At 40.6% G+C, this 274,769-nt stretch overlaps 6 protein-coding genes, 1 non-coding gene and 3 pseudogenes across 13 annotated transcripts; 5 read left to right on the top strand and 5 right to left on the bottom strand.

Moving 5' to 3' along the window:
* Positions 1-32,762: 32,762 nt before the first annotated feature.
* Positions 32,763-57,621, bottom strand: LOC110304178 (uncharacterized). Its single transcript, XM_085830830.1, has 4 exons — positions 57,553-57,621; positions 35,157-35,283; positions 34,903-34,963; positions 32,763-33,714 (listed from the first exon to the last, which is right to left on the bottom strand). Exons 1-4 carry the CDS (start codon positions 57,619-57,621, stop codon positions 32,763-32,765), a joined length of 1,209 nt encoding a protein of 402 aa, XP_085686956.1.
* A 15,540-nt stretch (positions 57,622-73,161) lies between these two features.
* On the bottom strand, positions 73,162-83,128 carry LOC110289227 (uncharacterized). The gene is made up of 4 exons (XM_085830998.1): positions 83,025-83,128; positions 75,730-75,856; positions 75,478-75,529; positions 73,162-74,287 (listed from the first exon to the last, which is right to left on the bottom strand). Exons 1-4 carry the CDS (start codon positions 83,025-83,027, stop codon positions 73,456-73,458), a joined length of 1,014 nt encoding a protein of 337 aa, XP_085687124.1. The 5' UTR covers positions 83,028-83,128; the 3' UTR covers positions 73,162-73,455.
* A 305-nt stretch (positions 83,129-83,433) lies between these two features.
* LOC147000920 (protein arginine N-methyltransferase 6-like) lies at positions 83,434-86,793 on the top strand. Its single transcript, XM_085830997.1, is given in 3 exon segments — positions 83,434-83,611; positions 83,613-84,572; positions 84,574-86,793. Coding segments are annotated over 3 exon segments (1,530 nt in total). The 5' UTR covers positions 83,434-83,581; the 3' UTR covers positions 85,114-86,793.
* Positions 86,794-109,514: 22,721 nt separating this feature from the next.
* On the bottom strand, positions 109,515-173,432 carry LOC147000918 (uncharacterized). Of its 7 annotated transcripts, XR_015045410.1 has the most exons (5): positions 134,007-134,146; positions 126,684-126,810; positions 126,430-126,485; positions 110,473-110,615; positions 109,515-110,020 (listed from the first exon to the last, which is right to left on the bottom strand). XR_015045410.1 is itself a non-coding variant. In XM_085830996.1 (4 exons), exons 1-4 carry the CDS (start codon positions 173,326-173,328, stop codon positions 163,214-163,216), a joined length of 1,518 nt encoding a protein of 505 aa, XP_085687122.1. In that variant the 5' UTR covers positions 173,329-173,423; the 3' UTR covers positions 162,920-163,213. The 7 variants fall into 7 exon arrangements, 1 of the variants encoding a protein (XP_085687122.1); XR_015045412.1 differs by lacking the exons at positions 109,515-110,020; positions 110,473-110,615 and adding an exon at positions 121,301-124,459 and having other exon boundaries at positions 134,007-134,139; XR_015045414.1 differs by lacking the exons at positions 109,515-110,020; positions 110,473-110,615; positions 134,007-134,146 and adding exons at positions 124,513-125,218; positions 173,326-173,432.
* On the top strand, positions 134,422-142,037 carry LOC147000919 (protein arginine N-methyltransferase 6-like; annotated as a pseudogene).
* A 6,338-nt stretch (positions 173,433-179,770) lies between the features above and the next one.
* On the bottom strand, positions 179,771-180,977 carry LOC147000917 (heterogeneous nuclear ribonucleoprotein A3 pseudogene; annotated as a pseudogene).
* Positions 180,978-184,208: 3,231 nt separating this feature from the next.
* On the top strand, positions 184,209-184,833 carry LOC147000916 (chromobox protein homolog 3 pseudogene; annotated as a pseudogene).
* A 4,611-nt stretch (positions 184,834-189,444) lies between these two features.
* LOC110287792 (vomeronasal type-2 receptor 116-like) lies at positions 189,445-238,661 on the bottom strand. The gene is given in 11 exon segments (XM_085831321.1): positions 189,445-189,617; positions 189,620-189,977; positions 189,979-190,427; positions 191,577-191,700; positions 192,807-193,031; positions 199,481-199,830; positions 199,833-200,008; positions 200,010-200,281; positions 200,714-200,993; positions 203,554-203,771; positions 238,623-238,661. Coding segments are annotated over 11 exon segments (2,664 nt in total).
* A 5,183-nt stretch (positions 238,662-243,844) lies between these two features.
* LOC147000915 (small nucleolar RNA SNORD36) lies at positions 243,845-243,914 on the top strand. Its single transcript, XR_015045500.1, has one exon. It is a non-coding gene; the product is annotated as a small nucleolar RNA SNORD36 (small nucleolar RNA).
* Positions 243,915-260,557: 16,643 nt separating this feature from the next.
* LOC110288513 (uncharacterized) lies at positions 260,558-268,707 on the top strand. Its single transcript, XM_085830829.1, is given in 5 exon segments — positions 260,558-260,601; positions 260,922-261,662; positions 261,664-262,219; positions 265,529-268,180; positions 268,540-268,707. Coding segments are annotated over 5 exon segments (4,161 nt in total).
* The last annotated feature ends 6,062 nt before the right edge of the window (positions 268,708-274,769 follow it).

Raw genomic sequence — 274,769 nt, 5'->3', positions numbered from 1 at the left:
GGTTTAAGTTTGCCCAAATGTGTTTGAGCTGGTAAATTGCTCCACATTATTGTCTATCATGTGTGAAACAAGTGGTTGGACAAGAAATCAAAACACAAGAATCTCATTTTTCTGAATCCCTAACAGTAAAGATAGCTAGGAGCAGTCGAGCAATGGAAGACTATAGGCGAAATTTGGGCCACAAGGTGCAACCTGCAGCCTCAGAAGTATGTTTTGCCTATATATTCTATGTAATGAGCAATTCCAAATTACTGACAGAAAACACCCATTTTGTTATTTGGTGGGTGATCTGTGGGTAAATTTGGAGACCATACAGATGGTTCCTGACCATTGGTTTCTGGGATCAACAAGGAAGGCAAAGAGTTGTAAGTGGAACACCTGGGGCCATTTTAATATGTTTGGATGTATATGGACTCTTGGCTTTTGTGTGTTGATTGCCTTTCAAGCTCTCAGATGGTAAGTACGGTCAAGTAGAAATCTCTCATTGAGCCTGTCCCACACATACAGCCTCTCCTTGCCTTGCTCTTACTTCCTTTGCCTTCAAATTTTGGAGGTAAAGACTACATAACTGGACCTTCCTACCCAGAGAAAACCTTCCATGACCCTGATGGTCTCCCTTCAAAAGCTGAAGTGAGTCTGATTTCCCTCTCACTAAGTCTGTGAGTGATACTTTAAAAATGACAGATGATAGTTTCTATCCTTTCCAAGATAGAACTCACTGTGTTGCTAAGCTAGTGCCTCTTCAAATTCTGTTGGAACTCTAGGTCTCTAGATGGTCACTCTGGAATTCAGTCTTGGAACAACTATAAGCCAGCCAACCACTAAGGGAGGGGGGAGGTCAGCATGGGTGACCAATGGCCAATCTGTGCCTTCAACAAAGACCCTGTGCCTGTGGACATAAGCAGGTGGGGTCCAATTGATCTGGTGTTTTCCCAACTTGGAAAGTCAAGATAACAGATATCTAGGGTTTGGAAGAGATTCTAAGGGCTTCTGGTGGGAGGAAAGGGTGAGTCCCGTTAGATCCACCTTCTCAACCATTAGGCCCAGCTGGCAAGGAAGGGAGAGTTCTAAGGCAGAGTTGGGAGTTCTATAAGGACCTTAGTTTGCTTCCTATTGCTGTGATAAAACAATACCAAAAGCAAATTGGGGAGGAAAAGGGTTGTTTCCGCTTATGCATCTATCTTGAGCATAGTCCATCATTGAGGGAAAGCCAAGGCAGGGCACGAACAGAAATAGGCCATGGAAGAATGCTGCTTACTGGCTTGCTCCTCGTGACTTGCTCTGGTGCTTTCTTATAGAACTCAAAACCACTTAGGGATGCAACTGTCCCCAGTGGGCTGGGCTCTCCCATATCAACCATTAACCATGAAAGAGTCCCCAACAGGCTTGCCTTTAATCCAGTCTGAAGGCACTTTCTTAAGTGAGAATCCCTCTTTCAAAATGACTCTAACTTGTATCAAATTAGCAAAAAGATCCAGCTAGTACATAGAGGGAGATTGTGGTTGTTTGAATAGGTATGGCCTCCATAGACTTCTGAGGTTGAATAAGGGAGTGGCACAATTAGGGTGTGTGGCCTTAATACAGTAGGTGTGGCCTTGTTGGAGGAAGCATGTCACTATGGGGACATGCTTTGAGGTCATAGCTCATGATATGCCCAGGTCCTTATATATGCTCAATCTATACACTGTCTCCTACTGCCTTCAGATCAAGATATAGAACTTTCAGCTCCTCCAGTGAAAGATCCTGGCAGAATGTAAAAGGACACAGAAGCCCTGAAATTGGCAAGATAGACATCAGTGTTAGCAGAACTAGCTTCACTGATTTAAAAAAATAGAAGTGCACAATGCTCTGGCCACTCCTTAAACCTGTGTGTCTGCCAATGTTCTGACCAGGTGTGTGCCCGTTGCTGCACCTTCATTAGACTCTTTCCTTGTACCCCTCCCATACCCATTTCTTGAGAATAGACATTGTTTAGATCTGGAAATCCCCTACTCTCACCCTTCTCCTTTCCCCCCTGAGGGCCTATAAAAACTGGGACCTCTTTCCCCTCGAGGTCACTCCTCTACCCCTGCGTGGAATATGAGTCGTCCCCAGAGCTCTGGCTTTCCCCAAATAAAGCCTCATGTGGTTTGCAACAAGCTAGGTCTATCGTGAGTTCTTGGGTGTCCGCTATTGTCCTGAGGCCTGAGCGAGGGGCTCCTCTTGGAGTCTTTCATTTGGGGGCTCGTCCGGGATTGGCATGACCACCCACATCTCCAAAGACCCACTTGGAGGTGAAATTTTTTGTCCAAAAATATTTCTGTAAGCCGGCGAGGTTCTGTGCTGAAATTTGCAGCCGCGACATTTCATGAGAAATGGAGACCTTTGCCTCGGGATGAGGCACTGAGTGTGAACAGCAGACGTGCTGGAATCACCGGATGCTGCTCGCTCTGGGGGACGCCCTGAGCGAGGGGAAGGACTCCAGGAGTCTGTCTGGGGCGGGAGTGTACTCCCTCGACCATCTGCATTTCTGAGTTGGTTTTGTCTGTCTGACAGAAAACAGGCATCTGTCAGTGTGTGTTTGTTTTTTGTGTCTGTTTTCAGGCATTTGTCAATGTGTATTTGTTTTTTGTGTCTGTTTTCAGGTATGTGTCAGTGTGTGTATGTGTGTTTTCTGTGTTTGTTTTGTGTTTTACGTGGTGTAAACAATGGGGCAGACTATAACGACCCCCCTAAGTTTGACTTTAGACCACTGGACTGAAGTTAGATCAAGGGCCCATAATCTTTCAGTAGAAATTAAAAAGGGACCTTGACAGACTTTCTGTGCCTCCGAGTGGCCGACTTTTAATGTAAAATGGTCACTGGAGGGGACTTTTGGCTTACTCTTATCTTTGAAGTTAAAGCCATTGTTTTTCAGAGTGGACCTGGGTCCCACCCGGATCAACTGCCTTACTTCATTCAGAATTCACTGCCATAAATCAAACCATGGACTCCCCCGCACCATTCAGAGCCCTCCCCTGGCTGTTCCCATGCACTCAGTGGTTCAGCACAGTGCCCTCACTTTCTGCCCTAAGAAGCAGTCCCTGCACCCGGCTCTGAGATTGCTAAAGGCACAGTCTGAGGACCAAGGACCTACAGCTCGGACCCAGAGCCAACAAGCCCAGAGTCCCCCAGCAGATAAAGCTCCTGACACCACTTCTGCCTTTTCCTTTGCGAGCTGTGGGCAACCCGCCCACAGACAGGCAGTCTCTGCAGACCCTCCAATATTGGCCTTTCTCATCGGCTGATCTGTACAATTGGAACGCTGGGTTCCCTCTGGACTGGCCAGATTAGAACTGCAACACGGCACTAAAGGGAGCGATAAGACGCCCCACCAATTTGGCTAAGGTAAGAGAAGTGATGCAGGGCCTTACCGAGCCCCCGTCTGTTTTTTCTAGAAAAAATTAATAGAAGCTTATAGATACTATACTCCTTTTAACCCGACCTCTGAGGGTCAACAAGCCGCAGTTGCTATGGCTTTTAAAGATTACATGCCATGGCTTTACAAGATTTAGTTAAGGAGGCAGAAAAGGTGTATCACAAGAGAGAAACAGAGGAAGAATACAGGAAAGGAATTTAAGCAGGATTTTGGCCGTAGTAGTAGGGGAACGTAAAGGAAGGAACAGGCCAGAGAATAGACAGATAGGGTACCTGGGCAACAAGGAACCCAGACCTGAAGGAAAAAAATCTGTCCAGAAGATTTTTAAACAGGACCAAACCAATGTGCCTATTGCAAGGAAAAAGAACATTGGGCAGAAGAATGCCCAAAGAAAAAGGGAAGGGCCCCTAAGGTCCTGACTCTGAAAGATGATGAATAGGGGAGATGGGGCTCAGACCCCCTCCCCGAGCCTAGGATAACCCTGATGGTGAAAAAGACTCCCATGGACTTTTTAATTGGCACAGGGGCAGAACATTCTGTGTTAAAACATCCACTGAAAAAAATTAAAAAATAAAAAAAACATTGTAATTGAAGCCACTGGTCAGAAACAATACCCCTGGACCACTGCATACACTGTAAATCTGGGGAAAGGCCAAGTGAGTCATTCCTTCTTGGTCATTCCTGAGTGTCCCACACCGCTTCTAGGAAAAGATCTTCTGACTAAATTAAAGGCCCAGATCAGATTTACTCAAGAAGGGCCGAGAGTAACTTGGGAATCTCCCACCTCCATAGTCTTAGCCCTGCAGCTTGAGGAAGAATACAGATTGCATGAAGGCATAAAGCAAACGGAGGTGCCAGACCTAAAAGATTGGTTGACTGCTTTCCCTAGAGCATGGGCAGAGACTGGAGGCATGGGAATGGCTGTCAGAGTTCCCCCTGTGGTTGTGGGACTGAAAACGGATGCAACCCCTATAGGAGTGTGACAATACCCAATGAGCCATGAAGCAAAAAATGGAATCAGGCCACATATTCAGAGACTATTACAATTAGGTATTTTGGAACCTTGCCAGTCACCCTGGAATACTCCTTTACTGCCGGTAAAGAAACCTGGCACGAGTGACTACCGACCAGTCCAAGACCTGAGAGAGGTCAATAAGAGGGTCCAAGATATTCACCCAACTGTTCCTAGTCCCTATAACCTCCTCAGCTCACTCCCTCCGGTGTAAAAATGGTACACAGTACTTGATTTAAAAGATGCTTTCTTTTGCCTGAAGTTACATCCCTCCAGCCAGCCCATATTCACCTTTGAGTGGAAAGATCCTGACACTGAACAAACGGGACAATTGACCTGGACACAGTTACCCCAGGGATTTAAAAACTCCCCCACCCTTTTTGATGAGGCTCTACATCAAAATTTAGCCTCCTTCCGAGCTGAAAATTCCCAGATAACTCTGCTTCAATATGTTGATGACTTGCTCCTTGCTGCAACCACGGAGAGAGAATGCTGGCTGGGGACCAAGAGATTGCTAGCAGAACTGGGTGAGTTGGGTTACCGGGCCTCTGCTAAAAAAACCCAGCTATGTCAGATGGAAGTAATCTACTTGGGATATACCCTCTGGGATGAAAAATGGTGGCTGACAGAGGCTAAAAAAAAAAGGACTGTGACTCAAATACCAACACCAGCTACTCCAAGACAAGTAAAAGAATTCTTGGCCACCGCTGGGTTCTGCAGACTTTGAATACCTGTGTTTGCAACACTGGCCGCCCCCCTGTACCCCCTGACCAAGGAAAGTGGGGAATTCAGATGGACATCAGAACATCAGAAAGCCTTTGAAAAATATTAAGGAGACCCTGCTGACAGCACCAGCCTTGGCATTGCCAGATCTAAAGAAGCCCTTCGTCCTCTATGTTGATGAGAGGGCGGGGGTGGCCAGAGGAGTTCTTACTCAGGCTCTAGGGCCGTGGAAGAGGCCGGTGGCATATTTGTCTAAGAAGATGGACCCAGTGGCCAGTGGATGGCCCACATGTTTAAAGGCCGTTTCTGCAGTAGCCCTACTCATTAAGGATGCTGACAAATTATCTCTGGGACAGCAAATAACCGTGGTAGCCCCCCACTCTCTTCAAAGCATTATCCGCCAACCCCCAGATCAATGGATAACAAATGCCTGGATGACTCACTACCAGAGTCTGCTGCTAACTGAACGGGTCGTGTTTGCTCCTCCTGCTATTCTCAACCCTGCCTGCAAAGTGATCTACGTGACCAGCCGTGGCCAGGTGTTCCAAACTGGTACACGGACGGAAGCAGTTTCCTAGTGAAAGTTTTTGTAAATACCTTTTCAGAATGGGTGGAGGCCTACCCAACAAAAAAAAAAAAAAAAAACCTGCCAATGTTGTGGTTAAAAAAAAATCCTAAAAAAATTTTTTCCACAGTTTGGAATACCTAAGGTAATAGGGTCTAACAATAAACCCACCTTTGTTGCCCAGGTAAGTCAGGGACTGGCCATCCAACTGGGAATTAATTTAAAATTACATTATGTTTATAAACCCCAGAGATGAGGCTAGGTAAAAAAAAATTAAAAAAAAAAACTTGACTAAATTAATCTTAAAGACCGGCGAAAATTACTGGACAGCCCTCCTTCCCTTTGCCTTGTTCCGCGTTAAGAACACACTGGGAACATTTAAGCTCACACCATATAAAATCCTGTACGGGGGCGAGGGGGGGCCTCCCCCGCTCACTGAAGTAAAAAGAGTGTTAGATCCTTTAAATTTTAACCCTGATCCTTCATTGTTTACATGCATAAAAGCCCTAAAAGTGGTCAGAAACACTGCCTAAGAGCAGCTTAAAGAGGCCTACAAACCAGGAGACTTGTTAATATCACACCAGTTCCAGGTGAAAGATGCAGTTCTCGTCTGACAACATGAAGCTAAGAATCTAAAACCTTTTTAAAAAGGCCCTTGCATTGTGCTGCTGACCACCCCCACTGCTGTCAAAGTAGAAGGCATCTCTGCTTAGATTCATGCCTCTCACGTAATACGAGCTCCTGAAGAATAAATCCCCTTGGTTGACCACCCTCATTTCTATTCTAATAAACCCTCTAATAAGTTTGCTCTTACTGCTGATGTGTGGCCCACTAATCCTTTTTTTTGGTTTTTCGAGACAGGGTTTCTCTGTGTAGCCTTGGCTGTCCTGGAACTCACTTTGTAGACCAGGCTGGCCTCGAACTCAGAAATCCGCCTGCCTCTGCCTCCCGAGTGCTGGGATTAAAGGCGTAATAAACTAATAACCTTTGTTAAAAAGAGGATTGGTGCTGTCCAGCTGTTAGTATTAAGACAACAATACCAGTCTCTGAAGAACCTTAAAAAAAGGTTGCAGTTTAGTTCTAAAATTAGAACTGGTAACTAGAAGAAGTGGGGAATGAAAGATCCTGGCAGAATGTAAAAGGACACAGAAGCCCTGAAATTGGCAAGATAGACGTCAGTGTTAGCAGAACTAGCTTCACTGATTTAAAAAAAATAGAGGTGCACAATGCTCTGGCCACTCCTTAAACCTGTGTGTCTGCCAATGTTCTGACCAGGTGTGTGCCCATTGCTGCACCTTCATTAGACTCTTTCCTTGTACCCCTCCCATACCCATTTCTTGAGAATAGACATTGTTTAGATCAGGAAATCCCCTACTCTCACCCTTCTCCTTTCCCCCCTGAGGGCCTATAAAAACTGGGACCTCTTTCCCCTCGAGGTCGACTCCTCTATCCCTGCGTGGGATATGAGTCGTCCCCAGAGCTCTGGCTTTCCCTGAATAAAGCCTCATGTGGTTTGCAACAAGCTAGGTCTATCGTGAGTTCTTGGGTGTCCGCTATTGTCCTGAGGCCTGAGCGAGGGGCTCCTTTTGGAGTCTTTCACCAGTACCATGTCTGCCTGCACACTGCCATGCTTTAAGCCATGGTGATAATGAAATTATCCTCTGAAACTGTAAGTCAGTCCCAATTACATATGTTCTTTTATAACAGTTGTGATTATGCTGTCTACATCCTCAAACCTATTAAACATCATTTTGGAAGGGCAATTTAGCAAGAACCAATAAAAATTAAACACATATTCTTACTTACATATGAAATCCCACTTCTGGAACTCTAACAATAGAAGTGAAAACACTTTTTATGGATGTATGAGATTTACCACATAATTGTTTGGCATGTTTAGGGATGGAAGAGTGGAAGATAAAATAAAATTTACATTACAAGAAATGAAAGAGGTTGGTTAGAGAAAACTGAAAAACTACCAAAAATAGCTGATGAGAAATATGAGACATGGTCACTCTTACGTAGCTCTGGCTGTCCTCAAACTATCTATATTGACAAAGCTGGGTTTGAGTTCATGAGTCTCCACCTGCCTCTGCTTTCCAAGTTCTGGGATTAAAGGTATGAGCCACCATGCCCCCGCCCCTTTTTTTGTTGTTGTTGTTCTGGGATGGCTCTTGTTTGAGACAGTCTCACTGTGTGTGTAGCTATAGCTCTCCTGGAACTCACTATATATACCAGGCTAGCCTCATACTCAGAGTTCAACCTGCCTATACTTCCAAAGTGCTTAGATTGAAAGCATGCACTACCATAGCCAGCTATGAAATTTTTTATATTAAATTTGAGTATGCACTTAAGTAATAATGAGAGACAGCCGCAAGTGGAAGAATGAGAGTCTGTATGAATTGCTTATCTTATCTTGATTTAACTTTGGCAAGTGAAATGTACCAAGCAAATTATACATTTACTTTAGAGGCAGAGTGCTGGTTTTTAAAGTACATCCTTAGGTTCCTCTGAATTTCCTCCATGTCTGTTGTTATAGCCCTCTTTTGTTTCTGAGTTTGTTAATTTGGGTAGTGTCTCTTCACCTTTTACTTAGTTTGGATAAGGGTTTGTCTATCTTGTTCATTTTTCTCAAAGAACCAATGCATTGTTTCATTGATTTTTTTTTATTGTTCTCTTCATTTCTGTTTTATTGATGTTAGTCCTGAGGTGGTTATTTCTTGTCCTCTACTCCTCATGGGTGTAATTGGAGCTTTCAAGTGTACTAAGTTTCTAGTATAAGGGGGGTTTTGTTGTTGTTGTTTTGGTTAGTTCTGTGAAACTAGATGTTCCCTGATGTCACGATTCTTAAAAGATTAAAAAACTGAGGCCTGGGGCCCAGCACAGAGCAGTCCTACTGGCCCGGGTGCTTGCTTGCACCCTCATCTTGGAGACAATGCAATAACTGCACAACGGCAATTCCGGATTCATGCTTGACTTGCAGAGAACATTTGACAGAAATGATTAGAAAATGAACTACTACAGCCAACATCGGGAGTCTGGGAAAGAAAATAACTCATGAAATGAGTTTTGCACAGAATTTGAGAGTGGTGCCTGGATGAGCAAATATAGAATATTTAAAATCTTATACTCGTAAAACTAGGTCAGAACACGGGGACTCTCGGGAGAGTCACTGTGTGCAGTGTACTGAGGTGGAAAGCCAGTGGAACCGCTGAGTTAAGGGTTAACTTGATTCTTTCTGGCTGATGCCTGGCAGGTTTGCGCGCATCGTTTATCATTAGAGCTTCACAGGAAAATGCTGACCTCGGAGCTCTGAGCTCTGAAGTATAATAAGTTAAAATTTAAAGTTTCAACAATGATAAGTTTGCAATTATTATTATTACTTTGGCCAGAAGCCTGGGAATAGGGAAGGTGGAAACTTTGGGGAAAAAATTGTAATTCTTGATTCTTTGTGGTGAAGGAGGAAAATTACTGACCACCTGAACTCTTCACCCCAGAGTACATTCCTGAACTCTTCAACTCAGAGTTCGATCCCCTCCCAACTGAGGACTGTTCCAAGAACATTTTTGAGATAGGGGCTTCCTGGAACAACCCCCAGAACATTTTTGAGATAAGGGCCTCCTGGAACCACCTCAGAATGTTCCAATAGATCGGGTACATTGCCAAAATATAGGACACGACCCCTTGGTTACGTAAAGCCCCTTGGAAAAACCCTTGGCAGAACCCCTTAGTGACGCAAACTTGTACTTTTCCCTGCCCCACTCCTCTACTTGGCTTTTTTCTATATAAGCCTGTAAAAAATTCTGGGCTGTCGTCGATTCTCCTCTGCACCATGCCTGGTGTATGAGTTTCGACCCCAGAGCTCTGGTTTATGTGCTTTTTATGTGCTTTCTTGTTGTTGCTTTATTAAATCTTACTCTCTACATCTTAAGTTTGGTCTCAGTGTCTTCTTGGGTACGCGGCTGTCCCGAGGCTTGACTGAGGGTCTGCCCTCCGGGGGTCTTTCATTGGGATTCCCTTATTCTTTTGAATTTGATTTGCCAATGCATATACAGTGTCTTTTTTTCTACCTGCTTTTGGAGTGTCAATAAAAGACTGGGGCAAGAAGAAGGCAAGAGAGCCTGAGAAGAGCGGGTGGAGAATGAGTGAGTGAAAGGAGAATGCATGTGGAGTGTGCTTGTGTGGTGTGTATGAGGCGTGTATGAGGCGGGTGTTGAGGCATGTGTGAGGCATGTGAGGTGTGTGTGTGTGAAGTGTGTGTGGTGTGTGTGTATGTGTGTGTGTGAGGCTAGTGTGAGGCATGTGGGACGTGTGTGGCGTTTGTGAGGAGCGTGTGAGACATGTGTGAGGTGTGTGTGTGAGGCATGTGTGAGGCTAACGTGAGGCGTTTGAGACATGTGTAAGGCGTGTGCGAAGCATGTGTGAGGCGTGTGAGGAGCATGTGAGACGTGTGTGTGAAAAGCACACAGGAGAAAGCAGAACGCGCAGCCTTGAGCTGTGAGCAAGCGAGCGAGGAGTGCAGAGAGTGAGAGAGAAACTCTAAGCGTTGAAAAACCGCCTGTCAGCTTGCAGCCAAAAAAGCAGTCTGTGTCTGTTTATTACGTGCCTCCCAGATAGCCCCACTTCCAGGTGAAAACTCCGATCCCGAGCCGAGGCTAGACTCCGCAGCTGTTCAAGATCACGAGTCTGGCTCCAGTTTGGAAATTCATTTTAGGGCCTCTGAGAGGTCCTTGGTCTTTGTTTGCTCCCTGTGGCCACCGGAAGTCATTTATAAACCGAGGAAGAAACTTTATTTCCAGGTTTCAGAGAGACAGAGGTTGAACTTTATTAATTATCAATAATAATAATTTTTTAAAAAGCTGTGACGCGGTTTCTGCTTCCGGCCCTCCACCACGGTTTACCACGGGGAACGGGGAGGAGTTCGGCGGGGGCTGCGGCGCTCGCTGGCAGCTCCCCAGGAAAACGTGGGTTTTATTTCTCATCTCTTCTTTTTTTTTTTTTTTTTTTTTGTGGTTTTTCGAGACAGGGTTTCTCTGTATAGCCCTGGCTGTCCTGGAACTCACTTTGTAGACCAGGCTGGCTTCGAACTCAGAAATCCGCCTGCCTCTGCCTCCCAAGTGCTGGGATTAAAGGCGTGCGCCACCACCGCCCGGCTCTCATCTCTTCTAAAGTTTAAGTAAAATCTTCATTTCTTCCAAAAAGAAAAATACTTGAGACAGGACTTTATTTTTTTTTTAATATTTTTATTACATATTTTCCTCAATTACGTTTCCAATGCTATCCCAAAAGTCCCCCATAGCGCCCCCCCACTTCCCTATCCACCCATTTCCATTCTTTTGGCCCTGGCATTCCCCTATATTGGGGCATATAAAGTTTGCAAGTCCAATGGGCCTCTCTTTCCATTGATGGCTGACTAGGCCATCTTTCGATACATATGCAGCTAGAGACAAGAGCTCCGGGGTTCTAGTTAGTACATCATGTTGTTCCAACAATAGGGTTGCAGATCCCTTTAGCTCCTTGGGTACTTACTCTAGCTTCTCCATTGGGAGCCCTGTGATACATCCAATAGCTGACTGTGAACATCCACTCCTGTGTTTGCTGGGCCCCAGCATCGTCTCACAAGAGACAGCTATATTTGGGTCCTTTCAGCAAAATCTTGCTAGTGTATGCAATGGTGTCAGCGTTTAGAAGTTGATTATGGGATGGATCCCTGGGTACGGCAGTCTCTAAATGGTCCATCCTTTCATCACCACTACGAACTTTGTCTCTGTAACTCCTTCCCTGGGTGTTTTGTTCCCAATTCTGAGAAGGTGCACAGTGTCCACACTTTGGTCTTCATTCTTCTTGAGTTTCATGCGTTTAGCAAATTGTATCTTAAATCTTGGGTATCCTAAGTTTTGGGCTAATATCCACTTATCAGTGAATACATATTGTGTGAGTTCTTTTGTGATTGTGTTACTTCACTCAAGATGATGCCCTCCAGGTCCATCCATTTGGCTAGGAATTTCATAAATTCATTCTTTTTAATAGCTGAGTAGTACTCCATTGTGTAAATGTACCATAATTTCTGTATCCATTCCTCTGTTGAGGGACATCTGGGTTCTTTCCAGCTTCTGGCTATTATAAATAGGGCTGCTATGAACATAGTGGAACATGTGTCCTTTTTACCGGTTGGGACATCTTCTGGATATATGCCCAGGAGAGGTATTGCTGGATCCTCCGGTAGTACTATGTCCAATTTTCTGAGGAACCGCCAGACTGATTTCCAGAGTGGTTGTACAAGCTTGCAATCCCACCAACAATGGAGGAGTGTTCCTCTTTCTCCACATCCTCGCCAGCAACTGCTGTCACCTGAATTTTTGATCTTAGCCATTCTGACTGGTGTGAGGTGGAATCTCAGGGTTGTTTTGATTTGCATTTCCCTGATGATTAAGGATGTTGAACATTTTTTCAGGTGTTTCTCTGCCATTCGGTATTCCTCAGGCGAGAATTCTTTGTTCAGTTCTGAGCCCCATTTTTAATGGGGTTATTTGACTTTCTGGAGTCCACCTTCTTGAGTTCTTTATATATATTGGATATTAGTCCCTTATCTGATTTAGGATAGGTGAAGATCCTTTCCCAATCTGTTGGTGGTTTTTTTGTCTTATTGATGGTGTCTTTAGCCTTGCAGAAGCTTTGTAGTTTCATGAGGTCCCACTTGTCAATTCTCGATCTTACAGCACAAGCCATTACTGTTCTATTCAGGAATTTTTCCCCTGTGCCCATATCTTCAAGGCTTTTCCCCACTTTCTCCTCTATAAGTTTCAGTGTCTCTGGTTTTATGTGAAGTTCCTTGATCCACTTAGACTTGACCTTAGTACAAGGAGATAGGAATGGATCGATTCGCATTCTTCTACATGTTAACAACCAGTTGTGCCAGCACCATTTGTTGAAAATGCTGTCTTTCTTCCACTGGATGTTTTTAGCTCCCTTGTCGAAGATCAAGTGACCGTAGGTGTGTGGGTTCATTTCTGGGTCTTCAATTCTATTCCATTGGTCTATTTGTCTGTCACTATACCAGTACCATGCAGTTTTTATCACAATTGCTCTGTAGTAGAGCTTTAGGTCCGGCATGGTGATTCCACCAGAGGTTCTTTTATCCTTGAGAAGAGTTTTTGCTATCCTAGGTTTTTTGTTATTCCAGATGAATTTGCAGATTGCACTTTCTAATTCGTTGAAGAATTGAGTTGGAATTTTGATGGGGATTGCATTGAATCTGTAGATTGCTTTTGGCAAGATAGCCATTTTTACAATGTTGATCCTGCCAATCCACGAGCATGGGAGATCTTTCCATCTTCTGAGATCTTCTATAATTTCTTTCTTCAGAGACTTGAAGTTTTTATTATACAGATCTTTCACTTCCTTAGTTAGAGTCACGCCAAGATATTTTATATTATTTGTGACTATTGAGAAGGGTGTTGTTTCCCTAATTTCTTTCTCAGCCTGTTTATTCTTTGTGTAGAGAAAGGCCATTGATTTGTTTGAGTTAATTTTATATCCAGCTACTTCACCGAAGCTGTTTATCAGGCTTAGGAGTTCTCTGGTGGAATTTTTAGGGTCACTTATATATACTATCATATCATCTGCAAAAAGTGATATTTTGACTTCATCTTTTCCAATTTGTATCCCTTTGATCTCCTTTTGTTGTCGAATTGCTCTGGCTAGGACTTCAAGTACAATGTTGAATAGGTATGGAGAAAGTGGACAGCCTTGTCTAGTCCCTGATTTTAGAGGGATTGCTTCAAGCTTCTCACCATTTACTTTGATGTTGGCTACTGGTTTGCTGTAGATTGCTTTTATCATGTTTAGATATGGGCCTTGAATTCCTGATCTTTCCAAGACTTTTATCATGAATGGGTGTTGGATCTTGTCAAATGCTTTTTCCGCATCTAACGAGATGACCATGTGGTTTTTGTCTTTGAGTTTGTTTATATACTGGATTACGTTGATGGATTTCCGTATATTGAACCATCCCTGCATCCCTGGGATGAAACCTACTTGGTCAGGATGGATGATTGTTTTGATGTGTTCTTGGATTCGGTTAGCAAGAATTTTATTGAGGATTTTTGCATCAATATTCATAAGGGATATTGGTCTGAAGTTTTCTATCTTTGTTGGGTCTTTTTGTGGTTTAGGTATCAGAGTAATTGTGGCTTCATAGAATGAGTTGGGTAGAGTACCTTCTGTTTCTATTTTGTGGAATAGTTTGTGAAGAACTGGGATTAGATCTTCTTTGAAGGTCTGATAGAACTCTGCACTAAACCCATCTGGTCCTGGGCTTTTTTTGGTTGGGAGACTATTAATGACTGCTTCTATTTCTTTGGGGGATATAGGGCTGTTTAGATCATTAACCTGATCTTGATTCAACTTTGGTACCTGGTATCTGTCTAGGAACTTCTCCATTTCATCCAGGTTCTCCAGTTTTGTTGAGTATAGCCTTTGGTAGAAGGATCTGATGGTGTTTTGGATGTCTTCAGGATCTGTTGTTATGTCTCCTTTTTCATTTCTGATTTTGTTAATTAGGATGCTTTCCCTGTGCCCTCTAGTGAGTCTGGCTAAGGGTTTATCTATCTTGTTGATTTTCTCAAAGAACCAGCTCCTTGATTGGTTGATTCTTTGAATAGTTTTTCTTGTTTCCACTTGGTTGATTTCACCCCTGAGTTTGATTATTTCCTGCCGTCTACTCCTCTTGGGTGAATTTGCTTCCTTTTGTTCTAGTGCTTTTAGGTGTGTTGTCAAGCTGCTAATGTGTGCTCTTTCTAGTTTCCTTTTGGAGGCACTCAGAGCTATGAGTTTTCCTCTTAGAAATGCTTTCATTGCGTCCCATAAGTTTGGGTATGTTGTGGCTTCATTTTCATTGAACTCTAAAAAGTCCTTGATTTCTTTCTTTATTCCTTCCTTGACCAAGGTATCATTGAGAAGAGTGTTGTTCAGTTTCCACGTGAAGGTTGGCTTTCTATTATTTATTTTGTTATTGAAGATCAGCCTTAGTCCATGGTGATCTGATAGGATGCATGGGACAATTTCAATGTTTTTGTATATGTTGAGTCCTGTTTTGTGCCCAATTACGTGGTCAATTTTGGAGAAGGTACCATGAGGTGCTGGGAAGAAGGTGTATCCTTTTGTTTTAGGGTAAAATGTTCTGTAGATATCTGCCAGATCCATTTGATCCATAACTTCTGTTAGTTTCACTGTGTCCCTGTTTAGTTTCTGTTTCCATGATCTGTCCATTGGTGAAAGTGGTGTGTTGAAGTCTCCCACTATTATTGTATGAGGTGCAATGTGTGCTTTGAGATTTACTAAAGTTTCTTTAATGAATGAGGCTGCCTTTGTATTTGTAGCATAGATATTCAGGATTGATAGTTCCTCTTGGAGGATTTTACCTTTGATGAGTATGAAGTGCCCCTCCCTGTCTTTTTTGATGACTTTGGGTTGGAGTCAATCTTATCTGATATTAGAATGGCTACTCCAGCTTGTTTCTTCAGACCATTTGCTTGGAAAATTGTTTTCCAGCCTTTCATTCTGAGGTAGTGTCTATCTTTTTCTCTGAGATGAGTTTCTTGTAAGCAGCAAAATGTTGGGTCTTGTTTGTGTAGCCAGTTTGTTAGTCTATGTCTTTTTATCGGGGAGTTGAGTCCATTGATATTAAGAGATATTAAGGAAAAGTAATTGTTGTTTCCTGTTATTTTTGTTGTTAAAGTTGGCATTCTGTTCTTGTGGCTGTCTTCTTTTAGGTTTGTTGAGGGATTACCTTCTTGTTGTTTCTAGGGCGTGGTTCCGAGACAGGACTTTTCCGGCGAGTGAGTATGCACAGATTCCCAATCCTGTTCTTGTCGCCTCAGGCGGCCATGAGGCCAAAAGGTCAAATGTAAAAACTGAGAACAGGTAGCTTAGCGGTTAAGGGCACAAACTGTTTTCCCAAAGGTCATGAGTTTGAATCCCAGCAGGTGCAGTGATATTTTGTACCTTCTTTTGGTGGCTGGACAGATGACTCCGTGTCATGGAATCTGGCTCCCTCTTGTGGCCTGCGGTGTAAAAGCAGGCAGTAATCTGTATACTTAATAAATAAATCTTAAAAAAAAAAAAAAAAGAAAGAAAGAAAAAGAAAAAAAAATTCCTTATGGAAGTTTTTTATAGACTTTGGAATGATGACTGGATGAGCGATCCTGCTTCCATTTCTCCTTCCAGGCTTCTTCAAGAGCTGAGGGTCTGCTCTCAGGGCGGCTCAGAGGGAGACAGAGATGAAGCGAGGTCAGGCGCGGTAATGGGACGAGCTCATCACTAGTGGGCAACCTTCCCGGGATGGGAACTAGAAGTAGCAGCCCCAAGCCAGCGCCGCCAGCGCCTGAGGCAACTTAGGGTCGTGGGGGTCCGGGCGCAGGGACAGAGCGCTCGTGCATGTTCTCATGTGTGGCGGGGCGGGGGTCCGTGGAACCGGCAGGGAGGCGGGGCAGAATGGCGAGGGCGGCGACCCCTAGCACTCAGCAGGATCCCAGGAGCAGGCTTGGCCACCTCGGAGAGCTTAGGGGTCACGCTTTGTCACACCCATGGCTCTGTCCTCCCTCCGGTCTGTCCAGCCCGTGCCTGGGCCCTCCTCTCAACCCCCTCCCACCTCTCTCTTCCCCCTCCGGCTTGGGTCTTGCAGCAGTCTCCGGGGCGCGGCGAGGAGGCGGGGCTGGAGGGTGGCCAGAGTTAACCAGGGGTCCCTGGATGTCATGGTGATCCCAGTCCCTGGCTGCAGTGACCAATATCCACCTATGTGATCCCTGACCTATGACTTGGACCCCAACTTTACACCTGACCCCGACATCATATGTCAACCCCAACCTTTGACCTCTATATTGCCCTGTGACTGGATGACACTGATCTGTAACCTTGACATGACCCCGACACTGTCCACCTCACTCCAACCCAGCCTCGGCCCTGCCCACTAGGCACTCTAGGTTCTGACCCCTAACCCCCACCGCGTGCACCAGTGATTCTCTGGTAACATTGGGATTCCGTACACACACACCTCCCTCCAATGTCACATGCCTTGGCCCAGGCTTCCTGGGGAAGGGAGGCTGTCACTCACCACTCTGGGTCCCATCATCATCCAAAGGCCTCCCTCAGGTTATGCGCTGGCTGGGGTGCCGAGGAGCAGCGCTTCAGCAGGGTGTCTTTGGGTCAGGAGTCACACGGTGGGGTGTCAGTGTGTCACACATGGCAGGGTCATGGGTGACGGGATCAGGGGTCAGGTGGTCAGAGGTCATTGGTGAAGGTTCAGCCTCAGTTTTAATTGACAGCTCAGGAATGGAGAGGTCATGCAAAAGAGTTGAGACTTGGCACATGAATGGAGCCGATGAGAGGCTATTGGTGGGGCCTATTTGCAACAGAAGACTCCACTTGTTAGAGATGCCAGTACCATGGTATGATCTCCAAGAATAGCAGCATCAGTGAAGTGGATCCACCTGAGCCTAGAGTGCTGCAGAGGGCAGTGCTGGAGACTTGAAGCCAGCCCCTTGGAGGAGGCCAGAAGATACTGCCTTTGAACAACAACCACTCCAAAATTTTAAAGCTCCTTGTATCAGAGCCAAGGCTTGTATTAAAACTCCTTCAGAGGGATCAGCTGATAAAATATCCATATAAGGAACAATAGACACTGAAAGATTCAACGTCCTGACTTCTTGTTTCCAAGCAGCAACAAATTTTTTTACATAATGGAAAGCTATTAGCCATTCCTTGGGGCGAAAGATTCCAATGAAGTTGCTTCATGGGTACCTAAAAGGGAGTGAGGAAGGGGACATAATAAAAGGGTGGGTAGGATCAGGTATGGGAAGAGACAAGAGAGAAGTACAGAGGATCAGGAAATATAAATACGTAGCACTAGAGGATGGGGAACTGAGGGTAGCCTCTAGAAAGTCCCAGATACCAGGGAAGTGAGAGGTTCCCAGGACCCAAGGGGAATGACATTAGCAGAAATATCCAACAAAGGGGAGATAGAACCTGTAGAGACCACTTCCAGTAGATAGGCACGGGCACCAGTTGAGGGATTGGGCCACCCATAAACACAGGCAAGACCCCATCAGAAGAGTTAGGGAAAGGACTGACAGAACTGAAGATGATTGCAACCCCATAGGAGGAACAATATCAACCCACTGGACCACAAAGAGCTTCCAGGGTATAAACCACCTACCAAAGAGTATACATGGAGAGATGCATGGCTCCAGCTCTATATGTAGCAGAGGATGGCTTCATCTGGCATCAATGGCACGGGAGGCCCTTGGTCCTGTGGAGGCTTAATGCCCCAGTGTAGAGTGATACCAGCGCAGTATGAATCTGGAGTGGGTGGAGGCAAAGAGGGGGATGTAATGGGGTGTGTGTAGAGGAAATGGGAAGGGGATTTTCATTTGAATTGTAAACAAATAAAATGACTAATAAAAAGAGGAAAAATGTCTCCATTATATTAAATTAACATCTTTCTGATGACTACAACAGCACAGGAAGGTCAGATAATGGTAATTGAGAGAAAATAGAAAAAAAAAAAAAGAAGAAGGCAAAGGCAAGGCAACTGTGGTAAATGCAACAGTGGTGTATGTAATTCCAACTAAAATGTTAAATAAGACCAAATAAGATGCATATACAAAGAAAGCATCCTCTTCTTGTAAGTGGCCAGAGGTCACCTGCCAAGATGGTTTGATACTCTCTTGACCCAGAAAACCTCACAAAATCATGCAAATCAAGAGGTTCAAACCTTCGAGTTCACTTTAATAACACCCGGGAAACTGCCCAGGCCATCAAGGGTATGCATATCCGCAAAGCCACCAAGTATCTGAAGGATTTCACTTTAAAGAAGGAAGCAATGTGTGCCATTCCAGCGGTATAATGGTGGAGTTGGTAGGTGCGCCCAGGCCAAACAGTGGGGCTGGACGCAGGGTCGGTGGCCAAAAAAGAGTGCTGAATTTTTGCTGCACATGCTTAAAAATGCAGAGAGTAATGCTGAACTTAAGGGTTTAGACGTAGATTCTCTGGTCATTGAACACATCCAGGTGAACAAGGCACCTAAGATGCACCTATGAACCTACAGAGCTCATGGCTGGATTAACCCATACATGAGCTCCCCCTGCCACATTGAGATGATCCTCACTGAGAAGGAACAGATCGTTCCAAAGCCAGAAGAGGAGGTTGCACAGAAGTAAAAGATATCCCAGAAGAAACTGAAGAAATAAAAACTCATGGCCCGGGAATAAATTCAGCATAAAATAAATGCAGATAAAGTTAAAGGTCAAAAAAAAAAAAAAAAAGCAAGCAAAAGATAGCATTTGATAGAAATCACTCCCTGGGACAGCATTTTAATAATACTGTGTTATGTGATGAGCTTTTAATCTCCTTAGTCACTGGTATTTTAATGTCAGACTGATTTCTAGCTACTTAGAGGGAAGCTTCAGGAATCTGTTAGGGAGAAAACCTCACATGTGTGTTTTGCTTGCTCGATTAAGCATGGCCACATTCTCTGTAACAATTATTTTTCTTTTCAAAGGTGCTATTGGTAGTTCAACCATAAATGCAAGTTTATAATCACAAAAGAGGTTCATGTAAACCATACATGAAGGCAAGTCTGTTTAATCATTGATAATTTAGACGTGAACATTAATGTCTCATTTTTTCATTCATCTGGTGGCCATTATGTTTTTAGAAAATGATGTCTACATATAGGGTGCCATCCTGGAGAACTTCATGAAGGTATGATGACATCCTTAGTGTCACAGAGCATTTTATGTGATTCATCACAGGAACGGAGTGATAAAATGTACACTGATGGTCTTCTCTTTTTTTCTATTATTGAACATAGGTTGCCTCTCTCCTTATCCATCTCCTTCCAGATTTTCCTGCCCTGTGCCACACATTCGAATCCATACCCTTTCTTTCTTTTTGTTGTTATAGACTAATCATCTGAATTATTATTGTCATTATCATCATCATTTTTTGTTAATTATAGAAAACAAATAACTGGAATATGATAAAATGAAAAATAAACAGATGAAAAGAAGATAAAGAAAAAGTATAAGAAACCTATACACACAGACTCAAATTCACAAAAAGAATTTACATAAAAACTTAAAACTATAAAACACAATATACTTAAAAGGAACTTTGAGATTAAAATCAAAAAACAAAACAAATAAACACGGAAACCAAACAAATCTAAAAGTCCTGGAAAAGCATTGTGAGACAAAGAGCCACCAACAATGTCTTTGAGTTTGTTTGGTGTTTCCCATCTGCTGCTGGGCATGAGGTTTGCCCTTAAGAGTAGGTTGAATACCCTGTGAATGTCCTAGTATTGAGTACATTGTCACGTACTTTGGTTGAGTCAGTTTGACATAGCAAAAGCTGGGAAACTGACCGATGAAGCAATGGGTTTCAAAGGGGACTCTCTTCCTGAAGTCTGACATTTTTCTCCCCAAAATTTTAAAAATCATAATATTAATCCTCCACTCACCGTTAGTCTAATGTATAGACTCACGTGCACTCTATTAAGCATTACCTTATACTAAATGCCTTTTAAGATTGAATTCTAACATAGCTAAAGCCTTTCCCAGTGTTCTAAGATCCCAGATAACAGCAAGGAGCTTAACCTATTCAGTAACTAATTTAGCTCTACCATAAAACAATAAAACACTAGCCATTAGCTCAATTATCTGCAAAAAGAGACTAAAAGTCTCACTGAGATAGAAATATTTACTACAAACTACATTCCACACCAGAGCAAGTTGATATACTATCCTGATAATGGGAATTCTCCAAACTAGATAAAATTTAACAAGGCCTAGAGAATTTCGGGGTCAGTGACACTACATTACTCTTGAAGCCTGTAAAGATTTAAACCCCATGGAGCAATTAACAAAGTGTAAAATTCTTGCCAGGCCAGGGCTGAAGCAGGCACTTATCTCTAAGTAAACATAGTCCTTTTAAAGTCACTCCTCTTACATCTAGAGGGATACTTATTTATAACCTAAACATTTATCTGGTTCCTGCAAATTCTTTTTATAGTCACTCCTCTTGCACCTGGGAAACTTCAATGTACCGTATCTGTTATGTTTTACAATTTATGATATTCGCTGTAATATAATAGTCTCATGTTTTGCCAAGAGATTATATTCAGATTCGACACCTCTCTTGTGTGCTTGATTCTGTCTGTCCCATCCGACTCTTTGCCCATTTGCTCAAGAGACCTGTTTTTACGCAGGCATAGGAGAAAGAAGGTCTGCGGCAGTACATCTCTTGAAAAAAGAGATTCTTGTAAATCATACCTGAAAGCAAGCCTGTTAAATCATTTTTAATATAGACAGGAACTTTAATGTCTCCTGCTTCATTCACCTTGTGACCACTATGTTTATATAAAATGATTTCTACATATAGGAAGCCATCCTCAACAACTTCGTGGGATAGATGCCCAGGCATGGTGACATCCTCCATTTCATAGAGCATTTTATATCATAAAAAACAATTAATATTGCTTTTTTTGTAAATGACTATCAACTGGATTGGAATGGCTACGATGTAGTTCATTCCCCTCTGAGTATTGAGACCCCATTTTGAACAGAACCATGCAGGCCCTGTGCATGCTACCACATTCTCTGTAACTTCATATGTGCATCTATCTTTCATGTTTTAGAAGTCCTGTTTTCCATAGTGGGTGTTCTCAATCCCCTCGGGCACTGATATACTTCTACCTATACTTCCACCATATTTCCTGAATCCTGACACAAGGGATTTTATGTAGACAGCCTATTTATGAATGTGTGTTCCAAAGTCTTTGACATTCTCAAAACTGACTGGCTAAGGGTATTTGTATTTGTTTCTATCTATTACAGAAGGAAAGATCTCTGATGGTGGCTGACCAAGACCCTGATTTTTATGTATAGCAGAATGTCATTAAGAGTGATGTTACTGCTATGTGGCCTTATCAAAACATAAACATATGCAATTTTACACAGTCTCTACAATTTGTGTTTCAAAATATAAATGTATATGCAAATATGTGCACATTCAGTAAGAATTAATGAACTAAGTGGCCATGTGCATTTTAGGAGTGCAGGGAGTGGGACAAAGGGCGTTTTGGAGACAGGAAATATAAAAAAGGAGCAATTGAATGACAATGTCAAAAATAAACTACCAAATAATATTTAAAAAATAAAGCAGCAAACAGTATTTTGAGAGAAAAATGACACTGACCTTCAACCCCTGATGTAAAGAACAATGTGTATGTGTTTTATGTGCATGTTTGTGTGTGTAATATTGAACTGAAATAATCTTTAGTCTCATATTTTGATAAAATTTATGATGAGACCCTTCATCTAGAGTGATTTATATGTCCATAGAATTCGCTGACCTCACTGTGGTGAAGGTCTTGTGGGAGAAATTTCCATTAGTGATTTTTCTCACTTAATGAAACACAGTCATTTCATAATGAAAGTTTCTTTTCACATACATTTACAAAACCTTATTTTACAGGCACAATCTGAATCTCAATGTCCTTTTCATAGAATGTTCCCTTCTTTGTATGTTATCTGGTATTGTTAGCATCTCCCTAGTACATTGTAAAGCTATCCCAAAGTGCAGCACTTCTGTGCTATCATATGCATTACTGTCACGGTGCTTCACACTCTGCTAACATTCATTCTTCTTTCTCTTTTCAAATCAGTGCCTTTTATTGCATCAGGAATCTATGAGATTCCAAATCTCAACAGAGGCGATTCACCATTTAGATGATGTCTTCGATTCTGTTGCTGTAAAAACCAACATAGTCAAAAGAATCATGTGAGAAAAGTGTTTATTTACTTATGTACCCTGGTCACAGTATATTGAGTGAAGCCAAGGCCTTTCTCTACACAAAGGATAAACAGGCTGAGAAAGAAATTAGGGAAACAACACCCTTCACAATAGGCACAAATAATATGAAATACCTTGGTGTGACTCTAACTAAGAAAGTGAAAGATATGTATGATAAGAACTTCAAGTCTCTGAAGAAAGAAATCAAAGAAGATCTCAGAAGATGGAAAGATCTCCCATGCTCATGGGTTGGCAGGATTCATATAGTAAAAATGGCTATCTTGCCAAAAGCATACAGATTCAATGCAATCCCCATCAAAATTCCAACTCAATTCTTCACCGAATTAGAAAGGGCAATTTACAAATTCATCTGGAATAACAAAAAACCTAGGATAGCAAAAGCTATTCTCAAAGATAAAAGAACCTCTGGTGGAATCACCATGCCTGACCTCATGCTGTACTACAGAGCAATTGTGATAAAACCTGAATGGTACTGGTATAGCGACAGACAGGTAGACCAATGGAATAGAATTGAAGACCCAGAAAGGAACCCAGGCACCTATGGTCACTTCATCTTTGACAAGGGAGCTAAAACCATGACAGCACATGCTGACGAGGATGTGGAGAAAGAGGAACACTCCTCCTTTACTGGTAAGATTGCAAGCTTGTATAACCACTCTTGAAGTCAGTTTGGTGGTTCCTCAGAAAATTGGACATAGTACTACCTGAAGATCCAGCAATACCTCTCCTGGGCATATACCCAGAAGACGTTCCAACTTTAATAAGGACACATGCTCCACTATGTTCATAGCAGCCTTACTTATAATAGCCAGAAGTGGAAAGAACCCAGATGTCCCTCAATACAGGAATGGATACAGAAAAGGTGGTACTTTTACACAATGGAGTAATACTCAGCTATTCAAAGAATGAATTTATGAAATTCTTAGGCAATTGGGTATCTGGATGATATCATTCTGAGTGAGGTAACCCAATCACAAAAAACACACATGATATGCACTCACTGATAAGTGGATATTAGCCCAGAAATGTAGAATATCCAAGATACAATTTGCAAAACACATGAAAATCAAGAAGAAGGTAGACCAAAGTGTAGATACTTTGTTCCTTCTTAGAAGGGGGAACAGGCAGGGCAGTGGTGGTGCACACCTTTAATCCCAGCACTTGGGAGGCAGAGGCATGGGGATTTCTGAGTTTCAAGGCAAGCGTGGGCTACATTGTGAATTCCAGGAGAGCCAAGGCTATACAGAGGAGCCCTGTCCAAAAAGAAAAGGGCGGGGACAAAATACCAATGGAAGGAGTTACAAAGGCAAAGTTTGGAGCTGAGACTGAAGGATGGACCATACAAAGACTGCCCCACCAGGGGATCCATCCCATAAACAACCACCAAACCCAGACACTACTGCATATGCCAGCAAGATTTTGCTGACAGGACCTGGATATAGCTGTCTTTTGTGAGGCTATGCTAGTGCCTGGCAAGCACAGAAGTGGATGCCCACAGTCATCTATTGAAAGAAACACACGCCCCCCACCCCCCAAATGAAGGAGCTAGAGAAACTACTAAAGGGGTTTAGTAGAAGCTAAAGGGGTCTGCAACCCTATAGGAGGAACAACAATATCAACTAACCAGTACCCCCAGACCTTGTATCTCTAGCTTCATATGTAGCAGAAGATGGCCTAGTTGGCCATCAATGGGAGGAGAGGCCCTTTGTCTTGCGAAGATTATATGCCCTAGTACAGGGGAATGACAAGGCCAGGAAGCAGGAGTGGGTGGTTTGGGGAGCAGGGCTGGGGAGGGTATAGGGGACTTTTTCAGAGGAAACTAGGTAAGGGGATAGCATTTGAAATGTAAAGGAAGAAAATATCTAAAAAATTTTTTTAAAAAAGAAAAAAAAAGGAAGAATCCAACCCAAGGAGGTTAATGATACACATGAAAACAGAGATAGTAAGTAATAAGTAATAATAAATAGTAAATAATGTTGTATTAGCTACAAAAAAGGGAAAGCACACACACACACACACACACACCTCAACACGACCACCAGCAGCAAGAACAATAACAACATACAAGGAGTTAGCCATCACTGCTCATTGATATTGATAACAATGACCTCACTTCGCCAATAAAATGACACAGGCGAACAGAATGGATGCTAACACATAATCTATCCTTCTATTGTGTACAAATAATATAGCTCAATATCAAGAATAGGCATTACTTCAAGGTAAAGGGTGGAAAAAAAGACATTCCAAGAAAATGGACCGAAGAAGCAAGCTGGTACAGCCATCTAAAAATACAGCAAAATAGATTTTAACCAAAAAGTGACCAAAAGAATTGGAGAAAGACACTATATATTCCTCAAAGAAAAAAAAAAAAACACCAAAGATGACATTTAAAATTTTAACATCTATGCCTTAAACATATGATCAGCAACCTTTGTAAAAGAAACAGTTTTAAAGCTAAAATCACATAATGACTGTCATACATTTATTCTCAGAAATTTTAATACCCTACTCCCACCAATTGACAAATTCTTCAGACCAAAACTAAACAGAGAAATACTCCAGCTAACTGACAACATGAACATGAATCCTGCTGATATTTAAAGAACGTTCAACTAAAGTATAAGAGAATGTATCTTTTACTAAGCACCTCGTGAAACATACTTATAAACTGACCGCATATTCAGACATATTGCAATTCTCTAGACATACAAGAAGACTGAAATAACAACTGTATCTTATCAGACCACCATGGATTACAACTGGATATCACAAAACCAAAGAGAACACAAAGCTTACAAACTCAGGGAGGCTGCACACCTCACTAATTGTTAAGACAGAAATAAAGGAAGAAATTAGAGACTCTGTAGAATTCAATGAAAAGGACAACAACTGAGCAACATGCACAATCTTATAGAACACAAAAAAAATGAAAGTGGTGCTAAGATAAACATTCATAGAACAAAATGCCTGCATGAAAAAATTGGAGCGTTCTCATACTGGGAATTTAACAGCACGCTTTGAAGACTAGAAAAGAAAGAAGTGACAGAGCAATGAAAAAAGGGAGTACACATAGGAAATTATAAAATTGGGGCTGAAATCAATAAAATAGAAAGAGAAGACTACAAAGAACTAATGAAACATGGAGATGGCCTTTGAGCCTTTTATTATAGACAAAAACTTATTAAAAGATAGAGAATATCCAAATTAATGAAATCTAAAATGAAAATGGGGACAAAATAAAAGACAATGAAGAATTCCAGAGAAGGGTAAAGACATAGTTTTTAAAAGGATGTACTCCACTGCATTGGAAATTCTAAAAGAGATGGATAATTTACTCCATAGGTTCCACTTATCAAAATTAAATCAAACTAAGATAAGCAACTTAAACAGACCTAAACACCTAGAAAAAGAGAAGTCATTACAAATCTGCCACCAAAAAGGCCTCAGGGCCATGAGTTTTGGGGTAGAATCCTAGCAGACTTTCAAGGAGGAGGTAACAAGGATACTCCACAAAGTATTCAACAATATTGAAAGAGAAGCAACGTTGGCCGATTTATTTTGTGAGCACATGGTTACTCAAATATCCAGTCAATAAAGACTCAGCAACAAAAGAGAACTGCAGACCAACTTTCCTTAAAATGACTGACACAAAAACACTTTATAAAGCAAAACAAATAAAAAAGAAAGAAAATAGAAAAAATCAAAAGATTATCCACCATGATCAATGAGGTATGCTTCATTAAATAGATGCAGGGATGGTTCAACATAATGTGCTTAAAGTGTAAAAAAAAAAGAAGTGATCTTCTCACTAGATGGTGAATAATTCTCTGACAATGTCCAACATCACTTTATGATAAAATTCTTGGAGTGATTAAGGATACAAGGGACATACCTAAACAAAATGATCCTTTACAGCAAGCTTAGAGCAAACATTAAATTAAATGGAGAGACATTCAAATTAATTCCACTAATCCCCAAACAAGATAAGGTGGTCCATTCTCTCCATATCTATTCAAAATAGTATCTAAAAGTTTAGCTAGAGCAATAAAACTGAAGGAGACTAAGGTAATATAAATTATAAAGGAGGAAGTAAAATTATCTTTATTTACAGATGAAGTGGTAGTATGCATAAATGATCCAAAACTTCCCAAAGGCAATTCCTAGACCTGATAAACACTTTCAGCAAACATGTGGGATACAGGATTAACTAAAAAAGAAAAAAAAAAGTAGTAGCCATTAAATGTGAAAATGAGTTTGCAAGTGCAAACAAAATATAGAGACATCATTATGTATAAATTGATTGTTAATGCTTGTCACATTTTTTTTCAAATAATAATCTTAAGGAACTCAATATAAGTGTGTAGGCTAAAATCTTACCAAGGTCTTTGTAGTCACAGATTACTTTTGGTATTATTAAAGGTCATCTAAGACTACTGTGATATGTAATAGCTTTAATATACTGATTACATACTAAAGAGTTTACTCTTGTTTAAAGATACCAACAAGTGCAAAACCTTAACATATTGACTGTGTTTATGGGTTTTCTCTGCATTATGACTTTTTCTCATGGTTTCTCAGCTTACTGCTATGTGCAAAGTCTTTAACACATTGCTTATCCCTAGGTTTTCTCTCCACGATGTGATCTTTTATGTTCATAGATAAATGTGTTGTGAACAGTTTTTAATCACATTGATTACATTTGTAAGATTTTTCTCCAATATGTATTCTGTTATGTATTTGAAGAGAACTATGATATCTAAATGTCAGGAACAAGCAAAAGAAACTTGTCCTAAGGACTGCCTTTTTCTTATCACTCTCCATTTAACCTGAGGTTGAAACTAAGTTCAAGTCCCAAGTCCTAGGGGACCTGTGTCCTTAACAATATCCAGCCAGATTTCATTATTCACATTTTGTTCCCACCTAAATGATGACTGTTCCTAAGTATAATTTCTGTTACTTGTGTTTTATTCCTCAAAAATAGTGCCCGTTCCTAACCACAAAAGAACAAATGACTATGATATGCTAGACCATAAAACCTACATCTTGTATCATTTGACATAAAGTAACAACATAGAAAAATCATGATTGGGGCGGGGTGGGGGAATGTAGTTGTAACTTGGCACAGGATGTTGTGGTTTCAAACCTGAAGCTTATATACTTTTATATAACCTGAAGGTTTGGAAGCTATATAACGTTCTGACTCAAGGTTGGGCTGGGTTATTGTAGCTAAGCGTCTGAGTATATTTTTGGCCCTGATTGATGAGTAGTGACTTGATTATAAAATTATTATCATTTGCATTGTCCTGTGTTTGAGTTGTGTTGGACCTCAGTCACCCCATACCATAAAAGCTTTATCACATTGCAGGTATTCATAAAATTTCTCTCCAGTATTAATTGTTTCATAATGATGAAAACTATAAAGGTGTGCAAAAGTTTCACCATACTAATGCATTCAGTTTCTTGCCAGTACAAATTCTTATATGATGAAGAAGACTACAGAATTGTGCAATGGCTTCACTATATTAACTACACTCACAGGGTTTCTGTCTTAGAATTTCCATTGCTAGGAATAGATTTCATGACCAAGGCAACTCTTGTAAAAGCAAACATTTAATTGGGGCTGGCTTACACTATTAGAGGTTTAGTCCATTTTCATCATAGCAGGAAGCACGGTAGGCATGCAGGTAAACATAATGCTGAAGAAGGAGGTGAGAGTTCTGCACCTTGATCCACAGGCAGCCAGGAAGAGACTGTCTTCTAGGGATCATCTAGGAGGGTCTCTTCAACACTGGGTGGAACTTCAAAGCCAACCCTAACAGTGATGCACTTCTTACAACAAGGCCACACCTTCTGACAATGCTACTCCCTGAGTCAACCGTATTCAAGATACCACATCCCAATTGCTGGCCCACATATGATTTGTTCAAACACATGGGTGTATGGGGACCCCACTTAAACATAGTATAATACAAAATACATGAGATTCAACTTCAAATGGACTCATCATCTATAGCAGTCCCACTAATAAAGTCCAAAGTTCATCATCTGAGATTCATCCAATCACCTAACTGTAATCCCCTATATTTTCAAAAAAAAATTGCACATTATATCATTGTATACCTCCAATTTCACAGGATGTACTTTGCCATTCTTTTTTTTTTTTTTTTTTTTTTTTTGGTTTTCGAGACAGGGTTTCTCTGTGTAACCTTGGCTATCCTGGAACTAACTCTGTAAATCAGGCTGACCTCGAACTCAGAAATCTGCCTGTCTTTGCCTCCCAAGTGCTGGGATTAAAGGCGTGTACCACCACTACCCGGCTACTTTGTTATTCCTAAATAGCATTGTGAGGAAATACTGGACCAAAAGAAGGCCAATCTCCAAATTCTGCATATCAATTTCTGATTTCAACTGTTGTTCAGTTCTTCAACACCTTTCTGCTTAGTTCACTCCAGCACAATTCTTTCTCTTTGGCTGGACTTACTTCAGGAAAGCAGTTTTCCTGACCAGGTATCTCATAGCTCTAGTATATCGAAATCTTAGGGTCTCCAGGGTAACTACAATATTACATCTTCATGTTCCACTGGCTGGGATCTACACATGATCTTTTGCACTCCTCAAAAGAAAGTGGGTGACTTCTCCAGCTCTTTTCTCTATAGCACCCTAGGTTCTGGTTGACTCCACTCTACTGCTGTTGCTGTTCTTTCTGCTCAGCCCATGGGACTTACACCTTCAATATGCTGGGTTTTCCTGCTGCAACAGGGGTGCACTGCTTTCCTCCCAAATACTCTCTTCATTGTGCCATGTCTTAGCTGCTCTACATGACACCTTCATGCCTTCGAAACTATCACCACCTGGGTAGTTCTCACACATGACCAAGTCCAGAAGCATCACAAGGTACAACTTTGGGTATCTCTGGAACACAGCATCTTTGTCCTTCCAGAAAACACTTACCAGAAGGTTCCACTTCAGTGATGCTGGTTTCTTCTTCATCACCCCTAATTTTTTATCTACAGCTAACCAACATCAATTCTCTCAGTAGTCCCTTCTACACTTGCCACTAAAGCCAGAGCCACAGGTACAAAGCTGGTTGCTGGAGCTGGACCATGGCCTTTCTATTACATTATCACCAGCTTTCAAATTTTCAACAACTTCACGGCCTAAGCTTGGCTGTCCTGGAACTTGCTCAGTAGATTTACCTTGAATTCAGAAATCTGTGTATCTCTGTTTATTGAATGCTGGGATAAAAAGCATTTAAAACCATGCCTGGATCTAAGCTTTTCTTCACCTAAAATTCTGCACCAGGATGACTTGATCCAGATTATCTGCTTGGCTCTTATCTCCTGGGATTTACAGCATGTACCACCATGCCTGAACCTAAGAATTTCCATCTAGATGTTAAATTGAAAACTCAGAACAGTAATCACAGTCCATCCGTTGTTAATTTGAAAAATGTTTATATCTCCTTATGTCCACATGAAAAGAATAACCAGGTAACAATAATTCCTAATGTGATACAGTTCTCCTTCCCAAACTGCAAATCCGTAAGTTTAGCTGGATGGAATCTTGCCTTAACATCAGCTTTCCCTTAATGCCATATAATATCTTTGATCACAAGATTTAGATTCAAGCCGGGCGTGGTTTCTCTGTGTAGTCGTGGCTGTCCTGGAGCTCACTTTGTAGACCAGGCTGGCCTCGAACTCAGAAATCCGCCTGCCTCTGCCTCCCGAGTGCTGGGATTAAAGGCTTGCGCCACCACGCCCGGCTCTCCTTCTTTCTTTTTTGAGACAGGGTTTCTCTGTGTAGCCCTGGCTGTCCTGGAACACAATTTGTAGACCAGGCTGGCCTTGATCTAAGGAATCTGCCTGCCTCTGCCTCCCAAGTGCTGGGATTAAAGGCATGCACCACCATGGCCAGCGAGCCTTTTCTTATTGAACCTTACATTTTATATTTTTCCATTCTAAGATTATGCTTGATCAAAACAATCATCATGACAGTAAACACAGGACAAAGGCTATGCTGGCTTTCCTGATACTTCTTTTGTCAATGCAGCACTCTTCAGACAAGGTCAAAAAGCAACAACATTCTTAAGCAAAACATCATAAAAAACATATACAGAGTTCAAATTGCTCTCCAGTACCTATGTGTTCCACATTCTTCCTAGTATGTCCCATTAAGTTCCACTTAATACATGTACAAATCCAAAGTATAAATTCCACATTGCTCCAAACAAAAACATGGCCAGGCCTATCATAGCAATACTTAAGTCTGAGGTACTAACTTCTGTCTTAGAAAGAATTTCCATTGCTCAGAAGAAAAACTGTGACCAAGGCAACTGTTTTAAAGGTAAATATTTAATTGGGCCTGGCTTACAGTTTCAAACATTTAGTTTATTACCATTATAGCAGGAAGCATGGCAGCATGAAGGCAGCCATGATGCTAAAGAAGGAGCTTAGAGTTCTGCATCTTCATGAGAAGGCAGGCAGCAAGAGACTATCTTCCAGCAAAACAATAGGTGGGGCTGTTTTATACTGGCCAAAGCTACAAACACCACCACCCCAGAAAATCACTTCCTTCAAAAAAATAACATCTACTCGTACAAGACATACCTACTAATAGTGCCACTGCTTAGGGCCAAGCATATTCAAATTAACATAGTTTATATCAACTATAAATACTTTCATACAGTTAAATATGATTAGGACATGCAAAGGCTTTACCACGTTAGTTATATTGACAAGGTTTCTCTCTAGTATGTGTTCTTTTATGTATTCAGAGACTACAGTGGCATGTAAAGGATTTTCCAAATTGACTACATTCACAAGTGTTGGGAGCTGACCTGAGGCTCACAACAAACGGGGTACACCTGGGAGGCAGACTGGAGCTGAAAGAGAGAGAACTAGATGGTCAAGAGAAATAATGGAGCTAAGTCATAGTTCCTGATCAAAGCTCAAATGTTTAAGAGCAAATGTGCTTATAAAGAGGGGGGGAGGCCCATTCCCATCAAACCATTCTTGGTGCCTGGAACCAGCTGCAGGTGATGACCTGCAGGACAGGGTATAGTCTCAGGAATATCTCAGGGGCCTCTCAGCAGGTAGCAAAGTCTTGAAGAAGAACAGTGGCAGTGGCTGAACAATAGAGTGATCAAGGGAGGAAGGCTCCACCCCAGGTGGTCTAATTCTCAGTGGCAGCAAGGTCAAAGTCTGGATCAGCCTGCTTCAGGCTGGGAGAGCCTACACAAAAGATTTCTGTCCATTATGTGTTCTTTTTGTGTGTTCCTTTAAGTGTTTGGAGTGTACAGTGACATGCAAAGGCTTTAACACATTCATTACAATCACAGGGCTTCTCTCAACTATGTGCTCATTAATGTACTTGGAGAGGACTGTGATTTGCAAAGGTTTTAGCACATCAATTACATTCATAAGGTTTCTCTCCTGCACATTTTTTTCGTGTGTTTGGAGATGACTGTGGCCTGGACAGGGTTTACCTTATTCATTATATTCATGCAGGTTTTCTACCGTATGTGTTCTTTTATGTATGGGGTGATGACTGTGTCACACACGGGATTAGTACTCTGGAAAAATGGAAAGAGTTACTTTTTTGAATGTGTTCTTTCAAGTAGTTGCAGATGACAGTAAATTGCCACGGTTTTTACCACAGTGATTACAATAATAAGGGTTCTCCCCAGTGTGCTTTATTTTGTGTGCCTGGGAAGAATTATGACATGCAAAGGCTTTACTGCATTGATAAATTTCATGAGGTTTCTCTCTTGTATGTGATCTTTTATGTCATTGCAGATGACTGAGACTTGAAATGCTTTACAACACTGATTACCTTCATAAGGTATCTCTCCTGTATGTGTACTTTTAGAATAATGGAGATTACAAAGTTGTGAAGTCTTTACCACATTGATTATATTCATGAGGTTTCTTTCCAGTATGGGATCTTTTATTTTTTGGAGACTAGTGGAACATGTAAAGACTTCATTACCACATTGCTTACATTCATAAGGTTTCTCTCCAAAATGGGCTGGTTCTTTTATGTTTTTTTGAGATAATTACTTTGTGAAAAGGATTTTACCATATTGATTACATTAAGATTTCTCTCCACCATGTGTGTGTGTTTTTTTTTTTAATGTCCTTGGAGACTTCTCCCTTGTGAAGAGTCTTTCCACATTGATAATTATCCTCAGATCACTCTCCAGTATGGGTTCTTTTATGACAATGGAGATGACTGGTTGTAGCAAAGGCTTTCCCACATTGATTACATTCATAAGGTTTCTCTCCAGTATGTGTTCTTTTATGACAATGGAGATAAGTAGTTCTTGCAAAGGCTTTACCACATTGATTACATTCATACGGTTTCTCTCCACTATGGGTTCTTTTATGATATCTGAGACCATTGTGATAGGAAAAGGCTTTACTACATTGATTACATTCATAAGGTTTCTCTCCAGTATGGGTTCTTTTATGATATCTGAGACCACTGTGAGAGGAAAATGCTTTACCACATTGATTACATTCATAAGGTTTCTCTCCAGTATGGGTTCTTTTATGATATCTGAGACTACTGTGACAGGAAAAGGCTTTACCACATTGATTACATTCATAAGGTTTCTCTCCAGTATGGGTTCTTTTATGATATCTGAGACCACTGTGACAGGAAAAGGCTTTACTACATTGATTACATTCATAAGGTTTCTCTCCAGTATGGGTTCTTTTATGACATTGGAGATTAGCAAGTCTTGCAAAGGCTTTACCACAATGATTACATTCATAAGGTTTCTCTCCAGTATGGGTTCTTTTATGACGTTGGAGATTAGCAAGTCTTGCAAAGGCTTTACCACAATGATTACATTCATAAGGTTTCTCTCCAGTATGGTTTCTTTTATGATATCTGAGACCACTGTGAGAGGAAAAGGCTTTACCACATTGATTACATTGATAAGGTTTCTCTCCAGTATGGGTTCCTTTATGATATCTGAGACTACTGTGACAGGAAAAGGCTTTCCCACATTGATTACATTCATAAGGTTTCTCTCCAGTATGGGTTCTTCTATGATAATGGAGATTAGCAGGTCTTGCAAAGGCTTTACCACATTGATGACATTCATAGAGTTTCTTCCACCTATGACTTCTTACATGCCTGGAATGATAATTGGCACATATGAAAGCTTTAACACACTCATTACCTTTATCAATCGTTTTATCTATATTAATTAATTTTATAGGTTGGTCTAATAATAAAGAATTATCAGATCTTAAGCTTTTATCACTTTCCATGTTCATGGTGTTCTCCCTCTCTATGGGTTGTTTTACCTCTTTGAAAACAGCTGTGATGGTAAGAGCATTTATAACATGGCTCATATATATATATATATATATATATATATATATATATATATATATAAACCTATTTCTATATGAGATTTCTTTATAATGTATTTCCTGTACCTGAATAACAATGGAACAACGCAGAGCTTTTTACAAATGATTGCATTCATAATTACACTGTAGTGTGAATCACAGCACATTAGCACTGTGAATCAGGACAAACAGATGAATTTCCACATTTCTAGTACCCATAGGGATTTTCCTCAGTGTGACTTTGAAGATGTTCTCAATAAAATCAGAAAACAAATTAATTGCAAACTCCTATCATGTTCGTAAAGTCTAACAAAATCAGAAAACTACATATCTTCTCATTGTTCTGGAAAGTGGTGTGTTGCTCTTTTCAGTGTTCATAGACTCTCATGGTTTTGTCCATTTGACACTTGAAATACCCACTAAAAGAAGAACAAATGAAAGTTTTCCATAGTGCATTCACAACAGCTGACGTTTTGTTCCTTGTAGACATGCTGTATATGGATTAAGGTTTCTCCACATTCTTGACTCTCATAAACTGACCTCTCAATAAAGTTAGCAATGAGTCTGCAAGAATATAAGTATCACCAACTTTACCTTGGAATATTTGCTTCTTAGAAGTATAAATATACATATATATACATACATATATATATCACTATTCAATGTGCAACATTTAAATATTATGAGGCTATACAGATTGGTAGTTCCATAGCATAGATCTAATGGAGCTACAAATCAAATGAAGGGATCTCTTAAGGCATTGTTTCCTTGTTTCCATTTTTAGAGGAATGCCTTGGAACCACAAATCAGATAATAGACTCTGAGGTACATGGACTTGCGAGAATATCATAATCAAAACTACAGTTAATGGACTGATATTTGACACTCTTGCTTTTCTTTAGAACTTCCAGAATGTATTACAATTTCCTCACAGACATATTTGTATTAGCTTGCACATGAAAATTACCTTGTATGTCCTGGAGAACTTTGACATGGTTCTTCAATATGATGGTCTTCCCAACTGTAGCCTAAAATACAGCAACAGAAAATGAATGATGTTATTAGAAATTAGGAATAATTGAAGTTACTGTAAATTTTCACAGCTGTGAACCTGATTTATTTACCTCAATCTTACTTGTTCTCAATTTAAATAACAGATCATCAATAACCGAAAAACATTTGTTCCCTTATTTTGAAAAGCAAAAGAAAATTCAGTCTTACCTATAGAAGTAAGGTTCCAGTAGGTCTCCAACATCACGTCTTTGTAGAGATTCATCTGGGAAGGATCCAGCAAATTCCACTCTTCTTTAGTGAAGTTCATATGCACATCATCAAAAGTCACTGCATCCTAAAATATCCCAGAAACGTGTACAAAACAAAGCATGATACTAACATCATTGTAAAGTAAATGTATGCTTCTTAGACAATATAGTCACATAACTTAGGTTCTAACTATATTTATTTATTGACACAGAAGTTATAGTCTAATCACCATGTCATTTAAAAAGGAAATTGATTATAAAGTTCACCTATGTTGCTGTTGAACCTTTTGCCTAGGATATAGCCTTGCAAGGGAAATGCCAATTGAGAGGGAGATGCAAGGGGAAACAGATCAACAGTACCAAGCCCCCATCTGAGAAATTGTATGAACAATTACTAACAACAAGAATATTAGACAAGGGCTGCTGAGATGGCTCAGTGGGTAAGAGCACCCGACTGCTCTTCCGAAGGTCCAGAGTTCAAATCCCAGCAACCACATGGTGGCTCACAACCATCCGTAACAAGATCTGGCGCCCTCTTCTGGAGTGTCTGAAGACAGCTACAGTGTACTTACATATAATAAATAAATCTTTAAAAAAAAAAAAAAGAATATTAGACAAGATGGGGGTATTTCCTCATGACTTTAATCCAGAGGCAGAGGAAGGTATATTTCCTCAAGCTGGAGGCCTGCATCACCTATGCAACCAATTCCAGGAGAGCAAAAGTTACATATTAAGACTCTCACTCTCCTGCAAATATCACCCAAGGAAACAAATATGATAGAAAGAACCCATAGTTCTGTACTGAAGTTCCTACAAAGAATTATACATTAACTGCAGTTCTGTATTCATCTTGCAGAAACATGAAGTACACCAGTTTAAACTGTAATATTAATAAAATGTTGCTAAAATTTTGAATTATGAAAATTATGAATCAGTTTCAAACACAACGCTGTAGACACAAAGAACAACATTTGTCCTGTCAAAGAGAAATGCAGAGGCAAAGTTGTATCAAAGACTGAGGGAATGGCCAATGAAAACTTGCCCAAATAGAGACATATCCCATTTTATTTGTAACAACTAGAAACTGCAAACAATCCAGATGTCCCTCTACTGAAATACGTATACAGAAAATGTGGTTTATTTACAAAATGGAATACTATTAAGCTATTTAAAACAAGGACATCATGAATTTTTCAGGCCAATGGATACAACTCGAAACTATCATCCTGAGTGAAGTAACCCAGAAACAAAATGACATGCATGTATGTACTCACTTACAAGTGAACATTAACCATAAAGAACAGGATATCCACACTCTACTCCATAGACCCAAAGAAGCTAGACAAGAAGGAAAGCCCTAATGAGCATGGTTGAATCTCATTCTAAAAGGGGAATAAAACAGTCAGAGGTGGCAGATGGAAGAGAGAGAACTGGATGGGAGAGTGGATAAGTAAGGGGAAAGGCGAGTGTCCAGGAACAGGTGTTGTAAGAAACAAGAGATGGTCAGAGGGTCAGGAAAATGAATGGAATTCTGCAGCTTGAGGGGGAAAGGTATGGAAGGGTGGGGAATCTTTAGGTTATGAGAGAGATCAGGAATGAGAAGTCACCAAGGATAATATGGGGGTGATCTTAGTTGAGATGCATGGCAGAGAGTTATGGACCCTCAAGAGGCTACATCCTGCTACCAGTCAGGACCTCTAATGGAGAACTAAGTACAGCAACTGAACCAAATATATCTCCTCCCAAAATTGGTCCTGTCTACAAGAAATGCAGGTGCAAAGATGGAGCAGAGACTGAGGGAATGGACAAATTCCCTGACCAACTTGAGACCCATCCCATGGGCAAGCACCAATCCTGACATTATTGAAGATCCTATGTTATACTTGCAGACAATAGCTTAGCATAACTGTCCTCTGAGAGTCTCCATCCAGCACCTGACTGAAACAGATGCAGAGACCCACAGCCTATCATTGGACAGGGCTCAGGGAGTCTTTTGGAAAGGTTGGGGGAAAGGATTGAGGGCCTGCGAAGGAACAGGAAGTCTATTAGAAGACACAGCGAGTCAACTAACCTGTACACTAGGAGATTCTCAGAGAGTGACTCACCAGCCAAAGAGCAAACACAGGGTGGGCCAAGGCCCCACCATACATGTAGTAAATGTGCTTCACTCTTCACATGGGTCCTGAAACAAATAGAGTGGGGGGATGTCCCTTAAAGTGTTGTCTGTCTGTCCAACCTGTTCCTCTAACTTGGCTGCCTTGCCTGACCTCAGTAGAAGAGACTTGACTTTTCATGTTTGCGGGATACTCAGGTGGTCCCCAATCTCCCTGGGTAAATGAAAAGGAATTAAGGATGAGGGACTGTACAATGTGGAAAGTGGAGTGGGTAGCAATTAGAATATATGTTGAATAAATATATACATGGGAAAAGTGAACAAATACATAAAATAGAATAAAAATATACAAATCAGCCAATTATTTTTAAACTTTTCCCTACTTAATATCTCATAGGAAAACCTGAGTAAGATATATTTTTGGACAAAATATTACACAAATGACCTCTAGCTAAAGTTTTCACAGAGTCGATTTTCCACTGACATACAGTGACCTCCACTTCCTCTGGCTGCATTACTGCCAACACTCGAATCTTTCAGGTTCTATCTTTCAGCTTAACAACCCTTAAGCTCCATCTACAGCTCTCTATGACTTTTGTCATTTTCTATGACTTTCTATGACTTATGACTCAATTTTTGATATTTTCCACATTCCTCCAAAAGAGAACATAGATTCTGTCCAGCAGCAAAATCACCTTTTTATACCAATTTTTGTTGTTGCTGTTCTAACTTGCTACTCTGCTGCTGAATAGAATCCTGGAAGCAAAAGCATCTCAGGCAGTAGATGGTTGTTGTACATGGTTCAGTCAGATCACTGTCCACAATTCTCGAAAGTTAGAATAGAAACTGGAGCTAGAATATGAAGGAAAAATAATGAAGAAGAAACACTGTTTCTTGGCTTGTTCTCTTACTTGGTCACTGTCCCATACTTACCTAGCTCTCATCCAGCCCAGGCCCACTTTCTTAAGAATATTGCCTCCCTCAGTAGAAAACCCTTCCCAAAATATCATCAACACTATCTCTCACAGACATAGCAACCAGCCATTCTGATGAGGGCACACCTTCAATTGAGGTTCCTTAATACGTCTGTAGCTCTGAAATGTTGAGAACTGAAGACAATTATGACATGGAGACAATAATAAATGAGGAAATTGTAAAAGCCCAAAACCAATGTGCTAACCATATCAATTACAGGAGCCCCTGTCACCACAAGAGTGAGGTGGAGTTATGGCTGAGCCAGGAAAAAAATGGAGAGAGCACCTGGATTAGAGCAGGGAAGGATACACTGGAATGAGGAGTCAGAGGCTTTGCTGCCCTGGTGTGAGGTATCTTTAACCCCTCGTTTCCAGGCTAGTGCTTCCAAAGAGGTGGCTAAAGCAGCTGGAAGTTGAACAGAGAAGCAGATTGCACCACAAGCCTAGAAATAATACTGCTGATCTAATGAGATATGTTAACTTTGTTGCAGTGGACGAAGAACAACTTTCCCTCTAATGACAGTTCCGAGTCCAAAACTACAGAGTCATATATGGACTGGGAACAGGGTTGATCAGGAGGGGAAAATGAGGTCTTTGTCCTTTCCACCCTGTGAAAACCAGATAGGGAGAGCCTGATTTTGCCCTGGATTGGGTCTCCAAGAGCTCTCTATAATGGACAATCTAGTGGGTGTAGGTCCTCTTAGGAAGAAGGATTTAACCCCAGATGATGGTTTAGTAACTACATCAATTGGGATGGAAAAAAATCTTATTTCCTCTCTCTCAGTCACAGAATAATAAAGTACCACACACATGAGAGAAAGTCATAAGGTGTCAGTAAAGGCTACCCAGCAGATTCATACACCTGTACAGAGAAGATGAAGACAGGATGGCAGCTGTGAGTCATGTGCAGGGTTTCAAGCCTGCTCTAACCCTCCAAGCACTTAAGACCCAGGGTTCACCATCTCTATACCAGAGTATGGAACATCTTCCAAGGCCCTGTGGCTACAACTCTCCAGTGCAGCCACTGTACCACGGTTCCAAGGTCACTTTAGTCATCTCCCTCCACGGATAATCAAGAAAAATATAAAAACCATGAAACACAGACACAAATGTGACAGACAAGCCACTGATACAAAGAACAATGACACATTCTAACAGCCGGTCTTTCAACACCTCTCTTCGGAGTACTGGACGTCTTGGAGTTTCAGTCAACACATCAAGATATTATACCCAAGCACAGGAACCTCAATGACAACCAAGGATCTTATTGCAATGCAAACACACAAAGTTTTTATTATGGGCTCAGTAACAAGGTCTGTCCCCAGTCAACCTGGCACCAGGTCCAAAATGAGAGACCAAATCTAGAGGTGCTAGATATATATTGTAGTTACAGCAAGGCTGGGGAATCTCCATACAGGTCAGCAACCTAATATTTTGAAAACTGTATATCTGGCATAATCTGCAGGAACCAAACATGAGGCAAAAACTATCTGACAACCATGATGGCTAAGCTAACATTTTTTTTACCTGCAAGGTGTATTAGTTATCTAGATGTAGCTTGACCCCGCTGCTGTACCTTCACTGGCTGCTCATATGATGTTTGCTCAAGTGTTCTTTGTGCACTCTCAAAAACGCAATTGGTTGAGCTTTACAACTTACCCTTGTGCCTGAGCCCATTATTATTAGAAAATACTCCTGTTCAACCACAAGCCATGCCTGCCAGTAGACTAGGGAATTTGTCCAAAGACCTACCTCACTATCTGTTACTGCAGACCCTAATATCAGTTGCCCTTACCACTGAGACAAAATACCAGTAGAAGTTTCCTCTCCCCCTGTGCATGCCTCCTGTAGCTACCACAGATAATCCCCACCTACCCTTCCTTTCCTGCCTCATCCTTCTGTCTCAGCCCCCACTTGGGCAGACACATTCTGCTCAACCTCATGCCATGCCGGAAAGGACACAGGTAAGCTTCCATAGATCTACCACACTATGTGCTATCCCAGATGTAATTTTCACAGTTGTCCCTAGCACTTTACCAAACAGAAAAGGCAGCTTAATCTCTCTCCTGACTATGTCTCCTTGTGGGTTGCTAAGATCATCTCTTTCTGCCTGCCTCTTTTTCCAGCTTCCAACATTAGTAAGCATTCCCTCTTGAACATACCCTCCAAACAGGTCCGTCAAAGAGGCAACCCTCAGTCAACACTGTGATAATCCAGGTATCAGCTGGGTGTAGTGGCACACGCCTTTGATGCCAGCACTTGGGAGGCAGAGGGAGGCAGATTTCTGAGTTCAAGGCCAACCTGGTCTACAGAGTGAATTCCAGGACAGCCTGGGCTACACAGAGAAACCCTGTCTCAGAAAACCAAAAATAAACAAATAAATCTATATATCAACCAGTAACCGAAGTATAAAACTCCCACCCAAACAGCACAAACCCAGAAATCAAATCACCTCAAATCCAGAGGCCTAGACACCAGCAAATGAATATAATGAATAATAGCCAGGAAAATATATCACCATGAAATCCAAGCTATCCTATCACAGCAGGTCCTGAGAAATTAAAACATGCAATAGATACAGTGGAAAAATGGTTGTTTGGGGGAAGGGAGAGGAGTGAAAACATGGGGGAAGGGATAGCTGTGCAGAAGAGGTCCTGCAGACAGGCACACAGACAGGGAGCAGAGAGAGACAGCCACAAGGGTAGGGAAATATAGGTGATGGGGGGGAGCATGTGCAGAGAACAGAGACAGGGAACAAAGCACAGAGCTGCTGTAGCTGGTGGTTCATTTATATAAAGCACACCTGACACCAGCAGCAGGTGATGGAGACAGATAACGATTTAAGCATTTGCTAAGTCCCTAAGAGCAGGCCATTGAATTTGCTGTACACTGACAACCACAGAGGCAAGGTTCACCCATGGGCCAGGAAGGGAAGAGAGACTATCAGGCATTAGAGAGGAATAGAAAAAAATGATAAATTGGTCAAAATTAAGGATGCCAAATGTTTCCTGGCACTTAATAACCAGGAATTCTGCAACATATGAGAAGGTTAAAAGTAGAAATTATTAGAATAGAAGAAGAATATCAGCTCAAAGGTTTTGAAAATATTTTCAGTGAAATCATAAATGAAAAATTTTCTAAACTCAAGAAGAAAATACCTATTAAAGTACAAGAAGCATCCAAAATAGCAAATAGATTGGACGAAAAAAGTCCTTTGCCACATAACAGTCAAGACTCTAAACATATAAAACAAAGAAATATGAAAAACTGCAACAGAAAGAAATAAAAAACTAAATAAAACAAAAACAAGTAACGTATGGAAGCAGACCTATTAGCTTCATATCTGTCTTCTCAATGTACTAGAAAAGACAACAGTGTTTGGACCGTTTTGTGCTGCATAGTGAAAGAAACCACCCATGTTTCTACAAGAAAGCAACTGGTCCAAATGTTTTGGACAGATTCAGAATCAGCTACGATAATGAAGTTATTCGGTGGTCACTGCCTGAGACCTCACAGGTGGTCCCATCTGGGTGATGCTTCCCATGCAGCCCCAGAGAGGACCGACGACCCCATCTCCCACTGCTCAACCACCTGCCCCTACCCATTGTGGGCAGTGATCCTGTGCTCACCATGTCTAAATCACAGAGCTTCCTGAGGTCCCCTCAATGCACCCAACAGCAGATCTCAGAGCAGGACACAGAGAACCATTCAAGCCTGCACAGCCACAGCGAACTCCTAGAAAGGCACCCGGAAGAACCCGCCTCTTTGTCTGACTGGCATATCTGCCTGGAGACATTGATTGGCCAGTGAGTCTTACTCCTCCCCAGTGTTAAAGTGTGCTTCCTGTTGAAGGCTGGACCTTTTCCAGATCACTGGAGCCCTTTTCAGCTCATTAGCATTTGTTCTTGCCCTGGGGGAAGAATTCACCATTCCAGCTCAGCCTATTCTGCTGCCAGCTCCTCCCCTCTATGAGCAATAATCCTGACTTCAGACCTTGCCTGAACATTCCTAATAGCACTTGCCTTCTTTTTTTGAAATCAAGGTGAGTAGCTTCAATAGCCCATTACTCTAGCTGCATTGTAGGTATCAGTCTGACCCAGGAATGGAAGGGTGGCCAGGCTATTAACATTAAAAAGGAATTTTAGAAAACAACAGGCTTGTTTGTGACTTCATGCTTGTCTCAGGGAAAGTGCAGGCCCCTTTCACCAAATGACAAGTATCAAAGCATGCACACTGGGAGAACAGCCAGAAACAAAAGGGAAGCACTAAACTGGGCTTGGTGGCGCACGCCTTTAATCCCAGTACTGGGGAGGGAGAGGCAGGCGGATTTCTGAGTTCGAGGCCAGCCTGGTCTACAAAGTGAGTGCCAGGACAGCCAGGGCTACACAGAGAAACCCTGTCTCGAAAAACAAAAACAAAAACAAAAAAAAAACCAAAAAAAAAAAAAAAGGGAAGCACTGTTGAGCACTACTGTTAGCCAACATCCTCATCAGTGGCAATGTGGAGAAACGCCAAAGCTGGATAATCACAGGATCTCTAGGTAAACATCTCAAGTCATAGAGAGAATGATCTCTCAATGTATGTCAAAAAAGTATTTAATGTCCGAAAAAAAGCTGTTGGCCAAGGGAAATTAACAAAATCAAGGACTGGTTGTTGATTTCAAGTTACAGGATATTACAGCTGATATTCTGTATGTACCAGAATTTTAAAGAAATAAGTACTGACTAATGCCAGTTTTAAAAATACAAACAAACAAGTCACCTTTGTTTTGTAAAAAAGTAGGGCAAGTAAAAAAAACAAAAAAACAACAACAACTACCCCGTTCAATGTTTTTTGTTATATATATGTAGATTGCCAAGAGAAACTATAGCCTAGATTAAAGGTGCATCTGAACATCTCAAAAGATCAAGAATAAGAAAGGGTTTCTCACATCAAAAGGTATAATTAAGAAATATCCCCCACAGTAAGCAGGGTTACAGTTAGGATGAGGCGATCAGAGGGTTATGGTAAGGATTAGGATAAGGGTTGTTAGGATTAGGGTTAGGGTGGTTAGGAAAATAAGGGTTGAGGTTTAAGATAGGGTAAGAGGTTGAGGGTAAGTCCCAGGGTTAGGCTCAGGGTTAGGGTTAAGGTGGCCACCATTATTCTTGATGGTTCTACTGAGTCAATTGTATCCCTTTTACACAAATAACAAATATCATGTTTAGGGCTAGGCTCAGTGTTAGGGCAATGGATTTGCTGTGCTGTGTGAAATCAGCTTCTATCTTTTCTCTCATCTGCCTTCCTAGTCCTCTTTTTCATAATATCATCATCTATTTTCCTGCCCCCAGGAAAGTGGAAAGTAGGTTATCCAAGGTTCTGGAACTTCCTGATGGGAAATTTATTTACTTTACCAAGGGGCCCAATTCACATAGAACAGAAAACCACTACTGCATTGGTTGATCTAAGTTTCACTTGGGGAATCCTCATGAGATGGAAGCAATCATGGAACTTGTAGCCCTTCTTTGATAATGATATCATAAATACAGCATAGGCCATGTGTCTTCACCACAGATTTGGTTAATAGAACCATATGGTTCAAGACAAAATGGTGGACAACAGGATTCTTGATGGTACAACTGAATCAGTAGTATCCCGATTATACAAAGAAGAAATATCAGGCCTACTATATCTTAATGTTTTGTTTTCTTCTTATTCTTATAGATTCTACCTTCCATACTTAATGGTTTCTCAAATGAACCTTAAGGTTTTTCCAGCCATATAATTCCAAAAGTGCATCCTAACAAATGAAGCAAAGACTTTGATATTCACAAACCAAACAGATAATCAAAGAATAAGTTTCAAAAGCCAGTCAGACTGCTGCCAGCAAAGACCATTTATGCTACCCGCTTCTGGGCCTCACTGTCAGTTATTTACACAGCCAATTTTCCTATGAAATAAAATGCCCTTCAGGATTCTTTTGCTCTAGACATGTCTGGTTTACATTCTACGCAAACAAAAAATATGCTTACTAAAGATCTCCATGTGAAGGTTTCACATGACAATCAAAATTATGAAAAAGGGGGCTGGTGAGATGGCTCAGTGAGTAAGAGCACCCGACTGCTCTTCCGAAGGTCCAGAGTTCAAATCCCAGCAACCACATGGTGGCTCACAACCATCCGTAATGAGATCTGGCGCCCTCTTCTGGAGTGTCTGAAGACAGCTACAGTGTACTTACATATAATAAATAAATAAATCTTAAAAAAAAAATTATGAAAAAGGAATCTCAGACAAGCAATACACACAAAATTATGGTTTATTATTTGCTTTTTATTAATATACACATATTCACATGGTTTAGAATATACACATGGTGTGTCATTCACACCATGTAATTAATAGCAAACAAATTACAAGTAAAGTACCTGGTTTACTTGGTCATAGTTAAATTTACTCATAATAAACTAAACTTAAAATTAATATGAATAAATGAAATATATTTAATGAATAAATCCCCAAAGGTATAATAAATTTGAAATGATAATATTGGTCTGAATTTTTCTTTGGAATAGTTAACATGAGAATATATATTTAAATTTTAATGTCTACTTTTAAGGACATGATATATGTAAGCCTACAGATCTGGTCACAGTGATATTTTTTAACCCTATCCCAATTCTAGCTTACCTGTAGATTCTTAATTAGTTTTAAAGATTTTAGTTCTGTTAGACCAGGAGATGATATTCATACTGGACACTATCTTCACTCTTATAAGAATAACACATCTGTTCTTTTGAAGATGAAATATACACATATGAATGATTATTCAAACATAAACACTTTAATAATTTAAACAATATTTATATCCAGTAAGGCCTCATTGAAAACAAATGAATATGCAAAGATTGGAAGATCAGTAAAAGGCTTGTGTTTTATCATCTAAATTAAACAACAACCATTTTCATACTTTCAGCTCTGTTGAATTAAAATAATCACAGCAGACCTTTTAAATGTCACTAAAACTCTACAAAATAAGAGGACATGGCTGGCCAATATTTGTACAATTTGGAAGGGGAATAACTACTTAGGTAATGCAATTTTTCCTCAGATATACTGAATAAAGTCTTGTTAATGTACCAATTGCAGGACATCTACAGTCTCATAAGAAAAACTTTGTCAATTTGCTGTAATTTCACTTTTATCCTAGGCTGTTCTTTGACAATTTTAAAATGTGGTACCATTGATAACGTAGAAAGAGGGAGTATATATTGCTTATTCCCAACCCCTGAATAAATATTCTCACAGTACTTTGTGAATTTATATGTTAAATCTCTTGTATCTTATGGTATTATCCTGTTCCCATTAGTTGGGGTATTCGACTTTGACAGGGGGACTTGCCTTGTCTAGCATTCATGTCTCAACTTGCCAACCAGGAAGTCAATTGCCCACATGCACATCTCCACATGCACATGTACACATGCCAAGTAGGATGTCAGTTCCTGGGGAGGTCTTGGAACTTACACTTTACTAGAACCCATCAAATTGGTGCATGTTTCTCTTTTATGTTGGGGATCCATTCCAGGGCAGCTTATAAGAGCAAAATCCATAAATGCATATACATGGGTGGGTGCAGGAAATGCTGTTGGGTGGTCTGTTCCAGTCCAAAGCTTATTCTGGGTACTGTAGAACAAAGGAAGCAGTTTGACCAGCTTCTATTGTGATTGGTTTTCTGAGGACACAGAACCAAACAGAATAGGTCATCAACTCTGGGAGTAACTGCAGAAGCAACATATGACAACGTGTCCTTGCAATATTAGTAACAGCACAAAATGGCAGGCTGGCCAGGTAAGAGTTACCTTGTGCTTAACTAATCTGACCTAGGCCTTCACATTCCATCTAGGTCGTACTATTTTACCTAGACCTTAACTGCCAGAAGCTTTGCCCTCTGAGCCACCATATGCACATGCATGTATAGAAGGATGAATATATTTTCTGTATTTATTTATTCATTTATGAGAGGCAAAGTCTCTCTACATGGTTCCAAGACATATTAGATAGTCCAGGCAGGCCTTTCAAGTGAGTCTTGCCTCTGGCTCTACCACTTCATGGGATCCCTCTTAGAAAAACACAGAACCTTCCCTTTTACAAGCAGTAAAAGTGATTTGAAGCCAGGTGTCATGACACATGCCTTGAATTCCTGGGGAGGCAGAGACAAGAGGACCTCTGTGAGTTTGAGGGAGCCTAGTGTACAAAATGAGTCCAGGACAGCTAGCATTACACAAGAAATTCTGTCTTAAAAAAATTGGAAAAAAAAAAGTGATTTGAGAAGCTGTAAATAGAATAATTATGAAAAGCATTCATTAAGAATTAATAATCAGTGCTAGGATATTCATTATGGAATGATTTTTTTTTGTCATGACAGGGTTTCTCTATGTAACAGCCCAGCTTTCCTAGAACTCATTTGCAGACCAGGCTGACCTCTAACTTACAGACATGCTTGGCTCTGCCTCCTGAGTGCTGGGCTAAAAGGCATGCACCACTATCACCCAGCTAGATAATATTTTTAGTCAGACAACATAGTAAGTCAGAAATTGTGGTAGGATGGATGGTGTGGGTGCTGTGGCCCCTGGGTAGGGCCTGGTAGACAGTTAGGGAGACTTCCATACTGCTCTGACAGTATGAGTGCCCATGTCCCTGACAAAAGATAGAGGATCCTTGCAAATTAGTGAGCCTCAGATTGGGCCTGGAACACAGAGGTGGCTGCTTTCCCCATCTGCACAGAAGTCCTGTCTGGTGTTAGCCTCCCTATAGTGATAGTGGAATGGTTGGCTACCCCAGAGCTCTTATGGATTCCCCATTGGTCCAAAGGCTGTTAAAAAATGCCTGATGCTACTATACAATACAACAGATCTACACCTCAGTGTTTGTCTCCTGAGTCTGTATCCCATGATAGCAACCTGCCTTCTGCACCCCTTCCTGGATCCCCATTCCCACAGGATGAAAGATATTTTCATACAGAGCACAGGATATCCAAACACAACAAAACCTCTGCATGGGGAAATTGATGCTGAATGGTGAAATACACTGCTATTTTAAATATAACCTATTAATTTAATCATAAATGAGGGGCTGATAGGTGATTTAGTCAGCAAAGTTTTTATCATCAGAAGTGTTGCTTTAAACAACAACAACCTCAACAAAACTGCTAGATGGGGTGGTGTATGCTGGTAATATAAGTGCTGCAGAGGCAGAACGAGACAGATCCTTGAAGATTACTGTCCAACCAGCCTGGCTATTTAGTTTCAGGCCAATGACAGTTTCTGTCTCAGAAAGGCAGTGAGAAGGGGTGGGGCATGAAAGGGTCTGGGGAGGTGACTCAGTGGGGTGAGTGAATACTTTCTGCACTAGTGTGAGAACCAGACTTTAGGTACCCAGAACTCACATCAGTATCTGGTGGGCATGGTGGTCTTTCTGTAATTCCAGCCTAGGAAAGTAAAGACAGGTAATGCCCAAAGGAAGCTAATCAATAAAACAGGCTATTCTGGCCAGTTCTGGCTTTGACTAAGAGACCCTGACTCACTGAATAAACTACAAATGGGAGCAAGGATAATTCTTGACATCAACCTTAGGCCTCCACGTGCACATGAATCCATACCTATGTGTGCCCCCAAGTGCTCATATCTATGCAAACATGCACACCCATACACACATCTCACAATCACACAATCACAGGAGAAAGCTCTACTGAACCTTATGAATGACATCTGAGATTATCCTCTGGCCTTCACATGTACATAACCTCAGCTGGGATACAGTAGTTAACATTCCTGAGGAAATAAGCCGTTATTGGACAGAGTAAGGAAGAAAGCACTGCTTTTCATATAATAATAAAGCACTTTGTTCCCTGTTGGTACACTTAATATTTAGCTGTTTCTAACAAATTATTTCAAATGCTATTTTCTGGTTAGCTCATTACTGTGAGCAAATTCAAGAGAAAAATAACCTAGTGGAAGCAAGCTTTGGTCTTGGAGGATTTCACCTGTGGTTAGTTGTCTTCATTGGTTATGAGGCAGAATAGCCTTGCAGGATCACGTTGGTGGCGCAAAACAGCTCACCTCAAGATTATCAGAGAGAGAAGTGATCAGGGTCCCAATGTCTACTCTGAGGGCATGTTTCCAGTGACTTCTCTTTCTCTTTCTACATCCTAAAGATTCCACCACCTCCCAATAGTACCACTGTCTGGCAACCAAGCATTTTGCAAATGGCCTTTGGAAGACATTTGCTATGATGCTAACAAATACCTAAAAATGTGAGAAAGAAGAGTATATGTTTGAGATATTCTAGAGAGCTTGAGAGTGCTGTTCGTGTCCACTGCATACATAAGAAGCTTGTCCCAATCGATGAGCCCAGAGCAATAGTCACACTTTGCCTATCACATACCAAGGCCATACATCCCATCATCCCGGTGAGAAAATGCCTGTCTATCAATCTGAACTCAAGGATTCTGGCTCTGACTGTTCTATGCTTTTTTCCCCTCACCCTGCTCAAGCTTGTCTTTTCAGTGGGAACCTTCTGTGAGCTCCCACCTATGCTGAGATCCCTGGGCATAAGGAATCTAAAACATTTCACCCGCGACACAGGATAGAACACTCACTCTTACCTGTCATTCAGGAAAATGCAGTCACAGGTAGAGGGACTGAGCAAGATGATTCTACCCCGCAAAAAAAGAGAGAAGAAAGAAAAAAATGGGGAGGGAGACAAGGACTAACTGATAAAGGCTAACTAGGTCACGTTTTTAATATATTTGAAAATCACATTTATTTGTCTCTCTCTCTCTCTCTCTCTCTCTCTCTCTCTCTGTGTGTGTGCGTGTGCGTGTGCGTGTGCGTGTGTGTGTGTGTGTGTGTGTGTGTGGAGAGAGAGAGAGAGAGAGTTTCTGTACTTTCTGTTTCCTAAACCTAATGTATCCTGCAAGCAATGTTTTTCAACCTATACTGAATTTGTCACCTCATGCTGTGTCCCTGCCCCTTTGCCTTTTTTAACTCCTGAACCCCTGTGATGACTCCCCTTCCATGTGATGTATTCCTGCACTTATCTACCTCTTAGACAGCCTTGAGGCCTGAGTCCCCCACTCTTCTGTTCTGGTGCTAACAGCCAACTATCCCAACAGCTGTTTTCTACCAACCCTAGCCCATCCCCATAAAGGGGACCTCAAAAGCCAGTAAGGGGCTGTTCTTTGAAACTCCAACTTAGCAGGAGGCAATCAGTTGTCCGGTCAGTTCCTTGGGCACAGCTTGCTTTAAGCAGAAAGTTATGAGAATGTTTTTTTCCTCAGGTCTGACAGTGCTCTACTCCCAGAGCTATCTCATTGGCCACATATCCTGTATGGTTGGTTGGCTGGTTTGGTTTGGTTTGGTTGGAGACAGGGCCTCCATATGCAGCTGTGGAATATACTATGTAAACCAAGCTGGGCTTCAAATTCACAGAGATCTGAATGCCTCTGCCTCCCAACCAATGGAATTAGAGGTTTGTGCCACCATGCCTGGCTTTCACTGGATCCTATTTTTATTTTATTTTAATTAAATTATTTACTTATTTACATTCTAAATGTTGCCCCCCTTTGGTTCCCGTCCCCAAGTTCTTCACCCCATCCCTCCTGGGTTCTAATTTTTAAAGATGAATACTATGATATATGAATTTTACATCATGAAATAGTTTAAAATTATAAAGGCTTTACATGCCAATATGGAAAGGCCTTGAGGATGTTATTATTTGACTAAAAATCAATATCCGACTCAACATTTGTATCTAATCTTAATATAAAAGGATCAAGCCCTGGATTCTATAAGAAAGCATACTGAAAAAGCCAAAGAAATCGCTGCAGTAAGCAAGGCTCCTCCACAACCTCTGCATCAGCTGCTGCCTCCAGGTTCCTGCCCTACTTGAGTTCCTGCCCTCACTACTTTTGATGGTGAACTCTTTTAAGGAACTTTAATGAAATAAACCCTTTCTTCTCCAAGGTGCTTTTGGTCATGGTGAGGGGTTAGGGGTGTGTTTGGAGGGCAAATCACAAAAGGGGATAGCATTTGACATGTAAATAAAGAAAATATCTAATAAAAATAAAAAGTTGCACTTAATTGAAAAACCTGAAGATAAGATTAAGATAATACCTAGGTAAAGCAAGTTATTTAATCTTGTTTCAGGACAACATGTTCTCAGATGTATGTGATATTATATTACCATTCTGTAAATTATTTAACAAAAAGAACTAAAATCTAATGCATTCCTTGTGGTATATAAAGTGGAGTGATAAGCTACAACAGGAAGCTACCACAATGGTCTGTAATATATGCCCATGGGTAACATTGTTCTGAGGGTTACTGAACTTAAGTTGAATCACTTGGTATTATATGAGTTAAGAGCCACATAATGACACAGTCCAGTGGATTTTTTCTGTCACTGACAACCTGGAAGCCATAGTTTCATTTGATCTTGGTAGAACTTTCTCTCACTCTTCTTGGAATTCAAGGTAGAAAGCAGCCTTATCCCTCAGACTATGGCAGTAAGGCAGGAGCACTGAACACAGTCTCCCTTATTTAGTTAACACAACTGCATTCAAATATAGTGGGTCTAACAGTTCTAATGCTACAGCACTGTCATCAAATTCACAGTATACTAATGTAGGAGGACTCACCTAGAGACAAAGGAATGTGTCACTCCTAAGAAATACATGTTTTCCTATGGTCTTATGTAACCAGTTAGACATTCAGAATACCTCCAAACAAGTTACTATGGACAGGTTGAAAAATATTGGTCTAGTATTAATTTTATGTTACAAGTATTGAGAAAACAGTAATGGGTTCAGCATGTTGTATGAGAGACGTTGTCTACAGAGAGGCAACACACATATTCATCTACCTGTCCCAAGCTGAAACTGAAAACAACCCATTACAACTTGTTCAACCAATGAAATGTATTGCAGTTACATCCAGGACTATGAGGAAGGAGTTGATTGAGATCACAAGGGACTCAAAGACAGCTCCTATCCTGACACTTGAAACCAGCATATGATACAGATTATGAATACTTGACACTCAGGGCAGTCTGTGTATCTGTAGGAATACTGGCATGAAGAGCATTCCATTTTGGTGGTTTAGTTCATCAAACCCTCTTTTAAAAAATATGATTTGTCTGAGTTTCTTCATTTGAATTAAACATACAGAATGCTATTGGTGTCACTCTCTATTTTGAGAGGTGCATTATCCACCATAATCAGATTTCCTCTGCAATGGATTCTTTCAGTCTCCAACAAAGAGTTACACATTCTTCTGGCTTCTCTAGTTGATCTTCATTATGAAATATTTGACAGTGAACAATTTGAAATTTTTCCTTCATTGTCACATTTTCAGAGTTTCTCGAGCATAAATGCTTCTTAGTTTCTAAGACTTGAACACTACTTAAATGCTTTCTCAAGTTCCTGATATTCATAATAAACTCCAGTGTGGAGCCTCAAGTGTTGCAAAGAATTCCACTTTGGTAAAATACATGCTACATGTTTTCCAGTAGAAATTACCCATTCCCCCCCCCCACCTCAATATAAATTTCTAGATATTTCCTTAGAACTAATTTTCAGGTAAAGATCTTTTCTCCTGAGGTTTCTCTCCTGTATGTAGTCTCTGATGTCAGAGATGAGCTAACAGTAAAGACTTTGAACATTTACATTTGAAAGATCACCCTCCTGTATGTATTCTTTGATGAGTGTTAAGAAGATCTTTCTTGGTGAAGGGTTTGTCTTATTTGCTGCATTTGTAAATAATCTCTAATGTGTGCATTCTCTGATGAGTGTAAAGGCTACATTTAAGTCTAAAGAATTCATCACATTCATTATATTTATAAGGTTTCTCTCCTGTATGAATTACCTGATGAAGCCGGGCGTGGTGGCATACACCTTTAATCCCAGCACTTGGGAGGCAGAGGCAGGCGGATTTCTGAGTTCGAGGCCAGCCTGGTCTACAAAGTGAGCTCCAGGACAGCCAGAGCTATAAAGAGAAACCCTGTCTCGAAAAACCAAAAAAAAAAAAAAAGAATTACCTGATGAATACTAAGACTGTGTTTGTGGATAAATCATTTGTCACATTCACTAAACTTTTAAGGCTTCTCTCCTTTATGAATTCTCTGATGACTTCTAAGACTGCGTTTGTTGGTAAAGCATTTGTCACATTCGCTACATTTATAAAGTTTCTCTCCTGCATGAATTCTCTGATGAATTATAAGATCATATTTGTGAGTGAAGCATTTGTCACATTCACTATATTGATAAGGTTTTTCCCCTGTATGAATTCTCTGATGAACATTAAGATTATATTTTTGGGTAAAGCTTTTTGTCACATTCACTACTTTTGCAAGGTTTCTTTCCTGTATGAATTATTTGATGATAATAACATTACATTTTTGGGTAAAGCATTTGTCACATTCACTACATTTGTAAGGCTTCTTTCCTGTACTAATTATCTGATGACTACTAGGACTGTGTTTGTTGGTACAGCATTTGTCACATTCACTACATTTATAAGGTTTCTCTCCAGTATGAAATCTCTGATGACTACTAAGACTGTATTTGTGAAAAAAAAAGCATTTGTCACATTCACTACATCTGTAAGGTTTCTCTCCTGTATGGATTCTCTGATGTTGTCTAAGCTTGCATTTCTTGGTGAAACATCTGGCACATTCACTACATCTGTAAGGTTTCTTTCCACTATTGGTTTGTTTCAGCCTGAGTATTTGCTTAGAGTTAAAAACCTTATCAAGCACTATACCATTGTGCTCTTTCTTTCCTATGTGGATTCCTTGATGTAGACCAGTGATAGAACACAAATTGAAACAGTTTATACAGTTTTTATGTTTGCAAAGTCCTCTGGTGTTTCCATTTTCATGTCTGTTTATGTTTGATGACTCAACACGTGTATTCCTAAAGTTAGCTTGGTAAAGTACAGTTTGGGTGTGTTCATTAATGATTTTTCCATGCTTTGACCTTTGTAAGACTTCTCTTGGATATTCACATGCTGGGATGTGCTGGACCTTTTAATCATTATGCATTTATTTGTCTTTAAAGAGGCTTTACTGGATATAAATATCTTTTAAATCATCTTCATGTTTATGTCCATATGAAAACTCAAATATGTATTTATCATATTTAAAAGAATAGATATCTTATTCTTATATAAGTGAGGACAATGTCCACTATGAATAACAGCTCCTGGTCTAGTAGTGGTAAAATATTTAAAAGTAATTCAGGCCGGACAGTGGTGGCACACTCCTTTAATCCCAGCACTTGGGAGGCTAAGGCAGGCAGATTTCTGAGTTTATGGCCAGCCTGGTCTAGAGAGTTAGTTCCAGGACAGCCAGGGCTACACAGAGAAACCCTGTCTCAAAAAAAAAAAAAAAAAAAAAAAAAAGAGTAACTCAGAACCTTAAGGGATGGAGACCATGTTGTATACTAGAATTGGGATAGGGGTCAATGAGATAACATTGTGACCAGATTTGTATGATCACATCCTTAAAAATAGATGTTAATATATAAATATATATCCTCCTGTTACCTATTCCAAAGAAAGATTTAGGCCCATATTATCATTTTATATTCACTAATTAAATTTTATTTGCCTTTTCATAGTAATTTTTAAATTCAGTTCATTATGAGTAAAATAAATTTAGGTTACGCTAACTTTACTTGTAATGAATTTGCTATTACATACATGGTATGAATGACAAACTATGATTGCATGTGAATGGATTACACATAATTAATAGAAGGCCAAGTTTTTATAAGCCATGAATTTGTGTTTATTGCTTGTCTGGGATTCCTTTTTTAGAATTTTCAGTGTCAAGTGAGAACTTCACATAGAGTTCGTTAGTCAGCATAGTTTTAGTTTGGGCAGAAAGTAAACGAGACAAGTCTAGAGTAGAAGAGTACTGAGGGCATTTTGTCTCAGAGGAAAATTATCTGCAGAAATAACTGACAGTGAGACACAGCATAGCATGGCATAGATGTTCTTTGCTGGCAGCTGTCTCTCTGGCTCTTGGCAACTTATGCTTTGATTATCAATTCGGTTCTGTGAATATCCAAGTCTTCCCTTCCTTTGTTAGTATGCTACTTTTGGAGGTATACAGGTGGAAAAACTTTTAGGTTCTTTTGAGAAGCCATTAAATATGTAAGGTAGAAGCTATCAGAATAAGACCAAAACAAATCATTAAGATATAAAATGAATACATTGTAGGCCTGATATTTCTTCTTTGTGCAATAGGGATACTATTGATTCAGTGGGTCCATCAAGAATAATGTTGGACACCATTTTATCTTGTACCATGTGGTTATATTAACAAATGCTTTGATGAAGACATATCATATTTATTTATGATATAATTACCAAAGAGGGGCACCAAGTCCCATGATTGCTTCCATCTTATGGGGATCCCCATGGTTAAACTTTAGAACAACCAAAGCAGTAGTGGTTTTCTGTTCTATGGGCCCCATGGTAAAATAAAAATATTTCCCATCAGGGAATTCCAGCTTCTTGGATAACCCACTTGCCACTTTCGTTGTGGCAGGAAAGAAGATGTTGACACTATGAAATAGAGGACTAGGAAGGCAGATGAGAGAAAAGAGAGAAGCTAATTTTACATAGCACAGCAAATTCTTTGCCCTAACTCTGAGTCTAACCCTAACCCTGATATTTCTTCTTTATGTGATAGAGATACTAGAGATTCAATGGGATATAAGAATAATAGTGGCCACCTCAAGCCTACCCCTGAGCCTAACCCTGATTTATCCTAAACCTTTAAGCCTATCTTAAACCTCACACCTTAATTTCCTAACCACCCTAACCCTAATCCTAACGACCCTTATCCTAATCCTAACCATAGCCCTCTGATCGCCTAATCCTAACTCTAGTCCTGCTTACTGTGGGGGATTTTTCTTAATATATAATATTTCTTAATTATACCTTTGAATTGAGAAACTCTTGCTTAATCTTGATCTTTTGAGATGTTGAGATCCAACTTTAATCTAGGCAATGTATTCTTTTGGCATCCTGCATATATAAAAGACATTGAACAGGGTAGTTCTTTCATTTTTTTTTTATTCTTGCCATTGTGTTATATAAAACAAAGGTGATTTGCTTGTGTGATTTTTATAACTGGCATTAATAAGTACTTATTTCTTTAGAATTCTGGTACATCAGCTATAATAACCTGCAGCAGGATATCAACCAATCCTTGATTTTTCTTCTTTCCGTTGGCTGAGAGCCTTTATTGGGACATTCTATTAAATTTCCTTTCTATCTACATAGAGATTCCTTCTATGATTTGAGATATGTTTATCTAGAGAACCTGTACTAATCCAACTGTGGTTTTTCTCTATTTCGCCACTGATGAAGATGCGCTGTCTAATAAGAGGGCACAACAGTGTTTCCCTTATGTTTCTGGTTTTCTCCCAGGGTTGTTTGCTGCCTATCATCTGGGGAAAGGGAGCTACAGTTTCCCTGAGCCCAGCACCAAGCCACAAATCAAAACTCTTGTTTCCTAAAATCCCTCTTTAATGTTAATTGCCTAGGCACCCTTCCACTCACTGGGTCAGATTGATGCCTACACTGCACCTGAGTAATGGGCTATGTAAGCTATTCACCTTGATTTCAGGAAGAAGAGGGCAAGTACTGTGAGGAAAGCTCAGGCAAGGTCTGAAGACAGGCCCTGGTAAGTGCAGGATCATTGCTCACAGAGGGAGGAGCAGGCAGCTGAATAGCCTAAACTGGACCAGTGAGTTTTCCCCCAGGGTAGGGTGGGGTGAGTATGCCCTTGGAGGGCAAGGACAAAAGCTAAGGGAGTGCAAACCACTGCTCAAATTCAAAAAAGGTCAGGCCCTGGACCTGAAGCATACTTTAACCTTGAGGCGGGGTAAGATTCATTGGCCAATAAATGCCTCCAGGAAGACCTGCCAGTCACACAAGGAGGCGGGGATCTTCCGGGTGCCTTTCTGCAAGTTCACTATGGCTGTGCAGATTTCAATGGTTCTCTGTGTCCAGCTCTGAGCTCAGATGTTGGGTGCTGTGAGGGGACCTCAGGGAAGCTCTGAAGTTGAGACACAGGGTCACTGCCCACAATTGAGAGGAGCAGGTGGCTGAGCAGTGGGAGCTGGGTGGTGGGTCCTCTCTGGGATGGGAAGTATAAGCCATATGTGAGGTCCCTTGTGTTGCTCCTCGCCTACTAGATCAGGCAGTGACCTCTGAATAGCTTCCCCATCATGGCTGATTCTGAATCTGCCCAAAACATTTGGACCATAGGCTTGTAGAAACAAGGCTGGTTTCTTTGAGTCTGCACCACCTGTGTTCAAACCCTTTTTTATTTACAGTAGACATTGAGGAGACAGGTATAAACCTTATAGGTCTGCTCTCCTGCATTACTTGGTTTTGTTCTGTTCAGTTTTTATTAATTTTTTTCCATTGCAGTTTTTTTTTTATAATTCTTTATATGTTTAGTGTTTTGATTATTATGTGGCAAAGGTACTTTTTCCCAATCTATTTGGTATTGTGGGTTCTTCTTTCCCGAGCTGAGGCTAGACTCTGCCAATGTTCAGGATCACAAGTCTGGCTCCAGGTTAGAAATTCATTTCAAGGCCTCTGAGAGATCCTTGGTTTTGTTTTCTCCCTGTGGCCACCGGAAGTCATTTATAAATTTATTTATAAAAAATAAAGAAACTTTATTTCCATGTTTCAGCGAGACAGAGGTTGAACTTTATTATCAATTAAAAAAAAAAAAAAAAAAAAAGCTGTGGTGCGGCTTCTGCTTCCAGCCCGCAACCAGGGTTTGGCGCGGGGAAGGAGTTCGGCGGGGGCTGCGGCGCTCTCTCGCGGCTCCCCAGGAAAACGTGGGTTTTATTTTGCATCTCTTCTAAAGTTTAAGTAAAAGCTTCATTTCTTCCAAAAAGAAAAATACTTGAGACAGGACTTTAAACCCGCCTCCGGCGAGTGAGCATGCGCAGATTCCCTGTCCTGTTCTTGTCGCCTCAGGCGGCCAAGAGGCCAAAAGGTCAAATGTAAAAACTGAGAACAGGTAGCTTAGCGGTTAAGGGCACAAACTGTTCTCCCAAAGGTCATGAGTTTGAATTCCAGCAGGTGCTGTGATATTTTGTACCTTCTTTTGGTGGCTGGACAGATGACTCCGTGTCATGGAATCTGGCTCCCTCTTGTGGCCTGCAGGTGTAGCAGCAGGAACTGGAAGTAGCAGCCCCACACCAGCGCCGCCAGCACCTGCAGCAACTTAGGGTGGTGGGGGTCCGGCGCAGGGACAGAGTGCTTGTGCATGTTCGCGCGTGTGGCCGGGCGGGTTTCCGTGGGACAGGCGGGGAGGGGGGGGGGGACGGGGACGGCGATGGCGGCGACTCTGAGCGCTCAGCAGGATCCGAGCAGCAGGCATGGCCAAGTTGGAGAGCTTAGGGGTCACGCGGGGTCATGTGTTGTCACACCCTTGGCTCTGTCCTCCTTCTGCTCCATCCTGCCAATGCTCAGGACCTCCCCTCAACCCCCTCCCACCTCTCTCTTCCCTGTCGGGCTTGGGTCAGGCATCTGTCAAGGGGGCTGGGCGAGGGGGCAGGGCTGGAGTGTGGCCAGAGTTCACCCGGGGTCTCTTGTAAGGCATGGTGATCCCAGTCCCTGGCAGACATGACCAACAACCACCTATGTGATCCCTGACCTATGACTTGGACCCCAACTTTACACCTGACCCCGAAAACATATGTAAACCCCAACCTTTGATCCCATCATGACCTCTATATTGCCCTGTGACCTGGATGACACTGTCCTGTAACCCTGACATGACCTGGACACTGTCCACCTCACTCCAACCGAGCCTCAGCCCTGCCAACTAGGCACTCCAGGTTCTGACCCCTAGCACCCACCGCATGTACCAGTGATTCTCTGGTGACATAGGAATCCGCCCCCCCCCCCCAATGTCACATGCCTTGGCCCAGGCTTCCGGGGGGGCTGGGGGGGAGGGGTGTCACCACCACTCTGTGTCCCATCATCATCCAAAGGCCTCGCTCAGGTTGTGAGCTGAATGGGGCGCCGAGGAGCAGCGCTTGGGCAGGGTTGGGGTATCTTTGGGTCAGGAGTCACATGGTGGGGTGTCACTGTGTCACACATGGCAGTCAGGGGTGACGGGATCAGGGCATCAGGGGCTATTGGTGAAGGTTCAGCCTCAGTTTTAATTGACAGCTCAGGAATGGAGAGGTCATGCAAAAGAGTTGAGGCTTGGCATCATGAAGAGAGCTTATGAGAGGCTATTGGTGGGGCCTATTTGCAGCAGAAGACCCCACTTGTGAGAGATGCCAGTACCATGGTATGATCTCCAAGAATAGCAGCATCAGTGAAGTGGATCCACCTGAGCCTAGAGAGCTGCAGAGGACAGAGCTGGAGACTTGAAGCCAGCCCCTTGGAGGAGGCCAGAAGATACTGCCTTTGAACAACAACCACTCCAAATTTTTAAAGCTCCTTGTATCAGAGCCAAGGCTTGTAGTAAAACTCCTTCAGAGGGATCAGCTGATAAAATATCCATATAAGGAACAATAGACACTGAAAGATTCAACGTCCTAACTTCTTGTTTCCAAGCAGTAACAAAATTTTTTACATAATGGAAAGCTATTAGCCATTCCTTGGGGCAAAAGTTTCCAATGAAGTTGCTTCATAGGTACCTAAAAGGGAGTGAGGAAGGGGACATAATAAAAGGGTGGGTAGGATCAGGTATGGGAAGAGACAAGAGAGAAGTACAGAGGATCAGGAAATATAAATACGTAGCACTAGAGGATGGGGAACTGGGGGTAGCCTCTAGAAAGTCCCACATACCAGGGAAGTGAGAGATTCCCAGGACCCAAGGGGAATGACATCAGCCAAAATATCCAACAGAGGGGACATAGAACCTGTAGAGACCACTTCCAGTAGATAGGCACGGGCACCAGTCGAGGGATTGGGCCACCCATCTGTATCAAAATTTTTAACCCAGAATCATTTCTGTCTAAACACAGGAAAGACCCCATCAGAAGAGTTAGGGAAAGGACTGACAGAACTGAAGATGATTGCAACCCCATAGGAAGAACAATATCAATCCACTGGACCATTAAGAGCATCCAGGGACTAAACCACCTACCAAAGAGTATACATGGAGAGATCCATGGCTTCAGCTCTCTATGTAGAAGAGGATGGCTTCATCTGGCATCAGTGGGAGGGGAGGCCCTTGGTCCTGTGGAGGCTTGATGCCCCAGTGTAGGGCGATGATAGAGTAGTGTGAATCTGGAGTGAGTGGAGGCAAGGAGGAGAGGGGGATGGGATGGTGAGTGTGTGGAGGGGAAAGAGGGAAGGGGGTTATCATTTGAATTTTAAACAAATAAAATCATTAATAAAAAGAGGAAAAATGTCTCCATAATATCAAATTAATATATTTTTGATGACTAAAACAGAAGAGGAAGGTCAGACAATGTTAATCGAGAGAAAATAGCAAAAAAAAAAAAAAAAAAAGAAAAAGAAAAAAAAGGCAAAAGCAAGGCAACTGTGGTAAATGCAACAGTGGTGTATTGTAATTCCAAATAAAATGTTAAACAAGACCAAATAACATGCATATGTAAAGAAAGCAAAAGATGGCATTTGACAGAAATCACTCCCTATGAAAGCATTTTTAACAATACAGTGTTATATGATGAGCTTTTAATCTCCTTAGTCACTGCTATTTTTGTGTCAGACTGATTTCTAGCTACTTAGAAGGAAGCTTCAGGAATCTGTTAGGGAGAAAACCTCACATGTGTGTTTTCCTTGCTCGATCAAGCATGGCCATGTTCTCTGTGACAATTATTTTTCTTTTCAAAGGTGCTATTGGTAGTTCAACCATAAATGCAAGTTTATAATCACAAAAGAGGTTCTTGTAAACCATACATGAAGGCAAGGCTGTTTAATCATTGGTAATTTAGACATAAGCACTAATGTCTCATTTCTTCATTCATCTGGTGGCCATTATGTTTTTAGAAAATGATTTCTACATATAGGATGCCATCCTGGAGAACTTCATGAATGTATGATGTCATCCTTGATATCATAGAGCATTTTATTTGATTCATCACAGGATAGGAGTGGTACAATGTACACTGATGGTCTTCTCTTTTTTTCTATTATTGAACATAGGTTGCCTCTCTTCTTATCCATCTCCTTCCAGATTATCCTGCCCTGTGCCACACATTCAAATCCATACCCTTTCTTTCTTTTTCTTCTTATAGACTAAACATCTGAATAACTATTATTGTTATCATCATCATCATCTTTATTAATTATAAAAAACAAATAACTGGAATATGACAAAATGAAAATAAACAGATGAAAAGAAGATAAAGAAAAAGTATAAGAAACCTATACACACAGACTCAAATTCACAAAAAGAATTTACATAAAAACAAACTATAAAAACAATATACTTAAAAAGAAACTTTGAGATTAAAATCAAAAAACAGAACAAATGAACACAGAAACCAAACAAATCTAAAAGTCCTGGAAAAGCATTGTGAGACAAAGAGCCACCAACAATGTCTTTGAGTTTGTTTGGTGTTTCCCATCTGCTGCTGGGCATGAGGTTTGCCCTTAAGAGTAGTTTGAATACCCCGTGATGTCCTAGTATTGAGTACATCTCTTGACAAAAGAGATTCTTGTAAATCATACCTGAAAGCAAGTCTGTTAAATCATTTTTAATATAGTCAGGAACTTTAATGTCTCCTGCTTCATTCACCTTGTGACCACTATGTTCTATAAAATGAATTCTACATATAGGATGCCATCCTCAACAACATCGTGGGATAGATGCCCAGGTATGGTGTCATCCTCCATTTCATAGAGCATTTTATATCATAAAAAATAATTAATATTGCTTTTTTGTAAATGACTATCAACTGGATTGACATGGCAATGTAGTTCCATTCCCCTCTCAGTATTGAGACCCCATTTTGAACAGAACCATGCAGGCCCTGTGCATGCTGCCACATTCTCTGTAACTTCATATGTGCATCTATCTTTCATGTTTTAGAAGTCCTGTTTTCCATGGTGGGTGTTCTCAATCCCCTCTGGCACTGATATGCTTCTACCTATACTTCCACCATATTTCCTAAGTCCTTACACAGGGGATTTTATGAAGACAGCCCATTTATGAATGTGTGTTCCAAAGTTTTTGACATTCTCAAAACAGTGTGGCTAAGGGTATTTGTATTTGTTTCTATCTATTACAGAAGGAAAGATCTCTGATGGTGGCTGATCAGGACCCTGATATATATAATTAGAAAACTATTATTTATTGATAGATTTCAGGTGTGATACAGGTTTCCAAAAATGTGGCAGTCCGAATACCAGCATAAAAAAGAGAAACTTGTGCTAAAAAAAACCTGAATTCATCATTGGCAATATTACACATCAATCAAGGCTCTCACACACTCATGTCCACTTTGTCTATATCGCTGACGTCCCATGCATCAAGACACAAAGTGATCAAATTTGGGAAGCATTTAGGTTCTCCATTAATTTTAAGATATAAGGAAAAGTTTGGGAGATTTGCAAAATATAGCCTAATTATCCATGTGAACAATCTCATTTCTGGTCATTTCTGTAGTGATCATTAGTGAATAAAAAACAGATTTACACGATTGTATAGCAGGGAATATGGTTCAACACAAAAACTGTTAACAAATTTCAGATAAATACATGTTTCATAAGACACTGCTGTCATTTAAAGATTTAAATAAAATTCCAAAACTTGGTAAGCAAATAAAGACAACTAAGAAGCCTGTTCCACCATTTGCTCTTGTTACCAAAAATAGTTCAACTCTTCTTGCAAAACAAAAACAAACTCGTACAAACTGGACACATACATCACATTTTTCTCCCTATGGTTTTAGGCCACCCCCACCCCACCGAAAGAAAGCAAAAAAATTTTTTTGAAGACCCTGATTTTTAAGTATAGCACAATGTCACTAAGAGTGATTTTATTGCTATGTGGCCTTTTCAAAACATAAATATATGCAACTTTACACAGTCTCTACAATTTGTGTTTCAAAATATAAATGTATATGCAAATATGTGCACATTCAGTAAGAATTAATGAAATAAGAGGCCAGGTGTATTTTAGGAGTTCAGGGAGTAGGACAATGGGCGTTTTGGAAACAGGAAATATAAAAAAAGAGCAATTGAATGACAATGTCAAAAATAAACTACTAAATAATATTTAAAAAATAAAGCAGCAAACAGTATTTTGAGAGAAAAATGACACTAACCTTCAACCCCTGATGTAAAGAACAATGTGTATGTGTTTTATGTGCATGTTTGTGTGTGTAATATTGAACTGAAATAATCTTTAGTCTCATATTTTGATAAAATTTATGATGAGACCCTTCATCTAGAGTGATTTATATGTTCATAAAATTCACTGTACTCACTGTGGTGAAGGTCTTGTGGGAGAAATTTCCATTAGTAGTTTTTCTCACTTAATGAAACACAGTCATTTCATAACGTAAGTTTCTTTTCACATACATTTACAAAGCCTTATTTTGCAGGCACAATCTGAATGTCAAAGTCCTTTTCATAGAATGTTCCCTTCTTTGTATGTTATCTGGTATTCTTAACATCTCCCTAGTACATTGTAAAGCTATCCCAAAGTGCAGCGCTTCTGTGCTATCATATGCATTACTGTCACGGTGCTTCTCACTCTGCTAACATTCATTCTTGTTTCTCTTTTCAAATCAGTGCCTTTTTATTACATCAGGAATCTATAATATTCCAAATCCCAACAGAGGCAATTTACCATTTAGGTGATGTCTTAGATTCTGTTCCTGTAAGAACCACCATAGTCAAAAGAAACATGTGAGAAAAGTATTTATTGACTTATGTACCTTAGTCACAGTATATGGTGTGAAGCCAAGGCCTTTCTCTACACAAAGGATAAAGAGGATGAGAAAGAAATTAGGGAAACAACACCCTTCACAATAGTCACAAATAATATGAAATGCCTTGGTGTGACTCTAAGAAAGTGAAAGATCTGTATGATAAGAACTTCAAGTCTCTGAAGAAAGAAATCAAAGAAGATCTCAGAAGATGGAAAGATCTCCCATGCTCATGGATTGGCAGGATCAATATAGTAAAAATGGCTATCTTGCCAAAAGCAATCTACAGATTCAATGCAATCCCCATCATAATTCCAACTCAATTTTTCACCGAATTAGAAAGGGCAATTTGCAAATTCATCTGGAATAACAAAAAAACAAACAAACAAACAAAAAAAACCTAGGATAGCAAAAGCTATTCTCAATGATAAAAGAACCTCTGGTGGAATCACCATGCCTGACCTCAAGCTGTACTACAGAGCAATTGTGATAGAAACTGCATGGTACTGGTATAGCGACAGACAAGTAGACCAATGGAACAGAATTGAAGACCCAGAAATGAACCCACATACCTATGGTCACTTGATCTTTGACAAGAGAGCTAAAACCATCCAGTGGACAAAAGACAGCATTTTCAACAAATGGTACAGGCACAACTGGCTGTTCTCATGTAGAAGAATGCGAATTGATCCATTCTTATCTCCTTGTACAAAGCTCAAGTCTAAATGGATTAAGGAACTCCATATAAGACCAGAGACACTGAAACTAACAGAGGAGAAAATAGGGAAAAGCCTCAAAGATATCAGCAAAAGAGAAAAATTCCTGAACAGAACAGCAATGGATTGTGCTGTAAGATTGAGAATTGACAAATGGGACCTCATAAAATTGCAAAGCTTTTGTAAGGCAAAGGACACTGTCAATGAGACAAAAAGGCCATCAAAAGATTGGAAAAGGATCTTTACCAATCCTAAATTTGATAGGGGACTAATATCCAATATATACAAAGAACTCAAGAAGCTGGACTCCAGAAAAAAAAATAACCCTATTTAAAAATGGGGTACAAGAGTTCAAATCACAGCAACCACATGGTGGCTCACAACCATCCGCAACGAGACCTGGCGCCCTCTTCTGGAGTGTCTGAAGACAGCTACAGTGTACTCACATATAATAAATAAATAAATCTTTAAAAAAAATGGGGTACAGAGCTCAACAAAGAATTCACAACTGAGGAATAACTAATGGTTGAGAAGCACCTGAAAAAATGTTCAACATCCTTAATCATCAGGGAAATGCAAATCAAAACAACCCTGAGATTCCACCTCACACCAGTCAGAATGGGTAAGATCAAAAAGTCAGGTGACAGCAGAAGCTGGTGAGGATGTGGAGAAAGGGGAACACTCCTCCATTGCTGGTGGGATTGCAAGCTTGTACAACCACTCTGGAAGTCAGTTTGGCAGTTCCTCAGAAAACTGGACATAGTACTACTGGAAGATCCAGCAATACCTCTCCTGGGCATATACCCAGAAAATGTTCCAACTTTTTTTTTTTTTAATTTATTATATGTAAGAACACTGTAGCTGTCTTCAGACACACCAGATGAGGGAGTCAGATCTCGTTACAGATGGTTGTGAGCCACCATGTGGTTGCTGGGATTTGAACTCAGGACCTTCAGAAGAGTAGTCCGGTGCTCTTACCTACTGAGCCATCTCACCAGCCCCTGTTTCAACTAGTAATAAGGACACGTGCTCCACTATGCTCATACCAGCCTTACTTATAATAGCCAGAAGTGGAAAGAGCCCAGATGTTCCTCAACAGAGGAATGGATTCAGACAATGTGGTACATTTACACAATGGAGAACTACTCAGCTATTAAAAACAATGAATTTAGGAAATTCTTAGGCAAATGGATGTATCTGGAGGATATCATCCTGAGTGAGGTAACCCAATCACAGAAGAGCACACATGACTTGGACTCACTGATAAGTGGACATTAGCCCAGAAACTTAGAATACCCAAGATACAATTTGTAAAACACATGAAACTCAAGAAGAGGGAGACCAAAGTGTGGATACTTTGTTCCTTCTTAGAAGGGGGAACAAGTCGGGCAGTGGCAGGGCACGCCTTTAATCCCAGCACTTGGGAGGCAGAGGCAGGTGGATTTTTGATTTTCGAGGCCAGCCTGGTCTACATTGTGATTTCTAGGACAACCATGGCTATACAGAGAAACCCTGTCCAAAAAAAGGGGTGGGGGACAACATACCCATGGAAGGAGTTAGAGAGACAAAGTTTGGAGCTGAGACTGAAGGATGGACCATACAGAGACTGCCCCACCTGGGGTGATTTCCAGGACAACCAGGGCTATACAGAGAAACCCTGTCAATAAAAAAGGAGGGGGGGGCAACATACCTATGGAAGGAGTTACAGAGACATAGTCTGGAGCTGAGACTGAAGGATGGACCATACAGAGACTGCCCCACCTGGGAATCCATCCCATAAACAACCACCAAACCCATACACTACTGCATATGCCAGCAAGATTTTGCTGACAGAACCCACATATAGCTGTCTCCTTTGAGGCTATGTGACTGCCTGGCAAGTTCAGAAGTGGATGCTCACAGTCATCCAATGGATGGAACGAACACACGGTCCCCAATGAAGGAGCTAGAGAAACTACCCAAGGAACTAAAGGGGTCTGCAACCCTATAGGAGGAACAACAATATCAACTAACCAGTACCCCCAGAGCTTGTGTCTCTAGCTGCATATGTAACAGAAGATGGCCTAGTTGGATATCAATGGGAGGAGAGGCCCTTTGTCATACGAAGATTATATGCCCCAGTACAGGGGAATGACAAGGCAGGAGTGGGTGGTTTAGGGAGCAGGGCTGAGGGAGGGTATAGGGTACTTTTGCAGAGGAAACTAGGAAAGGGGATAGCATTTGAAATGTAAAGGAAGAAAATACTTAATAAAAATTTTTTTTTTAAAAAGAAAAATAAAAAAGGAAGAATCCAACCCAAGGAGGTTAATGATACACATGAAAACAGAGATAGTAAATAATAAGTAATAATAAATAGTAAATAACGTTGTATTACCTGCAAAAAAGGGAAAGCACACACACATGCACACACACAAACACACACACACCCCTCAACATGATCACCAGCAGCAAGAACAATAAAAACATACAAGGAGTTACTCATCACTGCTCATTGATACTGATATCAATGACCTCAGTTCGCCAATAAAACGACACAGGCGAACAGAATGGAGGCTAACACATAATCTATCCTTCTATTGTATACAAATAATATAGCTCAACATCAAGAATAGGCACTACTTCAAGGTAAAGGCTGGAAAAAAAGACATTCCAAGAAAATGGACCGAAGAAGCAAGCTGGTACAGCCATCTAAAAATACAGCAAAATAGATTTTAACCAAAAAGTAACCAAGAGAATTGGAGAAAGACGCTATATATTCCTCAAAGGGGGTTAAAAAAACCCACCAAAGATGACATTTAAATTTTTAACATCTATGCCTTAAACATATGGTCACCAATATTTGTAAAAGAAACAGTTTTAAAGCTAAAATCACATAATGAGTGTCATACATTTATACTCGGTAATTTTAATACCCCACTCCCACCAATTGACAAATTCTTCAGACCAAAACTAAACAGAGAAATACTCCAGCTAACTGACAACATGAACATGAATCCAACTGATATTTAGAGAACGTTCAACTAAAGTATAAGAGAATATACCTTCTGCTCAGCACCTCATGAAACTTACTTATAAACTGACCACATATTCAGACACTGCAATTCTCTAGACATATAAGAAAACTGAAATAACAACTGTATCTTATCAGACCACCATGGTTTACAACTGGATATCAAAAAACCAAAGAGAACACAAAGCTTACAAACTCAGGGAGGCTGCACACCTCACTAATTGTTAAGACAGAAATAAAGGAAGAAATTAGAGACTCTGTAGAATTCAATGGAAAGGACAACAATTGAGCAACATGCACAATCTTATGGAACACAAAGAAAATGAAAGTGGTGCTAAGATAAACATTCATAGAACAAAATGCCTGCATGAAAAAATTGGAGAGCTCTCATACTGGCACTATAACAGTACACTTTAAAGTGTAGAACAGAAAGAAGGGAGGGAGCAATGAAAAAAGGGAGTACACATCAGGAAATTATCAAATAGGGGGCTGAAATCAATAAAATAGAAAGAGAAGACTACAAAGAATTAATGAAACATGGAGATGGCCTTTGAGCCTTTTATTAGACAAGATAGACAAAAACTTATTAAAAGAAAGAGAATATCCAAATTAATGAAATCTAAAATGGGACAAAATAAAAGACAATGAAGAATTACAGAGAAGGGTAAAGACAGTTTTTAAAAGCATGTACTGCACTGCATTGGAAATTCTAAAAGAAATGGATAATTTACTCAATAGGTTCCACTTATCAATTAAATCAAACTAAGATAAGCAACTTAAACATTCCGAAACACCTAGAAAAAGAGAAGTCATTACAAATCTTCCACCAAAAAGACCAGAGCCATGAGTTTTGGGATAGAATCCTACCAGACTTTAAGGAGAAGGTAACAAGGATACTCCTCAAAGAATTCAACAATATTGAAAGAGAAGAAATGTTGGCCGATTTATTTTTGTGAACCCATGTTTACTCAAATATCCAGTCAATAAAGACTCAGCAACAAAAGAGAATTGCAGACCAACTTTCCTGACACAAAAACACTTTAAAAAGCAAAATATATAAAAAGAAAGAAAATAGAAAAATATCAAAAGATCATCCACCATGATCAATGAGGTATGCTTCTTTAAATAGATGCAAGGATGGTTCAACATAATGTGCTTAAAGTTTAAAAAAAAAAAAAAAGCAGTGATCATCTCACTAGATGGTGAATAATTCTCTGACAATGTCCAGCATCACTTCATGGTAAAATTCTTGGAGTGATTAGGATACAAGGGACATACCTAAATATAATAATGTTACCTTACAGCAATCTTAGAGTAAACATTAAATTAAATGGAGAGACATTCAAATTAATTCCAATAATCCCCAAACAAGATAAGGTGGTCCATTCTCTCCATATCTATTCAAAATATTATCTAAAAGTTTAGCTAGAGCAATGAAACTGAAGGAGATGAAGGTAATATAAATTATAAAGAAGGAAGTAAAATTATCTTTATTTACAGATGAAGTGATAGTATGCATAAGTGAACCAAAACTTCCCAAAGGCAATTCCTAGACCTGATAAACACTTTCAGCAAACTAGTGGGGTACATGATTAACTAAAATAGAAAAGAAAAAGCAGTAGCCTTCGAATGTGCAACTAAGCTTGCAAGTGCAAACAAAATAAAGAGATATCATAGTGTTTGAATTGATTGTTGATGCTTGTCACTTTTTTTCCCATAATAATCTCGAGGAACTCAATATAAGTGTGTAGGCTAAAATCTTACCAGGTTCTTTGTAGTCACAAACTTTGTAGTCACTCTTTGTAGTTACTTTTGGTATTAATAAAGGTCATCACAGACTACTGTGATATGTAATAACTTTCATATATTGATTAAAAACTAAAGAGTTTGCTCTTGGTCAAAGATACCAAAAAGTGCAGAACCTTAACATATTGACTGTGTTTATGGGTTTTCTCTGCATGATGACTTTTTCTCATGGTTTCTCAGCTTACTGCTATGTGCAAAGGCTTTAACACATTGCTTATCCCTAGGTTTTCTCTCCACGATGTGTTCTTTTATGTTTGTAGATAACTGTGTTGTGAACAATTTTTAATCACATTGATTATATTTGTAAGATTTTTCTCCAACATGTATCCTGTTATGTATTTGAAGAGAACTATGATATCTAAATGTCAGGAACAAGCAAAAGAAACTTGTCCTAAGGACTGCCTTTTTCTTATCACTCTCCATTTAACCTGAGGTTGAAACTAAGTTCAAGTCCCAAGGCCTAGGGGACCTGTGTACTTAACAATATCCAGCCAGATTTCATTATTCACATTTTGTTCCCACCTAAATGATGACTGTTCCTAAGTATAATTTCTGTTACTTGTGTTTTATTCCTCAAAAATAGTGCCCGTTCCTAACCACAAAAGAACAAATGACTATGATATGCTAGACCATAAAACCTACATCTTGTATCATTTGACATAAAGTAACAACAGAGAAAAATCATGATGGGGAGAGGGGAATATAGCTGTAACTTGGCACAGGATGTTGTGGTTTCAAACCTGAAGCTTATATACTTTTATATAACCTGAAGGTTTGGATGGTATATAACTTTCTGAGTCAAGGTGGGGCTGGGGTATTGTAGCTAAGCTTCTAAGTAGATTTTTGGCCCTGATTGATGAGTAGTGACTTGATTATAATGAATTATTATCATTTTCATTGTCCTGTGTTTGACTTGTGTTGGACCTCAGTCACCATACCATACCATAAAGGCTTTATCACATTGCAGGTATTCATAAAATTTCTCTCCAGTATTAATTGTTTCATAATGATGAAAACTATAGAGGTGTGCAAAAGTTTCACCATACTAATGCATTCACAGTTTCTTGCCAGTACAAATTCTTATATGATGTAGAAGACTACAGAATTGTGCAATGGCTTCACTATATTAACTACACTCACAGGGTTTCTGTCTTAGAATTTCCATTGCTAGGAATAGATTTCATGACCAAGGCAACTCTTGTAAAAGCAAACATTTAATTGGGGATGGCTTACACTATTAGAGGTTTAGTCCATTTTCATCATAGCAGGAAGCACGGTAGGCATGCAGGTAAACATAATGCTGAAGAAGGAGGTGAGAGTTCTGCACCTTGATCCAGAGGCAGCCAGGAAGAGACTGTCTTCTAGGGATCACACAGGAGCGTCTCTTCAGCACTGGGTGGAACTTCAAGCCCACCCTAACAGTGATGCACTTCTTACAACAAGGCCACACCTTCTGACAATGCTACTCTCTTTGTCAACCGTATTCAAGATACCACATTCCACTTGCTGGCCCTCATTTGATTGTTCAAACACATGGGTGTATGGGGACCACACTTATAGTATAATACAAAATACATCAAAATACATGAGAGTCAAGCTCAAAAGGACTCATCATCTATAGCAGTCTCACAAATAAATGAAGTCCAAAGTTCATCATCTGAAATTCATCCAAACACCTAAGTGTAATCCCCTATATTTTCAAAAACAAATAGCACATTATATCATTATATACCTCCAAATTCACAGGATATACTTTGCCATTCTTTTTTGTTTGTTTGTTTGTTTGTTTTGTTTTGTTTTGTTTTGTTTTTTCGAGACAGGGTTTCTCTGTGTAGCCTTGGCTGTCCTGGAACTAACTCTGTAAACCAGGCTGGCCTCGAACTCAGAAATCCACCTGTCTCTGCCTCCCAAGTGCTGGGATTAAAGGCATGTACCAACACTGCCATTCCTAAATAGCATTGTGAGGAAATAGTGGACCAAAGGAAGGCCACTCTCCAAACTCTGTATATCCATGTCTGATTTCAAGTGTTCTTTAGTTCTTCAACACCTTTCTGCTTAGTTCACTCCAGCACAATTCTTTCTCTTTGGCTGGACTTATTTCAGGAAAGCAGTTTTCCTGAGCAGGTATCCCATAGCTCTAGCATCTCAAAATCTTGGGGTCTCCAAGGTAACTACAATATTACATCTTCATGTTCCACTGGCTGGGATCCACACATGATCTTTTGCACTCCTCAAAGAAATTGGGTCACTTCTCCAGCTCTTTTCTCTATAGCACCCTAGGTTCTGGTTGACTTCACTCTATTGCTGTTGCTGTTCTTTCTGCTCATCCCATAGGACTGACACCTTCAATATGCTGGGTTTTCCTGCTGCAACAGTTGTTCACTGCTTTCCTCTCAAATACTCTACTCATTGTGCTATTTCTTAGCTGCTCTACATGACACCTTCATGCCTTCGAAACTAACACCACCTGGGTAGTTCTATCACATGACAAAGTCCAGAAGAACCACGAGGTACAACTTTGGGCATGTTTGGAACACAGCATCTTTGTCCTTCCAGAAAACATTTACCAGAAGTTTCCACTTCAATGATGCTGGTTTCTTCTTCATCACCCCTAATTTTTTTTATCTACAGCTAACCAACATCAATTGTCTCAGTAGTCCCTTCTATGCTTGCCTCTAAAGCCAGAGCCACAGGGACAAAGCTGGTTGCTGGGGCTGGACCATGGCCTTTCTATCACATTATCACCAGTTTTCAAATTTTCAACAACTTCACTGCCTAAGGTTGGCTGTCCTGGAACTTGCTCAGTAGATTTACCTTGAATTCAGAGATCTGTTTTTCCCTGTTTATTGAATGCTGGGATTAACAGCATGTACCACCATGCCTGAACCTAAGAATTTCCATCTAGATATTAAATTGAAAACTCAGAACAGTAATCACAGTCCACCCCTTGTTAATTTGAAAAATATTTATATCCCCTTATGTCCACATGGAAAGAAAAACCAGGTAAAAATAATCCCTAATGTGATACAGTTCTCCTTCCTAAAACTGCAGATCCATAAGTTTTTCTGGATGGAATCTTGCCTTAACATCACCTTTTCCTTAATGCCATATAATATCTTTGATCCCAAGATTTAGGTTCATTCAACACCCTGGTGAGTCTTTTCTTTCTTCCTTCCCTCCTTCCTTCCTTTCTTTTTTTTTTCCTTTTTTCCCTCCTTCCCTCCTTCTGTTCTTCCTTCCTTCCTTTTTTTTTTTTTTTTTTTTTTTTTGAGACAGGGTTTATCTGTTTAGCCCTGGCTAATCTGGAACTCACTTTGTATACCAGGCTGGCCTTGAACTTCGCCTGCCTCTGCCTCCCGAGTGCAGGGATTAAAGGCGTACGCCACCACACCCAGCGAGCCTTTTCTTATTGAACCTTACATTTTATATTTTTCCATTCTAACATTATGCTTGATCAAAACAATCATCATGACAGTAAACACAGGACAAAGGCTATGCTGGCTTTCCTGATACTTCTTTTGTCAATGCAGCACTCTTCAGACAAGGTCAAAAAGCAACAACATTCTTAAGCAAAACATCATAAAAAACATATACAGAGCTCAAATCTCTCTCCAGCACCTATGTGTTCCATATTCCTCCTAGGATGTCACATTACGTTCCACTTAATGCATGTACAAATCCAAAGCCTACAATTCCACATTGCTCCAAACAAAAACATGGCCAGGCCTATCATAGCAATACTTAAGTCTGGGGTACTACCTTCTGTCTTAGAAAGAATTTACAGTGCTCAGAAGACAAACTGTGACCAAGGCAACTGTTTTAAAGGTAAATATTTAAGTGGGCCTGGCTTACAGTTTCAAATATTTAGTTTATTACCATTATAGCAGGAAGCATGGCAGCATGAAGGCAGCCATGATGCTAAAAAGGAGCTGAGAATTCTACATCTTCATGAGAAGGCAAGCAGGAAGAGACTATCTTCCTGCCAAACAGTAGGTGGGGCTGTTTTGCACTGCCCAAAGCTCCAAACAACCGCACCCCAGTAATTCACTTCCTACAAAAAAGTAACATCTATTCCTACAAAACACACCTACTAATAGTGCCACTGCTTAGGGCCAAGCATATTCAAATTAACACAGTATATGTCTACTATAAATACTTTCATACATTTAAATATGATTAGAACATGCAAGGCTTTACCACATTGGTTATATTGCTAAGGTTTCTCTCTAGTATGTATTTCTTTATGTATTCAGAGACTACTGAGGCATGTAAAGGATTTTCCAACTTGACTACATTCACAAGTGATGGGATCCGACCTGAGGCTCACAAGAATCAGGGTACACCTGGGAGGCAGACTGGAGCTGAAAGAGAGAGAACTAGACGGTCAAGAGAAATAATGGAGCTAAGTCAAGGATCCTGATCAAAGCTCAAATGTTTAATAGCAAATGTGCTTATAAAGGGGACAAGGCCCATTCCCACCAAACCATTCTTGGTGCCTGGAACCAGCTGCAGGTGATGACCTGCAGGACAGGGTGTAGTCTCTGGAATATCTCAGGGGCCTCTCAGCAGGTAGCAAAGTCTTGAAGAAGAACAGTGGCAGTGGCTGAACAATAGAGTGATCTAGGGAGCAGGACTCCACCCCAGGTGGTCTAATTCTCAGTGGCAGCAAGGTCAAAGTCTGGATCAGCCTGCTTCAGGCTGGGAGAGCCTACACACAAGATTTCTGTCCCTTACTACATTGATTACATTCATAAGGTTTCTCTCCAGTATGGGTTCTTTTATGATATCTGAGACTATAGTGACGGGAAAAGGCTTTACCACATTGATTACATTCATAAGGTTTCTCTCCAGTATGGGTTCTTTTATGATATCTGAGATTACTGTGACAGGAAAAGGCTTTACCACATTGATTACATTCATAAGGTTTCTCTCCAGTATGGGTTCTTTTATGATATCTGAGACTACTGTGACAGGAAAAGGCTTTACCACATTGATTACATTCATAAGGTTTCTCTCCAGTATGGGTTCTTTTGTGATATCTGAGACTATTGTAACAGGAAAAGGCTTTACCACATTGATTACATTCATAAGGTTTCTCTCCAGCATGGGTTCTTTTATGATATCTGAGACTACTGTGAGAGGAATAGGCTTTACTACATTGATTACATTCATAAGGTTTCTCTCCAGTATGGGTTCTTTTGTGGTATCTGAGACTATTGTGACGGGAAAAGGCTTTACCACATTGATTACATTCATAAGGTTTCTCTCCAGTATGGGTTCTTTTATGATATCTGAGACTATTGTGACAGGAAAAGGCTTTACCACATTGATTACATTCATAAGGTTTCTCTCCAGTATGTGTTCTTTTATGACATTGAAGATGACTGGGTGTTGCAAAGGCTTTCCCACATTGATTACATTCATAAGGTTTCTCTCCAGTATGGGTTCTTTTATGATGTTGGAGATAAGCATTTCTTGAAAAGGCTTTACCACAATGATTACATTCATAGAGTTTCTTCCAACTAGGACTTCTTACATGCCTGGAATGACAATTGGCACATGTGAAAGCTTTAACACACTCATTACCTTTATCAATCGTTTTATCTATATTAATTAATTTCACAGGTTGGTCTAATAAGAAAGAATTATCCGATCTTAAGCTTCTATCACTTTCCATGTTCATGGTGTTCTCCCTCTCTATGGGTTGTTTTGCCTCTTTGAAAACAGCTGTGATGGTAAGAGCATTTATAACATGGCTCATACACATAACATCCTTTTTCTATATGAGAATTCTATATGACATATTTCCTAAACCTGAAGAACAATGGAACAATGCAGAGCTTTTTACAACTGATTGCATTCATAATTTCCCTGTAGTGTGAATCACAGCACATTAGCACTGTGAAGCAGGACAAACAGATGAATTTCCACATTTTTTCCTCAGTGTGACTTTGAAGATGTTTTCTTTAAAGTCAGAAAACCAATTAATCGCAAACTCCTATCATGTTCAGAAAGTCTAACAAAGTCAGAAAACTACATATCTTCTCATTGTTCTGGAAAGAGGTGTGTTGCTATTTTCAATGTTCATAGACTCTCATGGTTTCATCCATTTGACACTTGATATATCCATTAAAAGAAGAACAAATGAAAAGTTTTCCACATTGCATTCACAACAGTTCACATTTTGTTCCTTGTAGACATGCTGTATATGGATTAAAGTTTCTCCACATTCTTGACTCTCATAAACTGACCTCTCAATAAAGTTAGCAATGAGTCTGCAAGAATATAAGTATCACCAACTTTACCATGGAGTATTTGCTTCTTAGAAGGATATATGGATATATATATATATATATCCTTTTAAGTGTGTGTATATATATGTGTATATATATATATGCACATATATACACACACATCACTATTCAATGAGCAATATTTAAATATTATGAGGATATACAGATTGGTAGTTCCACAGCATAGGTCTAATGGAGCTACAAATCAAATGAAGGGGTCTCTTAAGGCATTGTTTCCTTGTTTCCATTTTTAGAGGAATGCCTTGGAACCACAAATCAGATCATAGACTCTGAGGTACATGGACTTTCGAAAATATCATAATCATAGCTAGAGTCAATGGACTGATATTTGACACTTTTGCTTTTTTTTAGAACTTCCAGAACATATTGCAATTTTCTCACAGACATTTTTGTATCAGCTTGTACATGAAAATTACCTTCCAGAACTTTGACATGGTTCTTCAATATGATGGTCTTCCCATTTGTAGCCTAAAATACAGCAACAGAAAATGAATGATATGTTATTAGAAATTAGGAATAATTGAAGTTACTGTAAATTTTCACAGCTGTGAACCTGATTTATTCACAGCAATCTTACTTGTGCTCAATTTAAATAACAGAAGATCATCAATAACCAAAAAACATTTGTTCCCTTAATTTGAAAAGCAAAAGAAAATTCACAGTCTTACCTATAGAAGTAAGGTTCCAGTAGGTCTCCAACATCACGTCTTTGTAGAGATTCATCTGGGAAGGATCCAGCAAATTCCACTCTTCTTTAGTGAAGTTTACATGCACATCGTCAAAAGTCACTGCATCCTAAAATATCCCAGAAATGTGTACAATACAAAGCATGATACTAACATCACTACTTATTTCCTGACACACAAGTTGTAGTCTAATCACCATGTCTTTTTAGAAGGAAGTTGAATTATAACGATCACCTATGTTGCTGTTGAACCTTTTGCCTAGGATATAGCCTTGCAAGGGAAATGCCAATTGAGAGGGAGATGCAAGGGGAAACAGATCAATAGTACCAAGCGCACATCTGAGAAACTGTACGAACAATTACTAACTACAACAATATTGGACAAGATGGGGGTATTTGCTCATGACTTTAATCCAGAGGGACAGGAAGGTTTATTTTCTAAAGCTGGAGGCCTGTATCATCTATCCAACCAATTCCAGGACAGCAAAAGTTAAATATTAGACTCTTACTCCTCTGCAAATATCACCCAAGGAAACAAAAATGATAGAAAGAAACCATAGTTCTGCACTGAACTTCCTAGAAAGAATTATACATTAACTGCAGTTCTGTATTCATCTGGCAGAAACATGAAGTACACCAGTTTAAACTGTAATATTAATAAAATTTTGCTAAAGGAGAATGTATTTTTAGAGTTACAGATGGACCAATTAAAATACTAGTAATATAAATGTTGATCACAAATATGCAACATAGGGCAGGAGAGATAGCTCAGCTGTGGAAAGCTCTTGCTGGTCTTCCATATAATTGCAGTCAATATTTAACATTTACATGGGGACCAACAACTACCCATTACTTCAAGATCAGTGTAGTTTTGATACCACCTACTGACAACAGTGAAAATGAGGCACACATGATATTCATATTCATGCACACAAACAAATACTTATATTTATTCTAAAATCAAAGAACAAACTGAAGAGTTAGGCAGATCATCATAGACCCAGAATTCAATGACTCTGAAGCCTCAGGTAGTATTGATGTCATGAGCAAATTTCATCCTGGAAAATAGAATATAAACTATGTATTTAGTGAAATTTCAAAATTGAAGATGTAGATAGAGAACTGCACAGAAGCATATGCTTATTGTACAAAAACATGATCGTAGGATGATGTGGTGTCTATACCTACTAACAGGACAGAAAGGGTTTCACAGAGAAATTTTATCTGGAACAACAAAATCCAAAATAATAAAATTAAAAATATAAAACCACCAGGCTTGCAAAATAGCTTAGCATTGAATAGCAAATGTGTCTACTGTATCTTATGTGATTTAGGGACAGAGACCAAATGGTGAATGTATGGGTGCCTGAGAAGAAAGACCCTCGTCCCCTGCAAATGTTACCCAAGGAAACAAAAATGATAGAAAGAACCCATAGTTCTGTACTGAAGTTCCTACAAAGAATAATACATTAACTGCAGTTCTGTATTCATCTTGCAGAAACATGAGGTACACCAGTTTAAACTGTAACATTAATAAAATTTGGCTAAAATTTTGAATTATGAAAATTATGAATCAGTTTCAACCACAACACTGTAGACACAAAGAACAACATTTGTTCTGTCAAAGAGAAATGCAGAGGCAAAGCTGGATCAGAGACTAAGGGAATGGCCAATGAAAACGTGCCCAAATAGAGACATATCCCATTTTATTTGTAACAACTAGAAACTGCAAACAATACAGATGTCCCTCTACTGAAATACGTATACAGAAAATGTGGTTTATTTACAAAATGGAATATTATTAAGCTATTAAAAACAAGGATATCATGAATTTTTTAGGCCAATGGATACAACTCGAAACTATCATCCTGAGTGAAGTAACCCAGAAACAAAATGACATGCATGTATGTACTCACTTGCAAGTGAACTTTAACCATAAAGTACAGGATATCCACACTCTACTCCATAGACCCAAAGAAGCTAGACAAGAAGGAAAGCCCTAATGAGCATGGTTGAATCTCATTCAAAAGGGGGAATAAAACAGTCAGAGGAGGCAGATGGAAGAGAGAACTGGATGGGAGAGTGGATAACTAAGGGGAAGGGCGAGTGTCCAGGAAGAGGTGTGGTGAGAGACAAGAGATGGTCAGAGGGTCAGGAAAATGAATGAAATTCTGCAGCTTGAGGGGGATGGGTATGGAAGGGTAGGGAATCTTTAGGTTGTGCCAGAGACCAGGAATGAGAGGTCACCAAGGATAATATGGGGGTGATCTTAGTTGAGATGCATGGCAGAGAGTTATGGACCCGCCATATCCTGCTACCAGGCAGGACCTCTAGTGGAGAATTAAGTACAGCAACTGATCCAAATATATTTCCTCCCAAAATTGGCCCTGTCTACAAGAAATGCAGGTGCAAAGATGGAGCAGAGACTGACGGAATGGACAAATGATACCCTGACCAAATTGAGACCCATCCCATGGGCAAGCATGTATCCTGACATTAGTGAAGATCCTTTGTTATACTTGCAAACTGTAGCGTAGCATAACTGTCCTCTGAGAGTCTCTATCCAGCACCTGACTGAAACAGATGCAGAGACCCACAGCCTATCATTGGACAGGGCTCAGGGAGTCTTTTGGAAGAGTTGGGGGAAAGGATTGAGGGCCTTCGAAGGAACAGGAAGTCTATTAGAAGACCCAGCGAGTCAACTAACCTGTACACTAGGAGATTCTCAGAGAGTGACTCTCTAGCCAAAGAGCAAACACAGGGTGGGCCAAGGCCCCACCATATATGTAGTAAATGTGCTTCAGTCTTCACATGGGTCCTGAAACAAGTAGAGTGGGGGGATGTCCCATAATGTGTTGTCTTTCCAACGTGTTCCCCTAACTTGGCTGCCTTGTCTGACCTCAGTAGCAGACTTGACTTGTCATGTTTGGGGGATACTCAAGTGGTCCCCACTCTCCCTGGGTAGATGAAAAGGAGTTGAGGATAAGGGACTGTGTAATGTGGAAAAGAGAGGGGGAAGCAATTGGAATGTATGTTGAATAAATATATAAATGAGAAAAATGAACAAATATATATAAATAGAATAAAATTATACAAATCAGCCAATTATTTTTAAAGTTTTCCCTACTCAATATCTCATAGAAAAACCTGACTAAGAAATATCTTTGGCCAAAATATTACACAAATGACCTGTAGCTTAAGTTTTCAGAGAGTTGATTTTCCACTGACATACTGTGACCTCCACTTCCTCTGGCTGCATTACTGCCAACACTCGAATCTTTCAGGTTCTATGACTACAACCGTTAAGCTTTCTATGACTTTTGACATCTCAATTTTTGATATTTCCCACATTCCTCCAAAAGAGAACATAGATTCTGTCCAACAGCAAAATCACCTTTTTATACCAATTTTTGTTGTTGCTGTTCTAACTTGCTACTCTGCTGTTGAATAGAATCCTGCAAGCAAAAGCATCTCAGGCAGTAGATGGTTGTTGTACATGGTTCAGTCAGATCACTGTCCACCATTCTGGAAAGTTAGAATAGAAACTGGAGCTAGAATATGAAGGAAAATAATGAAGGACAAACACTGTTTCTTGGCTTGTTCTCTTACTTGGTCACTGTCCCATGCTCAGCTACCTCTCATCCAGCCCAGGACCACTTGCTTAAGAATATTGCCTCCCTCAGTAGAAAAGCCTTCCCAAAAACTCATCAACACTATCTCTCACAGACCTAGCAACCAGCCATTCTGATGAGGGCACACCTTCAATTGAGTTTCCTTAATATGTCTCTAGCTCTGAAATGTTGAGAACTGAGGACTTATGACATGGAGACAATAATAAATGAGGAAATTGTAAAAACCCAAAACCAATGTGCTAACCATATCAATTACAGGAGCCTCGGTCACCACAAGAGAGAGGTGGAGTTATGGCTGAGCCAGGAAAAAAATGGAGAGGGCACCTGGCTTAGAGCAGGGAAGGATACACTGGAATGAGGGGTCAGAGGCTTTGCTGCCCTGGTGTGAGGTATCTTTAACCCCCTGTTCTCAGGCTAGTGCTACCAAAGAGGTGGCTAAAGCAGCTGGAAGGTGAACAGAGAAGCAGATTGCACCACAAGCCTAGAAATAATACTGCTGATCTAATGAGATATGTTAACTTTGTTGCAGTGGATGACAAACAACTTTCCCTCTAATGACAGTTCCAAGTTCAAAACTGCAAAGTCATATATGGACTGGGAACAGGGTTGATCAGGAGGGGAAAATGAGGTCTTTGTCCTTTCCACCCTGTAAAACAGGATAGGGAGAGCCTGGTTTTGCCTGGATTGGGTCTCCAAGAGCTCTCTATAATGGACAATCTAGTGGGTGTAGGTCCTCTTAGGAAGAAGGATTTAACCCCAGATGATGGTTTAGTAACTACATCAATTGGGATGGAAAAAATCTTATTTCCTCTCTCTCAGTCACAGAATAATAAAGTACCACACACATGAGAGAAAGTCACAAGGTGTCAGTAAAGGCTACCCAGCAGATTCATACATGTGTAGATGAAGACAGGATGGCAGCTGTGAGTCACGTGCAGGGTTTCAAGCCTGCTCTAACCCTCCAAGCACTTAAGACCCAGGGCGCACCATCTCTATACCAGAGTATGGAACATCTTCCAAGGCCTCTGTGGCGACAACTCTCCAGTGCACCCACTGTACCATGGTTCCAAGGTCACTTTAGTCATCTCCCTCCACGGATAATCAAGAAAAATATGAAAACCAAGAAACACAGACACAAATGTGACAGACAAGCCACTGATACTAAGAACAATGACACATTCTAACAGCCGGTCTTTCAACACCTCTTTTCGGAGTACTGGAGGTCTTGGAGTTTCAGTCAACACATCAAGATATTATACCCAAGCACAGGAACCTCAATGACAACCAAGGATCTTATTGCAATGCAAACACACAAGGTTTTTATTATGGGCTCAGTAACAGGGTCTGTCCCCAGTCAACCTGGCACCAGGTCCAAAATGAGAGACCAAGTCTAGAGGTGCTGGATATATATTGTAGTTACAGCAAGGCTGGGGAATTTGCATACAGGTCAGCAACCTAATATTTTGAAAACTGTATATCTGGCATAATCTGCAGGAACCAAACATGAGGCAAAAACTATCTGACAACCATGATGGCTAAGCTAACGTTTTTTTCCCTGCAAGGTCTATTAGTTATCTAGATGTAGCTTGACCCTGCTGCTGTGCCTCCACTGGCTGCTCATAGGATGTTTGCTCAAGTACACTCAAAAATGCAATTGGTTGAGCTTTACAACTCACCCTTGTTCCTGAGCCCATTATTATTAGAAAATACTCCTGTTCAACAACAAGCCATGCCTGCCAGTAGACTAGGGAATTTGTCCAAAGACTTACCTCACTATCTGTTACTGCAGACCCTAATATCAGGTGCCCTTACCACTGGAACAAAATACCAGTACAAGTTTCCTCTCCCCCGTGCATGCCTCTTATAGCTACCACAGATAATCCCCACCTACCCTTCCTTTCCTGCTTCATCCTTCTGTCTCAGCCCCTACTTGGGCAGACACATACTGTTCAACCACATGCCTAGCCTGAAAGGACACAAGGTAAGCTTCCATAGATCTACCACACTATGTGCTATCCCAGATGTAATTTTCACAGTTGTCCCTAGCACTTTACCAAACAGCAAAGGCAGCTTAATCTCTCTCCTGACTATGTCTCCTTGTGGGTTGCTAAGATCATCTCTTTCTGCCTGCCTCTTTTTCCAGCTTCCAACATTAGTAAGCATTCCCTCTTGAACATACCCTCCAAACAGGTCCGTCAAAGAGGCAACCCTCAGTCAACACTGTGATAATCCAGGTATCAGCTGGGTGTGGTGGCACACGCCTTTAATCCCAGCACTTGGGAGGCAGAGGCAGGCAGATTTCTGAGTTCAAGGCCAACCTGGTCTACAGAGTGAATTCCAGGACAGCCTGGGCTACACAGAGAAACCCTGTCTCAGAAAACCAAAAATAAACAAATAAATCCATATATCAACCAGTAACCCAGGTATAAAACTCCCACCCAAGCAGCACAAACCCAGAAATCAAATCACCTCAAATCCAGAGGCCTAGACACCAGCAAATGAATATAATGAATAATAGCCAGGAAAATATATCACCATGAAATCCAAGCTATCCTATCACAGCAGGTCCTGAGAAATTAAAACATGCAAAAGATACAGTGGAAAAATGGTTGTTTGGGGGAAGGGAGAGGAGTGAAAACATGGGGGAAGGGATAGCTGTGCAGAAGAGGTCCTGCAGACAGGCACACAGACAGGGAGCAGAGAGAGACAGCCACAAGGGTAGGGAAATAGAGGGGGGGGGGAGCGTGTGCAGAGAACAGAGACAGGGAACAAAGCACAGAGCTGCTGTAGCTGGTGGTTCATGTATATAAAGCCCACCTGACAACAGCAGCAGGTGATGGAGACAGGTAACAATTTAAGCATTTGCTAAGTCCCTAAGAGCAGGCCATTGAATTTGCTGTACACTGACAACCACAGAAGCAAGGTTCACCCATGGGCCAGGAAGGGAAGAGAGACTATCAGGCATTAAAGAGGAATAGAAAAAAATGATAAATTGGTCAAAATTAAGGATGCCAAATGTTTCCTGGCACTTAATAACCAGGAATTCTGCAACATATGAGAAGGTTAAAAGTAGAAATTATTAGAATAGAAGAAGAATATCAGCTCAAAGGTTTCGAAAATAGTTTCAGTGAACTCATAAATGAAAAAATTTCTAAACTCAAGAAGAAAATACCTATTAAAGTACAAGAAGCATCCAAAATAGCAAATAGATTGGACGAAAAAAGTCCTTTTGCCACATAACAATCAACACTCTAAACATATAAAGCAAAGAAATATGAAAAACTGCAACAGAAAGAAATAAAAAACTAAATAAAACAAAAACAAGTAACGTATGGAAGCAGACCTATTAGCTTCATATCTGTCTTCTCAATGTCTACTAGAAAAGACAAAAGTGTTTGGACCGTTTTGTGCTGCATAGTGAAAGAAACCACCCATGTTTCTACAAGAAAGCAACTGGTCCAAATGTTTTGGACAGATTCAGAATCAGCTACGATAATGAAGTTATTCAGAGGTCACTGCCTGAGACCTCACAGGTGGTCCCATATGGGTGATGCTTCCCATGCAGCCCCAGAGAGGACCGAAGACCCTATCTCCCACTGCTCAACCACCTGCCCCTACCCATTGTGGGCAGTGATCCTGTGCTCACCATGTTTAAATCTCAGAGCTTCCTGAGGTCCCCTCAATGCACCCAACAGCCGATCTCAGAGCAGGACACAGAGAACCATTCAAGCCTGCACAGCCACAGCGAACTCCTAGAAAGGCATCCGGAAGATCCCGCCTCTTAGTCTGACTGGCATGTCTGCCTGGAGACCTTGATTGGCCAGTGAGTCTTACCCCTCCTCAATGTTAAAGCGTGCTTCCTGTCGAAGGCTGGAGCTTTTCCAGATCTCCTGAGCCCTTTTCAGCTCATTAGCATTTGTGCTTGCCGGGCGGGGGGAAATCCACCATTCCAGCTCAGGCTATTCTGCTGCCAGCTCCTCCCCTCTGTGAGCAATGATCCTTACTTCAGACCTTGCCTGAACATTCCTCATAGCACTTGCCTTCTTTTTCCTGAAATCAAGGTGAGTAGTTTAAATAGCCCATTACTCTAGCTGCATTATAGGTATCAATCTGACCCAGAAATGTAAGGGTGCCCAGGCTATTAACATTAAAAAGGAATTTTAGAAAACAGGAGGCGGCTGGGGGTCGGCTGCCGGGGCCAAGATGTCGCTGAGCAAGAAAAGAAAGCTTGAGGGGGGGGGGGGGGGGCGCCGGAGGTGAGGGAGCCGAGGAGGAAAATGGCGGGGAGCAGGAGGCGGCCCTGCCACGACCCCGGAGGACCAAGCGCGAGCGGGACCAGCTGTACTACGAATGCTACTCCCACGTCTCGGTCCACGAGGAGATGATCGGCGACCGGGTCCGCACCAACGCCTACCGCTTAGGCATCCTAAAGAACTGGGCCGCGCTGCGAGGCAAGACGGTGCTGGACGTGGGCGCGGGCACCGGCATTCTCAGCATCTTCTGTGCCCGCATCTTCTGTGCCCAGGCCGGGGCCCGGCGCGTGTACGCGGTGGAGGCCAGCGCCATCTGGCAACAGGCCCGGGAGGTGGTGCGGCTCGACGGGTTGGAGGACCGCGTGCACGTCCTGCCGCGCCCGGTGGAGACGGTGGAGCCGCCGGAGCGAGTGGACGCCATCGTCAGCGAGTGGATGGGCTACGGACTTTTGCACGAGTCTATGCTGAGCTCCGTGCTCCACGCGCGGACCAAATGGCTGAAGGAGGGAGGTCTCCTCCTGCCAGCTTCCGCGGAGCTCTTTGTGGCCCCGATTAGCGACCAGATGCTCCAGTGGCGTCTGGGTTTCTGGAGCCAGGTGAAGCAGCATTATGGCGTGGATATGAGCTGCATGGAGAGCTTCGCCACGCGCTGCCTCATGGGCCATTCGGAGATCGTGGTGCAGGATCTGTCCGGAGAGGACGTGATTGCCCGGCCGCAGCGCTTTGCCCAGCTTGAGCTGGCCCGAGCCGACCTGGTGCAGGAGCTGGAGGCTGGTGTGGGCGGACGCTTCCGCTGCAGCTGCTGTGGTTCCGCGCCTTTACACGGTTTCGCCGTCTGGTTTCAAGTGACCTTTCCCGGAGGGGACTCGGAGAAACCTCTGGTGCTGTCCACCTCGCCTTTTCACCCGGCCACCCACTGGAAGCAGACGCTCCTCTACTTGAAACGAGCCGGTGCTGGTGGAACAAGATACGGACATTTCCGGAGAGATCACCCTGCTGCCCTCCCCGGACAACCCCCGGCGTTGTCCAGAAAAAGTACTGGACCATCGTGTAGTGAATGGGAAGGTGGAGTATTTCCTGAAGTGGAAGGGGTTCACAGATGCTGATAATACTTGGGATCCAGAAGAAAATTTAGATTGTCCAGATTTAATTGAAGCATTTCTTAATTCTCAAAAAGCTGGTAAAGAAAAAGATGGCACAAAAAGGAAAATTTTAGCTGACAGTGAATCTGATGATAGCAAATCGAAGAAGAGAGATGCTGCTGACAAACCTAGGGGCTTTGCCAGAGGTCTTGATCCTGAACGAATAATTGGTGCCACAGACAGCAGGGGAGAATTAATGTTTCTCATGAAGTGGAAGGACTCGGATGAGGCTGACTTGGTGCTGCCAAAGGAGGTGAATATGAAGTGTCCTCAGATTGTCATTGCCTTCTACGAGGAGAGGCTGACTTGGCATTCTTGTCCCGAAGATGAAGCACAATAATTGTTTCGATATATATATATATATATATATATATATATATATATATATATAATCTGGATCTTGGGTTTTGAATTACTAGTGTGGAAAAAAATAGCAATCTAGTGAAAATCAAGTTTGATATGCTGGTTTTGAAAGTATTGACAGTAGTTGGGATATTTTTGGTTTTGGTCTGCATCAAAAGGCACTGATTCCTTTGAGCAAGTAAGAGCTTTCTGTAGTTGCTTCCCTTAACAATAGAATATTTGCTACCATGTTGTATTTCCTCAGCTTTGAAGAACAGCTTTTCTTAAATGCTGGGGAGATTTTACAGTTATTACTCAAGTCAGAACTGATTTTTAACTGGGACACAGAAGGACCATTCTGGGTTTTTATTGTTTCTATGAGGTGTATGCATAAAACACATAACTTGTTTGTTTTGTTTTATTTTTAACTGATGATGAAAATACAAGTTGATGAGATTCCCTCCTTGTGAACATTTTCCTGAGACCATAACCTTTCAGATTAAGCAGATTCTGTGATTTATTGGATAGTTTAAAGGCAACAACATCAGAATTGATGTTTTATCACATAAATACAGTGGTATATTTACAGAGTGTTGTACATGTCTCCTTTGAAAAATGGAATTAGACTAAGTAATAGTGTGCTTTAATAACAAGACTTGGGCTAGAGGCAGAAAGAGCTCTGACCTAAGAAGCCAGCTGAGAGGCAGAGGCAGGTCCAGGTCAGCCAGTCTGTGTAAAGGTTCCTCTGGTGAACCATCCCTTTGTAGAAAGTTAAAGTCTGTACTAAAAAGTTATGATTCATGGAATCTGTTTGATGTGGAAATAGAATCGTGGTTGGAGCTGACGTTGGCAATTTAAGACCTGCTGACTAAGTGAGTGAACAAAATTTGCTAATATCATTTCATGACCTGCATGCTTCTTCTTCACCCTGACTCACTCCTTACTGGTAGGATCAATCTTTTCAGTATTTGGGTTCTGGTTCAATGAGCCAGAAAAGTAACTGTGTAGTTTCAGAATGTCATCCAACTGTATATTTACTTTATTGTAAATAATGGTGAACATTGGTCAATAAATAGTTTTATATTCCTTTAAAAAAAAAGAGCTTAGTTCTGCTAGACAAGGAGATGATATTCATACTGGACACTATCTTCATTCATATAAGAATAACATATCTGTGCTTTTGAAGATGAAATATAGACAAATGAATGATTATTCAGACATTAAACACTTTAATAATTTAAATAATATTTATGTCCAGTAAGGCCTCATTGAAAACAAATGAATATGCAAAGATTGGAAGATCATCTAAAGGCTTGTCTTTTATCATCTAAATTAAACAACAACCATTTTCATACTTACAGCTCTGTTGAATTAAAATAATCACAGCAGGCCTTTTTAAATGTCACTAAAACTCTACAAAAAAAAAGGACATGGATGGCCAATATTTGTACAATTTGGAAGGGGAATAACTACTTATAATGTATTTTTTTCCTCAGATGTACTGAATAAAGTATTTTTAATGTACCAATTGCAGGATATCTATAGTCTCATAAGAAAAACTTTGTCAATTTGCTGTAATTTCACTTTTATCCTAGGGCGTTCTATGACAATTTTAAAATGTGGTGCCATTGAGAAATTAGAAAGAGGGAATATATATTGCTTATTCCCAACCCCTGAATAAATATTCTCACAGTACTTTGTGAATTTATATGTTAAATCTATTGTATCTTATGGTAATACCCGGCTCCCATTAGTGGGGGTATTCGACTGTGACAGGAGACTTGCCTTGTTTAGCATTCATGTGTCAACTTGTCAACCAGGAAGTCAGTTGCCCACATGCACATCTCCACATGCACATGTACACATGCCAAGTAGCATGTCAGTTCCTGGGGAGGTCTTGGAACTTACACTTTACTAGAACCCATCAAATTGGAGCAGGTGTCTCTCTTATGTTGGGGATCCATTCCAAGGGCAGCTTATAAGAGCAAAAGCCATAAAAGTGTATACATGGGTGGGTGCAGGAAATGCTGCTGGGTGGTCTGTTCCAGTCCAAAGCTTATTCTGGGTACTGTAGAACAAAGGAAGCAGTTTGACCAGCTTCTATTGTGATTGGTTTTCTGAGGACACAGAACCAAACAGAATAGGTCATCAACTCTGGGAGTAACTGCAGAAGCAACATATGACAACGTGTCCTTGCAATATTAGTAACAGCACAAAATGGCAGGCTAGCCAGGTAAGAGTTACCTAGTCCTTAACTAATCTGACCCAGGCCTTCACATTCCATCTAGGTCGTACTATTTTACCTAGACCTTAACTGCCAGCAGCTTTGCCCTCTGAGCCACCGCATGCACATGCATGTATAGATGGATGAATATATTTTCTGTATTTATTTATTCATTTATGAGAGGCAAAGTCTCTCTACATGGTGCCAAAACATATTAGATAGTCCAGGCAGGCCTTTCAAGTGAGTCTTGCCTCTGGCTCTACCACTTCATGGGATCCCTCTTAGAAAGACTCAGAACCTTCCCTTTTACAAGCAGTAAAAGTGATTTGAAGCCAGGTGTCATGACACATGCCTTGAATTCCTGGGGAGGCAGAGACAAGAGGACCTCTGTGAGTTTGAGGTAGCCTAGTGTACAAAATGAGTCCAGGACAGCTAGCATTACACAAGAAATCCTGTCTTAAAAAAAAATTGGAAAAAAAAAGTGATTTGAGAAGTTGTGACTAGGATAACTATGAAAAGCATTCATTAAGAATTCATGGGATGGTGAGATGGCTCAGTGGGTAAGAGCACCCGACTGCTCTTCCGAAGGTCTGGAGTTCAAATCCCAGCAACCACATGGTGGCTCACAACCATCCGTAACGAGATCTGACTCCCTCTTCTGGAGTGTCTGAAGACAGCTACAGTGTACTTATATATAATTAATTAATTAATTAATTAATCTTAAAAAAATTCATAATCACTGTTAGGATATTCATTATGGAATGTTTTTGTTTTGTTTTGTTTTGTTTTGTTTTTGTCATGACAGGGTTTCTCTGTGTAACAGCCCAGCTTTCCTAGAAATCGCTTTGCAGACCAGGCTGACCTCTAACTTACAGATATGCTTGCCTCTGCCTCCTGAGTGCTGGGATAAAAGGCATGCACAACTATCACCCAGCTAGATAATATTTTTAGTCAGACAACATAGTAAGTCAGAAATTGTGGTAGGATGGATGGTGTGGGTGCTGTGGCCCCTGGGTAGGGCCTGGTAGACAGTTAGGGAGACTTCCATACTGCTCTGACAGTATGAGTGCCCATTTCCCTGACATACCGAGTAACAAAAGATAGAGGATCCTTGCAAATTAGTGAGCCTTAGATTGGGCCTGGAACACAGAGGTGGCTGCTTTCCCCATCTGCACAGAAGTCCTGTCTGGTGTTAGCCTCCCTATAGTGATAGTGGAATGGTTGGCTACCCCAGAGCTCTTATGGATTCCCCGTTGGTCCAAAGGGTGTATAAAAATGCCTGATGCTACTACACAGTTCAACAGATCTACACCTCAGTGTTGGTGTCCTGAGTTTGTATCCCATGATAGCAACTCTGCCTTCTGCACCACTTCCTGGATCCCCGTTCCCACAGGATGAAAGATATTTTCATACAGAGCACAGGATATCCAAACTAACAAAACCTCTGTGTGGGGAAATTGATACTGAGTGGTGAAATACACTGCTATTTTAAATATAACCTACTAATTTAATTAAAAATGAGGGACTGATAGGTGATTTAGTCAGCAAAGTTTTTATCCTCAGAACTGTTAACTTTAAACAACAACAACCTCAACAAAACTGCTAGATGGGGTGGTGTATGCTGGTAATATAAGTGCTGGAGAGGCAGAACGAGACAGATCCTTGAAGATTACTGTCCAACCAGCCTGGCTATTTAGTTTCAGGCCAATGACAGTTTCTGTCTCAGAAAGGAAGTGAGAAGGGGTGGGGCATGAAAGGGTCTGGGGAGGTGACTCAGTGGGGTGAGTGAATACTTTCTGCACTAGTGTGAGAACCAGACTTTAGGTACCCAGAACTCACATCAGTATCTGGTGGGCATGGTGGTCTTTCTGTAATTCCAGCCTAGGAAAGTAAAAACAGGTAATGCCCAAAGGAAGCTAATCAATAAAACAGGCTATTCTGGCCAGTTCTGGCTTTGACTAAGAGACCCTGAGTCACTGAATAAAGTACAAATGGGAGCAAGGATAATTCTTGACATCAACCTTAGGCCTCCACGTGCACATGAAATCATACCTATACATGCCCCCAAGGGCTCATATCTATGCAAACATGCACACCCATACACACATCACACACACACACACACACACACAGGAGAAAGCTCTACTGTACCTTAGGAATGGCTCCTGAGGTTATCCTCTGGCCTTCACATGTACATAACCTCAGCTGGGATACAGATAGTTAACATTCCTGAGGAAATAAGCAAGTATTGGACAGAGTAAGGAAGAAAGGACTGCTTTTCGTATAATAATAAATCATTTTGTTCCCTGTTGGTACACTTAATATTTAGCTGTTTCTAACAAATTATTTCAAATGCTATTTTCTGGTTAGCTCATTACTGTGAGCAAATACAAGAGAAAAATAACTTAGTGGAAGCAAGCATTGGTCTTGGAGGATTTCACCTGTGGTTAGTTGTCTTCATTGGTTATGAGGCAGAATAGCCTTGCAGGATCACGTTGGTGGCACAAAACAGCTCACCTCGAGATTATCAGAGAGAGAAGTGATCAGGGTCCCAATGTCTACTCTGAGGGCATGTTTCCAGTGACTTCTCTTTCTCTTTCTACATCCTAAAGATTTCACCACCACCCAATAGTACCACTGTCTGGCAACCAAGCATTTTGCAAATGGCCTTTGGAAGACATTTGCTGTGATGCTAACAAATACCTAAAAATGTGAGAAAAAAGAGTATATGCTTGAGATATTCTAGAGAGCTTGAGAATGCTGTTCGTGTCCACTGCATACATAAGAAGCTTGTCCCAATCGATGAGCCCAGAGCAATAGTCACACTTTGCCTATCACATACCAAGGCCATACAGCCCAACATCCCAGGTGAGAAAATGCCTGTCTATCAATCTGAACTAAAGGATTCTGGCTCTGGCTCTTCTATGCTTTTTTTTCCCATTACCCTGCTCAAGGTTGTCTTTTCAGTGGGAATCTTCTATGAGCTCCCACCTATGCTGAGATCCCTGGGCAGAAGGGATCTAAAACATCTCACCCCGGACACAGGATAGAACACTCATTCTTACCCTTCATGCAGGAAAATGCTAGTCACAGGTAGAGGGACTGAGCAAGATGATTATACCCTGCTAAACAAGAGAGAAGAAAGAAAAAAATGGGGAGGGAGACAAGGACTAACTGATAAATGCTAACTAGATCACGTTTTTAATATATTTGAAAATCACATTTATTTGTGTGTGTGTGTGTGTGTGTGTATAGAGTGAGAGAGAGAGAGAGAGTTAGTTTCTGTACTTTCTGTTTCTTAAACCTAATGTATCCTGCAGGCAATGTTTTTCAACCTATACTGAATTTGTCACCTCATGATGTGTCCCCACCCCTTTGCCTTGCTAAACTCCTGAACCCCTGTGCTGACTCCCCTTCCATATGATGTATTCCTGCACTTATCTACCTCTTAGACAGCCTTGAGGCCTGAGTCCCCCACTCTTTTGTTCAGGTGCTAACAGCCATTATCCCAACAGCTGTTTTCTACCAACCCTAACCCATCCCCATAAAGGGGACCTCAAAAGCCAGTAAGGGGCTGTTCTTTGAAACTCCAACTTAGCAGGAGGCAATCAGTTGTCCGGTCAGTTCCTTGGGTACAGCTTGCTTTAAGCAGAAAGTTATGAGAATGTTTTTTTCCTCAGGTCTGACAGTACTCTACTCCCAGAGCTATCGCATTGGCCACATATCCTGTATGGTTGGTTGGTTGGTTGGCTGGTTTGGTTGGAGACAGGGCCTCCATATGCAGCTATGGAACATACTATGTAAACCGAGTTGTGCTTCAAACTCACAGATCTGCTTGCCCCTGCCTCCCAAGCAATGGAATTAGAGGTTTGTGCCACCATGCCTGGCTTTAACTGGATCCCAATTTTCTTTTTTTTTAAGTAAATTATTTATTTATTTACATTCCAAATGTTGCCCCCCTTTCTGGTTCCCCTCCCTAAGTTCTTCACCCCATCCCTCCTGGGTCCTTTTTTTTTTTTTTTTTTTTTTTTTAATTGCTATACGTAAGTTCAGATCTCATTATGGATGGTTTTGAGCCACCATGTGGTTGCTGGGACTTGAACTCATGATGTTCAGGAGAGCAGTCAGGTCTCTTAACCGCTGAGCCATCTCTCCAGCCCTGGGTCCTATTTTTTAAAGATGAATTCTATGATGTATGAATTCTACATCAGTGAAATAGTTTAAAATTATAAAGGCTTTACGTGCCAATATGGAAAGGCCTTGAGGATGTTATTATTTGACTAAAAATCAATATCCGACTCAACATTTGTATCTAATCTTAATATAAAAGGATCAAGCCCTGGGTTCTATAAGAAAGCAGACTGAGGAAGCCACAGAAATCGCTGCAGTAAGCCAGGCTCCTCCATAACCTCTGCATCAGCTGCTGCCTCCTGGTTCCTGCCCTACTTGAGTTCCTGCCCTCACTGGTTTTGATGGTGAACTCTTTTAAGGAACTTTAATGAAATAAACCCTTTCTTCTCCAAGGTGCTTTTGGTCATGGTGTTTCTTCACAGCAATAGTGATCCTAAGACACATATATTTTCCATCTCTTGTTTTAGACAGTATTTTTCTGTGTAACAGAGCCCTGGCTGTCCTGGAAGCTCTGTAGACCAGGCTAGCCTTAAACTCATAGAAATCTGCCTGCCCCTACCTTATGAGTGCTGGGATTAAAGGCACGTGCACTCCTACCCTGATATATTTTACATCTTTAAGTTACATATTGGGCATATGGAGGTTATAGAACAACTCTCTTCTGCCAACTTGTATGATCTACAGATCAAACTCAGGTTATCAGGCTTGCCTTTTAGCTCCTTTATCCACTAATCATCTTGCCAGACCACTCTGTTTCATAAAAACAGTGGTAAAGGCCTAAACTAAGGTAATTATGATGGAGAAAAAACTCTAGGGGTCAAGACTCCCAGGATCTAGGCATAGTGGCAACGCCCTTAATCCCAACACTCAGGAGGCAGAAGCAAGTGGATCTTTGTGAGTTCAAAACCAGCCACGGCTACATAGAGAGATCGCTTCTCAATACTTTTAGGAGGTAAAGTTCTACAAATCAGTTCCATTTTCTGATGCTTCCAAAATTTATGAGGGCTGAAGAGAATGCTTAGCCAGTAACAATACTTGTTACTATTTTAGAAGATCAGATTCAGTTCCTAGGACCCATGTAGTGACTCACAACCAACTACAACCACAGCTCTAAGAGATCTGACGTCTTCTTTTGATGTCTGCAGGAACCAGACATGCATATATTACATACATATGCAGAGAAAACACATACAGACAATAAATCTAAAAAAAAAAAAAACTTGAAGTATTTTATGATATCTATAATTTCTTACCTTTCTATTGATGGAGTTTGGGAGAATCAATTGTATGTTTGTTTGTTTGTTTGTTTGATTGATTGATTGATTGATTGATTTGTTGTTTTATAATACAAGGTTTCTCTGTGTAGCTCTGGCTGTCCTGGAACTCACTCTGTACTCCAGGCTGACTTCAAACTCAGAGATCCCACTTGCCTCTGCCTCCTGTACTGGAATTAAAGGCATGCACCACCACTGTCCAGCTACTAAATGATTCTGTTCTCTACTTCTTTACTGGTTGTTGCTTATTGAGAGCATCTGGGGACATTTTGGATAGAAGCAGTGAAAGAAAAATGGACCCCCAGTGAGGATGCTGTGTCCAAAATAACATACTCCAAGACTGGCAGTTGATGCCAGCTGGGAGCTCAGTCATACTGTATGTCTCTAAAGAATTTTAGCCCTGCTTGGCTTGGTGGGTGGGTTCCAAAGGAAGGATGTCCCAATAGTAAACATTCTAAAAAACTCTAAAATCTACAAAGTGCATTACAACATAGCCTCAGAAGTCAAAAATCAGTACTTCTGCTACATTTTGTTAATGGAATAGTCAGGGAAATCCCAGCATCAGGGGTTGGGTAATAAATTCTACCTCAGTAAGAGATGACAATTTGGAGCAATACTTAGATTTTTCACAGAGCTTCAACAACTGGAACAGAAGTGATAGAATTAGGACTTTAAGATCACCCTCAATCTGCAATATAAAAACTCAATGGGGGCTGGTGAGATGGCTCAGTGGGTAAGAGTTCAAATCCCAGCAACCACAGTGGGTCCAGAGTTCAAATCCCAGCAACCACATGGTGGCTCACAACCATCCGTATCAAGATCTGGCGCCCTCTTCTGGAGTGTCTGAAGATAACTACAATGAATTTACATATAATAAATCTTAAAAAAAAAAAAAAAAAAAAAAACTCAATGGGCTGAAGAGACAGGAGAGTCCTGGTCTGAGGTTCAAAGGCAGTATGTGTGCTTTTCAGATACGTTTAGACTCAGGACCACAGAGGTGAAGCTTCAGAGTTAAAAATACTTGTCAGGATCAGGGAAAATATCACACTAAAGGCATAAGCATGTTATTAGACCATTTTATAGCTCGCCATTCACTATCATTTCTGCCTAGGGTACTTTCCTCACAAACAATATCATGGTTTTCTTCCTGATCTCCTGCAAGCACCCTCTCATGTATTATTTTCTCAGATAGCAAAGATGGCCTAAATGGATTTTAAAAATAAAATAGTAGCCAGGCATGGTAGGCCACATCTGTTTCCGCAGCAACTGGAAGACAGAAGGATGAGCCGCATAGCAAGTTGTAGGCCAGTGTATTAGTCAGGGTTCTCTGGAGAAACAGAACTGATAGAATGACTTGATAAATAAATGGAATCTATTAGAGTGCCTTACAGGTTATAAGGTCCAGCTAATCCAACAATCGTTGTCTCCCAATGAAAAGTTAAAGAATCCAGTAATTGTTCAGTCCATGAGGCTGATGTCTCAGCTGGTATTCCTTAGAAGCCAGAATCCCAAAGAAGCAGTGAAAGAATGAACTTGCCAAGAAGAGTGAGGGCAAGCAGGCAAAGATCAAGTTTCCTTCTTCCACATTCTTTATAGGCTGCCAACAGAAGATGTGGCCCCAGGTTTAAAGGTGGATCTTCACACCTCAAAAAGACCTGAATTTAGGGTGAGTCTTCACACTTCAACTGATTAATCAAGAAAAGTCTTGCACAGGTGTACTCAGTTACTTGGATTTTGGTTAATTCTAGATGTAGTCAACTTGACAATCAAAAATACCAGCCTGAGCTACATGACACCCTATCTCAAAATAAAGAATATAAAATAGAGACAGATGTATCTCTCAATGGGTAGAGGTGTTTGCTGCCAAGCCTGACAACCTGAACTTGACTCCCAGGACCCAGGTGATAGAAGGAAAAAAATCAACTAACATGAATTGTCCTCTGACCTCCATACATGTGGACACATTAATTAATTAAAATGCACTAACATATTTAAATATTAAAAAGTAGAAATTACATCAGCACACTACAATTACCATATTTTAACAGAAAGAATTATAAATTAGTAATTAGAGGAAAGTTCCTCCATAATATTTTTTACCATCATTCTAGACAACTGTTTAGTCAAGAAAAAGATTTAAAAGAAAAATCCTTGGGACTGGGTAGATAAGATAGCTCAGTGATAAACAGTGAGTATTGCTCTTCCAGAGGTCCCAAGTTCAGTTCCCAGCATCCATATGAGGCAGTTCACAATCACCTGTAACTCCAGATCTTGGGGATCTGACACCTTTAGCCTCCATCAGCACCCACCTGCATCGATGTGCACATAATTATACACATATTAAAAAGTATTTAAAATAAATATTTTAATAAAGAAAACTCATCTGCGTGTAGTAACACACCTCTTTAATCCCAGCCCTCAGGAGGCAGAGGTGGGCCAACCTGGTCTACATAGCATGTTCTTATCCAGAATTATATAGAAATATTCTATCTCCAAAAAGAAAAGGAAGAAGAAGAAGAGAAGGGACGGGAAGAGGGAAAGGGGGAAGGGGGAAAGCAAGTGGGGAAGGGAGAAAACAAAGGGAACAGGAGAAGGGGGGAAAGAAGGGGAAAGTAAGGGGGAGCTCCCAGGATGACTTACAGCAAATGCCAAACAACAGGTGTTGAGGTTTGGTCTGTTGCTATGTTTTATAATAGTAAATACTGCCCCCGAAGATCTGGTTGTCCACAGAGACAAGGAAATATTAACATACACCAAGTGATGCTATGTAACCTTGCTCTTTAATTTAAACCTATTGGTTGAATAAAGATGCCTACAGCCTATAGTTGGGCAAAAAAGAGAGGTAACTGGAGTTTCAATTCCTGGGCTCAGGTTCTGAGGAGGACCACAAGGAGAGAGAAGATGGATTGATAAGATGCCATGGAGTAGGTGAATCATAGAAATGTGGCTGTAAGAGCCCAGATGTAAGATGGCAAGTCATATCTCAAGTGCATTGATAGGGAAGTAGATTATAGCTTAGAAGGTAGATGTCTGCCCAGCTCTCGTGCTGTCTAAAGCTTATTATAAATACAGAGGTTTTGTATCTTAATCTGAATCGCCTAAGGTAGGGTAGAAACCCGTGATTGTAATTAAGAAATAAACAGAATAAATGGGCATAAATAGTAAACTATCACCAAGGGCCCTGAGGCCTCTGGTCTGCTTACTATATCACTCTTCCAACAACCAATAGAAAATTGCACTGCATTTTGAGAATGTGAGAGTGAAAGAAAAAGCAAACTGAAACTTAGAGGAAGCTGTAAGACCCCGAAATCATCATAGCAGTTCTCAGCCTTCCTAATGCCACAACCCTTTAATACAGTTCCTGGTGCTGTGGTGACTCCCACCATAAGATTATCTCATTGCTACTCCAAAACGGTAGTTTTGCTAGTTATGAATCATCATGTAAATATCTGATAAGCAGGACATCTGAGATGCACCCATAAAAGGGTCCCAACCCACAGGTTGAGAACCACTGCACTAGAGGAGCCAGGAAACTTAAACACACAGGGTTGTTCCTTCAAACGATGGGATGCATAGCCCCAGCCTGATATTAAAAGAGCATCTGGTTCTTTCCATGGAAGAGTTTAGGATTTAACATATCCTTGAGACTATGTTTCCTTTAGGGAAAATGCTTTTGAACAACAGAAGCAGCATTATCCTTATAAAGTAAAGAAAATCAGGGCTGGAAAGATGGCTCAGCAGTTAAGGACACTGAATGCTCTTCCAGAGGAGCCAGACTCAAATCCCAGCACCCCGAGGGCAACTCAAAATTGTCTATAACTCCAAGATCTTACATCCTCACACAAACATACATGAGGCAAACACCAATGCACATAAAATGAAAGTTAATTAACTAGTTAGTGTGAAAAATTAAAGTTAGCATAGTTAAATGTAGCATGGTATGTGGGAATTTAGGTGGCTGTACAAACCCCCTTTTTTACTTTTAAATTTTCTGATTTAAGTATTTGATATGTGTCATTCTGGAATAATGTTATCCTGTGGATTGTAAAGAATTCTAGTAATATGATCACTATTCCACAATTTGCAAAACTCCTTCAAACTTTTGCTAGTATAAGCAGGACTCACTATCAGTTTTCAGTTGTAAGAAGAGTTCTAGAAAGAAAACGGAGTATAATAAATGACTAATGAGACCCAAGATTGTTTTAGCTCTGAAGCCAAGAAGCAACAGCCATATTAGAAAAAGTATTAACCGTTACATGAACATATTTGAAATGTCCAATTTCTGACTGTTTTATTTTAACTCTTGAGAATTAATTCCACTAGTAGAGCGCAGTGGTGTGAAAGAACAAGAAGTGAAGAAGTTCATGAGATTTTTGAGTGGCCTGGAAAGTATTGGTGGTGAGGAGGCAAGCACATCAACTAGAGCATTAGTGGATGCTAAGGTAGCTGCCAGATAAGAATGAACATACTGAGTCAGGAAAACTTGAGGTCATTGTCTGACAGACACCTGAAGCTAGAGAAGTCATTATGGGATAACATTAGTAGTGGGGTTGGGTTTAAGTCCTACAGTTTCTAAACCAACAGCTTGAGTACAATATGCAGTGCCAGCTAAAATATTCAGTGGCTGAGAAACAGCTAATAAAACCTGATTGGTTAGCTGGGCAATGATGGTGCATGTCGGTAATCCTAGCACTCAGGAGACAGAGCAAGGGGGATCTCTGAGTTCCAGGCCAGCTGGGTCTACAGAATGAGACCCAGGACTGCCAGAGCTACACAGAGAAAACTGTCTCAAAAAAAAATTTGACTGAATGGGCTGAAGAGATGGCTCAGTGGTTAAGAGTACTGACTGCTCTTCCAGAGGTCCTGAGTTCAATTCCCAGCAACCACATGGTGGTTCACAACCATCTGTAGTGGGCATCTGATGCTCTCTTCTGCTGTGTCTGAAGATAGTGACAGTGTACTCACACTATATGAAATAAATATGGCTGGAGCGAGTGGGGCCGAAAAAAATTTTTTAAAAATCTAGCTGACTACAGTTGGAACTGTTGAGCTATACAACCAGGGGTGAATAGAATCTTTTTGGTGGAGGATATGAAATTTATATATAAAACATAAGCCTCTTGCCCTTTTTGAAGACACATCTCTAAAAGCATAGAAAGCAGTCTCTATAGGATTTTTAGATATAATTTTAGGCAATTCCCATGGGGTATTTTAAGGTATCTTCAAAATACCCAAAAAGGAGATTTTTTTTAAGATAATGATTATCTATAGATCATAAGTAACATGCTAATGCTACCTGCCAATTATTATCCTCATGGAGCAAATAACCAACCTGCATTTTTTTTAATAGCACAACCATTTCTGTAGGCTCTTTACCTGTAAGTGACTTAAGATATGCCCTGCCCATCATTATCAAATCTATAATTTCTTGTAAACAAGGACTTGTGGTTCAGTTCAACGAATTATGACATTATAAATTTCTTTAACACCATTACCCTGTTGATATGTAATTCCTGTGATGAGGGGGAAAGAAAAACAAATGATGAAGAAGTAGGAGTAATTCTATGAGCTACCCCTTTAGCAGAAGCATTATTCAATATACCAATAATTTTCTCTGTTTCAAGGGATTTTTTATGGAGTATTGTGAGGAGCTGGTGTGGCAGCAGTCCCTAGATGGCACCCGGGACTGCAGCTAAGTCTTATGACTTGCACCTGACTTCCTCATACACCTGAAAATAAGCCATGACCATCATGAGAGCTGCACAGGTGCACCATGATGCTGGTGGTGTAAACAAGTCCATATTTGGTGGAGATGCGCCCCTGCAGTCCTGATTGGCTGAAGCTGCGTGCCTGGTGAGGTGGCGTGGCCTGCCGTGAGTGCATGGGGACTGAGAGTATATAAGAGTGAGAAGCCCGAGTGGTTTCCGGTGTGCCATTGTCATAAACAACATCAGTGCAGGTGTAAGCCTGAGTCTGGTGCCAACCCCTCCCCAGTGGGTGCATGCAAATTAGGTGCCGGCAGACTGACCAATCTCAGGAGGACACGAAGCCTTTCCCTGTGCTCTGGTGCATATAAGCAGACCTCCCTGGGTGCCCAGAGTCCCAGTAGCAGCATCAAGGCATTCCTGCAATAAAGGCTGTTGAGAAGAATCCAACCATGTTGTATCTTCCTTGCCAGCCTAGGTGGGTGCAACAGAGTATAACCAAGTATATTTAGTTAGGGTTTTACTGATGTGAACAGAAACCATGACCAAGGCAACTCTTATAAGAACAACATTTAATTGGGGCTGGCTTACAGGTTCAGAGGCTGAGGGTTCAGGGTTAGCTGTTATGCCTTATAACAGGAGCAGAGTGACAGAGTCCTACAGCATAAGTACCAAGCCTCTAAAGGCAGTGTTGTCCCTTTCCAGATGATAGTGGCTTCTCTATCTAGTAATGGGGATTGATTCTGAAGCAAAGTAATACTGAAGTCAGAAGGAAAGAGAACTCTGAGTTCTATTATGTAAGGAGAGCTAGTCTTAAAATGAAATGTAATATTGAGTCAAAATGCATGACCATTTTAAAGCTCTTACTGTATTATGTATGAAATATATAATACAGAAACCATAGCACATATGTAAAGGTCTGGGGACATCTTTTTTTTTAATTAATTTATTTATTTATTACATGTAAGTACACTGTAGCTGCCTTCCGAAGCACCAGAAGAGGGCATCAGATCTCATTACGGGTGATAATGAGCCACCATGTGGTTGCTGGGATTTGAACTCCAGACCTTCGGAAGAGCAGTCCGGTGCTCTTACCCACTGAGCCATCTCACCAGCCCCCATCTGGGGACATCTTAAAGGAGTTGGTTCTGTCCTTTTATCATATGGGTCTTAGGGGTTGAATTTAGGTTGTCAAACTTGCACCACCCACAAGGGGCCCTCCCACCTTGATCACTATAACCTCCAACAAGCCTGAAGCAGGCTGAGCCAGACCTTGACTTTGCTGCCACTAAGGAGATTACCTTGGGTGGAGCCTTCCTCCCTAGATTACTCTATAGTTCAGCCACTGTAGCTGTTCCTCTTCAAGATACTGCTACCTGCTGAGAGGCCCCCCGGAGCTATTCTGGAGACTATGCCCTATCCTGCATGTCACCACCTGCAGCTGGTTCCAGGCTCCATGAATGAATTGGTGGGAATACCCCTCCTCCCTCCTTTATAAAGCATGTCCGCCATTAAACATGTGAACCTTGAGCAGACTAGCATGTCTTGGTTCCATTATTTCTCTAACCGCCTAGGTTCCCTCTTTTCTTTCAGCCCAGGTTGCCTCCCAGGCTCGAACCCAGACATGTGAGCCTCTGGCCGGCTCACAAAGGATCACTAGTTGAGAAAATGCCTTATAGCTGGATCTCATGGAGGAATTTCCCCAACTGAAGCTCCTTTTTCTATGGTAACTCCAGTTTGTGGCAAGTCGACACACAAAAATAGCCAGAACAATACTCAGTGCAAATTTATCAAAACTTTCATTTATATATGTGTAGACAATAGGTAAAGTGAAGCCCCTTTACCTGTTTAGTTTATTTCTCTGCCCCCACCTTTTCATGGGACAAGCAATGTCTTGCTAGGCATCTCACATAGTCTTCATATCCTCCTGCTTCATCCTTCCAAGTATTGGGATTAGAGTAATGTGTCAAAATACCTGGACTGCAAAGCCCCTGATTCTCCCATCATGGCTACAGCTGTTCTTCTTTCTTCTCTTTCTTTTTCTTCTTCTTTTTCTTCTTCTTCTTCTTCTTCTTCTTCTTCTTCTTCTTCTTCTTCTTCTTCTTCTTCTTCTTCTTCTACTTCTTCTTCTACTTCTTCTTCTTCTTCTTCTTCTTGTTCTTCTTCTTCTTCTTCCTCCTCCTCCTCCTCCTCTTCTTCTTCTTCTTCCTCTTCATCTTCTTCTTCCTCTTCTTCTTCTTCCTCTTCTTCTTCCTCTTCTACATCTTCCTCCTGCACCCTCCTCCTCCCCCTTCTCCTCCTTTTATTCTTGTTCTTCTTCCTCCTCCCTCCTCGTCCTCCTCCCCAACTCCTCAATCTTCTTCCCTGTCTGTCTGCCTTTCTGTCAGTCAACTCCCTTCCCCATGCCCTGAATAAACTCCATTCTATACTAAAAAAAAAAAAAAAAAAAAAAAAAGCCCCTACAGTGAGGACAGATGGATAATAAACAAGGAACAAAATACCCATGGAAGGACTGACAAAGTGTAGAGCAGAGACTAATGGAAAGGCCATCCAGAAACTACCCCACATGGGGATCCATCCTATATACAGTCACCAAACCCAGACACTCTTTTGGATGCCAACAAGTGCTTGCTGACAGAGGCCTGATATAGCTGTCTCCTGAGGAGCTCTACCAGTGCCTGACAAATAAAGATGTGGATGCTCTCAGCCAACCATTGGACTGAGCACAGGGTCACCAATAGAGGAACTAGAGTAAGGACCCATGGAGCCAAAGGGGTTTGCAGCCCCACAGGAGGAACAACAATATGAACCAACCAGTATCCTCAGAGCTCCCAGGGACTAAAGCACCAACTAAAGAGTACACATGGCTCCAGATGCATATGTAGCAGACAATGGCCTTGTTGCTTATCAGTGGGAGAGGCCCTTAGTCCTGTAAAGGCTTGATGCCCCAGTGTAAGGGGATGCCAGAGCCAGGAACTGGGAGTGGTAGGGTTGGTGAGCAGGGAGAGGGGTGAGGGGATAGGGGTGTGTTTGGAAGGCAAATCAGGAAAGGGGATAGCATTTGACATGTAAATAAAGAAAATATCTAATAAAAAATAAAAAGTTGCACTTAATTGAAAAACCTGAAGTTAAGATTAAGATAATACCTAGGTAAAGCAAGTTATTTAATCTTGTTTCAGGACGACATGTTCTCAGATGTATGTGATATTATATTACCATTCTGTAAATTATTTAACAAAAAGAACTAAAATCTAATGCATTCCTTGTGGTATATGAAGTGGAGTGTTAAGCTACAACAGGAAGCTACCACAATGGTCTGTAATATATGCCCATGGGTAACATTGTTCTGAGGGTTACTGAACTTAAGTTGAATCACTTGGTACTATATGATTTAAGAGCCACATAATGACACAGTCCAGTGGATTTTTTCTGTCACTGACAACCTAGAAGCCATAGTTTCATTTGTTCTTGGTAGAACTTTCTCTCACTCTTCTTGGAATTCAAGGTAGAAAGCAGCCTTATCCCTCAGACTATGGCAGTAAGGCAGGAGCACTGAACACAGTCTCCCTTATTTAGTTAACACAACTGCATTCAGATATAGTGGGTCTAACAGTTCTAATGCTACAGCACTGTCAACAAATTCACAGTATACTAATGTAGGTGGACTCACCTAGAGACAAAGGAATGTGTCACTCCTAAGAAATACATGTTTTCCTGTGGTCTTATGTAACCAGTTAGACATTCAGAATACCTCCAAACAAGTTACTATGGACAGGTTGCAAAATATTGGTCTAGTATTAATTTTATGTTACAAGTATGGAGAAAACAGTAATGGGTTCAGCATGTTGTATGAGAGACTTTGTCTACAGAGAGGCAACACACATATTCATCTACCTGTCCCAAGTTGAAACTGAAAACAACCCATTACAACTTGTTCAACCAATGAAATGTATTGTAGTTACATCCAGGACTATGAGGAAGGAGTTGGTTGAGATCACAAGGGACTCAAAGACAGCTCCTATCCTGACACTTGAAACCAGCATATGATACAGATTATGAATACTTCACACTCAGGGCAGTCTGTGTATCTGTAGGAATACTGGCATGAAGAGCATTCCATGTGGGTGGTTTAGTTCATCAAACCCTCTTTTAAAAAATATGATTTGTCTGAGTTTCTTCATTTGAATTAAACATACAGAATGCTATTGGTGTCACTCTCTATTTTGAGAGGTGCATTATCCACCATAATCAGATTTCCTCTGCAATGGATTCTTTCAGTCTCCAACAAAGAGTTACACATTCTTCTGGCTTCTCTACTTGATCTTCATTATGAAATATTTGACAGTGAACAATTTGAAATTTTTCCTTCATTGTCACATTTTCAGAGTTTCTCGAGCATAAATGCTTCTTAGTTTCTAAGACTTGAACACTACTTAAATGCTTTCTCAAGTTCCTGATATTCATAATAGACTCCAGTGTGGAACCTCAAGTGTTGCAAAGAATTCCACTTTGGTAAAATACATGCTACATGTTTTCCAGTAGAAATTACCCATTCCCCCACCCCCACCCCTACCTCAATATAAATTTCTAGATATTTCCTTAGAACTAATTTTCAGGTAAAGATCTTTTCTCCTGAGGTTTCTCTCCTGTATGTAGTCTCTGATGTCAGAGATGAGCTAACAGTAAAGACTTTGAACATTTACATTTGAAAGATCACCCTCCTGTATGTATTTTTTGATGAGTGTTAAGAAGATTTTTCTTGGTGAAGGGTTTGTCTGATTTGCTGCATTTGTAAATAATCTCTAATGTGTGCATTCTCTGATGAGTGTAAAGGCTACATTTAAGTCTAAAGAATTCATCACATTCATTATATTTATAAGGTTTCTCTCCTGTATGAATTACCTGATGAATACTAAGACTGTGTTTGTGGATAAAGCATTTGTCACGTTCACTAAACTTTTAAGGCTTCTCTCCTTTATGAATTCTCTGATGACTTCTAAGACTGCGTTTGTTGGTAAAGCATTTGTCACATTCGCTACATTTATAATGTTTCTCTCCTGCATGAATTCTCTGATGAATTATAAGATCATATTTGTGAGTGAAGCATTTGTCACATTCACTACATTGATAAGGTTTTTCCCCTGTATGAATTCTCTGATGAACATTAAGATTATATTTTTGGGTAAAGCTTTTTGTCACATTCACTACTTTTGCAAGGTTTCTTTCCTGTATGAATTATTTAATGACTACTAACATTACATTTTTGGGTAAAGCATTTGTCACATTCACTACATTTGTAAGGCTTCTTTCCTGTACTAATTATCTGATGACTACTAGGACTGTGTTTGTTGGTACAACATTTGTCACACTCACTACATTTATAAGGTTTCTCTCCAGTATGAAATCTCTGATGACTACTAAGACTGTATTTGTGAAAAAAAAAAAAAAAAAAAAAGCATTTGTCACATTCACTACATCTGTAAGGTTTCTCTCCTGTATGGATTCTCTGATGTTGTCTAAGCTTGCATTTCTTGGTGAAACATCTGGCACATTCACTATATCTGTAAGGTTACTTTCCACTATTGGTTTGTTTCAGCCTGAGTATTTGCTTAGAGTTAAAAACCTTATCAAGCACTATACCATTGTGCTCTTTCTTTCCTATGTGGATTCCTTGATGTAGACCAGTGATAGAACACAAATTGAAACAGTTTATACAGTTTTTATGTTTGCAAGGTCCTCTGGTGATTCCATTTTCATGTCTGTTTATGTTTGATGACTCAACACGTGTATTCCTGAAGTTAGCTTGGTAAAGTACAGTTTGGGTGTATTCATGAATGATTTTTCCATGCTTTGACCTTTGTAAGACTTCTCCTGAATATTCACATGCTGGGATGTGCTGGACCTTTTAATCATTATGCATTTATTTGTCTTTAAAGAGGCTTTCCTGGATATAAATATCTTTTAAATCATCTTCATGTTTATGTCCATATGAAAACTCAAATATGTATTTATCATATTTAAAAGAATAGATATGTTATTCTTATATAAGTGAGGACAATGTCCACTATGAATAACAGCTCCTGGTCTAGTAGTGGTAAACTATTTAAAAGTAATTCAGGCCGGACAGTGGTGGCACACTCCTTTAATCCCAGGCTAAGGCAGGCAGATTTCTGAGTTTATGGCCAGCCTGGTCTAGAGAGTGAGTTCCAGGACAGCCAGGGCTACACAGAGAAACCCTGTCTCAAAAAAAAAAAAAAAAGAGTAACTCAGAACCTTAAGGGATGGAGACCATGTTGTATACTAGAATTGGGATAGGGGTCAATGAGATAACATTGTGACCAGATTTGTATGATCACATCCTTAAAAATAGACGTTAATATATAAATATATATCCTCCTGTTACCTATTCCAAAGAAAGATTTAGGCCCATATTATCATTTTATATTCACTAATTAAATTTTATTTGCCTTTTCATAGTAATTTTTAAATTCAATTCATTATGAGTAAAATAAATTTAGGTTACGCTAACTTTACTTGTAATGAATTTGCTATTACATACATGGTATGAATGACAAACTATGATTGCATGTGAATGGATTACACATAATTAATAGAAGGCCAAGTTTTTATAAGCCATGAATTTGTGTTTATTGCTTGTCTGGGATTCCTTTTTTAGAATTTTCAGTGTCAAGTGAAAACTTCACATAGAGTTCATTAGTCAGCATAGTTTTAGTTTGGGCAGAAAGTAAACCAGACAAGTCTAGAGTAGAAGAGTACTGAGGGCATTTTATCTCAGAGGAAAATTATCTGCAGAAATAACTGACAGTGAGACACAGCATAGCATGGCATAGATGTTCTTTGCTGGCAGCTGTCTCTCTGGCTCTTGGCAACTTATGCTTTGATTATCAATTCGGTTCCGTGAATATCCAAATCTTCCCTTCCTTTGTTAGTATGCTACTTTTGGAGGTATATAGGTGGAAAAACTTTTAGGTTCTTTTGAGAAGCCATTAAATATGTAAGGTAGAAGCTATCAGAATAAGACCAAAACAAATCATTAAGATATAAAATGAATACATTGTAGGCCTGATATTTCTTCTTTGTGCAATAGGGATACTATTGATTCAGTGGGTCCATCAAGAATAATGTTGGCCACCATTTTATCTTGTACCATGTGGTTATATTAACAAAAGCTTTGGTGAAGACATATCATATTTATTTCTGATATAATTACTAAAGAGGGGCACCAAGTCCCATGATTGCTTCCATCTTATGGGGATCCCCATGGTTAAACTTTAGAACAACCAAAGCAGTAATGGCTTTCTGTTCTATGGGCCCCATGGTAAAATAAAAATATTTCCCATCAGGGAATTCCAGGTTCTTGGATAACCCACTTGCCACTTTCGTTGTGGCAGGAAAGAAGATGTTCATACTATGAAATAGAGGACTAGGAAGGCAGATGAGAGAAAAGAGAGAAGCTAATTTTACATAGCACAGCAAATTCTTTGCCCTAACTCTGAGTCTAACCCTAACCCTGATATTTCTTCTTTATGTGATAGAGATACTAGAGATTCAATGGGATATAAGAATAATAGTGGCCACCTCAAGCCTACCCCTGAGCCTAACCCTGATTTATCCTAAACCTTTAAGCCTATCTTAAACCTCACACCTTAATTTCCTAACCACCCTAACCCTAATCCTAACGACCCTTATCCTAATCCTAACCATAGCCCTCTGATCGCCTAATCCTAACTCTAGTCCTGCTTACTGTGGGGGATTTTTCTTAATATATAATATTTCTTAATTATACCTTTGAATTGAGAAACTCTTGCTTAATCTTGATCTTTTGAGATGTTGAGATCCAACTTTAATCTAGGCAATGTATTCTTTTGGCATCCCGCATATATAAAAGACATTGAACAGGGTAGTTCTTTCATTTTTTTTTTTATTCTTGCCATTGTTTTATATAAAACAAAGGTGATTTGCTTGTGTGATTTTTACAACTGGCATTAATAAGTACTTATTTCTTTAGAATTCTGGTACATCAGCTATAATAACCTGCAGCAGGATATCAACCAATCCTTGATTTTTCTTCTTTCTGTTGGCTGAGAGCCTTTATTGGGACATTCTATTAAATTTCCTTTCTATCTACATAGAGAGATTCCTTCTATGATTTGAGATATGTTTATCTAGAGAACCTGTACTAATCCAACTGTGGTTTTTCTCTATTTCGCCACTGATGAAGATGCGCTGTCTAATAAGAGGGCACAACGGTGTTTCCCTTATGTTTCTGGTTTTCTCCCAGGGTTGTTTGCTGCCTATCATCTGGGGAAAGGGAGCTACAGTTTCCCTGAGCCCAGCACCAAGCCACAAATCAAAACTCTTGTTTCCTAAAATCCCTCTTTAATGTTAATTGCCTAGGCACCCTTCCACTCACTGGGTCAGATTGATGCCTACGCTGCACCTGAGTAATGGGCTATGTAAGCTAGTCACCTTGATTTCAGGAAGAAGAGGGCAAGTACTGTGAGGAAAGCTCAGGCAAGGTCTGAAGACAGGCCCTGGTAAGTGCAGGATCATTGCTGCGGGGGATCTTCCGGGTGCCTTTCTGCAAGTTCACTATGGCTGTGCAGACTTGAATGGTTCTCTGTGTCCAGCTCTGAGCTCAGATGTTGGGTGCTGTGAGGGGACCTCAGGGAAGCTCTGAAGTTGAGACACAGGGTCACTGCCCACAATTGAGAGGAGCAGGTGGCTGAGCAGTGGGAGCTGGGTGGTGGGTCCTCTCTGGGATGGGAAGTATAAGCCATATGTGAGGTCCCTTGTGTTGCTCCTCGCCTACTAGATCAGGCAGTGACCTCTGAATAGCTTCCCTATCATGGCTGATTCTGAATCTGCCCAAAACATTTGGACCATAGGCTTGTAGAAACAAGGCTGGTTTCTTAGAGTCTGCACCACCTGTGTTCAAACCCTTTTGTATTTACAGTAGACATTGAGGAGACAGGTATAAACCTTATAGGTCTGCTCTCATGCATTACTTGGTTTTGTTCTGTTCAGTTTTTATTAATTTTTTTCCATTGCAGTATTTTTTTTATAATTCTTTATATGTTTATTGTTTTGATTATTATGTGGCAAAGGTACTTTTTCCCAATCTATTTGGTATTGTGGGTTCTTCTTTCCCGAGCTGAGGCTAGACTCTGCCAATGTTCAGGATCACAAGTCTGGCTCCAGGTTAGAAATTCATTTCACGGCCTCTGAGAGATCCTTGGTTTTGTTTTCTCCCTGTGGCCACCGGAAGTCATTTATAAATTTATTTATAAAAAATAAAGAAACTTTATTTCCATGTTTCAGCGAGACAGAGGTTGAACTTTATTATCAATAAAAAAAAAAAAAAAAAAAAAAAGCTGTGGTGCGGCTTCTGCTTCCAGCCGGCAACCAGGGTTTGGCGCGGGGAAGGAGTTCGGCGGGGGCTGCGGCGCTCTCTCGCGGCTCCCCAGGAAAACGTGGGTTTTATTTTGCATCTCTTCTAAAGTTTAAGTAAAAGCTTCATTTCTTCCAAAAAGAAAAATACTTGAGACAGGACTTTAAACCCGCCTCCGGCGAGTGAGCATGCGCAGATTCCCTGTCCTGTTCTTGTCGCCTCAGGCGGCCAAGAGGCCAAAAGGACAAATGTAAAAACTGAGAACAGGTAGCTTAGCGGTTAAGGGCACAAACTGTTCTCCCAAAGGTCATGAGTTTGAATTCCAGCAGGTGCTGTGATATTTTGTACCTTCTTTTGGTGGCTGGACAGATGACTCCGTGTCATGGAATCTGGCTCCCTCTTGTGGCCTGGAGGTGTAAAAGCAGGTAAAACTCTAAAAATAATAAATCTTTAAAAAAAGAAAAAGAAAAGATAGAAAGAAAAAAGAAAATTCCTTATGGAAGTTTCTTATAGATTTGGGAATGATGACTGGGTGAGCGTTCCTGCTTCCATTTCTTCTTCCAGGCGTCTTCAAGAGCTGAGGGTCTGCTCTCAGAGCCGCTCAGAGGGAGACAGATTAAGTGAGATCAGGAGCTGTAATGAGACAAGCTAATCACTAGTTGACAACCTTCCCCGGATGGGAACTGGAAGTAGCAGCCCCACACCAGCGCCGCCAGCACCTGCAGCAACTTAGGGTCGTGGGGGTCCGGCGCAGGGACAGAGTACTTGTGCATGTTCGCGCGTGTGGCGGGGCGGGTTTCCGTGGGACAGGCGGGGAGGCGGGGGGTGGGGGGGGGCGGCGATGGCGGCGACTCTGAGCGCTCAGCAGGATCCGAGCAGCAGGCATGGCCAAGTTGGAGAGCTTAGGGGTCACGCGGGGTCATGTGTTGTCACACCCTTGGCTCTGTCCTCCTTCTGCTCCATCCTGCCAATGCTCAGGACCTCCCCTCAACCCCCTCCCACCTCTCTCTTCCCTGTCGGGCTTGGGTCAGGCAGCTGTCAAGGGGGCTGGGCGAGGGGGCAGGGCTGGAGTGTGGCCAGAGTTCACCCGGGGTCTCCTGTAAGGCATGGTGATCCCAGTCCCTGGCTGCAGTGACCAACAACCACCTATGTGATCCCTGACCTATGACTTGGACCCCAACTCTACACCTGACCCCGAAAACATATGTAAACCTCAACCTTTGATCCCATCATGACCTCTATATTGCCCTGTGACCTGGATGACACTGTCCTGTAACCCTGATATGACCTCAACACTGTCCACCTCACTCCAACCGAGCCTCAGCCCTGCCAACTAGGCACTCCAGGTTCTGACCCCTAGCACCCACCGCATGCACCAGTAATTCTCTGGTGACATAGGAACCCGCCCCCCCCCCCAATATCACATGCCTTGGCCCAGGCTTCCGGGGGGCTGGGGAGGGGAGGGGTGTCACCACCACTCTGTGTCCCATCATCATCCAAAGGCCTCGCTCAGGTTGTGAGCTGAATGGGGCGCCGAGGAGCAGCGCTTGGGCAGGGTTGGGGTATCTTTGGGTCAGGAGTCATATGGTGGGGTGTCACTGTGTCACACATGGCAGTCAGGGGTGACGGGATCAGGGCATCAGGGGCTATTGGTGAAGGTTCAGCCTCAGTTTTAATTGACAGCTCAGGAATGGAGAGGTCATGCAAAAGAGTTGAGGCTTGGCATCATGAAGAGAGCTTATGAGAGGCTATTGGTGGGGCCTATTTGCAGCAGAAGACCCCACTTGTGAGAGATGCCAGTACCATGGTATGATCTCCAAGAATAGCAGCATCAGTGAAGTGGATCCACCTGAGCCTAGAGAGCTGCAGAGGGCAGAGCTGGAGACTTGAAGCCAGCCCCTTGGAGGAGGCCAGAAGATACTGCCTTTGAACAACAACCACTCCAAATTTTTAAAGCTCCTTGTATCAGAGCCAAGGCTTGTAGAAAAACTCCTTCAGAGGGATCAGCTGATAAAATATCCATATAAGGAACAATAGACACTGAAAGATTCAACGTCCTAACTTCTTGTTTCCAAGCAGCAACAAATTTTTTTACATAATGGAAAGCTATTAGCCATTCCTTGGGGCAAAAGTTTCCAATGAAGTTGCTTCATAGGTACCTAAAAGGGAGTGAGGAAGGGGACATAATAAAAGGGTGGGTAGGATCAGGTATGGGAAGAGACAAGAGAGAAGTACAGAGGATCAGGAAATATAAATACGTAGCACTAGAGGATGGGGAACTGGGGGTAGCCTCTAGAAAGTCCCACATACCAGGGAAGTGAGAGGTTCCCAGGACCCAAGGGGAATGACATTAGCCAAAATATCCAACAGAGGGGATATAGAACCTGTAGAGACCACTTCCAGTAGATAGGCACGGGCACCAGTCGAGGGATTGGGCCACCCATCTGTATCAAAATTTTTAACCCAGAATCATTTCTGTCTAAACACAGGCAAGACCCCATCAGAAGAGTTAGGGAAAGGACTGACAGAACTGAAGATGATTGCAACCCCATAGGAAGAACAATATCAATCCACTGGACCATTAAGAGCATCCAGGGACTAAACCACCTACCAAAGAGTATACATGGAGAGATCCATGGCTTCAGCTCTCTATGAAGAAGAGGATGGCTTCATCTGGCATCAGTGGGAGGGGAGGCCCTTGGTCCTGTGGAGGCTTGATGCCCCAGTGTAGGGCGATGATAGAGCAGTGTGAATCTGGAGTGGGTGGAGGCAAGGAGGAGAGGGGGATGGGATGGTGAGTGTGTGGAGGGGAAAGAGGGAAGGGGGTTATCATTTGAATTTTAAACAAATAAAATCATTAATAAAGAGAGGAAAAATGTCTCCATAATATCAAATTAATATATTTTTGATGACTAAAACAGAAGAGGAAGGTCAGACAATGTTAATCGAGAGAAAATAGCAAAAAAAAAAAAAAGAAAAAAGAAAAAAAAAGGCAAAAGCAAGGCAACTGTGGTAAATGCAACAGTGGTGTATTGTAATTCCAAATAAAATGTTAAACAAGACCAAATAACATGCATATGTAAAGAAAGCAAAAGATGGCATTTGACAGAAATCACTCCCTATGAAAGCATTTTTAACAATACAGTGTTATATGATGAGCTTTTAATCTCCTTAGTCACTGCTATTTTTGTGTCAGACTGATTTCTAGCTACTTAGAAGGAAGCTTCAGGAATCTGTTAGGGAGAAAACCTCACATGTGTGTTTTCCTTGCTCGATCAAGCATGGCCATGTTCTCTGTGACAATTATTTTTCTTTTCAAAGGTGCTATTGGTAGTTCAACCATAAATGCAAGTTTATAATCACAAAAGAGGTTCTTGTAAACCATACATGAAGGCAAGGCTGTTTAATCATTGGTAATTTAGACATAAGCATTAATGTCTCATTTCTTCATTCATCTGGTGGCCATTATGTTTTTAGAAAATGATTTCTACATATAGGATGCCATCCTGGAGAACTTCATGAATGTATGATGTCATCCTTGATATCATAGAGCATTTTATTTGATTCATCACAGGATAGGAGTAGTACAATGTACACTGATGGTCTTCTCTTTTTTTCTATTATTGAACATAGGTTGCCTCTCTTCTTATCCATCTCCTTGCAGATTATCCTGCCCTGTGCCACACATTCAAATCCATACCCTTTCTTGCTTTTTCTTCTTATAGATTAAACATCTGAATAACTATTATTGTTATCATCATCATTTTTTATTAATTAGAAAAAACAAATAACTGGAATATGACAAAATGAAAATAAACAGATGAAAAGAAGATAAAGAAAAAGTATAAGAAACCTATACACACAGACTCAAATTCACAAAAAGAATTTACATAAAAACTTAAACTATAAAACACAATATACTTAAAAAGAAACTTTGAGATTAAAATCAAAAAACAGAACAAATGAACACAGAAACCAAACAAACATAAAAGTCCTGGAAAAGCATTGTGAGACAAAGCGCCACCAACAATGTCTTTGAGTTTGTTTGGTGTTTCCCATCTGCTGCTGGGCATGAGGTTTGCCCTTAAGAGTAGTTTGAATACCCCGTGATGTCCTAGTATTGAGTACATCTCTTGACAAAAGAGATTCTTGTAAATCATACCTGAAAGCAAGTCTGTTAAATCATTTTTAATATAGACAGGAACTTTAATGTCTCCTGCTTCGTTCACCTTGTGACCACTATGTTCTATAAAATGATTTCTACATATAGGATGCCATCCTCAACAACATCGTGGGATAGATGCCCAGGTATGGTGTCCTCTTTTATTTCATAGAGCATTTTATATCATAAAAACAATTAATATTGTTTTATTGTAAATGACTATCAACTGGATTGGAATGGCGATGTAGTTCCATTCCCCTCTCAGTATTGAGACCCCATTTTGAACAGAACCATGCAGGCCCTGTGCATGCTGCCATATTCTCTGTAACTTCATATGTGCATCTATCTTTCATGTTTTAGAAGTCCTGTTTTCCATGGTGGGTGTTCTCAATCCCCTCTGGCACTGATATACTTCTACCTATACTCCCACCATATTTCCTAAGTCCTGACACAGGGGATTTTATGAAGACAGCCCATTTATGAATGTGTGTTCCAAAGTTTTTGACATTCTCAAAACAGTGTGGCTAAGGGTATTTGTATTTGTTTCTATCTATTACAGAAGGAAAGATCTCTGATGGTGGCTGATCAGGACCCTGATATATATAATTAGAAAACTATTATTTATTGATAGATTTCAGGTGTGATACAGGTTTCCAAAAATGTGGCAGTGAGAATACCAGCATAAAAAAGAGAAACTTGTGCTAAAAAAAACCTGAATTCATCATTGGCAATATTACACATCAATCAAGGCTCTCACACACTCATGTCCACTTTGTCTATATTGCCGACGTCCCATGCATCAAGACACAAAGTGATCAAATTTGGGAAGCATTTAGGTTCTCCATTAATTTTAAGATATAAGGAAAAGTTTGGGAGATTTGCAAAATATAGCCTAATTATCCATGTGAACAATCTCACTTCTGGTCATTTCTGTAGTGATCATTAGTGAATAAAAAACAGATTTACACGATTGTATAGCAGGGAATATGGTTCAACACAAAAACTGTTACAAATTTCAGATAAATACATGTTTCATAAGACACTGCTGTCATTTAAAGATTTAAATAAAATTCCAAAACTTGGTAAGCAAATAAAGACAAGACAACTAAGAAGCCTGTTCCACCATTTGCTCTTGTTACCAAAAATAGTTCAACTCTTCCTGCAAAACAAAAACAAACTCGTACAAACTGGACACATACATCACATTTTTCTCCCTATGGTTTTAGGCCACCCCCACCCCACCGAAAGAAAGCAAAAAAATTTTTTTGAAGACCCTGATTTTTAAGTATAGCACAATGTCACTAAGAGTGATTTTATTGCTATGTGGCCTTTTCAAAACATAAATATATGCAACTTTACACAGTCTCTACAATTTGTGTTTCAAAATATAAATGTATATGCAAATATGTGCACATTCAGTAAGAATTAATGAAATAAGAGGCCAGGTGTATTTTAGGAGTTCAGGGAGTAGGACAATGGGCGTTTTGGAAACAGGAAATATAAAAAAAGAGCAATTGAATGACAATGTCAAAAATAAACTACCAAATAATATTTAAAAAATAAAGCAGCAAACAGTATTTTGAGCCGGGCATGGTGGCTCACGCCTTTAATCCCAGCACTCGGGAGGCAGAGGCAGGCGGATTTCTGAGTTCGAGGCCAGCCTGGTCTACAAAGTGAGTTCCAGGACAGCCAGGGCTATACAGAGAAACCCTGTCTTGAAAAAAAAAAAGAAAAAACAAAAAAAACAAAAAAAAAAAAACAGTATTTTGAGAGAAAAATGACACTAACCTTCAACACCTGATGTAAAGAACAATGTGTATGTGTTTTATGTGCATGTTTGTGTGTGTAATATTGAACTGAAATAATCTTTAGTCTCATATTTTGATAAAATTTATGATGAGACCCTTCATCTAGAGTGATTTATATGTTCATAAAATTCACTGTACTCACTGTGGTGAAGGTCTTGTGGGAGAAATTTCCATTAGTGGTTTTTCTCACTTAATGAAACACAGTCATTTCATAACGTAAGTTTCTTTTCACATACATTTACAAAGCCTCATATTGCAGGCACAATCTGAATGTCAATGTCCTTTTCATAGAATGTTCCCTTCTTTGTATGTTATCTGGTATTCTTAACATCTCCCTAGTACATTGTAAAGCTATCCCAAAGTGCAGCGCTTCTGTGCTATCATATGCATTACTGTCACGGTGCTTCTCACTCTGCTAACATTCATTCTTGTTTCTCTTTTCAAATCAGTGCCTTTTTATTACATCAGGAATCTATAATATTCCAAATCCCAACAGAGGCAATTTACCATTTAGGTGATGTCTTAGATTCTGTTCCTGTAAGAACCACCATAGTCAAAAGAAACATGTGAGAAAAGTATTTATTGACTTATGTACCTTAGTCACAGTATATGGTGTGAAGCCAAGGCCTTTCTCTACACAAAGGATAAAGAGGATGAGAAAGAAATTAGGGAAACAACACCCTTCACAATAGTCACAAATAATATGAAATGCCTTGGTGTGACTCTAAGAAAGTGAAAGATCTGTATGATAAGAACTTCAAGTCTCTGAAGAAAGAAATCAAAGAAGATCTCAGAAGATGGAAAGATCTCCCATGCTCATGGATTGGCAGGATCAATATAGTAAAAATGGCTATCTTGCCAAAAGCAATCTACAGATTCAATGCAATCCCCATCATAATTCCAACTCAATTTTTCACCGAATTAGAAAGGGTAATTTGCAAATTCATCTGGAATAACAAAAAAAAAAAAAAAAAACCTAGGATAGCAAAAGCTATTCTCAATGATAAAAGAACCTCTGGTGGAATCACCATGCCTGACCTCAAGCTGTACTACAGAGCAATTGTGACAGAAACTGCATGGTACTGGTACGGCGACAGACAAGTAGACCAATGGAACAGAATTGAAGACCCAGAAATGAACCCACATACCTATGGTCACTTGATCTTTGACAAGAGAGCTAAAACCATCCAGTGGACAAAAGACAGCATTTTCAACAAATGGTACAGGCACAACTGGCTGTTCTCATGTAGAAGAATGCGAATTGATCCATTCTTATCTCCTTGTACAAAGCTCAAGTCTAAATGGATTAAGGAACTCCATATAAGACCAGAGACACTGAAACTAACAGAGGAGAAAATAGGGAAAAGCCTCAAAGATATCAGCAAAAGAGAAAAATTCCTGAACAGAACAGCAATGGATTGTGCTGTAAGATTGAGAATTGACAAATGGGACCTCATAAAATTGCAAAGCTTTTGTAAGGCAAAGGACACTGTCAATAAGACAAAAAGGCCATCAAAAGATTGGAAAAGGATCTTTACCAATCCTAAATCTGATAGGGGACTAATATCCAATATATACAAAGAACTCAAGAAGCTGGACTCCAGAAAAAAAAATAACCCTATTTAAAAATGGGGTACAAGAGTTCAAATCCCAGCAACCACATGGTGGCTCACAACCATCCGCAACGAGACCTGGCGCCCTCTTCTGGAGTGTCTGAAGACAGCTACAGTGTACTCACATATAATAAATAAATAAATCTTTAAAAAAAAATGGGGTACAGAGCTCAACAAAGAATTCACAACTGAGGAATAACTAATGGTTGAGAAGCACCTGAAAAAATGTTCAACATCCTTAATCATCAGGGAAATGCAAATCAAAACAACCCTGAGATTCCACCTCACACCAGTCAGAATGGGTAAGATCAAAAAGTCAGGTGACAGCAGAAGCTGGCGAGGATGTGGAGAAAGGGGAACACTCCTCCATTGCTGGTGGGATTGCAAGCTTGTACAACCACTCTGGAAGTCAGTTTGGCAGTTCCTCAGAAAACTGGACATAGTACTACTGGAAGATCCAGCAATACCTCTCCTGGGCATATACCCAGAAAATGTTCCAACTTTTTTTTTTTTTAATTTATTATATGTAAGAACACTGTAGCTGTCTTCAGACACACCAGATGAGGGAGTCAGATCTCATTACAGATGGTTGTGAGCCACCATGTGGTTGCTGGGATTTGAACTCAGGACCTTCAGAAGAGTAGTCCGGTGCTCTTACCTACTGAGCCATCTCACCAGCCCCTGTTTCAACTAGTAATAAGGACACGTGCTCCACTATGCTCTTACCAGCCTTACTTATCATAGCCAGAAGTGGAAAGAGCCCAGATGTTCCTCAACAGAGGAATGGATTCAGACAATGTGGTACATTTACACAATGAAGAACTACTCAGCTATAAAAACAATGAATTTAGGAAATTCTTAGGCAAATGGATGTATCTGGAGGATATCATCCTGAGTGAGGTAACCCAATCACAGAAGAGCACACATGACTTGGACTCACTGATAAGTGGACATTAGCCCAGAAACTTAGAATACCCAAGATACAATTTGTAAAACACATGAAACTCAAGAAGAGGGAGACCAAAGTGTGGATACTTTGTTCCTTCTTAGAAGGGGGAACAAGTCGGGCAGTGGCAGGGCACGCCTTTAATCCCAGCACTTGGGAGGCAGAGGCAGGTGGATTTTTGATTTTCGAGGCCAGCCTGGTCTACATTGTGATTTCTAGGACAACCATGGCTATACAGAGAAACCCTGTCCAAAAAAAGGGGTGGGGGACAACATACCCATGGAAGGAGTTAGAGAGACAAAGTTTGGAGCTGAGACTGAAGGATGGACCATACAGAGACTGCCCCACCTGGGGTGATTTCCAGGACAACCAGGGCTATACAGAGAAACCCTGTCAATAAAAAAGGAGGGGGGGGGCAACATACCTATGGAAGGAGTTACAGAGACAAAGTTTGGAGCTGAGACTGAAGGATGGACCATACAGAGACTGCCCCACCTGGGAATCCATCCCATAAACAACCACCAAACCCATACACTACTGCATATGCCAGCAAGATTTTGCTGACAGAACCCACATATAGCTGTCTCCTTTGAGGCTATGTGACTGCCTGGCAAGTTCAGAAGTGGATGCTCACAGTCATCCAATGGATGGAACGAACACACGGTCCCCAATGAAGGAGCTAGAGAAACTACCCAAGGAGCTAAAGGGGTCTGCAACCCTATAGGAGGAACAACAATATCAACTAACCAGTACCCCCAGAGCTTGTGTCTCTAGCTGCATATGTAACAGAAGATGGCCTAGTTGGATATCAATGGGAGGAGAGGCCCTTTGTCATACGAAGATTATATGCCGCAGTACAGGGGAATGACAAGGCAGGAGTGGGTGGTTTAGGGAGCAGGGCTGAGGGAGGGTATAGGGTACTTTTGCAGAGGAAACTAGGAAAGGGGATAGCATTTGAAATGTTAAGGAAGAAAATACTTAATAAAAATTTTTTTTTAAAAAAAGAAAAATAAAAAAGGAAGAATCCAACCCAAGGAGGTTAATGATACTCATAAAAACAGAGATAGTAAATAATAAGTAATAATAAATAGTAAATAACGTTGTATTACCTGCAAAAAAGGGAAAGCACACACACACGCACACACACAAACACACACACACACCTCAACATGATCACCAGTAGCAAGAACAATAAAAACATACAAGGAGTTACTCATCACTGCTCATTGATACTGATATCAATGACCTCAGTTCGCCAATAAAACGACACAGGCGAACAGAATGGAGGCTAACACATAATCTATCCTTCTATTGTATACAAATAATATAGCTCAACATCAAGAAAAGGCATTACTTCGAGGTAAAGGGTGGAAAAAAGACATTCCCAGAAAATGGACCAAAGAAGCAAGCTGGTACGGCCATCTAAAAATACAGCAAAATAGATTTTAACCAAAAAGTAACCAAGAGAATTGGAGAAAGACGCTATATATTCCTCAAAGGGGGGTAAAAAAAACCCACCACAGATGACATTTAAATTTTTAACATCTATGCCTTAAACATATGGTCACCAATATTTGTAAAAGAAACAGTTTTATAGCTAAAATCACATAATGACTGTCATACATTTATACTCGGTAATTTTAATACCCCACTCCCACCAATTGACAAATTCTTCAGACCAAAACTAAACAGAGAAATACTCCAGCTAACTGACAACATGAACATGAATCCAGCTGATATTTAGAGAACGTTCAACTAAAGTATAAGAGAATATACCTTCTGCTCAGCACCTCATGAAACTTACTTATAAACTGACCACATATTCAGACACTGCAATTCTCTAGACATATAAGAAAACTGAAATAACAAGTGTATCTTATCAAACCACCATGGATTACAACTGAATATCAAAAAACCAAAGAGAACACAAAGCTTACAAACTCAGGGAGGCTGCACACCTCACTAATTGTTAAGACAGAAATAAAGGAAGAAATTAGAGACTCTGTAGAATTCAATGGAAAGGACAACAACTGAGCAACATGCACAATCTTATGGAACACAAAGAAAATGAAAGTGGTGCTAAGATAAACATTCATAGAACAAAATGCCTGCATGAAAAAATTGGAGAGCTCTCTTACTGGCACTATAACAGCACACTTTAAAGTCTAGAACAGAAAGAAGGGAGGGAGCAATGAAAAAAGGGAGTACACATCAGGAAATTATCAAATAGGGGGCTGAAATCAATAAAATAGAAAGAGAAGACTACAAAGAATTAATGAAACATGGAGATGGCCTTTGAGCCTTTTATTAGACAAGATAGACAAAAACTTATTAAAAGATAGAGAATATCCAAATTAATGAAATCTAAAATGGGACAAAATAAAAGACAATGAAGAATTCCAGAGAAGGGTAAAGACAGTTTTTAAAAGCATGTACTGCACTGCATTGGAAATTCTAAAAGAAATGGATAATTTACTCAATAGGTTCCACTTATCAATTAAATCAAACTAAGATAAGCAACTTAAACAGACCTAAAAACCTAGAAAAAGAGAAGTCATTACAAATCTTCCACCAAAAAGACCAGAGCCATGAGTTTTGGGATAGAATCCTACCAGACTTTCAAGGAGAAGGTAACAAGGATACTCCTCAAAGAATTCAACAATATTGAAAGAGAAGAAATGTTGGCCGATTTATTTTTGTGAACCCATGTTTACTCAAATATCCAGTCAATAAAGACTCAGCAACAAAAGAGAACTGCAGACCAACTTTCCTTAAAGTGACTGACACAAAAACACTTTAAAAAGCAAAATATATAAAAAGGAAGAAAATAGAAAAATATCAAAAGATCATCCACCATGATCAATGAGGTATGCTTCTTTAAATAGATGCAAGGATGGTTCAACATAATGCGCTTAAAGTTTAAAAAAAAAAAAAAGCGCCTGGCGTGGTGGCGCACGCCTTTAATCCCAGCACTCGGGAGGCAGAGGCAGGCGGATTTCTGAGTTTGAGGCCAGCCTGGTCTACAAAGTGAGTTCCAGGACAGCCAGGGCTATCAGAGAAACCCTGTCTCGAAAAAACCAAAAAAAAAAAGCAGTGATCATCTCACTAGATGGTGAATAATTCTCTGACAATGTCCAGCATCACTTTATGGTAAAATTGGAGTGATTAAGGATACAAGGGACATACCTAAATATAATAATGTTACCTTACAGCAAGCTTAGAGTAAACATTAAATTAAATGGAGAGACATTCAAATTAATTCCAATAATCCCCAAACAAGATAAGGTGGTCCATTCTCTCCATATCTATTCAAAATACTATCTAAAAGTTTAGCTAGAGCAATGAAACTGAAGGAGATGAAGGTAATATAAATTATAAAGAAGGAAGTAAAATTATCTTTATTTGCAGATGAAGTGATAGTATGCATAAGTGAACCAAAACTTCCCAAAGGCAATTCCTAGACCTGATAAACACTTTCAGCAAACTAGTGGGGTACATGATTAACTAAAATAGAAAAGAAAAAGCAGTAGCCTTCGAATGTGCAACTAAGCTTGCAAGTGCAAACAAAATAAAGAGATATCATAGTGTTTGAATTGATTGTTGACGCTTGTCACTTTTTTTCCCATAATAATCTCGAGGAACTCAATATAAGTGTGTAGGCTAAAATCTTACCAAGTTCTTTGTAGTCACAAACTTTGTAGTCACTCTTTGTAGTTACTTTTGGTATTAATAAAGGTCATCACAGACTACTGTGATATGTAATAACTTTCATATATTGATTAAAAACTAAAGAGTTTGCTCTTGGTCAAAGATACCAAAAAGTGCAAAACCTTAACATATTGACTGTGTTTATGGGTTTTCTCTGCATTATGACTTTTTCTCATGGTTTCTCAGCTTACTGCTATGTGCAAAGGCTTTAACACATTGCTTATCCCTAGGTTTTCTCTCCACGATGTGTTCTTTTATGTTTGTAGATAACTGTGTTGTGAACAATTTTTAATCACATTGATTATATTTGTAAGATTTTTCTCCAACATGTATCCTGTTATGTATTTGAAGAGAACTATGATATCTAAATGTCAGGAACAAGCAAAAGAAACTTGTCCTAAGGACTGCCTTTTTCTTATCACTCTCCATTTAACCTGAGGTTGAAACTAAGTTCAAGTCCCAAGGCCTAGGGGACCTGTGTACTTAACAATATCCAGCCAGATTTCATTATTCACATTTTGTTCCCACCTAAATGATGACTGTTCCTAAGTATAATTTCTGTTACTTGTGTTTTATTCCTCAAAAATAGTGCCCGTTCCTAACCACAAAAGAACAAATGACTATGATATGCTAGACCATAAAACCTACATCTTGTATCATTTGACATAAAGTAACAACAGAGAAAAATCATGATGGGGAGAGGGGAATATAGCTGTAACTTGGCACAGGATGTTGTGGTTTCAAACCTGAAGCTTATATACTTTTATATAACCTGAAGGTTTGGATGGTATATAACTTTCTGAGTCAAGGTGGGGCTGGGGTATTGTAGCTAAGCTTCTAAGTAGATTTTTGGCCCTGATTGATGAGTAGTGACTTGATTATAATGAATTATTATCATTTTCATTGTCCTGTGTTTGACTTGTGTTGGACCTCAGTCACCATACCATACCATAAAGGCTTTATCACATTGCAGGTATTCATAAAATTTCTCTCCAGTATTAATTGTTTCATAATGATGAAAACTATAGAGGTGTGCAAAAGTTTCACCATACTAATGCATTCACAGTTTCTTGCCAGTACAAATTCTTATATGATGTAGAAGACTACAAAATTGTGCAATGGCTTCACTATATTAACTACACTCACAGGGTTTCTGTCTTAGAATTTCCATTGCTAGGAATAGATTTCATGACCAAGGCAACTCTTGTAAAAGCAAACATTTAATTGGGGATGGCTTACACTATTAGAGGTTTAGTCCATTTTCATCATAGCAGGAAGCATGGGAGGCATGCAGGTAAACATAATGCTGAAGAAGGAGCTGAGAGTTCTGCACCTTGATCCACAGGCAGCCAGGAAGAGACTGTCTTCTAGGGATCACACAGGAGGGTCTCTTCAGCACTGGGTGGAACTTCAAGCCCACCCTAACAGTGATGCACTTCTTACAACAAGGCCACACATTCTGACAATGCTACTCTCTTTGTCAACCGTATTCAAGATACCACATTCCACTTGCTGGCCCTCATTTGATTGTTCAAACACATGGGTGTATGGGGACCACACTTATAGTATAATACAAAATACATCAAAATACATGAGAGTCAAGCTCAAAAGGACTCATCATCTATAGCAGTCTCACAAATAAATGAAGTCCAAAGTTCATCATCTGAAATTCATCCAAACACCTAAGTGTAATCCCCTATATTTTCAAAAACAAATAGCACATTATATCATTATATACCTCCAAATTCACAGGATATACTTTGCCATTCTTTTTTGTTTGTTTGTTTGTTTTGTTTTGTTTTGTTTTGTTTTTTCGAGACAGGGTTTCTCTGTGTAGCCTTGGCTGTCCTGGAACTAACTCTGTAAACCAGGCTGGCCTCGAACTCAGAAATCCACCTGTCTCTGCCTCCCAAGTGCTGGGATTAAAGGCATGTACCAACACTGCCATTCCTAAATAGCATTGTGAGGAAATAGTGGACCAAACGAAGGCCACTCTCCAAACTCTGTATATCCATGTCTGATTTCAAGTGTTCTTTAGTTCTTCAACACCTTTCTGCTTAGTTCACTCCAGCACAATTCTTTCTCTTTGGCTGGACTTATTTCAGGAAAGCAGTTTTCCTGAGCAGGTATCCCATAGCTCTAGCATCTCAAAATCTTGGGGTCTCCAAGGTAACTACAATATTACATCTTCATGTTCCACTGGCTGGGATCCACACATGATCTTTTGCACTCCTCAAAGAAATTGGGTCACTTCTCCAGCTCTTTTCTCTATAGCACCCTAGGTTCTGGTTGACTTCACTCTATTGCTGTTGCTGTTCTTTCTGCTCATCCCATAGGACTGACACCTTCAATATGCTGGGTTTTCCTGCTGCAACAGTTGTTCACTGCTTTCCTCTCAAATACTCTACTCATTGTGCTATTTCTTAGCTGCTCTACATGACACCTTCATGCCTTCGAAACTAACACCACCTGGGTAGTTCTATCACATGACAAAGTCCAGAAGAACCACGAGGTACAACTTTGGGCATGTTTGGAACACAGCATCTTTGTCCTTCCAGAAAACATTTACCAGAAGTTTCCACTTCAATGATGCTGGTTTCTTCTTCATCACCCCTAATTTTTTTTATCTACAGCTAACCAACATCAATTGTCTCAGTAGTCCCTTCTATGCTTGCCTCTAAAGCCAGAGCCACAGGGACAAAGCTGGTTGCTGGGGCTGGACCATGGCCTTTCTATCACATTATCACCAGTTTTCAAATTTTCAACAACTTCACTGCCTAAGGTTGGCTGTCCTGGAACTTGCTCAGTAGATTTACCTTGAATTCAGAGATCTGTTTTTCCCTGTTTATTGAATGCTGGGATTAACAGCATGTACCACCATGCCTGAACCTAAGAATTTCCATCTAGATATTAAATTGAAAACTCAGAACAGTAATCACAGTCCACCCCTTGTTAATTTGAAAAATATTTATATCCCCTTATGTCCACATGAAAAGAAAAACCAGGTAACAATAATCCCTAATGTGATACAGTTCTCCTTCCTAAAACTGCAGATCCATAAGTTTTTCTGGATGGAATCTTGCCTTAACATCACCTTTTCCTTAATGCCATATAATATCTTTGATCCCAAGATTTAGGTTCATTCAACACCCTGGTGAGTCTTTTCTTTCTTCCTTCCCTCCTTCCTTCCTTTCTTTTTTTTCCTTTTTTCCCTCCTTCCCACCTTCTGTTCTTCCTTCCTTCCTTTTTTTTTTTTTTTTTTTTTTTTGAGACAGGGTTTATCTGTTTAGCCCTGGCTAATCTGGAACTCACTTTGTATACCAGGCTGGCCTTGAACTTCGCCTGCCTCTGCCTCCGGAGTGCAGGGATTAAAGGCGTACGCCACCACACCCAGCGAGCCTTTTCTTATTTAACCTTACATTTTATATTTTTCCATTCTAAGATTATGCTTGATCAAAACAATCATCATGACAGTAAACACAGGACAAAGGCTATGCTGGCTTTCCTGATACTTCTTTTGTCAATGCAACACTCTTCAGACAAGGTCAAAAAGCAACAACATTCTTAAGCAAAACATCATGAAAAAACATATACAGAGTTCAAATCGCTCTCCAGCACCTATGTGTTCCATATTCCTCCTAGGATGTCACATTAGGTTCCACTTAATGCATGTACAAATCCAAAGCCTACAATTCCACATTGCTCCAAACAAAAACATGGCCAGGCCTATCATAGCAATACTTAAGTCTGGGGTACTAACTTCTGTCTTAGAAAGAATTTACAGTGCTCAGAAGACAAACTGTGACCAAGGCAACTGTTTTAAAGGTAAATATTTAATTGGGCCTGGCTTACAGTTTCAAATATTTAGTTTATTACCATTATAGCAGGAAGCATGGCAGCATGAAGGCAGCCATGATGCTAAAAAGGAGCTGAGAATTCTACATCTTCATGAGAAGGCAAGCAGGAAGAGACTATCTTCCTGCCAAACAGTAGGTGGGGCTGTTTTGCACTGCCCAAAGCTCCAAACAACCGCACCCCAGTAATTCACTTCCTACAAAAAAGTAACATCTATTCCTACAAAACACACCTACTAATAGTGCCACTGCTTAGGGCCAAGCATATTCAAATTAACACAGTATATGTCTACTATAAATACTTTCATACATTTAAATATGATTAGAACATGCAAGGCTTTACCACATTGGTTATATTGCTAAGGTTTCTCTCTAGTATGTATTTCTTTATGTATTCAGAGACTACTGAGGCATGTAAAGGATTTTCCAACTTGACTACATTCACAAGTGATGGGATCCGACCTGAGGCTCACAAGAATCAGGGTACACCTGGGAGGCAGACTGGAGCTGAAAGAGAGAGAACTAGATGGTCAAGAGAAATAATGGAGCTAAGTCAAGGATCCTGATCAAAGCTCAAATGTTTAATAGCAAATGTGCTTATAAAGGGGACAAGGCCCATTCCCACCAAACCATTCTTGGTGCCTGGAACCAGCTGCAGGTGATGACCTGCAGGACAGGGTGTAGTCTCTGGAATATCTCAGGGGCCTTTCAGCAGGTAGCAAAGTCTTGAAGAAGAACAGTGGCAGTGGCTGAACAATAGAGTGATCTAGGGAGCAAGACTCCACCCCAGGAGGTCTAATTCTCAGTGGCAGCAAGGTCAAAGTCTGGATCAGCCTGCTTCAGGCTGGGAGAGCCTACACACAAGATTTCTGTCCATTACTACATTGATTACATTCATAAGGTTTCTCTCCAGTATGGGTTCTTTTATGATATCTGAGGCCACTGTGACAGGAAAAGGCTTTACCACATTGATTACATTCATAAGGTTTCTCTCCAGTATGGATTCTTTTATGTCTTTGGAAAGTAGTGGTTGTTACAAAGGCTTTACCACATTGATTACATTCATAAGGTTTCTCTCCAGTATGGCTTGTTTTATGATATCTGAGACCACTGTGACAGGAAAAGGCTTTACCACATTGATTACATTCATAAGGTTTCTCTCCAGTATGGGTTCTTTTATGACACTGGAGATGACTGGGTGTTGCAAAGGCTTTACCACATTGATTACATTCATAGAGTTTCTTCCAAATATGACTTCTTATATGCCTGGAATGATAATTGGTACATGTGAAAGCTTTAACACACTCATTACCTTTATCAATTGTTTTATCTACATTAATTAATTTTACAGGTTGGTCTAATAATAAAGAATTATCAGATCTTAAGCTTTTATCACTTTGCATGTTTATTGTGTTCTCCCTCTCTATGGGTTGTGTTGCCTCTTTGAAAATAGCTCTGATGGTAAGACCATTTACAACATGGCTCATATATATAACATCCTTTTTCTATATGAGATATCTATATGACATATTTCCTAAAACTGAAGAACAATGGAACAATGCAGAGCTTTTTACAACTGATTGCATTAATAAATTCCCTTATGAGTCACAGCACATTAGCACTGTGAAGCAGGAAAAACAGATGAATTTCCACATTTCTAGTACCCACAGGAATTTTCCTCAGTATGACTTTGGAGATGTTCCCAATAAAGTCAGAAAACCAATTAATCACAAACTCCTATCATATTCAGAAAGTCTAACATACTCAGAAAACTACATATCTTCTCATTGTTCTGGAAAGAGGTGTGTTGCTCTTTTCAATATTCATAGACTCTCATGGTTTTGTCCATTTGACACTTGAAATACCCACTAAAAGAAGAACAAATGAAAGTTTTCCATAGTGCATTCATAACAGTTGACGTTTTGTTCCTTGTAGACGTGCTGTATATGGATTAAGGTTTCTCCACATTCTTGACTCTCATAAACTGACCTCTCAATAAGTTAGCAATGAGTCTGCAAGAATATAAGTATCACCAACTTTACCATGGGGTAATTGCTTCTTAGAAGGATATATGGAGATATATATATATATATATATATATCCTTTTAAGTGTGTGTATATATATGTGTGTATATATATATGCACATATATACACACCAATCACTATTCAATGTGCAATATTTAAATATTATGAGGCTATACAGATTGGTAGTTCCACAGCATAGATCTAATGGAGCTACAAATCAAATGAAGGGATCTCTTAAGGCATTGTTTCCTTGTTTCCATTTTTAGAGGAATGCCTTGGAACCACAAATCAGATAATAGACTCTGAGGTACATGGACTTGCGAAAATATCATAATCATAGCTAGAGTCAACGGACTGATATTTGACACTCTTGCTTTTTTTTTTAGAACTTCCAGAACATATTGCAATTTCCTCACAGACATATTTGTATCAGCTTGCACATGAAAATTACCTTCCAGAACTTTGACATGGTTCTTCAATATGATTGATGGTCTTCCCATTTGTAGCCTAAAATACAGCAACAGAAAATGAATGATGTTATTAGAAATTAGGAATAAATGAAGTTACTGTAAATTTTCACAGTTGTGAACCTGATTTATTCACCGCAATCTTACTTGTGCTCAATTTAAATAACAGAAGATCATCAATAACCAAAAAACATTTGTTCCCTTAATTTGAAAAGCAAAAGAAAATTCACAGTCTTACCTATAGAAGTAAGGTTCCAGTAGGTCTCCAACATCACATCTTTGTAAAGATTCATCTGGGAAGGATCCAGCAAATTCCACTCTTCTTTAGTGAAGCTCACATGCACGTCATCAAAAGTCACTGCATCCTAAAATATCCCAGAAACGTGTACAATACAAAGCATGATACTAACATCACTACTTATTTCCTGACACACAAGTTGTATTCTAATCACCATGTCTTTTTAGAAGGAAATTGATTATAAAGTTCACCTATGTTGCTGTTGAACCTTTTGCCTAGGATATAGCCTTGCAAGGGAAATGCCAATTGAGAGGGAGATGCAAGGGGAAACAGATCAACAGTACCAAGCCCACATCTGAGAAACTGTACGAACAATTACTAACTACAAAAATATTGGACAACATGGGGGTATTTGCTCATGACTTTAATCTAGAGGGACAGGAAGGTTTATTTCCTAAAGCTGGAGGCCTGCATCATCTATGTAACCAATTCCAGGACAGCAAAAGTTAAATATTAGACTCTTACTCCCCTGCAAATATCACCCAAGGAAACAAAAATGATAGAAAGAAACCATAGTTCTGCACTGAACTTCCTACAAAGAATTATACATTAACTGCAGTTCTGTATTCATCTGGCAGAAACATGAAGTACACCAGTTTAAACTGTAATATTAATAAAATTTTGCTAAAGGAGAATGTATTTTTAGAGTTACAGATGGACCAATTAAAATACTAGTAATATAAATGTTGATCACAAATATGCAACATAGGGCAGGAGAGATAGCTCAGCTGTGGAAAGCTCTTGCTGGTCTTCCATATAATTGCAGTCAATATTTAACATTTACATGGGGACCAACAACTACCCATTACTTCAAGATCAGGAGTTTTGATACCACCTACTGACAACAGTGAAAATGAGGCACACATGATATTCATATTCATGCACACAAACAAATACTTATATTTATTCAAAAATCAAAGAACAAACTGAAGAGTTAGGCAGATCATCATATACCCAGAATTCAATGACTCTGAAGCCTCAGGTAGTATTGATGTCATGAGCAAATTTCATCCTGGAAAATAGAATATAAACTATGTATTTAGTGAAATTTCAAAATTGAAGATGTGGATAGAGAACTGCACAGAAGCATATGCTTATTGTACAAAAACATGATCGGTGGATGATGTGGTGTCTATACCTACTAACAGGACAGAAAGGGTTTCACAGAGAAATTTTATCTGGAACAACAAAATCCAAAATAATAAAATTAAAAATATAAACCCACCAGGCTTGCAAAATAGCTTAGCATTGAATAGAAATGTGTCTACTGTATCTTATGTGATTTAGGGACAGAGACCAAATGGTGAATGTATGGGTGCCTGAGAAGAAAGACCCTCTCTCCCCTGCAAATGTTACCCAAGGAAACAAAAATGATAGAAAGAACCCATAGTTCTGTACTGAAGTTCCTACAAAGAATAATACATTAACTGCAGTTCTGTATTCATCTTGCAGAAACATGAGGTACACCAGTTTAAACTGTAACATTAATAAAATTTGGCTAAAATTTTAAATTATGAAAATTATGAATCAGTTTCAACCACAACGCTGTAGACACAAAGAACAACATTTGTCCTGTCAAAGAGAAATGCAGAGGCAAAGCTGGATCAGAGACTAAGGGAATGGCCAATGAAAACTTGCCCAAATAGAGACATATCCCATTTTATTTGTAACAACTAGAAACTGCAAACAATACAGATGTCCCTCTACTGAAATATGTATACAGAAAATGTGGTTTATTTACAAAATGGAATACTAATAAGCTATTTAAAACAAAGACATCATGAATTTTTCAGGCCAATGGATACAACTCGAAACCATCATCCTGAGTGAGGTAACCCAGAAACAAAATGACATGCATGTATGTACTCACTTACAAGTGAACATTAACCATAAAGTACAGGATATCCACACTCTACTCCATAGACCCAAAGAAGCTAGACAAGAAGGAAAGCCCTAATGAGCATGGTTGAATCTCATTCAAAACGGGGAATAAAACAGTCAGAGGAGGCAGATGGAAGAGAGAACTGGATGGGAGAGTGGATAACTAAGGGGAAAGGCGAGTGTCCAGGAAGAGGTGTGGTGAGAGACAAGAGATGGTCAGAGGGTCAGGAAAATGAATGAAATTCTGCAGCTTGAGGGGGATGGGTATGGAAGGGTAGGGAATCTTTAGGTTGTGCCAGAGACCAGGAATGAGAGGTCACCAAGGATAATATGGGGGTGATCTTAGTTGAGATGCATGGCAGAGAGTTATGGACCCGCCATATCCTGCTACCAGGCAGGACCTGTAGTGGAGAATTAAGTACAGCAACTGATCCAAATATATTTCCTCCCAAAATTGGTCCTGTCTACAAGAAATGCAGGTGCAAAGATGGAGCAGAGACTGACGGAATGGACAAATGATACCCTGACCAAATTGAGACCCATCCCATGGGCAAGCATGTATCCTGACATTAGTGAATATCCTTTGTTATACTTGCAAACAGTAGCGTAGCATAACTGTCCTCTGAGAGTCTCTATCCAGCACCTGACTGAAACAGATGCAGAGACCCACAGCCTATCATTGGACAGGGCTCAGGGAGTCTTTTGGAAGAGTTGGGGGAAAGGATTGAGGGCCTGCGAAGGAACAGGAAGTCTATTAGAAGACCCAGCAAGTCAACTAACCTGTACACTAGGAGATTCTCAGAGAGTGACTCTCTAGCCAAAGAGCAAACACAGGGTGGGCCAAGGCCCCACCATATATGTAGTAAATGTGCTTCAGTCTTCACATGGGTCCTGAAACAAGTAGAGTGGGGGGATGTCCCATAATGTGTTGTCTTTCCAACGTGTTCCCCTAACTTGGCTGCCTTGTCTGACCTCAGTAGCAGACTTGACTTGTCATGTTTGGGGGATACTCAAGTGGTCCCCACTCTCCCTGGGTAGATGAAAAGGAGTTGAGGATAAGGGACTGTGTAATGTGGAAAAGAGAGGGGGAAGCAATTGGAATGTATGTTGAATAAATATATAAATGAGAAAAGTGAACAAATATATATAAATAGAATAAAATTATACAAATCAGCCAATTATTTTTAAAGTTTTCCCTACTCAATATCTCATAGAAAAACCTGACTAAGAAATATCTTTGGCCAAAATATTACACAAATGACCTGTAGCTTAAGTTTTCAGAGAGTCGATTTTCCACTGACATACTGTGACCTCCACTTCCTCTGGCTGCATTACTGCCAACACTCGAATCTTTCAGGTTCTATGACTACAACCGTTAAGCTCCATTTACAGCTTTCTATGACTTTTGACATCTCAATTTTTGATATTTCCCACATTCCTCCAAAAGAGAACATAGATTCTGTCCAGCAGCAAAATCACCTTTTTATACCAATTTTTGTTGTTGTTGTTCTAACTTGCTACTCTGCTGTTGAATAGAATCCTGCAAGCAAAAGCATCTCAGGCAGTAGATGGTTGTTGTACATGGTTCAGTCAGATCACTGTCCACCACTCTGGAAAGTTAGAATAGAAACTGGAGCTAGAATATGAAGGAAAATAATGAAGGACAAACACTGTTTCTTGGCTTGTTCTCTTACTTGGTCACTGTCCCATGCTCAGCTACCTCTCATCCAGCCCAGGCCCACTTGCTTAAGAATATTGCCTCCCTCAGTAGAAAAGCCTTCCCAAAAACTCATCAACACTATCTCTCACAGACCTAGCAACCAGCCATTCTGATGAGGGCACACCTTCAATTGAGGTTCCTTAATATGTCTGTAGCTCTGAAATGTTGAGAACTGAGGACTTATGACATGGAGACAATAATAAATGAGGAAATTGTAAAAACCCAAAACCAATGTGCTAACCATATCAATTACAGGAGCCCCTGTCACCACAAGAGTGAGGTGGAGTTGTAGCTGAGCCAGGAAAAAAATGGAGAGGGCACCTGGATTAGAACAGGGAAGGATACACTGGAATGAGGAGTCAGAGGCTTTGGTGCCCTGGTGTGAGGTATCTTTAACCCCCTGTTCTCAGGCTAGTGCTACCAAAGAGGTGGCTAAAGCAGCTGGAAGGTGAACAGTAAGCAGATTGCACCACAAGCCTAGAAATAATACTGCTGATCTAATGAGATATGTTAACTTTGTTGCAGTGGATGACAAACAACTTTCCCTCTAATGACAGTTCCAAGTTCAAAACTGCAAAGTCATATATGGACTGGGAACAGGGTTGATCAGGAGGGGAAAATGAGGTCTTTGTCCTTTCCACCCTGTAAAACAGGATAGGGAGAGCCTGGTTTTGCCCTGGATTGGGTCTCCAAGAGCTCTCTATAATGGACAATCTAGTGGGTGTAGGTCCTCTTAGGAAGAAGGATTTAACCCCAGATGATGGTTTAGTAACTACATCAATTGGGATGGAAAAAATCTTATTTCCTCTCTCTCAGTCACAGAATAATAAAGTACCACACACATGAGAGAAAGTCACAAGGTGTCAGTAAAGGCTACCCAGCAGATTCATACATGTGTAGATGAAGACAGGATGGCAGCTGTGAGTCATGTGCAGGGTTTCAAGCCTGCTCTAACCCTCCAAGCACTTAAGACCCAGGGCGCAGCATCTCTATACCAGACTATGGAACATCTTCCAAGGCCCTGTGGCTACAACTCTCCAGTGCACCCACTGTACCATGGTTCCAAGGTCACTTTAGTCATCTCCCTCCACGAATAATCAAGAAAAATACGAAAACCAAGACACACCTACACAAATGTGACAGACAAGCCTTGATACAGAGAACAACAATGACACATTCTAACAGCCGGTCTTTCAACACCTCTTTTCGGAGTACTGGAGGTCTTGGAGTTTCAGTCAACACATCAAGATATTATACTCAAGCACAGGAACCTCAATGACAACCAAGGATCTTATTGCAATGCAAACACACAAGGTTTTTATTATGGGCTCAGTAACAAGGTCTGTCCCCAGTCAACCTGGCACCAGGTCCAAAATGAGAGACCAAGTCTAGAGGTGCTGGATATATATTGTAGTTACAGCAAGGCTGGGGAATTTGCATACAGGTCAGCAACCTAATATTTTGAAAACTGTATATCTGGCATAATCTGCAGGAACCAAACATGAGGCAAAAACTATCTGACAACCATGATGGCTAAGCTAACATTTTTTTTCCCTGCAAGGTGTATTAGTTATCTAGATGTAGCTTGACCCTGCTGCTGTACCTTCACTGGCTGCTCATATGATGTTTGCTCAAGTGTTCTTTGTGCACTCTCAAAAATGCAATTGGTTGAGCTTTACAACTTACCCTTGTGCCTGAGCCCATTATTATTAGAAAATACTCCTATTCAACCACAAGCCATGCCTGCCAGTAGACTAGGGAATTTGTCCCAAGACCTACCCCACTATCTGTTACTGCAGACCCTAATATCAGTTGCCCTTAACACTGGAACAAAATACCACTACAAGTTTCCTCTCCTCCTGTGCATGCCTCCTGTAGCTACCACAGATAATCCCCACCTACCCTTCCTATCCTGCCTCATCCTTCTGTCTCAGCCCCCACTTGGGCAGACACATTCTGCTCAACCTCATGCCATGCCTGAAAGGACACAAGGTAAGCTTCCATAGATCTACCACACTATGTGCTATCCCAGATGTAATTTTCACAGTTGTCCCTAGCACTTTACCGAACAGCAAAGGCAGCTTAATCTCTCTCCTGACTATGTCTCCTTGTGGGTTGCTAAGATCATCTCTTTCTGCCTGCCTCTTTTTCCAGCTGCCAACATTAGTAAGCATTCCCTCTTGAACATACCCTCCAAACAGGTCCGTCAAAGAGGCAACCCTCAGTCAACACTGTGATAATCCAGGTATCAGCTGGGTGTGGTGGCACACGCCTTTGATGCCAGCGCTTGGGAGGCAGAGGGAGGCAGATTTCTGAGTTCATGGCCAACCTGGTACAGAGTGAATTCCAGGACAGCCTGGGCTACACAGAGAAACCCTGTCTCAGAAAACCAAAAATAAACAAATAAATCCATATATCAACCAGTAACCCAGGTATAAAACTCCCACCCAAACAGCACAAACCCAGAAATCAAATCACCTCAAATCCAGAGGCCTAGACACCAGCAAATGAATATAATGAATAATAGCCAGGAAAATATATCACCATGAAATCCAAGCTATCCTATCACAGCAGGTCCTGAGAAATTAAAACATGCAATAGATACAGTGGAAAAATGGTTGTTTGGGGGAAGGGAGAGGAGTGAAAACATGGGGGAAGGGATAGCTGTGCAGAAGAGGTCCTGCAGACAGGCACACAGACAGGGAGCAGAGAGAGACAGCCACAAGGGTAGGGAAATAGAGGTGGGGGGGGGGGGAGCACGTGTAGAGAACAGAGACAGGGAACAAAGCACAGAGCTGCTGTAGCTGATGGTTCATTTATATAAAGCACACCTGACACCAGCAGCAGGTGATGGAGACAGGTAACGATTTAAGCATTTGCTAAGTCCCTAAGAGCAGGCCATTGAATTTGCTGTACACTGACAACCACAGAGGCAAGGTTCACCCATGGGCCAGGAAGGGAAGAGAGACTATCAGGCATTAAAGAGGAATAGAAAAAAATGATAAATTGGTCAAAATTAAGGATGCCAAAATGTTTCCTGGCACTTAATAACCAGGAATTCTGCAACATATGAGAAGGTTAAAAGTAGAAATTATTAGAATAGAAGAAGAATATCAGCTCAAAGGTTTCGAAAATAGTTTCAGTGAAATCATAAATGAAAAATTTTCTAAACTCAAGAAGAAAATACCTATTAAAGTACAAGAAGCATCCAAAATAGCAAATAGATTGGACGAAAAAAGTCCTTTTGCCACATAACAATCAAAACTCTAAACATATAAAGCAAAGAAATATGAAAAACTGCAACAGAAAGAAATAAAAAACTAAATAAAACAAAAACAAGTAACGTATGGAAGCAGACCTATTAGCTTCATATCTGTCTTCTCAATGTCTACTAGAAAAGACAACAGTATTTGGACCGTTATGTGCTGCATAGTGAAAGAAACCACCCATGTTTCTACAAGAAAGCAACTGGTCCAAATGTTTTGGACAGATTCAGAATCAGCTACGATAATGAAGTTATTCAGAGGTCACTGCCTGAGACCTCACAGGTGGTCCCATATGGGTGATGCTTCCCATGCAGCCCCAGAGAGGACCGACGACCCTATCTCTCACTGCTCAACCACCTGCCCCTACCCATTTGTGGGCAGTGATCCTGTGCTCACCATGTTTAAATCTCAGAGCTTCCTGAGGTCCCCTCAATGCACCCAACAGCTGATCTCAGAGCCGGACACAGAGAACCATTCAAGCCGGCACAGCCACAGCGAACTCCTAGAAAGGCATCCGGAAGATCCCGCCTCTTTGTCTGACTGGCATGTCTGCCTGGAGACCTTGATTGGCCAGTGAGTCTTACCCCTCCTCAATGTTAAAGTGTGCTTCCTGTCGAAGGCTGGAGCTTTTCCAGATCTCCTGAGCCCTTTTCAGCTCATTAGCATTTGTGCTTGCTGGGGGGGGGGGGGGGGGGATCCACCATTCCAGCTCAGGCTATTCTGCTGCCAGCTCCTCCCCTCTGTGAGCAATGATCCTTACTTCAGACCTTGCCTGAACATTCCTCATAGCACTTGCCTTCTTTTTCCTGAAATCAAGGTGAGTAGTTTAAATAGCCCATTACTCTAGCTGCATTATAGGTATCAATCTGACCCAGAAATGTAAGGGTGCCCAGGCTATTAACATTAAAAAGGAATTTTAGAAAACAGGAGGCGGCTGGGGGTCGGCTGCCGGGGCCAAGATGTCGCTGAGCAAGAAAAGAAAGCTTGGGGGGGGGGGGGGGGCGCCGGAGGTGAGGGAGCCGAGGAGACAAATGGCGGGGAGCAGGAGGCGGCCCTGCCACGACCCCGGAGGACCAAGCGGGAGCGGGACCAGCTGTACTACGAATGCTACTCCCACGTCTCGGTCCACGAGGAGATGATCGGCGACCGGGTCCGCACCAACGCCTACCGCTTAGGCATCCTAAAGAACTGGGCCGCGCTGCGAGGCAAGACGGTGCTGGACGTGGGCGCGGGCACCGGCATTCTCAGCATCTTCTGTGCCCAGGCCGGGGCCCGGCGCGTGTACGCGGTGGAGGCCAGCGCCATCTGGCAACAGGCCCGGGAGGTGGTGCGGCTCGACGGGTTGGAGGACCGCGTGCACGTCCTGCCGGGCCCGGTGGAGACGGTGGAGCCGCCGGAGCGAGTGGACGCCATCGTCAGCGATGGGAATGGCTACGGACTTCTGCACGAGTCTATGCTGAGCTCCGTGCTCCACGCGCGGACCAAATGGCTGAAGGAGGGAGGTCTCCTCCTGCCAGCTTCCGCGGAGCTCTTTGTGGCCCCGATTAGCGACCAGATGCTCCAGTGGCGTCTGGGTTTCTGGAGCCAGGTGAAGCAACATTATGGCGTGGATATGAGCTGCATGGAGAGCTTCGCCACGCGCTGCCTCATGGGCCATTCAGAGATCGTGGTGCAGGATCTGTCCGGAGAGGACGTGATTGCCCGGCCGCAGCGCTTTGCCCAGCTCGAGCTGGCCCGAGCCGACCTGGTGCAGGAGCTGGAGGCTGGTGTGGGCGGACGCTTCCGCTGCAGCTGCTGTGGTTCCGCGCCTTTACACGGTTTCGCCATCTGGTTTCAAGTGACCTTTCCCGGAGGGGACTCGGAGAAACCTCTGGTGCTGTCCACCTCGCCTTTTCACCCGGCCACCCACTGGAAGCAGACGCTCCTCTACTTGAAACGAGCCGGTGCTGGTGGAACAAGATACGGACATTTCCGGAGAGATCACCCTGCTGCCCTCCCCGGACAACCCCCGGCGTTGTCCAGAAAAAGTACTGGACCATCGTGTAGTGAATGGGAAGGTGGAGTATTTCCTGAAGTGGAAGGGGTTCACAGATGCTGATAATACTTGGGATCCAGAAGAAAATTTAGATTGTCCAGATTTAATTGAAGCATTTCTTAATTCTCAAAAAGCTGGTAAAGAAAAAGATGGCACAAAAAGGAAAATTTTAGCTGACAGTGAATCTGATGATAGCAAATCGAAGAAGAGAGATGCTGCTGACAAACCTAGGGGCTTTGCCAGAGGTCTTGATCCTGAACGAATAATTGGTGCCACAGACAGCAGGGGAGAATTAATGTTTCTCATGAAGTGGAAGGACTCGGATGAGGCTGACTTGGTGCTGCCAAAGGAGGTGAATATGAAGTGTCCTCAGATTGTCATTGCCTTCTACGAGGAGAGGCTGACTTGGCATTCTTGTCCCGAAGATGAAGCACAATAATTGTTTCGATATATATATATTATATGTATATATATATATATATATATATATATATATATATATATACATATAATATATATATATATAATCTGGATCTTGGGTTTTGAATTACTAGTGTGGAAAAAAATAGCAATCTAGTGAAAATCAAGTTTGATATGCTGGTTTTGAAAGTATTGACAGTAGTTGGGATATTTTTGGTTTTTTTTTTTTTTTTTTTTTTTGGTTTTTCGAGACAGGGTTTCTCTGTATAGCCCTGGCTGTCCTGGAACTCACTTTGTAGACCAGGCTGGCCTCGAACTCAGAAATCCGCCTGCCTCTGCCTCCCGAGTGCTGGGATTAAAGGCGTGCGCCACCACGCCCGGCTATTTTTGGTTTTTGTTCTGCATCAAAAGGCACTGATTCCTTTGAGCAAGTAAGAGCTTTCTGTAGTTGCTTTCCTTAACAATAGAATATTTGCTACCATGTTGTATTTCCTCAGCTTTGAAGAACAGCTTTTCTTAAATGCTGGGGAGATTTTACAGTTATTACTCAAGTCAGAACTGATTTTTAACTGGGACACAGAAGGACCATTCTGGGTTTTTATTGTTTCTATGAGGTGTATGCATAAAACACATAACTTGTTTGTTTTGTTTTATTTTTAACTGATGATGAAAATACAAGTTGATGAGATTCCCTCCTTGTGAACATTTTCCTGAGACCATAACCTTTCAGATTAAGCAGATTCTGTGATTTATTGGATAGTTTAAAGGCAACAACATCAAAATTGATGTTTTATCACATAAATACATTGGTATATTTACAGAGTGTTGTACACGTCCCCTTTGGAAAATGGAATTAGACTAAGTAACAGTGTGCTTTAATAACAAGACTTGGGCTAGAGGCAGATAGAGCTCTGACCTAAGAAGCCAGCTGAGAGGCAGAGGCAGGTCCAGGTCAGCCAGTCTGTGTAAAGGTTCCTCTGGTGAACCATCCCTTTGTAGAAAGTTAAAGTCTGTACTAAAAAGTTATGATTCATGGAATCTGTTTGATGTGGAAATAGAATCGTGGTTGGAGCTGACGTTGGCAATTTAAGACCTGCTGACTAAGTGAGTGAACAAAATTTGCTAATATCATTTCATGACTTGCATGCTTCTTCTTCACCCTGACTCACTCCTTACTGGTAGGATCAATCTTTTCAGTATTTGGGTTCTGGTTCAATGAGCCAGAAAAGTAACTGTGTAGTTTCAGAATGTCATCCAACTGTATATTTACTTTATTGTAAATAATGGTGAACATTGGTCAATAAATAGTTTTATATTCCTTTAAAAAAAAAGAGCTTAGTTCTGCTAGACAAGGAGATGATATTCATACTGGACACTATCTTCATTCATATAAGAATAAGATATCTGTGCTTTTGAAGATGAAATATAGACAAATGAATGATTATTCAGACATTAAACACTTTAATAATTTAAATAATATTTATGTCCAGTAAGGCCTCATTGAAAACAAATGAATATGCAAAGATTGGAAGATCATCAAAGGCTTGTCTTTTATCATCTAAATTAAACAACAACCATTTTCACACTTACAGCTCTGTTGAATTAAAATAATCACAGCAGGCCTTTTTAAATGTCACTAAAACTCTACAAAAAAAGAGGACATGGATGGCCAATATTTGTACAATTTGGAAGGGGAATAACTACTTATAATGTAATTTTTTCCTCAGATGTACTGAATAAAGTATTTTTAATGTACCAATTGCAGGATATCTATAGTCTCATAAGAAAAACTTTGTCAATTTGCTGTAATTTCACTTTTATCCTAGGGCGTTCTATGACAATTTAAAAATGTGGTGCCATTGAGAAATTAGAAAGAGGGGATATATATTGCTTATTCCCAACCCCTGAATAAATATTCTCACAGTACTTTGTGAATTTATATGTTAAATTTATTGTATCTTATGGTAATACCCGGCTCCCATTAGTGGGGGTATTCGACTGTGACAGGAGACTTGCCTTGTCTAGCATTCATGTGTCAACTTGTCAACCAGGAAGTCAGTTGCCCACATGCACATCTCCACATGCACATGTACACCTGCCAAGTAGGATGTCAGTTCCTGGGGAGGTCTTGGGAACTTACACTTTACTAGAACCCATCAAATTGGAGCAGGTGTCTCTCTTATGTTGGGGATCCATTCCAAGGGCAGCTTATAAGAACAAAAGCCATAAAAGTGTATACATGGGTCGGTGCAGGAAATGCTGTTGGGTGGTCTGTTCCAGTCCAAAGCTTATTCTGGGTAACTGTAGAACAAAGGAAGCAGTTTGACCAGCTTCTATTGTGATTGGTTTTCTGAGGACACAGAACCAAACAGAATAGGTCATCAACTCTGGGAGTAACTGCAGAAGCAACATATGACAACGTGTCCTTGCAATATTAGTAACAGCACAAAATGGCAGGCTAGCCAGGTAAGAGTTACCTAGTCCTTAACTAATCTGACCCAGGCCTTCACATTCCATCTAGGTCGTACTATTTTACCTAGACCTTAACTGCCAGCAGCTTTGCCCTCTGAGCCACCGCATGCACATGCATGTATAGATGGATGAATATATTTTCTGTATTTATTTATTCATTTATGAGAGGCAAAGTCTCTCTACATGGTGCCAAAACATATTAGATAGTCCAGGCAGGCCTTTCAAGTGAGTCCTGCCTCTGCCTCTACCACTTCATGGGATCCCTCTTAGAAAGACTCAGAACCTTCCCTTTTACAAGCAGTAAAAGTGATTTGAAGCCAGGTGTCATGACACATGCCTTGAATTCCTGGGGAGGCAGAGACAAGAGGACCTCTGTGAGTTTGAGGTAGCCTAGTGTACAAAATGAGTCCAGGACAGCTAGCATTACACAAGAAATCCTGTCTTAAAAAAAAATTGGAAAAAAAAAAGTGATTTGAGAAGTTGTGACTAGGATAACTATGAAAAGCATTCATTAAGAATTCATGGGATGGTGAGATGGCTCAGTGGGTAAGAGCACCCGACTGCTCTTCCAAAGGTCTGGAGTTCAAATCCCAGCAACCACATGGTGGCTCACAACCATCCGTAACGAGATCTGACTCCCTCTTCTGGAGTGTCTGAAGACAGCTACAGTGTACTTATATATAATTAATTAATTAATAAATCTTAAAAAAATTCATAATCACTGTTAGGATATTCATTATGGAATGTTTTTGTTTTGTTTTGTTTTGTTTTGTTTTTGTCATGACAGGGTTTCTCTGTGTAACAGCCCAGCTTTCCTAGAAATCGCTTTGCAGACCAGGCTGACCTCTAACTTACAGATATGCTTGCCTCTGCCTCCTGAGTGCTGGGATAAAAGGCATGCACCACTATCACCCAGCTAGATAATATTTTTAGTCAGACAACATAGTAAGTCAGAAATTGTGGTAGGATGGATGGTGTGGGTGCTGTGGCCCCTGGGTAGGGCCTGGTAGACAGTTAGGGAGACTTCCATACTGCTCTGACAGTATGAGTGCCCATTTCCCTGACATACTGTAGTGGCTATTCTTGGTTGTCAACTTGACTATATTTGGAATGAACTACAATCCAGAATTGGAAGGCTCACCAGTGACCTTTATCTGGAGGCTTGGAGATCCTTATCTGGATCTTGGTATGGAGATCTTGAGACATAGTGGCTATGGATTCCAGAAGATTAAATCTCCGAGTTTAAGGAGATTTAATCTGGGCTACACCTTTCATCTGGGATTAAAGGTGTGGTGGAACACACCTTTAATCTGGGCTACACCTTCTGCTGGAGACAATATAAGGACATTGGAAGAAGGGAGTCTAGCTCTTGCTCCTTCGCCTGCTTGCTGTGTGAGACTGAGTAACTGCTAGATCCTTGGACTTCCATTCACAGCTACAACTGAACCATTGTTGGGAATTGGGCTGCGGACTGTAAGTCATCAATAAATTCTTTTACTATATAGAGACTATCCATAAGTTCTGTGACTCTAGAGAACCCTGACTAATACAGAATTTGGTACCAGGAGTGGGGTGGCCAGGTTCCCCTGAGGAAGGATCCTGATAAGACACCCAAAGGTTTTGCTGTTACCCTTTCTCCAGTTCTTCCCCAGAGGGACCTACGGCCTTTTACAAGGGTAACTGTACACTGGGGAAAAGGAAATAATCAGACTTTTCGGGGTCTGCTGGATACTGGTTCTGAGTTGACACTGATCCCAGGAGATCCCAAGAAACATTGTGGCCCTCCAGTTAAAGTAGGGGCCTATGGAGGGCAGGTGATTAATGGAGTTTTGACTGATGTCCGACTTACAGTAGGTCCAGTAGGTCCCCGGACACATCCTGTGGTGATTTCCCCAGTTCCAGAATGTATAATTGGGATAGATATACTCAGAAACTGGCAGAATTCTCATATTGGTTCCCTGAACTGTAGAGTGAGGGCTATTATGGTTGGAAAGGCCAAATGGAAGCCTTTAGAGTTGCCTCTGCCAAAGAAAATAGTGAATCAAAAACAGTATCGTATTCCTGGAGGCATTGCAGAAATTACTGCCACTATCAAGGACTTGAAAGATGCAGGGGTGGTGGTTCCCACCACATCTCCGTTTAACTCTCCTATCTGGCCAGTGCAGAAAACAGATGGAATGGCCTTTTGAAGACACAGTTACAGCGCCAATTAGGTGGTAACAGCTTGGAAGGCTGGGGTAGAGTTCTTCAGAAGGCAGTATATGCTTTGAATCAGCGCTCCATATATGGTACAGTTTCACCCATAGCCAGGATTCATGGGACCAGGAATCAAGGGGTGGAAAAGGGAATAGTTCCACTTACTATCACTCCTAGTGACCCTCTAGGAAAATTTTTGCTTCCTGTCCCCATAACTCTAGGTTCTGCTGGCCTAGAAGTTTTGGCTCCAGAGAGGGGAGTTCTCCTACCAGGAGCTACAACAAACATTCCATTGAACTGGAAGCTCAGACTTCCCCCTGGTCATTTTGGGCTTCTAATGCCCTTAAACCAACAGGCTAAAAAAGGAATAACCGTGTTAGGAGGAGTGATAGATCCAGATTACCATGGGGAAATTGGATTACCTCTTTACAATGGAGGTAAGCAAGATTATGTCTGGAGTGTAGGAGATCCCTTAGGGCGTCTCCTAGTATTACCATGTCCTGTGATTAAAGTCAATGGGAAACTACAACAGCCTAATCCAAGCAGGATGACAAAGGACGCAGACCCATCAGGAATGAAGGTATGGGTCAATCCTCCAGGAAAAGAGCCAAGACCTGCTGAGGTGCTGGCCGAAGGTGAAGGAAATACAGAATGGGTAGTAGAGGAAGGTAGTTATAAATACCAATTAAGGCCACGTAACCAGTTGCAAAAAACGAGGATTATAAAGTAATATGAATGCCCCATTGTAAATTTACAAATGCGTTTGCGATTGTACGAGGGATAGTTATATCATGTTAGGCGTATTCACAACCTTGTTATTGTTTCATGTAAACATGGGATATTATTTGTGTCAAGTTGACAAGGGGTGGATTGTAGTGGCTATTCTTGGTTGTCAACTTGACTATATTTGGAATGAACTACAATCCAGAATTGGAAGGCTCACCAGTGACCTTTATCTGGAGGCTTGGAGATCCTTATCTGGATCTTGGTATGGAGATCTTGAGACATAGTGGCTATGGATTCCAGAAGATTAAATCTCCGAGTTTAAGGAGATTTAATCTGGGCTACACCTTTCATCTGGGATTAAAGGTGTGGTGGAACACACCTTTAATCTGGGCTACACCTTCTGCTGGAGACAATATAAGGACATTGGAAGAAGGGAGTCTAGCTCTTGCTCCTTCGCCTGCTTGCTGTGTGAGACTGAGTAACTGCTAGATCCTTGGACTTCCATTCACAGCTGCAACTGAACCATTGTTGGGAATTGGGCTGCGGACTGTAAGTCATCAATAAATTCTTTTACTATATAGAGACTATCCATAAGTTCTGTGACTCTAGAGAACCCTGACTAATACACATACCGAGTAACAAAAGATAGAGGATCCTTGCAAATTAGTGAGCCTTAGATTGGGCCTGGAACACAGAGGTGGCTGCTTTCCCCATCTGCACAGAAGTCCTGTCTGGTGTTAGCCTCCCTATAGTGATAGTGGAATGGTTGGCTACCCCAGAGCTCTTATGGATTCCCCGTTGGTCCAAAGGCTGTATAAAAATGCCTGATGCTACTACACAGTTCAACAGATCTACACCTCAGTGTTGGTGTCCTGAGTTTGTATCCCATGATAGCAACTCTGCCTTCTGCACCACTTCCTGGATCCCCGTTCCCACAGGATGAAAGATATTTTCATACAGAGCACAGGATATCCAAACTAACAAAACCTCTGCGTGGGGAAATTGATACTGAGTGGTGAAATACACTGCTATTTTAAATATAACCTACTAATTTAATCAAAAATGAGGGGCTGATAGGTGATTTAGTCAGCAAAGTTTTTATCCTCAGAACTGTTACTTTAAACAACAACTACCTCAACAAAACTTCTAGATAGGATGGTGTATGCTGGTAATATAAGTGCTGGAGAGGCAGAAAGAGACAGATGCTTGAAGATTACTGTCCAACCAGCCTGGCTATTTAGTTTCAGGCCAATGACAGTTTCTGTCTCAGAAAGGAAGTGAGAAGGGGTGGGGCATGAAAGGGTCTGGGGAGGTGACTCAATGGGGTGAGTGAATACTTTCTGCACTAGTGTGAGAACCAGACTTTAGGTACCCAGAACTCACATCAGTATCTGGTGGGCATGGTGGTCTTTCTGTAATTCCAGCCTAGGAAAGTAAAAACAGGTAATGCCCAAAGGAAGCTGATCAATAAAACAGGCTATTCTGGCCAGTTCTGGCTTTGACTAAGAGACCCTGAGTCAATGAATAAAGTACAAATGGGAGCAAGGATAATTCTTGACATCAACCTTAGGCCTCCACGTGCACATGAATCCATACCTATACATGCCCCCAAGGGCTCATATCTATGCAAACATGCACACCCATACACACATCACACACACACACACACACACACAGGAGAAAGCTCTACTGTACCTTAGGAATGACTCCTGAGGTTATCCTCTGGCCTTCACATGTACATAACCTCAGCTGGGATACAGATAGTTAACATTCCTGAGGAAATAAGCAAGTATTGGACAGAGTAAGGAAGAAAGGACTGCTTTTCGTATAATAATAAATCATTTTGTTCCCTGTTGGTACACTTAATATTTAGCTGTTTCTAACAAATTATTTCAAATGCTATTTTCTGGTTAACTCATTACTGTGAGCAAATACAAGAGAAAAATAACTTAGTGGAAGCAAGCATTGGTCTTGGAGGATTTCACCTGTGGTTAGTTGTCTTCATTGGTTATGAGGCAGAATAGCCTTGCAGGATCACGTTGGTGGTGCAAAACAGCTCACCTCGAGATTATCAGAGAGAGAAGTGATCAGGGTCCCAATGTCTACTCTGAGGGCATGTTTCCAGTGACTTCTCTTTCTCTTTCTACATCCTAAAGATTTCACCACCACCCAATAGTACCACTGTATGGCAACCAAGCATTTTGCAAATGGCCTTTGGAAGACATTTGCTGTGATGCTAACAAATACCTAAAAATGTGAGAAAAAAGAGTATATGCTTGAGATATTCTAGAGAGCTTGAGAATGCTGTTCGTGTCCACTGCATACATAAGAAGCTTGTCCCAATCGATGAGCCCAGAGCAATAGTCACACTTTGCCTATCACATACCAAGGCCATACAGCCCAACATCCCAGGTGAGAAAATGCCTGTCTATCAATCTGAACTAAAGGATTCTGGCTCTAGCTCTTCTATGCTTTTTTTTCCCATTACCCTGCTCAAGCTTGTCTTTTCAGTGGGAATCTTCTATGAGCTCCCACCTATGCTGAGATCCCTGGGCAGAAGGGATCTAAAACATCTCACCCCCGACACAGGATAGAACACTCACTCTTACCCTTCATGCAGGAAAATGCTAGTCACAGGTAGAGGGACTGAGCAAGATGATTCTACCCTGCTAAACAAGAGAGAAGAAAGAAAAAAATGGGGAGGGAGACAAGGAATAACTGATAAATGCTAACTAGATCACGTTTTTAATATATTTGAAAATCACATTTATTTGTGTGTGTGTGTGTGTGTGTGTGTGTGTGTGTGTGTGTATAGAGTGAGAGAGAGAGAGAGTTAGTTTCTGTACTTTCTGTTTCTTAAACCTAATATATCCTGCAAGCAATGTTTTTCAACCTATACTGAAATTGTCACCTCATGATGTATCCCCACCCCTTTGCCTTGCTAAACTCCTGAACCCCTGTGATGACTCCCCTTCCATGTGATATATTCCTGCACTTATCTACCACTTAGGCAGCCTTGAGGCCTGAGTCCCCCACTCTTTTGTTCAGGTGCTAACAGCCATTATCCCAACAGCTGTTTTCTACCAACCCTAGCCCATCCCCATAAAGGGGACCTCAAAAGCCAGTAAGGGGCTGTTCTTTGAAACTCCAACTTAGCAGGAGGCAATCAGTTGTCCGGTCAGTTCCTTGGGCACAGCTTGCTTTAAGCAGAAAGTTATGAGAATGTTTTTTTCCTCAGGTCTGACAGTACTCTACTCCCAGAGCTATCGCATTGGCCACATATCCTGTATGGTTGGTTGGCTGGTTTGGTTGAAGACAGGGCCTCCATATGCAGCTATGGAACATACTATGTAAACCAAGCTGGGCTTCAAACTCACAGAGATCTGCTTGCCCCTGCCTCCCAAGCAATGGAATTAGAGGTTTGTGCCACCATGCCTGGCTTTAACTGGATCCCAATTTTCTTTTTTTTTTTAAGTAAATTATTTATTTATTTACATTCCAAATGTTGCCCCCCTTTCTGGTTCCCGTCCCCAAGTTCTTCACCCCATCCCTCCTGGGTCCTTTTTTTTTGTTTTTTCATTGCTATACGTAAGTTCAGATCTCATTATGGATGGTTTTGAGCCACCATGTGGTTGCTGGGACTTGAACTCATGATGTTCAGGAGAGCAGTCAGGTCTCTTAAACGCTGAGCCATCTCTCCAGCCCTGGGTCCTATTTTTTAAAGATGAATTCTATGATATATGAATTCTACATCAATGAAATAGTTTAAAATTATAAAGGCTTTACGTGCCAATATGGAAAGGCCTTGAGGATGTTATTATTTGACTAAAAATCAATATCCGACTCAACATTTGTATCTAATCTTAATATAAAAGGATCAAGCCCTGGGTTCTATAAGAAAGCAGACTGAGAAAGCCACAGAAATCGCTGCAGTAGGCCAGGCTCCTCCATAACCTCTGCATCAGCTGCTGCCTCCTGGTTCCTGCCCTACTTGAGTTCCTGCCCTCACTGGTTTTGATGGTGAACTGTTTTAAGGAACTTTAATGAAATAAACCCTTTCTTCTCCAAGGTGCTTTTGGTCATGGTGTTTCTTCACAGCAATAGTAACCCTAAGACACATATATTTTCCATCTCTTGTTTTAGACAGTATTTTTCTGTGTAACAGAGCCCTGGCTGTCCTGGAAGCTCTGTAGACCAGGCTAGCCTTAAACTCATAGAAATCTGCCTGCCCCTACCTTATGAGTGCTGGGATTAAAGGCACGTGCACTACTACCCTGATATATTTTACATCTTTAAGTTACATATTGGGCATAGGGAGGTTATAGAACAAGTCTGTTCTGCCAACTTATATGATCTACAGATCAAACTCAGGTTATCAGGCTTGCCTTTTAGCTCCTTTATCCACTAACCATCTTGCCAGACCACTCTATGTTTCATAAAAACAGTGATAAAGGCCTAAACTAAGGTAATTATGATGGAGAAAAAACTCTAGGGGTCAAGACTCCCAGGATCTAGGCATAGTGGCAACGCCCTTAATCCCAACACTCAGGAGGCAGAAGCAAGTGGATCTTTGTGAGTTCAAAACCAGCCATGGCTACATAGAGAGATCGCTTCTCAATACTTTTAGGAGGTAAAGTTCTACAAATCAGTTCCATTTTCTGATGCTTCCAAAATTTATGAGGGCTGAAGAGAATGCTTAGCCAGTAACAACACTTGTTACTATTTTAGAAGATCAGATTCAGTTCCTAGGACCCATGTAGTGACTCACAACCAACTACAACCACAGTTCTAAGAGATCTGACGTCTTCTTTTGATGTCTGCAGGCACCAGACATGCATATATTACATACATATGCACACAAAACACATACAGACAATAAATCTAAAAAAAAAAAAACTTAAAGGAGTATTTTATGATATCTATAATTTCTTACCTTTCTATTGATGGAGTTGGGAGAATCAATTGTATGTTTGTTTGTTTGGTTGGTTGATTGATTGATTGATTGATTTGTTGTTTTATAATACAAGGTTTCTCTGTGTAGCTCTGGCTGTCCTGGAACTCACTCTGTACTCCAGGCTGACTTCAAACTCAGAGATCCCACTTGCCTCTGCCTCCTGTACTGGAATTAAAGGCATGCACCACCACTGTCCAGCTACTAAATGATTCTGTTCTCTACTTCTTTACTGGTTGTTGCTTATTGAGAGCATCTGGGGACATTTTGGATAGAAGCAGTGAAAGAAAAATGGACCCCCAGTGAGGATTCTGTGTCCAAAATAACATACTCCAAGACTGGCAGTTGATGCGAGCTGGCTCATCCTTCTATGCGGCTCAGTCATACTGTATGTCTCTAAAGAATTTTAGCCCTGCTTGGCTTGGTGGGTGGGTTCCAAAGGAAGGATGTCCCAATAGTGAACATTCTAAAAAACTCTAAAATCTACAAAGTGCATTACAACATAGCCTCAGAAGTCAAAAATCAGTACTTCTGCTACATTTTGTTAATGGAATGGTCAGGGAAATCCCAGCATCAGGGGTTGGGTAATAAATTCTACCTCAGTAAGAGATGACAATTTGGAGCAATACTTAGATTTTTCACAGAGCTTCAACAACTGGAACAGAAGTGATAGAATTAGGACTTTAAGGTCACCCTCAATCTGCAATATAAAAACTCAATGGGGGCTGATGAGATGGCTCAGTGGGTAAGAGTTCAAATCCCAGCAACCACAGTGGGTCCAGAGTTCAAATCCCAGCAACCACATGGTGGCTCACAACCATCCGTATCATGATCTGGCGCCCTCTTCTGGAGTGTCTGAAGATAGCTACAATGAATTTACATATAATAAATCTGTAAAGAAAAAAAAAAAACTCAATGGGCTGAAGAGACAGGAGAGTCCTGGTCTGAGGTTCAAAAGCAGTATGTGTGCTTTTCAGATAAGTTTAGACTCAGGACCACAGAGGTGAAGCTTCAGAGTTAAAAATACTTGTCAGGATCAGGGAAAATATCACACTAAAGGCATAAGCATGTTATTAGACCATTTTATAGCTCGCCATTCACTATCATTTCTGCCTAGGGCACTTTCCTCACAAACAATATCATGGTTTTCTTCCTGATCTCCTGCAAGCACCCTCTCATGTATTATTTTCTCAGATAGCAAAGATGGCCTAAATGGATTTTAAAAATAAAATAGTAGCCAGGCATGGTAGGCCACATCTGTTTCCACAGCAACTGGAAGACAGAAGGATGAGCCGCATAGCAAGTTGTAGGCCAGTGTATTAGTCAGGGTTCTCTGGAGAAACAGAACTGATAGAATGACTTGATAAATAAATGGAATCTATTAGAGTGCCTTACAGGTTATAAGGTCCAGCTAATCCAACAATCGTTGTCTCCCAATGAAAAGTTAAAGAATCCAGTAATTGTTCAGTCCATGAGGCTGATGTCTCAGCTGGTATTCCTTAGAAGCCAGAATCCCAAAGAAGCAGTGAAAGAATGAACTTGCCAAGAAGAGTGAGGGCAAGCAGGCAAAGATCAAGTTTCCTTCTTCCACATTCTTTATAGGCTGCCACCAGAAGATGTGGCCCCAGGTTTAAAGGTGGATCTTCACACCTCAAAAAGACCTGAATTTAGGGTGAGTCTTCACACTTCAACTGATTAATCAAGAAAAGTCTTGCACAGGTGTACTCAGTTACTTGGATTTTGGTTAATTCTAGATGTAGTCAACTTGACAATCAAAAATACCAGCCTGAGCTACATGACACCCTATCTCAAAATAAAGAATATAAAATAGAGACAGATGTATCTCTCAATGGGTAGAGGTGTTTGCTGCCAAGCCTGACAACCTGAACTTGACTCCCAGGACCCAGGTGATAGAAGGAAAAAAATCAACTAACATGAATTGTCCTCTGACCTCCATACATGTGGACACATTAATTAATTAAAATGCACTAACATATTTAAATATTAAAAAGTAGAAATTACATCAGCACACTACAATTACCATATTTTAACAGAAAGAATTATAAATTAGTAATTAGATTAAAGTTCCACCATAATATTTTTTACCATCATTCTAGACAACTGTTTAGTCAAGAAAAAGATTTAAAAGAAAAATCCTTGGGACTGGGTAGATAAGATAGCTCAGTGATAAACAGTGAGTATTGCTCTTCCAGAGGTCCCAAGTTCAGTTCCAGGCATCCATATGAGGCAGTTCACAATCACCTGTAACTCCAGACCTTGGGGATCTGACACCTTTAGCCTCCATCAGCACCCACCTGCATCGATGTGTACATAATTATACACATTATTAAAAAGTATTTAAAATAAATATTTTAATAAAGAAAACTCATCTGCGTGTAGTAACACACCTCTTTAATCCCAGCCCTCAGGAGGCAGAGGTGGGCCAACCTGGTCTACATAGCATGTTCTTATCCAGAATTATATAGAAATATTCTATCTCCAAAAAGAAAAGGAAGAAGAAGAAGAGAAGGGACGGGAAGAGGGAAAGGGGGAAGGGGGAAAGCAAGTGGGGAAGGGAGAAAACAAGGGGAACAGGAGAAGGGGGGAAAGAAGGGGAAAGTAAGGGGGAGCTCCCAGGATGACTTACAGCAAATGCCAAACAACAGGTGTTGAGGTTTGGTCTGTTGCTATGTTTTATAATAGTAAATACTGCCCCCGAAGGTCTGGTTGTCCACAGGGACAAGGAAATATTAACATACACCAAGTGATGCTATGTAACCTTGCTCTTTAATTTAAACCTATTGGTTGAATAAAGATGCCTACAGCCTATAGTTGGGCAAAAAAGAGAGGTAGCTGGAGTTTCAATTCCTGGGCTCAGGGTCTGAGGACCACAAGGAGAGAGAAGATGGATTGAGAAGATGCCATGGAGTAGGTGAATCATAGAAATGTGGCTGTAAGAGCCCAGATGTAAGATGGCAAGTCATATCTCAAGTGCATTGATAGGGAAGTAGATTATAGCTTAGAAGGTAGATGTCTGCCCAGCTCTCGTGCTGTCTAAAGCTTATTATAAATACAGAGGTTTTGTATCTTAATCTGAATCGCCTAAGGTAGGGTAGAAACCCGTGATTGGAATTAAGAAATAAACAGAATAAATGGGCATAAATAGTAAACTATCACCAAGGGCCCTGAGGCCTCTGGTCTGCTTACTATATCACTCTTCCAACAACCAATAGAAAATTGCACTGCATTTTGAGAATGTGAGAGTGAAAGAAAAAGCAAACTGAAACTTAGAGGAAGCTGTAAAGACCCCGAAATCATCATAGCAGTTCTCAGCCTTCCTAATGCCACAACCCTTTAATACAGTTCCTGGTGCTGTGGTGACTCCCACCATAAGATTATCTCATTGCTACTCCAAAACGGTAGTTTTGCTAGTTATGAATCATCATGTAAATATCTGATAAGCAGGACATCTGAGATGCACCCATAAAAGGGTCCTAATCCACAGGTTGAGAACCACTGCACTAGAGGAGCCAGGAAACTTAAACACACAGGGTTGTTCCTTCAAACGATGGGATGCATAGCCCCAGCCTGATATTAAAAGAGCATCTGGTTCTTTCCATGGATGAGTTTAGGATTTAACATATCCTTGAGACTATGTTTCCTTTAGGGAAAATGCTTTTGAACAACAGAAGCAGCATTATCCTTATAAAGTAAAGAAAATCAGGGCTGGAAAGATGGCTCAGCAGTTAAGGACACTGAATGCTCTTCCAGAGGAGCCAGACTCAAATCCCAGCATCCCCAGGGTAACTCAAAATTGTCTGTAACTCCAAGATCTTACATCCTCACACAAACATACATGAGGCAAAACACCAATGCACATAAAATGAAAGTTAATTAACTAGTTAGTGTGAAAAATTAAAGTTAGCATAGTTAAATGTAGCATGGTATTTGGGAATTTAGGTGGCTGTGTAAACCCCCCTTTTTACTATAAATTTTGTGATTTAAGTATTTGAAATGTGTCATTCTGGAATAACTTTACCCTGTGGATTGTAAAGGATTCTAGTCATACAATCACTATTCCACAATTTGCAAAACTCCTTCTAACTTTTGCTAGTATAAGCAGGACCCACTATCAGTTTTCAGTTGTAAGAAGAGTTATAGAAAGAAAACGGAGTATAATAAATGACTAATGAGACCCAAGATTGTTTTAGCTCTGAAGCCAAGAAGCAACAGCCATATTAGAAAAAGTATTAACCATTACATGAACATATTTGAAATGTCCAATTTCTGACTGTTTTATTTTAACCCCTGAGAATTAATTCCACAAGTAGAGGTCAGTGGTCAGTGGTGTGAAAGAACAAGAAGTGAAGAAGTTCATGAGATTTTTGAGTGGCCTGGAAAGTATTGGTGGTGAGGAGGCAAGCACATCAACTAGAGCATTAGTGGATGCTAAGGTAGCTGCCAGATAAGAGTGAACATACTGAGTCAGGAAAACTTGAGGTCATTGTCTTACAGACACCTGAAGCTAGAGAAATCATTATGGGATAACATTAGTAGTGGGGTTGGGTTTAAGTCCTACAGTTTCTAAACCAACAGCTTGAGTACAATATGCAGTGCCAGCTAAAATATTCAGTGGCTGAGAAACAGCTAATAAAACCTGATTGGTTAGCTGGGCAATGATGGTGCATGTCGGTAATCCTAGCACTCAGGAGGCAGAGGAAGGGGGATCTCTGAGTTCCAGGCCAGCCTGGTCTACAGAATGAGACCCAGGACTGCCAGAGCTACACAGAGAAACCTGTCTCAAAAAAAAAAAAAAAAAAAAAAAAAATCTGGCTGAATGGGCTGGAGAGATGGTTCAGTGGTTAAGAGTACAGACTGCTCTTCCAGAGATCCTGAGTTCAATTTCCAGCAACCACATGGTTGTTCACAACCATCTGTAATGGGCATCTGATACTCTCTTCTGCTGTGTCTGAAGATAGTGACAGTGTACTCACACTATATGAAATAAATATGGCTGGAGCGAGTGGGACCAAAAAAAATTAAAAAAAAAAAAAATCTGGCTGACTTCAGTTGGAACTGTTGAGCTATACAACCAGAGGTGAATAAAATCTTTTTGGTGGAGGATATGAAATTTATATATAAAACATAAGCTTCTTGCCCTTTTTGAAGAGACATCTGTAAAAGCATAGAAAGCAGTCTCTATAGGATTTTTAGATATAATTTTAGGTAATTCCCATGGGGTACTTTAAGGTATCTTCAAAATACCCAAAAAGGAGATTTTTTTTTTTAGGATAATGATTATCTATAGGTCACAAGTAACATGCTAATGCTACCTGCCAATTATTATCCTCATGGAGCAAATAACCAACCTGCATTTTATTTAATAGCTCAAACATTTCTGTAGGCTCTTTACCAGTAAGTGGCTTAAGATATGTCCTGCCCATCATTATCAAATCTATAATTTCTTGTAAATAAGGAGTTTTGGTTCAGTTCAGGCAATTATGACATGATAAATTTCTATAACACCATTACCCTGTCGATATGTAATTCCTGTGGTGAGGGGAAAAGATAAACAAATGATGAAGAAGTAGGGGAGTAATTCTATGAGCTACCCCTTTAGTAGAAGCATTATTCAATATACCAATAATTTTCTCTGTTTTTAGGGTTTTTGTTATGGAGTATAACCAAGTATCTTTAGTTAGGGTTTTACCGCTGTGAAGAGAAACCATGATCAAGGCAACAACATTTAGTTGGGGCTGGCTTACAGGTGCAGAGGTTGAAGGTTCAGGACTAGCTGCTATGCCTTTTAATAGGAGCATAGTAATGGAGTCCTGCACCGTAAGTACCAAGCCTCTAAAGGCAGTGTTGTCAATTTCCAGATGTTAGTGGCTTCTCTATCTAGAAATGGAGATTGATTCTGAAGCAAATACTGAAGTCAGAAGGCAAGAGAACTGTGAGTTCTATTATGTAAGGAGAGGTAGTCTTAAAATGAAATGTAATATTGAGTCAAAATGCATGGCCATTTTAAAGCTGTTACTGTATTATATATGTGTGTGTACAAGTGTGAACACACACAGAAGCCATGGCACATGTGTAAAGGTCAGGGGACATCTTAAAGGAGTGGGTTTTGTCCTTTTAACATATGGGTCTTAGGGGTTGGATTTAGGTTGTCAAGCTTGGACCACCCACAAGGGGCCCTCCCACCTTGATCACTAGTTGAGAAAATGCCTTATAGCTGGATCTCATGGAGGCATTTCCCCAGCTGAAGCTCCTTTTTCTGTGGTAACTCCAGCTTGTGCCAAGCCAACACACAAAACTAGCCAGTACAATACTCAATGCAAATTTATCAAAACTTTCATTTATATATGTGTAGACAATAAGGTAAACTGAAGCCCCTTTACCTGTTTAGTTTATTTCTCTGCCCCCACCTTTTCATGGGACAAGCAATGGCTTGCTAGGCATCTCACATAGTCTTCAAATCTTCCTGCTTCATCCTTCCAAGTGCTGGGATTAGAGTCGTGTGTCAAAATACCTGGACTGCAAAGCCCCTGATTCTCCCCTCATGGCTGCTGCTGCTGCTCTTTCTTCTTCCTTCCTTCCTCCTCCTCTTCTTCCTCCTTCTCCTCCTCCTCTTCCTCCTCCTCTTTCTCCTCCTCCTCCTCCTCCTATTCTTCTTCTTCTTCTTCTTCTTCTTCTTCTTCTTCTTCTTCTTCTTCTTCTTCTTCTTCTCCTTCTCCTTCTCCTTCTCCTTCTCCTTCTCCTTCTTTCTCCTCCTTCTCCTTCTCCTTCTCCTTCTCCTTCTCCTTCTCCTTCTCCTTCTCCTTCTCCTTCTCCTCCCTCTCCCTCTCCCTCTCCCTCTCCCTCTCCCTCTCCTTCTCCTCCTCCTCCCTCCCCCTCTTCCTCCCTTCTCCTTCTCCTCCTTCTTCTCTGTCTCTCTACCTTTCTCTCAACTCTCCTCCCCATGCGTTGAATAAACTCTATTCTATACTAAAAAAAAAAAAAAAAAAAAGCCCGTAAATTGATGGCAGATGGATAACAAACAAGGAACAAAACAGCCATGGAAGGAGTTACAGAGACAAAGTGTAGAGCAGAGACTGACGTAAAGACCATCCAGAAACTGCCCCACATGGGGATCCATCCCATATACAGTCACCAAACCCAGACCCTATTTTGTATGCAAACAAGTGCTTGCTGACAGGAGCCTGATATAGCTGTCTCCTGAGGAACTCTACCAGTGCCTGACAAATAAAGAAGTGGATGCTCTCAGCCAACCATTGGACTGAACACAGGGTCACCAATAGAGGAACTAGAGCAAGGACCCATGGAACCAAAGGGGTTTGCAGCCCCACAGGAGGAACAACAATATGAACCAACCAGTACCCCCAGAGCTCTCAGGGACTAAAGCACCAACCAAAGAGTACACATGGCTCCAGATGCATATGTAGCAGACGATGGCCTTGTCACTCATCAGTGCGAGAGGCCCTTAGTCCTGTAAAGGCTTGATGCCCCAGTGTAAGGGAATGCCAGAGCCAGGAAGTGGGAGTGGTTGGGTTGGTGAGCAGGGAGAGGGGTGATGGGATAGGGGTGGTGTTTCGAGGGCAAATCAGGAAAGGCGATAGCATTTGACATGTAAATAAAGAAAATATCTAAAAAAAAAAAATAAAAGATACACTTAATTGAAAAACCTGAAGTTAAGATTAAGATAATACCTAGGTAAAGCAAGTTATTTAATCTTGTTTCAGGACGACATGTTCTCAGATGTATGTGATATTATATTACCATTCTGTAAATTATTTAACAAAAAGAACTAAAATCTAATGCATTCCTTGTGGTATATGAAGTGGAGTGTTAAGCTACAACAGGAAGCTACCACAATGGTCTGTAATATTTGCCCATGGGTAACATTGTTCTGAGGGTTACTGAAGTTGAGTTGAATCACTTGGTATTATATGAGTTAGGAGACACATAATGACACAGTCCAGTGGATTTTGTCTGTCACTGACAACCTTGTAGCCATAGTTTCATTTGTTCTTGGTAGAACTTTCACTCTTCTTGGAATTCAAGTCAGAAAGCAGCCTTATCCCTCAGACTATGGCAGTAAGGCAGTAGCATTGATCACAGTCTCCCTTATTTTAGTTAACACAACTGCATTCAAATATAGTGGGTCTCACAGTCCTAATGCTACAGCACTGTCATAAAATTCAAAGTATTCTAATGTAGGTGGATTCACCTAGAGACAAAGGAATGTGTCACTCCTAAGAAATACATGTATTCCTATGGTCTTATGTAACCAGTTAGACATTCAGAATACCTCCAAACAAGTTACTATGGACAGGTTGAAAAATATTGGTCTAGTATTAATTTTATGTTACAAGTATGGAGAAAACAGTAATGGGTTCAGCATGTTGTATGAGAGACGTTTTCTACAGAGATGCAACACACATATTCATCTACCTGTCCCAAGTTGAAACTGAAAACAACCCATTACAACTTGTTCAACCAATGAAATTTACTGCAGTTACATTCAGGACTATGAGGAAGGAGTTGGTTGAGATCACAAGGGACTCAAAGACAGCTCCTATCCTGACACTTGAAACCAGCATATGATACAGATTATGAATACTTGACACTCAGGGCAGTCTGTGTATCTGTAGGAATACTGGCATGAAGAGCATTCCATTTAATTTATCAAACCCTCTTTTAAAAAATATGATTTGTCTAAGTTTCTTCATTTGAATTAAACATACAGAATGCTATTGGTGTCACTCTCTATTTTGAGAGGTGCATTATCCACCATAATCAGATTTCCTCTGCAATGGATTCTTTCAGTCTCCAAGAAAGTGTTACACATTTTTGGGGGTTTGCTACTTTCTTCATTATGAAATATTTGACAGTGAACAATTTGAAATTTTCCTTCATTGTCACATTTTCAGAGTTTCTCGAGCATAAATGCTTCTTAGTTCCTAAGACTTGAACACTACTTAAATGCTTTCTCAAGTTCCTGATATTCATAATAAACTCCAGTGTGGAGCCTCAAGTCTTGCAAAGAATTCCACTTTGGTAAAATACATGCCACATGTTTTCCAGTAGAAATTACCCATCCCCCCACCCCTTCCTCACTATAAATTTCTAGATATTTTCTTAGAACTAATTTTCAGGTAAAGGTCTGTTCTCATGAGGTTTCTCTCCTGTATGTAGTCTCTGATGTCAGAGATGAGCTAACAGTAAAGACTTTGAACATTTACATTTGAAAGGTCACTCTTCTGTATGTATTCTTTGATGAGTTCTAAGAAGATCTTTCTTGGTGAATGGTTTGTCTTATTTGCTTCATTTGTAAATATTCTCTAATGTGTGCATTCTCTGATGAGTGTAAAGACTACATTGAAGTCTAAAGAATTCATCACATTCATTACATTTATAAGGTTTCTCTCCTGTATGAATCACCTGATGAATACTTAAGACTGTGTTTGTGGGTAAAGCATTTGTCACGTTTGCTACATTTATAAAGTTTCTCTTCTCTATGAATTCTCTGATGAATTATAAGATCATATTTGTGAGTGAAGCATTTGTCACATTCACTACATTTATAAGGTTTTTCCCCTGTATGAATTCTCTAATGAACATCAAGATTATATTTTTGGGTAAAGCTTTTTGTTACATTCACTACATTTGTAAGGTTTCTTTCCTGTATGAATTGTTTTATGACTACTAACATTACATTTTTGGGTAAAGCATTTGTCACATTCACTACATTTGTAAGGCTTCTTTCATGTACGAATTATCTGATGACTACTAAGACTGTGTTTGTCAGTACAGCATTTGTCACATTCACTACATTCATAAGGTTTCTCTCCAGTATGAATTCTCTGATGAATACTAATACTGTATTTGTGAAAAAAAGCATTTGTCACATTCACTACATCTGTAAGGTTTCTCTCCTGTATGGATTGTCTGATGTTGTCTAAGCTTGCATTTCTTGGTGAAACATCTGGCACATTCTCTACATCTGTAAGGTTTCTTTCCACTATTGGTTTGTTTCAGCCTGAGTATTTGTTTAGAGTTAAAAACCTTATCAAGCACTGTCCCATTGTGCTCTTTGATTCCTATGTGGATTAGAGAACGTTCAACTAAAGTATAAGAGAATATACCTTCTGCTCAGCACCTCATGAAACTTACTTATAAACTGACCACATATTCAGACACTGCAATTCTCTAGACATATAAGAAAACTGAAATAACAAGTGTATCTTATCAAACCACCATGGATTACAACTGAATATCAAAAAACCAAAGAGAACACAAAGCTTACAAACTCAGGGAGGCTGCACACCTGACTAATTGTTAAGACAGAAATAAAGGAAGAAATTAGAGACTCTGTAGAATTCAATGGAAAGGACAACAACTGAGCAACATGCACAATCTTATGGAACACAAAGAAAATGAAAGTGGTGCTATGATAAACATTCATAGAACAAAATGCCTGCATGAAAAAATTGGAGAGCTCTCTTACTGGCACTATAACAGCACACTTTAAAGTCTAGAACAGAAAGAAGGGAGGGAGCAATGAAAAAAGGGAGTACACATCAGGAAATTATCAAATAGGGGGCTGAAATCAATAAAATAGAAAGAGAAGACTACAAAGAATTAATGAAACATGGAGATGGCCTTTGAGCCTTTTATTAGACAAGATAGACAAAAACTTATTAAAAGATAGAGAATATCCAAATTAATGAAATCTAAAATGGGACAAAATAAAAGACAATGAAGAATTCCAGAGAAGGGTAAAGACAGTTTTTAAAAGCATGTACTGCACTGCATTGGAAATTCTAAAAGAAATGGATAATTTACTCAATAGGTTCCACTTATCAATTAAATCAAACTAAGATAAGCAACTTAAACAGACCTAAAAACCTAGAAAAAGAGAAGTCATTACAAATCTTCCACCAAAAAGACCAGAGCCATGAGTTTTGGGATAGAATCCTACCAGACTTTCAAGGAGAAGGTAGTAACAAGGATACTCCTCAAAGAATTCAACAATATTGAAAGAGAAGAAATGTTGGCCGATTTATTTTTGTGAACCCATGTTTACTCAAATATCCAGTCAATAAAGACTCAGCAACAAAAGAGAACTGCAGACCAACTTTCCTTAAAGTGACTGACACAAAAACACTTTAAAAAGCAAAATATATAAAAAGGAAGAAAATAGAAAAATATCAAAAGATCATCCACCATGATCAATGAGGTATGCTTCTTTAAATAGATGCAAGGATGGTTCAACATAATGCGCTTAAAGTTTAAAAAAAAAAAAAGCGCCTGGCGTGGTGGCGCACGCCTTTAATCCCAGCACTCGGGAGGCAGAGGCAGGCGGATTTCTGAGTTCGAGGCCAGCCTGGTCTACAAAGTGAGTTTCAGGACAGCCAGGGCTATCAGAGAAACCCTGTCTCGAAAAAACCAAAAAAAAAAAAAAAAAAAAAAAAAAGCAGTGATCATCTCACTAGATGGTGAATAATTCTCTGACAATGTCCAGCATCACTTTATGGTAAAATTGGAGTGATTAAGGATACAAGGGACATACCTAAATATAATAATGTTACCTTACAGCAAGCTTAGAGTAAACATTAAATTAAATGGAGAGACATTCAAATTAATTCCAATAATCCCCAAACAAGATAAGGTGGTCCATTCTCTCCATATCTATTCAAAATACTATCTAAAAGTTTAGCTAGAGCAATGAAACTGAAGGAGATGAAGGTAATATAAATTATAAAGAAGGAAGTAAAATTATCTTTATTTACAGATGAAGTGATAGTATGCATAAGTGAACCAAAACTTCCCAAAGGCAATTCCTAGACCTGATAAACACTTTCAGCAAACTAGTGGGGTACATGATTAACTAAAATAGAAAAGAAAAAGCAGTAGCCTTCGAATGTGCAAATAAGCTTGCAAGTGCAAACAAAATAAAGAGATATCATAGTGTTTGAATTGATTGTTGACGCTTGTCACTTTTTTTCCCATAATAATCTCGAGGAACTCAATATAAGTGTGTAGGCTAAAATCTTACCAAGTTCTTTGTAGTCACAAACTTTGTAGTCACTCTTTGTAGTTACTTTTGGTATTAATAAAGGTCATCACAGACTACTGTGATATGTAATAACTTTCATATATTGATTAAAAATTAAAGAGTTTGCTCTTGGTCAAAGATACCAAAAAGTGCAAAACCTTAACATATTGACTGTGTTTATGGGTTTTCTCTGCATTATGACTTTTTCTCATGGTTTCTCAGCTTACTGCTATGTGCAAAGGCTTTAACACATTGCTTATCCCTAGGTTTTCTCTCCACGATGTGTTCTTTTATGTTTGTAGATAACTGTGTTGTGAACAGTTTTTAATCACATTGATTATATTTGTAAGATTTTTCTCCAACATGTATCCTGTTATGTATTTGAAGAGAACTATGATATCTAAATGTCAGGAACAAGCAAAAGAAACTTGTCCTAAGGACTGCCTTTTTCTTATCACTCTCCATTTAACCTGAGGTTGAAACTAAGTTCAAGTCCCAAGGCCTAGGGGACCTGTGTACTTAACAATATCCAGCCAGATTTCATTATTCACATTTTGTTCCCACCTAAATGATGACTGTTCCTAAGTATAATTTCTGTTACTTGTGTTTTATTCCTCAAAAATAGTGCCCATTCCTAACCACAAAAGAACAAATGACTATGATATGCTAGACCATAAAACCTACATCTTGTATCATTTGACATAAAGTAACAACAGAGAAAAATCATGATGGGGAGAGGGGAATATAGCTGTAACTTGGCACAGGATGTTGTGGTTTCAAACCTGAAGCTTATATACTTTTATATAACCTGAAGGTTTGGATGGTATATAACTTTCTGAGTCAAGGTGGGGCTGGGGTATTGTAGCTAAGCTTCTAAGTAGATTTTTGGCCCTGATTGATGAGTAGTGACTTGATTATAATGAATTATTATCATTTTCATTGTCCTGTGTTTGACTTGTGTTGGACCTCAGTCACCATACCATACCATAAAGGCTTTATCACATTGCAGGTATTCATAAAATTTCTCTCCAGTATTAATTGTTTCATAATGATGAAAACTATAGAGGTGTGCAAAAGTTTCACCATACTAATGCATTCACAGTTTCTTGCCAGTACAAATTCTTATATGATGTAGAAGACTACAGAATTGTGCAATGGCTTCACTATATTAACTACACTCACAGGGTTTCTGTCTTAGAATTTCCATTGCTAGGAATAGATTTCATGACCAAGGCAACTCTTGTAAAAGCAAACATTTAATTGGGGATGGCTTACACTATTAGAGGTTTAGTCCATTTTCATCATAGCAGGAAGCACGGTAGGCATGCAGGTAAACATAATGCTGAAGAAGGAGGTGAGAGTTCTGCACCTTGATCCAGAGGCAGCCAGGAAGAGACTGTCTTCTAGGGATCACACAGGAGCGTCTCTTCAGCACTGGGTGGAACTTCAAGCCCACCCTAACAGTGATGCACTTCTTACAACAAGGCCACACATTCTGACAATGCTACTCTCTTTGTCAACCGTATTCAAGATACCACATTCCACTTGCTGGCCCTCATTTGATTGTTCAAACACATGGGTGTATGGGGACCACACTTATAGTATAATACAAAATACATCAAAATACATGAGAGTCAAGCTCAAAAGGACTCATCATCTATAGCAGTCTCACAAATAAATGAAGTCCAAAGTTCATCATCTGAAATTCATCCAAACACCTAAGTGTAATCCCCTATATTTTCAAAAACAAATAGCACATTATATCATTATATACCTCCAAATTCACAGGATATACTTTGCCATTCTTTTTTGTTTGTTTGTTTGTTTTGTTTTGTTTTTTTCGAGACAGGGTTTCTCTGTGTAGCCTTGGCTGTCCTGGAACTAACTCTGTAAACCAGGCTGGCCTCGAACTCAGAAATCCACCTGTCTCTGCCTCCCAAGTGCTGGGATTAAAGGCATGTACCAACACTGCCATTCCTAAATAGCATTGTGAGGAAATAGTGGACCAAAGGAAGGCCACTCTCCAAACTCTGTATATCCATGTCTGATTTCAAGTGTTCTTTAGTTCTTCAACACCTTTCTGCTTAGTTCACTCCAGCACAATTCTTTCTCTTTGGCTGGACTTATTTCAGGAAAGCAGTTTTCCTGAGCAGGTATCCCATAGCTCTAGCATCTCAAAATCTTGGGGTCTCCAAGGTAACTACAATATTACATCTTCATGTTCCACTGGCTGGGATCCACACATGATCTTTTGCACTCCTCAAAGAAATTGGGTCACTTCTCCAGCTCTTTTCTCTATAGCACCCTAGGTTCTGGTTGACTTCACTCTATTGCTGTTGCTGTTCTTTCTGCTCATCCCATAGGACTGACACCTTCAATATGCTGGGTTTTCCTGCTGCAACAGTTGTTCACTGCTTTCCTCTCAAATACTCTACTCATTGTGCTATTTCTTAGCTGCTCTACATGACACCTTCATGCCTTCGAAACTAACACCACCTGGGTAGTTCTATCACATGACAAAGTCCAGAAGAACCACGAGGTACAACTTTGGGCATGTTTGGAACACAGCATCTTTGTCCTTCCAGAAAACATTTACCAGAAGTTTCCACTTCAATGATGCTGGTTTCTTCTTCATCACCCCAAATTTTTTTATCTACAGCTAACCAACATCAATTGTCTCAGTAGTCCCTTCTATGCTTGCCTCTAAAGCCAGAGCCACAGGGACAAAGCTGGTTGCTGGGGCTGGACCATGGCCTTTCTATCACATTATCACCAGTTTTCAAATTTTCAACAACTTCACTGCCTAAGGTTGGCTGTCCTGGAACTTGCTCAGTAGATTTACCTTGAATTCAGAGATCTGTTTTTCCCTGTTTATTGAATGCTGAGATTAACAGCATGTACCACCATGCCTGAACCTAAGAATTTCCATCTAGATGTTAAATTGAAAACTCAGAACAGTAATCACAGTCCACCCCTTGTTAATTTGAAAAATATTTATATCCCCTTATGTCCACATGAAAAGAAAAACCAGGTAACAATCATTCCTAATGTGATACAGTTCTCCTTCCTAAAACTGCAGAATCATAAGTTTAGCTGGATGGAATCTTGCCTTAACATCAGCTTTCCCTTAATGCCATATAATATCTTTGATCACAAGATTTAAGTTCATTCAACATCCTGGTGAGTCTTTTCTTAGTTCCTTCCCTCCTTCCTTCCTTTCTGCTTTTTCCTTTTTTCCCTCCTTCCCTCCTTCTGTTCTTCCTTCCTTCCTTTCTTTTTTTTTTTTTTTTTTTGAGACAGGGTTTATCTGTTTAGCCCTGGCTATCCTGGAACTCACTTTGTATACCAGGCTGGCCTTGAACTAAGAAATCTGCCTGTCTCTGCCTCCCGAGTGCTGGGATTAAAGGCGTGTGCCACCACACCCAGTGAGCCTTTTCTTATTGAACCTTACATTTTATATTTTTCCATTCTAAGATTATGCTTGATCAAAACAATCATCATGACAGTAAACACAGGACAAAGGCTATGCTGGCTTTCCTGCTACTTCTTTTGTCAATGCAACACTCTTCAGACAAGGTCAAAAAGCAACAACATTCTTAAGCAAAACATCATGAAAAAAACATATACAGAGTTCAAATAGCTCTCCAGCACCTATGTGTTCCATATTCCTCCTAGGATGTCGCATTAAGTTCCACTTAATGCATGTACAAATCCAAAGCCTACAATTCCACATTGCTCCAAACAAAAACATGGCCAGGCCTATCATAGCAATACTTAAGTCTGGGGTACTAACTTCTGTCTTAGAAAGAATTTCCATTGCTCAGAAGACAAACTGTGACCAAGGCAACTGTTTTAAATGGTAAATATTTAATTGGGCCTGGCTTACAGTTTCAAACATTTAGTTTATTAACATTATAGCAGGAAGCATGGCAGCATGAAATCAGCCATGATGCTAAAAAGGAGCTGAGAATTCTACATCTTCATGAGAAGGCAAGCAGGAAGAGACTATCTTCCTGCCAAACAGTAGGTGGGGCTGTTTTGTACTGCCCAAAGCTCCAAACACCACCACCCCAGTAATTCACTTCCTTCAAAAAAGTAACATCTATTCCTACAAAACACACCTACTAATAGTGCCACTGCTTAGGGCCAAGCATAATCAAATTAACACAGTATATGTCTACTATAAATACTTTCATACATTTAAATATGATTAGAACATGCAAGGCTTTACCACATTGGTTATATTGATAAGGTTTCTCTGTAGTATGTATTCCTTTATGTATTCAGAGACTACTGTGGCATGTAAAGGATTTTCCAACTTGACTACATTCACAAGTGATGGGATCTGACCTGAGGCTCACAAGAATCAGGGTACACCTGGGAGGCAGACTGGAGCTGAAAGAGAGAGAACTAGACGGTCAAGAGAAATAATGGAGCTAAGTCAAGGATCCTGATCAAAGCTCAAATGTTTAATAGCAAATGTGCTTATAAAGGGGACAAGGCCCATTCCCACCAAACCATTCTTGGTGCCTGGAACCAGCTGCAGGTGATGACCTGCAGGACAGGGTGTATTCTCTGGAATATCTCAGGGGCCTTTCAGCAGGTAGCAAAGTCTTGAAGAAGAACAGTGGCAGTGGCTGAACAATAGAGTGATCTAGGGAGCAAGACTCCACCCCAGGTGGTCTAATTCTCAGTGGCAGCAAGGTCAAAGTCTGGATCAGCCTGCTTCAGGATGGGAGAGCCTACACACAAGATTTCCGTCCATTACTACATTGATTACATTCATAAGGTTTCTCTCCAGTATGGGTTGTTTTATGATATCTGAGACCACTGTGACAGGAAAAGGCTTTACCACATTGATTACATTCATAAGGTTTCTCTCCAGTATGGGTTCTTTTATGTCTTTGGAGAGTAGTGGTTGTTACAAAGGCTTTACCACATTGATTACATTCATAAGGTTTCTCTCCAGTATGGGTTGTTTTATGATATCTGAGACCACTGTGACAGGAAAAGGCTTTTCCACATTGATTACATTCATAAGGTTTCTCTCCAGTATGGGTTGTTTTATGATATCTGAGACCACTGTGACAGGAAAAGGCTTTACCACATTGATTACATTCATAAGGTTTCTCTCCAGTATGTGCTCTTTTATGCCATTGGAGATGACTGGATGTTGCAAAGGCTTTACCACATTGATTACATTCATAAGGTTTCTCTCCAGTATGTGCTCTTTTATGCCATTGGAGATGACTGGATGTTGCAAAGGCTTTACCACATTGCTTACATTCATAAGGTTTCTCTCCAGTATGGATTCTTTTATGTCTTTGGAGAGTAGTGGTTGTTACAAAGGCTTTACCACATTGATTACATTCATAAGGTTTCTCTCCAGTATGGGTTCTTTTATGATATCTGAGACCACTGTGACAGGAAAAGGCTTTACTACATTGATTACATTCATAAGGTTTCTCTCCAGTATGGGTTCTTTTATGTCTTTGGAGAGTAGTGGTTGTTACAAAGGCTTTACCACATTGATTACATTCATAAGGTTTCTCTCCAGTATGTGCTCTTTTATGCCAGTGGAGATGAATGGATGTTGCAAAGGCTTTACCACATTGATTATATTCATAAGGTTTCTCTCCAGTATGGGTTGTTTTATGATATCTGAGACCATTGTGATAGGAAAAGGCTTTTCCACATTGATTACATTCATAAGGTTTCTCTCCAGTATGGGTTCTTTTATGTCTTTGGAGAGTAGTGGTTGTTGCAAAGGCTTTACCACATTGATTACATTCAAAAGGTTTCTCTCCAGTATGTGTTCTTTTATGACACTGGAGATGACTGGGTGTTGCAAAGGCTTTACCACATTGATTACATTCATAAGGTTTCTCTCCAGTATGGGTTCTTTTATGATATCTGAGACTATTGTGACAAGAAAAGGCTTTACCACATTGATTACATTCATAAGGTTTCTCTCCAGCATGGGTTCTTTTATGATAATGGAGATGAGTGGGTCTTGCAAAGGCTTTACCACATTGATTACATTCATAGAGTTTCTTCCAACTATGACTTCTTACATGCCTGGAATGATAATTGGTACATGTGAAAGCTTTAACACACTCATTACCTTTATCAATCGTTTTATCTATATTAATTAATTTTACAGGTTGGTCTAATAATAAAGAATTATCAGATCTTAAGCTTTTATCACTTTGCATGTTTATTGTGTTCTCCCTCTCTATGGGTTGTTTTGCCTCTTTGAAAATAGCTCTGATGGTAAGACCATTTACAACATGGCTCATATATATAACATCCTTTTTCTATATGAGATTTCTATATGACGTATTTCCTAAAACTGAAGAACAATGGAACAATGCAGAGCTTTTTACAACTGATTGCATTAATAAATTCCCTTATGAATCACAGCACATTAGCACTGTGAAGCAGGAAAAACAGATGAATTTCCACATTTCTAGTACCCACAGGAATTTTCCTCAGTATGACTTTGGAGATGTTCCCAATAAAGTCAGAAAACCAATTAATCACAAACTCCTATCATATTCAGAAAGTCTAAAATACTCAGAAAACTACATATCTTCTCATTGTTCTGGAAAGAGGTGTGTTGCTCTTTTCAATATTCATAGACTCTCATGGTTTTGTCCATTTGACACTTGAAATACCCACTAAAAGAAGAACAAATGAAAGTTTTCCATAGTGCATTCACAACAGTTGACGTTTTGTTCCTTGTAGACGTGCTGTATATGGATTAAGGTTTCTCCACATTCTTGACTCTCATAAACTGACCTCTCAATAAAGTTAGCAATGAGTCTGCAAGAATATAAGTATCACCAACTTTACCATGGAGTATTTGCTTCTTAGAAGGATATATGGATATATATATATATATCCTTTTAAGTGTGTGTATATATATGTGTATATATATATATATGCACATATATACACACACATCACTATTCAATGTGCAATATTTAAATATTATGAGGCTATTCAGATTGGTAGTTCCACAGCATAGATCTAATGGAGCTACAAATCAAATGAAGGGATCTCTTAAGGTATTGTTTCCTTGTTTCCATTCTGAGAGGAATGCCTTGGAACCACAAATCAGATCATAGACTCTGAGGTACATGGACTTTCGAAAATATCATAATCATAGCTAGAGTCAATGGACTGATATTTGACACTCTTGCTTTTTTTTAGAACTTCCAGAACATATTGCAATTTTCTCACAGACATTTTTGTATCAGCTTATACATGAAAATTACCTTCCAGAACTTTGACATGGTTCTTCAATATGATGGTCTTCCCATTTGTAGCCTAAAATACAGCAACAGAAAATGAATGATATGTTATTAGAAATTAGGAATAATTGAAGTTACTGTAAATTTTCACAGCTGTGAACCTGATTTATTCACAGCAATCTTACTTGTGTTCAATTTAAATAACAGAAGATCATCAATAACCAAAAAACATTGGTTCCCTTAATTTGAAAAGCAAAAGAAAATTCACAGTCTTACCTATAGAAGTAAGGTTCCAGTAGGTCTCCAACATCACGTCTTTGTAGAGATTCATCTGGGAAGGATCCAGCAAATTCCACTCTTCTTTAGTGAAGTTTACATGCACATCGTCAAAAGTCACTGCATCCTAAAATATCCCAGAAATGTGTACAATACAAAGCATGATACTAACATCACTACTTATTTCCTGACACACAAGTTGTAGTCTAATCACCATGTCTTTTTAGAAGGAAATTGAATTATAACGATCACCTATGTTGCTGTTGAACCTTTTGCCTAGGATATAGCCTTGCAAGGGAAATGCGAATTGAGAGGGAGATGCAAGGGGAAACAGATCAACAGTACCAAGCGCACATCTGAGAAACTGTACGAACAATTACTAACTACAACAATATTGGACAAGATGGGGGTATTTGCTCATGACTTTAATCCAGAGGGACAGGAAGGTTTATTTCCTAAAGCTGGAGGCCTGTATCATCTATCCAACCAATTCCAGGACAGCAAAAGTTAAATATTAGACTCTTACTCCCCTGCAAATATCACCCAAGGAAACAAAAATGATAGAAAGAAACCATAGTTCTGCACTGAACTTCCTACAAAGAATTATACATTAACTGCAGTTCTGTATTCATCTGGCAGAAACATGAAGTACACCAGTTTAAACTGTAATATTAATAAAATTTTGCTAAAGGAGAATGTATTTTTAGAGTTACAGATGGACCAATTAAAATACTAGTAATATAAATGTTGATCACAAATATGCAACATAGGGCAGGAGAGATAGCTCAGCTGTGGAAAGCTCTTGCTGGTCTTCCATATAATTGCAGTCAATATTTAACATTTACATGGGGACCAACAACTACCCATTACTTCAAGATCAGTAGTTTTGATACCACCTACTGACAACAGTGAAAATGAGGCACACATGATATTCATATTCATGCACACAAACAAATACTTATATTTATTCAAAAATCAAAGAACAAACTGAAGAGTTAGGCAGATCATCATATACCCAGAATTCAATGACTCTGAAGCCTCAGGTAGTATTGATGTCATGAGCAAATTTCATCCTGGAAAATAGAATATAAACTATGTATTTAGTGAAATTTCAAAATTGAAGATGTGGATAGAGAACTGCACAGAAGCATATGCTTATTGTACAAAAACATGATCGGTGGATGATGTGGTGTCTATACCTACTAACAGGACAGAAAGGGTTTCACAGAGAAATTTTATCTGGAACAACAAAATCCAAAATAATAAAATTAAAAATATAAACCCACCAGGCTTGCAAAATAGCTTAGCATTGAATAGAAATGTGTCTACTGTATCTTATGTGATTTAGGGACAGAGACCAAATGGTGAATGTATGGGTGCCTGAGAAGAAAGACCCTCTCTCCCCTGCAAATGTTACCCAAGGAAACAAAAATGATAGAAAGAACCCATAGTTCTGTACTGAAGTTCCTACAAAGAATAATACATTAACTGCAGTTCTGTATTCATCTTGCAGAAACATGAGGTACACCAGTTTAAACTGTAACATTAATAAAATTTGGCTAAAATTTTAAATTATGAAAATTATGAATCAGTTTCAACCACAACGCTGTAGACACAAAGAACAACATTTGTCCTGTCAAAGAGAAATGCAGAGGCAAAGCTGGATCAGAGACTAAGGGAATGGCCAATGAAAACTTGCCCAAATAGAGACATATCCCATTTTATTTGTAACAACTAGAAACTGCAAACAATACAGATGTCCCTCTACTGAAATACGTATACAGAAAATGTGGTTTATTTACAAAATGGAATACTAATAAGCTATTTAAAACAAAGACATCATGAATTTTTCAGGCCAATGGATACAACTCGAAACCATCATCCTGAGTGAGGTAACCCAGAAACAAAATGACATGCATGTATGTACTCACTTACAAGTGAACATTAACCATAAAGTACAGGATATCCACACTCTACTCCATAGACCCAAAGAAGCTAGACAAGAAGGAAAGCCCTAATGAGCATGGTTGAATCTCATTCAAAACGGGGAATAAAACAGTCAGAGGAGGCAGATGGAAGAGAGAACTGGATGGGAGAGTGGATAACTAAGGGGAAAGGCGAGTGTCCAGGAAGAGGTGTGGTGAGAGACAAGAGATGGTCAGAGGGTCAGGAAAATGAATGAAATTCTGCAGCTTGAGGGGGATGGGTATGGAAGGGTAGGGAATCTTTAGGTTGTGCCAGAGACCAGGAATGAGAGGTCACCAAGGATAATATGGGGGTGATCTTAGTTGAGATGCATGGCAGAGAGTTATGGACCCGCCATATCCTGCTACCAGGCAGGACCTGTAGTGGAGAATTAAGTACAGCAACTGATCCAAATATATTTCCTCCCAAAATTGGTCCTGTCTACAAGAAATGCAGGTGCAAAGATGGAGCAGAGACTGACGGAATGGACAAATGATACCCTGACCAAATTGAGACCCATCCCATGGGCAAGCATGTATCCTGACATTAGTGAATATCCTTTGTTATACTTGCAAACAGTAGCGTAGCATAACTGTCCTCTGAGAGTCTCTATCCAGCACCTGACTGAAACAGATGCAGAGACCCACAGCCTATCATTGGACAGGGCTCAGGGAGTCTTTTGGAAGAGTTGGGGGAAAGGATTGAGGGCCTGCGAAGGAACAGGAAGTCTATTAGAAGACCCAGCAAGTCAACTAACCTGTACACTAGGAGATTCTCAGAGAGTGACTCTCTAGCCAAAGAGCAAACACAGGGTGGGCCAAGGCCCCACCATATATGTAGTAAATGTGCTTCAGTCTTCACATGGGTCCTGAAACAAGTAGAGTGGGGGGATGTCCCATAATGTGTTGTCTTTCCAACGTGTTCCCCTAACTTGGCTGCCTTGTCTGACCTCAGTAGCAGACTTGACTTGTCATGTTTGGGGGATACTCAAGTGGTCCCCACTCTCCCTGGGTAGATGAAAAGGAGTTGAGGATAAGGGACTGTGTAATGTGGAAAAGAGAGGGGGAAGCAATTGGAATGTATGTTGAATAAATATATAAATGAGAAAAGTGAACAAATATATATAAATAGAATAAAATTATACAAATCAGCCAATTATTTTTAAAGTTTTCCCTACTCAATATCTCATAGAAAAACCTGACTAAGAAATATCTTTGGCCAAAATATTACACAAATGACCTGTAGCTTAAGTTTTCAGAGAGTCGATTTTCCACTGACATACTGTGACCTCCACTTCCTCTGGCTGCATTACTGCCAACACTCGAATCTTTCAGGTTCTATGACTACAACCGTTAAGCTCCATTTACAGCTTTCTATGACTTTTGACATCTCAATTTTTGATATTTCCCACATTCCTCCAAAAGAGAACATAGATTCTGTCCAACAGCAAAATCACCTTTTTATACCAATTTTTGTTGTTGTTGTTCTAACTTGCTACTCTGCTGTTGAATAGAATCCTGCAAGCAAAAGCATCTCAGGCAGTAGATGGTTGTTGTACATGGTTCAGTCAGATCACTGTCCACCACTCTGGAAAGTTAGAATAGAAACTGGAGCTAGAATATGAAGGAAAATAATGAAGGACAAACACTGTTTCTTGGCTTGTTCTCTTACTTGGTCACTGTCCCATGCTCAGCTACCTCTCATCCAGCCCAGGCCCACTTGCTTAAGAATATTGCCTCCCTCAGTAGAAAAGCCTTCCCAAAAACTCATCAACACTATCTCTCACAGACCTAGCAACCAGCCATTCTGATGAGGGCACACCTTCAATTGAGGTTCCTTAATATGTCTGTAGCTCTGAAATGTTGAGAACTGAGGACTTATGACATGGAGACAATAATAAATGAGGAAATTGTAAAAACCCAAAACCAATGTGCTAACCATATCAATTACAGGAGCCCCTGTCACCACAAGAGTGAGGTGGAGTTGTAGCTGAGCCAGGAAAAAAATGGAGAGGGCACCTGGATTAGAACAGGGAAGGATACACTGGAATGAGGAGTCAGAGGCTTTGGTGCCCTGGTGTGAGGTATCTTTAACCCCCTGTTCTCAGGCTAGTGCTACCAAAGAGGTGGCTAAAGCAGCTGGAAGGTGAACAGTAAGCAGATTGCACCACAAGCCTAGAAATAATACTGCTGATCTAATGAGATATGTTAACTTTGTTGCAGTGGATGACAAACAACTTTCCCTCTAATGACAGTTCCAAGTTCAAAACTGCAAAGTCATATATGGACTGGGAACAGGGTTGATCAGGAGGGGAAAATGAGGTCTTTGTCCTTTCCACCCTGTAAAACAGGATAGGGAGAGCCTGGTTTTGCCCTGGATTGGGTCTCCAAGAGCTCTCTATAATGGACAATCTAGTGGGTGTAGGTCCTCTTAGGAAGAAGGATTTAACCCCAGATGATGGTTTAGTAACTACATCAATTGGGATGGAAAAAAATCTTATTTCCTCTCTCTCAGTCACAGAATAATAAAGTACCACACACATGAGAGAAAGTCACAAGGTGTCAGTAAAGGCAACCCAGCAGATTCATACATGTGTAGATGAAGACAGGATGGCAGCTGTGAGTCATGTGCAGCGTTTCAAGTCTGCTCTAACCTTCCAAGCACTTAAGACCCAGGGCACACCATCCTGTATACCAGAGTATGGATCATCTTCCAAGGCCCTGTGGCTACAACTCTCCAGTGCAGCCACTGTACCATGGTTCCAAGTTCACTTTAGTCATCTCCCTCCACGAATAATCAAGAAAATACAAAAACCAAGACACACCAACACAAATGTGACAGACAAGCCTTGATACAGAGAACAACAATGACACATTCTAACAGCTGGCCTTTCATCACCTCTATTCTGAGTCCTTGAGATCTTGGAGTTTCAGTCACCACACCAAGATATTATACCCAAGCACAGGAACCTCAATGACAACCAAGGATCTTATTGCAATGCAAACACACAAGGTTTTTATTATGGGCTTAGTAACAAGGTCTGTCCCCAGTCAACCTGGCACCAGGTCCAAAATGAGAGACCAAATCTAGAGGTGCTGGATATATATTGTAGTTACAGCAAGGCTGGGGAATTTGCATACAGGTCAGCAACCTAATATTTTGAAAACTATATATCTGGCATAATCTGCAGGAACCAAACATGAGGCAAAAACTATCTGACAACCATGATGGCTAAGCTAACATTTTTTTTCCCTGCAAGGTGTATTAGTTATCTAGATGTAGCTTGACCCTGCTGCTGTGCCTTCACTGGCTGCTCATATGATGTTTGCTCAAGTGTTCTTTGTGCACTCTCAAAAACTCAATTGGTTGAGCTTTACAACTCACCCTTGTGCCTGAGCCCATTATTATTGGAAAATACTCCTGTTCAACCACAAGCCATGCCTGCCAGTAGACTAGGTAATTTGTCCAAAGACCTACCTCACTATCTGTTACTGCAGACCCTAATATCAGGTGCCCTTACCACTGGAACAAAATACCAGTACAAGTTTCCTCTCCCCCTGTGCACGCCTCCTGTAGCTACCACAGATAATCCCCACCTACCCTTCCTTTCCTGCCTCATCCTTCTGTCTCAGCCCCCACTTGGGCTGACACATACTGCTCAACCTCATGCCATGCCTGAAAGGACACAGGTAAGCTTCCATAGATCTACCACAATATGTGCTATCCCAGATGTAATTTTCACAGTTGTCCCTAGCACTTTACCGAACAGCAAAGGCAGCTTCATCTCTCTCCTGACTATGTCTCCTTGTGGGTTGCTAAGATCATCTCTTTCTGCCTGCCTCTTTTTCCAGCTTCCAACATTAGTAAGCATTGCCTCTTGAACATACCCTCCAAACAGGTCCGTCAAAGAGGCAATCCTCAGTCAACACTGTGATAATCCAGGTATCAGCTGGGTGTGGTGGCACAGGCCTTTGATGCCAGCGCTTGGGAGGCAGAGGGAGGCAGATTTCTGACTTCAAGGCCAACCTGGTCTACAGAGTGAATTCCAGGACAGCCTGGGCTACACAGAGAAACCCTGTCTCAGAAAACCAAAAATAAACAAATAAATCCATATATCAACCAGTAACCCAGGTATAAAACTCCCACCCAAACAGCACAAACCCAGAAATCAAATCACCTCAAATCCAGAGGCCTAGACACCAGCAAATGAATATAATGAATAATAGCCAGGAAAATATATCACCATGAAATCCAAGCTATCCTATCACAGCAGGTCCTGAGAAATTAAAACATGCAATAGATACAGTGGAAAAATGGTTGTTTGGAGGAAGGGAGAGGAGTGAAAACATGGGGGAAGGGATAGCTGTGCAGAAGAGGTCCTGCAGACAGGCACACAGACAGGGAGCAGAGAGAGACAGCCACAAGGGTAGGGAAATAGAGGTGGGGGGGGGGGGCATGTGCAGAGAACAGACACAGGGAAAAAAGCACAGAGCTGCTGTAGCTGGTGGTTCATTTATATAAAGCACACCTGACACCAGCAGCAGGTGATGGAGACAGGTAACGACTTAAGCATTTGCTAAGTCCCTAAGAGCAGGCCATTGAATTTGCTGTACACTGACAACCACAGAGGCAAGGTTCACCCATGGGCCAGGAAGGGAAGAGAGACTATCAGGCATTAAAGAGGAATAGAAAAAAATGATAAATTGGTCAAAATTAAGGATGCCAAATGTTTCCTCGCACTTAATAACCAGGAATTCTGCAACATATGAGAAGGTTAAAAGTAGAAATTATTAGAATAGAAGAAGAATATCAGCTCAAAGGTTTCGAAAATAGTTTCAGTGAAATCATAAATGAAAAATTTTCTAAACTCAAGAAGAAAATACCTATTAAAGTACAAGAAGCATCCAAAATAGCAAATAGATTGGACGAAAAAAGTCCTTTTGCCACATAACAATCAACACTGTAAACATATAAAGTAAAGAAATATGAAAAACTGCAACAGAAAGAAATAAAAAACTAAATAAAACAAAAACAAGTAACGTATGGAAGCAGACCTATTAGCTTCATATCTGTCTTCTCAACGTCTACTAGAAAAGACAACAGTGTTTGGACCGTTTTGTGCTGCATAGTGAAAGAAACCACCCATGTTTCTACAAGAAAGCAACTGGTCCAAATGTTTTGGACAGATTCAGAATCAGCTACGATAATGAAGTTATTCGGTGGTCACTGCCTGAGACCTCACAGGTGGTCCCATCTGGGTGATGCTTCCCATGCAGCCCCAGAGAGGACCCACCACCCCATCTCCCACTGCTCAACCACCTGCCCCTACCCATTGTGGGCAGTGATCCTGTGCTCACCATGTTTAAATCTCAGAGCTTCCTGAGGTCCCCTCAATGCACACAACAGCAGATCTCAGAGCAGGACACAGAGAACCATTCAAGCCTGCACAGCCACAGGGAACTCCTAGAAAGGCATCCGGAAGATCCCACCTCTTTGTCTGACTGGCATGTCTGCCTGGAGACCTTGATTGGCCAGTGACTTTACCCCTCCTCTACGTTAAGGTGTGCTTCCTGTCGAAGGCTGGAGCTTTTCCAGACCTCCGGAGCCCTTTTCAGCTCATTAGCATTTGTGCTTGCCCTGGGGGAAGAATCCACCATTCCAGCTCAGCCTATTCTGCTGCCAGCTCCTCCCATCTGTGAGAAATGATCCTGACTTCAGACCTTGCCTGAACATTCTTCATAGCACTTGGCTTCTTTTTCCTGAAATCAAGTTGAGTAGCTTGAATAGCCCATTACTCTAGCTGCATTATAGGTATCAATCTGACCCAGAAATGTAAGGGTGCCCAGGCTATTAACATTAAAAAGTAATTTTAGAAAACAAGAGGCTTTTAAAAATATATGTAGATTGCCAAAAGAAACTATAGCCTAGATTAAAGGTGGATCTGAACATCTCAAAAGATCAAGATTAAGAATGGGTTTCTCACCTCAAAAGGTATAATTAAGAAATATCCCCCACAGTAGCCGGGCGTGGTGGCGCACGCCTTTAATCCCAGCACTCGGGAGGCAGAGGCAGGCGGATTTCTGAGTTCGAGGCCAGCCTGGTCTACAAAGTGAGTTCCAGGACAGCCAGGGCTACACAGAGAAACCCTGTCTCGAAAAACCAAAAAAAAAAAAAAAAAAAAAAAAAAAAAAAAAAAGAAATATCCCCCACAGTAAGTGGGGTTAGAATTAGGATTAGGCGATTAGAGGGTTATGGTAAGGATTAGGATAAGGGTTGTTAGGATTAGGGTTAGGGTAGTTAGGAAAATAAGGGTTGAGGTTTAAGATAGGGTAAGTGGTTGGGGGCAAGTCCCAGGGTTAGGCTCTGGGTTAGGGGTAAGGTGGCCACCATTATTCTTTTTTTTCTTTTTTCTTTTTTTTAAACTTTTGAGATCTTTTTCATTTGAAGGTAATCTTAATGCTATTAAATTCACAAATATGCTATTTTTTATTTCCCAATTCTAATTGTCTAAAACACACATTGCAAACATACAAATATCTATTCTCTCCACATGTCAGCGCCCATTCATCATTGTTTTGGAAATGGGGAGAATAGATTCCCCTTAAATTGCAAGTCAGTAGGTGTTTCTTTTTTCTTTTTCTTTTTTTTTTTTTTTTGAGTAAATTTTTTTTCTTAGGTATTTTCCTCATTTACATTTCCAATGCTATCCAAAAAGTCCCCAATACACTCCCCCACCCAACTCCCCTACCCACCCACTCCCACATTTTGGCCCTGGCATTCCCCTGTACTGTGGCATATAAAGTTTGCAAGTCCAATGGGACTCTTTTTCCAGTGATGGCCTACTAGGCCATCTTTTGATACATATGCAGCTAGAGTCATGAGCTCTGGGGTACTGGTTAGTTCATAATGTTCTTCCTCCTATAGGGTTGCAGTTCCCTTTTAGCTCCTTGGGTACTTTCTCTAGCTCCTCCATTGGGGGCCCTGTGATCCATCCAATAGCTCACTGTGAGCATCCACTTCTGTGTTTGCTAGGCCCCGGCATTGTCTCACAAGAGACAGCTATATCTGGGTCCTTTCAGCAAAATCTTGCTAGTGTATGCAATGGTGTCAGCGTTTGGAAGCTAATTATGAGATGGATCCCTGGATATGGCAGTCTTTAGATGGTCCATCCTTTCGTCACAGCTCCAAACTTTATCTCTGTAACTCTTTCCATGGGTGTTTTGTTCCCAATTCTAAGAAGGGGCAAAGTGTCCACAGCCTTAGGTCAGGCATGGTGATTCCACCAGAGGTTCTTTTTTCCTTGAGAAGAGTTTTTGCTATCCTAGGCTTTTTGTTGTTCCAGATGAATTTGCAGATTGCCCTTTCTAATTCCTTGAAGAATTGAGTTGGAATTTTGATGGGGATTGCATTGAATCTGTAGATTGCTTTTGGTAAGATAGCCATTTTTACAATGTTAATCCTGCCAATCCATGAGCATGGGAGGTCTTTCCATCTTCTGAGATCTTCTTTAATTCCTTTCTTCAGAGACTTGAAGTTCTTGTCAGACAGATCTTTCACTTCCTTAGTTAGTCACGCCAAGGTATTTTATATTATTTGTGACTATTGAGAAGGGTGTTGTTTCCCTAATTTCCATCTCAGCCTGTTTATCCTTTGTGTACAGAAAGGCCATTGACTTGCTTGAGTTAATTTTATATCCAGCTACTTATTGAAGCTGTTTATCAGGCTTAGGACTTCTCTGGTGGAATTTTTAGGGTCACTTATGTATACTATCATATCATCTGCAAAGAGTGATATTTTGACTTCTTCTTTTCCAATTTGTATCCCCTTGATCTCCTTTTGTTTTCTAATTGCTCTGGCTAGGACTTCAAGTACAATGTTGAATAGGTAGGGAGAGAGTGGACAGCCTTGTCTAGTCCCTGATTTTAGTGGGATTGCTTCCAGCTTCTCACCATTTACTTTGATGTTGGCTACTGGTTTGCTGTAGATTGCTTTTATCATATTTAGGTATGGGCCTTGAATTCCTGATCTTTCCAAGACTTTTATCATGAATGGGTGTTGGATTTTGTTAAATGCTTTCTCAGCATCTAACGAGATGATCATGTGGTTTTTGTCTTTGAGTTTTTTTATATACTGGATTACATTGATGGATTACCGTATATTAAACCATCCCTGCATCCCTGAAATGAAACCTACATGGTCAGTCTGGATGATTGTTTTGATGTGTTCTTAGATTCAGTTAGTAAGAACTTTATTGAGAATTTTTGCATCGATATTCATAAGGGAAATTGGTCTGAAAGTTCTCTATCTTTGTTGGGTGTTTTTGTGGTTTAGGTATCAGAGTAATTGTGGCTTCATAGAATGAGTTGGGTAGAGTACCTTCTGTTTCTATTTTGTGGAATAGTTTGTGAAGAACTGGGATTAGATCTTCTTTGAAGGTCTGATAGAACTCTGCACTAAACCCGTCTGGTCCTGGGCTTTTTTTGGTTGGGAGACTATTAATGACTGCTTCTATTTCTTTAGGGGAAATAGGGCTCTTTAGATCATTAACCTGATCTTGATTTAACTTTGGTACCTGGTATCTGTCTAGAAACTTGTCCATTTCATCCAGGTTCTCCAGTTTTGTTGAATATAGCCTTTTGTAGAAGGATCTGATGGTGTTTTGGATTTCTTCAGGATATGTTGTTATGTCTCCCTTTTCATTTCTGATTTTGTTAATTAGAATGCTTTCCCTATGCCCTCTATTGCGTCTGGCTAAGGGTTTATCTATCTTGTTGATTTTCTCAAAGAACCAGCTCCTCGATTGGTTTATTCTTTGAATAGTTCTTCTTGTTTCCACTTGGTTGATTTCACCCCTGAGTTTGATTATTTCCTGCCGTCTACTCCTCTTGGGTGAATTTGCTTCCTTTCGTTCTAGAGCTTTTAGGTGTGTTGTCAAGCTGCTAATGTGTTCTCTCTCTAGTTTCTTTTTGGAGGCACTCAGAGCTATGAGTTTTCCTCTTAGAAATGCTTTCATTTTGTCCCATAAGTTTTTGTATGTTGTGGGTTCATTTTCATTAAACTCCAAAAAGTCCTTAATTTCTTTCTTTATTCCTTCCTTGACCAAGGTATCATTGAGAAGAGTGTTGTTTTGTTTCCACGTGTGTGTTGGCTTTCTATTATTTATTTTGTTATTGAAGATCAGCCTTAGTCCATGGTGATCTGATAGGATGCATGGGACAATTTCAATATTTTTGTATATGTTGAGGCTTGTTTTGTGACCAATTATGTGGTCAGTTTTGGAGAGGGTATCGTGAGGTACTGAGAAGAAAGTATATCCTTTTGTTTTAGGATAAAATGTTCTGTAGATATCTGTCAGATCCATTTGTTTCATAACCTCTGTTAGTTTCACTGTGTCCCTGTTTAGTTTCTGCTTCCATGATCTGTCCATTGGTGAAAGTGGTGTGTTGAAGTCTCCCACTATTATTGTGTGAGGTGCAATGTGTGCTTTGAGCTTTACTAAAGTATCTTTAATGAATGTGGCTCCCTTGTATTTGGAGCATAGATATTCAGAATTGATAGTTCCTCTTGGAGGATTTTACCTTTGATGAGTATGAAGTGCCCTTCCTTGTCTTTTTTGATGACTTTGGGTTGGAAGTCGATTTTATTAGATATTGGGATGGCTACTCCAGCTTGTTTCATCCTACCATTTGCTTGGAAAATTGTTTTCCAGCCTTTCATTCTGAGGTAGTGTCTATCTTTTTCTCTGAGATGAGTTTACTGTAAGCAGCAAAATGTTGGTTCCTGTTTGTGTAGCCAGTCTGTTAGTCTATGTCTTTTTATTGGGGAGTTGAGTCCATTGATATTAAGAGATATTAGTGAGAAGTAATTGTTGCTTCCTTTTATTTTTGTTGTTAGAGTTGGCATTGTGTTCTTGTGGCTGTCTTCTTTTAGGTTTGTTGAGGGATTACCTTCTTGCTTTTTCTAGGACGTGGTTTCCGTCCCTGTATTTGTTTTTTTTTTTTTCTGTTATTATCCTTTGAAGGGCTGGATTTATAGAAAGATAATGTGTTAATTTGGTTTTGTCGTGGAATATTTTGGTTTCTCCATCTATGGTAATTGAGAGTTTGGCTGGGTATAGTAGCCTGGGCAGGAATTTGTGTTCTCTTAGTTTCTGTATAACATCTGTCCAGGACCTTCTGGCTCATAGTTTCTGGTGAAAAATCTGGTGTAATTCTGATAGGCTTGTCTTTATATGTTACTTGACCTTTTTCCCTTACTGCTTTTAATATTCATTCTTTATTTAGTGCATTTGTTGTTCTGATTACTATGTGTCGGAAGGAATTTCTTTTCTGGTCCAGTCTATTTGGAGTTCTGTAGGCTTCTTGTATGTTCATGGGCATCTCTTTCTTTAGGTTTGGGAAGTTTTCCTCTATGATTTTGTTGAAGATATTTGCCGGTCCTTTGATTTAATAATCTTCATTCACATCTACTCCTATTATCCGTAGGTTTGGTCTTCTCATTGTGTCCTGGATTTCCTGGATGTTTTGAGTTAGAATCTTTTTGCATTTTGTATTTTCTTTGATTGTTGTGCTGATGTTCTCTATGGAGTCTTCTGCACCTGAGATTCTCTCTTCCATCTCTTGTATTCTGTTGCTGATGCTCGCATCTATGTTTCCAGATTTCTTTCCTAGGGTTTCTATCTCCAGTGTTGCCTCACTTTGGGTTTTCTTTATTGTGTCTACTTCCCTTTTTAGGTCTTGGATGGCTTTATTCAATTCCATTACCTGTTTGGTCTGGTTTTCCTGCAATTCTTTAAGGGATTTTTGTGCTTCCTCTTTAATGTCTTCTACCTGTTTAGCAGTGTTCTCCTGTATTTCTTTAAGTGTGTTATTTAAGTCCTTCTTGATGTCCTCTACTACCATCCTGAGATATGCTTTTAAATCCAGGTCTAGCTTTTCAGGTGTGTTGGGGTGCCCTGGACTGGGCGAAGTGGGAGTGCTGGGTTCTGATGATGGTAAGTGATCTTGGTTTCTGTTAGTAAGATTATTACGTTTACCTTTCGCCGTCTGGTAATCTCTGGAGTTAGTTGTTATAGTTGTCTCTGTTTAGAGATTGGAGCAGATGCTGTGTTCCACTCACCAGTAGTCTTAAGATCCCGTGGGTGGTGTCGTGGGTAGCTGACGGGTGTCAGCCGACTCTGCGCCCTAGCTACCCCAGTACTGGTCAGACCGGAAGGGGCTTGTGCCCCTACTCAGGCCGGTTTTCTGCTTCCCTAACTAATGCAGTCTCAGGTCCCGCGAGATTGGATTGGAGCAGAAGCTGTGTTCCACTCACCAGAAATCTTAAGATCCTGTGTCAGGTCAGTAGGTTTTTCTTTACAGTTAACTTTAGCAAAATTCATACAAAATAGTAATTAACAATGATCTTCTTCACGTGTTAACTCACAAGGAAACACCTTCGAAACTGCATTTTGTTAAAGTTTCTGTACTAAAATGTAGAAAAACTGAACTACACAAATATTGAAAAGTTAAAAATTCCTTAATTTTTTATTCCTGGTACCACTACCACAATTTACAGGGCAATATACCTGATGTAATGAAAAGAAAAAGACAAAGCTACAACAGATAAAAGACCTCAGGAATGTACATCTAATTGACACTACCTTGCCTTAATCAATAGCTGCACTTTTTGCAAACTGTGGCTATGACAGTCCTGAACAAGAAGGGTTTTCTGTTTAAGCTGCAGTAACTTTTCTGACTATGGATCATCGTTCCTTCTTTGGCAGATTTTTACAGTTCCTCTAATGCATTTGGGATGACTGTCTCAAAGTAACCTGCAGCTTTCCTGACAACTCCTCGCTCTCTCTCCTGCTAAGAACTGTAGCCGTTTCTGTTTTATTTTAAAACCTCTGCTACCACATCCACCACTTCCACCTCCAGATCCATAGCCACCACCATAGGGACAGCCTGAGCTTCTTCCACCAAAACTGCCCCCCTTCATCGGTCCATAATTTGACTGTTGCTGGCCACTATAATTTCCAAAGTCATTATAGTTTCCACCACCACCATAGTTACCTCCACCAAAATTTCCTCCTTCATTGTAACCATCATAGCCTCCTCCTCCACCACCATATCCACCACCCTGGTTTCTGTAGCCTGGTCTACCACCTCCATAACCTCCTCTACTGCTGTAAGCAGGACAACCACCATAGTTGCCACCATCACCTCCAAATCCATTATATCCACCATCACCACCTCCATAACTACCTCTGCTGCCACCACCTCCACCACCATAGCCACCTCTTCCACCAAAGTTTCCTCCACGACCAAAGTTTCCTCCACCACCTCCAAAGTTTCCTCCACGACCCATAAAGTTGCCAGATCCACCTCCACGACCTCTCTGTGATCCAGCAGACTGCATCTCTTGTTTAGAAAGGGCCTTTTTCACTTCACAATTATGCCCATTAATAGTGTGGTATTTCTGAACAACAATCTTATCAACTGTGTCATGATCATCAAAAGTTACAAAAGCAAATCCTCTCTTTTTCCCACTCTGCCTGTCTTCCATAACCTCTATGGTTTCAATCTTGCCATACTTTTCAAAGTAGTCTCTCAGGTTATATTCTTCCGTATCCTCTTTAATACCACCAACAAAAATTTTCTTCACCGTTAAATGGGCACCAGGCTTTACAGAATCCTCTCTAGAAACAGCTCTCTTTGGTTCCACCACATGCCCATCAACCTTGTGTGGCCGAGCACACATTGCAGCATCCACCTCTTCAACACAAGAGTAGGTCAAAAAACCAAAGCCTCTGGAACGTTTTGTTTGGGGATCTCTCATTACCACACAGTCTGTAAGTGTGCCCCATTTCTCAAAATGTTCTCTTAAGCTATCATCTGTGGTTTCAAAGCTCAGACCACCAATAAAGAGCTTCCTCAGCTGCTCTGTGTTCCTTTGGATCATGGCCCTCCCCCCCCCGGCGACAGCCGGAGTCAGGCTGGGGGCGACCGGGTGGTGGTTTTACCTCCATTTTGAGACTGGATTCGCCTCTTCCAACTCGAGTTCAATATGGGACCGAGAGCGGCCACCATTATTCTTGATTGTTCTACTGAGTCAATAGTATCCCTGTTACACAAAGAAGAAATATCATGGTTAGGGCTAGGCTCAAAGTTAGGGCAATGGATTTGCTGTGCTATGTGAAATCAGCTTCTATCTTTTCTCTCATCTGCCTTCCTAGTCCTCTTTTTCATAATATCATCATCTATTTTCCTGCTGCCAGGAAAGTGGAAAGGAGGTTATCCAAGAATCTGGAACTTCCTGATGGGAAATTTCTTTACTTTACCAAGGGGCCCAATTCACATAGAACAGAAAATCACTACTGCATTGGTTGTTCTAAGTTTCCCTTGGGGATCCTCATAAGATTGAAGCAATTATGGAACTTGGTGCTCTTCTTTGATAATGATATCATAAATATAGCATAGGCCATGTGTCTTCACCACAGATTTAGTTAATATGACCATATGGTTCAAGACAAAATGGTGGACAACAGGATTCTTGATGGTACAACTGAATCAGTAGTATCCCGATTATACAAAAAAGAAATATTAGGCCTACTATATCTTTTTTTTTTTTTTTTTTTTTTGCTTTTTCCACATCTAACGAGATGACCATGTGGTTTTTTTTTTTTTTTTTTAATTTCTTTTTTTTTTTCACTGTTTTTTTTTATTACATATTTTCCTCAATTACATTTCCAATGCTATCCCAAAAGTCCCCCATACCGCCCCCCACTTCCCTACCCTCCCATTCCCATTCTTTTGGCCCTGGCATTCCCCTATATTGGGGCATATAAAGTTTGCAAGTCCAATGGGCCTCTCTTTCCAGTGATGGCCGACTAGGCCATCTTTCGATACATATGCAGCTAGAGACAAGAGCTCCGGGGTACTGGTTAGTTCATCATGTTGTTCCAACTATAGGGTTGCAGTTCCCTTTAGCTCCTTGGGTACTTTCTCTAGCTTCTCCATTGGGAGCCCTGTGATACATCCAATAGCTGACTGTGAGCATCCACTCCTGTCTTTGCTAGGCCCCTGCATAGTCTCACAAGAGACAGCTATCTTTGGGTCCTTTCAGCAAAATCTTGCTAGTGTATGCAATGGTGTCAGCGTTTAGAAGCTGATTATGGGATGGATCCCTGGATACGGCAGTCTCTAGATGGTCCATCCTTTCATCACAGCTCTGAACTTTGTCTCTGTAACTCCTTCCCTGGGTGTTTTGTTCCCAATTCTAAGAAGGGGCACAGTGTCCACATTTTGGTCTTCATTCTTCTTGAGTTTCATGCGTTTAGCAAATTGTATCTCATATCTTGGGTATCATAAGTTTTGGTCTAATATCCACTTATCAGTGAATACATATTGTGTGAGTTCCTTTGTGATTGTGTTACCTCACTCAAGATGATGGCCTCCAGGTCCATCCATTTGGCTAGGAATTTCATAAATTCATTCTTTTTAATAGCTGAGTAGTACTCCATTGTGTAAATGTACCATAATTTCTGTATCCATTCCTCTGTTGAGGGACATCTGGGTTCTTTCCAGCTTCTGGCTATTATAAATAGGGCTGCTATGAACATAGTGGAGCATGTGTCCTTCTTACCGGTTGGGACATCTTCTGGATATATGCCCAGAAGAGGTATTGCTGGATCCTCTGGTAGTACTATGTCCAATTTTCTGAGGAACCGCCAGACTGATTTCCAGAGTGGTTGTACAAGCTTGCAATCCCACCAACAATGGAGGAGTGTTCCTCTTTCTCCACATCCCCGCCAGCATCTGCTGTCACCTGAATTTTTGATCTTAGCCATTCTGACTGGTGTGAGGTGGAATCTCAGGGTTGTTTTGATTTGCATTTCCCTGATGATTAAGGATGTTGAACATTTTTTCAGGTGCTTCTCTGCCATTTGGTATTCTTCAGGTGAGAATTCTTTGTTCAATTCTGAGCCCCATTTTTTAATGGGGTTATTTGACTTTCTGGAGTCCACCTTCTTGAGTTCCTTATATATATTGGATATTAGACCCTTATCTGATTTAGGATAGGTAAAGATCCTTTCCCAATCTGTTGGTGGTTTTTTTGTCTTATTGATGGTGTCTTTTGCCTTGCAGAAGCTTTGCAGTTTCATGAGGTCCCACTTGTCAATTCTCGATCTTACAGCACAAGCCATTGCTGTTATATTCAAGAATTTTTCCCCTGTGCCCATATCTTCAAGGCTTTTCCCCACTTTCTCCTCTATAAGTTTCAGTGTCTCTGGTTTTATGTGAAGTTCCTTGATCCACTTAGACTTGACCTTAGTACAAGGAGATAGGAATGGATCGATTCGCATTCTTCTACATGATAACAACCAGTTGTGCCAGCACCATAGGCCTACTATATCTTAATGTTTTGTTTTGTTCTTGTTCTTATAGATTCTACCTTCCATACTTAATGGTTTCTCAAATGAACCTAAAAGTTTTTCCATCGATGTAATTCCAAAACCAGCATCCTAACAAAGGAAGCAAAGACTTTGATATTCACAAAACCGAACAGATAATCAAAGAATAAGGTTCAAAAGCCCGTCAGACTGCTGCCAGCAAAGACCGTTTATGCTACCCTCTTCTGGGCCTCACTGTCAGTTATTTACACAGCCAATTTTCCTATGAAATAAAATGCCCTTCAGTATTCTTTTGCTCTAGACATGTCTGGTTTACTTTCTACCCAAACAAAACGTATGCTTACTAAAGATCTGTATGTGAAGTTTTCACATGACAGTCAAAATTTTGAAAAAGGAATCTCAGACAAGCAGTTAATACATCTTTATGGTTTATTAATATTTGCTTTTTATTAATATACACATGGTTTAGAATATACACATGGTGTGTCATTCACATCATGTAATTAATAGCAAAGAAATTTTAAGTAAAGTAAACTGGTTAACTTCGCCAAAGTTAATTTTATCATAATAAACTAAACTTAAAAATTAATATGAAAAAAACAAAATATATTTAATCAATAAATCTTCAAAGGTAAAATAAATTTGAAATGATAATATTGGTCTGAATCTTTCTTTGGAATAGTTAACATGAGAATATATATTTAAATTTTAATGTCTACTTTTAAGGACATGATATATGTAAGCCTACAGATCTGGTCACAGTGATATCTTTTTGAACCCTATTCCAATTCTAGTATACCTGTAGATTCTAAATTAGTTTTAAAGAGTTTAGTTCTGGGGCAGGCATGAGACTCTGCAGGATCTGCGGCCCTGAGCATCGGAGCGGTGAACTCTTCAAGTCTCCGATGAAATTTAAAAAATGGCCTCCAATAAAACTACATTGCAAAAAATGGGAAAGAAACAAAATGGAAAGAGTAAAAAAGTTGAAGAGGCAGAGCCAGAATAATTTGTGTTAAAAAAAGTACTGGACCGTCGTGTAGTGAATGGGAAGGTGGAGTATTTCCTGAAGTGGAAGGGGTTCACAGATGCTGATAATACTTGGGAACCAGAAGAAAATTTAGATTGACCAGAATTAATTGAAGCATTTCTTAATTCTCAAAAAGCTGGTAAAGAAAAAGATGGTACAAAAAGGAAATCTTTATCTGACAGTGAATCTGATGATAGCAAGTTGAAGAAGAAGAGAGATGCTGCTGACAAACCTAGGGGCTTTGCCAGAGGTCTTGATCCTGAACGAATAATTGGTGCCACAGACAGCAGTGGAGAATTAATGTTTCTCATGAAGTGGAAGGACTTGGATGAGGCTGACTTGGTGCTGCCAAAGAAGGCGAATATGAAGTGTCCTCAGATTGTCATTGCCTTCTACGAGGAGAGGCTGACTTGGCATTCTTGTCCTGAAGATGAAGCACAATAATTGTGTGTGTGTGTGTGTGTATATATATATATATATATATATATATATATATATATATATATATAAAAATATATATTTTATATATATATATATATATATATAAAAAATCTGGATCTTGGGTTTTGAATTACTAGTGTGGAAAAAATAGCAATCTAGTGAAAATCAAGTTTGATATGCTGGTTTTGAAAGTATTGACAGTAGTTGGTATATTTTTGGTTTTTGTTCTGCATCAAAAGGCACTGATTCCTTTGAGCAAGTAAGAGCTTCTGTAGTTGCTTCCCTTAACAATAGAATATTTGATACAATGTTGTATTTCCTCAGCTTTGAAGAACAGCTTTTCTTAAACGCTGGGGAGATTTTACAGTTATTACTCAAGTCAGAACTGATTTTTAACTGGGACACAGAAGGACCATTCTGGGTTGTTTTTTTTTGTTTGTTTGTTTCTATGAGGTGTATGCATAAAACACATAACTTGTTTGTTTTGTTTTATTTTTAACTGATGATGAAAATACAAGTTGATGAGATTCCCTCCTTGTGAACATTTTCCTGAGACCATAACCTTTCAGATCAAGCAGATTCTGTGATTTATTGGATAGTTTAAAGGCAACAACATCAAAATTGATGTTTTATCACATAAATACAGTGGTATATTTACAGAGTGTTGTACACGTCCCCTTTGGAAAATGGAATTAGACTAAGTAATAGTGTGCTTTAATAACAAGACTTGGGCTAGAGGCAGATAGAGCTCTGACCTAAGAAGCCAGCTGAGAGGCAGAGGCAGGTCCAGGTCAGCCAGTCTGTGTAAAGGTTCCTCTGGTGAACTATCCCTTTGTAGAAAGTTAAAGTCTGTACTAAAAAGTTATGATTCATGGAATCTGTTTGATGTGGAAATAGAATCGTGGTTGGAGCTGACGTTGGCAATTTAAGACCTGCTGACTAAGTGAGTGAACAAAATTTGCTAATATCATTTAATGACCTGCATGCTTTTTCTTTACCCTGACTCATTCCTTACTGGTAGGATCGATCTTTTCAGTATTTGGGTTATGGTTCAATGAGCCAGAAAAGTAACTTTGTAGTTTCAGAATGTCATCCAACTGTATATTTCCTTTATTGTAAATAATGGTGAACATTGGTCAATAAATAGTTTTATATTCCTTTAAAAAAAAAGAGTTTAAGCTGGGCATGGTGGCGCACGCCTTTAATCCCAGTACTCGGGAGGCAGAGGCAGGCGGATTTCTGAGTTCGAGGCCAGCCTGGTCTACAAAGTGAGTTCCAGGACAGCCAGGGCTACACAGAGAAACCCTGTCTCGAAAAACCAAAAAAAAAAAAAAAAAAAAAGAGTTTAGTTCTGCTAGACCAGGAGATGATATTCATACTGGACACTATCTTCACTCATATAAGAATAACATATCTGTGCTATTGAAGATGAAATATAGACATATGAATGATTATTCAGACATTAAACACTTTAATAATTTAAATAATATTTATGTCCAGTAAGGCCTCATTGAAAACAAATGAATATGCAAAGATTGGAAGATCATCAAAAGGCTTGTCTTTTATCATCTAAATTAAACAACAACCATTTTCATACTTTCATCTCTGTTGATTTAAAATAATCACAGCAGGCCTTTTAAAATGTCACTGAAAGTCTACAAAATAAGAGGACATGGATGGCCAATATTTGTACAATTTGGAAGGGGAATAACTACTTATAATGTAATTTTTTCCTCAGATGTACTGAATAAAGTATTTTTAATGTACCAATTGCAAGATATCTATAGTCTCATAAGAAAAACTTTGTCAATTTGCTGTAATTTCACTTTTATCCTAGGGTGTTCTATGACAATTTTAAAATGTGGTGCCATTGAGAACTTAGAAAGAGGGAATATATATTGCTTATTCCCAACCCCTGACTAAATATTCTCACAGTACGTTGTGAATTTATCTGTTAAATCAATTGTATCTTATGGTATTACCCGGCTCCCATTAGTGGGGGTATTCGACAGTGACAGGGGGACTTGCCTTGTCTAGCATTCATGTCTCAACTTGCCAACCAGGAAGTCAATTGCCCACATGCACATCTCCACATGCACATGCCCACATGCCAAGTAGCATGTCAGTTCCTGGGGAGGTCTTGGGAACTTACACTTTACTAGAACCCATCAAATTGGTGCAGGTGTCTCTCTTATGTTGGGGATCCATTCCAAGGGCAGCTTATAAGAGCAAAAGCCATAAAAGCGTATACATGGGTGGGTGCAGGAAATGCTGCTGGGTGGTCTGTTCCAGTCCAAAGCTTATTCTGGGTAACTATAGAACAAAGGAAGCAGTTTGACCAGCTTCTATTGTGATTGGTTTTCTGAGGACACAGAACCAAACAGAATAGGTCATCAACTCTGGGAGTAACTGCAGAAGCAACATATGACAACGTGTCCTTGCAATATTAGTAACAGCACAAAATGGCAGGCTAGCCAGGTAAGAGTTACCTAGTCCTTAACTAATCTGACCCAGGCCTTCACATTCCATCTAGGTCGTACTATTTTACCTAGACCTTAACTGCCAGCAGCTTTGCCCTCTGAGCCACCGCATGCACATGCATGTATAGAAGGATGAATATATTTTCTGTATTTATTTATTCATTTATGAGAGGCAAAGTCTCTCTACATGGTTCCAAAACATATTAGATAGTCCAGGCAGGCCTTTCAAGTGAGTCCTGCCTCTGCCTCTACCTACCCAGTGCTGAGATCAAAGGACACCTTCCTTTTATTTTCCCTTTCTTTCATTCTAGGGAGGTAGTGTGTGTGTGTGTGTGTGTGTGTTTAATTTCTTGTTCTGTCAGTGCATTGGCAGCAGAATGTTGACCCCAGAAACCTTTTTGTTTTTGATTTTATAGTTATTATCTATTTAATTTAATTTCAAAATATATCCATGTGTGTGTGTTCCTGTGTGTTGCATGTGGTGGGTGGGTGTGTGGTGACTGTGTGCATTGGTGTGATAGTAGGAACCTGTATGTGTGTATGTTGTGTATGCATGTTGTGTATGTATGATAGTGCAGGCATATGATGGAGGTCGGGGGTGGATGGCATCCAAACCCTGTGTATAGCACCATGCATTTAGTTCCATTTATTGCATGTATGTATGTATGCATGCATGCATGTTTATTTGTATGTGTGTTATTACTTAGTTTTTATTTATTTGATCCCACGGCGCCCCGCCCCCTGCCATCACTCTACCCACAGCCCCGCCCTGCGCAGGTGCGGCCCCGCCCCAAGCCCCTACACCCACGCCCTCCCACCCCACCTCTGCACTGGGCCCTGCACAAGATTAACCTGCGCATTTTTAGACTCTGGTGGCGACAGCGGGAGCGGGGAAGCGTGACCCTCTGACACCCTGCATCAGTCCACAGTCCTCTTCCCGGTTACTCTCAGGGGTGCGGGAGCGCCCACTGCTGTCGGGAAGCACCCTCGCCTTCCTCCCCCTCCCCTCGTGGCCCCGTGACGTCACACACAGCCTCCTAAGACCTGCTCCCTCAACCTTCACCACTCAGGTGCGGATCCGGGATCACAGAGCCCTCGCGTGGCGTCCCGCCCCTACCATGATCCCCGAGACTCCGCCCGGTCCCCCTGCAACTGCCAGAAGTCCCACAGCTGCTTCCAGAACCGCGACAGGAATTGGAAGTCCCAGCCACCCGCCAGCGCTGCCCTCTTGGGGTCGCCCGGGTCGTGGCGCAGGGATGGGGCGCGCAGGGCGGCCGCGGGGGTCCGGACTGCGGGGTAAGGGCGTGGGCTTGGTGCTCAGGGGTATCCATGCGGTGCAGCAGGCAGCGCGGCCATAGCGCAGAGGTCAGGGTTTACTGTGATCACACTCCCTGTCTGTGGCTCAGTTCTGCCTGTGGTCCATCCTAGGGTGCCCTATTGCTCCAGATGTCTCTCATTCCCCTACTGCCCAGGTCACATGACTCTGACCAGGCTGTGCAGCTTTCGTGGGGAAGAGGCAATGCACCAAAGCGCAGCTGGGGATCACACTGTGTCTCCCAGATGGCTTTGTGACCCCTGACACCAAGGGTGACCCCTGACCTATCACAAGAAATCCAACCTCACACCTGACCCCGACATCACATGTGAACTCCGAATTCAGACCCCAACATGACCTCTATAGTGTTTTCTGATTCAGACTCTCTGCCATGACCCTGACATTGCCCTGTGACCCCAATGGTACACCATGAAGTTTTACCAATATGACCTCCAAAACATAATGAGAAAAGGGGTCACTACAGTGTGCATTCCAGCATGGAAGGAAGAAAGCTGACAAAGTATAGCCTACACAACCATTTATAGGAAACTATAAACCTTGGAATGGAAGAGGTTGTCATCTTCAGGGACAACCAGAGTCTAAAGATTGGCCATATAGTACCAAATAATGAGCCTTCAGAGCATAGATATATGCAATGTTACACGGTCTCTACAATTTGTATTTCAAAATATATATGCATATGCCAATATATATACATGTTCAGTAAGAATTAATGAAATATGAAGCCATGTGCATTTGAGGAGTGCAGGGAGTGGTACAAAGGTTGTTTTGGAGACAGGGAATATAAATGAAAAACAATTAAACGACAATGTCAGACACTTTTGTCAAGAGAAAGAAAAAGATACGTTGAGTATCATCTAACCTTTTCATACTATGAAAGTTGCAATAAAGCAATTTACCTTTGTAGTTCTGTATAAAACTTGTATCTGGTCTTATTAAAATAACATAACACTTTGGGACAAAGATAATATTAGCAACCCTGCACTAGAAGCCAAGATGGAAAAGACCTCCACAACCACCATGACCTTCCACTTGGTGCTATGGTACACAGGGAGGAAGACACTGCAGAACACCAGCATGCTAAGAGTTAGGAACATGGCTTCATTGAATCTGTCAGGAAGGTTCCTAGCCAGGAAAGCCACAGTGAAGCTCTCCAGAGTCAAGAAACCCAAGTATCCTAGGACGAAGTGGAAGGCAATGACAGGGCCTTTGATGCAAGTAATGACAGTCTTCCCATGTTCAGATTGTGCATCTCTGTCAATGAAGAGAGGAGTTGTTACCAACCAGATTCCACAGAGAACAAGTTGGATTAGGGTACAAATGGGGGAAGTCCAACTTAGGTGCCCCTTTCATCAGCATCTCTCTCATCCTTCTTCCTGGAGTAGTGAGATTAAAAGCCATGACCACAGTTATTGTTTTGGCCAACACTGTAGAAATACCCACTGTGAAAAATACTCCAAATGTGGTCTGCTGCAGGATGCAGCTGGCCTGATTGGGATGTCCAATGAAGACCAATGAGCATAGAAAGCAGAAGAGTAGAGAGATAATCAGGACGTAGTTGAGAATGCGGTTATTGGCCTTCACAATAGGAGTATCCTTGTACTTCACAAAAGTGACTAGTACTAGCATTGTGATGGCTGAGACGGACAGGGAAGTGCAACCTAAAGCCATCCCCAATGGATCTTCATAACTAAGAAATGACACAGCTCTTTGGAGGCAGTGGGTTTTCTCTAAGTTGGCATGTTTATCATGTGGACACATCATACAATGTTCCATATCTGCTGGTGGAGAACAATAAACCTGTATAAGATATCATAGTTATGCAGTTAATAATTGTGATTTGTATTACTCAGAGGATATATCAATAAATAATTTGGTGTTGAGCATCTATTCCATTCCTTATTGCTGTAGGAACCATGAACGTAAGATTGCTGTCTATTGAACTATGATTTATAGTGGAAGAAAAAAAATCATAGAGAATGGAGAAGAAATATTTATTAAACAAAAAAGAAAATATTATGAAAATTAATATGCATACTCTCAGATTATTTAACTCCTCAAACCATAAATTCACTATTCACAGAAAAGGGTAGTTTGCAGACATCATTGTTGATGCCAGTTGTTGCAACACATTATGTACTTTGTTGCTTTGTGGATTGTGCCTATGTCTTTACTTACATGTAGGAGCTAGAACATTTAATTTCTCATGCAAATACAGTTTGCATAAAGGAATATTTTCATTCTTGAAACTGTATGCCTCATAGACATATGCATGTCCCTCTCATTGTGGTACAATCTCTTTCTTCCCAACTATACATTCCAAGCCGTAGGTCATGAAGGCTATTGAAATTCACATTCATCCCTCTTTCCTTAGGTAGGCTGTGATTGATGATAAGCACTACCCCATCTCTTGTTACATTCTTGAAATCTTCACTCCTGTTCTAATTCTTTCACAGGAAATTCTTAATCCTTTAAACCATCTAAGCTCTTAAAATATATTTCATTAAACAATAACTGCTACCCTGAACATCTGGTCTTTGTCAGGTACTAAGCTGGGTACTGGAGAAAAAGATTATGGACTGATCATGTAGTCAAGTTGCTTTGTATAAAGGATCAAAGAAAAATCAATGTATGCATAGATTATGCCTAAAATTTTTGTTTAAAAATTTGTTACATGTATATATCCCCCTAAACATTTTCTATGTAACATAAAATTAGTAACCATCATATTGTGAGAGAAATACATTGTTTGAAGAAGATATTGCAGGTTATTTGCTGGGTCCAAAAGCAGTTGATATTATTTAACTGATTAAGTTCTGAAACATGAAGATTTTAGGGCTTCAATTTTCATCTAGACCATATCATATTTCTAGTTTGGAAAGAGAAGGTATTCAAATTTAGCAATTTTTCTTCTGGATGCAAGCATGTACCTGTTTCATTGGAAACCTCATTTTCTGGGCACTGAACACAATCAAAGCAGCAGTCCGCTGTTTCTTCCTGATGAATTTTCCTGAATCCAGCAGTACATGCCACACTACACATGGAGAAGGGAACCTGAGGCAATGCCTAAATTGTATATGTTTGTGTGTGTGTGTGAGTGTAGTTCATGTATACATCATATGCATAATGACCCTTAGATTGATATATGGGACATCAACAGATATGGCTATAAATATTCCTCTGATAACCAGTATTACTTAACAATTTCAGGTACATTATTATTTGTATTACCCTGCAGTGCACTGAATGTCACAATGCTTAATACACCATGTAATATTAGATATGTAATATTTAGGTTGAAGCAATTTAAAATTTTCCTTCCTAAACTGATTAATCCAAAAGGAATGTTTATGTGGCATCAGTTCTCTAATGATTTACAAATAAAAAAATAACAATACTGAGGTGTATGGAGAAATAAGGTAGGATAGATCAAGAAAGATTTGTTTGATGAACATGAACAAAATATGCTATATAAGACTCTCATAAAATTAATGAAGCTTTCCTAAGTTTAAAAGAAAACCTTGAACCCCTTATACCTCCTCCCTTTCCCCTGGTTTTTATGAGGGAGCTCCCCTATCTACTCACCCACTCCTGCCTCACCACCCTAGCATTCCCCTATTCTGGGACATCAAGCATGCACAGGTCATGGTCCTCCCCTCCCTCTGATGCCAGATAAGGCAATCCTCTAAAGAAGAGGGGAAACATGGAAGCAAGATTACATTTGAAATGTAAATAAATAAACTAAACAATAAAAAATACACAAATAAAAAAAGGAAACCTTAAATCTGGAGAAGATTTCTGTTAATGAATACATGCTATACTTAATTAGGCTATGAATATATTCACACAGAATCAGAAAATTCCATTATGTATGTGTGTATACAAAATTTTAATATATTTTTAATAAATATATGTAATAAATATATTCCTATACTGTAGGATTAACAGGCATGTGGGTACAATTGAACGTGGAATCCAGAGACCTTTTTTCCCTATGACCATTTTTACTCAACGTTGTGAGTTATGAAATGTTTGTGCTTGTAATTGAGGATAGTCTTTTGTAAGAGTAGCTAATGGTCTCAACCACACAGCTATTACTTCACTGCCTCATATTTTAAAATTTGGGTATCATGAAAAATATAAAATTGTGGTATACCCACCGATGTCCCTCCTGTGACCCACTCCAGGTCTTCAGATATAAGAAGTTGTTGGCTCTGTGGGAAACAAGGAAAATATCTTCCTATTTTCACTTTTAATCCAAGGCCTTGTGGAAAATTCCAAATGATACAAATGTCATACTGTACACACTGATATTCCCTATGATTCACGTTCACCAGTTCTCCAACAGGGTTAGTAAATACCTGGGCTTTCAGCAAGGAAACCATCTAAAAGAGTAAAAGAGATTCATGATTACATATGCATATTAATAAAGGGAAGACAAAATTGAGAATTTCCTCTAATTTCTTAATGTCTTTCAGAAAAGACAGCTCTATGAAGTAATCCTGTATATTAAAATACAATATAGCTCTTTGATAAGTGAAAATTTATATACTTCATATTAATGTTTGATGGTAAAATGTGCTAGAAAAAAAATGATTGCCAAATAACCAGTAACATGGTGTGTGAGTGTGTGCATATGTTTGTAAAAAATACTTTTTTTTTAACTTTGGGGAAGACCCCTCTGTGTTGTTGTTGTTGTTGTTGTTTTTAAGATTTATTTATTATATCTAAGTACACTGGAGCTGTCTTCAGATGCACCAGAAGAGGGCATAAGATCTCATTACAGATGGTTATGAGCCACGATGTGGTTGCTGGGATTTGAACTCAGGACCTTTGAAAGAACAGTCAGTGCTCTTAACCACTGAGCCATCTATCCAGCCCCAAAAATACTTTTTAAAAAATGAATCCAGAAAAGAAATTCCTCCCAACACATAATAACCAGAACACCAAATGCACTAAACAAAGATAGAATATTAAAAGCAGTAAGGGAAAAGGATCAAGTAACATATAAAGGCAGGCCTATCAGAATTACACCAGACTTTTCACCAGAGACTATGAAAGTCAGAAGATCCTGGACAGATGTTATACAAACACTAAGAGAACACAAATGCCAGACCAGCTATTATACCCAGCCAAACTTTCAATTACCATAGATGGAGAAACCAAAGTATTCCACGACAAAACCAAATTCACATATTATCTTTCCATGAATCCAGCCCTTCAAAGGATAATAACAGAAAAAAAAAAAAAAAACAATAAAAGGACGGAAACCACGCCCTAGAAATAACAAGAAAGTAATCCTTCAACAAACCTAACAGAAGACAGCCACAAGAACAGAATGACAAGTTGAACAACAAAAATAATAGGAAGCAACAATTACGTTTCCTTAGTATCTCTTAATATCAATGGACTCTATTCCCCAATAAAAAGACATAGACTAACAGACTGGCTACACAAACAGGACCCAACACTTGCTGCTTACAGGAAACCCATCTCAGGGAAAAAGATAGACACTACCTCAGAATGAAAGGCTGAAAAACAATTTTGCAAGCAAATGGTCTGAAGAAACAAGCTGGAGTAGCCATTCTAATATCGAATAAAATCGACTTCCAACCCAAAGTTATCAAAAAAGACAAGGAGAGACACTTCATACTCATCAAAGGTAAAATCCTCCAAGTGGAACTCTCAATTCTGAATATCTATGCTCCAAATGCAAGGGCAGCCACATTCATTAAAGAAACTTTAGTAAAGCTCAAAGCACACATTACACCTCACACAATAATAGTGGGAGACTTCAACACACCACTTTCATCAATGGACAGATTGTGGAAACAGAAACTAAACAGGGACACAGTGAAACTAACAGAAGTTATGAAACATATGGACTTAACAGATATCTACAGAACATTTTATCCTAAAACAAAAGGATATACCTTCTCCTCAACACCTCACGGGACCTTCTCCAAAATTGACCATATAATTGGTCACAAAACAGTCCTCAACAGATACAAAAGTATTGAAATTGTCCTATGCATCCTATAAGATCACCATGGACTAAGGCTGATCTTCAATAACAACATAAATAATAGAAAGCCAACATTCACGTGGAAACTGAAGAACATTCTTCTCAATGATACCTTGGTCAAGGAAGGAATAAAGAAAGAAATGAAAGAATTTTTTAGAGTTTAATGAAAATGAAGCCACATCATACCCAAACTTAAGGGACACAATGAAAGCATTTCTAAGATGAAAACTCATAGCTCTGGGTGCCTCCAAAAAGAAACTAGAGAGAGCACACACAAGCAGCTTGACAACACACCTAAAAGCTCTAGAACAAAAGGAAGCAAATTCACCCAGGAGGAGTAGACGGCAGGAAATAATCAAACTCAGTGGAGAAAACAACCAAGTGGAAACAAGAAGAACTATTCAAAGAATCAACCAAACGCGGAGCTGGTTCTTTGTGAAAATCAACAAGATCAATAAACACTTAGATTCACTAGAGGGCACAGGGACAGCATCCTATTAACAAAATCAGAAATGAAAAGGGAGACATAACAACATATCCTGAAGAAATCCAAAACACCATCAGATCCTTCTACAAAAGACTATACTCAACAAAACTGGAAAACCTGGATGAAATGGACATATTTCTAGACAGATACCAGGTACTAAAGTTAAATCAGGATCAGGTTAATGGTCTAAACAGTCCTATATTCCCTAACGAAATAGAAGCACTCATTAATAGTCTCCCAACCAAAAAAAGCCCAGGACCAGATGGGTTTAGTGCATAGTTCTATCAGACCTTCAAAGAAGATCTAATTCCAGTTCTTCCCACACTATTCCACAAAATAGAAGCAGAAGGTACTCTACCCAATTCATTCTATAAAGCCAAAATTACTCTGATACCTAAACCACAGAAAGACCTAACAAAGATAGAAAACTTCAGACCAATTTCACTTATGAATATAGATGCAAAAATCCTCAATAAAATTCTCGCTAACCGAATCCACGAACACATCAAAACAATCATCCATCCTGACCAAGTAGGTTTCATCCCAGGGATGCAGGGATGGTTCAATATATGATAATCCATCAACGTAATCCAGTATATAAACAAACTCAAAGACAAAAACCATATGGTCATCTCGTTAGATGCGGAAAAAGCATTTGACAAGATCCAACACCCATTCATGATAAAAGTCTTGGAAAGATCAGGAATTCAAGGCCCATACCTAAATATGATAAAATCAATCTACAGCAGGCCATTAGCCAACAGCAAAGTAAATGGCGAAAAACTGGAAGCATTCCCTCTAAAATCAGGGACTAGACAAGGCTGTCCACTTTCTCCATACCTATTCAACATTGTACTTGAAGTCCTAGCCAGAGCAATTCGACAACAAAAGGAGATCAAGGGAATACAAATTGGAAAGGAAGAAGTCAAAATATCACTTTTTGCAGATGATATGATAGTATATATAAGTGACCTGAAAATTGCACCAGAGAACTCCTAAACCTGATAAACAGCTTCAGTGAAGTAGCTGGATATAAAATTAACTCAAACAAGTCAATGGCCTTTCTGTACACAAAGGATAAACAGGCTGAGAATCAATAGTCACAAATAATATAAAATACCTTGGCGTGACGCTAACTAAGGAAGTGAAAGATCTGTATGATAAGAACTTCAGGGCTGGTGAGATGGCTCAGTGGGTAAGAGCACCCGACTGCTCTTCCGAAGGTCCAGAGTTCAAATCCCAGCAACCACATGGTGGCTCACAACCATCCACAACGAGATCTGGCGCCCTCTTCTGGAGTGTCTGAAGACAGCTACAGTGTACTTACATATAATAAATAAATAAATCTTTAAAAAAAAAAAAAAAAAAAAAAAGAACTTCAAATCCTTGATGAAAGAAATTAAGGAAGATCTCAGAAGGTGGAATGATCTCCCATGCTCATGGATTGGCAGGATCAATATAGTAAAAATGGCTATCTTGCCAAAAGCAATCTACAAATTCATGCAATCCTCATCAAAATTCCAACTCAATTCTTCAACGAATTAGAAAGGGCAATCTGCAAATTCATCTGGAATAACAAAAAACCTAGGATCGCAAAAACTCTTCTCAAGGAAAAAAGAATCTCTGGTGGAATCACCATGCCTGGCCTAAAGCTGTACTACAGAGCAATTGTGATAAAAACTGCATGGTAGTGGTATAGCGGCAGACAAGTAGACCAATGGAATAGAATTGAAGACAGAAATGATCCCACACGCCTAAGGTCACTTGATCTTTGACAAGGGAGCTAAAATCATCCAGTGGAAAAAAGACAGCATTTTCAACAAATGGTGCTGGCACAACTGGCAGTTAACATGTAGAAGAATGCGAATTGACCCATTCCTATCTCCTTGTGCTAAGGTCAAATCTAAGTGGATCAAGGAACTCCACATAAAACCAGAGACAGTGAAATTTATAGAGGAGAAAGTGGGGAAAAGCCTGGAAGATATGGGCACAGGGGAAAAATTCTGAATAGAACAGGAATGGCTTGTGCTCTAAGATGGAGAATCAACAAATGGGACCTCATAGAATTGCAAAGCTTCTGTAAGGCAAAAGACACCGTCAATAAGACAAAAAGTCCACCAACAGATTGGGAAAGGATCTTTACCTATCTTAAATCAGATAAGAGACTAATATCCAATATATATATATATATATATATATATATATATATATATATATATATATATATATATATATATATAAAGAACTCAAGTAGGTGGACTCCAAAAATTCAAATAACCCCATTAAAAATGGGGTGCAGAGCTAAACCAAGAATTCGCACCTGAGGAATACCGAATGGCTGAGAAGTACCTGAAAAAAAATGTTCAGCATCCTTAATCATCAGGGAAATGCAAATCAAAACAACCCTGAGATTCCACCTCACACCAGTCAGAATGGCTAAGATAAAAAATTCAGGCAACAGCAGATGCTGGCGAGGATGTGGAGAAAGAGGAACACTCCTCCATTGTTGGTGGGATTGCAAGCTTGTACAATCACTCTGGAAATCAGTCTGGTGTTCCTCAGAAAATTGGACATAGTACTACCAGAGGATCCCACAATACCTCTCTTGAGTATATATCCCGAACATGTTCCAACTGGGAAGAAGGACACATGCTCCACTATGTTCATAGCAGCCCTATTTATATTAGCCAGAAGCTGGAAAGAACCCAGATGCCCCTCAAAGAGGAATGGATACAGAAAATGTGGTACATTTACACAATGGAGTACGACTCAGCTATTAAAAACAATGAATTTATGAAATTCCTAGGCAAATGGATGGACCTGGAGGCCATCATCCTGAGTGAGGTAACCTAATCACAAAAGAACTCACATGATATGTACTCACTGATAAGTGGATATTAACCCAGATAACTTAGAATACCCAAGATATAAGATACAATTTGTGAAACTCATGAAACTCATGAAGAATGAAGAAGAAAGTGTGGACACTTTGCCCCTTCTTAGAATTGGGAACAAAACACACATGGAAGGAGTTACAGAGTCAAAGTTTGGAGCTGAGATGAAAGGACAGGCCATTTAGAGACGGCCATATCCAGGGATCCATCCCATAATCAGCCTCCAAACGCTGACTCCATTGCATACACTAGCAAGATTTTGCTGAAAGGACACATATATAGCTGTCTCTTGTGAGACTATGCAGGGGCCTAGCAAACACAAAAGCGGATGCTCACAGTTAGCTATTGGATGGATCACAGGATCCCCCAATGGAGGAGCTAGAGAAAGTACCCAAGGAGCTAAAGGGATCTGCAATATACGTGGAACAACAATATGAATTAACTAGTTACACCCCACCCCCCAGAGCTCGTGTCTCTAGCTGCGTATGTATCAGAAGATGGCCTAGTAGGCCATCAGTGTAAAGAGAGGCCCATTGGTTGTGCAAACTTTATATGCCTCAGTATAGGGGAACACCAGGGACAAGAAGTGGGAGTGGGTGGGTAGGGGAGGGTATGGGGGAGTTTTGGGATAGCACTGGAAATGTAAATGAAGAAAATACCTAATTTTTAAAAAAAGAAGGAAAAAAATGAAGCCCCGTATGTGCAAATGAAGGAGAATTGTGAATGTGTGTGAAGACAAAGAATAGTTGTGGGTCTTTCATGAATAGACAGTATACATATATGAGATAAACATAAACTTAAAAAAATGTACAGTCTTAATCATTTATGGTTTTGTAAGTAATTGTAAAGTTCAATGAGTAACTATTTGTACTGCACATGTACTGATCCCTGAGAAACTTTTCTTTTTTTGTTTTGTTTTGTTTTTGTTTTTTTCTTTTTTGTTTTTTGTTTTTTTGAGACAGGGTTTCTCTGTATAGCCCTGGCTGTCCTGAAACTCACTCTATATACCAGGCTGGCCTCAATCTCAGATATCCTCCTGCCCCTCTGCCTCCCAATTGCTGGGATTAAAGGTATGTACCACCACTGTTTGGCTGAGAAATTATGCATTAAAAATATTTTAGTCTAGTCAACATTTAAGGCTTTTATGATAAAACTATTGGTTCCTATTTTAAAATTTGAACTTATTTATGGAAATCTTGAGACACATTTTCACAAAACTCACTGCTATCATTAAAAATGTTTTGTCTCCTATTAAACGTTATTTTGTACACGATATTCATTCATGTAAATGATTAATTAGAGAGTTTTGCAATGTAGAACTCTTTCCACTAACAGAATAACCTTTAACAAATGTCCAGTTGTTTCTCTGGGCCCATTTAAAAGATCACATTGGTATATATAAGCATAATGAAAAGTAAGAAACTTTACCTGCTGACAGTTAGTGAATAATCCTTTGGGTTCTGCTATTTTCTGAGACTCTACTTGTTGAAGCATGAGTTCATGGTAGGTGTGGACCACAGCATACACAGCATTATACAAATTGTAACCTTCTTCACTCAGGGCCATGTCACATTTGTGCAATACTGTCCATTCCGATGTGTTGTTGAATGTAAAATGATCCATTTTATTGCTGTTCTTAGAGACTGAACAATTAATATAAGTCCACTCTAGTATAGACTCAGAAATGTTTACTGGATATTTGTTCGTTTTCATTGTTTGCAAAAATTTCCTAAATTTAGCAATCTCACCTTTGTGGTGTGCAAAAGTGACAGTCCCATGAAGAAATCAAGGCTGAAATCTCTTTTAATTGTGATGACATCCCATTGTGAGGTTGTGATCCAAATTCTCCGTGCACTTAAATATTCCCATCTTCTAAAGCTGACTTCTAGAGTAGAGTTCATTTCACCACAAATGATAACAACTTTTGCTGATGCTGTCATAATTTGCTTATCATGTCTTAGCCCTTGTCACATATATGTGCATGTTTTCTGGGATCACATTCACAAAAGCTAAACAGATCCCATGTCTTTGCATTTCTTCTGTTGAGTCTGAGAGAAACTGAAATCCCTGGTCATCATCTGAGATGACCAGTCCTATCCAAGTCCATCTAAAAGGAAGCATCAAGGAGACCATGCCATGGGACAAACGTGTGTCCTTGGTGGCTACCTGATGGACATAGGGGAACAGGTCATGGTCACTTAGGTTAGAATTAAATGGTCCAAAGAAAACCTAAAGGATATAGAAGAGATGATAAAACATCTACTGAGGAATATGATTGTCAGGATGTTTGGACTTATATACAAGTAACATTGCTCACCTTTCAGAACTCCTATTACAGATAGTAAGATTATACTATAAATATCATTCCTATTAGATTATTGACTATCTCTGATACATCCCACTGTTCTCAAAAACCGTTTGCCTGTTTGCCTAGTACATCTATGATCTATTTACTTAATTCTTTATTTTATATAATATAAATAATATGTATCTATTTTAAAATATGTGTGTGTGCGCGTGAGAGTGTTTGTGTGTATGTGTGTTTGTGAGTGTGTAGTAATACACTCATCACTCATAAATGCATGCTGTTCAAGTTTTCTTGTAGGCAAATGTAAATGGAATTTAAATGTTGTTAACTCATCCAGTGTCACACATTCTTACATATGGTGTCCTAGAATAAATGGACAGTTTTACAGCTGTTTTCCATGATGGTCCTGTAAGATATATTTCTCAATCATCCTCTAATTCACAGATATAATTAAAAACCAAATGATATTTTCCTTCTAAATATATCTTACCCAGAACTCCCAATTTATCTTCACACAGGCCATCCATGAAGGAAAATAGCAAAGACATGTTGGGTAAAAGATAGAGATTCTTGTTGATCTCGTCAGTAGCAAAAAACATTACCAGAGAAAACTCGTATCTTCTTGATGATATTCTAAAACAAGGCATAATGATGATTAAGAACAATGTTTGAAACAAAATTCCAATTGCAGTAAAGTTTGTAATATGAGACATGCTAAATTTCTGTTTAAATGTCTTGAAATAAACCTCATATATTAGCAATCTTTAGAGGTGAATACAATTTAAGAATTCATAGACATAGGGCACTATGATATGATGAATATTTTATTCATAAAAGTTAATAAAGATTGTTTTATCTCTGAATGCCATCCTTGAACTAGATTACAGTCCTATTGAGAAAGACTGCTATAAAATAACCTTGAATTTGTATTTCCACAGATACATAAAAAAGCATGACTTAAAACCATATAAAATATATAACAGATTCTCCTTAAAATTTTTTATTATTTAAATGCATTTTATGCATCAAACATCTTAATAATACTGAATATTTTGAGAACCAAATAATACATCAAAATTTTGTTCAACTTTCATATTCCTGTCCTTTTATAATATCATTTATAAAAGGACATTATCATTTATAAAAGGACATTATCATTATCATTTATAAAAGGACTTATCATTTATAAATGTCCTTTAAAAATATCATTAATGCATATTTAATAATATCCATACCTGAGGATCCTATGTCTAATGTTGAGTACTAAATTGCTTGAAACCATACAAAATATTCCTTGGAATTAAGCATAGTAAAAGTACATGATTTTGATATTTTCAACCATTAATATTTAACAAAGAGAATAATTATAAGATATATTTTACTTAAATTTATTTATCCATTTCAAAATATAAAAAAAGGTACAATATACCACATAACCAGAATATTGTCCTTTAGGCTCTTTTACACATCAATTTAATGTTACCTTTTAGTTTGATGTTACTATGTTAATTTCGTAAAAATAGTATCAGATTTCTCTTAACACCCCAGTCTTCCTAATTCTTTGAGATCCTTTAAGTGATGTCTGAGCATAGAGAACTTCTCTCCACTTGAAATGTGTACACCTGTCCCAGAACAGTTGGCAGTTCATTTGTTACTATTACCAATCACCTCTAGTCAGGAGTAAAAATACCAAATATGCTCATTTGCTGAAATTTGCATTTTTCAATTGAGAGTTTGGAGATAAGTGTTTTTCTTTCTAAACCAGGAAAGTGTATTGAAACAGTCATATATATGTTATTTTAAACCTTATTATGACTTATAAAAGGGTCACCAATGAGAATTTCCACAATTTTTTCAATGAGATGTGGGACAATACATAATGCATCAGAAATGAAATTCCTACTAACCTAACAGAGAAGTATAAGAATGTGAAGCCACAGCTAGGCATGGTGGCACTCGCCTTTAATTCCAGCACTTGGGAGGCAGGGGCAGGCAGATTTCTGAGTTCGAGGCCAGCCTAGTCTTCAAAGTGAGTGCCAGGACAGCCAGGGCTACATAGAGAAACTCTTGACTCGAAAAACAAAATCAAAAACAAAACAAAAAACCAATCAAACAGACAAACAAAAAGAATGTGAAGCCACCATCACTATCAAAGTGTACAGAGTGTACTGTAGCTAACAATTGGAAAATGTATTTTTATATCCCAAAGATATGAAAATTGAATATGAGATGGGATAAGGATCAGAGGCAGAGAAGCACAGGAAACCTCAGTTCATGAAAGAAAAAAGTCCCAAGGCACATTGATTAGCTAAAAGCTGAGTGATTTCAACACTCCTTCCCTCATGATCTGCAGCCACAAATGGTAACATCTCACACTTGGGATCTCAGAACCCTGTAGCCACATTGAGAACAACTTCTTATCCACAAGAAGTACATTTATTCCTCTCGGTTTTCTCTAATGCTATATTTATTCAATAATTAATAGAAATATTGACCCTCTATCTGATACTGATAATAAGCCTAAATGTGACTGGGCATTTACAAAACTGGACCAAAACATTATTCTGGGATCAGACTATGGAGTCTGGCAGGCTTTTTCCATATTTAATGTCAACTCCAGAATGGCAGGAGGGGCTCATTTAAAAACTATTTTACAAAGCAAGTATATATATATTCACAAGTATACATGTAATGTTATACATGTAATCAGATATAATAGATCTGCACATACACAAATATTTTAGTGTATGAATGTATGCCCAACTGTTGGAGACCAAAATTAGATAACCTTTTTATGAAGGCATTTTGATGCCTGCTCAGACAGGAATCATTGGCAGACAATTGAATATAGACAGTGATGCCATCTCTTCATATTGAGCTCTTTCCAAAGGTGAGAATTGTGAATTCAAGATAGGTGAATAGATATCTTTCTACATATGATAGCCACAAAGACTCAACAGATAGAATCCAGTCTCTCTCATTGTCCAGCATTATGAACTGGAGCCCCATATACTAAAGCTAAACTAAACTGTGACACATTTGAAAGTATTAAAATAGAGATTAATGTTATACTTAATTTTCAGTGGTTCCTAAAGTTACAGGGGAAGAACAGGACAGAACTCCACTGTTTGTGTACACAGCTAAAAATTTCTAATTCATGATGTTTAAGCAGGAATTAAAGTTAATGACTTACCTAAGATTAAAACTGCAATCATATAAAATATCAGTAAAATTGAACTCCAATGTAAAAATGCAAAAACCACAGTCACTTCTCAAATCTCCATGATTATCCTCACTATTCATTATCCTCCAAAAGCAAATTGGTCCAGTCAAACAGCACAAGATGAGAGAAAACTTCAGGAGAAAAAAGGAAATAGTTAAAGCACACAGCTTCTTCACGTCTGCTAGGATCTATGATGGAGCAATTGTGAAATCCTTTTATTATGCAGACAGAAATCACACACAATTTATACCTATGTGTCTGTTTTAAGACTAGGTGTTTGGAGATCCACTTACTTATATTCTCCAACTCCTTCCCACTCATCCTGTGTTATAGTCCCTGAATACATCTGGAAAATTTTGTCCTCAAGCTCTGTTTCTGAGGTCTGAAAATTTTGATCAAGACATTTCTGAAAACATGTTGTGAAGATCATTTTCTCCATCTTCAGGTGTCATGATTCCATGCACGTCCACTGTATATACACCAGGGACAATCTTCTGAGAAGCTTGGGCCAGACTACGTGTCAACAGCCATATGTATGAACACAATTGGCAATTGTGATAATCAATTTCATCAGAACTTCCATAGTAATACAAAAGTTGAGAAGGTCATAAATGTCCCATGTCATTTGGACTTTGAGTTGAATCATAGGAAATTATGTCTTCCATTTTCTTTTTTTTTTAAATGGTATTTACTTAGAAGCATTCAAAATGTGAACAAACAGCTGCAATTTTTTTTTTTTTTTTTTTGCAATCACAGAGTGGTATTCAGTTAACAGAACAACAATTATCTTCTTATAAGCTGCATCAGAGACAACTGAACATGAAAAAAAAAACCAAAAATAAAACCAAAAGAAAAAAAAACAAAAACAAAAAACGAACCTACTGTCCCCATATATAAATAATTTGTGCTGTGCTTTAAATTTCCGTGCTAATTTACAACCCCCAGACTGTACCAGGCAAGGTTAGTGGCAATTGAAAATACCACCAGGACAGGGCTATCTAAAGACACATTTGGTAGTGTGTTAATGATACAAAAAAAGACACTGTACAGTTTAAAATCAAATCTTACACAGCCTTACCTTTCAATTTTTTTCTTTAAAATGAGTGAGTTGTGTACAGGGGGTTAAATGCTTTATAGGCAAGAAAAAAAAAAACTGTGCTAGAACCAAATTATTCATCATCTTCTTCAACTTTGACTTCCTCGTCTTCCTTGTCTTCCTCATCCTCCTTCTCATCTTCCTCTTCCTTCTTTTTCTTGCTCTTTTCAGCCTTGACCACCCCCTTATTCGCTGCATCAGGTTTTCCTTTAGCTCCGTAGGCAGCAATATCCTTCTTGTACTTCTCCTTCAGCTTGGCAGCCTTCTTCTCATGGGCTGCTTGTCATCCACTGCAGTGTTGTTCCACATCTCTCCTAATTTCTTTGCAACATCACCAATGGATAAGCCAGGATGCTCACCTTTGATTTTGGGGCAGTACTCAGAACAGAACAAGAAGAAGGAGGCCTTTTGGGTGCATTGGAGTTCTTGAACTTCTTTTTGGTCTCCCCATTTGGGGGGAATGTAGGTTTTCAATTTCTTTCATAACGAGACTTGTCAGCCTTTGCCATATCTTCAAATTTCCCCTTTTCTTTAGCAGACATGGTCTTCCACCTCTCTGAGCACTGCTTGGAGAACTCTGAGAAGTTGACAGAAGCATCCGGGTGCTTCTTCTTGTGCTCCTCCTGGCAGGTTTGCACAAAGAATGCATATGAGGACATTTTGCCTCTCGGCTTCTTAGGATCTCCTTTGCCCATGTTTACTTGATTTTGCTCAGCAAGGCACAGAGTCGCCCAGTGCCTGTATGTTTCTCGCTTGCCCGGTCCCTGTCTCTATGGAGCTCAATTACTGCAATGGCTGTGAGAGCAGGCTTCCATTTTCTAGTGTAGACAAGGACAGTCTCACATGCAACATTGAGCTAGGAGTTGAGCTTTCTCTCTGTTGTTCAAATACTATTGTGTGCTAGTCACATTTGCAAAATCTCCTCAAACTTTCTGTGTGTGGGACACAGTTATGTTACTTGAACTTTCTCTTTTTGCCTTAAGCTCCTGTTACTGACTTGACATGTTGAAAAGAATGCAGAGCACATACCACCGTGTCCTTCCTGATTAATAAGGGAAAGCTTTGGGCTTTTTCCCCCTGAAGAATATTCGGTTAGCCTGCAATCTGAAGATAGTCACCACAATACTGGATGAGTATTTAAAAGAAAATTGTGCTTCCATGTTTAACAAATATTATTTTATACTTCCTTCTGGTTTATTCTCTCTCTCTCTCTCTCTCTCTCTCTCTCTCTCTCTCTCTCTCGTGTTTTTGAGACAGGGTTTCTCTGTATAGTCCTGGCTGTCCTTGAACTCACTCTGTAGACCAGGCTGGCCTTGAACTCAGAAATTCGCTTGCCTCTGCCTCCCAAGTGCTGGGATTAAAGGCATGTGCCACCACACCTGGCTTTGGTGTCTCTTTATTTCTTGTTGATATCAGAAATCTGATACCTTGTTGGGCTCTGTGAAACATATGATAATTTTTACCTCATATTTATTTTGTAAAATAATGTTAGCAGTTTTCTGGTAGAATATTTAAGTTTCTTATATATACTTTCATATCATCTATGAATAAAGATAATTTGATTCTTCCTTTCCAAATTGTGTATCCTTAATCTTCTATAGTTTTCTTATTTCTCTAGCTAAGACTACAAGTACTATATTGAAATAAGAGAGAGAGAGAGGGAGAGAGGGGGGAATGGCAGCCTTAATCACTTTTTAATTTGAGATGATGATTATCTAAATTTTTTATTCCATGTTAAATTTGAGAAACTTTCAGATATTGTCCAATTGTTATGCTAATTTTTTCATAATTTTTGTTGATGTGATCGAGATTTAAGCTGTACATTCAGATTATTATATACTGGTATATTCCTTGTCCTTTCAGTGAATCGTGGCTATAAATTATTTGTATTTTTTTTTTGTAGCAGCTTGCTAAAGTTGCTGTCACTTGTAAGAATATGTTTTTGTGGAAGATTAATTATTTTACAACTTTTAAATGCTGTAGATAACATAAAATATGTAGTAGAGAAAGTAACAAATACATCTCCTGGGCCCTCTGGGCCAATCAAAGCTGCCCTGAGCAGACTGATATCCCAGGGGGACCTCCACTCTCCCATCACCTCTCCTCAAACCTAGTCAGACTCCTGAACCATACAGGTCCTGAAACATACAGCCTAATGATATACATCAGAATCCTGCCACACCAGGAATATTGAAGTTCACCCTCTTCCCAATATCTGCTACAACAAGAACATCGAGGGATTAAAACCGTCCAGTTTGCTAAAGGCCCTCAAAAGAACAACATCAACAAAAGCTTTGGCAATATGACACTTCCAAAGCAAATCTACCCCACTACAGCAAGCTCAGATAACCTAGCAAAACTGAAATACAAGAAAATCACCTTAACTACTATCTTACAATAATCATAGAGGCCTTATAATAGGAAATTATAAATCCCTTAAAGAAACACTGGAAATACAATCAAACAATAAAGGTCTTTAAAGAAGAAACAAATAAATTACTTAAAGACATACAGGAAAATAAAATTAAACAGGTAAAGGAAGCAAATAAAACTGGGCAAGACCTGGAAGTCAAAATAGAAGCAATAAAGAAGACACAAACTGAAGAAATTCTGGAGGCAGAAAACTAAGGGAAGACAACAAGATCAACAGATGCAACAAGCATGTACAGAATAATGGAGATGGAAGAGAGACATTCAGGCATAAATATACAATACAAGAAATTAATACATCAGTCAAAAATGTTAAATCTAAAAAACTCCTAGCATAAAACATACAGGAAATCTGGGACTCCATCAAAGGCCATCAAAGAGCAACAGGAATAAAAGAATGTGAAGACTCTGTGATAGTTTGTATGCGCTGGGCCCAGAGTGTGGCAGTATTAGAAGGTGTCTCCCAGTTGGAGTAGGTGTGTCCCTGTGGGTATGGGCTTTATGGCCCTTATTCTGACTGTCTAAAAGCCAGTATTCTGCTAGCAGCCTTCAGAGGAAAATGTAAATCTCTCAGCTCCTTCTGCACCATGCCTGCCTGGAAGCTGCCAGTTCTTGCCGTGAAAATACTGAACTGAACCTCTGAAACTAAGAATTGCCTTGGTCCGGATTTCTGAGTTCGAGGCCAGCCTGGTCTACAAAGTGAGTGCCAGGACAGCCAGGGCTATACAGAGAAACCCTGTCTCGAAAAACCAAAAAAAAAAAAAAAAAAAAAAAAAAAAAAAAGAATTGCCTTGGTCATGGTGTCTGATCACAGGAATAGAACCCTAACTAAGACAAGACTCCAAGCTCCAAGGACCAGAACATATTCCCAAAATAATCATAGAAGAAAAGTACCCAACCTAAAGAAAAAGATGCCTAGAAATGTGTGAGAAGCTTATAGAATGCCAATTAGAGTGGAACAGAAAAGAAACCCTCCTAATACATAATTATCAAAATACAAAACCTAAAAAAGAAAGAATATTAAAAGTAGCATGGGTAAAAGGCCAAGTAACATACATAGACAGATATATCAGAATTACATCTGACTTGTCAACATAGACGGTCAAAGTTAGAAGGGCCTGAGCAGAGAGCCTGCAACCTCTAAAAAACATAGGTGCCTACATACACTACTATGCCCAGAAAAACTCCCAATCAACTTACATGACAGAAAGAAGACATTTCAATAAAAATCCAAAATCAAACAATATCTGTTCATAAATTCTACTCTACGGAAAATACTAGAAGGAAAGCTCCAAACAAAGAAACATAACTACATCCAAGAAAACACAGGAAATAAGCAATCCCATACCAGCAAAAGCAAAGAAAGCACTGACAAATACATAAACACACACACACACACTAAACCATCAATGTCAAAATAATGGAAAATTACAATCACTGGTCATTAATATTTCTCAACAACAATGGACTCAATTCCCAAATAAAAAGACATAGGCTAAGAGAATGGATGGAAAAAGAGGATGCATTATTCTGTTGTATACAAGAAACATTCCTCAGGAAGACAATAGACATCTCCTCGGAGTAAAGTGCTAGAAAAAAAAGTTGTCTGAGCAAATGAATCCAAAAAGAAAGCTGGGGGTAGTCATTCTTTTTTTTTTTTTTTTAAAGATTTATTTATTTATTATATGTAAGTACACTGTAGCTGTCTTCAGACACTCCAGAGCGCCAGATCTCGTTACGGATGGTTGTGAGCCACCATGTGGTTGCTGGGATTTGAACTCTGGACCTTTGGAAGAGCAGTCGGGTGCTCTTACCCACTGAGCCATCTCACCAGCCCGGGGGGTAGTCATTCTTATACCAAACAAACAAAAACCAAAAATAAACACTTTCAAGCAAAATTAATCAAAAGAGACAGGGAAGGACATTTCATATTCATTAAAGGAAAAATCTACCAAGATGCTATCTGAATGATGAACATCTGTACCCCGAACACAAGGGCACTTGACAACTGTAAAAGAAAGACTGTTAGAATGTAAATAGCACATCAAATCCCACACATTAATAATAGGGTATATTTCAAGACACAACCAGCACCAAATGACAGCACATCCAGACTAAAACTAAACACAGAAATAATGAAACTATTAGGCACTGTGAATCAAAAGTACCTAATAGACATGTACAGAAAATTCACCCAAACCCAAGAGGATATACCTTCTTCTCACAAAGCAAATCTCGAAGGTACAAGAAAATTGAAATAATGCCTTGTATCTAATCAGACCACCATGGATTTAAGCTGGACTTCAACAACAGGAACATTGTAAAGCCTACACACTCATAGAAATAGAACAAGTCTCCATTCAATGATCTCTGGGGCAGGGAAGGGAGAGAGGAGAGGAGAGGAGAGGAGAGGAGAGGAGAGGAGAGGAGAGGAGAGGAGAGGAGAGGAGAGGAGAGGAGAGGAGAGAGGAAAGACACTTTACACAATACAATAAAAATGAAAGTACAACATAGTCCAGTTTTATGGGACACAATGAAATCAGTACAAAGAGGAATGTTCATAGCACTAAGTGCCCCCATAAAGAAATTATAAATGCTGAAACCAGCAATTGAAAAGTACAGCTGAAAACTCTAGAAAAAAAAAGGCGCAAAAATATCAACAAGGAGTAGAAGGAAGAAAATAATGAAAATCAAGGCTGAAATAAATCAGTTCATAACAAAGAAAACAATACAACAAATCAAGGAAACTAAGAGCTGATTCTTTGAGAAAACCAACAAGATAGACAAACCCTAGCCAAAATAAGCAAAGGAGAGCGAAACAGAATCCAAATAAACAAAGTCAGTAATGATGAGAGACAAAACAAGTGACATTGAGGAAGTTCAAAGAATCATTAGATCTTACTCCAAAAGCATATACTCCAAAAAATTGTAAAATCCTAATGAAATGGGTGATTTTCTAGCCAAATACCAATTGGAAAGTTAAATCAGGGACAGGTAAACTATTTAAACATATCTATAGCCCCTAAAGAAATAGAAGCAGACATTAAATGTCTCCTAACCAATAAAGCCCAATAGAGAGATGGTTTTAATGGAGAATTCTACCAGACTTTCAAAGAAGAGCTAAAGCCAATACTCTTCAAACTATTCCATAAAATAGAAACAAAAGGAGCACTGCCAGACTCATGCTATGAGGCCACAGCCACACTGATACCTAAACCACAGAAAGACTCAACAGAAAGAAAACGTTTGATTGATTTCCCTTATTAACATTGATTCAAAATACTCAATAAAACACCTGCAAACTGAATCCAGGAACACATCAAAAATGTCATCCCTCAAGATGAATTAGCCTTCATCAAAGAGATGCTTAGATATTTAATATATGGAAATCCATCGATGTAATCTACCATATAAACAAACTGAAAGAAAAAACTCACATGATTTTTCTCATTAGTTGCTGAAAAGGCCTGGGATTAAATCCATCGCCTCTTCATTTTAAAGGTACTAGAGAATTCACGGATACAGGTTACATACATAAACATAATCACAGTAACATACAATAAGCCAATAGATAAAAATCAAAGTAAATGGAGAGGAACTTCAAACATTTCCACTAAAATAAGGAACAAGACTAACCTTCGCACTCTATCCCTATCTATATTTTGAAAATCTCACTTGAAATTCTAGCCAGAGAAATAAGACAGGTAAAGAAGATCAAAGAACCAGCTCCTGGATTGCTTGATTCTTTATTCAGTTCTTTTAGTTTCTACTTGATTGATTTCAGCCCTGAGTTTGATTATTTCCTGCTGTCTACTCCTCTTGGGTGAATTTGCTTCCTTTTGTTCTAGAGCTTTCAGGTGTGTTGTCAAGCTGCAAGTATATGCTCTTTCCAGTTTCTTTTTGGCGGCACTCAGAGCTATGAGTTTTCCTCTTAGTACTGCTTTCATTGTGTCCCATAAATTTGGGTATACCCATTTTCATTAAACTCTAAAAAGTCTTTAATTCCTTTCTTTATTTCAGTCATAGTGGTGTACAAAGTTCATGCCAGTGTTTGAAAAGCAGAGGCAGGCTATTACAGGATTGAGGCCTACAAAGTGTCTTCAAGACAGCCAGGGCTGTTTAAACTAAGAAACCATGTATGAAAAGAATAAAAATAAAATTAAGAACGTAAGAAAGAGAGAGAGAAGAAGAAAAAAGAAAGAAAAGAAGAAAGAAAGAAGCAGAAGAAAGAAAGAAAGAAAGAAAGAAAGAAAGAAAGAAAGAAAGAAAGAAAGAAAGAAAGAAAGAAAGGAAGAAAGAAAGGAAGAAAGAAAAAAAGAGAGAAAAGCAAAAAGAAAGAGAAACAAGCAGACTTAGGAGATAGTTTTAGTTGATTCGAGATATCGTTTCTCTGTGTAGGCAGGCAGGCAGGCAAGCAGCCATACTTTTTTGGTTTGCTTTCGTTTGCTTTGGTTTTCAGGAAGTGTTGCCTAGGTCATACACAAGCACAGGCACAAGAAATAAATAATTAAGAAACACAAATCTGGGAGGGAGGGGCTAGCTTGGCCATGGAGACACACCACACTCACACACACGCACACACACTAATAAAATCAGGTTGTCAGGCATCTTGGCCAACAGTGGTGTGTGTGTGTGTGTGTGTTTGCCTGTCCTTCCGACTGTCTATCTGTGCAGAACTGCATATGGACTTATCACTCAGCGCCACAATTCAGGTTCCAGAGCTGAACTGTGACCTTGAGTGAAGATCCTACAGGGTTATTAGTGCCTAAAATCCACAAACATCTATACCAAGTTATTCCACCAGTCTGAGCTTAGGGATAGGGGAATTCCTTATGAACATGTCTTTAGTGTATACTTATCCTGCTTCCATTAGTTGTGGTACTCAACTGTGGCAGGGGGACTTGCCTTGTCTAACATCCATGTCTTAACTTACCAACCCGGAAGTCAGTTGCCCACATACAAGTTTCTTTCTTCCAAGTAAGATGTCAGTTCCCAGGGAGGCCTTGGGAACTTACACTTTATTCATGCACACCCTACTCAAAATAGAAGTCTGTTTCCAAGTAGTTTCTGCACTGAATCGGTGCAGGTGTCTCTTTTGTGTTGGGGCGTGGTCTATCTTCAAGGCAGCTTATGAGAGCAAATGCCATAAGAGCATATGCATGGGTGGGTGCAGGAAATGCTGCTGGATGGTCAGTTTGGGTCCAAGCCTATTGCAGATAACTATAGAACAAAGGAAGCAGTTCTATTGGCTTCTATCGTGATTGTTTTCTGAGAACACAACCAATGAGAATATGTAATCAATTCGGGCAGTAACGGCAGAAACAAGGTATGAGACAGTGTCCTTATAATAGTAGTTAACAGCACAAAGTGGCAGGCTTCCAGGTAAGAGATTACCTAGTCCTTAACTAATTTGACATAGGCCTTCACATTAGATCTAGGCCTTAATAGTTTCCTCAGTCCTTAACATTCCATCCAGGCATTAATATTTTACCTGTACATCCAGCAGCTTTGCCCTCTGAGCCATTGCACATGCATGCATGAATGCAATGTATGTATAGTTAGATGAATATATTTCTCTGTATTCATTAATTTATCAGAAACAACATCTCTCTACATTGTCCAAAAACATACAAGACAGACTAGACCGGCCTCTCAAGTAAGTTCTGCCTCTGCCTCTCCCTAGTGCTGAGATCAAAGGCATGAATCACCACATGCCAAAAAAGGAATTTTGTCGTTGTTGTTCTTTGGTTTGGTTTGATTTGGTTTTCCTTTCTTTCATCTGGGAAAGGGTGTATGTGTAAGTGTGTGTGTGTGTGGATGTGTATGTGTGTGTGTTTAATATTTTTTGTTCTGTTAATGTATTGGCAGTAGAATGTTGACCCCAGAGTTATTGGTTTTTGATTTCTTGTTAGTTTATTGTCTATTTGATTTAACTTCAAAATATATCCATGTGTGTTTGTGTGTGTTGCATGCGTGTGAGTGGGTGGGTGTATATCTGCCTTTATGTGTGTATTGGTGTGATAGTAGAAACCTGTACATGCGTATTTTGTTTATGTATGATATTGCAGGCATGTGATGGAGGTGGGGTGGGTAGGTAGCATCCAAACTTTGTGAGCAGCTCCATGCCACTTAGTTATCATTACTTGTTTTATGTATGTATGTATGTATGTATGTATGTATGCATGTATGTTTGTTTGTACTGTGTGATTACTTACTTACTTAGTTTCTTATTTGAAACAGAACCCTGCTCTTTCAGAGGTCCTGAGTTCAATCCCCAGCAACTACTTGGTGGCTCATAACCATCTGTAATGGGTTCTGATGCCTTCTCCTGGTGTCTCTGAAGACAGATACAGTGTACTCATACTTGGAGAGTGTTGGGAACAAAAAAGGGAGGCCCTGGGGAAGAAGGGGAAAGGAAAAGGGGCCCAACGTCCGACTAGAATTCCTGTGCTTTGGGCAGGTAGACACAGGAGTGGGGGTGGTGGTGGCACTTCTGGATGCTTTCCACTGGGCCCCAGGTGGGCATCTAAGCCACTGAACCCACTGTGGGGGGGTTGGAGAAGGGGCAGTCCCCAACCGGGGACCCCGGAGTTATAGGAGAGAGGGATAAAGGGATAAAGGAAGCACACTCTGGTCAGTGTGCTGTGATATTGATGGAGCAGAGATTCTCTATGGTTTAAGAGCTTTGTTATAAAATGCAGGAGAGAGAGAGAGAGAGAGAGAGAGAGAGAGAGAGAGAGAGAGAGAGAGAGAGAGAAGGCTAGAGGGAAAGAGGAGAGGAGAGATGAGATTAGAAGACAAAGAGAAACGGAAGAGGAGAAAGGAGAGAAGTGAGAGGTAAGGGAACAAATGAGTGAGAGAGTAAGAGAGCAAGGTGGGGGCTCAACACCCCCTTTTATGGTCTTCACTATTGCTATGTAAGTGGGGAGGAGTTTAGCCTGAAGGTCAGAAGCTTGGGCCATTTCTTACATGACTACTGACCATGCTTCTCTTTTGGGGGGGTGGGGGGATGCTGTGGGAGGTGGTAACTTAGGCAGGGGCCAGAGTCCCAGGAGCCTGAGGGAACACCTGCTGTGTCATGAAGGTGAATTGTGACCATCTGGGTTCAGACTTCAGCTTGACTGGAGACCAGCCTGCAATTCCCCACACTGTACCCTAGTTCTTAATAAGGTTATTTGATTCTCTGGAGTCTAACTTCCTGAGTTTTTTGTATATATTGGATGTTAGTCCTCTATCGGATGTTGAATTGGTAAAGATCTTTTCCCAATCTGTTAGTTGACATTTTGTCCTATTTATGGAGTCCTTTGCCTTATAGAATCTTTGCAATTCTTTGAAGGATTTGGAATTTTGATGGGGATTGCAGTGACTCTGTAGATAGCTTTAGAAAGGATGGCTATTTTTACTATATTATCCCTGCTAATCCATGAGCATGGGAAATCTTTCCATCTTCAGAGATCTTCTTTGATTTCTTTCTTCAGAGACTTGAAGTTCTTGTCATACAGATCTTGCACTTGCTTGGTGAGAGTCACACCAAGAAAAGTAGTATTATTTGTGACTATTATGAGGGGTTTTGTTTCCCTAATTTCTTTCTCAGCCTGTTTATCCTTTGAATAGAGGAAGGCTACTGATTTGTTTGAGTTAAATTTATATCCAGCCACTTTGCTGCAGTTGTTTATCAGTTTTAGGAGTTCTCTAGTGGAATTTTTGGGTCACTTAAGTATATGATCATATCATCTGCAAATAGTGATAGTTTGACTTCTTCCTTTCCGTTTGTATCCTGTTGGTCTGTTTTTGTTGTCTAACTGCTCTAGCTAGAACTTGGAGTACTATATTGAATAGATGGGGAGTGAGCAGCCTTGTCTAGTCCCTGATTTTAGTGGGATTGCTTCAAGTTTCTCTCCATTTAGTTTGATGTTGGGCACTGGTTTGCTGTAGGTATGGGCCTTGAATTCCTGATCTTTCTAAGACTTTTAACATGAAGGGATGTTGAATTTTGTCAAATGCTTTTTCAGCATCTAGTGAAATAATCATATGGTTTTTTTTCTTTGAGTTTGTTTATGTAGTAGATTACGTTGGTGGATTTCCATATACTGAACCATCCCTGCATCCCTGGGATGAAGCCTACTTGATCGTGGTGAATGATCATTTTGATATGTTCTTGGATTTGGTTGGCTAGAATTTTATTGAGTATTTTTGCATCAATGTTCATAAGGGAGATTGGTCTTAAGTTCTCTTTCTTTGTTGATTTTTTGTGTGGTTTCAGTATAAGTGTAATTGTGGCTTCATAGAACAAATTGGGTAATGCCCCTTCTGTTTCTATTTCGTGGAATAGTTTGAAGAGTATTGGTATTAGGTCTTTTTAAAGGTCTGATAGAACTCTACACTAAATTCATCTGGTCCTGGGGTTTTTTTTGTATTTGTTTTTTTTGTTTTTTTTTGTTTGTTTGTTTTGTTTTTTGTTTGTTTTTTTTTTTTTTTTTGGTGGGGGGGGAGACTATTAATGACTGCTTCTATTTCTTTCGGGGTTATGAGATTGTTTAGATGGTTTATCTGATTCTGTTTTAATTTTGGCACCTGGTAAAGTTGTCCATTTCATCCAGCTTTTCCAGTTTAGTTTAGTGTAAACTTTTGCTCTAGGATCTGATGATGTTTTGGATTTCCACGGTTTCTGTTGTTATGTCTCCCTTTTCATTTCTGATCTTATTATTTTGGATACTGTCTCTGTGCCCCTGGTTAGTCTGGCTGAGGGTTTATCTATCTTTTTGATTTTCCCTAAGAACCTACTCCTGGTTTTGTTGATTCTTTGTATAGATCTTTTTGTTTTTATTTGGTTGATTTCACCCCGTCTACGCCTCTTGAGTGTATTTACTTCTTTTTTTTTTTTTAAAGATTTTTATTTATTTATTATATGTAAGTACACTATAGCTGTCTTCAGACACACCAGAAGAGGGCATCAGATCTCATTACGGGTGGTTGTGAGCCACCATGTGGTTGCTGGGATTTGAACTTCGGACCTTCGGAAGAGCAGTCGGGTGCTCTTACCCACTGAGCCATCTCACCAGCCCCGTGTATTTACTTCTTTTTGTTCTAGAGCTTTCAGATGTGCTGTCAAGCTGCTAGTGTAAACACTCCCCAGTTTCTTGTTGGAGGCATGCAGAGCTATGAGTTTTCCCTTACTGCTTTTAACATTCTTTGTTTGTTTAGTGTATTTGGTGTTTTGATTATTATGTAACAAGAGGAATTTCTTTTCTAGTCCAGTCTATTTGTAGTTCTGTGGGCTTCTTGTATGTTCATGGGCATCTCTTTCTTCAGGTTAGGGATGTTTTCTTCTATAATTTTGTTGAAGATACTGAGTATCCCTTTAAGTTAGAAATCTTCCGTCTTTTCTATACCTATTATCCTTAGGTTTGGTCTTGTCATTGTGTCCTGGATTTCCGGGATATTTTTGGTTAGGAGCTTTTTGCTTTTTTGCATTTTCTTTGATAGTTGTGTCAGTGTTTTTGATGGTATCTTCTGCACTTGAGAATCTCTCTTTGATCTCTTGTATTTTGGTGGTGATGCTTGTATCTATGGCTCCTGATCTCTTTTCTAGGTTTTCTAAATCCAGGGTTGTGTCTCTTTGTGATTTCTTCATTGTCTTTATTTTCTTTTTTTGATCTTTGATGGTTTTGTTCATTTCCTTTGCCTGTTTGGTTGTGTTTTCCTACAATTCTTTAAGGGACGTTTGTGTTTTCTTTTTAAGGGCTTCTAGCTATTTACCTGTGTTCTCCTGTATTTCTTTAAGAGAGTTATATATGTCCTTCTTCAAGTCTTCTATGATCATCATGAAAAGTGATTTTAGATCCGAATCTTGCTTTTCTGATGTGATGGTGTATCCAGGACTTGCTATGATGGGAGAATTGGGTTCTGATGATGCCAAGTAACCTTGGTCTCTGTTGCTTATGTTCTTACACTTGCTTCTATCATTTGGTCATTACTAGTGCTGTATCTGACTGGAGCCAATCCTTCCTGTGATCTGAGTTGTGCCAGAACTCCTCATAAGGCAAATGTCTCTGTTATACTGTGATTCTGGGATCAAGTGATCCTGAGATCCTGGGTTTGTCAGACTACCTGGGAGTCAAACTGAACCTGGGACCCTGAGATCCTGGTGTGACCAAGCTTCTGGGATATTGGGATACTGGTTGTGGTAGAACGCCTGAGATTTGAGCCTCCTCTGGGTGCTTTGGGACTGGCTTTAGAGTTTGCACAAGGTAAACCAGCACAGGAACCCAAGCCACTGGTCAGAAGAGTTCCTGTGTCCCTGGATCTGCTGGTCCCAGTTACTCCACATGGTGTTGGAACAGATGTTGTGTCCTACTCACCCTTGATCTTAAGATTCTGGGTGTGCTAGAGCTCCTAGGAGTAGAGCCTCCTCTGTGTGCTGTGGAACTGGCTGCAGAGTTTGTGCCCAAGGTCAACTTAAATTTTTTCATTCTTTAGACATCACATAATTAAGAATATTGAGGGGGCTGGTGAGGTGGCTCAGTGGGTAAGAGCATCCGACTGCTCTTCCAAAGGTCCAGAGTTCAAATCCCAGCAACCACATGGTGGCTAACAACCATCCGTAACGAGATCTGGTGCCCTCTTCTGGAGTTTCTGAAGATAGCTACAGTGTACTTACATATAATAAATAAATAAATCTTAAAAAAAAAAAAAAAAGAATATTGAGACAGAAAATGAAGGGAAATCAAATGGACTGACCATCTGGAATAAGGAATAATGACAGTGCAAATGATGATGTTAGTATTGAGGACCTGGAAAATAAGTCTTCAGAGACACCTTTGTCATTTTTAATGGGTACACCCATAGCTTTAATGGTGCCTTAAAGACACAGGATTGCTTTTGCCTGTGGGCAACAGTGTTGCTGACAGGCTTTCTTTAGATTCTGCCCAGAAGGAGAAGAGGGCAGAGAAGAACAAAACAGACTTCAGAGAGAGCAAAATGGAATAGTTGTAGCACAGCACCAGAAATGCAGATGCTTTGGGGTATCCACACACAGCTAACCTCTCTCACCATCTTTGAACAGTGACACTAAAATCAATGGAGCTCAGCACTCCACTGTTCAGGGACCTTCAAACAGAAAAACACTTCTATTCGTACTCTTCCAAATCATCAGACTGCAACTTCATTGCAGATTTCTATCCTCATTCAAGCCTAAATCCTATCTCACCATGGAAGTGTGAATTGACGGTTTGTCAGTACACTATAAAGACAAAGTAGTGTTATCTTTCAGAAAAGGAAAACTTAAAAGAGTGAAAACAGGCAGGTCTTCCCTCATTGTACCTGACACAGATATGTACTAAAATTGTTTTCTTCAAAACAGGTATATTTGATTATTTTATTCTTATGTTTTCATTGGTATTCTAATGACTACAAATGTCTTAATATTAAAAGCCTCTAGGAATGTCAGGTTATATAAGTTACAGTAAGTATAACTGAAAACTTTACTACTGTGCTTCATATTCAACTTAACTGTAAACCCTGGGATTCCAAGTTTCTTTCTTCATGGAGACTTTATAAATTGTTGAAGTTATGAACTGTATAAAAGAGAAATTTTATATTCTGTGCCTAATCTCCTGTGAGAATGAAATTGATTGGTAAAGGTTATTGAGAGTTTCTGGAAGGTTGCCTTAATAATGCACTCTTAAGGGGGCTGGTGAGATGGCTCAGTGGGTAAGAGCACCCGACTGCTCTTCCGAAGGTCCAGAGTTCAAATCCCAGCAACCACATGGTGGCTCACAACCATCTGTAACAAGATCTGGCGCCCTCTTCTGGAGTGTCTGAAGACATCTACAGTGTACTTACATATAATAAATAAATAAATCTTTAAAAAAAAATAATGCACTCTTAAAATGGAACTGTTGTAATTACAGTGATAAACTTAGTGAGATTGTTTTAACATCTACGTAGAGTTTCTAATGTGTGTGTGTGTGGCTAACATTTGTCATCCAAATCCAACAGGAAGCTATTTTGAGATAGTTATTACTTAAACTAGATTCTAGTTCACTTATTTTTGACAAAGGGTTTGCTATTTCTCTTTTGTGGGCCAAAAGAAAGATTCAAGATTATATGATAGTTATCTTTATAACTGTGCAAAGGGAGGCATAAGGAGAAAGACACTAATGGGGTTTTAGAAAATTGCGGGGTCTTTCTCTATGAGTGTTTGTTGTTCTTATATTGTTTGATATATTCCAATATGCTTTTAGTCAGTATTTTTGGAATATATTAGAATAATACCATAGGTTATTTATTTATTGACCATTTTTAAAATTTTTTTCTTTAATATTTTTTTTGTTTTGTTTTTTTCGAGACAGGGTTTCTCTGTGTAGCCCTGGCTGTGCGGGAACTCACTTTGTAGACCAGGCTGGCCTCGAACTCAGAAATCCGCCTGCCTCTGCCTCCCGATTGCTGGGATTAAAGGCGTGCACCACCACGCCTGGCTCTTAATATTTTTTTACAGTTCAGACTTTATCCTCTTCCTGGTCCACATTCCAACTATTCTACATCCCACACCTCCTCCCCACCCCCATCTCCAAGAGGTTGTCCCACCCCTTACCCCTACCCCACCAGACGTTCCCATTCCTAAAGGCCCAAGTATCTTAAGGGGTAGGTGCATCTTCTCTGAGTCCATACCTGGCAGTCCTCTGCTGTATATGTGTTGGGGACATCATATCAGCTTGTGCCTGGTGCCTGGTTGGTGGCTCAGTGTCTGAGAAATCCCAGGGACCAGGTTAGTTGAGACTGCTGATCTTCCCACAAGGTTGCCCTCCTCCTCAACTTCTTCAAGCTTTTCCCTAATTCAACCACAGGGGTCAACAACAGCTTCTGTCCATTGGTTGAGTGTAAATATCTGCATCTGACTCTTTCAGCTGCTTGTTGGGTAGTCTTGATAGACACACCATATGTTCCTAAGCATACCATAGTTATTATTTCTTAGCCTTTCCTGAAGGTCACATAATTTTGAAAGCATAAAAATACTACTATGAATTAGGTTCATGAATGGGAATAAATTCATAAATTTCTATGTTGTAAGAAAGCATTTGGTAGGAATTTTGCTTAGACAGTCAGTACCCTTTAAATATTTAATACTATTTTAAGTTGTTTCCCTTCTGTTTCATAGAACTCTGAACAGTAGAATTGTGATTGTTGTTTGCCTTACATGTTCAATGCCCTGAGTTTGATACCTTGCACAGCAAAAGAAAGAGAGATTGTGATTATTGAAATTGTCAGAGAAAAAGGCAAGGGTTTGATCTAGATCACGTGCCTGAATCTGAATCCTTGCTCTGCCACTTTCTGCAACAGGAACATGCATGGGTATTTGCCTTTCTTGCCTATTTCCTTTCTGCGAGAGGAATGGCAAGAATTAGTGACATCCAGCTTATGTCTACTTAAGGACAACATGGAAAAAGGTTCAGAGCCTTGCATCTAGTGAGACTAGACAATTGTCTCACAGTTAATTCATGAAGTGGCTCAATTGTTCCTGAGTAAAGTTTTAGTTTTTGTTTTGTTACACCCAAGAATATTCTCTGAAATCAGAAGTATTTACAAGCTTAAAAAGTTCTTATATTTTAGATTCTAAAATTAGGATCTGTACTTTTATATTTTGGAACATCAGGAGGAGTATTAGTAATAATATTATTATAAAATAATATTAGCCTAATAATCCTTATAAACACTCTCTGGTTATTCTAAGTCATTAATTATCCTTTTCCCTTTGTATATAGATTTTTGGGTTTTTTTGTGGACTACTTTTTGAAATATGTCTAATTATAACTGTAGTATGACAGTATCACGAGAGACCATCTTGATGCAAACACCCGAGGTAGTTTAATGACAGAGCTCCGAGACAACATGTATCTCACAGAGGAGACAGAGGTTGTTGACCACGAGGCTCGAAAGCTAAGGGGTTTTATAGAAAAGGGTCTGGCGCTGGGGGGGGGGGGGGGAGGAATTGGCACGGTTTCACACACGATTGGTTCATTTAAACATCAACAGAATGATTACATATCAGAAAAAGAGTACGTGCAGTTCATGGCGTCAGGAATTCTGAGGGCCAGGTACTTATCTAAGTCAGCAGAACATCTGGTTAACATTTAACCCAGGTAGGAAGGGCAGGACATAGGGAGGCACCTGGCCAATCTGGACATTTTTGTATGTCTTCCCTATCTTTATGGCTAGCCAGTTCCTGGGATGACTTTACAGCCTTTGTTCTTTGCTCTAGGCCCAAAAAGCCTTCCTAACTAGCAAGCTGCATGAGTCATGGACATTGAATTTTAATTTTCTTTCACCTAGAAGTAGAGATAAGGATTTGTTTAATTCCCTAACAAAAGCTCCTTCCTCTTCCTACGTGGGTAACCTAGCAACGTTTTCCATGACAAAGCCTTGCCTGCCTTCCTGCCCTCAGCTCAGCCTGGGAATCAACCCCTGAGGGGACTTTGTCTGATTTAAACACACAAATGTCACCTCTGGAGTCCTGTCTTTTGGAATGTCAGCCTTGTTTCCCATGGACAGGCTTCATTCTCACTGTGATTTATGCCTAGGCCTGACCTGGGAGAACTTTCACAGATGGGATGCTGTGTTTGTCTCATGAGTTTAGAATACCCAGGGCTTGAAATCAGACAATGCCCGGGCTTAGATTTAGAAAACCTTTTAAAAAATGGAGTCTGACTCTCAGTTCCTCCTGTTCCACCGAAATGCCCTGTCATTCACACAGACAGCTGTGGTGGACTGTGTTTCTCAGACCCTTGGTGGGTGACAAACAGTTGATGTTGCCTGCTGCTGTAAGACCCCAACTCATTGTGTTTCTTAGACCCCCTAGAAATGAAGCCCAGCATGGAGTTCTTTGTTCTTTCACCTTCAGCCGGAAAGAAGCCCAGCATGGAGTTCTTTGTTCTTTTGCCTTTAGCCGGAAAGAAAGGTGAGATGGGTGACCCACCTAGGCATCTGACCCATTGTGTAAGGGACCAAGAACATTTACACAACTTCCCCAGCCTTTGTGGTCTAATCCTCCCCTCACTTTCGGGGAGAGATGAGCTGTAATTCACCATCCCCATATTTATGATGCTTATCCTATCCTTCCCTCACATTATGGCTCACTCTTTAAACACTCAACTGCAACTGCTGGGGGTCTATCTCCTCTGCCCCTTGTGGGTTACGAGCTCAGCCTCAGCATGCTGATAATATTCGAATAAACCTCATGCGATATTGCATCAAGAACTGTTTTTCTCGAGATATTGGAGTGTCGGCTCTTCCTGGGTCTTGAGCGAGGGTGTCCCCAGAAATGGCGGTCTTATACTACCATCAGCACAGGTGGATATTGGGTGCCATATCAGTGCCCAGGTGAGGCCAGGAGCTGTCAGTTCTAGTTTTTATGGCCATCTTCCATCAGCAGAGGGGCATGGTAAGTGGCTTCAGGGCCTAACTGTTCTGTTGGAACCCACCAGGAGCACCCGTCTTAGGTCAGGAGCCATCAGCTCTGGGGTGTGTGCACTTAGTGGGCCTCTCTCAGGATGTCATACAGTGAGTCTGCAGACAGAGTTCCTCACAAACATTATGGAGCAGACTCTTAAAGAGACAGGCACAGAGGTGGGCACTGGTACCTAACTGTCTTCTGTCAGAATGTTAGATGTGGACTTGGGAGAGAGAGCAGGGTGAGATATTAAAATCCAGTTCACAGGGAATGGAGGTCCATACCTGCCCCTCACAGCATCTGCTGTGGGGAACCTGCTGAGAAAGGCACAGGCAGGGGACAGAGAAGCCACTGGTGCCCAGGACTGTGGGGACTCCCATGTGCTGCCACGACCTCTCCCAGGGTTGAGAAACATGTTTATTCCTCCACAGAAAAGCCTGAGAAAAGTGGCTCAGGACAGGGCCGTGGCGACTCAAGAGGAGAAACCGACCTCAGAGGAGGAATCTGACTCAGAAAATAAATTCACAAAACATTGTGAACATAAAGGGCCTACTGTGGGCATTTAAACAGGGGCCAGTCCACAGGACCCCCTGAAAAACATGAAAAGACAGCACAGGGTCCTGCTTGCTCTGTTGCTGGTGTCCCCTGAGCTCAGCCATGGGGTGAATTGTCAGGCTGTGTCCCTGTGAGTGTGGTGGACAATGACTCAGAAGATGAAGATGACTCGTGGGAACCTCTGTCCTCTACATGGCACAGGACGTCTCACAATCTGTGTAAAATAGCCAGAGCCTGCCTGAGCAAAGATGGATTCTCACTGGGGAGGGACAGAGATGAGGATGTGACTCAGACAGAGAGAGCTGAGAAGTCTGAGACACGGAGGAGAGAGGTCACCTACAGGATGAGATGGGCACAGGGGCGTGGTAGGTGGGGGGCGGTTGGGAGGAATGGCTCCCCAGAAAATGACCTGCTGGGGACAGCATGCCATGACAGAGACTGCCTACAGCAGGCCAGGATGGAAATATCTCAGGAGCCTGCAGCAGATCCGTGTGAAAATCAGTTGTTCCCATGTCTTCCAACCTTAGTCTTGGGCAGTGCCTGTATAGATTTCATTCGTGTCTGACTGCTTCTCAGTTGCCCCTGATGTGCATAATCATTCTATTATAGCCGACGTGATTTCTGTGAAACTAGATGTTCCCTGATGTGACAATTCTTAAAAGTTTAAAAACTGAGGCCTGGGGCCCAGTGCAGAGCAGTCATACTGGCCCTGGTGCTTGCTTGCACCCTCATCTTGGAGTCAATGCAATAACTGCACAATGGCAATTCCGGATTCATGCTTGACTTGCAGAGAATGTTTGACAGAAATGATTAGAAAATGAACTACAGCTAACATTGAGACTGCAGGAAAGGAAATAACTCATGAAATGAGTTTTGCACAGCAGTTGTGAGTGGTTCCTGGATGAGCAAGTATGGAATATTTAAAATCTTATACTCGTAAAACTAAGTCAGAGCACGGGGACTCTCGGGAGAGTCACTGTGTGCAGTGTGCTGAGGTGGAAAGCCAGTGGAACCGCTGAGTTAAGGGTTGACTTGATTCTTTCTGGCTGATGCCTGGCAGGTTTACCTGCGTCATTTATCATTAGAGCTTAACAGGAAAATACAAGCTGACCTCAGAGCTTTGAGCTCTTAAGTATAATAAGTTAAAATTTAAAGTTTCAACAATGATAAGTTTGCAATTATTATTACTTTGGCCAGAAGCCTGGGAATAGGGAAGGTGGAAACTTTGTGGAACAATTGTAATTCTTGATTCTTTGTGGGTTTCCCTTATTCTTTTGAATTTGATTTGCCAATGAATATACAGTGTCTTTTTTACTACCTGCTTTTGGAGTGTCAATAAAAGACTGGGGCAAGAAGAAGGCAAGAGAGCCTGAGAAGAGCAGGTGGAGAGCAAGTGAGTGAAGGAAGAATGCATGTGCAGTGTGTATGTGTGTGTGTGCGCGCGCCCGGTGCATATGAGGCATGTGTTGAGGCATGTGTGAGGCGTGTGTTGAGGCATGTGTGAGGCATGTGTGGTGTGTGTGTGAGGCTAGTGTGAGGCCTGTGTGTGAGGCGTCAGAGGTTGTGTGTGTGAGGCGTGTGGTGTGTGTGTGTGTGTGTGTGTGTGTGTGTGTGTGTGTGGCTACTGTGAGGCATGTGAGACATGTGTGGCGTGTGTGTGAGGCCTGTGAGGTATGTGTGGGAGGCTTGTGTGGTGTGTGTGTGAAGCTAGTGTGAGGCGTGTGAGACATGTGTGAGAGGCATGTGTGAGGCGTTGGAGGTGTGTGCGTGTGTGTGTGTGTGTGTGTGTGTGTGTGTGTGAGGCTAGTGTGAGGCATGTGAAACATGTGTGAGACGTGTTTGTGAGGCTCCTGTGAGGAGCATGTGAGACGTGTGTGTGAAAAGCATACAGGAGAAAGCAGAGCGCGTAGCCTTGCATTGTGAGCAAGGCAGCAAGGATTGCAGAGAGTGAGAAACTCTAAGCGTTGAAAAACCACCTGTCAGCTTGCACCCAAAAAAGCAGTCTGTGTCTGTTCATTATATTCCTCCCAGATAGCCCCACTTCCAGGTGAGAATTCCGATCCTGAGCCAAGGCTAGACTCCTCTGTTTCTCAGGATCACAAGTCTGGCTCCAGGTTAGAAATTCATTTCACAGTCTCTTAGAGATCCTCGGTCTTTGTTTTCTCCCTGTGGCCACCGGAAGTCATTTATAAAACGAGGAAGAAACGTTATTTCTAAGTTTCCGCGAGACAGAGGTTGAACTTTTTTAATTATCAACAATAATAATTAAAATAAAAGCTGTGACGCGGTTTCTGCTTCTGGCCCTCCACCACAGTTTGGCACGGGGAACGGTGAGGAGTTCGGCGGGGCTGCGGCGCTCGCTCGCGGCTCCCCAGGAAAACGTGGGTTTTCTTTCTCATCTCTTCTAAAGTTTAAGTAAAATCTTCATTTCTTCCAAAAAGAAAAATACTTGAGACAGGACTTTAAACCCGCCTCCTGCGAGTGAATATGCGCAGATTCCCTATCCTGTTCCTGTCCCCTCAGGCGGCCATGACGCCAAAAGGTCAAATGTAAACACTGAGAAGAGGTAGCTTAGCGGTTAAGGGCACAAACTGTTTTCCCAAAGGTCATGAGTTTGAATTCCAGCAGGTGCTGTGATATTTTGTACCTTCTTTTGGTGGCTAGACAGATGACTCCGTGTCATGGAATCTGGCTCCCTCTTGTGGCCCGCGCGTGTAAAAGTAGGCAGTAATCTGTATACTTAATAAATACATCTTTAAAAGAAAGAAAGAAAAGAAAATTCCTTATGGAAGTTTCTTATAGATTTGGGAGTGATGACTGGATGAGCGATCCAGCTTCTATTTCTCCTTCTAGGCGTCTTCAAGAGCTGAGGGTCTGCTCTCAGGGCCACTCAGAGGGAGACAGAGAAGATGCATTTATAGGATTGGAAGGGAAGCGAGGACAGGCGCTATAATGGGAAGAGCTCATCACTAGTGGGCAACCTTCCCGGGATGGGAACTGGAAGTAGCAGCGCCACACCAGCGCTGCCAACACCGCCAGCGCTGCCAGCACCTGCTGCAACTAGGATCATGGGGGTCCAGGTGCAGGGACAGAGCACTAGTACTGGTTCGCATATGTGGCGAGGCGGGGGTCTGTGGGACAGGCAGGGAGGCGGGGCAGAACACCTAGGTCGGTGACCCTGAGCGCTCAGCAGGATCCCAGCAAAAGGCGTGGCCATGTTGGAGAGCATAGGGGTCATGCGGGGTCATACCCATGGCTCTATCCTCCCTCAGGTTTGTCCTGCCAGTGCCAGGGCCCTCCCCTCAACACCCTCCCACCTCTCACTTCCCCCTGGGCCTTGGGTCACACAGCTTTCTTGGGGACGGGGCGAGGGGGCAGGGCTGGAGGGTGGCCAGAGTTCACCCAAGGTCTCCTGGATGGCATGGTGATCCCAGTCCCTGGCAGAGGTGACCAAGAGCCACCTATGTGATCCCTTACCTACACTTGGACCCCAACTTTAGACATGACCCTGACAACATATCTAAACCCCGACCTTTGACCCCATCATGACCTCTATATTGCCCTGTGACCAGGATGACACTGTCCTATAACCCTGACAAGACCCGGACACTGTCCACCACACTCCAAACCAGCCTCTGCCCTGCCCACTAGGCACTCCAGGTTCTGACCCCTAGCCCCCACCACATGCATCAGTGATTTCCTGGTGAAATTGGAATTCCGTGCCCCCCGCACCCCCCCCTATGTCACATGGCTAGGCCTAGTCTTCCTGGGGAAGTAGGGGTGTCACTCACCACTCTGTGTCCCATTGTCATCCCAAGGCCTTGCTAAGGTTGTGCGCTGCCTGGGGTGCAGAGGAGCAGCGCAAGGTTCGGGTGTCTTTGGGTCAGGAGTCACAGGGTGGGGTGTCACTGTGGCACCTGGTAGTCATGGGTGACGGGATCAGGGCATGGGGGCTATTGGTGAAGGTTCAGCCTCAGTTTTAATTGACAGCTCAAAAATGGAGAGGTCATGAAAAAGAGTTGAGGCTTGGCGTGATGAGAGCCTATGAGGCTATTGGTGGGGCCTATTTGAAGCAGAAGACCCCACTTGTGAGAGATGCCAGTATCATGGTATGATCTCCAAGAATAGCAGCATCAGTGAAGTGGATCCACCTGAGCCTAGAGAGCTGCAGAAGGCAGAGCTGGAGACTTGAAGCCAGCCCCTTGGAGGAGGCCAGAAGATACTGCCTTTGAACAAGAACCACTCCAAATTTTTAAAGCTCCTTGTATCAGAGCCAAGGCTTGTAGTAAAACTCCTTCAGAGGGATCAACTGATAAAATATCCATAAGATGAACAATAGACACTAAAAGATTCAATGTCCTGACTTCTTGTATTGAAGCAGCAACAAAATTTTTTACATAATGGAAAGCTATCAGCCATTCCTTGGGGCAAAAGTTTCCAATGAAGTTGCTTCATGGGTACCTAAAAGGGACTGAGGAAAGGGACATGATAAAAGGGTGGGTAGGATCAGGAAATATAAATACGTAGCACTAGAGGATGGGGAACTGGGGGTAGCCTCTAGAAAGTCTTACATACCAGAGAAGGGAGAGGTTCCCAGGTCCCAAGGGGAATGACATTAGCCAAAATATCCAACAAAAGACCACTTCCGGTAGACAGGCATGGGCACCAATTGAGGGATTGGGTCACCCATCTGTATCAAAACTTTTAACCCAGAATCATTTCTGTCTAAACACAGGAAAGACCCCATCAGAAGAGTCAGGGAAAGGACTGATGGAACTGAAGGGGATTGCAACCCCATAGGAAGAACAGTATCAACCCACTGGACCACAAAGAGCTACCAGGGACTCAACCACCTACCAAAGAGTATACATGGAGAGATCCATGTCTCCAGCTCTATATGTAGCAGAGGATGGCTTCATCTGGCATCAGTGGGAGGGGAGGCCCTTGGTTCTGTGGAGGCTTGATGCCCCAGTGTAGGGCGATGTTAGAGCAGTGTGAATCTGGATTGGGTGGAGGCAAAGAGGAGAGGGGGATGGGATGGGGAGTGTGTGGATGGGAAAGAGGGAAGGGGATTATCATTTGAATTGTAAACAAATAAAATGATTAATAAAAAGAGGAAAGATGTCTCCATTATATCAAATTAATATCTTTCTGATGACTACAACAGAACGGAGGGTCAGATAATGGTAATTGAGAGAAAATAGCAAAGAAAAAAAAGGCAAAGGCAAGGCAACTGTGGTAAGTGCAACAGTGGTGTATGTAATTCCAACTAAAATGTTAAATAAGACCAAATAAGATGCATATGTAAAGAAAGCAAAAGATGGCATTTGACAGTAATCACTCCCTATGACAGCATTTTAATAATACTGTGTTATATGATGAGCTTTTAATCTCCTTAGTCACTGCTATTTTAATGTCAGACTGATTTCTAGCTACTTAGAGGGAAGCTACAGGAATCTGTTAGGGAGCAAACCTCACATGTGTGTTTTGCTTGCTCGATTAAGCATGGCCACGTTCTCTGTGACAATTATTTTTCTTTTCAAAGGTGCTATTGGTAGTTCAATCATAAATGCAAGTTTATAATCACAGAAGAGGTTCTTGTAAACCATACATGAAAGCAAGTCTGTTTAATCATTGATAATTTCGACATGAACATTAAATGTCTCATTTTTTCATTCATCTGGTGGCCATAATGTTTTTAGAAAATGATTTCTACATATAGGTTGCCATCCTGGAGAACTTCATGAAGGTATGATGTCATCCTTAATGTCATAGAGCATTTTATTTGATTCATCACAGGAATGGAGTGGTACAATGTACATTGATGGTCTTCTCTCATTTTCTATTATTGAACATAGGTTGCCTCTCTCCTTACCCATCTCCTTCCCGATTATCCTGCCCTGTACCACATATTCAAATCCATACCCTTTCTTTCATTTTGTTGTTATAGACTAAACATCTGAATTATTATTGTTGTTATCATCATCATTTTTTTATTAATTATAAAAAACAAATAACTGGAAAATGACAAAATGAAAAATAAACAGATGAAAAGAAGATAAAGAAAAAGTATAAGAAACCTATACACACAGACTCAAATTCACAAAAAGAATTTACATAAACTTAAAACTATAAAACACAATATACTTAAAAGGAACTTTGAGATTAAAATAAAAAACAAAAAACAAATGAACACAGAAATCAAACAACTATAAAAGTCCTGGAAAAGCATTGTGAGACAAAGAGCCACCAACAAAGTCTTTGAGTTTGTTTGGTGTTTCCATGCATCTGCTGCTGGGCATGAGGTTTGCCCTTAAGAGTAGTTTGAATACCCCGTGATGTCCTAGTATTGAGTACATCTCTTGACAAAAGAGATTCTTGTAAATCATACCTGAAAGCAAGTCTGTTAAATCATTTTTAATATAGACAGGAACTTTAATGTCTCCTGCTTCATTCATCTTATGACCACTATGTTTATATAAAATGATTTCTTCATATAGGATGCCATCCTCAACAACTTCTTGGGATAGATGCCCAGGTATGGTGTCATCCTCCATTTCATAGAGCATTTTATATCATAAAAAACAATTAATATTGCGTTTTTGTAAATGGCTATCGACTGAATTGGAATGGTGATGTACTTCATTCCCTTCTGAGTATTGAGACCCCATTTTGAACAGAACCATGCAGTCCCTGTGCATGCTGCCACATTCTCTGTAACTTCATATGTGCATCTATCTTTCATGTTTTAGAAGTCCTGTTTTCCATGGTGAGTGTTCTCAATCCACTCTGGCACAGATATACTTCTACCTACACTTCCACCATATTTCCTGAGTCCTGACCCAAGGCATTTTATGTAGACAGCCTATTTATGAATGTGTGTTCCAAAGTATTTCACATTCTCAAAACTGACTGGCTAAGGGTATTTGTATTTGTTTCTATCTATTACAGAAGGAAAGATCTCTGATGGTGGCTGACCAAGACCCTGATTTTTAGGTAAAGCAGAATGTCATTAAGAGTGATTTTGCTGCTATGTGGCCTTTTCAAAACATAAATATATGCAATTTTACACAGTCTCTACAATTTCTGTTTCAAAATATAAGTGTATATGCAAATATGTGCACATTCAGTAAGAATTAATGAAATAAGAGGCCATGTGCATTTTAGGAGTGCAGGGAGTGGGACAAAGGGCGTTTTGGAGACAGGAAATATAAAAAAAGAGCAATTGAATGACAATGTCAAAAATAAACTACCAAATACGATTTAAAAAATAAAGCAGCAAACAGTATTTTGAGAGAAAAATGACACTGACCTTCAACCCCTGATGTAAAGAACAATGTGTATGTGTTTTATGTGCATGTTTGTGTGTGTAATATTGAACTGAAATAATCTTTAGTCTCATATTTTGATAAAATTTATGATGAGACCCTTCATCTAGAGTGATTTATATGTTCATAGAATTCACTGACCTCACTGTGGGGAAGGTCTTGTGGGAGAAATTTCCAGTAGTGATTTTTCTCACTTAATGAAACACAGTCATTTCATAATGAAATGGTCTTTTCACAAAAATTTAAAAGCCTCATATTGCAGGCACAATCTGAATCTCAATGTCCTTTTCATAGAATGTTCCCTTCTTTGTATGTTATCTGGCATTCTTAACATTTCCCTAGTACATTTAAAGCTATCCCAAAGTGCAGCGCTTCTGTGCTATCATATGCATTGCTGTCACGGTGCTTCACACTCGGCTAACGTTCATTCTTGTTTCTCTTTTCAAATCAGTGCCTTTTATTTCATCAGGAATCTATGAGATTCCAAATCCTAACAGAGGCGATTCACCATTTAGGTGATGTCTTAGATTCTGTTCCTGTAAAAACCACCATAGTCAAAAGAATCATATGAGAAAAGTGTTTATTTACTTATGTACCTTGGTCACAGTGTATTGTGTGAAGCCAAGGCCTTTCTCTACACAAAGGATAAACAGGATGAGAAAGAAATAAGGGAAACAACACCCTTCACAATAGTCACAAATAATATGAAATGCCTTGGTGTGACTCTAACTAAGAAAGTGAAAGACCTGTATGGTAAGAACTTCAAGTCTCTGAAGAAAGAAATAAAGGAAGATCTCTGAAGATGGAAAGATCTCCCATGCTCATGGATTGGCAGGATCAATATAGCAAAAATGGCTATTTTACCAAAATCAATCTACACATTTAATGCAATCCCCATCAAAATTCAAACTCAATTCTTCACCGAATTAGAAAGGGCAATTTGCAAATTCATCTGGAATAACAAAAAGACCTAGGATAGCAAAAGCTATTCTCAATGATAAAAGAACCTCTGGTGGAATCACCATGCCTGACCTCAAGCTGTACTACAGAGCAATTGTGATAAAAACTGCATGGTACTAGTACAGCAACAGACAGGGAAATCTATGGAATAGAATTGAAGACCCAGAAATGAACTCACACACCTAAGGTCATTTGATCTTTGACAAGGGAGCTAAAACCATCCAGTGGAAAAAAGACAGAATTTTCAACAAATGGTGCAGGCACAACTGGCAGTTATCATGTAGAAGGATGCGAATTGTTTCATTCTTGTCTCCTTGTACAAAGCTCAAGTCTAAATGGATCAAGGAATCCCACTTAAAACCAGAGACATTGAAACTTATAGAGGAGAAAATAGGGAAAAGCCTCAAAGACATGGGCACAGGAGCAAAATTCCTGAATAGAAGAGCAGTGGCTTGTGCTGTAAGATTGAGAATTGACAAATGGGACCTCATTAAATTGCAAAGCTTCTGTAAGGCAAAGGACACTGTCAATAAGACAAAAAGGCCACCAACAGATTGGGAAAGGATCTTTACCGATCCTAAATCAGATAGGGGAATAATATCCAATATATATAAAGAACTCAATTAGCTGGACCCAAGAATGTCAAATAACCCTACTTAAAAATGGGGTACAGAGCTCAACAAAGAATTCACAACTGAGAAATTCTGAATGGCTGAGAAACACCTAAAGAAATGTTCAACATCCTTAATCATCAGGGGAATGCAAATCAAAACAACCCTGTGATTCCACCTCACACCAGTCAGAATGGCTAAGATCAAAAACTCATGTGATAGAAGATGCTGGCAAGGATGTGGAGAAAGAGGAACCCTCCTCCATTGTTGGTGGGATTGCAAGCTTGTACAACCACTCTGGAAGTCAGTTTGGCAGTTCCTCAGAAAATTAGACATAGTACTACTGAAAGATCCAGTAATACCTCTCCTGGGCATATACCCAGAAAACGTTCCAACTTGTAATAAGGACACATGCTCCACTATGTTCATAGAGGCCTTATTTAAGTAAGTCCAGAAGTGGAAAGAACCCAGATGTCCCTCAATAGAGGAATGGATACAGAAAATGTGGTACTTTTACACAATTGAATACTACTCAGTTATTAAAAACAATGAATTTATGAAATTCTTAGGCAAATGGATGTATCTGGAAGATATCATCCTGAGTGAGGTAACCCAATCACAAAAAAGCACACATGATATGCACTCACTGATAAGTGGATATTAGCCCAGAAACGTAGACTACCCAAGATACAATTTGCAAAACACATGAAACTCAAGAAGAAGGAAGACCAATGTATAGATACTTTGTTCCTTCTTAGAAGGGGGAACAAGCTATTCAGTGGTGGCACACGCCTCTAATCCCAGCATGTGGGAGGTAGAAGCAGGTGGATTTCTGAGTTTCGAGGTCAGCCTGCTCTACATTGTGAGTTCCAGGACACCCAGGGGTATAAAGAGAAACCGTGTCCAAAAAAAAAAGTGGGGGTCGGGGACAAAATACCCATGGAAGGAGTTACAGAGACAAAGTTTGGAGCTGAGACTGAAGGATGGACCATACAGAGACTGCCCCACCTGGGGATCCATCCCATAAACAACCACCAAACCCAGACACTACTGCATATGCCAGCAAGATTTTGCTGACAGGACCCGGACAGAGCTGTCTCTTGTGAGGCTATGCCAGTGCCTGGCAAGTTCAGAAGTGGATGCGCAGAGTCAGCCATTGGATGGAACGAACACAGGGTCCCCAATGAAGGAGCTAGAGAAACTACCCAAGGAGCTAAAGGGGTCTGCAACCCTATAGGAGGAACAACAATATCAACTAACCAGTACCCCCAGAGCTCGTGTCTCTAGCTGCATATGTAGCAGAAGATGGCCTAGTTGGCCATCAACGGGAGGAGAGGCCCTTTGTCTTGCAAAGACTATATGCCCCAGTACAGGGGAATGACGAGGCCTGGAAGCAGGAGTGGGTGGTTTGGGGAGGAAGGCTGGGGAGGGTATAGGGGACTTTCTCAGAGGAAACTAGGAAAGGGGCTAAGATTTGAAATGTAAAGGAAGAAAATGTCTAATAAAAAAATTTTTTAAAAGAAAAAAAAAGAAGGATGAATCCAACCAAAGGAGGTTAATGATACACATGAAAACAGAGATAGTAAATAATAAGTAATAATAAATAGTAAATAAACACACACACACACCCCTCAACGCCACCACCAGCAGCAAGAACAATAACAACATACAAGGAGTTAGCCATCACTGCTCATTGATATTGATAACAATGACCTCAGTTTGCCAATAAAGCGACACAGGCAAACAGAATGGATGCTAACACATAATCTATCCTTTTATTGTTTACAAATAATATAGCTCAAGATCAAGGATAGGCATTACTTCAGGGTAAAGGGTGGTAAAAAGTCATTCCAGGAAATGGACCAAAGAAGCAAGCTGGTTCAGCCATTTACAAATACAGCAAAATAGATTTTAACCAAAAAGTAATCAAAAGAATTGGAGAAAGACACTATAGATTCCTCAAAGTGAAAGGAAAACAAAAACCCACCAAAGATGACATTTAAATTTTTAATATCTATGCCTTAAACATATGATCACCACCCTTTATAAAAGAAACAGTTTTATAGCTAAAATCACATAATGAGTGTCATATATTTATACTTGGAAATTTTAATACCCCACTCCCACCAATTGACAAATTCTTCAGAACAAAACTAAACAGACAAATAATCCAGGTAACTGACAACATGAACATGAATCCAGCTGATATTTAGAGAACGTTCAACTGAAATATACGAGAATATACCTTCTGCTCAGCACCTCATGAAACTTACTTATAAACTGACCACATATTCAGACACATTGCAGTTCTCTAGACATACAAGAAAACTGAAAGAACAACTGTATCTTATCAGACCACCATGGATTACAACTGGATATCAAAAAGCAAAGAGAACACAAAGCTTACAAGCTCATGGAGGCTACACACTTCACTACTGAATGAGAGAAATGTTAAGACAGAAATAAAGGAAATTAGAGAGTTTGTAGAATTCAATGAAAAGGACAATTGTGCAACATGCACAATCTTATAGAATAGAACACAAAGAAAATGAAAGTGGTGCTAAGAAAAACATTCATAGAACAAAATGCCTGTATGAAAAAATTGGAGAGCTCTCTTACTGGCAATTTACCAGCATGCTTTGAAGTCTAGAACAGAAAGAATCGATGGAGCAATGAAAAAAGGAAGTAGACATCAGGAAATTATCAAATTGGGGACTGAAATCAATAAAATAGAAAGAGAAGACTACAAAGAATTAATGAAACATGGAGATGGCCTTTGAGCCTTTTATTAGACAAGATAGACAAAAACTTATTAAAAGATAGAGAATATCCAAATTAATGAAATCTAAAATGAAAATGGGGACAAAATAAAAGACAATGAAGAATTCCAGAGAAGGGTAAAGACATAGTTTTAAAAAGAATGTACTCCCATGCATTGGAAATTCTAAAAGAGATGGATAATTTACTCAATAGGTTCCACTTAGCAAAATTAAGTCAAACTAAGATAAGCAACTTAAACAGACCTAAAAACCTAGAAAAAGAGAAGTCATTACAAATTTGCCACCAAAAAGACCTCAGGGCCATGAGTTTTGGGGTAGAGTCCTAGCAGACTTTCAAGGAGGAGGTAAGGAGGATACTCCTCAAAGTATTCAACAATATTGAAAGAGAAGCAACGTTGGCCGATTTATTTTGTGAGCACATGGTTACTCAAATATCCAGTCAATAAAGACTCAGCAACAAAAGAGAATTTCAGACCAACATTCCTTAAAGTGACTGACACAAAAACACTTTATAAAGCAAAACAAATAAAAGAGAAAGAAAATAGAAAAAATATCAAAAGATCATCCACCATGATCAATGAGGTATGCTTCATTAAATAGATGCAGGGATGGTTCAACATAATGTGCTTAAAGTGTAAAACAAAAAAAGAAGTTATCATCTCACTAGATGGTAAATAATTCTCTGACAATGTCCAACATCAGTTTATGATAAAATTCTTGGAGTGATTAAGGATACAAGGGACATACCTAACATAATAATGTTACTTTACAGCAAGCTTAGAGCAAACATTAAATTAAATGGAGAGACATTCAAATTAATTCCACTAATCCCCAAACAAGATAAGGAGGTCCATTCTCTCCATATAATATTCAAAATATTATCTAAAAGTTTATCTAGAGCAATAAAACTGCAGGAGACGAAGGTAATATAAATTATAAAGGAGGAAGTAAAATTATCTTTATTTGCAGATGAAGTGAGAGTATGCATAAGTGAACCAAAACTTCCCAAAGGCAATTCCTAGAGCTGATAAACACTTTCAGCAACCTAGTGGGGTACATGATTAACTAAAATAGAAAAAGAAAAAGCAGTAGCCTTCGAATGTGCAAATGAGTTTGCAAGTGCAAACAAAATAAAGAGACATCATAATGTTTGAATTGATTGTTGACACTTGTCACATTTTTTTCCAATAATAATCTTGAGGAACTCAATATAACTGTGTAGGCTAAAATCTTACCAAGGTCTTTGTAGTCACAGATTACTTTCGGTATTATTAAAGGTCATCAAAGACTACTCTAATATGTAATAGCTTTCATATACTGATTACATACTAAAGAGTTTACTCTTGTTTCAAGATACCAACAAGTGCAAAACCTTAACATATTGACTGTGTTTATGGGTTTTCTCTGCATTATGACTTTTTCTCATGGTTTCTCAGCTTACTGCTATGTGCAAAGTCTTTAACACATTGCTTATCCCTAGGTTTTCTCTCCGCGATGTGTTCTTTTATGTTCATAGATAGCTGTGTTGTGAACAGTTTTTAATCACATTGATTACATTTGTAAGATTTTTCTCCAACATGTATCCTGTTATGTATTTGAAGAGAACTATGATATCTAAATGTCAGGAACAAGCAAAAGAAACTTCTCCTAAGGACTGCCTTTTTCTTATCACTCTCCATTTAACCTGAGGTTGAAACTAAGTTCAAGTCCCGAGTCCTAGGGGACCTGTGTACTTAACAATATCCAGCCAGGTTTCATTATTCACATTTTGTTCCCACCAAAATGATGACTGTTCCTAAGTATAATTTCTGTTACTTGTGTTTTATTCCTCAAAACATAGTGCCCGTTCCTAACCACAAAAGAAAAAATGACTATGATACGCTAGACCATAAAACCTACATCTTGTATCATTTGACATAAAGTAACAACATAGAAAAATCATGATTGGGGCGGGGTGGGGGGAATATAGTTATAACTTGGCACAGCATGTTGTATTTTCAAACCTGAAGCTTATATACTTTTATATAACCTGAAGGTTTGGAAGCTATATAACGTTCTGACTCAAGATTGGGCTGGATTATTGTAGCTAAGCTTTTGAGTATATTTTGGCCCTGATTGATGAGTAGTGACTTGAGTATAATAAATTATTATCATTTGCATTGTCCTGTGTTTGAGTTGTGTTGGACCTCAGTCACCCCATACCATAAAGGCTTTATCACATTGCAGGTATTCATAACATTTCTCTCCAGTATTAATAGTTTCATAATGATGAGAACTATAGAGGTGTGCAAAAGTTTCACCATACTAATGCATTCAGTTTCTTGCCAGTACAAATTCTTATATGATGAAGAAGACTACAGAATTGTGCAATGGCTTCACTATATTAACTACACTCACAGGGTTTCTGCCTTAGAATTTCCATTGCTAGGAATAGATTTCATGACCAAGGGAACTCTTGAAACAGCAAAAATTTAATTGGGGATGGATTACACTATTAGAGGTTTAGTCCATTTTCATCATAGCAGGAAGCATGGGAGGCATGCAGGTAAACATAATGCTGAAGAAAGAGCTGAGAGTTCTGCACCTTGATCCAGAGGCAGCCAGGAAGAGACTGTCATCTAGAGATCATCTAGGAGGGTCTCTTCAACACTGGGTGGAACTTCAAAGCTAACCCTAACAGTGATGCACTTCCTACAACAAGGCCACACCTTCTGACAATGCTACTCCCTGAGTCAACTGTATTCAAGATACCACATTCCACTTGCTGGCCCACATATGATTGTTCAAACACATGGGTGTATGGTGACCACACTTAAACATAGTATAATACAAAATACATGAGATTCAACTTCAAAAGGACACATCATCTATAGCAGTCCCACTAATAAAGTCCAAAGTTCATCATCTGAGATTCATCCAATCACCTAACTGTAATCCCCTATATTTTCAAAAACAAATAGCACATTATATCATTGTATACCTCAAAATTCACAGGATGTACTTTGCGGGTTTTTTTTTGTTTTTTTGTTTTTGTTTTTTTTTTTTTTTTTTTTTTTGGTTTTGGAGACTTGGTTTCTCTGTGTAACCTTGGCTATCCTGGAACTAACTCTGTAAACCAGGCTGACCTCGAACTCAGAAATCTGCCTGTCTTTGCCTCCCAAGTGTTGGGATTAAAGGCATGTACCACCACTACCCGGCTACTTTGTTATTCCTAAATAGCATTGTGAGTAAATACTGGACCAAAAGAAGGCCAATCTCCAAATTCTGCATATCCATGCCTGATTTCAACTGTTGTTCAGTTCTTCAACACTTTTCTGCTTAGTTCACTCCAGCACAATTCTTTCTCTTTGGCTGGACTTACTTCAGGAAAGCAGTTTTCCTGACCAGGTATCCCATAGCTCTAGCATCTCAAAATCTTGGGCTCTCCGAGGTAACTACAATATTACATCTTCATGTTCCACTGGCTGGGATCTACACATGATCTTTTGCACTCCTCAAAAGAAAGTGGGTGACTTCTCCAGCTCTTTTCTCTATAGCACCCTAGGTTCTGGTTGACTTCACTCTCCTGATGTTGCTGTTCTTTCTGCTCATCCCATGGGACTGACATCTTCAATATGCTGGGTTTTCCTGCTGTAACAGGGGTGCACTGCTTTCCTCCCAAATACTCTCTTCATTGTGCCATGTCTTAGCTGCTCTACATGACACTTTCATGCCTTCGAAACTAACACCACCTGGGTAGTTCTCACACATGACCAAGTCCAGAAGCATCACAAGGTACAACTTTGGGTATCTCTGGAACACAGCATCTTTGTCCTTCCAGAAAACACTTACCAGAAGGTTCCACTTCAGTGATGCTGGTTTCTTCTTCATAACCCCTAATTTTTTATCTATAGCTATCCAACATCAATTCTCTCAGTAGTCCCTTCTACACTTGCCTCTAAAGCCAGAGCCACAGGGACAAAGCTATTTGCTGGGACTGGACGATGGCCTTTCTATTACATGATTATCAGCTTTCAAATTTTCTTTTTTTTTAAATTTTTAATATTTTTATTACATATTTTCCTCAGTTACATTTCCAATGCTATCCCAAAAGTCCCCCATAGCGCCCCCCACTTCCCTACCCACCCATTCCCATTCTTTTGGCCCTGGCATTCCCCTATATTGGGGCATATAAAGTTTGCAAGTCCAATGGGCCTCTCTTTCCAATGATGGCCGACTAGGCCATCTTTTGATACATATGCAGCTAGAGACAAGAGCTCCGGGGTTCTGGTTAGTACATCATGTTGTTCCGACAATAGGGTTGCAGATCCCTTTAGCTCCTTGGGTACTTTCTCTAGCTTCTGCATAGGGAGCCCTGTGATACATCCAATAGCTGACTGTGAACATCCACTCCTCCTACCGGAGGATCCAGCAATACCTCTCCTGGGCATATATCCAGAAGATGTCCCAACCGGTAAGAAGGACACATGCTCCCCTATGTTCATAGCAGCCCTATTTATAATAGCCAGAAGCTGGAAAGAACCCAGATGTCCCTCAACAGAGGAATGGATACAGAAATTATGGTACATTTACACAATGGAGTACTACTCAGCTATTAAAAAGAATGAATTTATGAAATTCATAGCCAAATGGATGGACCAGGAGGGCATCATCTTGAGTGAAGTAACACAATCACAAAAGAACTCACACAATATGTATTCACTGATAAGTGGATATTAGCCCAAAACTTAGGATACCCAAGATATAAGATACAATTTCAAATTTTCAACAACTTCACTGCCTAAGCTTGGATGTCCTGGAACTTGCTCAGTAGATTTACATTGAATTCAGAGATATCTGTATCCCTGTTTATTGAATGCTGGGATAAAAAGCATGTAAAGCCATGCCTGGATCTAAGCTTTTCTTCACCTAAAATTCTGCACTAGCATGACTTGATCCAAATATCTATTTGACTCTTATCTCCTGGGATTAACAGCATGTACCACCATGCCTGAACCAAAGAATTTCTATCTAGATGTTAAATTGAAAACTCAGAATAGTAATCACAGTCCATCCCTTGTTTTTTGAAAAATATTTATATCTCCTTATGTTCACATGAAAAGAATAACCAGGTAACAATAATTCCTAATGTGATACAGTTCTCCTTCCTAAAACTGCAAATGCTTAAGTTTAGCTGGATGGAATCTTGCCTTAATATCACCTTTCCCTTAATGCCATATAATATCTTTGATCACAAGATTTAGATTCATTCAACATCCTGGTGAGTCTTTCTTTCTTTTTCTCTCTCTTTCTTTCTCTCTCTCTTTCTTCCTCTCTCTCTCTCTCTCTCTCTCTCTCTCTCTCTCTCTCTCTCTCACTCACTCTCACTTTCCTTTCTTCCTTTCCTTCTTTCTTTTTTTAGACAGAGTTTATCTGTATAGCCCTGGCTGTCCTGGAACTCACTTTGTAGACCAGGTTGGCCTTGAACTAAGAAATCTGCCTGCCTCTGCCTCCCGAGTGCTGGGATTAAAGCCATGCACCACCACACCCAGCGAGAATTTTCTTATGGAACCTTACATTTTATATTTTTCCATTCTAAGATTATGCTTGATCAAAACAATCATCATGAGAGTAAACACAGGACAAAGGCTATGTTGGCTTTCCTGCTACTTCTTTTGTCAATGTAACACTCATAAAAAACATAAACAGAGTTCAAATCACTCTCCAGTACCTATGTGTTCCACATTCCTCCTAGGATGTACCATTAAGTTCCACGTAATACATGTACAAATCCAAAGTCTAAAATTCCACGTTGCTCCAAACAAAAACATGGCCAGGCCTATCATAGCAATACTTAAATCTGAGGCACTAATTTCTGACTTAGAAAGAATTTCCATTGCTCAGAAGACAAACTGTGACCAAGGCAACTGTTTTAAAGGTAAATATTTAATTGGGCCTGGCTTACAGTTTAAAATATTTAGTTTATTACCATTATAACAGGAAGCATGGCAGCATGAATGCAGCCATGATGCTAAAAAGGAGCTGAGAATTCTGCATCTTCATGAGAAGGCAGGCAGGAAGAGACTATCTTCCAGCCAAACAGTAGGTGGGGCTGTTTTGTACTGGCCAAAGCTCCAAACACCACCACCCCAGTAATTCACTTCCTTCAAAAAAGTAACATCTATTCTTTCAAGACACACCTACTTAGTGCCACTGCTTAGGGCCAAGCATATTCAAATTAACACAGTTTATATCTACTATAAATACTTTCATATATTTAAATATGATTAGGATATGCATGGCTTTACCACATTGGTTATATTGATAAGGTTTCTCTCTAGTATGCGTTCCTTTATGTATTCTGAGACTACTGTGGCATTTAAAGGATTTTCCAACTTGACTACATTCACAAGTGTTGGAAGCCGACCTGAGGCTCACAAGAAACACCTGGGATGCAGACTGGAGCTGAAAAAGAGAGAACTAGACTGTCAAGAGAAATAATGGAGCTAAGTCAAGTTTCCTTATCAAAGCTCAAATGTTTAAGAGTAAATGTGCTTATAAAGGGTGGGGGGAGGTCCATTCCCACCAAACCATTCTTGGTGCCTGGAACCAGCTGCAGGTGATGACCTGCAGGACAGGGTATAGACTCAGGAATATCTCAGGGGCCTCTCAGCAGGTAGAAAAGTCTTGAAGAAGAACAGTGGCACTGGCTGAACAATAGAGTGATCTAGGGAGGAAGGCTCCACCCCAGGTGGTCTAATTCTCAGTGGCATCAAGGTCAAAGTCTGGATCAGCCTGCTTCAGGCTGGGAGAGCCTACACACAAGATTTCTATCCATTATGTGTTCTTTTATGTCTTTAGGGACTATAGTGATAATTATAGTCTTTTCCACATTCATTGCATTTATAAGGATTCTCTAAAACATGTGTTCCTTTAAGTGTTTAGAGTGTACAACGACATGCAAAGGCTTTAACACATTCATTAAAACACATGGCTTCTCTCAACTATGTGCTCATTAATGTACTTGGAGAGGACTGTGATTTGCAAAGGTTTTAGCACATCAATTACATTCATAAGGTTTCTCTCCTGCACATTTTTTTCGAGTGTTTGGAGATGACTGTGGCCTGGACAGGGTTTACCTTATTCATTATATTCATGCAGGTTTTCTACTGTATGTGTTCTTTTATGTATGGGGTGATGACTGTGTCACACACGGGATTAGTACTCTGGAAAAATGGAAAGAGTTACTTTTTTGAATGTGTTCTTTTAAGTAGTTGCTGATGACAGTAAATTGCCAAGGTTTTTACCACAGTGATTACAATAATAAGGGTTCTCCCCAGTGTGCTTTATTTTGTGTGCCTGGGAAGAATTATGACATGCAAAGGCTTTACTGCATTGATAACATTCATGAGGTTTCTCTCTTGTATGTGATATTTTTTGTCATTGCAGATGACTGTAACTTGAAATGTTTTACAACACTGATTACATTCATAAGGTTTCTCTCCTGTATGTGTACTTTTAAAATAATGGAGATTACAAAGTTCTGAAGTCTTTACCACATTGATTATATTCATGAGGTTTCTTTCCAGTATGGTATCTTTTATTTTTTGGAGACTAGTGGAACATGCAAAGACTTCATTACAACCTAGCTTACATTCATAAGGTTACTCTCCAAAATGGGTTGGTTCTTTGATCTTGTTGAGATAATTACTTTGTGAAAAGGCTTTTACCACATTGATTACATTAAGATTTCTCTCCACTATGTGTTTTTTTTTTAATGTCCTTGGAGACTTCTCCCTTGTGAATAGTGTTTCCACATTGATAATTATCCTAAGATTAGTCTCCAGTATGGGTTCTTTTATGACAATGGAGATGACTGGATGTAGCAAAGGCTTTCCCCACATTGATTACATTCATAAGGTTTCTCTCCAGTATGGGTTCTTTTATGATATGAGACTATTGTGATGGGAAAAGGCTTTCCCACATTGATTACATTCATAAGGTTTCTCTCCAGTATGGGTTCTTTTATGACATTGGAGATAACTGGATGTTGCAAAGGCTTTACCACATTGATTACATTTATAAGGTTTCTGTCCAGTATGGGTTCTTTTATGATATCTGAGACTATTGTGACAGGAAAAGGCTTTCCCACATTGATTACATTCATAAGGTTTCTCTCCAGTATGGGTTCTTTTATGATATCTGAGACCACTGTGACAGGAAAAGGCTTTACCACATTGATTACATTCATAAGGTTTCTCTCCAGTATGGGTTCTTTTATGACATTGGAGACCAGCAGGTCTTGCAAAGGCTTTACCACAATGATTACATTCATAAGGTTTCTCTCCAGTATGGGTTCTTTTATGACGGTGGAGATGACTGGGTCTTGCAAATGCTTTACCACATTGATTACATTCATAAGGTTTCTCTCCAGTATGGATTCTTTTATGATATGTGAGACTATTGGGACGGGAAAAGGCTTTACCACATTGACTACATTCATAAGGTTTCTCTCCAGTATGGGTTTTTTTATGATATCTGAGACTACTGTGACAGGAAAAGGCTTTACCACATTGATTACATTCATAAGGTTTCTCTCCAGTATGGGTTCTTTTATGATATCTGAGACTACTGTGACAGGAAAAGGCTTTACCACAATGATTACATTCATGAGGTTTCTCTCCAGTATGGGTTCTTTTATGACATTGGAGATGACTGGGTCTTGCAAAGGCTTTACCACATTGATTATATTCATAGAGATTCTTCCACCTATGACTTCTTACATGCCTGGAATGATAATTGGCACATGTGAAAGCTTTAACACACTCATTACCTTACCGATCGTTTTATCAATATTAATTAATTTTACAGGTTGCTCTAATAAGAAAGAATTATCAGATCTTAAGCTTCTATCACTTTGCATGTTTATTGTGTTCTCCCTCTCTTTGGGTTGTTTTACCTCTTTGAGAACAGCTGTGATGGTAAGAGCATTTATAGCATGGCTCATATATATATATATATATATATATATATATATATATATATATATAAAACAACCTTTTTCTATATGAGATTTCTATATGATGTATTTCCTGTACCTGAAGAACAATGGAACAATACAGAGCTTTTTACAACTGATTGCATTCATAATTTACCTATATTGTGAATCACAGCACATTAGCACTGTGAAGCAAGACAAACAGATGAATTTACACCTTTTTTCCTCAATGTGACTTTGAAGAAGTTCTCAGTAATGTCAGAAAACCAATTAATTGCAATCTCCTATCACGTTCAGAAAGTCTAACAAAGTCAGAAAACTACATATCCTCTCATTATTCTGGAAAAAGGTGTGTTGCTCTTTTCAATGTTCGTAGACTCTCATGGTTTCATCCATTTGACACTGAATATATCCATTAAAAGAAGAACAGGCCGGGCGTGGTGGCGCACGCCTTTAATCCCAGCACTCGGGAGGCGGAGGCAGGTGGATTTCTGAGTTCGAGGCCAGCCTGGTCTACAAAGTGAGCTCCAGGACAGCCAGGGATATACAGAGAAACCCTGTCTCGAAAAACCAAAAAAAAAAAAAAAAAAAGAAAGAAAGAAAATGCCTGATGCTACTATACAATACAACAGATCTACACCTCAGTGTTTGTCTCCTGAGTCTGTATTCCATGATAGCAACTCTGCCTTCTGCACCCCTTCCTGGATCCCCGTTCCCACAGGATGAAAGATATTTTCATACAGAGCACAGGATATCCAAACACAACAAAACCTCTGCGTGGGGAAATTGATGCTGAGTGGTGAAATACACTGCTATTTTAAATATAACCTACTAATTTAATCATAAATGAGGGGCTGATAGGTGATTTAGTCAGCAAAGTTTTTATCATCAGAAGTGTTGCTTTAAACAACAACAACCTCAACAAAACTGATAGATGGGGTGGTGTATGCTGGTAATATAAGTGCTGGAGAGGCAGAACGAGACAGATCCTTGAAGATTACTGTCCAACCAGTCTGGCTATGTAGTTTCAGGCCAATGACAGTTTCTGTCTCAGAAAGGCAGTGAGAAGGGGTGGGGCATGAAAGGGTCTGGGGAGGTGACTCAGTGGGGTGAGTGAATACTTTCTGCACTAGTGTGAGAACCAGACTTTAGGTACCCAGAACTCACATCAGTATCTGGTGGGCATGGTGGTCTTTCTGTAATTCCAGCCTAGGAAAGTAAAGACAGGTAATGCCCAAAGGAAGCTAATCAATAAAACAGGCTACTCTGGCAAGTTCTGGCTTTGAGTAAGAGACCCTGAGTCAATGAATAAACTACAAATGGGAGCAAGGATAATTCTTGACATCAACCTTAGGCCTCCATGTGCACATGAATCCATACCTATGTGTGCCCCCAAGTGCTCATATCTATGCAAACATGCACACCCATACACACATCTCACAATCACACAAACACAGGAGAAAGCTCTACTGAACCTTATGAATGACACCTGAGATTATCCTCTGGACTTCACATGTATATAACCTCAGCTGGGATATAGTAGTTAACATTCCTGAGGAAATAAGCCGTTATTGGACAGAGTAAGGAAGAAAGCACTGCTTTTCATATAATAATAAAGCATTTTGTTCCCTGTTGGTACACTTAATATTTAGCTGTTTCTAACAAATTATTTCAAATGCTATTTTCTGGTTAGCTCATTACTGTGAGCAAATTCAAGAGAAAAATAACCTAGTGGAAGCAAGCTTTGGTCTTGGAGGATTTCACCTGTGGTTAGTTGTCTTCATTGGTTATGAGGCAGAATAGCCTTGCAGGATCACGTTGGTGGCGCAAAACAGCTCACCTCGAGATTATCAGAGAGAGAAGTGACCAGGGTCCCAATGTCTACTCTGAGGGAATGTTTCCAGTGACTTCTCTTTCTCTTTCTACATCCTAAAGATTCAACCACCACCCAATAGTACCACTGTCTGGCAACCAAGCATTTTGCAAATGGCCTTTGGAAGACATTTGCTATGATGCTAACAAATACCTAAAAATGTGAGAAAGAAGAGTATATGTTTGAGATATTCTAGAGAGCTTGAGAGTGCTGTTCGTGTCCACTGCATACATAAGAAGCTTGTCCCAATCGATGAGCCCAGAGCAATAGTCACACTTTGCCTATCACATACCAAGGCCATACATCCCATCATCCCGGTGAGAAAATGCCTGTCTATCAATCTGAACTCAAGGATTCTGGCTCTGACTGTTCTATGCTTTTTTCCCCTCACCCTGCTCAAGCTTGTCTTTTCAGTGGGAACCTTCTATGAGCTCCCACCTATGCTGAGATCCCTGGGCATAAGGAATCTAAAACATTTCACCCCCGACACAGGATAGAACACTCACTCTTACCTGTCATTCAGGAAAATGCAGTCACAGGTAGAGGGACTGAGCAAGATGATTCTACCCCGCTAAAAAAGAGAGAAGAAAGAAAAAAATGGGGAGGGAGACAAGGACTAACTGATAAAGGCTAACTAGATCACGTTTTTAATATATTTGAAAATCACATTTATTTGTCTCTCTCTCTCTCTCTCTCTCTCTCTCTCTCTCTCTGTGTGTGTGTGTGTGTGTGTGTGTGTGTGCGTGTGTGTGTATGTGTGTGTGTGTGTGTGTGTGTGTGTGTGGAGAGAGAGAGAGAGAGAGTTTCTGTACTTTCTGTTTCCTAAACCTAATGTATCCTGCAAGCAATGTTTTTCAACCTATACTGAATTTGTCACCTCATGATGTGTCCCCACCCCTTTGCCTTTTTTAACTCCTGAACCCCTGTGGTGACTCCCCTTCCATGTGATATATTCCTGCACTTATGTACCTCTTAGACAGCCTTGAGGCCTGAGTCCCCCACTCTTCTCTTCTGGTGCTAACAGCCAACTATCCCAACAGCTGTTTTCTACCAACCCTAGCCCATCCCCATAAAGGGGACCTCAAAAGCCAGTAAGGGGCTGTTCTTTGAAACTCCATCTTAGCAGGAGGCAATCAGATGTCCGGTCAGGTCCTTGGGCACAGCTTGCTTTAAGCAGAAAGTTATGAGAATGTTTTTTTCCTCAGGTCTGACAGTACTCTACTCCCAGAGCTATCGCTTTGGCCACATATCCTGTATGGTTGGTTGGCTGGTTGGCTGGTTTGGTTGGAGACAGGGCCTCCATATGCAGCTGTGGAATATACTATGTAAACCAAGCTGGGCTTCAAATTCACAGAGATCTGAATGCCTCTGCCTCCCAACCAATGGAATTAGAGGTTTGTGCCACCATGCCTGGCTTTCACTGGATCCTATTTTTATTTTATTTTAATTAAATTATTTACTTATTTACATTCCAAATGTTGCCCCCCTTTGGTTCCCGTCCCCAAGTTCTTCACCCCATCCCTCCTGGGTTCTATTTTTTAAAGATGAATACTATGATATATGAATTTTACATCATGAAATAGTTTAAAATTATAAAGGCTTTACATGCCAATATGGAAAGGCCTTGAGGATGTTATTATTTGACTAAAAATCAATATCCGACTCAACATTTGTATCTAATCTTAATATAACAGGATCAAGCCCTGGGTTCTATAAGAAAGCATACTGAAAAAGCCACAGAAATCGCTGCAGTAAGCAAGGCTCCTCCACAACCTCTGCATCAGCTGATGCCTCCAGGTTCCTGCCCTACTTGAGTTCCTGCCCTCACTGGTTTTGATGGTGAACTGTTTTAAGGAACTTTAATGAAATAAACCCTTTCTTCTCCAAGGTGCTTTTGGTCATGGTGTTTCTTCACAGCAATAGTGATCCTAAGACACATATATTTTCCATCTCTTGTTTTAGACAGTATTTTTCTGTGTAACAGAGCCCTGGCTGTCCTGGAAGCTCTGTAGACCAGGCTAGCCTTAAACTCATAGAGATCTGCCTGCCCCTACCTTATGAGTGCTGGGATTAAAGGCACGTGCACTCCTACCCTGATATATTTTACATCTTTAAGTTACATATTGGGCATATGGAGGTTATAGAACAACTCTCTTCTGCCAACTTGTATGATCTACAGATCAAACTCAGGTTATCAGGCTTGCCTTTTAGCTCCTTTATCCACTAACCATCTTGCCAGACCACTCTATGTTTCATAAAAACAGTGGTAAAGGCCTAAACTAAGGTAATTATGATGGAGAAAAAACTCTAGGGGTCAAGACTCCCAGGATCTAGGCATAGTGGCAACGCCCTTAATCCCAACACTCAGGAGGCAGAAGCAAGTGGATCTTTGTGAGTTCAAAACCAGCCACGGCTACATAGAGAGATCGCTTCTCAATATTTTTAGGAGGTAAAGTTCTACAAATCAGTTCCATTTTCTGATGCTTCCAAGATTTATGAGGGCTGAAGAGAATGCTTAGCCAGTAACAATACTTGTTACTATTTTAGAAGATCAGATTCAGTTCCTAGGACCCATGTACTGACTCACAACCACCTACAACCACAGTTCTAAGAGATCTGATGTCTTCTTTTGACCTCTGCAGGCACCAGACATGCTCATATTACATATGTATGCAGGCAAAACACATACAGACAATAAATCTTAAAAAAACTTAAAGAAGTATTTTATGATATCTATAATTTCTTACCCTTCTATTGATGAACTTGGGAGAATCAATTCCATGTTTGTTTGTTTGGTTGGTTGATTGATTGATTGATTGATTTGTTGTTTTATATTACAAGGTTTCTCTGTGTAGCTCTGGCTGTCCTGGAACTCACTCTATAGTCCAGGCTGACTTCAAACTCAGAGATCCCACTTGCCTCTGCCTCCTGTACCGGAATTAAAGGCATGCACCACCACTGTCCAGCTACTAAATGATTCTGTTCTCTACTTCTTTACTGGTTGGTGCTTATTGAGAGCATCTGGGGACATTTTGGATAGAAGCAGTGAAAGAAAAATGGACACCCAGTGAGGATGCTGTGTCCAAAATAACATACTCCAAGACTGGCAGTTGATACAAGCTGGGAGCTCAGTCATACTGTATGTCTCTAAAGAATTTTAGCCCTGCTTGGCTTGGTGGGTGGGTTCCAAAAGGAAGGATGTCCCAATAATGAACATTCTAGAAAACTCCTCAAAAAATCTACAAAGTGTATTACAACATAGCCTCAGAAGTCAAAAATCAGTACTTCTGCTACATTTTGTTAATGGAATGGTCAGGGAAATCCCAGCATCAGGGGTTGGGTAATAAATTCTACCTTAGTAAGAGATGACAATTTGGAGCAATACTTAGATTTTTCACAGAGCTTCAACAACTGGAACAGAAGTGATAGAATTAGGTCTTTAAGGTCACCCTCAATCTGCAATATAAAAACTCAATGGGCTGAAGAGACAGGAGAGTCCTGGTCTGAGGTACAAAAGCAGTATGTGTGCTTTTCAGATAAGTTTAGACTCAGGACCACAGAGGTGAAGCTTCAGAGTTAAAAATACTTGTCAGGATCAGGGGAAATATCACACTAAAGGCATAAGTATGTTATTAGACCATTTAATAGCTCACCATTCACTATCATTTCTGCCTAGGGCACTTTCCTCACAAACAATATCATGGTTTTCTGCCTGATTTCCTGCAAGCACCCTCTCATGTATTATTTTCTCAGATAGCAAAGATGGCTTAAATGGATTTTAAAAATAAAATAGTAGCCAGGCATGGTAGGCCACATCTGTATCCGCAGCAACTGGAAGACAGAAGGATGACCCGCATAGCAAGTTGTAGGCCAGTGTATTAGTCAGGGTTCTCTGGAGAAACAGAACTGATAGAATGACTTGATAAATAAATGGAATCTATTAGAGTGCCTTACAGGTTATAAGGTTCAGCTAATCCAACAATCGTTGTCTCCCAATGAAAAGTTAAAGAATCCAGTAATTGTTCAGTCCATGAGGCTGATGTCTCAGCTGGTATTCATTAGAAGCCAGAATTCCAAAGAAGCAGGCCATAATGTCAGTGAAAGAATGAACTTGCCAAGAAGAGTGAGGGCAAGCAGGCAAAGATCAAGTTTCCTTCTTCCACATTCTTTATAGGCTGCCAACAGAAGATGTGGCCCAGGTTTAAAGGTGGATCTTCTCAAAAAGACCTGAATTTAGGGTGAGTCTACACTTCAACTGATTAGTCAAGAAAAGTCTTGCACAGGTGTACTCAGTCACTTGGATTTTAGTTAATTCTAGATGTAGTCAACTTGACAATCAAAAATACCAGTCTGAGCTACATGACATTCTATCTCAAAATAAAGAATATAAAATAGAGACAGATGTATCTCTCAATGGGTAGAGGTGTTTGCTGCCAAGCCTGACAACCTGAACTTGACTCCCAGGACCCAGGTGATAGAAGGAAAAAAATCAACTAACATGAATTGTCCTCTGACCTCCATACATATGGACACATTAATTAATTAAAATGCACTAACATATTTAAAAAATTAAAAAGTAGGAATTACAACAGCACACAACAACTACCATATTTTAACAGAAAAAAATTATAAATTAGTAATTAGAGGACAGCTCCACCTTAATATTTTGTACCATCATTCTAGACAACTGTTTAGTCAAAAAAGAGATTTAAAAGAAAAATCCTTGGGACTGTGTAGATAAGATAGCTCAGTGATAAACAGTGAGTATTGTTCTTCCAGAGGACCCAAGTTCAGTTCCCAGCATCCATATGAGGCAGTTCACAATCACCTGTAACTCCAGCCCTAGGGGACCTGACACCTTTAACATCCATCAGCACCTGCCCCCATAGAAGTGCACATAATTATACACATTATTAAAAAAAGTATTTAAAATAAATATTTTAATAACGAAAACTCATCTGCATGTAGTAACACACCTCTTTAATACCAGCCCTCAAGAGGCAGAGGTGGGCCATCCTGGTCTACATAGCACGTTCCCATCCAGAATTACATATAAAGATTCTATCACCAAAAAGAAAAGGAATGAGAAGAAGAGAAGGGAAGGGGGGAAGAGGGGAAGGGAGAAGGATGAAAAGTAGGGAAAGGGAGAAGGGGGGAAAGAAGGGGAAAAGGAAGGGGGAGCTCCCTGGATGACTTACAGCAAATGCCAAAAAACAAATGTTGAGGATTGATCTGTTGCTATGTTTTATAATAGTAAATACTGCTCCCCAAGGTCGGGTTGCCCACAGGGACAAGGAAATCTTAACATACACCAAGTGATGCTATGTAACCTTGCTCTTTAATTTAAACCTATTGGTTGAATAAAGATGCCTATAGCCTATAGTTGGGCAAAAAAGAGAGGTAGCTGGAGTTTTAATTCCTGGGCTATGGGTCTGAGGAGGACCACAAGGAGAGAGAAGATGGATTGAGAAGATGCCATGGAGTAGGTGAATCACAGAAATGTGGCTGTGAGATCTGGAAAATTGGAGGTAAGAGCCCAGAGGTAACATGGCAAGTCAAATCTCAAGGGTACTGATAGGGAAGTAGATTATAGCTTAGAAGGTAGATGTCTGCCCAGCTCTAGTGCTGTCTAAGGCTTATTATAAATACAAAGGTTTTGTATCTTAATCTGGGGACTGAAAAGCCTAAGGTAGGGTAGAAAACCCTGATTGGGATTAAGTAATAAGCCCAATAAATGGGCATAAATACTAAACTATCACCAAGGCCCCCGAGGCCTCTGGTCTGCTTACTATATCACTCTTCCAACAACCCATAGAAAATTGCACTGTATTTTGAGAATGTGAGAGTGAAAGAAAAAGCAAACTGAAACTTAGAGGAAGCTGTAAGACCCCGAAATCATTATAGCAGTTCTCAGCCTTCCTAATGCCACAACCCTTTAATACAGTTCCTGGTGCTGTGGTGACTCCCACCATAAGATTATTTCATTGCTACTCCAAAACTGTAGTTTTGGTAGATATGAATCATCATGTAAATATCTGATAAGCAGGACATCTGAGATGCACCCATAAAAGGGTCCCAACCCACAGGTTGAGAACCAATGCAGTAGAGGAGCCAGGAAACCTAAATGCACAGGGTTGTTCCTTCAAACGATGGGAAGCATAGCCCCAGCCTGATGTTAAAAGAGCATCTGGTTCTTTCCATGGATTAGTTTAGGATTTAACATATCCCTTAGGCTATGTTTCCTTTAGGGAAAATGCTTTTGAACAACAGAAGCAGCATTATCCTTATAAAGTAAAGAAAATCAGGGCTGGAAAGATGGCTCAGCAGTTAAGGACACTGACTGCTCTTCCAGAGGAGCCACACTCAAATCCCAGCACCCCCAGGGCAACTCACAACTGTCTGTAACTCCAAGATCTTACATCCTCACACAAACATACATGAGGCAAAACACCAATGCACATAAAATGAAAGTTAATTAACTAGTTAGTGTGAAAAATTAAAGTTAGCATAGTTAAATGTAGCATGGTATTTGGGAATTTAGGTGGCTGTGTAAACCCCCCTTTTTACTTATAAATTTTGTGATTTAAGTATTTGAAATGTGTCATTCTGGAATAACTTTACCCTGTGGATTGTAAAGGATTCTAGTCATACAATCACTATTCCACAATTTGCAAAACTCCTTCTAACTTTTGCTAGTATAAGCAGGACCCACTATCAGTTTTCAGTTGTAAGAAGAGTTCTAGAAAGAAAACGGAGGATAATAAATGACTAATGAGACCCAGGAGTGTTTTAACTCTGAAGCCAAGAAGTAACAATCATATTAGAAAAAGTATTAACCATTACATTAACATATTTGAAATGTCCAATTTCTGACTGTTTTATTTTAACTCTTGAGAATTAATTCCACTAGTATAGCGCAGTGATGTGAAAGAACAAGAAGTGAAGAAGTTCATGAGATTTTTGAGTGGCCTGGAAAGTATTGGTGGTGAGGAGGCAAGCACATCAACTAGAGCATTAGTGGATGCAAAGGTAGCTGCCAGATAAGAATGAACATACTGAGTCAGGAAAACTTGAGGTCATTGTCTTACAGACACCTGAAGCTAGAGAAATCATTATGGGATAACATTAGTAGTGGGGTTGGGTTTAAGTCCTACAGTTTCTAAACCAACAGCTTGAGTACAATATGCAGTGCCAGCTAAAATATTCAGTGGCTGAGAAACAGCTAATAAAACCTGATTGGTTAGCTGGGCAATGATGGTGCATGTCGGTAATCCTAGCACTCAGGAGACAGAGCAAGGGGGATCTCTGAGTTCCAGGCCAGCCGGGTCTACAGAATGAGACCCAGGACTGCCAGAGCTACACAGAGAAACCTGTCTCAAAAAAAAATTTTTTTTTTGACTGAATGGGCTGGAGAGATGGCTCAGTGGTTAAGAGTACTGACTGCTCTTCCAAAGGTCCTGAGTTCAATTCCCAGCAACCACATGGTGGTTCACAACCATCTGTAGTGGGCATCTGATGCTCATTCTGTTGTGTCTGAAGATAGTGACAGTGTACTCACACTATATGAAATAAATATGGCTGGAGCGAGTGGGGCCGAAAAAATTTTTTTTTAAAAATCTGGCTGACTACAGTTGGAACTGTTGAGCTATACAACCAGGGTTGAATAGAATCTTTTTGGTGGAGGATATGAAATTTATATATAAAACATAAGCCTCTTGCCCTTTTTGAAGACACATCGGTAAAAGCATAGAAAGCAGTCTCTATAGGATTTTTAGATATAATTTTAGGCAATTCCCATGGGGTATTTTAAGGTATCTTCAAAATACCCAAAAAGGAGATTTTTTAAGATAATGATTATCTATAGATCACAAGTAACATGCTAATGCTACCTGCCAATTATTATCCTCACGGAGCAAATAACCAACCTGCATTTTTTTTTAATAGCACAACCATTTCTGTAGGCTCTTTACCTGTAAGTGACTTAAGATATGCCCTGCCCATCATTATCAAATCTATAATTTCTTGTAAACAAGGACTTGTGCTTCAGTTCAGCGAATTATGACATTATAAATTTCTCTAACACCATTACCCTGTTGATATGTAATTCCTGTGATGAGGGGGAAAGAAAAACAAATGATGAAGAAGTAGGAGTAATTCTATGAGTTACCCTTTTAGCAGAAGCATTATTCAATATACCAATAATTTTCTCTGTTTCAAGGGATTTTTTATGGAGTATTGTGAGGAGCTGGTGTGGCAGCAGTCCCAAGATGGCACCCAGGACTGAAGCTAAGTCTTATGACTTGCACCTGACTTCCTCATACACCTGAAAATAAGCCATGACCATCATGAGAGCTGCGCAGGTGCACCATGATGCTGGTGGTGTAAACAAGTCCTTATTTGGTGGAGATGCGCCCCTGCAGTCCTGATTGGCTGAAGCTGCATGCCTGTTGAGGTGGCATGGCTTCCCGTGAGTGCATGGGGACTGAGAGTATATAAGAGTGAGAAGCCCGAGTGGTTTCCGGTGTGCCATTGTCATAAACAACATCAGTGCAGGTGTAAGCCTGAGTCTGGTGCCAACCCCTCCCCAGTGGGTGCATGCAAATTAGGTGCCGGCAGACTGACCAATCTCAGGAGGACACGAAGCCTTTCCCTGTGCTCTGGTGCATATAAGCAGACCTCCCTGGGTGCCCAGAGTCCCAGTAGCAGCATCAAGGCATTCCTGCAATAAAGGCTGTTGAGAAGAATCCAACCATGTTGTGTCTTCCTTGCCAGCCTAGGTGGATGCAACAGAGTATAACCAAGTATATTTAGTTAGGGTTTTACTGCTGTGAACAGAAACCATGACCAAGGCAACTCTTATAAGAACAACATTTAATTGGGGCTGGCTTACAGGTTCACAGGCTGAGGGTTCAGGGTTAGCTGTTATGGCTTATAATAGGAGCAGAGTGACAGAGTCCTACAGCATAAGTACCAAGCCTCTAAAGGCAGTGTTGTCCCTTTCCAGATGTTAGTGGCTTCTCTATCTAGTAATGGGGATTGGTTCTGAAGCAAATTAATACTGAAGTCAGAAGGAAAGAGAACTCTGAGTTCTATTATGTAAGGAGAGCTAGTCTTAAAATGAAATGTAATATTGAGTCAAAATGCATGACCATTTTAAATCTCTTACCTTGATCACTATACCTTACCCTCCCACCTTGATCACTATAACCTCCAACAAGCCTGAAGCAGGCTGAGCCAGACCTTGACTTTGCTGCCACTAAGGAGATTACCTTGGGTGGAGCCTTCCTCCCTAGATTACTCTATAGTTCAGCCACTGTAGCTGTTCCTCTTCAAGATACTGCTACCTGCTGTAGGCTCCCCGGAGCTATTCTGGAGACTCTGCCCTATCCTGCATGTCACCACCTGCAGCTGGTTCCAGGCTCCATGAATGAATTGGTGGGAATACCACTCCTCCCTCCTTTATAAAGCATGTCCGCCATTAAACATGTGAACCTTGAGCAGACTAGCATGTCTTGGTTCCATTATTTCTCTACCCGCCTAGGTTCCCTCTTTTCTTTCAGCCCAGGTTGCCTCCCAGGCTCGAACCCAGACATGTGAGCCTCTGGCCGGCTCACAAAGGATCACTAGTTATGAAAATGCCTTATAGCTGGATCTCATGGAGGCATTTCCCCAACTGAAGCTCCTTTTTTTGTGGTAACTCCAGTTTGTGGCAAGTCGACACACAAAACTAGCCATAACAATACTCAGTGCAAATTTATCAAAACCTTCATTTATATATGTGTAGACAATAGGTAATGTGAAGCCCCTTTACCTCTTTAGTTTATTTCTCTGCCCCCACCTTTTCATGGGACAAGCAATGGCTTGCTAGGCATCTCACATAGTCTTCATATCCTCCTGCTTCATCCTTCCAAGTGTTGGGATTAGAGTAATGTGTCAAAATACCTGGACTGCAAAGCCCCTGATTCTCCCAGAGAAGCAGATTGCACCACAAGCCTAGAAATAATACTGCTGATCTAATGAGATATGTTATCTTTGTTGCAGTGGACAAAGAACAACTTTCCCTCTAATGACAGTTCTGAGTCCAAAACTACAGAGTCACATATGGCCTGGGAACAGGGTTGATCAGGAGGGGAAAATGAGTTCTTTGTCCTTTCAACCCTGTAATACAGGATAGGGAGAGCCTGGTTTTGCCTGGATTGGTTCTCCAAGAGCTCTCTATAATGGGCAATAGAGTGAGTGTAGGTCCTCTTAGGAAGAAGGATTTAATCCCAGATGATTATTTAGTAACTACATCAATTGGAATGGAAAAAAAAATCTTATTTCCTCTCTCAGTAACAGAATAATAAAGTACCACACACACGAGAGAAAGTCACAAGGTGTCAGTAAAGGCTCCCCAGAAGATTGATACATGTGTGTAGAGGAGAAGATGAAGACAGGATGGCAGCTGTGAGTCATGAAGCAGGGTTTCAAGATGCTCTAACTCTCCAAGCACTTAAGACCAAGGGCGAACCATCGTCTATACCAGACTATGGAACATCTTCCAAGGCCCTGTGGCAACAACTCTCCAGTGCACCCACTGTACCATGGTTCCAAGTTCACTTTAGTCATCTCCCTCCAGGAATAATCAAGAAAAATATGAAAACCAAGAAACACAGACACAAATGTGACAGACAAGCCACTGATACAAAGAACAATGACACATTCTTACAGCTAGCCTTTCAACACCTCTGTTCTGAGTCCTGGAGGTCTTGGAGTTTCAGTCAACACACCAAGATATTATACCCAAGTCACAGGGACCTCAATGACAACCAAGGATCTTTTTTTTTTTTTTTTTTTTGCATTTCTTCTTTTTTTTGTTTTTTGTTTTTTTTGTTTTTTTGTTTTTTGTTTTTTAATTATGTATTTTCCTCAATTACATTTCCAATGCTATCCCAAAAGTCCCCCATACTCCCCCACACACATTTCCCTACCCACCCATTTCCATTCTTTTGGCCCTGGCATTCCCCTGTATTGGGGCATATACAGTTTGCAAGTCCAATGGGCCTCTCTTTCCAGTGATGGCCAACTAGGCCATCTTTCGATACATATGCAGCTAGAGACAAGAGCTCCGGGGTACTGGTTAATTCATCATGTTGTTCCCCCTATAGGGTTGCAGATCCCTTTAACTCCTTGGGTACTTTCTCTAGCCTCTCCATTGGGAGCCCTGTGATCCATCCAATAGCTGACTGTGAGCCTCCACTTCTGTGTTCGCTAGGACTCCGCATAATCTCACAAGAGACAGCTATATCTGGGTCCTTTCAGCAAAATCTTGCTAGTGTATGCAATGGTGTCAGCGTTTGGAAGCTGATTATAGGATGGATCCCTGGATACGGCAGTCTCTAGACGGTCCATCCTTTCATCACAGCTCCAAACTTTGTCTCTGTAACTCCTTCCATGGGTGTTTTGTTCCCAAATCTAAGAAGGGGCACAATGTCCACACTTTGGTCCTCATTCTTCTTGAGTTTCATGCGTTTATCAAATTGTATCTTATATCTTGGGTATCCTAAGTTTTGGGCTAATATCCACTTATCAGTGAATACATATTGTGTGAGTTCCTTTGTGATTATGTTACCTCACTCAAGATGGTGCCCTCCAGGTCCATCCATTTGGCTAGGAATTTCATAAATTCATTCTTTTTAATAGCTGAGTAGTACTCCATTGTGTAAATGTACCATATTTTCTGTATCCATTCCTCTGTTGAGGGGCATCTGGGTTCTTTCCAGCTTCTGGCTATTATAAATAAGGCTGCTATGAACATAGTGGAGCATGTGTCCTTCTTACCGGTTGGGACATCTTCTGGATATATGCCCAGGAGAGGTATTGCTGGATCCTCTGGTAGTACTATGTCCAATTTTCTGAGGAACCGCCTGGAGCAAAGAAAGACAGCCACTAGGGTAGGGAAATAGAATGGGGGTGGGGGGAGCATGTGCAGAGAACAGAGACAGGGAACAAAGCCCAGAGCTGCTATAGCTGGTGGTTCATGTATATAAAGCACACCTGACAACAGCAGCAGGTGATGGAGACAGGTAACGACTTAAGCATTTGCTAAGTCCCTAAGAGCAGGCCATTGAATTTGCTGTACACTGACAACCACAGAGGCAAGGTTCACCCATGGGCCAGGAAGGGAAGAGAGACTATCAGGTATTAGAGATGAATAGAAAAAAATGATAAATTGGTCAAAAAATATGGATTCCAAATGTTTCCTGGCACTAAATAACCAGGAATTCTGCAACATATGAGAAGGTGTAAAGTAGAAATTATTGGAATAGAAGAAGAATATCAGCTCAAAGGTCTAGAAATTATTTTCAATGAAATCATAAATGAAAAATTTTCTAAACTAAAGAAGAAAATACCTATTAAAGTACAAGAAGAATCCAAAATAGCAAATAGATTGGACCAAAAAAGTCCTTTGCCACGTAACAGTCAAAACTCTAAACATATAAAGCAAAGAAATATGAAAAACTGCAACAGGAAGAAATTAAAACTAAATAAAACAAAAACAAGTAACGTATGGAAGCAGACCTATTAGCTTCATATCTGTCTTCTCAAAGTCTACTAGAAAAGACAACAGTGTTTGGACCGTTTTGTGCTGCATAGTGAAAGAAACCACCCATGTTTCTACAAGAAAGCAACTGGTCCAAATGTTTTGGACAGATTCAGAATCAGCTATGATAATGAAGTTATTCGGTGGTCACTGCCTGAGACCTCACAGGTGGTCCCATATGGGTGATGCTTCCCATGCAGCCAGAGAGAGGACCGACCACCGCATCTCCCACTGTTCAACCATCTGCTACTATCCATTTGTGGGCATGATCCTGTTCTCACCATGTTTAAATCTCAGAGCTTCCTGAGATTCCCCTCAGGACACAGAACCATTCACAACCATTCGCGCGCTGCACAGCCACAAGGAACTTGAAGAAAGGCACCTGTAAGATCCTGCCTCTTTGTCTGACTGGCACGTGTGGCTGGAGACCGTGATTGGCCAGTGAGTCTTACCTCTCCTCTATGTTTTTTTTTTTTTTTTGGTTTTTCGAGACAGGGTTTCTCTGTTTAGTCCCAGCTGTCCTGGAACTCACTTTGTAGACCAGGCTGGCCTTGAACTCAGAAATCCGCCTGCCTCTGCCTCCCAAGTGCTGGGATTAAAGGCGTGCGCCACCATGCCCGGCTCCTCTCCTCTATGTTAAAGTGTGCTTCCTGTCGAAGGCTGGAGCTTTTCCAGATCTCAGGAGCCCTTTTCAGCTCATTAGCATTTGTGCTTGCCCTGGGGGGAAAAATACATTCCAGCTCAGGCTATTCTGCTGCCAGCTCCTCCCCTCTGTGAGCAATGATCCTGACTTCAGACCCTACCTGAACTTTCCTCATAGCACTTGCCTTCTTTTTCCTGAAATCAAGGTGAGTAGCTTGAATACCCATTACTCTAGCTGCATTGTAGGTATCAATCTGACCCAGGAATGGAAGGGTGGCCAGACGATTAACATTAAAAAGGAAGTTAGGAAAACAACAGGCTTGTTTGTGTTGTCATGCTTGTCTCAGGGAAATTGCAGCTACCTTTCACCAGATGATAAGTATTAATGCACACTGGGAGAACAGCCAGAAACAAAAGGGAAGCACTGTTGAGCACTACTGTTAGCCAGCATCATCATCAGTGGCAATGTGGAGAAAAGCCAAAGTTGGATTATCACAGGATCTCTAGGTAAACATCTCAAGTCATAGAGAGAATGATCTCTCAATGTATGTCAAAAAAGTATTTAATATAATGTCCGAACAAAGGCTGTTGGCCAAGGGAAATTAACAAAATCAAGGACTGGTTGATTTCAAGTTACAGGATATTACAGCTGATATTCTGTATGTGTAAGAATAAAAAAATAATAATAATAATGGGTACTGTGGGAACGTGAACTTTTTACCCCTAGACCAGGTGCAGGGCCAACTGGCAGTCAAAAATAGAGAAAAACATTTCCTGGAACAACCACAAATGTTCCAACGGGCTGGGCAGGCAGCCAGATGTAGGACATGACCCCAGGGTGCCTACAAACGTTGCAGATGGTTAAGCAAGTAAAAATAAGTTGGCTCTCCCCTATTTCCTCCCTTATTCCCCCTTGCTTGTGGTTTTTTCCTTTAAAAGCCCTGTAAAAATCCCATTCGGGGTCGAGACTCCTCTACCCTATGCTGAGGTGTATGGGTCTCGGCCCCAGCGCGCTGGTACTTTCCCCGCTTCATTAAACTGCTTTGTGTGCACGACATTCTGGTCTCCACGTCTCTTTTGGGTTCGCGCCGGATACCGAGACTTGAGTGAGGGTCTCCCTTCGGGGGTCTTTCATTGGGGGCTCATCCAGGATCTGTGCGACCACCCAGGAGACCAAGACCACCTTCTGGGGTAAGTTCTGTCGCTTACTGTTCTCCGTTTTTCGTGTCTTGGTGTTGTCTTCATTGTTCGGCATTTTCTGCGGACGCTCAGAGAGGCCGTGCTCCAGGACGGAGCTGACGGCGTAGATAAGGATAGATGTATCCAGGTGTTTACCGTCCGATCACCCTGGGAGACGTCCCAGGAGGACCGGGGGAGGACCAGGGACGCCTGGTGGACCCCCAAGAAGGGCGAGAAGAGGTAACTCTTTTCAGCCGTCAGGATCCACAGACGACCTCCCGGCCGTCTGTGTCTTTTCAGTGCCTTTTGTCGACCCGCGGTCGATGTCATTTTTGGTTTCTGTTCTGTCTTACGTTCGCGTCTGTGTCTGTAGTCTTAATTACTGAATTTGAATTCAATATGGGTCAGTCCACTTCAACTCCACTGTCCCTCACCTTGGATCATTGGAAAGAGGTCAGGGCTAGGGCTCATAATCAGTCCGTGGAGGTTAGAAAGGAGGTTAGAAAGGGCCCATGGCAGACCTTCTGTGCCTCCGAGTGGCCGACCTTCGGAGTTGGTTGGCCCCCAGAAGGCGCTTTTAATTTGTCTCTCATCTACGCTGTCAGAAAAATTGTTTTTCAGGAAAGAGGGGGCCATCCTGACCAGATCCCGTATATAGTCGTCTGGCAGTATCTGGTTCAATTTCCACCACCTTGGGTAAAGCCTTGGGCTCCAGGGCCGGCAGGATCAATCGTGGCGGTAGCCGAGGCCGGAGCACCCAGAGATCTACGCCCGCCCACCCTGTCAGCACCTCCAAAAATATATCCTGAGATTGAAGACCCCTTATGGCTGGACACCCAAGCCCCGCCTCAACTCCCTCCACCTCCTTATCCCCAGCCTCAGCCTCATCCGGCCCCGTCGGCTGAGGCACAGGCCGACATCCAGGGACCGGCGGGAGGCACGGCGAGGTCGAAGTCCAGATGGGGGAACGGGTCCGGATTCCACCATAGCCCTCCCCCTCCGCGCACATGTCGGAGGCCCAGCCCCCACCGGCCCAAATGCTCTTATCCCCCTCCAATATTGGCCATTTTCTTCCTCTGATCTATATAATTGGAAGACTAACCACCCCCCTTTTTCCGAAAACCCCTCGGGTCTAACCGGCCTCCTAGAGTCTCTAATGTTCTCTCATCAGCCCACCTGGGATGACTGCCAACAGCTGTTGCAGGTCCTCTTCATGACTGAGGAGAGAGAAAGAATCCTCTTAGAGGCCAGGAAGAATGTCCTGGGAAATGACGGGACCCCTACCAACCTCCCCAATCTCATTGATGAGGCCTTTCCTCTAGTCCGCCCAAATTGGGACTACAATACTGCGGAAGGTAGGGAGCGTCTCCTGGTCTATCGTCGGACTCTAGTGGCGGGTCTCAAAGGAGCCGCTCAACGGCCCACCAATTTGGCTAAGGTAAGGGAAGTCCTGCAGGGTCCAATGGAGCCACCCTCTGTCTTTTTAGAACGCCTCATGGAGGCATATCAGAGATATACTCCATTTGACCCTTCCTCGGAAGGACAGCAGGCGGCTGTGGCCATGGCCTTTATTGGTCAATCGGCCCCCGACATTAAAAGGAAGTTGAAGAGACTAGAGGACCCTACAAGATTTAGTAAAAGAGGCAGAGAAGGTGTTCCATAAGAGGGAGACAGAAGATGAGAAGCAAGAAAGAGAGAAAAAGGAGGCAGAAGAGAGAGAGAATCGGCGGGATCGCCGGCAGGAGAGGAATTTGACTAAGATTCTGGCCGCAGTAATAGGAGAAGGACAGGTAGGGAGAGAGAGTTCAGGGAACCTGGGCAACAGGGCGAGAAGACAGACCCGAGGGCCCAGACCTCCTCTGGAGAAAGACCAATGCGCCTACTGTAAAGAAAGAGGGCACTGGGCTAAAGACTGCCCAAAGAAAAAGGCCAAGGTATTGACCCTTGATGAAGACTAGGGAGGTCGGGGCTCGGTCCCCCTCCCTGAGCCTAGGGTGACCTTATCTGTGGAGGGGACTCCTGTCAATTTTCTGATAGATACTGGAGCAGAATATTCTGTCTTGACTACCCCGTTGGGACAATAAAAAGATAAAAAGACTGTGGTAGTAGGGGCCACAGGCAGCAGACTATATCCTTGGACCACCCGGCGGACCCTACATGTCGGGAATCACCAAGTAAAGCACTCCTTTCTACAAACCTCTCCGGTCAGAAAAGCGCCGGGGTAGCTAGGGCGCAGGGTCGGCTGACACTCGCCAGCTACCCACAACACCCGCCACTGGATCTTAAGACTTCTGGTGAGTGGAACACAGCTTCTGCTCCAATCCAATTGCTTGCGGGACCTGAGACTGCATTAGTTAGGAAAGCAGAAAACCGGCCTGAGTAGGACCACAGGCCTCTTCCGGCCGGACCAGCACCGGGGTAGCTAGAGCGCAGGGTCGGCTGACACCCGCCAGCTACCCACGACCCCCGCCACAGGATTTTGAGACTGCTGATGAGTGGAACACAGCTTCTGCTCCAATCTTTAAATAGTGACAACGACAACAACTAACCCCAGAGATTACCAGATGGCGAAAGGTAAACGTAATAATCTTACTAACAGAAACCAAGACCACTCACCATCATCAGAACCCAGCACTCCCACTTCGCCCAGTCCAGGGCACCCCAACACACCGGAAAAGCTAGACACGGATCTAAAAGCATATCTCATGATGATGGTAGAGGACTTCAAGAAGGACTTTAATAACACACTTAAAGAAATACAAAGGAACACTGGTAAACAGGTAGAAGACAGTAAAGAGGAAGCACAAAAATCCCTTAAAGAATTGCAGGAGAACACTGCTAAAGAGTTACAAATCCTTAAGGAAAAACAGGATAACATAATCAAACAGGTAGAAGTCCTTACAGAAAAACAGGAAAACACATCCAAACAGATGATGGAAATGAACAAAACCATACTAGACCTAAAAAGGGAAGTAGACACAATAAAGAAAACCCAAAATGAGGCAACACTGGAGATAGAAACCCTAGGAAAGAAATCTGGAACCATAGATACCAGCATCAGCAACAGAATACAAGAGATGGAAGAGAGAATCTCAGGTGCAGAAGATTCCATAGAGAACATCGGCACAACAATCAAGGAAAATGTAAAATGCAAAAAGATCCTAACTCAAAACATCCAAGAAATACAGGACACAATGAGAAGACCAAACCTACGGATAATAGGAGTGGATGAGAATGAAGATTTTCAACTCAAAGGACCAGCAAACATCTTCAACAAAATTATAGAAGAAAACTTGCCAAATCTAAAGAAAGAGATGCCCATGAACATACAAGAAGCCTACAGAACTCCAAATAGACTGGACCAGAAAAGAAATACCTCCCGACACATAATAATTAGAACAACAAATGCTCTAAATAAAGATAAAATACTAAAAGCAGTAAGAGAAAAAGGCCAAGTAACATATAAAGGCAAGCCTATCAGAATTACACCAGATTTCTCACCGGAGACTATGAAAGCCAGAAGATCCTGGACGGATGTTATACACACACTAAAAGAACACAAACTCCAGCCCAGGCTACTATACCCAGCCAAACTCTCAATTAACATAGATGGAGAAACCAAAGTATTCCACGACAAAACCAAATTCACACATTATCTCTCCACGAATCCAGCCCTTCAAAGGATAATAACAGAAAAAAACCAATACAAGGACAGGAACCACGCCCTAGAAACAACAAGAAGGTAATCCCTCAACAAACCTAAAAGAAGACAGCCACAAGAACAGAATGCCAACTTCAACAACAAAAATAACAGGAAACAACAATTACTTTTCCTTAATATCTCTTAATATCAATGGACTCAACTCCCCGATAAAAAGACATAGACTAACAAACTGGCTACACAAACAAGACCCAACATTTTGCTGCTTACAGGAAACTCATCTCAGAGAAAAAGATAGACACTACCTCAGAATGAAAGGCTGGAAAACAATTTTCCAAGCAAATGGTATGAAGAAACAAGCTGGAGTAGCCATTCTAATATCTGATAAGATTGACTTCCAACCCAAAGTCATTAAAAAAGACAGGGAGGGACACTTCATACTCATCAAAGGTAAAATCCTCCAAGAGGAACTATCAATCCTGAATATCTATGCTCCAAATACAAAGGCAGCCACATTCATTAAAGAAACTTTAGTAAATCAGAACTGAACAAAGAATTCTCACCTGAGGAATACCGAATGGCAGAGAAGCACCTGAAAAAATGTTCAACATCCTTAATCATCAGGGAAATGCAAATCAAAACAACCCTGAGATTCCACCTCACACCAGTCAGAATGGCTAAGATCAAAAATTCAGGTGACAGCAGATGCTGGCGAGGATGTGGAGAAAGAGGAACACTCCTCCATTGCTGGTGGGATTGCAAGCTTGTACAACCACTCTGGAAATCAGTCTGGCGGTTCCTCAGAAAATTGGACATAGTACTACCGGAGGATCCAGCAATACCTCTCCTGGGCATATATCCAGAAGATGACCCAACCGGTAAAAAGGACACATGCACCACTATGTTCATAGCAGCCCTATTTATAATAGCCAGAAGCTGGAAAGAACCCAGATGTCCCTCAACAGAGGAATGGATACAGAAATTATGGTACATTTACACAATGGAGTACTACTCAGCTATTAAAAAGAATGAATTTATGAAATTCCTAGCCAAATGGATGGACCTGGAGGGCATCATCTTGAGTGAAGTAACACAATCACAAAAGAACTCACACAATATGTATTCATTGATAAGTGGATATTAGCCCAAAACTTAGGATACCCAAGACATAAGATACAATTTGCTAAACGCATGAAACTCAAGAAGAATGAAGACCAAAGTGTGGACACTGTGCCCCTTCTTAGAATTGGGAACAAAACACCCAGGGAAGGAGTTACAGAGACAAAGTTCGTAGCTTGATGAAAGGATGGACCATTTAGAGACTGCCATATCCAGGGATCCATCCCATAAGCAGCTTCTAAACGCTGACACCATTGCATACACTAGCAAGATTTTGCTGAAAGGACCCAAATATAGCTGTCTCTTGTGAGACGATGCTGGGGCCTAGCAAACACAGGAGTGGATGTTCACAGTCAGCTATTGGATGTATCACAGGCTCCCAATGGAGAAGCTAGAGAAAGTACCCAAGGAGCTAAAGGGATCTGCAACCCTATTGTTGGAACAACACGATGTACTAACCAGAACCCTGGAGCTCTTGTCTCTAGCTGCATATGTATCGAAAGATGGCCTAGTTGGCCATCACTGGAAAGAGAGGCCCATTGGACTTGCAAACTTTATATGCCCCAATATAGGGGAATGCCAGGGCCAAAAGAATGGGAATGGGTGGGTAGGGAAGTGGGGGGCGCTATGGGGGACTTTTGGGATAGCATTGGAAATGTAACTGAGGAAAATATGTAATAAAAATATTAAAAATTAAAAAAAGCACTCCTTTCTGGTAATCCCTGAATGCCCAGCCCCGCTCCTGGGGCGAGATTTGCTGACCAAACTAAAGGCACAGGTCCAGTTTACATCTGAAGGCCCTGAAATTAGCTGGGGGAATGGACTCGGCTCAATTGCCTGCCTAGTTTTAAGCTCCGAAGAAGAATACCGCTTACATGAGCCAAAAGCTAAGGGCCTTTTGGGACAGAAATGGCTAGATGAGTTTCCCCAGGTATGGGCCGAGCAGGCGGGGATGGGGCTGGCAAAACAGGTGCCTCCCGTTGTGGTCGAAATGAAAGCCGATGCCACCCCAGTCTCGGTTAGACAATACCCCATGAGCAGAGAAGCGAAAGAAGGCATTCGGCCACATATTCAGAGACTCTTGGCCCAAGGGATCTTCGTGCCTTGTCAGTCCCCATGGAATACACCCCTCCTGCCGGTCCGTAAACCAGGGACAAATGACTATCGACCTGTTCAAGATTTAAGAGAAGTTAACAAACGGGTACAGGACATACATCCTACTGTCCCTAACCCTTATAACTTGTTAAGTTCATTACCACCCGAAAGAAATTGGTACTCAGTGCTAGATCTTAAAGATGCTTTCTTCTGCCTCCGGCTGCATCCCAGCAGCCAGCCCCTATTCGCCTTCAAGTGGAGAGACCCAGAGGGAGGACACACAGGCCAACTAACCTGGACCAGGCTGCCACAAGGATTCAAGAATTCTCCTACCCTCTTTGATGAAGCCCTCCATCGAGACCTTGCGCCCTTCCGGGCCAACAATCCCCAGGAATCCCTTCTTCAGTATGTAGATGACCTGCTTCTCGCTGCTCAAACCCGCGAGACATGCCTAAAAGGAACTAAGAAACTCCTGGCCGAATTAGGTGAGTTGGGGTACCGGGTTTCGGCCAAAAAGGCCCAACTATGCAGAACCGAAGTCACCTATTTGGGGTACACTCTTCGGGATGGTAAACGATGGCTCACTGAAGCTCGGAAAAAGACTGTAATGCAGATCCTGACCCCGACCACCCCGCGGCAGGTACGTGAATTCTTGGGAACAGCGGGCTTCTGTAGACTGTGGATACCTGGGTTTGCGACCTTGGCAGCCCCCCTATATCCTTTGACCAAAGAGGGACTCCCCTTTGCCTGGACTGAAGACCACCAGAAGGCGTTTGACGCTATCAAAAGGGCTCTCCTAGAGGCCCCGGCTCTGACTCTGCCAGACTTAACTAAGCCCTTCACCCTGTATGTTGATGAGCGGGCAGGAGTGGCCCAGGGCGTTTTGACACAGGAACTAGGGCCGTGGCGGAGACCGGTGGCCTACTTGTCGAAAAGGCTAGACCCTGTGGCTAGTGGATGGCCAACTTGCTTAAAAGCCATAGCGGCAGTAGCATTGCTCGTCAAGGACGCTGATAAGCTCACCATGGGACAGCATGTGACCATTATTGCCCCCCATGCTTTAGAGAGCATTATCAGACAACCCCCAGATTGATGGATGACCAATGCCAGGATGACCCACTACCAAAGCCTGTTGCTGCATGATCGGGTAACGTTTGCACCCCCTGCCATCTTGAACCCCGTCACGCTTCTGCCTCTAGAGGGAGATCCTGCTCCTGTTCACAGGTGTGTTGACATCTTAGCAGAAGAAACTGGAATGAGAAGAGACCTGACCGATCGACCTTGGTCAGGGGCACCGAACTGGTACACTGATGGCAGCAGCTTTGTGGTAGATGGAAAAAGAAAGGCGGGGGCAGCGGTGGTAGATGGGAAGCAGACAATCTGGACAAGTGGCCTCCCGGAGGGCACCTCAGCCCAAAAAGCTGAGCTTATAGCACTGACACAGGCCCTACGCCTAGCGGAGGGCAAGACCATTAACATCTATACGGACAGCCGCTATGCATTTGCCACCGCCCATGTCCATGGAGCCATATATAGACAAAGAGGCCTTCTCACTTCAGCAGGAAAAGACATTAAAAACAATGAAGAAATTCTGGCACTCTTAGAGGCCATACATTTACCAAAAAAGGTAGCTATTATACACTGCCCTGGGCATCAGAAGGGGACAGGCCCGGCTGCTCAAGGGAATCGGATGGCTGATGCTGCTGCGAGACAAGCGGCCCAAGGGGTAATAGTCCTGACTGGAAAGACTGGTTCCAAAGAGGGAGCGCCTACACCGGAACCTGAAGAATATGACATCCAAGAATTACTATGGACAAGTGATCCTCTCCCCTATTTCTTTCCAGGAAAAATTAAATTGACCCCTGAGGAGGGACAAGAATTCATAAGAGGACTACATCAGTTCACCCATTTAGGGACTGACAAGATGGTAAAGTTAATACAGGGTAATTCTAGATTCCAGATCCCAGAGCTAAAAAAGGTCGCACAGGAAGTGGTCAGTAGGTGTCGGGCCTGTGCTTTCACTAATGCTACAAAATCATATAAAGAACCAGGAAAGAGACAACGAGGGAACCGCCCAGGAGTATACTGGGAAGTTGACTTCACTGAAATCAAACCAGGAATGTACGGTAATAAGTATCTGTTGGTATTTATAGACACTTTCTCAGGATGGGTTGAAGCTTTTCCCACCAAGTCAGAGACTGCTCAAGTGGTGGCAAAGAAGATTCTAGAAGAAATTTTGCCCAGGTTCGGAGTGCCCAAGGTAATAGGGTCCGATAACGGACCGGCCTTTGTTGCCCAGATAAGTCAGGGGTTGGCCACACAGTTGGGCGTAAATTGGAAATTACATTGTGCCTATCGCCCTCAGAGCTCAGGACAGGTAGAAAGGATGAATAGAACTCTAAAAGAAACCCTGACCAAACTGGCCATCGAGACCAGCGGAAAAGACTGGGTGGCCCTCCTTCCCTTTGCTCTCCTCCGGGTCCGAAGCACACCTGGACGCTTCGGGCTCACCCCTTTTGAGATTCTTTACGGGGGACCGCCCCCCTTAACAGAGACTGGCGGGACATTGGTTCCCGATCAGGCTCTACCTTACCTTCTGTTTTGCTTGCTCATTTAAAGGCTCTAGAAGTGATCAGAAACCAGATCTGGGACCAGATCAAAGAAGCCTATGCCCCAGGGACCACCGCAGTGCCCCACGGGTTCCAGGTCGGGGATCAAGTTCTGGTCAGAGACATCGAGCCGGCAGCCTTGAGCCTCGGTGGAAAGGGCCCTACCTGGTGTTATTGACAACTCCCACCGCTGTAAAAGTGGATGGAGTAGCTGCCTGGATACACGCCTCGCATGTCAAGAAGGCCCCTGCTCAAAATGAAGACAGCCGGACAGATAAATGGACTGTGGCACCTACTGGTAATCCTCTTAAGCTGCGCCTCCAGCGCAGCCCCAGACCAGAACCCCCATCAGCCACGAAAGCTGACATGGGAATTAGTGAATGAAGAAAAAGAAACTGTGTGGTCAGTAACTGGCGCCCATCCTTTGTGGACTTGGTGGCCCGACCTCACGCCAGACCTTTGCATGCTGGCATTGCATGGCCAGGCTCATTGGGGGCTGGATAACCACCCTCCGCACTCTCCTCCCCCGGGACCCCCTTGTTGCTCAGGAAATAAGGGGACCACACCGGGGTGCGCTAGAGATTGTGATGAGCCCCTGACTTCCTACACTCCCCGGTGCAATACTGCCTGGAACAGAATGAAACTAGCCCAAGTGACCCACAATCCGAAGGAAGGGTTCTATGTTTGCCCTGGGTCACATCGCCCCAGGTGGGCCCGATCATGCGGAGGTCCAAATGTATATTATTGTGCCTCGTGGGGATGTGAAACAACTGGCCGAGCAGCCTGGAATCCTACTTCCTCTTGGGACTATATCTCAGTAGACAACAACTCGTCATCCCCACAGGCCAAGGAGGTCTGTAGAAATAATGGCTGGTGTAACCCCCTTGCTATACGATTTACAGATCCAGGAAAAAAGGTCACCTCCTGGATTTCAGGCCATAGTTGGGGCCTGCGTTTATACATATCTGGGCATGACCCCGGGCTCACTTTTGGGATTCGTCTAAGAGTAGAGGAACTGCCCCCTCAGGTGGTGGGACCCAACCTGGTACTCGGCCAACGGTTACCACCCCCCAAACCATCTAACCCGGCCCCTGCCCCAACCCCCGAGGCCTTGCTTTCTCCTACCCCTATCCCACCAATTTCCGCTCGGCTGTTTGGCCTTTTAGATGGGGCCTTTTTAGCCTTAAACCGGACCGACCCCACTGTCACCCAATCCTGTTGGATGTGTTTTGCTGCCAATCCTCCTTACTATGAAGGTATAGCACAAAGGGGAGATTATAATACTACCGAAGATCATTCTCAATGTCCATGGGGAAACCAGCGAAAGTTGACTCTTTCGGCTGTGTCAGGGTCCGGTGTGTGCCTAGGACAGGTACCTGCTAGCCATCGGTCTCTTTGCAATAAGACAATAACTAACCCCTCCAACAATCCAAATAGCTACATTGTGCCCCCTCCTAACACCTGGTGGGCTTGCGGATCCGGTTTAACCCCTTGCTTACACATGGCAGTATTTGATGCCTCCTCAGATTATTGTGTGTTAGTACAGTTAGTCCCCAGGATTATTTATCATGATGATAGTTCCTTCCTTGATGAGTTTGACCACCGCACCCGACATAAGCGTGAACCTGTAACCTTGACTCTGGCAGTAATATTGGGCATTGGAATGGCGGCAGGGATAGGGACTGGTACAACTGCCCTGATCCAACAGCCCATGTACTATGAAGAACTTAGAGCAGCAATGAACACCGATCTAGGTGCGTTAGACAAACAGTTACAAAATTAGAAGAATCACTAACCTCGCTATCCGAAGTAGTGATGCAGAATAGAAGGGGGTTAGACTTGCTGTTTCTAAAAGAAGGAGGGTTATGTGCAGCCTTAAAAGAAGAATGTTGTTTTTATGTAGACCATTCAGGGGTGATTAAAGATTCTATGGCCAAGTTAAGAGAACGCCTAAATGCTAGGAAGAGAGAGAGAGAAAGCAACCAGGGCTGGTTCGAGAGTTGGTATAATAAATCCCCCTGGTATACCACCCTACTGTCTGCTGTAGCCGGCCCCCTCCTTGTCATCGTTCTCATCTTGACTTTTGGGCCCTGCATTATCAATAAATTAGCTGAGTTTGTAAAAGATAGAGTTAGCGCAGTACAGGTGATGGTCCTCAGACAACAATACAGAACCCTTCAAGAAGTGGAGCAAGAGCTCTAAGATTAGAGCTATCTACAAGAAGAAGTGGGGAATGTAAGAATAAATAATAATAATAATAATATTGGGTACTGTGGGAACATGAACTTTTTACCCCTAGACCAGGTGCAGAGCCAACTGGCAGTCAAAAATAGAGAAAAAACATTTCCTGGAACAACCACAAATGTTCCAACGGGCCGGGCAGGCAGCCAGATGTAGGACATGACCCCAGGGTGCCTACAAACGTTGCAGATGGTTAAGCAAGTAAAAATAAGTTGGCTCTCCCCTATTTCCTCCCTTATTCCCCCTTGCTTGTGGTTTTTTCCTTTAAAAGCCCTGTAAAAATCCCATTCGGGGTCGAGACTCCTCTACCCTATGCTGAGGTGTTTGGGTCTCGGCCCCAGCGCGCTGGTACTTTCCCCGCTTCATTAAACTGCTTTGTGTGCACGACATTCTGGTCTCCACATCTCTTTTGGGTTCGCGCCGGATCCCGAGACTTGAGTGAGGGTCTCCCTTCGGGGGTCTTTCATATGTACCAGAATTTTAAAGAAATAAGTACTGACTAATGCCAGTTTTAAAAATACAAACAAACAGTCACTTTTGTTTTGTAAAAAGAAGTAGGGCAAGTACAAAAAAACAAAACAACTGCCCTGTTCAATGTTTTTTTATATATGTAGATTGCCAAGAGAAACTATAGCCTAGATTATAGGTGCATCTGAACATCTCAAAAGATCAAGAATCAGAAAGGGTTTCTCACCTCAAAAGGTATAATTAAGAAATATCCCCCACAGTAAGCAGGGTTAGAGTTAGGATGAGGCGATCAGAGGGTTATGGTAAGGATTAGGATAAGGGTTGTTAGGATTAGGGTTAGGGTGGTTAGGAAAACAAGGGTTGAGGTTTAAGATAGGGTAAGAGATTGAGGATAAGTCCCAGGGTTAGGCTCAGGGTTAGGTTTAAGGTGGCCACCATTATTCTTGATGGTTCTACTGAATCAATAGTATCCTGTTACACAAAGAAGAAATATCATGGTTAGGGCTAGGCTCAGGGTTAGGGCAATGGATTTGCTGTGCTATGTGAAATCAGCTTCTATCTTTTCTCTCATCTGCCTTCCTAGTCCTCTTTTTCATAATATCATCATCTATTTTTCTGCCCCCAGGAAAATGTAAAGTAGGTTATCCAAGAATCTAGAACTTCCTGATGGAAAATTTGTTTACTTTACCAAAGGGCCCAATTCACATAGAACAGAAAACCACTACTGCATTGGTTGATCTAAGTTTCACTTGGGGAATCCTCATAAGATGGAAGCAATCATGGAACTTGTAGCCCTTCTTTGATAATGATATCATAAATACAGCATAGGCCATGTGTCTTCACCACAGATTTAGTTAATATAACCATATGGTTCAAGACAAAATGGTGGACAACATGATTCTTGATGGTACAACTGAATCAGTAGTATCCCGATTATACAAAAAAGAAATATCAGGCCTACTATATCTTAATGTTTTGTTTTGTTGTTATTCTTATAGATTCTACCTTCCATACTTAATGGCTTCTCAAATGAACCTAAAAGTTTTTCCATCCATGTAATTCCAAAACTAGCATCCTAACAAAGGAAGCAAAGACTTTGATATTCACAAAACCAAAAGATAATCAAATAAGTTTCAAAAGCCAGTCAGGCTGGGCGTGGTGGCGCACGCCTTTAATCCCAGCATTCGGGAGGCAGAGGCAGGCAGATTTCTGAGTTCGAGGCCAGCCTGGTCTACAAAGTGAGCTCCAGGACAGCCAGAGCTATAAAGAGAAACCCTGTCTCGAAAAACCAAAAAAAAAAAAAAAAAAAAAAAAAGCCAGTCAGACTGCTGCCAACAAAGAACATTTATGCTACCCTCTTCTGGGCCTCACTGTCAGTTATTTACACAGCTAATTTTCCAATGAAATAAAATGCCCTTCAGGATTCTTTTGCTCTAGACATGTCTGGTTTACTTTCTATCCCCAACAAAAAATATGCTTACTAAAGATCTCCATGTGAAATTTTCACATGACAATCAAAATTATGAAAAAGGAATCTCAGGAAAGCAGTACACACAAAATTATGGTTTATTATTTGCTTTTTATTAATATACACATATTCACATGTTTTAGAATATACACATGGTGTGTCATTCACATCATGTAATTAATAGCAAACAAATTACAAGTAAAGTAACTGGTTAACTTGGCCAAAGTTAATTTTACTCATAATAAACTAAACTTGAAATTAATATGAATAAACAAAATATATTTAATGAATAAATCCCCAAAGGTAAAATAAATTTGAAATGATAATATTGGTCTGAATCTTTCTTTGGAATAGTTAATATGAGATGTCTACTTTTAAGGACATGATATATGTAAGCCTACAGATCTGGACACAGTGATATCTTTTTGAACCCTATCCCAATTCTAGCAACAATCATATTAGAAAAAGTATTAACCATTACATGAACATATCTGAAATGTCCAATTTCTGATTGTACTATTTTAACCCTTGAGAATTAATTCCACAAGTAGAGGGCAGTGGTGTGAAAGAACAAGAAATGGAGAAGTTTATGAGATTTTTGAGTGGCCTGGAAAGTATTGGTGGTGAGGAGGCAAGCACATCAACTAGAGCGTTAGTGGATGCTAAGGTACCTGCCAGATAAGAATGAACATACTGAGTCAGGAAAACTTGAGGTCATTGTCTTACAGACACCTGAAGCTAGAGAAATAATTGTGGAATAACATTAGTAGTGGGGTTGGGTTTAAGTCTTACAGTTTCTAAAACAACAGCTTGAGTACAATATGCAGAGCCAACTAAAATATTCAGTAGCTGAGAAACAGCTAATAAAACCGGATTGGTTAGTTGTGCAGTGGTGGTGCATGTCAGCAATCCTAGCACTCATGTGGCAGAGGAAGGGGGATCTCTGAATTCCAGGACAGCTGGGTCTACAGAATGAGACCCAGGACTGCCAGAGCTACACAGAGAAACCTGTCTCAAAAAAAATATCTGGCTGAATGGACTGGAGAGATGGCTCAGAGATTAAGAGTACCAACTGCTCTTCCAGACGCCCTTAGTTCAATTCCCAGCAGCCACATGGTGGTTCACAACCATCTGTAATGGGCATCTGATGCTCTCTTCTGCTGTGTCTGAAGATAGTGACAGTGTACTCACATTATATGAAATAAATATGGCTGGCACGAGTGGGGCCGAAAAAAATTTAAAAAAAAAATCTGGCTGACTACAGTTGGAACTGTTGAGCTATACAACCAGGGGTGAAGGGAATCTTTTTGGTGGAGGATATGAAATTTATATATAAAACATAAGCTTCTTGCCCTTTTTGAAGAGACATCTCTAAAAGCATAGAAAGCAGTCTCTATAGGATTTTTAGATATAATTTTAGGCAATTCCCATGGGGTATTTTAAGGTATCTTCAAAATACCTAAAGAGGAGATTTTTTTTTTTTTTAGGATAATGATTATCTATAGATTCCAAGTAACATGCTAAAGCTACCTGCCAATTATTTTCATCATGGAGCAAATAACCAACCTGCATTTTATCTAATAGCAGAACCATTTCTGTAGGCTCTTTTCCTGTAAGTGGCTTAAGATATGCCCTGCCCATCATTATCAAATCTATAATTTCTTGTAAATAAGGAGTTGTGGTTCAGTTCGGCGAATTATGACATTATAAATTTCTATAACACCATTACCCTGTTGATATGTAATTCCTGTGATGAGGGGGAAAGATAAACAAATGATGAAGAAGTAGGGGACTAATTCTATGAGCTACCCCTTTAGCAGAAGCATTATTTAATATACCAATAATTTTCTCTGTTTCAAGGGTTTTGTTATGGAGTATAGCCAAGTATCTTTAGTTAGGATTTTACTGCTGTGAACAGAAACCATGACCAAGGCAACTCTTATAAGAACAACATTTAATTGGGGCTGGCTTACAGGTTCTGAGGTTGAGGGTTCAGGGTTAGCTGCTATGCATTATAATAGGAGCTGAGTGATGGAGTCCTGCACCATAAGTGCTGAAGAAGT

The sequence above is a fragment of the Mus caroli genome, unplaced genomic scaffold (assembly GCF_978045245.1).
Source record: "Mus caroli unplaced genomic scaffold, Mus_caroli_1 scaffold_15, whole genome shotgun sequence".
Lineage (NCBI taxonomy): Eukaryota > Metazoa > Chordata > Mammalia > Rodentia > Muridae > Mus > Mus caroli.
Note: the sequence above shows the minus strand (reverse complement) of the source record. Positions and strands in the feature narration are given on the sequence as shown.

Excerpts from the sequence above, each read along its gene's own strand:
- LOC110304178 (XM_085830830.1), bottom strand. The coding sequence starts at position 57,621 with ATGCACAAGCACTCTGTCCCTGCGCCGGACCCCCACCACCCTAAGTTG. Across the intron at positions 34,964-35,156 it reads CTGGAACCTTACTTCTATAG|GCTACAGTTGGGAAGACCAT; the intron begins GTAAGACTGAAT and ends GCTGTATTTTAG. Across the intron at positions 33,715-34,902 it reads AGTTCTCCAGGACATACAAG|GCATGTAAGAAGTCATAGGT; the intron begins GTAATTTTCATG and ends TTATCATTCCAG.
- LOC110289227 (XM_085830998.1), bottom strand. Across the intron at positions 75,530-75,729 it reads CTGGAACCTTACTTCTATAG|GCTACAAATGGGAAGACCAT; the intron begins GTAAGACTGTGA and ends GCTGTATTTTAG. Across the intron at positions 74,288-75,477 it reads CCATGTCAAAGTTCTGGAAG|GCATGTAAGAAGTCCTAGTT; the intron begins GTAATTTTCATG and ends TTGTCATTCCAG.
- LOC147000918 (XM_085830996.1), bottom strand. Across the intron at positions 165,804-166,003 it reads CTGGAACCTTACTTCTATAG|GCTACAAATGGGAAGACCAT; the intron begins GTAAGACTGTGA and ends GCTGTATTTTAG. Across the intron at positions 164,550-165,751 it reads CCATGTCAAAGTTCTGGAAG|GCATGTAAGAAGTCATAGTT; the intron begins GTAATTTTCATG and ends TTATCATTCCAG.